We start from the raw sequence: 288,358 nt of genomic DNA, 5'->3' as shown, positions 1-288,358 counted from the left end.
GAGTTACGGAAGGACATCTATGCGAGCACTGAGGTCAGTGGAAGGAAGAAGGAGAAAGAGTGAGAGGTGCACCAGAGCAGAGAGCCCCCCTGTATCCCATGGTGATACAACAGGGCCACCCCCCCACCCCCCACCCCCGACACCCACGGAAGTCCATGGTGGAGCAGAGGCCAACCAGAAGCCTGTGGAGAAGCCCACACCGGAGCAGCTGTCTGCTCTTAAAGGAGGCTGGGACTCCAAGGGAAGATGAAACCCCCACTGTTGTGGTTCCGTGCTGGGAGGACTGCAACATTCGCGGTGATCCACGCCAGACTGGCATGGGAACTGCTGCATCCCATGGGGAAGACACTGTGGAAAAGGTTCGTGGAGGACTGTCTCCAGTGAGGAGGAACCACAGGGAGCAGGGGAGGAATGTGTGATGCTCACCCCACCTCCTGAGGGGGAAGAAGCAGTGAGCTGACAGTAATCCCCATCCCCTGCACTGCTGGGGGAGATGGAGAGATGGGGAGCAGAGCTGATCCCAGGAAAAAAGGAGGGGCGGGGGGAGGTGTTTTGGGGATGTGGAGGTGCTTCTCACTGTCCCACTCTCTTAAGTGTGATTTTTATTAGTTATTGAATTCTTCCCCTAATGAGTCTGTTGAGTCTGTCTTTTGCCCATGACCGTAACGGGTGAGTCACCCCTCCCTTGTCCTTATCTCAATTCCCAAGCCTTTTGCATCATTTTCTCCCTCTCAGCAATGGGTTTAAGGGGTGAGTGAGCAGCTGTGTGGTGCTCAGTTGCCCTCTGAGCTCAAGCCATGACAACATGCTGTGATATATTACTCAACAGACCTTAGGTAATATGAAAGTAGCAGTCCAAGAATGTTAACTGGGGTAGGTCCCTTATTTTTTAAAGTCTGGAAAAAACTTAGGGGAGTCTTGAAGCAATGTGTGTGCTAAGAGATTTAACCTCTCTCATTTTTTTTACTTAGTGGTTTATGACCCCCAAAAATTCTAGTTCTGCCTCTGAGCATCCAGATTGTCCCTGGAAGTCCTGGAGTTAGTCAGGTGCAACATTAAAGCACGTAAGCACTACCATGCCTCACAGGCTGGGCCGCTTCACCTTAACAAGCCCTTACTGGGATGCTCCTAGAAGCAAGGTGCAATGAAAAGAAGTCCAATGGAAACAAGCCAGTGTTCTATGAGGGCACTCATCAAAGATGAGAACACAACCTAAACCATTTTTTCTTCCAGGCCTGTGTTCAGCTAACGCCACCTGCTCCAGCTATTTTCAAAAGCTCGGCCATTTGCTGGTGAAATAGCTACAGACATTTTGTGCACATTTCATATTTATCAGCAGGTTGCTAAGAATGCAGAAATGAGCAGAACAGCAATTTGTAGCTGTGCTCTGATACTGCAGACCTCCTTCTTTAGATTTACGACCTTTTTTCTGTATGGATCTGTCTTAATGACACTCATTTATTGACAAAAGTCTGCCTTTTATAGACTTGGAATTATTTAGAGGTCAAAAGAATAATTCTTTTAATAATACAGTTTCTGCTTCCTCAGCAATAATATTTATGAAACCATCTTTCTTTTGCTAGGTTATTTCCCTATCTTTAGAATAGCCTATTTCCCTTTTGCTCTGTTAGGCATATTTTAGCAGAAGCAAATGGATTATTCCCTCATCACTCCTGATCGTTCCTCTTGACCTGATCTCTGAAAATAACAAAGTGATGAGCAAGAAGCCACTTAGAGATTAACTGATCATCCTTGCTAGAATGTCATTTTTACCTGCTTGGGAGCTGTAATGGCTTAGATAGTTGAGGTAAGCCCTCCACAAGCACTTGAAGACATATGGAGTGTACCTGTACTGTCGTAAAGTGTTCCCATCTCAGCACAGAGACATGGGCTAGCTGTCCCCAGACCTTCATGTTACCAAGACTGGTTGCACTCACACTTGAAGAAACCTCATTCCAAGCTAACTCACACCATTATCCTCTGACATACAATACAGATATGGCACAGAAACATTAAGGCAAACGCTATCACATGCATGTGAAGTAGCAGAATTTTTATGTTAAAACATGTATTTTGTACTCCATAGGGAAAAGTGCTTTTCCTTCATTTCAGTCAGCTCAAGTTTCACCTAGTCACTGGTCGTTCCTGACTGTGGGGCAAGCCCCACAGGATGATAAACACTGGGCCCAAAGTGCATGGCTCAAGGGGAGTTCATTTCCTGATGTTGACCCAACTGCACCGGCTTGGACCAAGGGTTTCACCTCTCCAGGCTGCCCCTTCCCCTCTCCTACCTGTCCGGACCATGGACTCTGCACGAGCACCCTATCCTCTACGTGTTTGCACCTGCAGGAACTTGAGCTAGGAGACCTCAGACCTAAATTTTATAGCAGCTAATGCCATACAAATCATAAAATAATGTAAATAATAATACGACTGTTTAATAACAAACACTACATCACACTAAAAAGAATACGTCTACTGCTACCAGAATAAAAGGAGAAAGGACTCCAAGGGAAAAGAAAGTCTAAAAAAATGCCAAGAACCTCCATAAAGTCTAATAACCCAAAAAGACAGAACTAGCCATCATGCATGCCGCAAACAAATGACCCTTGAAGATAGCATTTTTATTCCCATCTTTGGATTAACAAAAACTCTCTCAAGCTATAGGCTAAAATAGCTGAATTCTTATTATTTTCTAAGACCCTCATGGCTTCTAAGTAGAGATCATTATTCCAACTGGAAGATTTTACTTTCCACCCCTATTTCAAGCCTATCATACTAGAAGATAGGCTTATGCCAGCAGACCCCATCTTTCAATGAATGAGCTGCTTAAAATTAAAGCTTTTGTAATGCTTGTTTTAAAATAATCTGGATTCTTTTTTTTGGGTAGGTGTAGGGGGTGGTCATTTTTCAGAAAAAAAATTTTTTTTAGAAAAGGTGCAGCAAAACCATAGTAGTAATTATGCTCTTCCACTCCCTTCCCAACCCAAACCAGTTTACTTTTCATCAGAATTTCCCATTTCCTTGGGTTTTCTTCTTTCCAAGGAAAATGAAACAAAGAAGAATGGAGAAATTAGAAAAAAGTTGTAGTTGAAGTTTCTACTAGAAAAATTGCGATAAATATAATTGTGAAACAGTGATACAATCAAACTATCTTTCTTTTTGAACTTGAAGAATGAATCACCTCCGTAAAAAATGGAAACTTTTTTGTTTCTATTTTTTACCTAGTTCTAACAGCAGATTTTACAATAATTTTTAACTACCAGGAGGGCCCCCAAAAGTCAGATGCAAGATCAAGATAGGCTGTAACCTCCCAAGTTAACCACGCAGTTCGCATCACTGTTCACACCTGCTTATTTTTACTTCTGTGTCAGGGCGCAGTGCCAGCGGGGCTGCTTGGAAGCGGGGTTGAGCCCGAGTGCCACAGCTGTGGGATGCTGTCCCCGAGGGTCTGAGCTGGGTGGGCAGAGCTGGGGACAGGCGACCGGCTCCGGTGACAGGTCAGGCACGTCTGGGGCGAGCTGGGTCCAGGGTCCGGCCGGGGTCCAGCTGGGAGCAGCAGGAGACGGGGCTGGAGGCAGGGCTGGAGTTGGACCCTCCAGCACAGCGTGTCCGATGTCTGTCCAGGAGACCAGGCTGGAGACAAATTTCTCACTTTGAGGGTCTGACGTAGGGCAGTGCTGGATGGGGCACCCTGAGCTGAGCTGAGCTGGAGATCCCAGGCCTGCGGCAACAGCGGGGTGGAACAGTGGTCCCCAGTGAGGTTCCCTGGGGCAACCATGACCTAATTAGTGCCCTCAGGCTGCCTGTCATCACACCTGAGATGTTGAAATGATGTTATGACCCAGCTCATTGGCATGACTTAGTGTTTCCTTTTGTTGCTTTTGCTGGAGAAAACTGGGGGGAAAAGAATCCAAATTGGCTCCAGCCCAAGCCATGAAGTGCAAATCTTGGGCACAGAGCAAAATCTGGACCCTCCAGGATTTCAGTAAATTAAGACCAGGATCTAGGTCTAGGCCTATTTCTCTTTTATCTGTTGACTTTTCTTCAAGGGTTGTCCTGAGTTGGGGGGGGGGGGGATAAAAAACAAGAAACTCTCTGAAGTTACCCAACCTCAATCAGAATTCAGATCCAGTCATGCTGCTCTCTAATCTTTCTTCTCCATTTGCTGAAAACCCCTTCCTTCCCTCTTAACATGACACAGTCTAATAAACGTATTGTTCGTTGATTCTTTTTTTTCCTGTTAAACTCCACCACTTCACACCTGCCACCTTCTGACTGAATGGCCCTTCTTAGCCTAAAAGTTAGAAAGGGAATCAGAGAAAGAAAAGGACGAGAGGGCAAATGGATCTCAAGCACTGCAGTCATGCTAATACAGCATGGAGCACAATCAGGAGCTGTCAGGGAAGGGCTGATTAATAACAAGAGGAATATAAGTCTTAATTTCGCAGACACACATTATTTCTTGCACAGATTTAAAATTTAGGGCTCAGGGCTGTAGAGCAGCAGTTAAGGGAGCAGAACAACCTGTAAAGCAGGCAGAGGTTATAGCTAGTTACTGACAGCGCAATCATCATATGCCATTATAAAGCAACTGAACACAGGCATAAAAACTCATCCGTCACATACCCAGGGCCACAGGCCGTGTGTTAGGATTATATTGGAGGTGAGATACGATGATGCCACAGTGTTTCCAATTTTTATTGACATCCTGGCCTTGAGAATTAGGAGGTGTCAGAATGCATCTGTGTATTCAGAGGAAGACAATGATATCGTCTGCTTTATCTCAGTTGTACTTAACAGCTTACTTGGACCGAGGTGCAGGTGAAAATGAGAAAAGCAAAGGAATGACACATCAGAGTATTGGCAGCCCAAGTAGGACCAGGCAGTCCAGAATCATCCACCAGAGCATGGACCAGAAAACCAATTATTAACTACATGACAGTAGAATGTGACCTCAATTCACAGTAGTAGGTGCTGCACATGGGCATAACACAAGCCGGCTTTCACCCATAGAATTTGAAATACAAAGATTAGAGGACAAACAACAGGTGAACATTAAAAGAATGGTGGAGTGAAACACAGAAGTAAAATAGCGTGGACCTAAACACTAAGTAACATCAACATACTTGCTGCTTGCGGGATGCCTAAGCACGACAAGCATCAAAGCCAGTTTCAAGGAAGTTCTTAAATGGGGCCAAGGAGAAAAGCAGTTACTCTGGAAGAAGTCGCTCTGGTCCAGATGATATTTCTCTGATACTAAACATTATCTCCAAGTGTGGCAAAACCCATTTGATTTTTAGTGTTTTTCACATTTAGGTTCCCTCAAGAACAGTTTGCAATACTTAAAGGCTCATCCTCTGCTGTCATTCACTAGAGTACATCTCCATCAAGCCAGGGAGATCAGAGCCCAACATTTATACAGTACCCATTCTCTCTAGAAACCACAACTGTCACATGCCCTTTGCACAGAAAACAAAATACAGATTTAAATTACTTGACCACAGCCATTAGCAGAACCAGGCACTGATCTATGAGTTCTACCCACCAGTTCAGAGTTAACATCACTTGAGCACACTCCCTCTTGGAGGCTGGGACTTGGTAATTATTTTCTGCTTGTAATTGCTCCAGACCTCGTGCTTCTTTACACGTTATCATGGTCCACATGGGCAGAGTGAGCTGCAACACTTTTCTCGGGGCTTTCCTTGCTGAATAGGCTCGGGTAACACAACTCATTAGTTTTTGTCTGATGTCAGAGCTGATGAATGCCTTTTCCTCTTGAAAAATTGTAATGAGCAGAGAAAGCACAACAACATAAATCTGCAGCAGTGACAGTGACTGTGGCCAGAATCAGGAACAGCTCACGCTTAACCCAAGCCTGAATGAACGTGTGGGATTGTTCCTCTGAAACTCACTGTCCTGTGCTGGTGGAGAACTGTGTGCTTCCCAGCTCCCATCACCATCCTCTGATTATCCAACAAGATGAAAAATAACCTTATTGACTCCAAAGACCTCTCAGTGTCAGGAAAAAAAAAAAAAAAAAAAAAAAAAAAGCAGCAAGTTTAACTGTGCATTGGGACATTAATTTTAAAAAGACTACTTCAAAGGCATGCAAGCACACTGCATGACCCAGAGCAGTCAGTTTTCTTCTGTTCTTTGAGGAAATTGCTAACCCAATTTCAATCCTGCAGATAAAAGTATTTTATGGTTCCAAAAACTCTCTCTTTCAAGTAGGGTTTAAGCACAATCATGGGAAAGTCTGCATCTTATGTTTGTGTCCACTAAATTCACTCAATGTCTGTTTCATTTCTGAGTTGGGGAAAAAAAAAAAAAAAAAAAAAAAAAAAAAGCAAGCGAACCAGGAAAATTATTTAATCTTGTAACTTTCTTGTTAAAATGAAGGCTGCTGAATAAAGTTAATCCCCAATGAAACAAGTCCCTGAGGTTTGGACGGAAAAGTCCAGCACAGGGACAAGGAAGACAGCCTTTTCTGTCTAGAAAGCTGACTGCTGAGGCAACATTTCTGTAACTCTTCTAATACAGAACAACCTTCTCACAATAATTGTCTGGTGTGCAATACATGAAATGCTGCGTTACGCATTGGCAGTTTTTGAGGCCAGGTTGCTGCTGTAAGAAATCCACAGGCAGATCTGGGGTGGAACAGGGAGAGAATACAAACTAAACTTTTTTGTTTGTTTTTTTTTTTTTTTTTCCTCCCGAGGTTTTTGGAGCATTATGCAGCCCCTGATCTGGGATATGGTCTGCCACATCACAAGGGCATGGGTGCCTGTCCTCCTCCTTGAAGCTGTTTGTTCCAGGAAGGAAAGTCAATTGTAGAGCCACAGGGACAAGTATGTTCCTGCACAGATGATTGCCCCCTCCTTTTGTGGCCCACAGCTGGCTTTAACCTCTCAGTAAAATGGTTTGCGAGCCAAAGCATATCCTGTGAACTGTGAAAGAGCACAGTTGCTGGTAAAATCTCAATGTGGAGCAGACCTAGAGGGCTAGAGCAAGGACTATTAAAGCCTTGCGCCACAGTCCTAGCCCAGATTATTTTCTCCTCGGCTCCTGGATAAAATAAAGCCAAAACTATTCCTCCACTTGTGAAAAAGAAGTCCCTAAAAGAGCTTCCTGGGGAGCTGTGGAGCAGAGGACAGTACTGTATAAGCTGCTTTATGAATCCCAGGTCTTTGCTTGTGTTTGCCACCTTCATGGTGCAAGATGTGAGAGCCTTCATAGCCGCCAGCCTCCTGGGAGAACCGCACAGCGCCCGCCAAGTCATTAGGGATTCTCATTAGTTGCATAATGGTGTGTGGGATTTTAATGTGACCTATTCACTGAGCATCCTGACAGATGATATGGGACTGCGGCAGAAATTTAAAGAAGAGGTGAAAGCCAAGCAGCAGTCCTTGCTGCCAATGCATTGGCATTTCTATGACATGTTGGTGAAGGATTCAGAAGGAACCACTTTGACTTTAAACCCTTTCCCTTCAAACAAATGCCAGCTCCGTTTACAAAATTACATGCCACTTCCTAAAGCAGTCCGTACAATTCTGCTGCAATCCCGTTATTAACTGGTGTCTCTCATTAGTCACTGCCGATTCAGGGCTTTGTGCTGACAAAATAATATGATTGCTGTGATGTTGTTCATCATATTTGGAGTTTTGCTGAGATGGCCACATTGGAGATACTGGCTCCCATCAATACCTTCCTTTGCCTCTAAATTTCAGTGGCACTGACTGCAAAGCAGCTCCCTGAAAACAGACTGTTGTTGCTATAGATTACTATCTGAAATTAATACCAGTTTTGCCTGACAGTCAGACTTGCAACGCTTCCTAGGAACTCTCACATACACATTTATATATCTGACAATTACATCAACCATACCATTTTTTAATATTTTTCTGAAGCTTTGTGAGCAAATCAGACCATGCCAGCTTGAAGCCCTTCTTCCAACTTGTCTCACCTCCCAAATGGCTGAAATACCTTTTAGAGCCAAAGAAAGTGCATCCCTGGCTCCAGCCTGCCTGGAGGGAACTGTTGGGATGCTCTTTCTGTATCCATGGTTCAGAGCTCATCTGCACTTATGGAGGGATTTCACCTTTTCATTTCCCCTTTTACAGCAGGCCGAATGTTTGCCAAGTGGGGACCTTCATTTCCGAGGGGGAATTCACAGGCAAACCATCCAGGTTTGCTTTTTTCCTTGTAAGTGACTGGGTACCCCCAGGGCTACTGGTGAGCAGCCACCACTGCTGGGTACCCAGCCAGGGCAGCCTGGGGGGGAGCACATGCCACCCTCCCCGGCTCCAATCGGCCATGCGGCAGAGAGATCCAGCCTGTGCTCTGCTAGTTCTCCTTTCCTGATGTTTTTCCTCCTTCGTGGACTCCTGTTGAAAATATACCGAGATAGACATATATATAGCCCTGCTTTTCCTATTATGTTTCCAGAACTGCCAGTACAAAATGCACTTGAAAACTTCTAGTCCCCTTCTCCTTGGGATGGTGCCACCGCACACCACAGGCACTATTCCCCAGCCAGGTGTTTTCTTTCACTCAAAACAGGTCTCTTCACTGGACTCTCCCCATCTGTGAAATGTTCCCTGCCTTGTTTTCCTGTCCCCATGCCAGCATGGCTGCTAGAACCATCCCAGCGCTTGCCTTCTGACCAGAGGCTGGCATCCTAGGGCTGACTGACCACCTGCATCCCACGCCTACTGTGAGTATAGCAGGGTGTCACAGCTTGTAGGTGAGAGCAGTTATTCACTTCACTTCCCCCCGTTTACCTCAATTCCCTTATCTATAAAACATAGATAACATTTCTCTAGCTTGCAGGAGACAATGATCACATTATTTAGATACAGATTCACATTCAGACTACGCAGCTACAAACACCTAGTGATATTAGATAAATGTCATTATTGTAACAACTCATGAGAACGTGGGAGGATTTGTGTAAGGGCACAAACAGGGACTTTCGGCAGAGGAGGAACATGTTTCTGTTCTGTATGGGTCTGAATATATGGCAAAAATGAATCCTGGCAGATCTTCTTCAGGTCCCTCCTGCCAACTATTGCAAGAAATTTAACATTTGCGTTAGTCTTTGATCTGAATGAGAGACAGAAACAAGGTAGTGAGGAAGGCAAACACCTCTCTGGTATTTGCCGCTTCTTGTTCCTAACATCTGCTCTAGTTTACAATAGGCAGATCGGCAGATTTTTTTTTTTCCCTCCTTCAGAAATCCCCTTCAATCCCTGTGAAACAGCATTTGTGACTGGTGAAGGTTTGAATCACAGACCAACACCTGTCCCTAGTCTCGGGGCTTTCAGAGCTGCTCAGCCAAAGCCAGGTCAATAGACACACCAGGTTGTGCCCAATTGACTCCAAAGGTTTTCTGCAGAGACTCCAGAAAGACAGGAGTTGCTCTATTGGATCAAGCCAATGGGGCATGCAGTCCAGGATCCTGGACAATACCAGATGCTTCAGAGGTTAGATGCCAGTTAAGCCCCAGCGACTTCTTCATACAATAAATTTGAATGATGTGGAATTATATTGCAACACGCTGAGAAGAAAATTGAAGATATGGAAATTGCATTTTGTGGCTGAAACGCAATTCAAACCAAAGACATTACATACTAGAGGGTCCGTGAGAAATTGTTTGAAAGTCTGGGAAAGCAGAGTTGTGAAATCCTGTGCGGTAGTGTAGCCATCTAGTGATCATTCTGAGAAGTCTCCTCTTCTTGGGGAAATGTGCAGCACATTGAGTGACGGGAAAGATGATGCTGTTTGAAATGAGGAAGTAATGGTGAAGATCTGAGAGTAACAAGAAGCTCTATGTGTGGAGGCAATAATTACAAAGCTGGAAAACAAGATTACAAGAGGATGGTGATTCTAAAGGATCAAAAGTTTTATCTGTAGCATGCCTGCCACCTGCAAGAATATTTACACAACACAAAGAATCGAAAAAACATCGTCCAGAGAAGGGAGAGCTCACATGCCAGAAGACATACAGAAATGCTTGCAAATTGCAAGTGAGCACCTGAAGAGTGAGAGTCTCTCAGCAGGACCAAAGTTCTCTGCCTGGTAACTCACAGGATACCTATTAAATCTCAGCTGAAAAAAAAAAACAAAAAAAAAAAACAAACAAAAACACAACCAGAAACAAACACCTTTTTCCTGGATCTCAAGTAGAATTTTTTTTTTTTTTTAGGTGGAAAAAAAGACAAATTCTCCCAAGTGCAAACTCTCCCTGGGTATCAGGAAAAAGGACTGTATGTTTGAACGATGCAGCACGGATAATCACCATATTGATGCATTTATGTCTAGGCAAAGCATGGTGTAGATCAGTAACATGCTGCTGAAACCAAAACCATTGTGTACTTTACACCACACGAAGAAGCTAAAACAGACAAGGCAAAGACAGAAATAAGAACTGAGGATGCTAAACCAGAACCAAGGTGAAATGGTCCCGTGCCTTGGCTCTGGCCATGGCCCACACCTTACCCCCACACACCTTTCTTCTGAGCCATGTTCTGTCCCCAGTGGATCTCTGGTAGCTGAAGATTAGTTTAAACCCTGTATCGGGAGGCTTACGAGATCTGTCTACCCCTCAACATTTTTAACAACAGTTGTTATGATCACTCTGGTCATTCTTGATAGGCAGACATAAGATTATCAAGAGTGTGAGCCGCAGTAATTGGCATAATATAATTCAAACACACAGGGTCAATAAAGTATTTCAGTATCAACCTGTGCAAGCTGCTCTGTAGTTTAAATAAGCAGGCAGAGAAAGAAAGTATTTTATTTTTTCAGTACTGAATTCCTCCTCCTTAGTGTTATCATTCTTACTTCATGAAACAGGGAAAACGGAAGTGCTACCCTGCCTTACATATGGGCCATTCTTTATTGTATTATACTTTTAATAAATACCCTTTTATTCATCTTCATCTTAAGGGTCTTCCAGACTCTGTGCCATTTGTGCCACTTCCCCCATGCCCTAAGGTCACTGTGATTGCCATTCTTTCTCTTGCTCTGCACTTTAGCATAACATACAGAGTAAACTGATCTGGGACTTAATATCACCAGTTATACTGGTGCTATACTGGGTACACTGGTGCCATACTAGACCTCTCCCTGTCGAGACAGCATCACAAGTCATCTGTGGGTTATGAGGACATTCAGGTCTAGTTGCATCTCTGATTTTTCCTGGCTTATTTATAGATTACTCTGGGTTCAGACCACATGTAACAAAAGTACTGAAGTGACAATAATTGTGTAGTTTCCACTGCACAGACACAACATTCAGAAGATAGCTACACTGATGGAGGTCTCCGCTACTCAGCTGGTTGTTGCATCCTTTCTCTTTCTGTCCTGTCTCTAGTTCTTGTGATCTAGTAGAGACTTTGTGAAGCAAACCTCCTCAGCAGGTTGTGACAGTCACTGAAACTCCTGCCGCTCAGCTGTGGGGGTCTGGCCTTTCAGGTAGTCTGTAGCAGCTAGCGACATCTGGGCCCAGTCTTAGAAAAGAGGAGTAAAGTAGGTATTAAAGACAGAGCCCGAAGATAAAAGGAATAATTGCATGTACAGTCATGCAGGCATACTTATAATTAGAGACAGGGATTGCATTTATCCACTGCTGAACAATAAAGCAGCTAGCAGTGTTAAATCTGAGATTAATTTCCATCCTCTTTCTCTGTCCAAGAGTTATATTAAATATGCGGAGCAAAAATATGAACTAACAAAAGAAAAACAGTAACTGGGTATAATTCAAGTTTTAAGCCAAACCTTTACCATTTCTTTGTAAATGCCTCCTTCTTCTTCAGATTTTTCCCAGAAACATTGCTGTTCACAGACTTCCACAAACTGCCTCACTGGTCTTTCACGTGACACTAGAAATAGAAAATAGGGCTTTTTGTTTTCTCAGCACGTATTCAAAGGGAGCTTTCAGAAAGAAGATCCCAATAGGGGATGGTGGGTTATCTACCATGTGTTTTCTTCACAGTTGCTATCTACCAGGAAGCAGCTCCTAATCCTGTAAGCATGACCTAAATTCTCCGCTTCTGGATGTATGACCCTGAATCTGGCTGCATCAAAAAGGATTTCACTCATGAAAGTCCAGCCTTATCAAGTAATTTCGTTCAGTCTTTAGAACTAAATTGTGCTTATTATTTTTCACCTTTATGTCATCCACAAACTTTATCAGCCATGATTTTTATACATTCTTCCAAAAGACAGGGGAAAAACGAAAGGAATTGATCCAAGAAGTGATTCCTGGGGGACCCTTGTGGAATACACTTCTACTGCAAGATGATTTCTCACTTGCAATTACTATTTGAGATTTATTGGTGAGTTGGATTTAATCCATTTAATGTGTGATACATTTAGTTTACCCACTGCTAACCTTTAATTAGAATCTTCTATGACACTAGGTCTGACACCTTGGAGAGGTACATCACGTGAACATATACCATCATGAACCAAATTTGTAATCCCATCAAAAAGCTGTCTAAATTCCACAAGTCATGTTTTCCACAAAAGACTATTGAGAGGCATCAGTTGTCTTCCTGTTTATCTTCTAATTATGGCTCTATTTGGATCAAATTTAATGCTAGGCAAATCAACCTCCACTTACCTGTTGCTTTGAAGTACCTTTCTAAAAAACTGGTATGATCTTATGGAACCCCAATGAGTCTCAAGTTCATGTGTGTGCATACCCTTCTCTGATGTGTCCTTCACAGTTTGCTCACAACTAAAGCTGCTCTTGGCTAAATCTTTTCTGAACAACCGGGTATGAGTTATTTGGTCATATAAATTTTAAGATATTCAGTGATAGCAATGGCTGTCTAGCATTTTCATTACCTGATTTCAAAACAGAATTACAGTATCACTGTCACTTCCAAATGTATGATAAAGCACCTTTCCTTATCTGTAAGGATTACTCATCTAACAGTTCATTTTTTTTTCCTGCGGTAATATCAATTATACTAAGTAATGAACCTATATTTTCTTAAAGGATGGATTTCACTTCACTATCTGAATTCTTATTGTCCTCAATCTCCTTGGCATATCTACATAGAGATATTAATTCCTCTGCACCGGTTTTGACTAAGTTGGTTGTATATAATGTAGACAATTCCAAAACTGAAGCAAAAATCAAAGTCAAAACATACATGTTTCTTTTCAGCCTTCACAGTCATCTTTGCATTGCACTCAAAATGCCTTATATTCTAGTTATTTTCATTTCAAAGCACTGTATGTACTCAAGATGTTTTGCTAGCATCACCACAGAAATTATGTCATCCTAGCAGGAAAATTAAGTGTACCTCTGCTATTTCATGGTGAGCAGCAAATTTATTTATTTGATTTGACTCACTCATGGGAAACATTTTTCACTGCGAATATCCTCTAAACATTAATTCTACTAAAATAACCATAAAGAACATCTAACACCTGGCCCTATATATAGTTGGAAGTAAATATTCATAGGATCATATCATTACTCTAGCTAACCTGAATGCTGGGCTTGACTGTCATACCATCCCCAGACCTTTTCCTTCCCTGTCCCCTGAGCTGTCAGGGACAGAGTTGCCCTCAGCTCTCGGTCGCACTCATGCTGCTTTGCACAGGGCAGCTGGAACAACCTCCTGGCTGGCAGGGCTGGAGGCAACTATTTCCCCAGCAGCAAGCCCTCCACTCACTGTTGCCATTCTTATACCTTTCACACTTCTACTCTTTTGGATCACCATTTTACTGCTCACAAAAGCAGGCAAGGCAGGCTAATGCCCAGAGGGGCCTCAGCTCATGTGTTTCATGGGGGCAGAGGGCACTATTAAGGTTGGCCTTAAACATAGGCATGTATAACCCCAAGTTATACGATGATATGTAAGGGTATCCGACACCCCGGAGTGGAAAAATGAAAACACAAGAAGATGCAGGACTGCAGTGCAAGCTGAAGTCACCAAAACCACAATGAGCCAACGTGGCACAGCCACAGGGAGATCTGATGAGTAGCACAGCATAGCTGACAAGGCACTGATACTACTGTTTGGAATAATGCTTTGGCTGTGGCAGCACTAGAGTTCACTAGGGTATGAAAAGGCAGCTGAGACCGTGTAGGAGTCACATTATTGCCAGCAACAAACTCAACGAGAATGGTTAGCTGCAGAAGGTTGGCAAAGGCTAATAATAAATAACCACTTCCAGTGAGAAACACTTCTCTTCCACTACTTTCTGCACCCTCTAAGGAACATTTTACAGGGCAGGGAACTGAAAGTTAAGTTTGTGTGTTTCCCAGCCTGCTAGCAGATCCCACTGCCTTGAAAGATAACTCAGGAAAATTCAGGTAACAAACTCCTGGTCACCATTTTCCCGTCTGAGCCACACTTCCCTGGTGAGAAATGACGCACTCTGGTCAGCAAACCTATTTGTCAGTGGTGAGTGACTCAAGGTAATGTTTGTCACGGGCACAACTCTCCCTTTTCATCTTCAGCTTCTGGGCAGAAATATTAATCTCTCTTCCCTTGACTGCTTCAAGCCCTTTTCTCAGCTGTTCACCTTTAATATCTCTGTCTTGCCAGAGCAGGGCATGAAAACCCAAACGGTGCTGAACAGAAAGCATTACTTCTGTATTCTCACTGCAATGACAGCTCAAGAAACAATCAGGTCTGTTACACCGACCACGATCACATCAATCACAAATTTTATCGATTTATGATATTCTTTGTCTTGAGCTGTGATATATACAGTTCTGGGGAGCTAATATTCAACTTTTTATTCCTGTATTGGGTACTAGGAATGGTCCTGAATGGTAAATTCAGATGCAGACCCCCGGATCCCTTGAAGTTGAAGGGATTTGGTTTCCAAATTCTCCTTCAGGCATCTCTCCTGTATAGTGGGAGACTAAACCCTGCAGGTTGTTAACAGCCACTCTGCTTTCTATATGGTACACAGAAACCTTCCCCTTTGCCCCCTCCCTGCCTCCTGAAAACAAAAAAAAAAGTGAGAAAGAAAAATCAATGCGATAATTTATCTACACTGCCAGAAAGCTGACTACAAACACACACCACAAATAACCAAGTGAAGTAAAGACAGAGAGGGGTAACTTGACAGTGATAGAGAAACCCATGTGCAATTTAGCACAGTCTACATTCTTATTTCCCTCTGAAACACAAACCAACACACCAACACCTTGGTCTGGCCATATTTCTTCATGAAAAGTGCTTTCTTGTTAAAAAACAAAGAAAAAGAAAAAAAACAAAACAAACCTGTCTCCTCTCTCCCATTGCATTTGCCCTTCTCTTCTTTGCTTTTTTTTTTTTTTTTTTTTTTTTTTTTTTGTTTGGTTTGGTTTTTTTTTTTTTTTTGCATTCATCTGCATTTATTTCTTTCCCTGATTTGCCTTTTTAAAAAAAAGAGTCAACCTCTGAGCCTACACAGCTCTGTTAATCTAATCCATCTATCAACAGTTTCTGAGCCATCTCTTCAACCTATGCAGCCGGGGATTTTAGCCAGGCTTTTATCATTTTTATGTGCACTGCTGCCGCCCGCTGTCACAAGGTCACCCTTGGAAATGATACTATGCCTCAGTGGGTACTTTTTCACCTAATAAAATATACAGCACACTGTATATCAATCATATCATCCAGGGACCAAATACTGAACAGTCAAAGAGGGGTAAATGCTTCCCTCTGGATCAATTTTTGACTGCATAACAAGGGTAACTTCTTTGCCAACGAGAGAGACAGAAAGTCCAGCATTAGACTATGGGGAGCCTCTCAAGTCATTTTGGAAGCACAGTCACTCTTTGCCATCACACATTCAAGGTATCAAATTCAAAGAGGTTATGAACAAGATGAGTGACAGACCCAACCATCTGAGCAAGTTTTGCCACGGTCACTCAGGGTCTGTTCGGTCCATCAGCACCCCCTGCACACAGGGCAGCAATCAGATGGACCCCTCTGGGGTTTGGAGCTGATGCTGAGCTCAGGGTGGAAAATTCACCAAGTAGCACGTACCCAGTGAGTCAGTCCACCCTGGCGAAATGCTTGGCATTTTGGAGCTCCCACCGCACAACTCGAGTCAGCCCCCAGTTTTCATTAGCGAACAAGCAGCAGCTATGGTCAAACTTGCTTTAGCTACTCTGCTGGTTGCAGGAACAACCTGGACACAGAAAAGGTGCCTGGTAGATGTACAGTCATGTTTTCTGGTGACCTCTTTTTCCCCTAAATTATTACCTGTCTCTCCTTTTCTTTCTTTTTGACTGTAATGCATCTCTAAAAGCCATTAAGACAGAAAAGAAAGAACAAGAGGGAGCTGTACCTCCCAATTTATATAAATCACAGTGATATAAAATCTTTTAGAGTGTCAGAATTAAAAGCAAAAAAAAAAAAGTCCAGATCTGTGCATCACTTTTGGTTCAAACTCAAGTCAAGGGTCACACCAGGAGGAGAAGACAAGAACAGAGCTTTTGCTGCCACCGCTCACGGCATCACAACAGGGCTCACATCAGCATCAGGACCTGGCAAGCCCGGTAACGCAGGGCACTCGGGTGAGCAGGTACAAGCCCAGCTCAGGGGTCCCACAGAGCTCAACCACACCAGGGGAACTATTTCTGCTAACTGAGCACACACTAAGCTTGAGCCATATTTCCAGTGTCAGCTCCGGACACGTAGCCCAGATGCTGGCTGTGGGTGGTGGGGGCTCTGGCTGTCTGTGTATGTCCAGGCCTGTTCAGCACCTACCTACACCCTCCCATCCCTGCATCCACACCGCTAAGTCAAGAGCCGCTAAGAGCCCACATACAAGACTTTTCTCTCTCTCTGGCTGGCTGCCACCTCACTTCTCCTATTACTCCCTACTCCAGGAAAGTAATGAGCTCCCTACCTCCCCGAGCCAGCAAAATTCATTTACCCCCTTCCCAGAAGGACCAGTGTCTGCTAACAGCACGAAATATGTCTCACAAGCATTGCCAGCCAGCTCCATGCTGCTTTAAATGAAACATTTCCATTAATGCTACAGGTGGGCTCCAGCTACAAAGTTAGTCTCTGGATCCAAACGTGACTCAAATTTGGGAGCAGCTTGTTACAAAGAAGGACCCAAGCTAATACGTCTTTCACTTAACTGGACACAAATCCTTTCCTCTCTACTTAAGGGAGAGGAAAGGCCTTTACAAGCAGAGAAGCCAAGTCCAGGTTCATTACAGCACAACTGCTCTGCAGTCACTAGATCGATGTTGCTGAGGATGTTAGTATTCAATAAAGGTCTCTAAAGAGTACGTACAGACCCTTCCTTTGGCATAATCCAAACAGGAGGTAGCCTAGGACAGCAACCTGATGAAGGCTGTAAAATCACTTCATTAAGCTCAGTCAGTACCACGTCTTTGTTTTTCTGGGTCCTTGAGGATGGCAAAACTCAATCCTGGGAGTCCCCAGCAACGGTTTGTCACAGTGCTTAGCTAAAACTTACCTAACTCCAGCACTGCTGGCTAGCAGGGAGGAGGAGGGAGGATGATCAGCCCTTCCTCGCAGCTGCCAGGAGAGCCCACACAGCAGAGCAGTGGGTGGAAGGGCAGGGGACAAGCGCTCAAGACTGGGTGAGCTCCTGCCCACCACACGTCCCATCCAGCAGCCTCCACCTCCCAGGGGATGCACAGATGCACAGCCAGGACTGCTCTGGGGGAAAGTCAAGACCCACCTCACCTCCTTGATCTTCCCTCCACCACAGGCAGGCAACATCCAGGGGTTGGGAACACGGAGGCGTTGGAGATGTTCCTCTTCCTCAGGTTGCTCTTAGTCTGGATCAGAATGAGAAGGCAGTATGAGTCCAAGAGGTAAAATGAGCAAGCAACAGATGTTTCTCTCAGATGAGGTACTAATAACACGGATGTAGACAAGAAAAGACATTTCTGTGTGCTGAAAAGAAATTAATAACCTGACCTACTGGTCAGGCACAGCAGCGGACAGCTCCAGGAAACAGCACCATTTTGTGTGTTTCTGGCACAAAACACAAATCATAACAAAGTAAGAAAGCAAACAAAAAAGTCAGCTTTTTAGACAGGCACTGAAGCAAATCAGTCAGCATAATGTTTCAGATTCACCTCATGCAGGCAGAAATTCACTTCTAAGGACAGGGTTAGATGATTCCCATCTCACCACCCTTTCACTCCAAATAATTAACTGAGTTTATTCAATGGATTTTCTATGAAAGACTTAGAGGTATAAAACCTTTGGAGTAAGGAACACAGCTAAGTTTGAAAAACAGCATGTAATTCCACAGTGCTATAATAAGCTTTTATTAATAAAACCAAATCATTTGTCCCTCCCCCCCTATATCTCACAAGACACAAACTAAAGAAATGGCAAAGGACAAGGCAGGTCACCTCCCTGGAATTTTATCGGTGTGTACCAAGCACCGCTGAATGATAACTTCAAGTCCTCGTGCCACTCATTAGCCATCAATCTCATTCCAGTGAGTATCTCTCCTCTGGCACCAGCACCATGGCTCTGTGCCCCCGCGCTGCAGCTCTCCTCTCTGCTTTCTCTCCTGTGACCTGAAACGAGAGGGGCTGAGACCTTAAATCATCATCTTGCTGTTTTCCTCTCTGGCACCAAATCTTACTCTATCATCCTCTTCATAATGTCACATGAAGTGGCTGCAGAGTTTGGCTTATCCAGGCATTAGTCAACGAAAAAATGTGGGGAGAAAGAGGGTAGGACTCGTAGACCACGGTGAGAGTTGCGCCATGTCTCCAAGGGCAGGAGAATCCACCATAGACTGCATGTAGAAAAAATATTTGCTAGTATTACAACATTTTCCATCTCCTGCTTCTCCCTTGAAAACCTCGGGCACCCCTTTTCCTCCCTCTCACTCTGGGCCCTAAGAAAACTATAAAGTGAAATTGAAGATGCCTGGATGACCCCAAACCTGGATTCAGGTCTGCCAGAGTAGAGGAGGGGACCTGGACCAGGATTTGCAGCTTTTCAGGACAGCAATATTACCAGCTCAGCTCCGGGCACTCAGGGGTAAATTTTCCTCATTTTCTCCTCCTGCTGGAATTGATATAATTTCCACAAAGACTAAAACATTCAATGAGCCAGATCAGTTGTCATCTGGTGAGGGCACTCAGCTCGGAGGAGAAACCCTTATGTTCCAGACTTCGTTCCAATAAACATTAAACTGCTATATAGATTCTGGAAACCATTAACAAGAGAGATGACATTTCTCCATCCCAGGATACTGCCTGATTCATGGTGATTGCTAGGGGGGGTCTCTGGAGACATGAGGGTGCAAATGACCTCCCATGAAAGATGAGGTTAAACTGGATTCTCCAAGTACCAAAGGAGGTGACTTCACATTCAGTTATATGGGCTAAGAGGCAGCCATAATCCACAACAACCTGCAAGACGTGCCTAAAACCAGCATTTGCTGCATTTGCCTTGCTTTTGCCAAGGGATGCTCCAAATAGAAATAAAATGAAATTATTTGAGTAGAGCAATCCTTTTCTTCTGATCTACAACCAGTGGTTTTCAGTTCAACAGCAGTACAATAAAACACTGTCATTCTGGATTGGATCAAGCTGGTTTTTACTTTCTCCTCACCATGAAGTAAAAGCCTCACTATTCACTCAGGAGGGGGAATGTCTCCTGCAGAGGCAGCATCCTCACCAGGTTTTGTAAAGATGCAACATAAAATACAGTGTACTATGGATGCTTAAGAAAACCAGACCAGATTTCTCAATAAAATAGACAGGAAAATGGTTTTTTTTGGTGAAAATGAAGATATTTTCACAGGAACATGTTAACTTCAAATAAGTTTGAGAGAGAGGAAAAATGGATGTGGGGGTGTGCAGTGCCAACTACCTCAGTTTGCTTAGATAGTATCTAAATATATCATTTTGGCTTCACCAGATTATTGGGCTACATTCTGCCTGCTGTCTTATTTTAAAATTGTACATACCCATCTTCTAAAACATTATGCAATTTAATATTTTGACATGGCCAAAAAAAGGAAAAAAAAAAAAATTAATAATGAAGCAACTGAAATGATCAGAACTCATGAGTATTTCCAAACTATTTTTTCTTTAATTTGCATTTCACAGAAATAGCTTTCTACTTTTCTCTCCAGTTCGGAACAGAAGACATTTTGAACTATTTCCCAAGGGACAGGATTGCTATAATCCATAATGCTCTAACAGAATTGTAACACTATTGCTCTTCACCTTGCGGATTATGATACGCTCTATCTGTCGGGGTGATGGGGAATGCTCGTGGGGCAGACCAACGCGGACAAAGCAGAGTGCTGTGCAAGCGCAGATCCGTGGCCTCTGACAAGAAGGATATGGCTCCGAGAGGTTGGGAATTGTCTCCCATGAACTCCTGTGCCAGCTGCCGGCCCCACGGAAAAGCATGGCCACACACGCTAGCGGCTTCCCACACCCACGGGAGCGACACCCGCTCTCCCCACTGCTGGCCCTCCTGCGCAAGTGGAAGCCCACACCATTCACGTCAAAGAGGAAGCCTCACTGTAAGGCTTATTTCAAAATAAGGAGCCGTGTGATGAGGAAATCTTCTGGTTGCTATTTCATCATCCCCCAATAAATGCCAAAACCCAACGAGCTTCAGCAAATTCAACAGCAGCCTCAGCTCTAGACCCTTTTACCAAGACTTGTTGTGCATTTATACTTTCTCCCAAAAGCTATGACCCTGTGCTATGGCATCACTGAATGAAGCCTAAATGCTTTTCAAGGTCTTGCTTTTTAAAGCACATTAGCAGTTGCCCAACCCAACAGAGGTTCCTCCTGAAGGCCAGCCTGGGGACTTCTGGGATCTGCCTTCAGTCACCAGGAGCTCCCTGATCCCGTTTTCAAAAATAAACCACTGCTATTTTGACATGTGGCAGGTGCATCTCCAATCTGACATGATTTTCAGATAAAGCACAGCAATAGGTGCTCAGGCAGCCTCCCCACCCCAAATAAGAGGCAGAGTATTTGTGCAGACAGGGGAAACCCAGCTCCCAGGCCACCTAATCTCCAGAGGGGACCCACAGTTTACAGAGGGGCTCTGGAGCCTCTGTCTCCTCTCAGCCAGCTGAACCCAAGTGCCACTCGTTCCCAGCTGATCCTTGTTTTGGAGGCAGATGTTATTTCAATATGAAATCCACCACAATTGATTTTGTGTCAGGACTGGAGGTATAGCAGGAGGGTGGGTTGTTCTGCTTTGTTTTTTTTCCTAAGAAGAGACTCAGTCTCTAAAATGAGCTGCAAGTGACAATGATAATGACAATGTACATAGAGAATAATAATACATACCATTTTCTATACCCAGTGATGAGACATGAACTGAGTATGCAGCTGAATTTGCCTCAAATTTGTATTATTTTCAACTTCCCTCTCGACAGTTACTCTGTTGTTGCTTGTGAAAACACATGACCAAACACATGAGTTGATACCCTAAATGTTGGGATAGAATCTGGGAAAGGTGGTAGTGTGTAGTTGAGAGATCTGACAGAGTAAGAAGAGGTCTAAACGGGGGGAGGGGGGGGGAAGAAAAAAAAAAAAAAAAAAAAGAAGGAAGTTGAAAAAAGGAATGGCTAGGAAAGAAAAACTCCTTATTTTAGGTAGCCAGCAAACACAGCAAAAGGAAAACCAATAATCGAACATGAGATGAGATTTGTGGAGAGTTCAGTTTTGAAATATTCACTGAGAAGAAAATCACTTTAGTTCTATAAGGTGAGACAGGGATTGCTCTCCACCTAAAGTGGAAAAGTGGTAGGCAAAGGCTTCCAGTTTTGTCTAAAAATTAATTTTATGCCCCATTTACATTTTTGCTGTTTATGGAGTTTTTCTGATAATCTCTCCTGCTGGGAAGGAGATGACCACAGTCCCACATCTGTTTACCTTTGTTTACAGCTGGGAACACAGCCATGGATTTGTTCTGCTTCATTGAGAAGGCAGACTGATTTGATTACTGCTTTCTAACGTACAAAAAGGTTGTTGCTAAGAGTCTCAGGAAAGAAATGACAGAAATCTGGTTTTAGCAAGTTATGGGAAAAGTGGGGATGAGAAAGCTAATCACCAAGACGTCTCACCCTCTGGTCCCCAGGATGCCACCGATAAGCCTGGTCAGCCGAGGTGAGACCAGGGCTGGCGCAGTTGCTCTGGGCAAGACTCCAGGTCCCACCACTGCAAAAAATTTTTCCCTGATTTTGGCAGAGACAATACCTGCTCACATCACTCGACTCTCTGTGGTGTCATGATGCCTGCGGGGATGCTCCAGAGGCGCGGAGGCAGGTAAGGTGTATCCAGAAAAGCTATAGGTGAGACTCTCCAGCACAGAGAGTCCCCTTCAGAGCTGGCACGGGCAGGTGTAGGCAACCTCTGATGGGAGGCCTTTCAGCTTGCCCTTGTCCTTGTATACAAGTATCTTCTCAAAATTATTCAGTCACATGCCGTCCTTGTTCACTCAGACCTGTTTCTGTCATCCGGATTTGTGCGGGGTGGTTTCTGTTCCTGAAGAAAGCCCAGTGGCACAGCCAGGAGTGCCCCAAACTGGAGCTGAGAAATTACACTGGGATTTCTTTAGCTTTAAGAAAAGTACATAGGCTTTACCAAGATGTCTGGGAAGAATTCAGCCTTTCCAGTGACGGTTTTTCTGAATAATCAGGAGAGAGAAAAGAGAAATTTTAAGCACTCCCATTTCAGCCCTCATCTGCTACACTCTTACATTGCCAGGACAAGCAGTAGATCAAAACTTGCTAGAGGAATTCTGACAAACTGACAGGACTTTTCATAAAAGCTGCTGATTACACTGAGGAGCAGAGTCACTGATCTGCATCCCGCAGCCGGGGCTGACCGATTCTGCTCTGATCCCTCTCCTCCTTGCCCTACCCACCTTCCACCCAGCCGTGTTTTCACTGCAGACCCTTGTGAAGGTCACTCATGCAATCGCAATTTATCTGAGGATGAAACGCTGTCCTGGGAAAGGACAGGTACCACCAGACCAGAGCAGTTCAGAAACATCAAAGCTTGGTTCAGCTGCAATGTCAATTTTTCTGATGACCAGGTGGTTATGGGTAATTTGCTTTACTTTTGTTTATCTTTGTATGATACAAGATTACTTTTATATAGATCACAGTAACAAGTAGTTTTTTCTATAAAGAATGGGATATTTAAAACTCAAACATAATGATGCACTAGACAGGACAGAGGCCTTGAGAAGTGGAGACACGGGAGGTAGTGTAGAGGAGCACGGGCATGGGGTGATAATGCGAGGGGCACGGGCTGGCCCTGGGGACCCTACGGCTATAAACAACTCACCAGTGGCCAGTTAAAGAAGTGCAGACCTGGAGCTGGACAAAACTGGTTCTGTGGGTAAGGTAGAGAGCAAAGACACAGTATCTAACAGACATAAAAGGCAGCATAAACAGTAAATTTCAGTGTAATATGGAGCTGCAGACAAAGGAAAAAGAGCAAGGTCTAAATAGGTTGTTAGAGTTTAAATGACAAATCAAATGTGGGGGGAGAGAAAGAAGGAAGGAAAGAGCAGTAAGGAGGAAGAAACCATCAGCACCATGTTCCTCCCAATGAAGGACTCCAGATGCCAATGAGTGGCATGAGTGGTCCCCTCCACCACAACCACACTGGAGCTACCAACCTTGGTCCCAGAGGACAGTCAAAGACTAAGCATAACACCAAGAAAAAGGTGTAGAAATTAAGAAGGCATGTAAACAACAACTTTAACTGTATTACTGTTATTAGTGAGACTTTCTCTGTATAGAAGTATTCCTTGTTTTTTTGTAACCAGATCAGCACTAATACTAATTCTTGCATTAGGCTGTTCAGATTTCAGTTACACTAATACTAAACTCTTTATCTACGAGGTGTGTTTGCTTTTCATCCACAAAAATTATTTCAGTGTAACAAGAGGGAGCGAGAATCACATCCTAGACTGGGTCTTCACAGGGAGGGAACGTAGCTGAGAAAGAGAGCCCCGCCATGCCCACACACCAAAAACATCCCATGCAGCACATCACTGGCAGCTTGAGCTTTAGAAAGCTATAGTGCAAGGAGGGAAAGAGAAACAAGCAAAAAGAAGTCTTGCGTTCAGAATAACAGCTGCAGCGATTACAGGACAAGCGTACCTGTGGGCATGCCATGGCACCATGTAACTAGTGCTGGGCAAACAAATGTTTGGTTTCTCTCCTGATTTACATCATCAAAATTTGATGTCCAAGTGCTATGTAAGCTAAAAATGTTGAAACTTTTCAGGGGAAAAATATAAGCGCCTTTAGACTCTTGAAAAATTCTCAAATTTTGCCAAATCTGACCCAAATTCACAAAGCAGCTTTGGCTGAAATGAGTTAAAAAATGGAAAAGAAATGTGCACTGAAAGAAGCTCAGATTTTAGTCAAAGCCAAGGACAAGTCAACTGGAGTGATACCAGGCAAGAGTTTAAAAGTCTACAGGGCTTTGTCTGGGGGTTTAGGGTTGGGAGGGGAGTCATTGTTGGGGATTTTTTGTTTGTGTAGAGAAAGCAGACACTTTTCTGGGTGATGAAGAGCTCATGAGTTTCTCTAGGACTTTTACTATCCTAGAGCCTTACACAGGTTGCTCTGAACACTAAATGTCTGTATGAAATCAAGGGGAGAATGGACAAAAATAATTATTATTAAATACATAGAATTAAATACATAGGCTAATAGATACATTATTAAAGGCACAGCAAACCCATCTGGCCCTTTAACAAAAATGGTTGGAGAGTATCTGGGGGAAAACACCATATATGTTTGTCCTTCACCGTTGCCCAGTCATCCACCTGAGGTCATTGCCAGAGGCCATCACAGGAGATAGGGCTCCTTGTACCTTTGGCCTGACCCAGGACATCCACCCTTACATTGTATGGAACATCTTGAGCAGACTGGAAAGAACTGCTTCCCTGTCTCACTGAGATGAGGGGTGAGAAGGAAGGCCAGACGGTGAATCCGTGGTAAACTGGGATTACAAATGTCCTGTTCAAAACCTACCCAAGGACCCAGGTTATCTTCCCTCTTTCAGCGGAGCACACAAAATGGATTTCAGGAAAGGAGAGTTTCCAGAAACACACACCTCAGGAGGCACTGAAGTCCTTAATGAGAGTGAGCCAAGCATCACTCTTAGAATAATCCCACTGCAGTTTGTTTGCTCAAAGGTATTTACCGCCAGCCCCACGTCTTTGCACACCAGTTGCTGCTGCTCCTTCAGGCAGTTAGTCACTTGTCTGCTCTCCAAACACTATTTATTACTGACTCGTTCCCAAGGTGATTCAATTAAGAAGTCAGAGAAGCAGGCACATTGCTCACAAGGCAGTAAAGAATTTCTTTTACGGTATAGTTTGCCATGTGTTTTTCTCTCCTGTATGTAAAGGGAATAATAGGATGCAGTAAACTGCACTAGGCAATAAACATCTGTTACAATTATTTAAATGTCTCAGACGGGCTTCATTGTTTAATTGCCTGCAAAGAAAGCTATTTAATGCCCTTATATATATTTTTCCCTGCCTGAGACACTACCCTTTAAACATAAGATAAAACATTTTAAAACGCAAACATTTCTTACAATCCTGCGTTAGAACTGCCATGCTGTAAAATATATCCCGGCTTCAGGTTTCCTGTATTTAGCACCACTCCCTCCTGCAGATGCACACAACTTGGTGGCCTCAAAAAGCACAACAGTGGGGTGGCCAGCCTTGCTTTCTCATCACTCTTTAATTCCTGCAAGAGAAAGAAAGATAAATCACATATTGTAACAAATCACAGTTGGATAAAGACAATGGATACAGAGAAAACTATGCAAAATAAACAAACCCCCCAATTCAAGTGGGTTTAAATGGGAGAATCCGGGAGCAAAGCCGAAAAACAAAACAAAACAAAACAACCAAACCCGAAGCATCACCAAACCCCAATGCCGTTGCTTGGTGCTGACTCAATAGGTTTCATGCTCAGCAAACACGCTCCGGTGAAATCCCTGGGTGTCACAGAGGCTTCAAAAGCTGGGGAGGGAGCAGGGCTGGCAACCAAAGCATCGGCTGTGAAACCGCCAGCTGTCGTTTACGCTGCAGCCTGCTCGAGAAGCTGTGCAGGTACAAAGGCAGGGAGGGAAGCCTCAAGGGCCAGGTCACTGGAGTCGGATGGACCCGCAGCAAACCCATGACGCTGGCCCGGAGAGCACAGAGGTGGCAGCAAGAGAAATGGGGGTAGAGAGGAGATGGGTGTCGGGAAGAGAAAGGTGTGATTTTGTTAAGTGAGCTGTGTCTGGTTTGAATTGAGATGCGTGCTTTTAATGGGATGTTAAGCTTATGTTATGGAAGTTATTACCATGCCATTACATAGACAACTACATCTGAAAAGCTATCTATTAAAACAGAAACCCAGTGACTAAGAAATATCAGAGCTAAAACCACCCACACAGCTTCTTTACTTCAGCTTCAAATTAAAATACAGCCTTTAATTACATGATTATGGTCCTTATTTTTATACAAAGCCCTTGTCTTCTTCAGTGAGTGGCTAAATATTTCTATTTATTTTTACCCTGTTACTATAATATGCAATCCCTTATCCTTATTTACTTCACATCTTCCAAATCATGCCTCAAATAAAATTGGTGTTTTCCTCCCAGCTGTTCCCACTGCAGCATTTTATACTCCACAAATACTAAGGATTCCTTACAGTTTGGTTAGAATATCTAGGAATTACTTTATTCTTTGTACCAACAGAGGACCAAGAGATGGGGAAACTTAAGTATAAGCCTATCAAAAGCATCTGCAAAATTTTAATAATAAGACTGAGACCCTCATTTTACAGAGTACTGAGCTTTGTTATAGCTCATCATCTAGACAAAGCTCCCAGCAACTGCCTCTGCAGGTAGCTCCTCTCTAAAAAATAAATAAATAAATAAATAAATAAATTAAAGTCCCATCTGTTTTACTTTGGACATACGGAAAATGTGAAACATGCACTTTGTGGTCAGCTTTTCAGTTTAAGGGATAGAAACCAAGTTTGTGGCTGAGCAAGATACGGAACATAGTTCTCCACAAAGGCGTCGAGCCTCCCCTCTGAGACCATTTTATGACTTTCTGCAGCATCCTGCCTCATTCATTATGCATTCCCAGACTATTCCAGCAAGCAAAGCCAAAGTCCTCCAGACAACAAACGCCTTCACTACACAGTCCTGCTCCGTTTCATTAGTTTCTTCTGCTGTTCTCTTGGGCACCTATTGAGGCAGCCATCTGCAGGAAAAATAACAGAACATGATATTTTAATTAAAGTCTACATTACTACGCATACAAAGACCAAGTTACAGCTGTATTATATTGCTCTGTCCTAACTCCCAGGAGTTAGTATTTGAGCCCAAAACATTCTTCCCATCCTCGTTGGTGCACAGGTAAGAGGAGATCCTCAAGTTTTTAAAAAGACAGAAGACCAGGAGTCTGTATATGCAGAAACATATTGTCATGTGCATGACCCTTCGGCCTACACAAAGCTGTTCTGCACAGAAGGGATTTTGTACCCAAGCTAAGGGGGTACCTCTGTCACTTGACAGTGAGTGTATTACAAGGTGTATAAGTAGAAGGAAATCACCCATACATAGATGTCAGCAGTGGATTTCAGATGCATTTGCTGTCAGACACATGAGGCCAGGCAATAAATGCCCCCATGTTCAGGAAATAAGGCATATGCTTATGTACATGAGTAAATATTTGTAAATATAATTTTCAAGTGCATTAAAAAACTGCAATGATGGGTAGCACAGCTGCATCTTAAATTCCTAAATGAGCCATCACATGGCCCTGAGACTCCTGTGACCTCCCAAAGTTCAGCACTATTGTAACTCTCACTATTGTTCACATGCATGGCTCCAATTTCTGCAGAAGACCTGTTCTTCAGCTGTTGACATGATGGCTTGGTTTCTCTGCCAGGAACACTTAATGGGAGAGGGGTGTTATCTGGAATATGCAGAGGAAAAAACTGGTGAAAAAAATTCTCTTCTTTTGCTTGACTTTTCTAACAACTTTTAACCCTGAATAAATTAACCAGAAAACAACCAAACAAACAGAAAAATTCAGAATTTTTGTGAAAGAAAAAAAGGAACTAAATATCCAATCCATTCTATGAGCAGCAGAACTAATTAAACTTTCTTTTCCATGGATTTGTGACATGTCCCATAAACTTTTTTCTCCTCCCGAGTGCAATAACTCCTACCTCCTACTCTCTTGGTGCTATCAAAGGTAAATGGAACTGAAACATCTCTGGCAGCCAATTTGAAAGAACCTGTAAGCAGATTAGCCAGCAAACGTGCACACTGAGACACCACCAGCTGCTGACAAAGAGGTTCAGTAAGATCTAACACCTTCTTGTCTTTTTCTCATTGGTTGCCTCTAGACCATCAACAGGGACTTTCCTTTTGGAGGACTTTTATGTCTCTTTCAAATGAGCTTGAAACCAGCCAACAGAAAGGACAGTTGTTCAGGGTCACATAGCACATATGCTTTGGGAGAATTGGCCAGTCGAGTTCCCAGAACCATTTCTTTGGTTCAACACTGTACGTGGGTATCCCCATGGCTGACTTGGGTAGGTGTTGATATTACAACTATTAATGTCATATAAAATGAATAAACCCGGGTTAATTCTCTTGTCTTCTCTCCTATAAGCTTAGCTCGGCACAACCCATTTGAAAATGAAAACCCAGAATGCTGGATTTGTGCTGTAACTGAAACTCATATTTAAGGCAACGGACCTTTTTCAGAAAGGCAGTCCTCAAACATTTTGGATGGACTTGGCATGAGCCCTTTTACGGTGCCACATTTAAATATGCACAAAGGACATAGCATCGCTGTCTAGTCTGATTGCCTTTGCATCTCTCCTAGGCATCAGGATTTGCTTCTTTGCTTAATGGACTTCATGCTTTTTATCCCATCCTTAAGAAGTCCTGGGCTTTCAAGACAAACAGACTAAAACAGCCTCCCTGAGCATTACAGGACCTTGGCAGCCATGCAAGAACCATAATCAGAGCTTGTCTGTTGGTTCAATCAATACCCCAAAAGCACACATTAGAGGCAGATTCAAATCAGAGGGAAAATAACTTGTCAACCAAAGCAAACTCTGTGAAAGAGACCGCTTTCGGAAATGCAGAGGAATTACTGCTGTGCTCCCCATCTGGTAGATACGATGAATCAATAGATATTCAATTTGCCATGAAAAAGGAAAGAGAAAGGTTTCCAGCATGAACATGTCTATTATTTCATCAGCTATTCTGTTTGCACATTTCAGACGGAAACTTGGCCAGAGCAGTCTGGTTGCTCTGAGTACTGTCAGTTTTGTTAGAGTACATTTAGGCACCAAAAAAAAAATCAACAAAAATCCGAGAAAAACAACAAAAAACCCACACTGACAAAGCAGGATCCTAGTCAGCTAATTAAATCAGGTTGCCATATTTGGAATAGCTGCAGCTTCCCAAATGAGCAAAACCTCATTCAGATAGGCAGAGACTCTAGACCAAATGTTGTTTTTCTTTCCCATCTGTTAAAAATAAAACCTGCAGAATGGCATGCCAGTTTATCAAAGTCCATTCCACTGGAATATTAATCAGTACATTGTATTTGATATTTATCTGCCTATAAACATTGCTTAACATTTTGCCTGTCTTTGTGCATTTTCTGCTGTTGGAAGAACTCTGAGTCTGCAGTCTCATCATCTTGCAAAAAATGTCTTTGCTACTACTAAACAAACACTGAGCTTTATAGCTTTTAAGCAATATAATCTCTGCTCCTAGATGGAATACAGTTGAGGTTTCATGGATGTGGTTAAACTGACCGTGAAGAGAGAGAAAGAATGATAAAAGCAAAAGAAAGCAAACCACTTCACTAGGATAAAAGGGGAGAAAAAACAGAGCAGGGTGCATCCTGCTGGAAGGCAAAAGAAATGAGAATTCATGAAGGATGTGAAGAAGGAAAATATGGAGCATTTAGGGAAATGGGCTTCACTCCTGAAGCAGCAGCAGAAGAATAATGAGGAGAAAAGCTAGGCACAGTGGAGTGGCAACACACAGAGGTGGAAGTGAGCTTGAATTTTTGGTAGCATCAGGGGTCTTTGATGGTGCCCAGAGGTGGCCAAAGCATTGAGCAAAGACCAGTGTTTTGGGCAATAAAGGCCAGCTAAGCAAGAAACACAGCAGTTGGATCAATCCAAGCTGGAGCAACTAGTGGTGTGAGCAGCACAGGGGACAGAGAGAGATAGACTGCAGAAACTTGGGAGGAAAAGCAAAATGTCTCAGTGAGGTTCAGTGATGGGTGTAAAATGAGGAAGCATTTATGGTCAGCATGACTGAACCCTCAGCAATGGGGGGAGCCAGTGGCCATGAATAGGTATGTCAGAGAAATGTGGAGACACCACACTATTCCATATTCAGCCTGCTCCATGGAGCCCTGCTGGAGACGAAAAGAAATGGTGGGATAGGACAGAGCAGAGAGGGATCTAGGCTGGAGAGATGTCAATACTTCAGCAGCACAGTCAAGATGGGATTTGTGCATAATCCCCACCAGATCAGCACTACCCCACAGAAAGCTGCTTTGCTTTGAAACACAGCACCTCCATCTGAGGAGTCTGGCTTAGTTGCCAGTTTTCCCACCGCTTGATCACCTTTTCTAATGTCCTTTTAATTAATGTGCTAACAGTTGTATTAAGAGAGCAAACTACAGTTATGATAAGGATCAAATAGACCATTTGCCTGCTTTGCACACCTCCAAAACCCATGCACTAGAATTTAATATTTACACTATGATAATATTCTGGGTCATATGCCACCCATAGAAAACTCACAGGGTAAAAGCAAACTAATGACCGTCACTGAATTTTAATGACAGTCAGTCATCTTACCTGAGCTCTTATTTCTTCATCAGGCATGGACTGTCAAACACTCTAAGCTGGCTTGAAGCCTGTATTACACCTGTAAATATTCAATCAGAAGCATAAGATTCCCCACACTTCCTCATCACAGTCCTTAAACATTCATCGTATAAATTAAAGAGATGGCTGGGTCAGAATTTAAATTAGAGGGAATAAAGAGACATAAAGTCAATGCCAAAAACCCCCCAACAAACCAAAAAAAAAAACAAAACAAACAAAAAAAAAAAAAACCAAACCAAAACAAAAAGAACTCAAACACCACAGCCTGGAAACAATGCAACAGGAAAGGAAAAGGAAAGTCACGAGATCAAACTTTTGGAAATGTCTATGGTTCCTCAGTCATTGACAAATTTAGGAAGCCAGGTTTCATTGTAAATCCGTGGGAGCTGGTCCCACTAGACCATAGTCTTCCTCAGTGACACCATTTATCATGCCCACAGCAATGGCGCCCTTGCTTTGAAATCCACAGCAACTGGTGAGGAGCCACTCTTACAGAGAGAGCTCATCGGCGGGGATGTGTGCTGTGGGCACCCGCTGCTGCCAGCCTGGCCTCCAGAGGTGACTCCTGAGGAGGGCTGTGAAAGGTACCCTAAGCAAAAGCAATAGGACTAAACAGAAGCCTGCACCTCCTGTGCAAAACACATGTGCTCTGCAAGCTGAGGAAGGTGTTGAAGCATCGCCACAGGTCACTGACTGGTGCTTTTGACCTTGCCCAGTTAGGTCTGGAGTCCTCCTGCATGACTGGGAGGAGAGGGGACTGATATCCAAAGGATGAACAGGACAACCGAGCCAGGCCCCCATGCTAAGCCTCTCCCTTTCCCACCCGTCTAGGGCAGGAGGAGACGAAAGGAGGGCTAATCTCCACTGACACACGACTGGGACCGTGCTAGTGCCTCACTGCCCCGGGGTGCTGACTTTCCTTCTGCACCACCTCAGGGAGGCACCACGGTGCTGCCTTTGGCACGATGTATTACTGCCCAGGAGAACCTGAGCCCAGCACGCTGTCCCAAGGCAGAATGCTCATCTTTGGCCAACAGGCAATCATCTGGAGGAGTTTAGGGGGTTTTTATATATAAAGTGCTGCGCTAGACACACATGCAGACAGACCAGCTTCCCCAGGGCCCAGCAGCCACGGGTGCTGGTGGAGCTGGTGGCCAGCCGCGCTCAGCCCGCAGGTCCCCCACTGCCCGGAGCCGTGCAAGTACGTGGGGTATCTGTCAGGGTCGAGTGAGTCTGCAAGCTCACCTCAGCCTCTGAACACTTCCTCACATTACTCCAGCCGTCCCGGGAGCATCCTGCCATCTTCCACGGCCGAACCATCTCGGAGCTTCCCCAAGACAGTGGAGGGAAACTTATTGTATTTCATCTGGAGTTTTAAATGCTGATAACACTGATGCAGTGCTCTCAAAACTCTGAGGCCCGTGACCCCCGTTTTGGGCTGCATGGCCCTGAAGTCCCACCGGAGTTAATAACACTTGGAAAAGCCTGGCTGGGATTTTGCAAGTGATATTGGGCCAGGAACAGGGTGAGTTTCACCTGGTTACTTCACAGATGTTTTTTTGTCTCTAGTTTTTAATTAGGGTTTACATACACTGAACAGGCAAAAAAAGCTGAACATCAGAAAAAAAGCTATATTTCATACAGCAGCTTTCCCATTCCCATCACTAACAATAAAAATGTATTTAAGAAACCCACTTCAAACAAGCACAGCTCTTAAGTTTCCTCTGACAAGAAAACCATAATGAAAGAAGTGTCTTGTCCATGAGAGACAGAAGCAAAAGTCTGCAGGGATCTCCCTACTTCCTGCACCTCCATTCTCCCCAGGAGGAGGGAGGGACAAAAAGCTCAGGATTTTAATCGCCAGATGGAAAGAAATTTGGTGAACCCCTGGGTTAGAGACAAGGTGATGTTCACCCAGCCCAGCCTAGTCCTGTGCCAGAAGCAGAGCACCAGCAGTTTTAATAAAAAGCACTAGATGGGAGTAAAACATCAAGCAAAGTCTGCTTGAGGAGCAGCAGGAAGGTTTTTCCAGATGGGGAAAGTGAGCAGAAGGTGCTGCTGTGAAGATGTGTCTTATTCTGATGCAGTCACAGAGCAGTCTAAGTTAACTTAAAATAAATGTGTCTGGAAGTGCTGTAATAAAGTTCGGTGCACAGACGAATAAGCAGAGCTTCCCTGACATGATGCAGACAGTCAGCCATCTATCCAACACAGAGTTATTGTAATTAGAGGGAAATAGAGGGGTTACTTCACAGACTAAACATTTTCCTTCCTTAGGTGTCTAGATGATGGTCGGTGGTGCTGGTTCCCAAATGCATGTGGTATCTATCATTTAGCTGACAGTGGAAATTGCTGACCAGAAGTCACACACCTGGGCCAGAAGGCTAGAAACTCAGCAATATGGGAATTTTGCAGGTTTTGCTTTAAAGGAGGAAACAGTATTTACAAAACAGAGGGATGTTTACACGCTTGCAGAATATTAGCGATGCAGCTTCCTCTAAGCCCATTACCAGGAGAGAGCAGTGCTTTCTCTACCTTTCAGAAAAGACTAAATGAATTATTTTTGTTAATGAATCCTCTCAATTCCTATTTGCACAGAAGAAGATGAGCTCATCGCCCAGATATGTAAATGGTGTTTACAACACTCCCCTTCTCTTTCCCCCTTCCTTTCTGCTGGCATTCAGGAGGATGCTGTGTTTCCCCAGTGCACACAGCTGTTCTGAGAATACAAGAGCATGTCACATACCATAAGCATCACTACATTCAAAATAACGCACCCGGGCAGAACACAGCAAGTACTGGCAGGGTAACACTATATCTGCTTTCATTTTTCTTTCCCCTTAAACCCCTCCCCCCCCTCCAATAACTTTGGGGGTCTTGATGCGACTTTAGACTTGATGAGAAATACTCAGGACACAGACCTTTGACAAATAAATCCCCCAAATCACAGTAGCTTAGCACCTCTCTGCATGTAGGTGGCTCTTATCTAAACACTGAGGTCAATCAGGAATGAAAAACCCCACAGTTTTTTCAAGCCCTGTGCAGTTCATTACTCAGGGAGATAAGGAAAAATGTCCTGTGGGTATTTCAGCTTCCTTTACCCTTTTTCCTCACCAGTTAAGCACAGAAGGTCTCTTCCCTGGGGTGCAAGGTTAAGCAGGACCTCCCATTAACTCTCCAGATGTACCACCCCCCCACACCCAGATGAAAGGCTCCCAAATCCCACCAGCACAATATGCAGCACCGTTCCACTGCTTTGGAAACAGCCAGCCCCAACGTTGTTTCCAGAGAGGAAACACAACATTTCATTCATGACTGACCCGAGCTGGGTTGGGTATAGACAATCTCAGAGGAAAAGGAGAATCATTTCTCTGGCCCATCACCTGCATTTCAGATCCCCATGGGCAAAACCCAAGGCTAACAACGGGAGGTATCTACAAAAAGCAGACAGAAAATCGGGTCGGGGAACAGTGTTGTGACCCCACCATGCACCGAGCCCCCCACAGATCCAGACTAGGACTCCTTGGGGCCCGCCTTCAGCCCTGCCTTGGGAACCCCCCAACTTCAGGGGAGGCGAAGGGTGGTGCCCATCTGTGGCCAAGTCAGGAAAAAGTTTCAGCAGGAATAAGCCCAGGCTCAACACGGGTGCCCTCGTGGGCAGTCTGAGCCATTACATGGTGTGGGCAGGGTGGAAGGGCGATGCTCTCCAGCAACGTTAAAACACTGCCCACCTCCTGGCTCAGCGAAACACATACCAAATCCCACCCTCCGGACGAGGCACAGCACAGTGCTGCCTCCACACACTCATCCCCAGGTGCCTGGAGCCACATGGGTGCCAGGGTTGGCACCGCAAGGTAATCCTTGCGGTTGGGAGCATCGAGGTCGTGGAGGATTACTTCTCCTTCCCTACCTGCTGCCTTCGCCGCTGCTCGTTCCTCTCTCCCCCAGCACATTCCCATTTCTTCCTCTTTATTGACATTCCTCTCTCTCTCTTGCGTCTTGTCTCCTTCCCTGTAGTTTATCCTCTGTAGCATCAGCCTTGAGTTGGCCTGGCAGTGCCACCATCCATCCCTGGAGAGGGCACCACGCCACACTCCAGCACAGAAACCCAGAAAATTACTAGATGAGCACTTGCCTACAGCTCCGCACTTGCAGCACTAAGAGTGCTGTCTCCCTCCTTGAAGTAAAAGCAAACCCTGCCTCAAAGTGAAAGCCAGCAGCTGCTTAATCAACAGTTCCTGCAGCATTTGATAACAAAGACCACCTCCAACATCAGCTGAAGGACAGTTCTGCTGCAAAGATTTTCACACTCACAAGTAAGCAACAGACACATTAAGTGGAGAGCAATCTGTCATTGAGAGGCAACGCTGCACTGAGAGTTGGAGGAGGAGGGGAAATACAGCAATAACTCACAGGAGACAGAACTAACACAGTAATTAAGTAAACCTTCAACATCAAAATGACACCAAACAGGCTGAATATGTTTTTACTAAACCAGGGCCAGCCTTTCCCAAAGAGATGGGCCAGTAGGTAATTCATTCTGTTTGTTTATTCAAAGTCCAATTGTGTTCCACCATTATTAAATATTTATTTCATTTCTCTGTGCATAAATGATGGGACATACTAGCACAAAACGGTGACACTAAAAGCTATATCCATTAACGGATGCTTTGTGAGGAGAGGGAGAATGGTACCACCTATCTTGCATTATCATATAATGTAGGAAATAGAGAGGAAATGGCCTTTTCAATTCTCCAAAGCATGCAATTTGACAATTCTCAGCAGTCTTATCTTGCACAGAGATTAGAGCTAGGCAAATAAATTAAAGCAGTGTAATCAATGAATGCATTCCTTCTTCCTGTTTGTGAAGAGGGGAGGGAGGCTGGGGTAACATCGGGCGGTCAGGTTAATGAATGCGTTCAGTGGCCAGAATTACTAAATGAGCATTTGTGCTCACACACATACACCGAGCTATTGATTACACATAACCCTATTTGCAAAGAAAACCCCTCTGAATAGTTTGTAGTTCTGATTAGACATTGGCCCTGTGAGGCTAACTGTGAGGACGGTGATTACCAAGTTTATTGATTTAACTGCACCAGCATAAAAATCTCTGTGCTGCAGGATATTGAACGTGCATTACAGGTTACTGCTCATATCATCACATCAGGTCAGCTGAACAGAGACAACATTGTCCTACCTGCAATCCACCAGGATGACCCATCTTTGTGGATCCCTTGAGACCCTAGCTAAAACAGCAAGAAGATTGGTCTCAGCTACAGGATCAAATATTACAATAAAAAAATCATTAAAAAAAAAAAACAAAAAAAAAACAACACAGGGAAAAAAGCTAGTAGGTGGAAATAGAGGTAAAACGCAGGCAAAGGTCCCAGCTGAAGAGTTGCTGACATGTTTGTAAAAACATTATGTTTTGCAGCTTTAGCACCACTGCTTTGGATTCCTTGATAAACAAGGTGAAATGGGGTTAACGTGAACTTGGGTTTAATGCAAATGTGCTGCCAAAAATAAGGTGATGGGAAGCATTTCTAGATCAGAGACTAAGGACTGAGACCTTAAATTCTTCTGCAGTGGTCTAGGCTCCCGCAGGGCCAGGGTCTAGAGTATTTTCTCATTGGGAAGCTCGGAGAAGCACACAGAGGTGCCTCACCTCCCGAGCACCCTGTAAAGCAGAGGTGCTCAAGGGTTGGATTGCGCCAGCACCGAAGGCAGTACCCATCCCAAAAACTCCCACATTAATCCAGATAGCGTCAGACAGATTTATTGCTGTATCTGAGCTATATGATCTGGCTAATCTGTGTGCCTAACCCTGGGGAGGGCAGATTATCTCCTCTCTAATCTCCTCTCCCCTTTCCCCTAACCTGCAGACTGCTACCTGCAAACATGCACTGTTTGGTCTAGCCTTAAACTGTTAGCTATTCATATCAAGGTCCTACCTTTTATTTTCTTGCAAAGCCCCTGGCACATTTTGGCGTGACATAAATAAAGGGAGAGTCCATTCGATTTGCTCCTTGTCAGCCGCAGCTTCCTCGGGTTACCTCTTTGTTTGGGAATAATGGCCCTTTTCATACCTTGGGTAAACGCAGTCAATCCTCTTTTAATATTTCCCCGGTGTCTGCACATTTGCCTCATCTGTTTGTCCTGGGACACTTCCAGCTGTTTTCAGTGCTTTCCTATGGGCGTTCGTAGGCATGTCTTTGTCTCCTACAAGGTGCTGGGTGTAATGCAGAGGTGTCTGACTGTGCCAGCGCTGGAAAGAGGCAGTTGTCAGATTACCAGAAAGAGCAGAGAGCAGGAGAAGACACCATAACGCAATTACAGGGCCATTTCTTTCCCTTCCAGGGCCTCACTGCAGAAAATGGGGCACAAACTGCAAAAAGATTCCCCCCCCCCTCCAGCCCCTATTTGCAGGTTTTCTTCTCCAAGACTCCAGCTACCCATGTGCCAAACAACAGCCTGCTGCACCCATCATCAGCACCTTGCTGCCCCCCATCCCCCCCCAAGCCCGGACCACCACCCCTGCTCTCCCCAAAACGAGTTTCCCACCCCCCTCCACAGGTGCAACCTGACACCCAGGGCTCCCACCACCCCACCAGGTGTTTCAACAAGCATCTGAATTAATTACCAGGGCTGTGTGAAGCTTCAGTGCACGAGTGTGAACTCTGCTCTCTGGTTTGAAATAACATAATGTATTGCTAGAGGGAGCCATTACAGTAGCATTTTAAACTGACCAGCAGATACGATGCTACAAGAACAAAGCCATCAGGAACGGTTTTGTCATGCACCAATTTTTTTTTCACCTTGCATTGCAGTTAAACCTAGCTGAAAACTACTTTATCCTAATAGAAGCTCTTCCAAACATCACAGTGACATCAAGGTTTACTTGCTATCGTTTGCCACACGGCCAGTTAAGAAAGAGTCCCACTGAAGGGTAATTTTTGATGGTATAACTTTGTATAGTGTAACAGAGAAAAAAAAAAAAAAAACGCAGTGCTTTTCAAGTGAATTCATAATGTTCTATAGTAATTTTGAAGAAAAAAAATTCCAGGGATAAAGTAGAAAGGAAATCAAAACCACACCACAGCATGCAAATTCCTCCGTTCAGTCACTCCGAATCAGCAAGAATAACTTGTATTTGTACGAGTCGGAAAGTAAAGTCTGCCAAACTCTTTCCCAGGAAATTATTTCAGGGAACGCTACCGAATTCAGAATAGCAGTAGCACTGTTATTTAACTTAAACACGGAGCAGATATTTTAGGTTGATTTTGCCCTTTGCATTTCAGATCAGCCAAAAAGCAGCCATCCCTGCAAGGGAAAGTACCAGTGCTTAGTGACACGCTACAGAGCCCAGGGAAAACTTCGGTTAACCATTCACAAAGCTCTGCCCTAGGAATAAGAGCTTTAAAATACCACTAGACTGTTACTAGATCAGGCAGTCTTTGATTAATGAGGTCTCATCCAAACTAATGTTAACTATTAGACCCATTAATAATTGAGACTAAAGACAAAAGCACAAATACACCTGGGGTCTGCCCCGTAAGCTCCTTAAGTGGGGGGAGAAAACCAGCAGAGAGTTGTGAGGCTGAAGGGCATACAAGACCTGCTCCCGCTCAGGCTCAAAAGCGACACTCATTCTCATGTAGCAGGAATAAGAATAGGCCACAAATCATCTGCACTGCTTCATGTTTCCTTCTGACTGGGAGAAACATTCAGCTGCCAAAACCTCCTGCTAAGAAGATGCATGAAGCTGGCTGCTAATGCTGACCTGCCCCGTTGCTTTCTTTTTGCAGTCCCAGCTTCCCTGAACATATTCTGCCTCTGGGTCTTTTACACCTGAATTTATTCTTCAGCACCCTTTGACTGGGCTTCTCTCTTTGAGAGCAAAGCGCTCATAGTGATGACAGTCCAGATCACCTCCCGTCACCTGTCTGCCCTCCCTCTGTGCTCGAGGGGCAGGTGGTGGGATGCAGGGACCCCTGCCTGGCCCCTCTGACATGGCAGCAGGGAATTACTGCCTGGGCCCAGCCGAGCAAAACGGTCTACCAGCCTTGCTTCAAGGCTGTAGAGGTGCACTGGCTGCTACATAAACTAACACCAGCAGCTGAGAACAGAGCCTCACCTGCCTGGGATCCTATGCTTGCATCTGCATTTTAAGGTAACTGTGCCCGGGCACAGCCTGGTGGGGTGATGTCTTAAGAGATGATGGTTCACTGACTAGAAACAGTACACACACCAAAAAAAAAAAAAAAAAAAAAAAAAAAAAAAAAAAAAAAAAAAAATCAAATACACATTCAAAGACAGAATTAGGAGATACCAGCCAGAAATCTTAAATCTTACTACAGGACCTCATTCTCTAGAATTAGCAGCAAGAGAGTAGATTTACCTTTTTTTTTTTTTTTTTTTTTTTTCTTTTTCCTTCTTTTAAAGCTGGCAAATGTCTCCCAGCTCTGTAATGAAGACATGGAGGTGAGGGAAAAATGCAAGAGGACTTAACATTTTGTTGTTTAGCTGTGATGCCCCAGGGCAGGATTTTTCTTATGCTTCCTGTATACAAAGCACTATTTTAAGAAACAAGTTGGGAAATTTCCATCAAAATCACTACAGTTTATGAATAGAAACTGATGTATCTGTTTCATCGGGCCTTTGAAAATGTGTACCTGAACAGTTGCTTATAAAATCACCTAAGCATCATGCCTAAATAGATGCAATGTTTAGATTGTTACTAAAATATAATATCTATTATTAATATAGATAATGTATAATGTTATGCCATATATACATATGTTTCTGGCAACTCACTGTTTTACTGCAGTGTCCCGAGGCACCTTTTCCTCCATATAGTCCCAGCAACCAAACGAAGCAAAACCCCTATTACCCTCTTTTTAAGTTCCTGGTTGCAGCAGATCTGAGGTGAGAAGGAGCACAGTGAGGCCACTGAGAAATTCTGTCTAATTGAAATCAGAACATTTTTCTTGTCTTCTTGATGGGTGATTCCTCCAGAGAGCTGTCATCATCTGCTTTCATGAGAAAGGAGGATGTTTTCATTCGGTTTAACCTCAAAGCAGATCTGGTCCTGGTCTTCCCCCCCTCCCCAAACTTACAGCAGGCTCAAAAGCCCCCGTGGTCCTTATGTTCCTCCATGCAGCGGGTGGTTTCTCAGTGTTTCTGGATGAAGGTTTACACTAAATTCAAACACTGGGGAAAGTGCTGGTCATTCAAAGGGCAATACTCCTGTGGGTGCTGAGGAGAATGCCAAGGGGCCCAGTGGCGCTCTTTGGCTCCGAAGGGTAATGCTGAGGGAGAAGTGAGTGACGAGGGGCTTTCAGGATGACTTATTTCCAGAGAAGAATGGCAGACAGGGAATTTGGAGGGAAAAAAGTACATATTAGTAAACAAGAGCAGAAATATTGGTCAACAGTCCTGGTATTTTTAAATACAGTACAGATTTTAGAAAAAACAACAACATTTGAACTGGAAAATCATTATGGGCAGCTGGAGAGAGCGCCGACATGTACAATCAAGTCTGCAGGTCACCAGCAAACAGCACGCAGAAGAAACGTGAGCCTACCTATGAGTCCTGCCAGGATACAGAGCAGCTTTCCCCATGCTGGCATGGCTGTTACTTTCCAAGGACGGGACCCAAACCGCTGCACTCATTTCCTCAGCAGTTATTTTCTCGGAACTCAGTGGAGTATTTCTTCCTTTTTTTTTTTTTTTTTTTTTTTTTCCCTCCCCGACAGAAAAGCATGTGATGTTATTTAATGAGACAAGCCAGCTTTCCCATCATTTTAATTTCTTTCAGGGGGAAGCACCCCACACGGAAATACACAATGCCACACAACAGTGTGCCAAAGAGTCTAGGTGGGGAGCGGTGAACTCTTTCAGAGTGTGTTGAAGAGGGTGACATGTAATGTAGTTTTCTCCATCATTTTCTTTTATTTCCTCCTCTTTGTAAGGCGTCCAGTCAAGTGACATTTTATTTGATATTCACATCATTTCCAAATTACAGTTCTTCTAAAATTCTTATGAACAGTTGAATAATTCTTGGCATGGCTGTGCTACAGCTCATTTCGCTGCATTAGCTTCCACTACCTCTCCTCTTTAGAGGCTAAACCTGGAGATGTAGCTCAAATCTCCCTCCCCACTTTTGCATCTACTAAAGCAGGTCTCTCTTATCTCAACTTCCATTTCACAAAATTTCTATTATGATCCAGCTTAGCATAATTCTCCCAGCATATGATAGATATAAGAAAGGCTAAAAGGTATCCTAGTGATATAATTGCCCGAGCAGTTCAGCATTACTTACCTGCGGCATTCCTGAGCAGCCAGGACACTTACAAATGGGAAGGATCAAGAGCCATGACATGACTGTTACGTTCAAGATTCTCTAGCACACTTTCACAGCTGAAGGAGAGCAGTACATTCAGGGTAGGATATTCAGAAGCAATTAAAAAGGTGCAATCCACCTTTTATGCATTTGAAAAGATGGATGCTCATTGAACATCTCTCCTGCAAATATTTGTGCTCACTAGCAACTTCGCAGATACAACACAGCCTGTTAAACAACACTGACAGTCCTCTCTCAGGTTAGACTATTCACATGAAGAAGCTCTTTTTTTTACCCCAGGCAGAGCAGTATAGACTTTGTTAGCCCAGAGTCCATACTAAATGGGTGATGCAGTCCTGGCTGTGCAGACCAAGTTCTTATCAATCTGGATTTTCTCCTCTCCATCCCACCAAATTAAAATAGCAGTGCAAAAGCAGAGCGGAAAATGACAGGCTCACAGAGCAGCTTGTGATCATTAGTGAGTTCACCCACACTTACACCCATGGAACACAGATTTTGGTGGTAGCCAGCCCCAAGTCTGAAGGTTTTTTTTTCCACTGCACATGAAGATCAGTTTTGCATGCCGTGACACCATCAACACTCAGTGGGGCTGGGGCTGAAACACCTGAGGCTTATTTAAGATAACTTAATGCCTATAAAGAGACTGAGGAAACAGAGGTAGATGTTACCTCTAGGCGTAGTCCCTCCATCTTATGTCATTAAAAAGGGACAATGGGAAAGAGCCTCCTAGGGTGTTGGCCCTCATACCCTCTTCACCTCTGAAAACCCTTGAAGCTTGGCTGCAGTGGAGTCCCCCCAGTCCCAGATGACATCCAAAAAGCAGTAACACATGCATCCACAAGAGCAGAAACCAGAGTCCTAGTGCAGAGCGTGCAGGACAGAGCCAATTTCCAGCTACCTGGTAGTTATTTTGCACACCTAGATTCACGCCTGTTCCCCAGCCCACCTGTGCACCTCACTCTTTGCCCCTCTTCTTTGTGCAGCTGTGCAAACCACCGTGGATACAGATATTCCCTGAGAAGTGGAGCACGGGTCGGGACATCACTGAGGCAGCTTCACTAAGCCAGGCTACCAATACCTATGCTTGGTTGGTTTTTTTTTTTGTTTTGTTTTTTTTTTTTTTTTTTTCTGAAGAGACCACAGGTAGAGCTTATGCTGACACCTGGGCCCAGTAGAAAATGCACCAGGCTGGGGAGTCAGGAGCCTTCAACTGCTGTCTCATCTACACCGTTGGTGCTATGCAATGATGAGCATTGCCGTCATCCTGCACAAACAGGATCCTGCACCTTCAAGCTAGTCTCAGCACTGAGGTTAACACAATTTTTTTTCACCCTTCCCTCCCTCACTATGCTCAGGGAATGAATTCTTCCACTTAAAACCCATGTCCCAGATCACACCTGAGCTGAGAGGTTGAGATGTCCTTCCTTCCCCGGCCCAAAAGCTGAACAAAGGTTATCCTGAGGTCATCTTTGCAGCAAGAGGCATATTTCTGAGAACATTACTGACCACAGAGTTCCCACCATGCTTTGCTTCTGCTGCACTGAGCCAAGAGCCTATAGATTTCCTGCTCTTAAAATACATTAACGTAATAAAAGTCAGAATTACACAGCCTGGTATTTGTGATTTACAGCCCTAGGCCAAACACAACACGTAAGAAATAAGAACATCCTGTGGCAATTAAAAAAATCCAAGTCTGTTATGCAGAGGGGGTGAACCTTTTACCTGCGATGGAGGAAAAGAGCTATTGTGTCCATTACAGCCAAAACAAAAGTGACAAAGAAACATCTGCAATACTTTTTTTTTTCTGGTTTTCGAATGAATAGATCAACATTACTAATGACTGGTCTCAGCAGCTATCCTGTCTAATTATCATCTGTGTTCGGACATTATCATCTAATATTAATACCACTGGAAACCATTATTACATCCAGTTTATCATGATGTCATGTCTGGCTTCGTATCTTTCTTCCCCAAGCCTGCATGGTTAACCTAGACCAGTATCATTCCCTGCTTCCAGACTGAGCTGGCATTTTCAGAACCTCTTTGCTGAGGATGGTTTCAAGAAGAACATCACAGGGCAAGCAAGACACTGTGGACATTCAGTCTTTGCTCTATGATTAGCTTTATTCTGTCCAGAGTCTCTTTTTTTCCATGTCTACACCAGCATTTAAATTTTATACATAAGCACAACCCCAGTGACCAACTAATGAAGCTGAATTTCAATTTTAATGCATTTTGACCTGAAGAAAAGTGCTTTTACTGACACTGACTGAAGGACTCAGATGATGAACAACTAGCAGCACTCAAGCATTGCACTTGTAACACCCAAGAGGAGTACCTCAGACACGAGACCTTTGCCTTTCAGGCCTATGTATTTATGGTAGAACCATGCTTTTATGTTAGCTTCAACAAGCAAAAAAGGGAGAATTGTCTCTTTACATTAAAACGAATGACCTTAACAACGTTTCTGAAGGGAGACTGAGGAGCAGTCCAATTCAGGAAAAAAACTTAGACTAAGGACTACACCGTACTATGTGTTTGAAGTTCTGCAGTGCCAAAACACCAGGAAAAAGTTCATCGGGGCACTAACTCAGGGTCTACATACTCTCCTCCTGAGGGCAATGTAGGCTTTGAATGTCACATTAAGACCAGAGAAAACCAAAATATTTTACTAATCTCTAGGCTAAACATGTGGCAGACAATAGGAGCTTGTTTTTCTTGCTAGCATGCCTCAGCAGCCAGATATCCAGAGGAACACACCTGCAGGGATGAGGAGGGAAGCAGATCTTGCCTTTGAGGCTGTGATGTGCTTTGGCTTCCTCTTGGTATCAGCTTCTAGGAAACGAGCCCTCTTTCCACAAAGGTAGATATAAACAAGGCATTTTGCATAAGCCAGTTGGCTTCTTGTCACTGCTTGTAAGTGGTTTTTTCTCCCCTCCTGCCAGACCACTGGGGAGAAGGGCCCCACATCCCTTCAGCCTCACCACCTCAGCCCGGCTTTGTCACGCTGGCAGAGGTTGCTGTGGCATCACTTCAGAAACCAGGTGCTTCTACCCCAGGGGTACAAGCTGCATGACCCCACTCTGTATAAAAGGACCACATTAGTCATGGAAAGTGGTTCCAGGAAGGCTAATGGCAGGAAATGGACCCGGGCACTGATGCGTTGCATATTAATTATCTGTTACTGCAAGGATCTTCCCTGCTTTTCAATTAAATAGTATTCAGAGGAAGTACTGGTCACAAACCTCCACCGTCATCCTTAATGGCTGGCCAAATTGTTACTTTGACCCCTTGACAATGTTGCACAACGACAAAAGCAGTGGGAGAGTGAATGATGTCATCAGGCACAGTAAGTCAGAAATTGTTGTGCACGCACGCTTGAAGTTTACTGACGGACATCTGCTTTGGGGTCCTTAGCTCCGCTCAGCTGGCCTCCACTATGGTCATCTGCAAGGAAACCAGTAGTTATTATGGTGAAGAGAACCTAACTCAGGAGCCAACGTTATGGTCATGCTCCCAGTCTATACAGGTCTCCTCTTATTCCAAAAGGGGGACAGGCTCATGTCCTGAGCTGTCACACACGAATTTGAGCACAAGTCTAATATAAATGGAAATATTTTCCTTTATAGTGTATTGTTAAGCATAATAGCAAGCCTGAATCTCAATCAAGTTACCCCATTCTTAAAAGGGAATAAGTTACAAGTGAACATTGAAGAATCTCATACTGAACATCCTTCAAAATCACAGATAGAGTTATTCTATCTGGGACATAGATGTGCATACGTACCATGTGTAGCTGATCAACAACTGGAAGACCTTTTCCAATTGTTCTCCTGCTGTAAGTTTTGCCTTTTCAGTAGCGTGGGAAGGGAAGGAAGAATCAATCTGATTTTTCAGCTGAAGCACGTGTATTTGGTTTTCCTTTTTTCTCTTCAGTGCAAGTGGCAAGAAATAGGGTAATTACAGTTTTGAATATTTACACTATTTTTATTTTTTTTTTTTAAGATGATTAAGCAATACCAGAATATACATGCCACAGGCAGGTAACAGCTGAGCATTAGGGTTAAATGAAGATCAAAAGGCATATATGCATCTGAATGTGCTTCCTCTAACTGTTTTTTGCTTGCACAGCAAGTACTAGGAATTGTGCCTATAACACAAACAATATAGAGCATGAGAATTATGGAAAGTGGGCAAGACATAGAAATTGTTTGAGATGAAACCTCGCATTCAAACTTTTCTTAGAAAATACAATTATTCTCCAGAAAACAGAAGGCAAGGGTTTTCATAACATTAAACACTCTTTTCTTAAGTATGGTACCTAGACAAAAAAAAAAAGATTGCTGTCTGGTGGCAAAAGAAAACCAAAACATGAAGCTGGTAACAGCTGGGAAGTTCAAACAACCAAGGGTTTGAGTTGGGCAAAACTCAAATGGACATAACTAATACAAAGCTTCTGGGTCTCCATCCAGCGCCTGGCAGTAGCGCGGAGCCCCACTGTTTCCCCGCGTGTGTAACAGGGCACTCCTGACTCAGGCACTCCAGTTTCCTGCCTTGCTCTCGCTTGTTGGTGGTCTTCCACGCACCTCTGAGAGGTTATCAAGATGTTTTTAATGTTATCACCTGTCAAGTAGCTTTAAGAGTTAAAAAAAAAAATAATAAAAATAAAAATTGTTCTTTCCAATGAGGTATGATTTTCTTCTTTCTGAGTTCAGGAGAGCAGCTGTGGCACATGGTAAGGATGATTATTTCTTTTCTTGCAGAGCAAGCAAGAGCCCTAAACATCTCTGCAATTACTTCAGACTCCATCACTGGTGTTTTACATCAATTTTAGTCCATCAGATTTTTTTTCAGGTGAACGTTCTTGTTGCTGCCGGGTGCATTTGATCAGGACCCGCAAACCCACAACTTTGTGAGAAGGCTGATGAAACGGCAGCGGCCCTCAGCTGGCTGCTTGCTCCCTTGGGATGCACGTGTACGCCTCGTGCCAACAGAGCTGTTCTCAGTCCACCTGTGAAGAGGCATTGCTATCTGCTCATTTGAACGCTGAAGCGACATCAGGTGAGACAACAAAATATGCCAGATGGAGAGATCAAGACAGCACAATCTCATATACAGGACTCCACACCGTTTTTTTTTGTCTCCTTTCAGCACACGAGTCTCAGCTGCGTCTCATTTGCTGGTGACAGAGGATGCCAGCAGTGAGAAGCGGGGCAAGATGCCAAGCAGGATCAGCCATTTCACCCTCCTCCCCAAGCCCAGGAGACTCCGACCAAGGCCAAGGTGGCCCCAGCACGTCTCAGGCGGTGAGGGAGATCAGATCCCCCCCCTCTAAAGTCTCAGGGTCTCCCTGATCTACCCTCCCTGCACCCCAAACCAGCGGGGCGAAGGCAGCATCTCTCCCCCTCCACAACACTGCAGGAATCTCTTCTGCTGCTATTCACAACATCAGTCTCTCATATTAGGCCACAACATGAAACACCAAATAAGATAATGAAAAGCAGCAGTGTGTGTGCAGCACAGCTAAAGGTCACTGCTGCATGTGAATTCACTTTTAAAAATAATTAATTGAACAACAGTCTGACATTTACCCTGCAAAGGGATTTTTGAAAGTTTGCTTGCTGAAGCCTGATGTTCACAGGCTGCAATGTTTACTGCTGGGGGAGTGGAGGATCATTGTTATTCTAGAACAAACAAAAGAAAATGGATCAAATTCAACTCTGAGTAAAGGGAAAAAAAAAAAAAAAAAAAAAAAAAAACCAAACCAAACCCAAACCACAAAACTATAGGCAAAACTTGCAGTGGATTCGTTCAGCTTTGCTCTTTCTCCCTGCTTTGTTTCATGGGACCAGTGAATACCATTAAGGCTGAACAAATATTTCCAATGCAGAAAGTAATTTCCGCTTGCACGTAATGTCTTTCCTCAGAGCTGAAGTGTTACACACCTTTTCCTACCTTAGAAATATTTTTGTTAATATTAATTTGCAGGAATGAAAGTCTGAATAACGGCCAGGTAGTCTTTTTGAGGATCTAGAGGAAGTAGGAGGAAAAGAAAGCAAATGGTAGTGTTCTCTTCCTGACATCTTCTTTTTAACTGATAACTCAGTTACAAGTTGCAAGTGTCTTGTCCCTCTGTCTCCCAGATGAGCTGAGCTGGGTGGCCTGATCAGCATCAGTTGTGAGGGGCCAACAACCGTTCTTTTTATGCACTTGGCTTCTGCATGCCCACGGGCCATTAATTTCCTTCTGACTACATGTGCCCTTTTAAGCCCTGGAAGGAACAGGCCACAGACGTGTTATTGATGACACTGAACACAGTGGTTGCTCACTTAGAAGCCTGTTCCATGCAGTGTTCATTAAGTATTTAGTCTCACAGGGAAGCTAAAATGTGAATTTTCATTTTGGACTTGGACCATACTCTATTCCATTTTCAAAGCATCTGAAATTTGAATGCAGTGCGTATCAGAGCACCTCATCCCCTAACCATCTTTCTGTCCCTTAAAAAAAAAAAAAAAAAAAATCGTTAAACAAGTCTTTCCTCCTGTTCCACAATGACTTAGCTTATTTAGTAACCTCTGGTGTGGACCTTTGCCTAATGTTGTTTGGAAATCCGCATACATACCCTTACCTGGGCCCTCCTTATCCACATACTTAGTGACACCCCCACAGGACCAGGGGGCTTGTCTGGTAGAATTTCCCTCTAAAAAAGCCGTGCTGACTGCTTCCCACAGGCTGTGTTTATATCTACCTGCCCCGTGCTCTTGTTGCTTACAATCAGCTTTATCATCTCACTGCTGCTGGGAGTCAGACTCCCTGCCCTGGGGTTCCCAGGATGCCCTCTAAAGCTTCATTTATAAAGGGAGTTTACAATTAGGGATTTCAACTCCCCTCAAAAGAAACAAGCTCTTTATGCACAATGATACTGATTTTAAGTTTTGGCGATGAAAAACCTGAGTCTGGCGTCTGTATGTTCTCTAGTCACAGCCAAGCCTGAGATTCTCAGTATTATAGCAACTGCAGGAAAAAGCTCAATTCTCCTTTACGTATCACATGCCTTGCTGAATCACCTGCTGTTTGCTGAGTAACACACAATTTAAAGGGAATCTCATACACTAGCACATTGTAGCACCTGGCAATTAGAAAGCATACATAGAAACAACACATACATCTCCCAAATCACAGTATCAACCCAACGTTTTTCTTTAAAGAGAATACATTTTCTAACACATTCGCCTCAGTGGATTTTTGTATGAATTATCACGTAAATCACAACCTGCTTTCTGAATACACATCCATATACACAGCATTGTACTGCAGACTGTATGCAGTATAAAGATACCCAAGCCAGGCTTTCCAGCTCTGCTGGTGTAGAGGTATTAGGGAAAGTATGAAAGACAGCTACTGTGTCAGGGTGGTCCCCGCAGCCGCATGAGACCAACTGGATAATTTACCTCATTAGTTTACAGCTAGCTCTGAAATTAATGGTGCAGCCCTAACAGGCCAAGCTTAAGAAACGGGTAGATTTGTAGATTTATTGCAAGTGCATTTAGGTCGATTATTTTAAAAAATCATTTTAATTTCCCAAAGGCATATTATGAAGCCAGTTAATCTTATGGCTGGCAAGCTAGATGGGGTCTGGGACCTCTTGTACATCTTGGTTTTGGATCCCAGTTCTCCTGTCTACAGCCCAGGGTTATTTATGCTCGAGCTCTGTGGCAAATCCAGGTGTGGTGCCCAGCCCTCAGGGCTGGGGTCCTTTACAGGCCACTCGTTTCTCAAGCGCAGCCGATGCTTGGGCACACGGGGAATGTTTCTCAACATCCAGCACTAACATTTTGCAATCCTTTTATCTACACACTTCATCTGTCAGAGTTCCTCCCTGCTGACAGGCTCTGATCAACCGAGTTGGCTGCTGTGCGTTTCTCACAGTGGGCTGTTCTGCCGGCGCCGTTTTGAACGCCAGCTGGCTGCACCCACCGCCCTGCAGCCCGGCCGGGCAAAACGCAGAATTGCTCTTCTGGTGCTCAAAGGGGCTGCACGGACCTTTTCCCGGAGGAAGCCCTCGGGCTCCTTGCAGGCAGCGATGCTGAGCCCTGCAGCCAGGCAGCCCCGGGGAAGCGGTGCGTCCTCCCCTCTCTCCCTCAGCAGGGAGGAGCTGGGAACACAACCAGAGCAGTTTTCCCAAATGCAACGGTCCGTATCAAGGGTTATTAAAGAAACAGAGCTCGCTCATCATTAGGAAAAAGGCTCTGGACTAAACATAGAGGAAGAGAGGGGATGGGAATGACAAGCCTTACCTTGTCATTTCCATCCTTGGAGACGGAGAGTAGTCAGCAGGAGGGCCTCCCAGGAATCAGTGCTGAGAGTGTTTCTAGCTGACATCTTTCTCAGAGATGGGAGTGAACAGCGAAACATCCATGGTTTTGCATAATGCCGAGGGGTTTTTTCTATATGTTGGTGGCAAAGAATTTCAGGAGCTGAACAGAGCTGAGCAGGCAGAAAGGTGGCAGGTGAGCTTTGTTGTCGATGTAAGCAAGGAAGTACACGTAGGGAAAAATAGCCTACCTACTCCTATGCATTGTGAAGCTTGGAAGAAGCAGTTACAACTTGGAAAAGATATCCTGGAGTGATCATTGACAGGTCTCGGCTATTTCTAATTCAGTGTACAGGAGCAGAAAGAAAGAAAACACCAACATATGTTGGGCATCATCAGGAAGGGTAATGAGAACAAGACAGAAATGAACACTTGGACAGCCTAAATCTTGAAAATGGTGTTCATCTTGAGTCTCTGAATCTCAAGAAGGACATAGAGAAATTAAAAAAAGTACAAGAAGGTTAACTAAAGTCATTAAGGGGACAATGTAGTTGCCCAACAAAGAGAGGTTGTAAGAGGCTGGGACTCTTCAACTGGCAAAGGACAAAGCTGAGGGATATCGTATAATGCAAAATCAATATAATGTCATAATATCAAAGCTGGTGGCCATGCTGAATGCTAAACTGCTGTCTACCAGATCCCATATTTCAGGAACTAGAGGACATTCAAGGAATCTGGCTGGAAACCAGCTTAAAGTTAAAACAATTCCTTACATAGAAGGTAGTGGACTTGCAGGACTTGCTGCCACAGGAAACTGTGGATATTGATAGTATCAGCCAGTTAAACAAGGGATTAAAAAAATTCACAGACAACATATAAATGATTTCTGAAAGGACTGGGCAAAGCTGCATCCTGTATAATTTTTATGACTGTGATTGTGGATGTCGGAGAACTGCGAAGGGCATGTACCAACACAAATGGCAGGGCTTGCATAACCTCCTTAAACAGCCCCTCCTCTTACCATTAAAATCCATGCGAGTTTTGCAATCATCTTCAAATGAGACCAGTATACCACAGAACCAGCATAAGCTCCCATATATCATGAATGGGACTTGTTGGAAACCCAGTAGCTAAAGGCTGTGATGAATTAAAATCTGCTTGGTAAGGAGGCTCACTCTCAGGCTCAGAAACTTCAGAGGACCTCTACAGTTTTAACTGGATAATTCAGTTCTGTCACACACAGCGCAGAGTAAACCTCATCAGATCTTAAGCAAAATCTGACTGCAAACATTACTACATATTGCTTACCCAAATACAAGAAATTTGTTACCACTTCACAGTATGCTTCATTGTAATTGAATACTGTGGAGACACACATTTTTACTGTTGACAGCCTAAAGTTACAGCATCTTGAACTTCAAATTTTAGGACAGAGACAAAAAACGCATCATTTGGGAAAAAGCCATGAAAAAACTGGGATTTGTTGCACTGCATCAAGGCTTATCTGAGCTTTTTTTTTTTTTTTTTTTTTGATTTAGAGGACTGTTTGGGAGTGCACCGTAAGGACAGTCTCAAGACCAACATTTCAATTTGTAAGTATCTGCAGGACATCCACTAACTTCCCTGCCTTTATATCACATATTTTTAAACAGTGGGAAATCCAGACTACAATAAAAAAAACTCTGCATACTCAGCTCTTCCAGCCAAACCCTGAGTTATGTGGTAGCTTATTCATCTGGTTTGAGTTGAGCCTATCACAGAGACAGAGCAAAACTGAACGAGCCATTTATGATGGTTTACTAAACCTCTTCCTATCCCAGTTGTCAGCTGGAAGGGTAATACTAGTCTCAGAAACAGCCTAAATCACGCCCTGTGTGCCAGCTGATAATGTCAAAGATAACACACAAGGGAAACACTGACCCTTGCAACGACTGGTGAGACAGAAGTCCCAGGTTACTGGTGGGAAAAGGGATGTGTGTCAGCAGGAGGACGCTGAGAAACACTGCAAGTAAAACCTCCAAGAGCTTCTTGGTAACTCCAGACCTAAGGATCACGGTCCATTATACTCTGCTCATGAAGTTGTCTCCGTCTCAGACACGTAGTAGGCAACTCTGAGTCTTCTGTAATTCAGGTAGGTTAACCGAAAACTACTGGCTTTGGGTTTGCTATCCCAGAGCCTGTGAGGGTTGCAAGAATTTTCTAGGTCTAATTTATGTGTGCCAGCCTACAATTTGCCACCAACGCGTGTTGAAGGAGATCTGAGAGAAGGCTTGAAGGAAGGCACGTGAGCATTGTATCTCAAGAATCAGAGCTAAAATGATATGTTTAATCCATTTATGAAGCCTGTTTCTTATTGCAACACAAGTGATCACCCCGTGATTATGCTAAATTGACTGGTGCATCCCAGTTAACATCTTGCACCACCAAGCCTATTTAGATTCTTACAGATTTAAGTTTAGTTTTGAGTGTTTGAGATAACAATAGTTACTTCTCAGATATCTGAAACATTAATAACAGGTACTGGTACATGAAAGATTGTATTGATATTTAGTTCCAGAAGCAGTAACCTTTTACCAAGACACACAAACACCTTTTACTCCACATGAACTTGTGACTTCTGAAAAAAAAACATATAAAACCCAACGTGCTTTCTTCATTCCAACAATTTTTTTTTTTTTTTTTTTTTTTTTTTTTTGCATAAGCTAGTATTAGTGATTGGCTAAAACACACCTCACCTCCTTACCACAATGATATGTTTGCGTGGGAGCAATATCATAAATCCTCTTTAAGGTTCAAATTACACAAACACCCCTTTTAACTGAGCAGCCAAGGTGCCTTCCGAGGAATTTCTTAGCAGATGAAGGAACAGGTCAAAACAGGTTGCTGCCCAGTGCCATCCTAGATAAACCCTGGTGTATGTACTTACCTAGAAACCTAGATAGAAAGTATCTGTTCACATCATCAAAGCTTTTTGATGTGGTTGTGTATTATGGCACCCTGAACACTCTGTATTTCAAAGCCTCAGAGGCAGAGAGGCTGAGCCACAACTTTCTACTCCTTTGATGGAAATTTGGATCCAGGGGTTTTGTTGGGGGTGAGGGGTGGGGGTGAAAGACTGTAGTTGTTAAATTAAAAGAGTTACATCTGTGGCAACAGACATTTTCCATCCACAAGCCAATAGTTTTTTCATCCTTTTACTTCCTTGAACAGACTAGCTCTGATTAACAACTGCTTTTTAGAAGCCTGTGCTCTAACAGCAGCTTCTCCCAGCTTTGTGGTTATTCCTTTCCACTTCACTTACAAAAATACGAGCTCATGTCTGGTGCTCACTTCTAATCTCTGCTTTCTTCTTGCTCAGACAAGAGATCCTGTATGTCTTTGTGCCCCCAGAGGTGCCGGCTGAAGGTCAGATCTGGAGCACACCTCCTTCCACAATGAAACTGAGCAAGCTTCAAACTTCATGAAATTTTCTGTCTCCCCATCACAACATACCAAGGCAGTTAGATGTTATATATTCTCTTAATGCAACTTTGCCCACATGAACTCTGAGTCTCTCTTTCCCATAACTGTATTTCCAAAGTTAACAGCTTGCCCCTTCAGACACCCCTTACAAGATGGGGGCACGAAGGGAGAAACGTAGTGAAACGAAGGAATGGCCTCTAAGAACCGAAGGCAGGAAGCAAGGGAGCTGCACACACGCAAGCCATCACTGCTCCTGACTTCAGGGGCTTTTTTGGTTTAGTTTGGTTTTAACAACAGCTAGTCAGCAGAATACAGGCGTGAAAGATGTACAACGTGTCGCTGCTCCTCTGAGCTTCTGTGCTCTGCCACCACCCACCCCCTCTGAAGAAATGGGATCTTTCCAAACAAAGTTCTGAGCTACTTCAGCTGAAAAAAGCCAGAACGCACTAATCCCACCCGTGTACGACAATGGTCACTTTTATCCATAAACATGAGTGCAATATTGGCTGGTACAGATATCCATGTGATATATGGATAGTATATTACTTCCGGTGTGCTGCACAGTACTGGTTCAGAAGACAAATTCTGGCCTGTTGAAAAAAAAAAATGAACTCAAAGTATGGCACTATACCTGCTCCCAGTATATCGGCCTTTTTTTTTTTTAAATTCCTACAAAACATTTTACCAGTTTGTTAAGTTTCCTTTCCTCTTTTATGCCTCTTGCCCTCTGAAGGACTTGTCCTAATATTTGGCAGGCTACACCAACGTGCACTTCCACTCAAGTGAAGGGCACCTGGGCAGGGTGAAGAATTTGCAAATTGCAGATTAAGGCCCGAGAGAGGAAGACAAAGAGAAAAACTGAGAGAGAAATTACATTTTTCTCCTATGACTTACTGTTACCAACATTCAAAGAACAAAAATAAGATTAATGGAGTCTGTCTGGGGAGAAGGAAAGGAAAGAAAGTGTGGGGGCTGCACGTTAACTAAGCAGAAATTTACACTGACAGTGACATATGTCCATGCACACAGTCTGCACAAAGATGATGATGGACATTTGAGGCAACCACCTGCTTGACTTGTTGACAGGTATTGACATGTAAATACTCTGATTCACGGACATTCTCCTTGATGGAGGCCATATAATCCAAACGGCACTTTAATAATACAACTGCACTTTCAAAAAACTATTGATAACTTTGAGTGTTATTGTTCAAAACCCTTGCCATCTCTGAAGACTTTCATTTAACGTGAAGCCAGAGCTGATTTTCAGTTGAGTTCATTCTCTTCCATATGAGGCCAGTATGCCTCATCTAGTTAAAAGAAACTCTACCTCCAGGATTAGACATCTAGTTTCATTAAGACTTCCGAAAGAGTTTATTTAAGGATTCTTCCTCTTTCCACGTTCCTGCAGTCGCACAATATTGAGGACACAGGAGATTCTCTCATTTTAGTTTTGTCCCCAGTAGCTTTTGGCAGCTGCTCCTTGAGCTGGAAGTCTTTCTGCTGGACCCTGGCAACAACACCCTCGCAATGGCGATGCGACGTACGACACGTGCGCTCACCTCGGGCACGTAACCAGAGGCAGCAACTGCAGCTCCAGGACACAAGAAGGAGAAAAAAGCCATTCAGGTCCAGTGCGTACTTCCAATAGGCAGCATGTCTTCTGAGGTTGTGATGTCGGTGTAAATCAGTCAGGAAAGGCAGCAAAGGGAAGATTTTATTTCAGTTCAAATCAGTAAACATCTGAACTTAAACATGTAGAGACAAAGAGAACAAACACTGGGAAACTAATGTCTAAACAAACCTGATTTAACCCAGGATTTTGCCTTTTTTTTTTTTTTTTTTTTTTAGGACCTTTTATAATTCTGATAAAATTTTAACACAATTCCTGACTTGGCATTAGTTCCACAGCAACAGAGAGAAAAAAAAAAAAAAAAAAAAAAACAACAAAAAAAACAAAGAGTGTTTCAGGGTCCAAGACAAGCAAAGTGTTAAGCTTGCAGGCCATCCCTCTGCCTTCACTCCAGAGTTTTGTCACCTCCTGGCTCCTTATATCCCACCAACAAATCAATTGCATGGTAGCACCTGCAAATGCCAGAGCATGGAGAAGGAGAGTGAGGGCAGGGTGAAGGGCACTGGAGCAAGGAGGGTCCTTGGGCCCTTCATTGACAAGGACTACCTAGAGAGACTGCCAAGAGACCCACACTGATCCCTTGGCAAGGCAATTCATCTACTGCACGTTATACACAACCTAAAATGAAGCTCAGGGAACACAAATAGGACTCCAACTCTCCAAATAGGTCTGTTCATCTATAAAATCCTTTATTGTTACTAGACCCCAGAGGACCTGTCTAGCTCCCTCACCTTTTTTCCCCTCTCGAAAAAAATACTATCAGACTTGGTGGATAAATACACTCCTAGAGATAAAGGTCTGTGATGGGTGAGTTTCAGCTGCTGGCTGGCACACGTTGGGCTGCTTGCTCCCTGGCCTGGCTGCTGCAGTGGTGCCCAGCTGGACCCTGCAGCACCCAGCAGCTGGTCACATCCCGGCCAGCCAGCCACAGAGGACAGCTGGCTCTTCAAAACAACACACAAAGCAGCGCTGCTAAAAGCTGCAGACGAATCAGCTACACAGAGAGCCCTGATGAACAGTAAAATAGCACAGTAAATGACAACAAGATCATGCGTAACCTTCTTGCGTGCGTGTGTGTTCATTTGCACCTGTGTGCAACAACAACCCAACATGAAGGTGCTCATTTAATCAGTAAAACATATACTAGTGGACTAATAAAGACTGCAACTAAACATGTCAAATGCATTCAGTGAATGCACAGAAGTTTGCTTATCTGGATATACTTAATTTTGCAGGCCACTTATCTATACCCTTAAAATAACTTTACTTGCAAGCATAAAATTCCTATTAATAAATATGGACATTGATTCAATTTTCTTTTTCTAAATGGAAAATGTGGTCCACATGACCCTAATCCCCCTGAAAAATACCCCACTGAAATACCATACCACATAAAAATATTTTCAGTACTTTTATACGTGTATGTAGGCATATTTGATATACACACAAAAGAAGCTTACACTAAAAAAAGTGTTCTCTAGCCATTTGCCACCACAGCTACTCAATAGGCCTTACTGCACTCAAAAAACGGGTTTGGAACTTGCAAAATACATAATATTTCCACCACACTCCTAGAACAAACCCATTCTTGTCAGAACCCGTGCACACACAGCAGCCAGAAGAGGAGCCAGAGTCCTCAAGCAGGTGGCTTAGCTGCTAGAGATCAGAAGGGAGCAAGGGGACCTGGCAGGCAGAAAAGCACTTTCTGGTACTCGGGTGCCCTGGGCCCTGCTCACTGGGCACCGAAGGCACGTTTCCACACACCTTCTGCCCGTGCAGTTCTCAAACATCAGACCCTAAGAAGAACCGATGGAAAGAATAGTTTGGGTTTACACGCACCTGGAAGGATGAAAGAGCGGAACGCCATGGTGTTGAGCATATAGAGTCCCTCTGGAATGAAAATGTTTAAGCAGCACTTCGCCTAGAATGAAGTGGGACCTTGATAGCAACAATGAAGGGGAGGTCATTTGGCAAAGTGGTGCATGTAGCAGCTGTCAGGTGAGTCGGGCAGAGGAAGATATTAGGAAGGGTCCGTGATGAGATGAGCAGCACAACGTGGTTTTGAGTTTGTGACTGATCCAGGGCTGACCTTGACCGGCCTCCCTGACACTGTCAGGGCCTGAAAAGAAATCAGACTGCAGTGGGAATGCAAAGCAGCAGCCCTAGAGATACAGGGAGAACTGTACTTATCCCTGGATAACCCAAATTTCTGCAGGCTGCACACAACCTAAAATGAAGCTCGGACTCTGATGCTGTAGTCTGGACTGGCTGCCTCCAGAATCCTGCAACAACTTAAAACCAGTCAAGCAAGCTGTGGTGAGCTCCACAGGTCAAGACAATATTACCACACGGAGGGGGGAAGGAAGAAAAAAAAAAAAAAAAAAAAAAAAAAGGCATGCAATGGATTGCCTCATTTTTGGCAAACATGCAGTGGGCAGAAATAATCACTTCAAGCTCTGCTAGCTAAGGGAATTGACAATCTGTCCATAGCCTGCTGCAAAGCACTCTGAAAAGCAAATGAGATTATTAACTTTCAATTGGACACTGTTACACAGTTACAAGTCAGTTGCCAGAAACAACAGTATTAAACGGGAAAAAAAGTTCCAGGCACTGCAAATTTGTCTGAGAGTCCAGGGTTTATTGTGAGGAGTCTGTCCTGTAAGAAGTAAAAGGAAACTTGACACGCTGGTGAGTGAACTGCCATCAGTATTAATGAAAAATAAAATACTTGTAGCAGTGCTTGGGAAAACAGTATCTTATCTTGACTGGATAAAGGATGGGAATACTTGCTCATCGCTGCAGCAAGGAAGCAAAATCCCAAGTGTTTAAACATATAAACCCTGAAGACCTGGTTAAGAAAACTACAAAATCACATCCTACAAAGCTTCACCCTCCAAATACTTTCCTCCCAGGATGACCGCTTGATTTGGTTAAAAGTATCAGGAAGCATAAACAGGGATGACTGGCACCTCAGGAAAGAGCCAGAGCAAGCACAAACCAAGGCAAGTTTAATGTAACAGGAACTGTATTTAAAAAAATGAAGAAGCAATTGATAATGGATGTTAGGCTAAACTGTGTCTAGTACAACAACATTTAGAGCAGACCTGCGATATAACACAGGTTTCTTGCAAACAAAGTGTTTTCACATCAAGAAGGGAGTGGTTGTGATGCTAAAAGCTGATACCAAAGGAGATGGGGTTTTATGGATATATTAGAGGTAGATAAAACTGCACAGGAAGCTCTCTGATTTTTGATTCTAGGTCCCACCCCCACTTTCTGCAACACAAACCCACATCTGCTGGTGACATCAGTGACTTCAGACAGCAGTCATCACACCAGCTTGCCACTCGAGGGGAACGGGCATTGGGAGATAAGAGGTAATGCCATCCCCAGCGTCAGGGCAGAAGGACACCAAGGACAGGACTCCTGCTCCCCCAGGAAGCCTCAGGCAACAACCTAAGCAGATTAAACAAGTGCCTCAGGCCAGAAGACTGCTACAACAAACAGATAAGGACACTTCAGTTGCAAGCCCAGGCAGCCGGGGGAAGCAGCTCACAACTTATATGAACACCAAGAGTAAATCCAGATGCAAGCTCAGGAGCTTGCCCTGTGCCTTAGCAGTCTGCAAAGTCGAGTTTAGCTGAGAAAAGGTGGATGTGCTATGAGGACCACGATCCCCAGGAGCCTGCCTACCCCTCTTCTTCAAAGCCCTTAGATAACAATTTTGCTTACAGCTTACCTTTGTGTTGCACAGTATTTTCTTCCTTATCAGAAAACACCAGAGATAGGGCAAGGAGGGAGAAAAGGGTCAGCTAACACATCCTGCCTGTTAGGGGGAGGCAATATTGATATACTCACCTGCCAAACCTCTGATGCAAAACCATGCACAGTCTGATGGAAACATTGCCTGGCAGAGCTCAGGATGCTCACAGGGAGAAAACTGATGGTATCAGCACAATGCGAATAGGTGAAGGAAAAGTCCACCAGAAGCACTGCTCCAACAGAAGAACAATAATGCAAGTTTATTCAGTAGCTGGTGGTCAGGCTTTTACTGGAAAGTTAGCTGCTCTGTGAGTGGGTCTTCAGACTAAAATACCCCAAATACTCCCACAGTCCCTCTCTTTTTCTTTTTAGACAGAACTAGATGCATAATATTAAAAAAAAAAAAATCAGAAGCACATCCAAATAAGAACACAGCCATTGCACTCCAGATTATTTCCATATGAAGCCTTAATTTCAAACAGATGATGATCGTAATGTGAAGCAAACAAGAGTAAAAAAATACTGAGTAATAGACTCTGAAATGTAATTATTTTTAAACAACCTACTTAAATAACAGCTAGCACACCAAATCCACACGTTGGCATTTGTGAAAGAGAAAGCATGAAGACTCACACTTCTCAGGGTGGCCTAAAACTTGCCAGAGGCTGATGGCACAGCACGTGCTCTGCTCCGTCCCCCCTTGCTTTTTCCGTTTGAACTCTGGTACCATCCAAATGCAGCTCAGAAACTTTATGCAACAAAACCTTCATCTAATTAAAAAAAAAAGTTTAAATCATGGTCTGAAACAGTTTCCCTGCTTTAACTCTCTGGCATGTGGTGAAGTTGTCAGAGAAATTTTCTGGTAGAGCCATGCATCAGGAAAGGAGTCATACGGTATCATAGCAGAAAACCAATGTCCTCCTCTGATGGCTTTATTCAGTCTCAGTTTACATGTTCAGAGCAGTGTTATTATTTCAAAGCTAAGAGCTGACCATGTTATTTTATTCAAATCCTCTCCCACTCATCTCTCTCTTCAGCATTCTTAGTTTATTGGAAATAATTGAAAACTTGCCTTCTTCAGCTGAGCGATAGGAAAGCTCAAGTCAGTTCTAGGCCAGTTCTTGAGGTACAGTAAAAAATAAGCACAGAAGGAAAAATTCCCAGGAATTACCACTGAAAAGCAGAGCGGAAGTCACGTAGGAGTCTATAACTTTCTTACTTAGCTTTAGAACAAACAAGACTTCAACTGCAATACTTGTATACACCCCGATCTTCAGGACTGATGTTCAGCTTTAGGTAGCTAAACAGAAAAGCAGAGAAGCAGATGACTTGTTTAAAATCACAAGGAAGCTGTAGTTCTTACATTCCTTCCCCCAGAAATTAAAGAAAAAAAAAAAAAATACCATCATGAATATTTTCATTTTATTCACCCAGACAAACACAAGAGACCATTTGTCAGCAGTGCAAATCAGTAACTGGAGCCACCTCTACTCTTTAAATTAGGACACTTGCTCTCGGTCAAAACAAAATCTGCAAACTAGATAAAAGTCATGGATAATTATCTTGAAAATTGTGGCCGCTGTGCTCTGAATCAAGATGCGGTGCCAACTGCAGGTTGGTTTTACATGTTCAGCTGCAAACAGTTTCAGTGCCATCTAGAAAGCTGTTTGATATGAGCTTGAAAGATTTGCTTTCTCATTCTTTGTATTCCTCGGCTTTTTTGGCAAGGGACTGGAGCTGAGTACTTTGGACAGGGCTAATTCCGTGCTTACTCCAGCACTTTAAGCCAGCTATGACAAAGTCTGACAGGACAGCTGGTAATTACCCTACCAGATCCTAAAATTTCAGATCACAGAACTTACAACATCATTAGGCACAGGGAGGAGGTTTGAATTTCTTTCATATGATTTTACAGCTGCCTCTGGCCTTGCACAGTTGTACTTTTAGTAACTGATGCTCCTGGCTTTAACAACAAAAAAAGGGATGCCAAGCATCCATCCAATACAAACACTTCAAAATCTATTTAAAACGATTGTCAAATGGTTTTCTCTCAGATTTGATCACTTACTGCTATGCAAAAGACTTTGCTTGTGATGCCTAGAAGATTTCTGAAAGGTTTTCATTCCACGGATGAAAAAGACTGCGCATCTTGGGGGAAACTCACAAGCAAGGAGATTGCTAAAGAAAGAGAGCTCATTTTGGCTGGCTCATTTTCGCTCTTCCCAGGTTTTACTGAGCTGGACAAACCCCATGCTTGAGGGCTAACAGCCATCAGCGAGATCACTAGCACCTTTCATAGCACCAAACCAAGAGAGGAAATAACGTCAGCGAGATATACCCAGTGTAGGGAAGGTTTTGAAATGGAATGGTGTCTCTGGTCCCTGGTTTGAGGTCAGAATGAGAAGGGTGGGTGGTTGCTCTGATTCAGTGGGACAAAAACCACATGAAGCAAGTCCCTGTAATAGTGTAAACAGTGGGAGGCAGAATTGCAAGGATAATTACAACCCAGGAAAAACCCAGAGCAATGGAAGAACAACAAGACACCACACCTGCTTACCTCCTGCTCTGCCCCAAGATTAAGCCTCTAACTTAACTACAGAGTTACATTTTTGGCATTAAAGACAAGCAGAAAAGTGTGTGTGTGTGGGGGGGGGGGGGACAGGGGGGGAGAAAGAGTGAAAAGAGATGTTGCAATGCCAAGAAAATGGGACTTGACCCAAAAAGGAAAAAGTGAACTCTCTTATCTGTCATCATCTTCAAAATACTTTGCCAATTCTTTGCAACATGATGTGTTGTATATTTTTTAAGGGTAAACATTTCAAAATATTCAGCCATAGAAGTGTTTAATTTCTTTACAAAATTGCTTTATGTATTAATTTTTTTCTTCCTGTGAACTAGATACTCATGCTGACAGCTGCAGAATCCTGCCTAGCTAGGTTTTCTGTTCAATTCAGTGGAGACATTTAAGACTAAATACAGTGTCTTAGATTCTCTGCTTCCCTATACCTGCACCCTCCCTTTTCACAAACAGGGAAATTAACTGTTATTTTTCCTTTGACTATTAAACAAAGCTTTCTTTTCTTTGAAAATTAACCTATCATACACATGAGGTGGGGGAAAGGGAGAGAAAGACAAGCGCTGTCTTTTCCATGAGAAGAGAAGGATGGCTTTGGCGGGCTATCCCTTTTGCAAATGAAAATCGAACAGGGCATGAGGCAACTACGATGGCTGTTCTGACACAACCACCACTGTTGTGCTTCAGAGAATGTCCCTGTCCCCAAAATTCCAGTCCTGGGGCTGGTGCTACTTTGACCCTTAGGAAGGATGCTCCCCCAGCCTTTGCACGCCCACCTTCTTCGGGCTATCCAGAAGTCCCTCCTTGGAAGCAGATATGAGTGATGCCACAAGAGTGACAAGAAGTCATGAAGAGCAAATCTTCAGAGGGATGCTTCTTCAGGTCACAAAGTCTCGTGTTTGCTTCCAGTTCCCATCATGTTTTAACAGACGCGTGCTCTTGTCTCTCAAAAAACCTGCCTCTGTGCCTACATCCCAGCCTGGAGCCCAGGTCCCCGGGCTGTGCTCAGCAGCCACAGTCCCAGGCAAGTGTCCCACGCATCTCTGAGGTGACAAAGTGCAGAGCTGGTAGATCCTCACAGAGGTGGAAAGCATTAGTTACCTGCCTGTAAGAAGCCTGTGAGCTCAGTCACCTGTTTCAGAGGAAGAATTGTAAAATAATAGGTTTTACTTTAGGTAAAACTTGCAAAGACATCTCTTTTTCCAGTAGTGATCCAGATGTAATTTTTTCCTCTCCTAACTTAAAAATAATTTGTTTTTCCTAACTCAGCCATATGTATTTATCGTAAGTTACTTGAACAAACAGAATGACTCCTGGGAAAGCATAACTTGCCCCTGTGCAGACCCTAAACGTTTCTCATTTAGTGGTTTCATATATAGCAAAAACTGGTTAAGAAGACACGCTATCTTGGACTTTAAATGAAAAAAAATCCTACTTTCAGTAAATAGAGAAGCCTTAGAAATTAATCTTTGAGAAATTCAGAAAATTAACATATTCAGTTGTTCATTGAGCTTTTTTACTAGTCCCCTAACTGTGAAAAATGATTGAAACATAGTATGTTCACTAGCAGGGTTGGCTTTTTCTGGCGTTTTTTTTTTTTTTTTTTTTTTTTTGAAGTGTCAGCAAAGAACAAGTCTGTTCTAAGCCACGGTTACCCCATTACATTTTAATCCAAACCCCATCAGGTAGAATACGAGCTCTTGTTCCTTCTTTCCTTGATTATATACAGCTGTATTAAATCTATTTTAGCTAGTTAACATTCCTAGTCCAGGCACATCCTAAAAAAATAAGACGAAATTTACAGTCATCAAGCTACATCCACAGGATGTGGGAACAATCACTTCATTAGCATTTTGCAACAGCTTAGTTTTCAATAAGTTTCATGCTCTGAATAATCAAGATAGTCATAAGTCAAGGCTCACTTCATCGGTTTAAAAAAAAAAAAATCATACACAAGTTTGCGTAACAGTGAGATTACCTCTAACTGGAGTTCCTCAAGTCACAGCCTACTGTCACGTTTGCATCTTGGTTGTATATATACCACAATTCTTTATTTCTAGTATCCACAGTGGTGAAAGTAACTCTTCCACTCTTCATATTTGGGATACAGACATGCCTAGCACCATCCAAGTTCCTTCTTAGCCACTTGACTGACAGCCACAAACTGGAAGGACTCTTACGGAAGGGCAAGGAGGGAGGAAAATGAGCACACGCCTATGAATTAGTTTCGGTTTTGGGTTTTCAACTATTCTCTTATCAAAAGGAAGATGTACAGGGTCATCCGTAGTGGTAACACGGAGCACCTGACACATCGATAACTACATGTCCGAGGGTTTCTTCCTACAGACAGCAACTTCACAAACACCTTACTGACGCCACATTCGCCCTAGGTGCTCACATCAGCTACTTGAGAAGTGGCAGGAAGAACACTTAATATAACCCCAAGTGTAATGAAGTACTCTGCAAATGAGGACACAGCGTACAAACAGAGGTGACCATTCCCCTAGCTTTGTCAACTGCTACTACAGACAACCTTGGGCGGGCTCATCTAAAGAACCTCATACCATTGGCAAAGGCAAAACTCTCTGTGGTGATACTATGAAGCACAGCTTTTGAGGTAGAGCAGTTTAATGAATAACCCTGGTACTTTTATATCACAATTAAAGCGGACCTCAGATTACCACAGGAAGACATTTAAGCTGAACTTCTATATCTCAAAAAAAAAGCTTGCATAAAGGTTGGTGCAGGCTAGGGGAGTTATTACCCGTAAGTGCTTTTATCTTCTTTGTATTCCTGGCAGAATTTGTCCTTCTTGCAGACATCTTCACGGACAAGTCCCATCAGGGGATAGGTAAGATTCATCTAACTTCCTTATGGAGCTGTAATATTATGGAATGTGAACACAGCACAGCACAGTAAACAAAAAACCCAAAACCCAGAAAAAAAAAAAAAAAAACACAACCCAAAACCCCTTACAACATGTCCACAGAACTGAAGGACAACCCAGCCTCCTCCAGTTCCCACTGATGTAATCAGCAATATTAAGGACTGTAAGAACAACGCTCTGACAGTCATACATAGGTAGATACTGCGTAATCCTTTTTGCCATTGATGAGAATGTCTTGATTGCAAGGCTGAAGAAATGTATGCTCCTAAAAGAGCTGTCTCGCATGGTGCCCAAGATCAAGCACAGAATTGCTAGGGTCAGTGCTCCAGAGTTCTCCATCAGGAGGTCTGGGAGAAAGGAGAGCATCACTGAACAGCTCTGAAAGCCATAAGGACATTCCCACTACCATTACAGTCCTCAACAAACCACACAGATGATTACCACATTGCCATCGCTACTACGAGTCTCGTTCTGCCACCTCTTTGAAAAACAAAGGAAACCTGTACATCAGCCTTTCCGGTCCTGCAGCTAGAATCACATCTAATGGACCTCTTTTTTTAAATTTCTCACACATCACTGACAGGATGAGAACAATTAATGTGTCTTGTTGATGTCCAAGTCAAACACACAATTAACAGGCAGACTCAGATGACCCCATGTCCGGAAGGAAGCCCATTACACATTCCTCTGATATTTCCTACAGGAGATGTGGGAACGTGAACCAATTCAGCTGGCGCACCAGAATATTCAGAGTGCAGTAAATGGGCCACAAGTAAAATCTGAGGCTCAGTGCACCAATATATCAGCGGTCAACTGCTTCCACACCAAAACACATTTGCTGTGTTGAGGATCTTAGAGCAGCTGATTACACCATGTTGTCAGCTACATGTATCATCCCAGAAGATACTGATGAAACACCATGCAGGCGGCCTCTCCTGTTCGCTGTTCAGAATAACGTGGCCTCCTCCCGCTTTACGAGCCAACGAGCTGGTTCTCCTCTAAGCAAATGCTTTACGTGGAAACCCTTTTAACTAGCTACCTAGGCAAAAATGGGACAGAGGCTTCCACCTTACCAAGCATCAAATCAGTTCAACCACCACAAAATAAAACATTTCAGTCAGTAGCTTGCGAGCTCCAAAACAAAACCATCCATCCAAGCTGTTGCAAGCCAGGTCTGCAATCTTCAGGGACTTGCTGTGGGATTAGGTGATGGGGAGGGTGGACACCACCACCTGTCTATGCCGTGTTGCATGGTGGCAGGAGCAGGGACGTGCTCACAGGCAAGTGGCTTCCAGCACCAACCCCCGAGCAGACCAGGTGTGCTGGGCTGGAGTGAACCAGCAGCTCCAAAATGCCCATGCCTGAGCAAAGCTGAAGAGTTATCTCTAGTTAACTGTCCTGACAAAGGCAGAAAAAAAAATCCCTTCTCTACGGATGAAGTGTTGGGCGGGTGGGTTTTTTGGAACCTGAGGAAAACAATTTATTTTTAGTGATGTCAGTGATTGCTTAAGATCCCTCCAACATCTGGCATAAATCTGACTGCAGGAACCAAGTTAATGGATGATACTTAAATAGCTTCTGAAGCTTTCATGAGGTGGGAAGATCACTGATGAGATTAGACTAAAGCCTCAGAGAAACAAAGCACATCTTAGGGGATCGGTCATGACACATCCAAAAGATTCAGTCTCAGGCGAGTCCGTGGCCAGAAAAAACCCAGACGTTTGGGGTCTGGTTTCTACAAAACTCATGACTCAGGGGAAGATACAATTTCTTCAAGACATGTTTCAGCACTGTTGCACAAGGCCGACACGCTTTCGAAGGCAAGAGTACAACACAGAAAAGTGGAAATGGCACACAATGCCTCCTAGCAGTCCAGAACCATGAAAAGGAACGAGAACAATGAAGTTTCATTGCACCAGGGGCCTGACCGAGCAGGCTTGAGACGGCACTAGCCACATCTTGCGTACCAAACATGACAGGCAGGGCTAAGCACGCCTACAGCAGATAATACAGAAGTAAAACAGCCTCGTAAGTGACAGGGCATACCCACTCCTGCTGTGGGGATGAACTTCAGCTGTAATTGAAGCGGTTTCATGTGCTTTGTCTAAACTACTTCACAGTAAATACGCACATATGCACAATCTGTAATTAAATAATTCTTTGCTTTTTCTTTTAGTAATTCACATTCAAGATCGCAAAAAAAAAAAAAAAAAACAAAACCCAGGCCAGATCAGAAGAATGATTGGCTTTGACTACAAAGGGTAATTTTGAGAGCTACTACATTCAAGAAAGCCATAAATATGGGTAATACAGGGTTGGTTCCCGTGGTTTTAAGCATCTGGAAATGAGAGAGAAGATTCTGGTGTTTGAGATTTGTTTCCAGTTCATTCACCATATTAATAAATACAGCCACATCTGAATGGAATTACATGTGCAACTTGATCTCACTGCCTCAAGGATACATTTCTTTTTTTCATCTCACATGGGGAGAAGTTAATGGAAATGCCACTTTACACTACCAACACTTCCCTGACTTAAAAGACTACAGGAGAAATTGCAAGTGAGGGGTTCATTAGCGTCCAACAAGCCATCACTTACCATATTACGACAATCACCTATAGTGACAGCTGTTATGTCCCAAGAGCCTAGAATACTTACCATCAGAACAGGTCATTTGAGCTGTGTCCTTCTAACTGACAGAGATATGAAACTACCATTTTGCTAATCTGGTTAGCTACCTGAAAACATTTTCAGCCCCAAAAGATCCATTCGAGAGCTGGATACCCTCATTAATCAATTCACGTAGATCAAAACCATAACAGAAAACAGCAGCTAGAAAAATCTTCCTGTTTCCATTGAACTTGAAACAAGGCTCCTGCTCTGAAACAATCCAGATCTCATCGTGCAGCCAAGGAAGCTACAAAACTTAATTCTCAAATTCTTTAGTCTGAATACTTCCAGCGCTGCAGTCTCCGCAGCGATGCAGGCTGGGCTCCTTTCCCACTTCCTGTGGACTGGACACGGACCCAACAGTTTTTCTTGGACTACTTAACAGGATAGGTGCCTGCCTTTGCCAAAGTTAAGCTTGTAGGAAAGGCATATTTCTAGAATTTAGAGGAAGCAGTGGTGAGGTCTCTTAAAACACTGGTTTAACCTCCTTTCTCTTCGCAGTTCACTTTCGGTACATAAACGACACATGGCCAACTGGTGATAGTCCCAGAAACAGGGAAGTGACGTAGACATAGTATCTGAACAGGAAAGATTTACGATCAGCTTTGAAACGCACAGTGAAAGGACGAGAGGCAAGAGACAAGTTGCAGGAAAGGAAATTCCAATTAGGTATTAGGGAGGGGAAAAGAAGGAAAAAAAAAAATAAAAAATCTTCACCACGAGAGGTGTCAAACACAAACAGGTTGGTCAGAAGGTCGTGTATCCTTCGAGATGCTGAGAACTTGACTGGGCAAGTCCCTGAGCAACCTGATCCAACTTTGAAGGCAGCCCTGCTTTTGCAGGGGTTTGGACCAGATGATCTGCAGAGGTCCATTCTACCCCAAGAGAAAAAGAAAAGTGGGAATATCAGAAACTTGTCACTAAACCAGTACCATTAAGTACTGAGAAAGAAGTCCAAGTTATTTAAGATAGCAAAATAACTAAAGCTGGTGATTAAATTGCATACAAGGAAAGAAAGCAAACGATTCTTTTGAAAGAAAAAAATTCAACTTAATGCAAAATTAATCAAAGAATCACTTCTATAGTCCTGTGTTATAAGATAAATGTTCAGAAGACTAAAATGCCACTGAGGAACACTTCATGAAAACATTTACTTAACGCACTATTGGAATGCATAATGGAGAACATAGAAATAACGCACATTCCTAAGGGCAATATGTGAACTCATCAGTACCTTGAACACCATAATCCAATCTTTGAAATAATAAAAAAAGAAAAAAAAAAAAAGAACACTTGGAGAACGGTGATAAAAATGAAACAGAACTCCACAAGAGGCAAAGGCAAGGAAACCAATGATGATAATTTCAAAGGCAGGTTACTATCTATGCCCTGGACCAGTGCTGTGGCAATTACTTGCTTAACTGTCAGAAGGAGCAGCTTGTTTCCATCTCAGAGCTCAGTTTTGATATGGAGTAGCATCACCTGGCTGAATGGCTCAGCATGGTAAGGATCAGTTGACGCTGCAGGAAATGCAACCAGAATGCTACAAATGCATTCTCCAAGATTCAAAAGATGAAAACTAACTCACTACAGTGTTCACATCTCACCGTCACGATTTCTAGGCTCTATATAAACTATTAGCTATGTGCCAACTTTGTTTTCTACATTAAAAATCTTTATTACACAAAATTTACTATTTTGCTGTTCAAAGTACTGTACACCACATGCATCATCACCTTCACATACCATCACAGCTATGTTTAGTTGAACAATTCTCAATTTTGAGAGTGTTTAGAGTAAGACGCAAACTTGGGAACTATGTGCTTTAAGATGATGGTAAGAAATATTCTTACAGATGTGAGAGCAAACAGGGCTCTGATGTTGTGTAAGTTGGATCATTTTAACTTGACATATTCCTGCCTTACCCTAAATCTCTAGTATTACAGTTGAGGTCAAATAAGATGCAAGGCTCCTAAAGTTACTAACATCTATTCAGTAACACTTGAATTTTCCTGCATTTCTTCATTTGAAAGCATGGAAGAATTGTTGATGTAGTCAAGGAAAGCTTTGAGTAACTATTTCCCAGTCAGCCTTCTGAAGCATACTGGCATCTCCTTACTTAACTTAAAGGGGAAATATGGCAGAATATACCTGCCAAGGTTTTGCTCATCTCTCTGAATGTGTTACATTACTTGAAGAAATAGAGCAACTAAGCAGCATTCGGGAGAGTAAGAACTAGAAAGATTTTCTTACTTCTAACTTCTAACAGAGATCCTCTCGTTTGCTTACAGTATGCATCTCAGATTAGCACCATTGCTGTGATAAAATCGAAAGTGACTGCTAGGCCCTTTTGTATAGTACTACTGTAAAAATACAGCTAGTAAAATACAACTTAATTTCCTACTGATAAGACAAACTGGCAGATTAAAACAAAATCATTCACACGGGCATGTACACACAGGTAATTTTCGTAACTTTCAGTATCTAAACAGACCGAAGATAACCCAATCAGACCCGGCACAACGTAGTTATCCAAAGTTTGTACCATAAGATGCAATACACTTCAACTCAGTTAAAAAGCACCAGTGTTTCTCAATAAATGTCTTCGCACAGGCAAATGAGAAGAGATGGAGAACAGAACGGTCTTTAGAGCATGCTAAACACACTGAGCACAGAAGGAGAAAAAGAGAGTTTACCAATTCTCTTCAAAATACGACTACTGATTGGGTTTTTTTTCCCCACTTTGTGCGCATCTGCTATCAATGTCAAATAAGACAGCAGTGGTCTTTTTTCCCTCCTCCTACATCCGATCTGAACAAAGCAGCCATAAATGCAGAAGCACTGGAAAGCAGAGTGGGATTCCTACTGGAAATTACTCATATGCCTAACAGCACAGGTATGTTACACAGTAAGAAAAAACACAATGCTTTTTTTTTTTTTTTTCGTAACAGGTTAAATAAAAATAGCTACAGAGGTTCTGAAAACTCCATCCGAAGACTTCAGTATGAGAAGCCAGATTAGATGGAAAGGAATTAAGTATGCCTGTAACTCTGAAAGGATAAAGTCAACTATTATTCCTGTTCAAAGCTGGAGCATGGAAGCACTATGCCTCTAAGTGGGGGGCCACCAGTGGGAGACTGCAGCTGAGCAGAGTCCCCAAGGAAGCTGATTTTCAGCGGGCGGCTCTGAGGTCGGCCCCCGCCTTTGTGCTAAGAGAAGCTAGAAGAAAACTCTACGGGAGGAAACCACTACGGGGCCACGTTTGAAAGGTGCTTAATACGACGGAGTATTTAAAACACGCGCTGCGAGAGGGGTGGGGACCCTTCGTGGGAGCCCTGTGCTGCCCACCAACACAGCGCGAGTGCCGAGCAGGGGCTGCTGCCAGTTAACCAGCACCAGCCCCCCCGCCGCGGGACCGGCTGAGCGACGGGCTTTGGGGCCAAACACCCTGGGGCTGCAGCCACGCTCCTGCCCTGCTGCTTCCCCTCCCCGTGCTCAGCAGGGGAAGGGGGCTAACCTTTGCAGGTAAGGATTGGTAAGGTATAGGCTGGAAACCAGACTCCTGCTTCAGATTTCTGAGGCTGACAGCTCGATAGGTGTGCTTTTAGTTGCGTGACGATTTTTTACTGCAGTTTTACGTGACCGACACATAAAATGGCTTGTTGGATTAATACGGGTGAAATCCACTGAGGCCTGCCTCGGTGTAACCTTTAGTTACATTACAAGCCACGGCACTTAAGTTTTGTTAGCAGGATATCACAGTGGTAATCATAAGAGTTAAAAATATGAACTGTTTGTGTGTTCGGTGATGCACCATATACTGATGGAATCTGAAACAATAAGTTAAGGAATTTTGAAAACCTGTACACTGCAATTTTGATGCTCCTGCTTCTCATTCTACAAAACATTACCCACCTCTGATATAGAGCCTCTTTGCTGGCAACACTTTTAAAGTGATGTATTTTGAGTTTGGGAAACTGTTTCAGAACTAATATACAACCTAATCTTTACAGACCACCACTCCACCCTACCCTGGAAACTGCTAGCTTGCTACTATAAACTAATTAAAATCCAAAACATGACCCAAACTATCGTCCACTGGTACACAGCAGAAAACTGAAAACAGCATTTTGGTGGCTAATATGCAGTATCAGACAACCACAAACTGTACTTCAGAAACAGTATAAAAGCAAGAGGGACCACAGAGTATCTAAGGAGCAAGAAAATGCATCAGTTACAAATGATGACAGTCACCCATCCCACCCTCTTCACTGACTGTACCAAGCCAGTAAGTCTTCTCACACAACCACTAAAACTTTTTTTTTTTTTTTTTTAAAGTCATCTTGGCAGACTTCAGTATCTTTCTGATAAATGTACCACACCATTACTTTCATAAATCCACGCTGACCGCGTAAAATTTGCAGGGCTATCTTATGAAAAGAGAGGTCAATGAAAGATAGTTAGATATTTAGATGTTTTATCTGATATTAATCCCACCTCACCTTAAGTATATTTTTAAAGTAGTAACATAGTACTGCAATTTGTTAACACTTCCCCTGCTTTTGTGTATGAAAACTCTTGTGTATTGTTGCAGAATTAATGGAGATAACGCTGACTAAAGCAACTTGGAATAAGAAACCTAAAATGGCCATAACAGCCAAATATAATCCCACACAATTTTTACAGGAGTCTAGGTTTAATTTGCTTTACAGGACAGTTGGCCAATGACATTTATCATAAAAATATCCTCTCCGTTAAGCAAATTTCATTTTTCTTTCCAAAAGAAAATTCAGTGTATACTCTGAGTGTTCCGTGGCTCATTTTCAAGATCAACCCACAGAGATTTTTCTTAAACAAAACAAGGCAATTCAGTTTAAAAATGCAGACCAATGTAATGACACAGTCATATTACTTTTGGCTATGTTAACTTTAAAAACCATGCCAATTTAGCTATTTTTCTTTAGGTTTTATTAGAAAAAAAGCAGCAGATCAACATTACAATTCAGAGTCTAATCTAAATATGCACTTGACAATGAAGCACATCTGAATATGAAGTGAAAAAGGATTCCAGAAAACCTTCAGTTTTGCCAATCTCCTGCTACCCAAATCATGTATCTTTTCTTCTGGCTTTCTGATGACTGAAGTCGAACAAGGAACAAAAGATTTATTGCTATGAAAACAAAACCGCAGTACAGTAGTATGAGTCTTGGGCGCTAAGCGTATTCCATCAAGTTAACTTAATTTCAAAGTGTACTTAAATCTTTTGTTTGGCCATGAAAGTCCATAAGCTGACTGACCCAAGAATAAACTGAAACGGCAGGTCTGGACCAAAAAAAAAAAAAAAGTTAGACAGTATGTTAACCTCCAGTTTTCAGACAGAAATAAAAAGATACAATTCCAACAGCCAAGAAATTAAAATTTAAAAAATGAAAAAAGTTGATCTGACATTCAAGAGCTAAGTTTATTCTTATGCTCATTTTGTTTACGCCCAAAATAATTTTAGAGTCACCAGGAAAAAAAAAAAAATAGTATTTATGGACTATCACACAATTGAAAAAGAGAAACAATTGCCTTGACTTGGTTATTTTCCCCCACTAAGGTATAAAATCTACATATAAATTTGATACTTCACTATAACAAATTGTACTTTTCATAGTTCTGATTTAGTTTCCATTAAACCCTGTTTACTTTTTGTTTTTAAGCCACAGAAATCTTATTTCACGTTACTGAATCTGGTTTCCAGCTTGCGCTCTCATTTATCTGTGGATCTACGTTTAGTAGTCTGGTTACCACCGCTAACCAGGAAAAAAACCCAATTCTTGGAGCTTTCTTCATTACGACAGCACTTTCAGCAGAGGTTACTGATGTGCAAGCAAACTACAACGATATGCAGCTCTTCAGAGAGACTATTTCACTGATTATGTTTCCACTGTCCAAATGTTCCCTAAATTATTTGCTGGAAGAAACTCTTTTGATCTTGTAAACATCAGTGGCTGCAGTGTCACTAGTATGTCTGGTAGTTTCACATCCTCGTACAGGAAGGCTGGTTCACAGCTACTGAGAAGCCGCAGGAGCTCTAACAGCTGACGAACTGTGGATTCTGCCGAGCAGAAGTTTCTTCTGTTGCTACTTAACAGACAGTGTAGCCAAAGCATCAGCCGAGGTAGCCCAGTCAATCCTTGCTTTTCTTCAGAACCCCTCAGAATATTTCTGGAAGGGTGACATTGCGAAGCAGCCACTGCTGGGAGCGGCTGCCGTTGCAGTCTCTGATGCTGGGTACCTGGCTGTCCTCTTCGGTGGCTTTGTCCAGGCACTGGTTACTGTTCACATGCAACAGGGTTAATTTCTTGAAGACAAAAGAGAAAGAAATTAGTTTTTACAAAAGTCAGAAGGCATAAGCTAACCAAGAAGATTCTGGTGGCCATTAAAATTCTTCCATAGGTAAGTAGGAACGAGACGAGGCCCCCTCGGTTACTGGCTCCAGATCCCAATCCTAAAGAACACTTAAATATGCTATTTGATGTTGTAGAATACTAACAACTGTGCTTAATGAAAAACAGAACAGTCTGAACTTTGAAAACACGTTCTTTATCAAGCAATATCAACTGTTCCTTAAATAGGACTATAGAGTTAGGGATCTTTGGGGAGTTAGAAATTAAAGTTTGGTAAGATATACAACTTCAATTATTAGTTATAACAGTAGTTTTGATCAGATCAGAATGAACACATTAAATATGTATTCAAAAGTACAATTTTTTTCTCAGGGACACAAAACCAACCTTACACTATGTTCTTTTAGCACTATGTTCTTCTAAAAAAGTACATTCTTTTATAAAAAAGATGTGTATAACCTCACAGACGTATATATCTTTTCCAACACCTACTAATCTTACTTATGCAATCTTCCATACACCACTCTGTCTACCTCGGCACTATCCTCCTGGAGAAGAGATCTTCGAAAATTGCGTTTCCTGCCACTGTACTATGGATACTCATCAGTGCATCAATTTGCCTATGGTACTGACAGGCATTACTATCAGTATTTCCTCTCTCTCTCAGCAGCACAACCAGGGCACAGGACTGACTGAAGAGTGGCAGAACAGACAGGCCTTACGTGCACAAGCAGCAGAGAGTAAAACAACACAACCAAAAACCTGAGCACATCATCAATCTCCTGCATTGCTGCTCCTCACAGCAGCTGAGGAATGAAGAAGGGAGTTGGAACAGACTGAAGTAGACAAATAACTAACACAAAACCTTCCCGCCCCCCCCCCCCGCCCCACACTTTTTCTTCCTGGTAGACATTAAGGGACAGGAGCTTCTTACACACCTCCTGAACAGAGGCAGAAGGAAAAAAAAACTATAGAAAAATCACCCAACTTCAAGGGCAGGAGTTCTTGCTAAATATTCTCTAACTTATTTTTGTGCTTTATCAGCCAGCTTTCAGTAAAGTTCTGAAGATTATGCCTACATTTTCCACTGACAGAATAAAGAGAAAAAACAGATACAACCAAATTCACGGCTGAGGATAGACACAGCGAAAGTCTGTTTTACAGTCTGTGGCAATCACTGCAAGACAAGCTATTGCAATTAGGTGTCTAAAGATGCAGTGTTCTTGCTATCGATAAGGTAGAAACAAAATAAAAAGCACTTGCTGTTTGGTGAATCACTGCAGTTAGTAATATTGCTCATCTTATTTACCTAAGCCAGGTAAACTAACTCTATTAAAAACAAGAATGAATGGTTCCCAAGTCTCATATTTAATAGTTTCAATTAACATTTAATTCTGAAAGCCTTCAACAGCTTTCTTCAATATCCCAGCAGCAGCTGCTAGCACTGTGCAGAAATGCTAGTAGAGAGCCGCTGTCTTCCACATTAACTGCCATCTTAATCAAAAAATCATCATTCATACATACTTCCTTTTAGTCTTAAAGGCTGCAGGTTTTGTTAACACCTCAGTTCCTAAAATCTATAGCAAGTTGGTTTAGTTAGAAATATCACTCCCCTCTCCCTCTTTTTTAAATTGGTGAAATAACTTTTTAGTAGCTAAATATCTACATGTTCTCTTTATAAAATAGTCAACCTGATTACAATGGCAAGATACTTCTTCCACAAATTCTCGCAACTGTCTTTTGCAATAATTGATTTTAAATTAACAAGCTTGAGAACTACTTTTTTTCTAACTAGCCACGACACAAGTCAGAGTTCCTGACGGAACTACTCAACCACAAAATGGTTTTTAGAGCTTACAAATCAAATTAATGATGAACGGATCAACAGACAGTGATTTCTAGATCTCTCAGTTCAACATATGAGCTTCAAAATAAATTTCAACACTATGTACAAGAGAATGATTAAAATAAAGCTGTTTTAAGCATCTGTACCTTAAACATACCACGATTAGAAAAGTAAAATCTCCCTTATAAATTTGGGGTGCTGTTTTTTTAATTAGAAGAAATATTTCCTTCTAACCTTGTGTGACATAATTCACCAGGTGCTGAATTTGTCACAAGATTGTCAGCGTTATTTTTTACTGGTCCAGTAGATACCTGGAACACTTTTCCATTGTTAATCTCATCGTAACGCAACAGTACACTAGTAGACTACCTTTCCTCAGAGGATCCAAAAGCACATTGAAAATATTCTTCTAAAAGCTCACCAGGTGATTAAATCAATACAGATGCCCACTGAGTGACTACACCATGAATTAATTACAGAGGGAACATAATCTTGACTTTGTTTCCCATTTTGACTGTCAAATAGTGGTCCCACACTGGAATATGTAGGCTCACGTAAAAACCCAAGTTGTCTCATTTTAATGTCACAAGTCATTAGAAAACTTACCACTGGATCATATTCCCAAAGCTGATTTCCTTTTAGATGGTGGCACTTCAGCATCGTTACTGGGCCATTGAGTTTGGATACATCTAAACACAAATCATCTGTCCGAATTTCTTTGTTGGCAGTATATGAGAAAACCTAGAGAGAAAAAGAATGACAGGAACTGAAACAAAAGTTCCATTAACAGAGTCTTGGGGCAGAAGGAACATTTGTTCATTACTCTGTTAATATTCACTAAATATTTTTTTTTCTTTTCCCTTCAGCATGTATAGAAAGATTTTTTTTTTTTTTTAATAAACACCGTATGAACAAGCTTTTCAGTCAAAATGGACAATTTTTTTTTTTTTTGAATTGCAGACTGCTTCCTGCATAGAAACAGGAAGATCCCCAACACAGGTAATCTCTGTATATTGGAAAACAATTAATCAAGAATTACTGACAAAGTAGAACAAAAAACCAAATGTAAAATAAATTCCAGAACTGACACTCAGAAAAACATACTTTAAAAACAGCATTTCAGGTACAGGGTTGGGTTTTTTAAGTAATGATGTCAATCAGGAGGTGTGCTGGGTTTGTGGGGCAGGGTTTTTGGTAGCAGGGGAGGGGGCTACAGCACTGGCCCCTGTGAGAAGGTTCTTGAAGCTCCCCTGGCTCCAAAACAGACCCACCTCTGGCCAAGGCCGAGCCAATTAGCGACAGTGGTCACACTTCTGCAATAACGTATTTAAGAAGGGAAATCTGTGAGAAGGAAGGGGTAGTTGTAAGGAGGAGCTGTGAGGAGGAGACCTATGAGAAAGTTCATGGAAGACTCATCTCCCAGGAGAGGGACACCACGTCAATGCAGGGCAAGAATGCGAGAAGTCATTGCCTTCCCCCCTGAGAAGGAAGGAGCGCTGGACTGACTGTAACCCCCACACTCCCTGCCCCCTGTGCCACTGGGGAGGGAGAAGGTAGAGAGGGGAATAAAACTGAACCCTGGAAGAAGGGAGCAGGGTAGGGGGGAAGGTGTTTTTAAGGTATGGCAACGCTTCTCACTGTACCACTCTGTTAAATAGTAGTGTTGTTAGTATTTGAATTAAACTGATGTTCTTTTGATTCCCCTAATAAGTCTGTCTTTCGCCTGTAACCATAATAGGCGAGTCACCCCTCCCTGTCCTTATCTCAATTCCCAAGCCTTTAATTTTATTTTATTTTATTTTCTCCTTCCCATTCCTGAGAGGGAAAGGGGTGAGCGAGCAGCTGCGTGGTGCTCAGTTGCCCTCTAGGCTCAAAGCTCAAACCACGACAGTCGGTCTAACCAGAAGACAGTCCCAGAGAACCTACAGAAGGTGAAGTCTCGCTTACAGCAGTCTCCTCCTCCCCTCATTTCACTTTTGACTTGAAAGTTGATCTACAACCAGTTGCAATCAGGCCTCAAAAACATACAAATAACAAGCCACCAACAAACCTCCTCATGCATTTCCTCTTACAGGCATCTTCTTCAGTGAGGGTTTCCTAAACTTTACAACTTTAAGTGTATTTTAAAGATAGCTACTGACAGAATCAAAGAATTGTCCCAATAAGAAGTAGTGTTCCAAATATTTAAATACATTAAGGTAATTAAAAAAAAGTCACCTGATTACCACCCATTCCATGGCAGTTAAAGATTCCAACTTTCTCGTTTTCTTTTCTTGCCATGTTATCCAGACATTGATTTGTCTCCACATTTCTTATCTGAGAGTAAAAAAAAAAGCACATCACCAAAGGCTGTTATTTTTAGAAGAGAACGAGGTCCGTATCAAACCACATCAGCACCAGTTCTCTCTGCTATACACTAGAGGTTATGTGAATGAAATGTAAATTATAGGAACCATACTACAATAAGAGACCACCGTCCAAGACTCAAATCTCCCAAGCAAATGTTCAAGTTACCAGGTTACAGAACCATATTTGTTTCTTTGCTTTCTTTCAGGGATGTTTCCATCTTGAGGACCCTTTGGTCAGACTCGGCTACAACAGAACGGACACAACTGAGTCTCCAGCCCAAAACCTTCAAAAGTTTTAAAGTACTCTCCTAGGCACAGTGGGTTTAATTCCCTTTGAAATCACAGGTGACTGGGTTCAATTTCCTCTCTTCTTGAGTAACAACCTTAATCCCTGCATTACTACATAGTAAACAGGCATGAATATCAAGTCTCTGATAGTCATGCAGCAGCACGAATGCCTGCTTCATCTTGTTACAAGCCTTTCTTTTAAAACCAAACAGTACAAAATCACCCTAACAACAGGCTCGATAGGTTGGCTCAACATGACTTGTAGGGGAGAGTAGGTGCCCACTTATTTAGGACATCATCATCTGTACTACCTCCACGGTCCCTTAAGAAATTTAAAAGAAAAAAACAGAGAGATGCCCAGCAAGGCTTAGGGATCACTGGATTTTGCTGGTCATTGATGAAGGTTCTGCGGGTAAAGTTCAGAACAGTTTTGAGGCAAAGCCCTTGCTTGACTTGGTTTAGTTTTTTAAGCAAAACTCTGACCATACTCTACACAGAGAACTTTCTGTATAAAGTTATCCATAACTATACAGTTCTGACAGAATATATCTAAAGCCCTTCTGTTTGACATTTAGTACTGTAGTAAAAAAGCGAAAGCAATGAAATTACAGTACTATATACCAAAGTTCAATGTTCTGCCCCACTAAGAAGCCAGACATATCATTTTACAGGTAACAGGAACACAGGTGCAAGATACTTGAACTTTGCTGGAGGCAACTTGTTTCCACTACTCAGTTCAGAGTAGAAACAACTTACTGCACAATGTACTTTACATAGGGTAGATAAATATGTAGGATAAAAATCTTACCTCTCCCAGAGAAAAGTAATGGCGTGGAATTTGGGAATCTGGATAAACATTCTCCAGGTACCAGGAGAAAGGCTTGCACTGGAGCTTGCGCCTTAGTCCCAGTCGTGATGATATGTCCCCATAATCAACTTTAGTAACTCCTGTAGAAGCAAAAAAAGTTTTATTCAATGGATGCTAATAAACATTACATAATTCCACTTACTACAGAAATCACCAGTATAATACACTGCTTGCATGAAAGACCTTCTCTTTACAAAATCATCTCTACACCACTTTTTTTTTTTTTTTTTTTTTTAAATATAACATTATGCCATTTGTATTCTCAGAGAGGACACGTCAGTCACTACCTGTCATTTCTTTTTCCAGATAATTATACAGAAGATGGAATCACTACCTCTGTGCTACACATGACAATTTCTTACCTGTGGTTTGTGGAACATTCAGAATGCAGTCACTTACTAAGTTATCAGAGGAGAAATGCTGAAACCGCTATAGTGACTAATGCCATTCTATCCCCAGTGGCAACTGGGGTGCATATCTGTGCAGTGTAACATATCAGTCTCCTTCTGTGGAGCAAGGAGAATTCCATTTTAATTTAATTCTGTAAGCCAGGTACCACCTGCTGGACCCTTCATCAACTAACTGCACAAAGAAACAGCCAGAAAGCAGCCTCCACACAGAGAACTACTCCTTTAATAATTCAGTATTTGTTCAATATGACTGCAGCATTTGCAGGAAGTACATTCACCATTAGAACTATTATCACTTTTTTGTGGTATTTTGCTTGCCTTTTCACTCCTTTGCTCCTCATTTATCAAAGTGCTCATTCTTCCTGTATTTTTCCACTCCTTTTTGGTTTTTAATTTCTTCTGGAAATTAATTTGTGCAAGTCCCATCTGCAGATGGGTTGAAGAAGGTGTGCATGATCAGTAGATTTTTTTTTTTGCTTCACCAGAATTAAGCACTATTGTCATTAATATTACAAAAATATTAATTAAGCCTAGGATAATTTCTAGTTTTCAGGCATCACATTCTTTTTTGCATTTTCCGCACTACTCTCCACACAGGCCAAAAATAATATTCTACAAAAAAAATTCAAGCCAAACAAAAACCCAAACCAGAAAAGAACAAAAACAAGTCCTAGCAATTTAAATTCCCCTCACAGACCACAAACATGGCTCAAGTGGCCACCGCACTATAGACCTCCAGCTGCATACATTTTTCAGAAATCCCTCCAGAGGATGGTGAATTACCTCTAAAACTGCTGACCTTCTGAAACTGAGTTTGAGACATTTCTAAATTGGCATACTGTGTTATTAAATCGGCCTGCCAGCAGATGGTGTATTTCTACTCAAAACAGGTAAGTGCATTATTTCAGCTAAATGTTTGTAAATATCAATAAAAACATTAGTAATTTCAGTATTTCAGAACAACAACAAAAAAATGTTAGCCAGGCTTTTAGGCTTTTTTTTTTTATTAAAAAAAACAAAACCAAAACCAAACCTAAAGATTTTTTAACAATGCTAGTAGAGAACTATACTGGTAATGGAATGAAAGCAAAGGAAAGCTTGTTTTTTAATGAAATTTTGAAGAGTGTGAATGAAATTTTAAAATCCCTTGGCATAGAATCCCAGAAAACTTTCCAGTCACAAAAGAATTCCCAAAACCAAAACCCACAAGACAAACAAAAATCCCCCAAACACCGCTCTATCTTCACCAAAGCAATTATTTGCTCTACACCAAAAGGAGCACACTCTCAAACGATGATGAAGTAAGAAGACAAAGGCTGTACCAACCACAACTAAGTATGGAATTCTTCATTCTTCAGTGATGACAAAGCAGCTGATGGATGAAACCATTATCATGCCATCCTCAGAACAATCTTACGATACTCAAAACTCACTCATCAGTTTCCTACACTGACCTTCAGAAAGCAGCACTGTTAAGGCTTTGTCATATCACTGAATGGCAGTAAGAATTAAAGTCACAACCATAAAGAATTAAATGCAAAGTGATACTTAATAGCATACAAATGTGCTGTTTCTTAAAGTAGTTTTAAATGTCACCATGTAGAAAGAAATGTGCCAGCTGATTTTCCTTCTGTTATAATGAAATGAGGCATGTATTATATTCCTTTTCACCATTTTTAGTCTGAAATATTTTTTTAAAATCCTCTCTGCAGTTAGGTCTACATCAGAACATACACCGGCATGCAGACTGCAATTAGCATCAGGTTAGCAGACGGACTGGATAGCAGCAGCAGTATACCTTAGGGGTGTCCTCTAACAAGGCTCAATTACTCTGTTTCCTAGGTTTCTGGTACCTTATCTATAATACTCAAAACTAGTTGGAACGTTCCTATACTTTTGCACTACGCAGTGCAACAGCGGTTACTTATGTGTAACAGTTCTTTGGAGAAAAAAAAATAGAAACAGACTAGGCAAACTGCAAAGTATAAAGCATATAAAAAATAAAGTATATGTCTGAATCATTATTTCCTCCACAGACTGGTAAAATTTATATACACACAACAGTGGCATATACCTTCCAGTGGTTTTATACTTGTTTTTAAAGGCTCATCTAAGAAAACAAAACAAAAAACAAACCACAAAAGAAGAATTAGAGCAAATCTTCCTCCCAGGAAACAGTTATGCCAGACTCTACAGGTATGTGCATCATGAGGAAGACAATCTTGTCTACTCATTGTTCATTCAAATGTTTGGGTTTGGCTCATTAAAAAAAAAAAAAAAAAAGTATTTAGCAGTAGTTGCTATTGCTGTCTTTACTTGACCATTCAATATATGTCCCCCTTCCCCCTGCCCCCAAACCCTAATTACATCAAAATCCTGGACCTCCCTGATTGATTCTATTTGTCACACAGCTTGCTGTTTGCTGTGGGACAATCACATGCTTTTTTCCACACATATGCTTAAAGATGTACTCAAGAATAAATACTGATAAGACAAAAAACCTTCACATCAAATCATCCAATCACAGTATTGCCGGTTCCTTTGTACCAATGTAAGATTCATCTCTGCACTGGCTTGTGCTATCACTGTTCTTGAAGTTTGGTATGCAGTACCTGACTACTCTGATTAGTAATCTATAATTGTCTTTTCTTATAGCTTTACAAAAACATACGTATAGTAATGCCCATCAGTAGAATACTCCTCCTTCAGTTTAATTTTCTTTGCCACGTTATATTTAAGCTTCCCATCAGCCATGTTGCAACAGCTCTGCCATCCTCAAAATTTCAAGAGAGCTTTAGATTTGCTTGCCAAATTCAACGTGTGACAATGTATTTATACTAAACTGCTTTAGAAAAAAACCAAAACAAAACATGATTATATATTGCTCAATTATTTCCAAAAGCACAGTATGAAAACTTTCCTCTAAAACTAGACTTCTGTTAAAAATCATAGAACTTTGTTTTATTTGGTATTATGAAACTCGATAAGCAATAATTTAAAACCAGTTCAAATAACTACATTATTTGCATTCCCAATTCATGCTAATAGGGAATACTGGCTGAAAACAAGAACACATGGAATTGCTCGGTACATATTTTGAACATAGGCTTTGCTACATTGCAAGACATGGACTCAGCCCCTTCTCTGTCATCTCTATCAACCATAACTATAAACATTATCCACTTCCAGCCTGTATGTACCAAACCTTGACTTACCATGCCTGGCTAGAGATGAGTGCATGAAGTGATTAGAAACTAGGCCTACTGATTCAGTTTTCAGGAACCATGTCTGTGTCTCTGTCTAGATGGCTCTTGCTCAGGTAATTCTGCCTTTCCAGGCCTCCTGTCTGCCCTCTTAGCCCCAGCGCAACGGAAGATGCCTTCCGGGGCAAACTTTTGGTCAACGATAAAATTAGTTTCCATACAAGCTAGACAAAACTCTACCCAGGGTCGTTGGAGCTACTTTTCAGGATGCCTTCAGCTCACTAGCTGGGATGCAAGGGGCTGCTGAATGACAAGGATGCACGCTGGACAAGGAACGGGGGGGTCACGTAGGAGCTGGAAGCCAGACTCACACGCAGCACAGGAAAACCACACAGTCTGAAGGTTTGGATGCTTCTCCTTCAGATTAAGGATACCAACAAGTTCTACAACTGTCAGTTTATCATTGATTAGTAAGGAGAAGATTAGGGAGATGTAGCTGTGGTAAGGCAGCCTAATGCTTCGCAGGTGCTGCTGCGGAAAGGTGCAGCTTTCCCTTGCTCAGCTTCAGATTCTTGCTGCACCTTCTGTGCTGACACAAGTGCTAACTTAACCAGTAGAGAGCCAGCCCATGGGGCAAATAATCCTGACAAGTTCAGCAAGTCAAATCAACTGACACAGTTAAACAATCAGTGAGGGAAGGGAGGGAAGCCCTATCACCTGCCATGAAAAGCAAGGCACTCTCCTCACAGCAAGCTCTTATACTGACATTGCCATCTCATGAAGCCTCACCTCGGACAACTCAGTCCTTAGTATTTTAGGCTGGAGAAAGTGCTGGAAGGCCAGCACTAGCAACAAAGAAGTGGCAGAGTCCACAGAGCAGAATGACTGGAGCCAGACTATTCACCTGTGCATGCTGGATATGTTTTCTGGAAGCCGAAGAGGAAATGGCCTGGGAAACAGCACCCTGCTGTAATGCATGACTGTGAGGAAAACTGTCAGCTAGTGAGAAAAGACTACAGCTAGTGCCATTACTGCCACGGATAGTAGCTGTTGCATGCAATGAGATAGGCTTAATTTTGGCTGAGCAGCAGCTCCTGCAACCTTTTCCTGCCCAACTTCCATCTGTACCTAACCACTTCTAAGCAGAGACATGGCTTTTAAAATGCATGAAAGCTTAAAACAGACAAGTAACAATTTCTACTAGGCTGTACTTATTAAAGAAAAAAGGATTACAGGCTTACCTTTTCAAGAGGGCAGCTTTCCATTTAACTACATTACATCAATAGTAAAAAGTCTCTTGAATTCCTATAATTCAAGCAGTAGGCCTTTTTTTCTTTTCCCAGACAACACAGATTACATGAAGTGGGAAAGCTACCTGAGAATCTTGGGTTTGTTTTCCTGGACCAACCCCTCTGTGATTCACTATCTTAGCAGAGCAGAAAAGATATAAAGGAGGAAACATGTCCTGTTAGCTAGGCCCAGTGATGTCTGTCAGTATATTACCTCCTTCCAAAGCCAATTTTCTCATCCACATCAATTAACAAGAAAAAAACCTGGGTGCAGAGAGGATTGCCTGCTTTCCTCACCCATCTCCATACAGGCTTGCAAACCAGCATCAGCTTAAAAATCCTCACCTCACTTCTTGCAAAAACACGTGATATTGTCACAGTAATATTGAAAGTACACATTGTACTAGCAAAGAGTTTCACAGGTTGTATACTGTACTCTGCCAGAGGGTCACTCCACCATCATTTTGCAAGACCTAAACATTTCAGTTTTGATATTAGAAGGATACCTGGAAAAGCAGGGTATGGATAAATGAGCTAGCGTAGCAGAGATTCACTGAGTTCCCAAGACAACTACTGCCCAGAAGTACTTAGTGATATTTACACTGATGTTGTTTGCTCTCAACAGGTAAAATCAGGGTCCGCAACACTCAGGTAAGATTTGAAATATCAGAACAACAACAGTAAGGGGTTTGTGAACTTCTCAAAACAGTAATCCTTTCTAGGTAATACCCACTGGCTCTCACATCTTATGTGGATTTGGGGGGTGAGGGGCATGAGTGGCACTGAGTACATTTATGTGCTCATTCTCTGAACAGTAGTTATTACATCATACCTAAGAACGACCCACAGTGCTAACCACTATCTTCACAACTGCAGGAAACAAACTGATTTCAAAATAACCCAACTTATTCCGATACTGTATAATCCTATTTTTGAAACACTTGGAAATTCTAGTATCAAACTTCAGTGCAGAGTCAATAAGGATATGGGTACACAAACGACATCATCTGCCAGTCAGCAGGTGCAGATGCTCGAAGAGGAGCTTGGCAAGAACATGTTCCTGTCCAACAGTCATCCAGCCTATTACCATACAAACTATGCAGACATGCATCTTCTGAAAGGAAAGTAAATATGCAGTGCAGTTACAGATAATTAAGTTACTTTCACCATTTCAAAAGTTTTACTGTATTCTATTTTAAATTATATTCTTTCATTCCTTTTCTCCAATGGGAGAATGCATGCATATTTCACAATACTGCAAAGCTATGAAAGACAGCCCTATCAAAACAAGAAGTCTAAAAAATTCAAACAGCGTAACTCCTTTTGTAGCTTACACTTACCACCTGAAATGGAAGGACCATAGACATTATATATAAAGTAACAGAACCTTAAGTAGTTTACATTTGTTTTTAAGCAATATGATATTTTTAGTTAGGTGTTCCAGCTACTTAGTGCATTTTAAAATCTAGCTTCACATGGATACATAAAAGCAATCTTAATCAAAAATGATAGCACCTACTTACATACAACTTTTCAGAATATCTATACATGTCATATTTGAATTCATAATGCTTTATTAATAACAACACTGGGCAGTAACCATAAGCTGTTAGCTTCTGATTTTACCTAAAAAGCTTTGAGTAGTAGCAAGAATTATTATTTTTTAATTAAAAAAATCTTACACAGTATTATTTGAGTAATGCATTCTCTTAAGACAAAAAAAATCATAAATCTGCAGTCACTTGTTCTCACAAGTAATCTTAAAATTCACAATCTAAAATTTAACACTGTTCAGACTCTCATTACATTGTATTACAGCTTTTAAATTTCAATACTAATGCAGGTTTAATAAGCAACTCATAAGGAAATACTAGTTTTAAAGAGAAATCTTCAGAAAAGCAGACATGGCATACAGAACTACCACTTAGTACTGAAAGTCAAACGTCTCTAATGTCTCAAGTATTTAGAAAGGTTGCCTATCACTGCCCAAAGTTTGTCTGTCTTTTCAAACAACAAAAATCCTGTAGTGGCAAGTAATAATTTAGTATTTCCCAGGCTTCCTTTCCTTTCCTGATTTTTTCTTTTTCCCCCAGAAAGTGTGAGTTCATAGGAAATTTGGTCTCATATTTTACATCCTCTTGTTTTGTTAATATCCATTTTAAGAAACATACTAAATATCATCACAGGCAAGTGTATTGGCAACTTGCCCCTATACTCTGGATACTGAAGTGCAAACTCTACCAAGCCAAAAGATGTTAATTTTTGCCACTCCTGCTACAGGGTTGCACTGAATTTAAATCACAGAAGTGATTTCAACCTGGAATGCCTACAACACAAAAGACAGAAGCTGAACTCCAACACATTAGGAGATGTATTTGGTTGGCTAATTTTCTGCACTATGGTTGAGCTCTCTGACATTCCACTAAGCTTTAATTCTATTGCACATGAAAGCTCATTCATAAGTCATGTGCGTGTTTAATAAAAAAGTTTCAGGGCACATCTCTGGCTAAAAAAATTCTTTTTTAATTAAGACTTTCCTCTGTATATCTTACATGAGCTTTGTGTTATGAACTTCAAAGCAATAACATTTTTATTTAAATACTCATGTTCTTTCCCAGTAGTAACAACATTTTAATTCTTAATAGGTATTTCTCATAACCAAAGACCTGCTCACCTGGGGAAATGATATAAAAAAAGTTTTTGAATTCATCCATCCAGACTTCTGCAAGCCGCCTGTTATTTTTGTTGATTATCTGCCCTGTACCTCCTGGAAAAGTGTACGGTGTTGCTTTTCTGAACACATGTCCAACATGTGAACAAGTTACAATTTCCAAAGTGCCACCACACTGCCAGATCTGAAAGTGATAGAACAATTACTGCATGGCTTCAAGTTGTTAAAAAGAAATTTTAAAATGTTAATCACTTGTTTCTGTTCTAGTTGGAGAAACAATATTAGTTGAGGTCTAGAACAAATACATACTGCAATGGAAGAGAAATGTGTGCCTGTTTCCTGCTCAACAGATAAAGATGCTCACATGCCTGAGTAAGCTACTGTAAGAAAAAGTACATCAGGCCTCATAGCAATAATGCATCAGCAAGAGACTACTTTGGAGAATGGGGCAAACTGACAGCAAAGGAAAAGGCTCACATGAATCACAGGGAAGTAACAGGTGGTCATCTGTCTAAAAAAGTCCATTATAAAATACAATTTCCATGTAAAAAACCCACACACGCTTCCCAAGCTTCTGAAAATATTTTCAATTTTATTTTGGACCTCTCAAAATGGCAGATTCATAAAGCTGAACTACTTCAGAAGTATCCACCTATATATATACTCTGAGCTGATAAGTAAAACAAAAGGAAATACTACTATTTGGTAGGAAAAAAAGTGATAACACTGGTTAGGTCCACATCCAAAGGAACACATGCAATCATTAAGTTAGAAAAGAGCAAGAAGAGGGAGCTCATAACAGAGGCACTGACATTTCACTGGCACGCTAAACCACACACACACTCTCATTCTTCAGAATGACCAGCCCAATCTATTAATCACAAAGCTCTGCCAACTATTCACCATGCACTTTTCACTAACAGATACAGTCTTTGCATATCTCCACCGGAGGAACTTGACAGGAAGCGAAGTGCTAACTGTAACAGGGGAGGACACTGATGCAGGCAGCAGATCCGTATTTCACAGAACTCGAGATGCACTACCCCTGAGTGACAAAACACTGAAAAGAGTTTTACCTACCCTGAAAGAAATTTCTAAGTTTTCTCCACCCCAAATATCCATTCCAGCATCATATGTTCCAATTTCTTGAAAGTAATCTCTGTCTATTGAAAAAAGACCTCCTGCCATTGTAGGTGTCCTGTGAAACAAAAAAAAAGGGGGGGATTGGGCAAAGAGGCAAAAAATAAGCATCCGTCACTATGAAAACATATAGTTAAATACATTTCACACACTGACAAAATGGCTTTTTATTCCTCAAGTTCCTAACACATTCCTTCTCAGCAGGCTTCCATCCAAATCCAGTTACCATTGATGTACTTGTTAGCTCAAAATTTTCTAGAGATGGGACCAGTTAGTGACAGTTCTCCATATTTTCTCACTTAAACTTGGAGTCCAGATAGAGAAACAGCCCCTAGGAAGCTGCTGTCATTCCCAAGAAAAACTTCTGCCTCCAATGCTGGTAACTCATAAAAGAAACCAGTTTCTTACAGGAAATTTATACTTCTGTCAACTTTCTTGAAAAAAATACGGGAGGCTATGAAATAACCTCCTTGCTTTCACTACTGTTGCTTCATACAAGAAAGCTGTAGTCAGGGTTACATTCAGATTTTCTTTACAAATTTCTTATTGGTAGAAAACCACTAGAACTGTGCTAGTTTCTCCTAACTTTAGCCACATATTCCAAATTTCCATGGTTTTAGTCAATAAATATACAATAGGTAAATTATATATTAGGCTCATGATATAGCTTTGTAGTTCAAGTATACAACTTATTTACGCTTGAAGCATAAATGGTTTTATGTCAGCAGTCATTTTCCTGAAACACTTTGTGCTGCTTCTGAAAGACACACAAAGTAAAAGCTAACTCACAATCTAACTAAAGATGTATGTGGCTTTTTTCCCCTAAAAGGGAAAGAGGGAGGGGAAATACAATTAGATATATCCTGAGAAGACCTCTGGATTTCTTAAATGAAAACCAAGAAAACCAGTAAAGTTCATATTCTCAATTTTATGGTAAGTAAATATTGTCCACCTCTCGGAACAGTAAGGCCAGAAAATGTAAGTTTTCAGTTGTTAAAAAGTACACATTACACATAAATTACCTGTCTGTCTTATTACCTTTCTCATAACATCTACATGACATGCAAGTATAAATTCACCTTCCATTCATGCACTTCGAAGACATTAAATTTATATATATATGCATACACACAAATATATACACACACATATAAGCCAAAAATGGATGCAACTTTCAAAATACTGTTTGCTTTGTTAGAATAAAAGACAAAAATAACGTTTAATAAAAAAGATAAAACCAAGCTTCAGTAAAAACCTGCACATAGGTATAGCAACTAGTTAAAAGGTGGTAATTCACTGGCAATTGACATAAAACTTAAACATATTCCTAAAAGTGACAACCTGATTGTTTCCTTCATTGCCACCAAATGTTACCAACAACCAATCCATGTAAAAACCTTTATGCTGTTCCTTCAATCAGGCAAAAACGATGCTACAACACAATTTGTTAAGTATTTACTTACAAAATTAACCTAGAAAGTATATGAGTAAATATCAGGTGAACATTTAAACCAATTTAATAACTTCTCCTTACCTAACAGGAAGGGTTCGATCTCCTTTCCGTCGATCCATCTCTCTCTGAGGAACAGGGTACCAACGAAAATTCAACTTCCAGTTGAATCCACCATACGTCATGTCAGAACCTGCCATATATTCGAAGGTGTCATCGCTAATTACATCAATGATGGGACACACTACTGTTCTCCTAGAAAAAAAATTTAAAGAACCAAACCTATTTTATTAAAGTGTCAAAAAAGGTGTGGTTTTTTTTTTTTAATATTGTTTTTAAAACACATACAGTTTAAATTTTCATAATGCTATCTCAACAGCAGTGCTCAATATATTATTACCATGAAACCTTCAGATTCTGTCTTGCTAGTTAGAGTTAATTCATCTAAAGGAAAATATGTTTTTCTGATACAGTTTTGGTAATGCTAGCTCTTTTTTTAAAAAAATAGCATTACTGTTATTACCAGTAATAAATATTCATCCTTCTGCAGATGGAAAAATTGATCACAGCTTTCTCAGAGCTATACAGTGATTGTACAGAAAACAAGAGGGTTTTGTTTCTAGTTAAGTGGTCAAGGTAACTTGCATGTTTTGAAATTAAAACTTGGTCATTAGCTCTCATATTCTTATATGCCCTCAGGAGTAAGAAATTATAGACCTTGGTAACAAAGTATAACTACCGCGTCAAAGTTGACAGAAAGAGGCCTCCTTGATCACTGTCCTGACATTATTAAGACATATACTCACAGAAACTAATTCTAATCATCTTAAATACACTTAAGTAACTGTTCTCAAGCAGGCTTCCACTCATGGAAAGCTCTGTAAAAATACTCTGGGGTTGTAACTAAATTGAAAGGACTTAATTAGTTGAGCTATTTGCACAAATTATAACAATTTATGTATGGTAATCTCACAGAAAGTGTATTAACAGTAATTTAAAGGTTAGTATTATGTCTTAGCGCAATGCTGAACAAAGGTTCTTCACTACTTGTAGCTTTTTCATCACATAATAATACTGTATTTTGTAATGTTAAATTTTAAGTGATCTCTATCTATAACCATATGAACAAAACAGAGATCTGTAACACCATACTTAATATCGAGTCTATTTAATATGCTGTTTACTAACAGACTGGTGTGCAACTACAGAGTTACTGCTCAGATATATGAATGTTTATAAAGCAGATCATTCTCTCACTTATTTTTTCCCCCCTCAATACAATTTCCATCACGCTATCATAGATGTAAGTGTATTGACTTATGTTAGAAATATAAACCTGTGTTACTGCAGTGTAGATCAGTATGATTCCATTAGCTCTTCTAACTTTAGAAAATACGTCCCAGAAGTCCAGGTCACAGAACTGATTTCCACAATACAAATACATTACGAAATAAATCACAATGAGAACCTGAAAACAGTAAACCTGACAGTTCTTGCTCACAGCGTTGGCATTACATGAGATCAGGGTTCCATTTCTTCCTCAAGAATATCTTCCCAAATTCGTGAAGGAATGGGCCAGGCTCCAGACAGACAACCTCAAATTCCACTGCTTTCTCAACTCCATTCTCGCTCAGGTCTCCCGATATTTAGCACATTATCCCAAGCATCCTAGTATAAGCTTTATTTTAAACCAAGTTTTACTTTTTAAAAATAGTACTAAACTAGCCTTTTATACTTACACCAATGAGAATTCACCCCGCCCTTCAGAAAGCAGATCTTTGCTGGTGAGCTATATTGCAATACTTGGAACATTTCTTAATAACTGGAAAAACCAACATGGACCAATAGATGGATAATTACCTGTCAGCTTTGATCCTTGCCAGCAGAGGTTCAAGCCAGCCGACTGTACATTCACAATGAGCATCTAAGAAGGTGATGACCTGGCCTTTAGAAGCAGCAGCCCCCTTTAATCTGGCTCGAATCAATCCAGAACGCTGTTCCATTCGAATCACGTGAACAGGTACTTTTAATTTTTTCACATAACTCTCCAGTGGTCTTTTCAAGAAGTCTGCAAAGAATGATCAAAACCGGGGAAGCTGTCAGTTACATAGTTCAGGTTTTTGGGTTTTTTGGAACACACTTGAATTAAGAGACATTTCCTCAGTTCTTTTCCATCCTTTTTGTACTTTCTCAGCTAGTTTCCTCTCCTGCTTATTCACAATATGCCCTTCCACATCTCCACAGGTTTCCCTTGCTAGTGCAGGAAGTTCTCCTTCCTCTTCATTTCTTCATTATGGAAAACACAAAAATGAAGAGAATGTAGAATGCTTACACGGAAACCAGATGGGACAGGCAGGTTTTTATTACGGAGTAGATGTGACTTACTTCCAAAAACATATGCATAAATGCTCTTGGACATAACGCTTCTCTACCAAGAAAATACAGAAAACAATCCAACTAGCTGAACATAACTAATTACCCCCTAAAGGTATGTAACTTACAGATAATTTCTTTGCAAGAATTTTAAAACATCATAAAATTAATTTTTCAATTGTGCTTACTCTTTTCTGGCTAATATTTTTTTCTATTAAATTATCACTATAATACCTAAAACCAAAAGTAAATACAAAATCAGCTACACATAAATGAATATCTGTAATGCCAACAAACCTCAGCTTAGCTGAGGAACAAACTATTCAAAATAGAACAGTCATAACTGACTACCATATGCCTAGAGACTTAAAATTACTTGCATTACAGAGAGCTGCCAAATTAACAAATTTTCTATTGCCAGGCACAGTTTTTGTCCATCATTAAACTATGATGGATGATGCCATAGGAAGAACGAAGAATTGAGGGAGAATGCAATTGACAGTCACAGAAACAGACTTCTGCAATAACTTGCAGATTTCAGATCGGTAAAAAAGGCAAAAGTCTTATAAAACAGCTTATAACACAATATATTAGATTATACTCTCGAAGCACATGGGAGTTGTACTACAACAGTGCAAATCCTGTAGTAGGATTTAGCATAAGACAGTAAGTGCCTCATACAAGAATAAGCATGACACTGGAGGGGGGAAAAAACCAAAAGCATGGCATGAACTCTTAGCGGCTGTTTTGTAAATCTCTAGAGGCAGAGCTGACCCGAGGGTGATTACCATTCCTCACCACTGCTCCGGATGAATGAGTTCTAATTGCCTCCTCATTTTTTTCTGCACATTGTTGAACTGTCACCAAAACCTACAGAAATAAATTCTGACACATCTTGAAAGCTGAACTGTGCTCAAGGAGCCTAAGAGGTTGATAGATCTTAAGTATTTGTCTCCAGAGAAACTCAAAGCGAGTTAATTCTTATTTTGCGTATTAACAGAGACTCAAATGAATAAATGTTTATTCGTACAAACCAAATGTATATGCCTGAGCATTCTGCAGGCCTTTTGAGGTTGAGCGCAAGCAGAGATCATTTGGCTGACTCTGTCTGTAGCAAATATAAACTCATTTCTTTACAGTGTGGCTTTCCAAAGTCATTAAAAGAACTAGTATCATGGTAACATTTATAGTTTTAGCGTATATGGCTTCCATGGCATACAGAAAGAGAATAAAACAGTGAAGCATTTCTGTCTATGCTAACCATCTCATGAGCAAGTCACACAAATCAGCATGTTTCTCTGCAGATTTCAGATATAGTACTGACAAGCTTTTAAAGTAGCTCTAATCACTCAAAGCTCAATGAGTATGGACTGTCACATTGGTCCTTGAATGCACAGTTACCTTAACAGAATAGTAAAACTGCCAGGAGAAAGAGAAAAATGTTTCAATAGTACTGCTGCAGCCATTCAAGAACTAGCATAAAACAGAAGGTTACATTACAGAAAGTCATGGTCAATATACTGCATATAAAATCTTAAGCCCTACCTACATTTTCCCTGTGAAATATTTCAAACTTCGATTTATCTTTTCAAGTACTTTTCAATATTTTTTTTCCTCTAAGAAACAATCACAAATGCGTGCAGTGTTTTCACTAGGGAATAGCGTTAAGAACAGTCCATCTTCCATGTTTCAGCACGTCCGTAAAACTCTTCTTCTGAATTGTCACCTTGTTCAAAACTTCAAAAAAAGGGAATATTCCCAGAAACAAAATGTTGCGTCAGACGTTCAGTAACTGCACCCTTAAAATATTGCTAGAATTTTGGCAAAATAAGCAAAAAGCTCAAACTTGGATGCCTCATCCCTACAAAAGCCTGGAAAAATAACTCGGGCATCAAGATTTCTGGTGTTCCTCTGCTACCAGCAGTTAGGGCTAAATGCTCAAATCCAAGCAGTGTATTTTCCCTCCAGGGCACTGTCTCTTAGAGCAATACACATCCCTCACAAACTGCTCCCTTAGTTCAAGTAGTAAGTCTAGACTTCTGGACTAGTCATCTATCCAGAAACTGGTAATGGTTTCTTGTAAGGCAACACTGGCTTTTTTCTTTAAAAAAAGAATATTTGAATAGCCTTTTAATGCATGCAATACATTTTGACCTCCAAGGAATGCCAGAATCAAGCTGTAGAGATGATTTTTCTATACAAACCTATTGATCATATTTATACTAAACCCTATATTAAACACTCAAATGAAAAGCTTTATGCATTGCAGTGCGAGTTGTTTATGAGTGACCCAAGATGACAGATGAGTAAATTTTTAGCACTGCCTCATACACCTCAAATGGAGAGTGAAGTTTGGCAATATTAAAAACAAAAAAACAAAACAAAACAACCCCAACCCCCCCCACCCCCCCAAAAAAAAACAAAACAAACCAAAACCCCCACAAAAAAAACCCCAAAACACAACAATAACAAAAAACAAACCAAAACCCCACAAATATTTCTACTTGGAAACAATAATTCATGCACTTTTCAGAGATATTAGTTTCATTTAACTCTTTCTGCTGGATATTCCTTTCAAACTTTTTCTATATCAAAAGGGTGCCTAATTTTGCCTAGGACTGCAGACAGTTCAAAGAACACCTTCTGTGGCAGTAGCAGAACTAAGAAAGCCAAACAGCAAATAAATTCAATTCAAGTCAAGTAAGTAAGTAGAAAAATACCTTGCCAATTCTATTACTGAATCACATTTATATGAATATAAATGAAAAATTAAGTTTCAAACTTTTTTTTTTATTAAACTACAATAAAACACAGATTTATCACATATAAGCATGCAAACACAGTTTTAAGAAGTGTGAATGCTTGTATAAGATGTTATTGGCAGGAATTTCGTTTTGGTTACGTTGCTTTGATCTGTGTCTGTATAACTAACTTCTGTGAGTGTATTCTCTCCTGATGCAATCTGCCTATTTTGGCCATTCAGTGCTGACCTAGTTTTAAGTACTGACTAATCCTGATTTCTTCTGTTAACTTTTTTTTTTTAATAGTTACCAAAGATCAATATTTAAAAACTCAACATGCAATTCTGATCAGTAACTGGAGAGCAATGTTACAGATATGTGTTCTTTCTCCAAAGCTTTTATTTTCCGTGTAAATAAGTGTGTGATATTATGCAAATTCATTCTTCTAAGAGCATGACACGAGCAGGTACAAAGTGTGCTTCAGGCAGACTTAATGCTTACTTTATTTCAATTAAATTGACTCTAATGCTAGAATTCAAAACATGCTACTCAGGCTGAACATTGTCTTTTTCTGGAAAAATCTGCTGGGTTAGTTCAACGCAAACAGAATGCTTAAGTAGCATATGCTAAACCCTTCAAATTTTCAGGCATCATACCCTTCTGTTTTGTTTAATGTAAAAGCATGCTCGTTTGAACCATTAACAAATTTTTGGGAAACACAACAAAACTTTCAGTAATTGTTGAAAATAGCTACATAAAAAAAAAAAAAGAGATGCCTGAGTGATCTGAAATGAAGATCACCGTCTTCAAAACTAAATACTGGAACAGGTTCAGTAACACCATCAAAGAAAGTCTGAAATGCTATATCTTTCAGCCTGGAATTAAGTTCTCTTGCTTTTACTACCTAACCCAAATCCAGAAACAGAAAAGTTATCTGGAGAAAGCCACGTACTTTTTAAACTGGACTATAATTCTACTTCATAATGAGGATATGGCTATTGCTATGTTTAAATTGATTTTTTCTATACCAGAAATTGAAGAGGCAAAACATAAGTAATATTATGTCTACATTATTTTAATATTAGCTCGCTCTTTATTTCTAGGTCATATTGAAAGGTGACCCGTCACAATCATTAGCACCAATCTGAATTAGTGCCAAGGACTGTTTTGACAAATGAACCCGAGAACACTTGCAATAAACTTTATTTTCTTAGCCAGAGTATGTGCACACAAGCTAATTAACCAAAATAAATGTACCATCTCTGTTCCATTGAGGAAGTATATACCTGTACAATAGGCTAGTATAGGCACTCAGAATCCAAATACCATCATCTGTGTTAAAAAGAGGATTATTCCCCAGGAACAACTCCAAGAGTGGTAGGCAGTTTCACATGCACTAGAACCTCAGAATGTGGAATTTTTAATGAAAGGTTGAAAAACTACAAGGAATTGAGGAGTGTAATCACAAATTCCCCACAAGTGAAAACAGTGAAAATTTGTTCTTGTGCCTTCCTAAAAGTTGATCGCATCTTTCCTCTAGTATGTAGTAGCCTTGACTTTTGCGCGGGCATTCGTCTGCTGCTGCCAGAGTGTAATTGTATTTAAGGTCTCTGTCCCTTTTTCCAAATTGGACCAAAATTGGCTGCAGCAGTTCAAGTTAGTATCAGGTAAGACTGCGAAAGCAAGTGAGGGTGCCTGAGAGCGGAAAGGAACACGGAGTGATACAAGTGCAGACACAACCTGAGTGCGTGAGCTGTGCTTCCTAGGGAAAACAGGTTGGTCAGAGCTCTGTTAGCTGATAGGATCTTTCTTTAGACTACTCAGCTGCTCCACAACCAGCTGTACTCTAGACCTACATAGTCTGGAACAGGCCAGTTAATATGCTGAGGAATCATACACATGTACACCCTGAAGAAGAAATTCATTATACTTTCTACCACGTTAGACATGAAGTGCAAAAATCCACTCCTACAAAAAACCTCTGTTAACCATTGTCAGGGTTACTAACTATCATAAAACCTTCTGTTAACCACTGTAATCCATGAACCTTAATGCTACTTCGACCATATGATCGGAAATCCAGTGTCTCTCTTCATACATGGATCTTGTTTGGACAGATCTTGTTGTCTGGACAAGCGTCAGCCATCTTACTCTGAAGTTGGAATTACCATAAGCAGCAGAATATGGATTTTGTTTCACTGGAATCAGAAACATAAGATGTCTGCAGAGATGTGAGCATACTGGGTGTAAAGTCCTTCCATAAGTAAAGCATGGGAATTCTTGATGATATAGTTAACAGACTACAACTGGTGGCTACCAAGACTTTTTTCTAGTGACTTACTAGCTGTTAGTCCTAGTGGAAAATTTTCAGTGTAGACATACAGGAAACAGGCTGAATCAGCGTAAAAATATATAAACGTTTCAGATGAAAAAAACCATAATATCCTCTCATCTCCATTTACAATCACAAGAAAAAAAAAATATCGCTCAAGTTATACTTTATAACCCATACCACCAAGGAAGATTAAGCAAGAAACAAGTCAAATATTAACTATTAACTAAAATGAAATACCAAGTATTGTCTAGAATATTGTTTTTATTTCTACTGTATAGTAATTTACAAAAATATGAAAAGAGTAAAATCTAAAAAAGTTATTTCAAGTTTAAAAATCAGCTTCAAGTTGCTTATTAACTTCATTACACCTGGAAAGTTTCATTCTGTAGCACTAGTTATTAAAAAGTAGAATCTCTTATAGCACAGAAAGTGAATTCCAGCTTCCCATCAGCTGAATAATTAAAATTAATCCCTCCGAATGCCAAGCTTAATGATGGTAGTGATAGCAAATTTGGATGTCTATGAGGAACAGTCACCTTTGCTATTACTCACCAGGTGATTCAAGTATTAAATGCCCTCAAGCTTTAAGAATGTGTTAAAATTCTAAATGCAAAACATGAAAGCTGTGATGGGATAAACCCACTAGCAAAGACAAACTCAATGCTATCAACAGGCAAGTAAACACACAGATGACCATACACTAGTTTTCAGCGGAGAACAACCCACCTGTATTTCAAAATGGGCATTGCTCACTCTGCCTTCCCCAGCTACCATGCTTTGCTGAGGAGAGCTAAGCCCGTAGGAAATCGGTCTCAATTTCTGAAGTCAAGAGAGCAGCAAGCTAAGGCATCAACATTACCATTACCTCTTTCACTGGCATCATCAACAAGGACAATTTCTTCCAGCATGTGTCGTGGTGACCTGTTTATCACACTGTGAACAGTTCGTAGAAGTGTGCTCCAAGCCTCATTGTGAAAAACAATGACAACACTTGTCGTGGGAAGGTTGTCTACATACACCTTCGTTTTGCACCTATAAGAAAAAATAAATCATATTTTTTTAAAGGTCAAGCCTTCAGTTAGAACTTCAATTTTCAGGTTTATTTCTAAGTATCAATACTAACATTCATAACATACCAACTGTAGGCAAAGTATGACAAAGGAGCACACAGTGCACAGATTTATATTTTTACCTAAAAAAACACCTTGACTTTTATGTATACAGCTATGTATTCAGTCCTACCACTAAGAAAGGAGAACCTCAATTCAATAACCAATTGTAGAAATGAAAGACATCTCCATACTGCTAACGCACAGAGATGATAACAGATAATTTATTTCCACTACCTCTGTTTTGTGAAGAGTAGCATGGCCAGATACAGCAATCCAAGCCCCTAATGTAGGCTTACATTCCCTCAGAGAGCAGGTGGAGAACCCTAGTACTGTGATGGGGACAGAGGGGCAATGGAGAGAGACACACCAGATAAGAAATGGAAAACTTAAACTAGGAAGTAAATGCAATAAAAAGTATATAATGAACAAACCCAAATAATAACTAAAGGAGGTAAAGAATTCTGGACACAGCTGGTATTTGGAAAGAGCCAAGACTACATGCATGCTGCCTATAATACTGGTGAGTTACATACATTTCATAATATGTTTGTATTACACAGAGAGGTTTTTTTCCTCCTCATTGGATACATGTTGGAAGTGCTATAAAGGTTCTTCAGATTAAGAGAGAATTATATTCACATTCCAAAGTTAGCATGAAAGACCATAGGCTTAATTCTCCTACCAGCATATACCAGCATACAATAGCACAGGACATTTTTGCAAAATATGACATACGCTCCAAGTAACCCCACATGCAGCCAACATTTTGCACCCCACAATACTGTTTTGAAACAAGTGATATTTTCAGTATCTCCTAGAAAAATCAATACGCTGTACATAAAGTCCTCTTAACATTTCTGAAAATACAATTCCGCTCTAAAAAAAAATAACCATGCAAATTTAAGTGTTCTCTGCACATATCCGTTCCTTCTGCATATTCAAAATCACACACAGAAACTTCCATGAGATTTGATAGCATTAAATGATTTAAGAATCAAAACTAAAGAGATATATGCAGATCTCAAACACAAAAAAAACCACACTGAAGCAGGAGAAGAAACCCATTCAGTGGAGCTTCATTCCAACAAAAAAAGCTTTTATCAGATCCCAAATTACTGAGTCAATTCACTGCACTATAACCTGATCTATATGCTATTAAAATAGGTTAACAAGTATTCATGACTATCACCTCGCCAGCGGTGCTGTCTGAGGGCTTGAGTAGCACGTAGTGCACGTCCTCTACGCTACGCACAGAAAAACAATACTGAAGGAACAGCCTGGAGATACAGCATCACGGTGTCAGCATCTAACCCCACCCCAACCAGCGACACCGGGAATGCCAGCCAAAACCGGGCGCCCTACATGAGAATTTTACTTGCTGGATAACTCGGTTAGCCCGAGCTCTTCTATGTGACAACAGCTCTCTTAGCCCACAGGCATTTCAGCTCTGAGGTGGTGACAAAAGCCCAACGTGCACAGAGATCCCAGAAAAGATCAGTAAAATCCAGGTACAACTGAAGAAATGTCTGGAGATGCTTCTGTGAAATCATGTTTCATTTCTGAGAATTGAAGCAGTATGAGTCACTATCCATCTTCAATATTATACTTATTATACAATTATGGCTAAATTTCATTATTCACCACACTGAAGTGAACATCATAAAATCTTTAGGGAAAGCAGCCTATGGTTTTTCATTTAATTAACGTCTTAAAAAAATCCATCGAACTTGCAAAGCATACCAAGTGATAAATTAACTTACGTGGTATCACTTGAAAAAAAAAAAAAAAAATCACAAACTTTTCACAAAAATGCTATGAATTTCAGATGAAAAATTCAATCATAAGCTAAATAATTTCCCCCCATTTTTGCCACTTATTCTGCCTACTTTGCTACTTTAAAACCAAATTCTCAGTGTTTTATTCCTTCTGCTGTACTGCTCCCTAGAATAGAAAATAAGTGTGTGATTGTAGACCTTCAACTACATCAGTAACACAAACCCACCAATTGTTCCTCTACTTTTTGGCAGAATACCTTTTAAAAAGTCGAAAGAAGCCTGTTAGCAATTCTCTGTGAAAAGCAGTAACAATGCATCATTCACCAGGAATATCTTGCTGGGGTGGCCACAGAATCTACTATTGTAATATGAAATCTCTCATCTTCAGCCTTGCCTTTTTTTTTTTTTTTTCTCCAGCAGTTTTACAGATGATTTTATTTTACTAAGCTCAAAGCAATGAATTGGAGTAATAAAAGCCAGACAAGTGATCAGGGACTGCCGTGTTTATAAACCATTACGCTGTCCAAAGTATAAATATGCCAAAACATTTAAGATCTATCTTTGAAGGGCAACTTTTTAGCACTAAGAAGAAGGTTTAGAGGAATTTTTTTGGAATATCCCTTGTCCTGCAGAAGGTGAACATCCTTCTTCCCGTAACTTGCCCATTCTTACCCCAGAGATCAACCCTTTCTAGGGTAACAATTTCAGAGCAACCCTAGACTGGCTTGTTCACCAACATGTAAAAGGCTGCCATGCATAACACAGGGTCTTTCATAACAACACTGGCTTGGAATTTTTGAATGCTATTGTTAATAAAGTGTTTGGGGTGAAGTTATTCTGGAAAGACTCATTGATGCAGACAGGATAAAGGAAAGAATTAATAGTATGATACCTGATTTTTAATACTCCTTTCACCTGTCTTTTCATACATACCTTTTAGCTGTATTTGTACAAATTTTTGTGAATACATACAAATAAAAAAAATCCCTGATTTTAATTTTGAAAACACTGACATGCGCTCCTTCCCCTCCAGGAACACACTGCTGCAGAACGTAAGACAAATAAAATAGAACAGTTGATGCCTATGATTAGAGCATTAGCCTTCTATGTAAAACTCACGCTTTATCCTTACTAACAAACATGTAAATTAATCCTTTTTGTCTTTTGTTTGAAAACAAATTACCCCAGAAAGGGATTACTAGGGAATTTAAAGTAAAGCATTAGTCTCAACTAACATTATGCAACATTAGTAGCAGAATATAACCATGAGGGGTATGACACAGAGGGTATGAATTAAGGACATTCTGAATTTTAATTAATGAATAATACATTATGTTCCCTTTGTTGAATCATGCCTCAAACAGTTTTAAAATTGAGTGCATAATATCAAGAAGGCATGCCATCTCCAGTAATTTAATGAAAACTCCAAACGGCAGCTGAGAATGTCTACTTTACATAGAACACATCATCCTTTCCTTATCAATGGCGTTCACCGTGCAAACTCTTGGCTAATGTGACTCCCTATATTATTTAGATTGTGGAAATTCCCCCAAAATGTCAGACATTTTAAATGCAAGCAGGGACTCACTGCCCTAATACCTAAAGACACAGAAAAAGAATAGGCCAGATTGTTAAAATATGATCAGGACAAAAAGCCTAATTAGTCTACATTTCTTGATATACACATTCCAATGCTCAAAGCAGTAATGCTCTTTATTTCATAGCAAGTCTCTGTCCCATGCACTGAAATCCCCCCTTCAGCTGCATTAGCTTTGTATTCTTTCCTACTATTTGATTTCTAGCTTTCATGTAATTAGGAAATATAATGGAAAATTAATTAGGAAATAAAATTAAAGTTCTCCAAGACCTTTAATGCCCCATCAAAAATCACATTTGAGGGAAAAAAAAAATTAAGTTTACATGCTATAATTTTCAAAATTGTTTTACCGAAGAACCACGGGACTATAAAGATGTAACTCTGCTCCCACCTCTGTAAGATGCTCGTACACATTCTTCATAGAATTTTACCTTTTTGCAATTTTGTAGCATATACTTGGAACACTTTAGCCCAGGTTCCTTCTATCTACATGGTTACTCCTATGTCCATATCTCCCCAAGAGCACAAGGCAGTGTAACAGGTCCAAATCCTTCATAACTTGAATGTAAGTTTAATGGACTAAAAGCAAAGGAGGGAGGACAGTTCCTAGAATATGTGCTTAAGATTGCTGAAGAAGAACAGTGACAGCAAAAGAAATACAAGCTGTTGTCCCTAGCATCCTGTAGTCTGATTTCAAAGTTTTGAATTGGTTACAAACGATTTTAAAATCGAAGGCCAAAAGCAACTATGTTATGTGTTATGCTTCTCCATTATTGCAACTTTCTGTGAAGGTGTTAATCAAATCTTATATAGAAGCTCTGCATGTTTTAGATAGGGACATGTTCAGGAAAAAAAAATCTCAAAGAGAATTTTATTCAGTGGATTATATATATCAACTTGAAAAATACCTGATGCTACTTGAAATGCACATGAAGAGCCTTCTGCATAAGCTGCTTTCCTACTTTCTCTTTCAGCCCAGGGTACCAGTAGTCCACAAGAGACATTATAAAAATAGCCAGAAGAGACATCAAGTAAGGCAATTCTGTCCAAATAAAATTAAGCCATTAAACCTCAGAGCTTAATTGCTGCTTCAGCACAATCTTGCATGGAAAGAAGACAACTCTTCATTTTGTCCTTCCTACAACACAACCACCATATACTCTCAACCACCTCCCACATCTAGCAGAACTGGAAGTCTCCCTCTTCTCTCATGCCAGTGGAGGAATGAGAAAAACGTACTTCATCACTGCAGGGAGAGAATAGATCTACCAGGCAATCTAACAGGTTCCTTCATTTGAATTCCTCTGAAGGTGAAATTCTTCTGATACCTATCTGCTCTGCTCAGTGCCTGACTCAGAGATCAGTAAGGCTTACCCACTTCTAGCGATCGGCACCCAAGACGCAGAGATGCCAGGAACTTGGGACACCACCCTTCACTATCCTCATGCCACCACATTCAGTTTACTGTTGAGGCTCTCACAACTAATTCAAATACTACCTTGAAAAAAAAAAAATGCAACTTTGCAACCATCTTACTACAGAACAACACTTGGCATTTTATCAATACTATGAAACTGTATTAATGGATCAATTTACTCAGAAATTATTCCTAAAACCCATGATTGAGTGCTACATGTGTAATACTGTCGTATCTTGAAAGACAAGTATTTCTGATGTTAGCTGTGATCTGTTTGCAGACCCTTCGAAGTCATGCTAAATCATGTCTGAAATTAATGTAATAAAATGGGATTTAATATCCTGATAGCTCTTAAATACTTTTGTTTCATAGGCTAAAGAATTACACCCCTGGAAAGAAGCTACTAACAAGGTAGAGGTCTTGGAAGAAGTCAATTATACACTACCACAATGTTTATGCAGTGAGATACAATGAAGAAAACCTCATTTACTGAAGCAAAACATGAAAATAAATTTTAGGCAATTTTCTAGAAAGATGATGTCATAATTATATTCTGCGTTCGAAATAAATGCTAAATTTCTAAATACTGCAGGGCAGATCTCTACCCTTTCTGATGTTTCCAACAGGTTATTCCCCACAGATGAGCAACGAAACGACAAGCAATGTTGGAACATTTTTTCTTAAAATATGGACTTTTTGGAACAAGGCCACTCACGCTTACCCAATCACAAAAACTAGTAGACTCAGACACTACCTGAGCCATGATTTGCTATACCTGATACCAATTTTATTCCCAGATAGGAACAAGGCATGACCAGTCATTTACAGTGGCTCAAAAATATTAACAGCAGTAAAACATGTATGCAATCCTTGTTTCCTAGCCCGGTGCGTGCAGCACAGAGCGCTCTGCTACAGGACAGAGATGGAACACAAGCAAAGTGTCTCCTGTGTGCTAAGCAGCTCAGTTGGGAAGTCCTAAAGGAGCTCAGCCCGGAGCTCGTATGCGCAGTATGATAGCGCAGCGCCGATGCATTTTTGAAAGCTGTACTAGCGACAGATTGGGGCACAGAGGGAAACATACTTAGTCATATTACAAATTTAGTACAATCTTTTATCTCGTGTACTACAAACAACAGTTATAAATCAAAGCTGCAGTTATAAGTAAGATGCATCCCAGAACTTAAATTTGACAAAGGAATAATCCAGGACTTGCTGAAAATCAGGTTAGAGCTAAAGTTTTGAGGAATGCTACAAAGCACAGCCCCTGTAACAAATCTGTTTAATATTACTGATCCAGTAGAAACAAGATACTCTTCAGTATTACAATATATTGGAGTCTCTGGGAAGTAAGCATCGGTATCTTTAGGCTTGAAAATACATATTTATTTTCTGCTGAGGTTACCAAAGTTAATGACAGATCGATAGAGAAGAAAATCAGAAAAATCTGAACTTTCGTGAAACCTCAGGCTTTAATTACTGATATCTGATGAATATTGCTGCAGTACATTAAAATGTCAGTACTCCATTGTTTACCCGTCCAATTGCCTTAAATTATAGCCTGCAATAAAGTTAACGTAACAAAGCCGAGGCACAGCTATGCCCAACGCAAAAACTCCTCTCTACTTAAATCATGGATGAAAACAGTTTTGAAATAAGACTCAGAGTCACCCTGAAGCTGCCGAGGCTGACCTACATTTGAAGCAGAAGATAACGCCCTGTAGCAGGGGTGGCAGAGAAAGTGTCAAAACACTACAGCAGGAACCACCAGCACTCAAGTCAAGTGGTACATTTCTGGTAAACACTGAGTCTTTCCTGGATATGAGCAGCAGCCCTCATGATATCATTGAATAAGGGTGTTAATAAATCTGCTTCTGACAAATTTTAAGAATGCTCCAAGCTCCCAAATTGAAGACAATCAAGCTGGATAAAGATCTAGTTTTCACACAGAAACAAAACAGCTGAAAGGGCTAAAAGCAATACTTCTGAGAAAGATGGAACCACTGACTGTTGTAACATGCCAAACCACTTTTCACTACACACTTTGCATCCAACCACAGTTTTAACTTGTGGATGCACAGACAGAAAGCACTACAGATAGGGTTGTAACAAAACTTCATGCTACCCCTGAAGCTGCTTCCTCAAATCAAATCAGAACAATCTGGTTTAGAAGGAGGTCTTCATTTCTATAATTTGTATCAACTCCAATTAATCTTTCTGAACAAGTGACCTGAATGCAGGCAAATCCCTTTTTCTTATTTAAACACTTCCATCTAGCCTGCTTAATGTCTGCCTTCAATAGTATTATGTAATTTACCTGACATCAAGAGTATGAAATTTTCCTTTCTTCTGATCTCAAACATTTGGATATAAGAAAGGTCGCATTATCTCATGAATCAAGTAGAAATCTTCTTTAGACCCTGGAAACAAAATCCAAAATGGTCCTTAAAACCATTGTGGTTACAGAATTCAAGCAGAATTTCACAAAAATAATTAGCTGCAATTGACTATTTTCCTTATCCTGAAAGTGATCTCAGGAAAGCATTGCTTGATAGAAGCATAAGCAATTCTGTCCTCAAAGACTGAAAGTGAACCTTAAGTTCTCTAGCCAAATAATTTTTCATATTAAACCTATCAATTTGAATAATGCTCAGGATATGGCAGCTCATCCAGAAATCAAAGACACTCATAACTAAGAGAGAGATTGTTAAGTGTTTGTGTGTATATACAGACACACGTGTATATATGTATTCATGTACACATGTGTATGTATATATATGTGTATGTGTCTATATAAAAAAAAAAAAACCACCAACAAAACAGTTTGCAGGAAGCAAACTGATTTTTAAGGTAATGTCCCTCTAACCATTCTCTAGGAAAAAAAAAGATTTATAGGTAATTTTTTCCAGCTAACTCATTATATCAATGTGAATAGATTTCCAAATGTCAATTCTACAGCAGATCAGTAACAAGCTATATGCACCACAAAACCCAGATGAAACCATATTCCTGCTTGAAAGAACTGTAAAGTCTTTAATACCTCACATGCTTTCAGACTTCCAGCATGACATTGCTGAAAGATCCGTTGCTGGTCCTCAGATCAGCAGATTTACATTACAGATGCCAGGTTAATTAACAGCCTGGATCTCTAGTTTGTAATGTTGAATAAACTTCTGAAGTCTTCCACCACCTATGTTGACAACTTTGCTCTTTTTTATAACCTTTTATATCACGATGACCTGAGCTAAATGGACACCAAAAGTTCACAAATCATATCACAATTTATGGAACTATTTAAAACCCCACGACCTTATGAGGATTTTAATACACACTTCCTGTAAGAAAGTTTTTTCTCTACCATGTTCCATCTAATCTGGTGCAACTGTGGGCTGTTGCCAAAAGCAATAATCCCACTTTTCACCATTAGAGTTTTGTCCCATCCCCTTCTTTACACCAGAGCTGGTAATCATAGAGCTGCTGGGCGTGTTACTTCAGTCTGCTGATTCAACAAAATACATTTTTTTTGTCCTTTTCTGGCATGCAATCCTCCAACTAGTCCGTGAATGCCAGGGCCACACAATCATCAGATCAGTATCAACAGAAGCAGTAAGATTTCTTTTGGCTGCTGTCCACATTTACACCAGATTATATGTAGTATAAAACTACCCTCTGAGCTCTTCTCCTGAATTAAAAGCAACAAGTGTACACCTTCACAAGCCTCACCTCGAAGTAAATACTTCAAGTGCTGTTGCTTAAAAAACCCCCATGCAGTGTCACACATGATCTTGCATGTGTGTCTTTACTAGTTTTTTCTCAAACTAGTAAGTAAATAGGTTCACTCAAACTATTTTCTTCACACAGAGACGTGCAAATTTTATGTGTCATGTTACGATCCAACTGTAGTATCTTAAAGTATACAGCAAATCAACTTGTTTTGAGAAGTTAAAAATCCAAATGCTGGTATATTCTCACATGTATATTTCAGGCTTAAAATCAACAATACATTTTTAAAGCACACATGTGAAAAACAGAATGCAGTCACAGAACTGAAAAGCATTATAACGTACCATATAATTAACAATGCCTAAATGTAAAGCCTAAATCTAAATATGGTTCTTTCTAAGAAAAGAGATGACAGGACTAGTCATATGAAGGACTTACTCAGAAAGGAGCCCAGCATAATTGCAATATACTCCACAACATTCATGTAAATTAGACTTAGAAGAATGGCTTTTAACCCCAGAAAAAAAGAAATTGCCTACTTTCTCCCGATTGTGAAAGTCAGCTTGGCAACAGGAACGGAGCTGGGTAGTTTGATTCGGCGAAAAAGTGTTCAATAATAACTTAAACTGACCACAGTACTGTAACAGTTAAACATGAAGGTCTTAGAGATCTGAATCTTGTTTTTCTATTACATGGCTGAAGTCATAGTCTGTATGCATTTAGACCCAGTTCACTCAAATATGGCCATCTGGCTAAAAGCTCTGATTGTACCCTATACCAACCAGAACCAAACGTACCTACTTCCTGAATGAAGACAGTTTGAGAAAAGGACAGTTAAAAGATCCCAAATGGTATGCAGAACCAACTGAGGTATAAGGTGCCTGATAGCCTTAATCCTGGCAAAATTATATCCACTAAGGAACAAAATGACAAGGAAGATCTTTTATCCCAAGTTCTACAGAACCTGCAGCTTTGGAGAACGGGTCACTAAGGTTACCCCCCAGAGCTATCAACACTCCTCCTTGTTGCAGGGCCACACGGGGAAACCCATCACCTTTCCAAGAAATCTCAGTCTGCAAAATGACACCCTCCTAGTGCTCCATCGTAAACTCCAGTGGGGACCAGATCTTACATGAATGACATCATCCCGTCCCAGCTACGCACCTCCATTGTTTCCAGCCTTAATCACTTGCACCTGAAAAAGAACATTTTAAGATGCTCTTTTCTAGTGTAAACAACCCAGAACTGGGTTTAAACTCTTCACACCAGGGACTCAGATGTCTCCTTAAGTGTTTTATATATTTCACAAATAATTTAATACTGAATACAGCCTGGAAAGCTCAGCCTTCAAACACAGTACTCATTCTTCATTTTGTAAAGCAACTTCCAAGTTGCCTCAAACAGCACTGAGAGCAAAACCAAGTCACACGAGACATACACATTTCATGCATTTAACCACACCACTTTCCAGCCTGAATACTGGTCTACGACACATAGGCACAGCTGAACACCTATTTTAGTCATTGATACCTATTTTATTCATTGCCTCCCTAATCTTCAGCAAAATCAAGGCAAGACTCTAGTGTTCCTAATCACCCATCTTTTAATCTTTGCTGTCATGTCAAGCCCACAGCTGCCTATTTTCCTCGCAACTGTGAATCAACTCCCACTTTGATGACTGATTCACAGACCAGAATAAGGCATGCTTACAAAAATTATTCTATTAACGACTTAAAACCAATCTGCTATTCCCAACTGCTTGTTTCCCCGCAACATCTCTCCAGAGGTTGTGGCCCTGTCAATTATATTGGTTAGTTACAGTAACATGCCCCAGTCTAGATTCAGGGAAGCATCCAGGCTAAAAAAATTACTTGTGGTTTAGCCTTTTCTGTTAAATCATTCAGTTGGGATAACGAGAAGAATGAGTAAAGTAATGTTCCCGCTTACAAACTCAAAATGACTAGCAATTCAGGCATGTGTCAATGATTTTAAAGGCATCTATGTGCCTCAGTAATTTTATGCCAAATAATAAATATAAACCTGTTAACACAACTTTGGGCACACGCACAGCTCTGCTGAACACAGATTTCAGCTTCTGTAGATGTCTTGTACCAAGGAGTTTCCCAAGCTGGAGAAGTGACAAGAAGTTATTAAAACAGCTCACATTTTTATTCTTCTAGTAAGGAAACAGAATTTCTTGGCCAAAACATAAACATGGTGCCCAGAGTGGGTCATCTATAGAGATAAACCTTTGAGCACTCAAGGACTGATCAGGTACACAGATGTACTTGCCTTTGCACAAATTACAAGAGGGGTTTAGGCAGAACTAGAGACTAATGTGAAGGCTAATGCAGACTACTTCAAAAGCTGCTCTCCAGCTGATGAGTTATGCCATCTCCATTAAATTCGTGTGGCAAATTGGTCCTGGCACACCTACTTCCACCAGGTTTTCAACGATTAACCATTAGGCAAAACTCTTAACAGACTTCTGTATTTCAGGAGAACTGACATGCCAGAGAATTACAGGACTTGAAATAGTCACATCTTCCCCCCCCACACCGCATTAAAGGAAGCAACCCACAAAACCTGTGAAGAAATAATTACATGGTTGAACAGCTAAGTGCGCCTCTGAACATATCCCGCTTTTTCAAAACCTTGATTGGAAGTGCTACTGGCAGCTGTGCTGTAAGCACATAAATGTGGTAAGGAATGATTAGAAATCACATTCTCCTTCTCCCCAAACTATTTCCCTAATAGCAGGGATATAGATAGAACAAGTTATAACAGAAACAAATTCACTAGCGCAGCAGAAAGTGTTTCTGACCGTGTGAGTATTTTGACTAATCAGATAAATACTTTCATAAAACATACATACAACCCCAGAGCATATTTATAGTTTTCACAATTCTGAAAATGGCTACAGTGTTCTTGAAAAATAATATTAATCCACACATACAGATTAAGAGACCCTTGCATTGTAAACACAGTATTGTTCTCAAATTTTCTGGGGAAATGTTAATGCCCTCCCCAATTTCTTTATTAGTGTGACTGTATAGAGTACTGTCGTGGTTTGGGCCTGGTCGGCAGCCAACCACAATGCAGCACCTCTCTTTCCCTTCCCCTCCGGCAATGAGAAGGGACAGAGAGCCAGGCTTGGGGTCCGAGATAGGACTGGGATGGTGAAAAATTCCCCTTTATGATCACGAGCAAAAGGCAGACTCGTTAGGGGAAGAAAAAAAGAACATACATTTATTACAGACACTAACAACACATAACAGAGTAGGACAGTGAGAAGCATTGCCACATCTTGAGAACACCTTCCCCCCACCCCTCCCTTCTTCCCGGGCTCAGCTCTGCTCCCGATATCTCTACCTCCTCCCCCCAGTGGCGCAGGGGCAGGGAATGGGGGGTGCAGTCAGCGCTGCCACTTCCCTTCATCTTCGGTGAGGGGAGTGTCCGGAACTTGTTCCTCCTGCTCCAGCGTGGTCCCCCTCTCACAGGAGACAGTCCTCCACAAACTTTCTCCGACTTGAATTCCTCCCACGGGCCGCAGCGTTCCCCACACTGCTTTGTCATGGGTCACCAACTTCCTCCGACTGGATTCCCTCCCACGGCTGCAGCCCTTCCCGAGCTGCTCCGGCGTGGGACACCCCCACATGCTGCAATCCTCCCAGCACTGAATTACAGCAGCGGGGCTGCCTTTTCCCACAAGACCCCGGCCTTCTTCAGGCACAGAACCTTGATTATGCCCAGCAGGAGCAACAGGCCATAAATCAATGTCTGCTCCACCGTAGATCTCCATGGGTGGCGGGGGGGGCCGCCCTGCCATCTCCCCACAGGATACAGGGGGGTCTCTGCTCTGGCACACCTCCCCCCTCCTTTCTTCCTCCGTCCCTCCACTGACCTTGGTGTTCACGCAGCTGCCCCAACTCCTCCTCACCAGTCCCACTGCTCCTCACCACGTCCCTTCTTAAATACATTATCACAGAGGCACAGCTGATGGGCTCAATTTCCCAAACAGAAGTGGAGCTGACGTGGAGCTGGGGGAGCTTCGAGAAGCTTCTCACAGGGGGCCGCCCCGATAGCCCCCTCCCCTGCCACCAAAAAAACTCCACCACTCACTCAACCCAGAACAAGTACCCACTGAAAAGATGACAAAAGGAAGAGCTTTTTGAGGACCATTTTCCTCTCATAATCTACTAAAAATGCACACAGCAAATAAAAGTTAAAACTGATGGCAGCAATTTACAACAACAGAAAATCCCACTTTGCCCTCAGACTTTACCTAAAATTCTATTCTAATATTCCATTTTCACACACATAGTATAGTGATAGTATTTCTGTCCATACAAATAGAAAAGAGAAACAAATGCAACATTACTAAATTTATAATGTGTATCTTACTGCAAAACACAATAACTGCAGAGCATAGCCAAGCGTGGAAGACAAAAAATTCCTACAGCTCAACTTGATTTTAGAATTGTAATTTCATTTGTCTGCAAAACCTTGAGTGATACTTAAGTAACAAGTTTTTTATAGGTTTTAATAATTTCTCTTTCCATTTTTGGTTAATTTGAAGTCTAGATTTCACAAAGCTTACGATTAAGTCAACTTCTTAGATCCACAAAATTATTTTATTATCTTTATACTTACACTATAAAAACGGTAGAATATGCACATGCAAATTTTCCAACATGAATGCTGATAAACAGATGATGTTATTTAGTTGCCTCCATACTTCCAGGGTCATTATGAAAAATTAGCCATGTTTACCTCTGAAATAACCAACTGTTGCAACTATCATTTCCCCAGTTTTGTTAATTCCTTCCATTCAGCTCTTCCAGAAAAAAAACATATTTGGAATCACCCCAAATTAGCATCCCAGCTTTGACAGAAATCTCCAGTGAAGCTCTTGATTTTCCTCACAGCTAAAATAAACTGAGAATGATAACTACAAGCTCTTAACCAGTGGAAGTCACCTCTTCAGTGAGGCAAATTCTTATCCTGTAGTGACTGTGTAAAAGCAGCAGACACTGCATATGAATCTGTGTGAATGCTAAGTGAACCCACTGCCAAGTTACAACCACTATCAGAGCAATAACATGAGAGGAAAGGATAGCCCCCCCCAAACATCTGTCAGTTTTGAAGAAAACCCTGCAAATTCATGATTTGCATTCTTCCACTATACTGAGAAACAGGCAAGTAGTGATCATAAAATCTGACTAATAATATATCTGAAAATCAATTGAAAAGTTACATTAATTCAAATTTATGAAGTCATATTCTAAAAAATACATGGCTCAATTATCAAGAACCAGCACTACCAGGAACTCATGTGCTACATGGAATCACTTTCATTACAATAGTTGAAAGTCCCTACAAAACCAGCTTTTTATCACTCATTAAAAACCAAAAGCTTCATTTCGTTCTTCTAATATTATCTTCTGAGGGAGGAAACAAAGACAAATTAATGCAGCAGCTAGGCCTTGCGTATATGGAAGCAACAGCAGAGCTTCTAAATAAATGGTGTTTCTATAACATCCGATTCTTGTGGAATACAGATAGTTGATTGACAACATCGTGTTTCATGAGCTTTAACTTGAGAGTCCCTTTCATAAACAAGAGGGGTTGGGTGGAGTCATCAGCTAGCCTACCAGAGTAGCCCCAGGAGAGTAAAGTGATCTTAATTTTATTTAAAATAAGGTTACTTTTTTTTTTTTAATTTCTTATGACTCAAATAGCTCTGAAAGGATCAATATTTCAGAGGCAAGATCAAAACCAAACCAGATGGATATTAGAAAACATGATGTAATCTAAATGAGGCTTTGCACATTTCATTAGATAAGAAATTTTTAAAAGTATTTATTTCTCATCATCAAATCTTTTTTATTTCATATAATGCAGAGTTTTAGTCTGCCTCATTACAAGCAGGGCATGAATTTTTCAAGTAATATTTTCCTGAAATGCCAAGTCTTAAGTTAACTTTGTTTTCCTACAACCAAATTAATTTCTATTCCCTGAACAGGCTTCATACTTTTAATCAGATTCAAAGTTAAACAACGCTGAAGAAAACTGGTTTCTGCCATTCAATCTTATTTTACAAATAAGTACCATCCATACAGGAAATGCTCCTACTTTTGACTTCAACAGTAATATCTTACAGAACTGAACTCTTGTTTTGGGTTACTCTTTGCACATTCTTCATTTAAGTTGAGTACATTTTTAATACAACATAAAGCACTTACCCTTCTAACCTGACATCAGGTAAAGATCGGTTGAGTGCAATCATTTCACTTGCCATTAAATTAAATTGATTTATTTTAAACATTTCTTTCATTTTTTCTTGCTCCTCTTTTGGAATGACCACAGGCTTCCCCATCTCTCCAGGTCCTTCATGTGGTTTTTGTATGGGTTCTGGAACTAAGAATAAATAAAACGTTGGTAACTACTTTTATGCTTGCTTTTGTTTGTTTATACTTCCTTCTACACTGCATGGGTGTTCCTGTTTAAAACAGACTTCTAAACCCACCATGCTCTGGACGTGAAAACAAATCTTCATATTTGGGGCCTTAAGAGCAGTTAAGTGCTACTCTTAGACACTACAATTCATTTGAAAAAAAACAAAAACAAAACAAAACAACCCACAACAAAAAAAAAACACCAAAACAACAACAAAAAAAACAAAACAACAAAAAAAACCAAAACAACAAAAAACCCAAATCCAAACAGTAAGGGTTTATATCTATCCATCACCACATCCTAATTGACTTCATTGTTAAAGTTCTGTAACAACAAACATTTATATCCCAGACTGTTCTTGCATGCAACAAGCTTTTCAGGAAAAGCTGAAGTTTCCTTTACAGGGATTTTAGTAAACATTAAAGTAAAATTGTAACTTTACACTTATTTCCACATTTTTATTTTGACAGAATGCTATTGGCATTTACAGTTTAGAAAAAATTTCTCTTTGTTTTACTAACCTTATTTTCAGTCAGCATAATTATATTTTGGAGTTTAACATTAGCACTTGAAATAAACAGTAGCACTTGACATGTTTAAACCAAAGAAATCTTAACTATTAAATATCTGATCAAACTGGTGACAGTGAGAAGGAGGAGAAGAGAAATCCAAACTCTTAAATTATTTGGTTTTCTGAACAAAAGAAATTAAAACCCAAAACATTAAAAAAAAAAACATGTTACATTTACTTTACATGTCCCCATTTACTCTTCTCCTGAACTGAAATGCTCGAATACTGAATTTGAAATATTACCATTTTACAAATTGAGTACAAATTTTGATTTTAAAAAGTAGTAATTTAAGATCCAAACAGAGGAACAGGAAGTATTTTAAGATAAAGGCACCAAAGCCCTCAGTAATTAGCCTCACTTCAAATTATCTTTAATTTGCATCTAGGACAGCACAGCGTAATTACAGCTTATGCCAAGAGCAAATAACCATTTAAATAATAATAAAAAAAAAAAAAAGTCCCAGCTTGGCAACCTTGATGAAATACTAAGACTTAAAATAGATACTTGTTAATAACTGAAACGTTTTGCTAGTTTGCTTTTAGTATCAATTGGTAACAAGAGCGTGTTCCTTGAGAAACTTTCATTTTCAAGTACCTGAAGCAACTGCACTAGTTGCATTAAAGCAGTAACATTTAGCAGAGAGAATCCTCCAACCAGAGAGACGCCTTCTTTTTACCAAACTCCCCTTGACTGCCAGATGAGCTATGTAATTCTAGAAGTTGCCAGCCAAGCACTCACACACTGAAAATTGATAGAATATGTATGTCCAAGCAGATCCTGAGCAGATTGATCCAGGCACTTGTTTTCACCATGGGCTAAAATGAGCAAGCAGTTTGCTTTGCATCTTTGCCTCCTAAGAAAGTACGGTAGAACCCAAATCAAAACTTGCTGATTTGCAATTGCATAACCTTTTAAACTAGAATTTGGGCCTTTCAGGGGGGTAATTAACATAAAATTATACTTTACAATAAGACAATTATTTGTGCTTAATTCTATATATTCAGCTTGGTTTTATTATGTGGGCTTTCATAACTATTTTACTAAGTGTATAGCAAGTAGTATATAAGTTCAGTTGGACAGAAAATGATTACATGATGAGCGTTCAGCGTACCTAAAATGATTAAACCAAAGCTATCAGGATGTAGTTATATTCACCATGTCTTTCAGCATTCTGAAGAGGGAAAGTTTTATCCTACTATATTTGCTGTTTAGAAGAAAAAATAATTTCTTGTTTCATTCACACTTCCAGTTGTTTCTTAACTTTGACTAAACCAGTTAAACTGAATAGCTAAATTAAATGAAAACTCATCTTTCACATTTGCAGATCTTGCTGTTAAATGCTAATTTAGCACATCAGTAAGTTGGATCCAGGTGTACAAATTCCACAAAATCATCAGTTGAATTTCTAAATTTCATTAGCAAATATATACTGCTTGATTACACATTTTTACCTAAATAAAGTACTCCCTTCTCCTGCAGAAAAATCCAGCAACAGCTAACTAGATCCACAGATATTTTATGGAACTCACTAAACGCAAAGATAGTCAAGCTTGGTGTGCAGGTAGAGATGACTTTCCAATAAAAGTTAACCATCTTCTCTTAGGTTTCTGCATTTATGGTAATTTGGGGAAATTGTGATTTCCCACAAAAGCATGTAGTTTTCAAATAAATACAAGTGAACAACATTCTCCCAAAACGACTAATACACATTGTTAAAAAAAAAAAAAAAAAAAAAAAATCAAACCACAGTGCTCTTCTATCAGTTAACTGAAAAAAATATTTTCTCGGAAGGACTGCAGACATGTACTGATGACACTCTTCTAACAACAGAAATTTAATTTACAGCTAAAAGTACTTAATCATCACCTGATGCAATGGGAAATCTGGTAATGCTCTTCCAGGCATTTCTCATTTGTATCAGTAAACCATTAGTTTCAAAGAGGCCTTTATCTTTTCCAGATCTTCATCAAAAATCAGGAATTCTTTATGTCTATGGACTACAAATTCCTTTTTACCATGCAATATGCCTGATGAAAAATGGATACTTCAAAAATCTAATACTATCTAAAGCCAGGAAAAGGGATGGATTCTTCTGTGTCACGTCTTTGGGGACCACAGCAAAGGTAAAGTGGACAAAAAGTCCAGTCAACTTTGGAGAAATCACCACAATTACAAGAAAGCTGTCTTGACAGGTGAAAGTTCAGACAAGTGTTGACTCTTACACATACCTCAGCCTTAGTAGAACAAGACCGATTTATGATGAACATTTCCTATTTTAAAAAATTAAATCTATGTTTTCTATCTTGAAGCTGCTCGCTTTTCTTCTTAGGAATTTTTTATGCAGATGAGAATATTCAGAACCAAGTCACAACTTAGTTTCCATCTCTACCAAAGAGCTCAAAATTCAGAACACAAGGCCTTGATTGGCACTTGACAAAAATGGCTGGTCCTAGTTTAAATTTGACATTGCCCCAAGAAAAGAGTGCAAATAGCAAGTAGCTGAGATCACAGAACTCTTGCAATACCAATCTTAGGTCTAAAGGAAGCTTTTTTTTTTTTTTTCCAAGGCTTCTAATCATTACACAAGTGGAATGCCCCTTGAGGGAAAAAAAAAAAAAAAAAAAAGGTGGGACTAGTGGGGGTGGGGAGGAAGATGAGTTTGGAAGTTTATTTAGAAACTGCATCAAGTGCCAAAGCTGGAAGTTCCTTTGCAGTCAGACCTTTAAGAAGCCTATAACTGGGGTAAATGAAGATCAAATGAGGCCTTCCTTAAGTCAAGGCCTCAGAGCTGACATACAGGATCCTTACAGAAATAAGATAGAGCTACACAAAAAATAAAATAAAACTTTATTCGTAAGACCGCAGTACTACCTCAGCATTTTTTGTTTACAAGAATGGTATCTTTATGTATTGTTAGAGAATGGCTTGAACCCTTTCTTTAAGTCTAGAATTTATTTAAACTTATCAGTAAGTTCTATTCCAAGCTGTGAAATCTAAATTGTAATGCCAAATCCCCATCTGGAAACAATAATGCTCAACTACTTCTCCTATGAATTTCAGATTTGGAAGAAGCTACTATATAACATGGATGATGCTTACTAAGGTTCAGTGATTTTCTCTCCAACTCATAACAACCTCTAAACTTACAGCAACAGCCTTCCACTGACAACAGTTACTCTCTGTGAATTTAACTAGTGAACCACCAGGAATTACAAAAAGTGAACTACCACCCAGAAGACGTGCCAATAGAAGGGATACCTGTGACAGTTTGGGGAAGGGGTGTACACCACCCAGGTCAGCTGGGTAGCTCAGAATAGGTGAGACAAGCTCAGAGCTAAGCACTGGAGAGAGCTTCCCCTGACCTCCTCCCGCCTCGCTGGAGTGGTCATGGCAGGGAGAAGAGCGAGCAGCAATACCAGCCCGGACAAGCGCAGGCTCCCTCCCAGCTCCCATGGACTGATGCTGGAACCAACACTGCTAGGTATTCTGACCCCACTTCCTCAGGCTACCTCCTAAAGCTACTACTGTCACCTTTTACCATGGTGGAGCGGGTGGGCAAAGGCTTGAGCCTACGGTCAAATCATCCCACACATTTACAGTCACTAGATGCCAATTATCCCTCCTCTGGTATCACTTTAGTTCCCTGGTCCCAAACTACCCAGACCCCAACGTCAGGCCTCCTCTTCCCAAAATACCTCCACTTACAGCCTGGTAAGTGCCTGTCCCTTTTCCACTTCATCTTTTGTCCCCTCATCTCCACACTCATATAATTTCAACTACCAACCCTCAATCTGTATGATAGGGGACACAAAGACCTTTATCCCACTCATCTTACAGTTCCTCATAATCATTTACACAGTTATTTCCACAGATTCGCATTCACATTCATTTACTATTTCTTATTTTAAGCAATTTGTAAAATTTAACAGTTGTATACACACAATCCAGTATTAGACACGTAAAGTGAAGCTCATGAGTTCAGATGCTAGTACCTTATGCCATCAATACCAAGGAGAAGATTTTCCCAAAAGCAATTTAGACCATGACTCTGAGTCTCATTCAGAAAAAGAAAGTCCCTCCATTTTCTGTATTAAAAACCTAAGGAAAACATCCTTCTAACTTCATGAAGGCCTGAACTGTCCAAAATTATCCTCAAAATCCTTTGCTCCTGATGAAATATCTAAAGACTAATTTTTCCAACTAGATAAGCCTAAAATAAACTTACAAACTCTTCAGAAAAACTTACTCATATGTCGAGTAGGTTCATTAAATGCCATGAAATTCTTCCATGAATTGCAAAGAGAAGCTATATACCAGAGTGACATGGACAAAGAAACTATTAAATTCAGAACACTTACATAATTTATGCTGAATCAAGAAAACTAAATCAATTATGGAAATGAATAGGGGGGGGAAAAGTGAAGTGAAAAAGCAGATTTTGATAAAAGCTTCACAGAAAAAATAGCCTCAATGTTATCTGAGGAGATTATAGGCATTCTGAGTGGGAACAATCTACTACAGACTCCAAGTCAGTAGGCTACCGGAACAAGAAAGAATATCTAAGACCAGGCAGGCAACTAGGTTAAATAGGTTAAAAGGAATTGTTATAGTGTCAACCACAACCATGGTTTCTAGCAGACGTATTTCTGCAAATACCTTACTACAAGTCATCCATTTAAAACAAAACAAAACAAAGAAGAAAAAGGCACAAAACTATAAACAAAGTGTTGGTTGATTGGGTTGGGGTGTGTTTTTGTTTACAAGCCAACTATAAAATATTAAAAAGATATCAAGGATTTTAACACATACAGATTAGGGGAAGGCCAGAATGATGACTGTACTCAACTAAGTAAAACTAATGTTGCATAAGGAAAGCCATAATACTAATCTTTAAAGACTGCCAATTCTCCCTTACCTAAAGGATCCCCCCATGGACTTTATGTGTAAAGTCATCTGAACTTCCATCATGATCAATATATCAAACGAACTTTGATATATACTGACTTCAATTGCTGTTTGTCCACAGCAAAATAATCCTGTTTGCAAGACAGCTCTGATGAAGCCTCACATAAGTTATCTGCTTAGCACTGTGCAAAAACTTTGTGGGAATCCAAAAATTGGATCCAATCCTTAACACCACTATATCACTCATCATCTTATCCTCCAAAAAATTTCCCAGCTTCTGAAAAAACAACAACAAAAACCCACCAAAACCAAACCTGAAACTGAGTTCCTATAAAAGACAAGCTTTCTACATAAACCTAATTAATTTTCTCATAACTTTCTTTTCCACTTATTGAAAAAGAAACCCAAAAGATGAAATGCAATCAACTGAAAATATAAGTAAGTCCCTTCTGCAAAACTAGCATCTCTCTAATATGTTTGTATGCAGTTGTTAGAAACAACAGTTCAGAGGTATTAAGCACAGAAATTCTACATTCCTACACTGTTGTTCTCTGTGGAGAGTTATTGTCCTGTTTTCACCATGGGTGAAAAAGTCAAAACAAAACTATTATTTCCTAAACATCTCCTACATGTTATTCTGTAACAGAGCAACATTGTTCTTAAAACATTTCAGAAAATTTCCCAGGGACATCAAAGTTGTCCATACCAGATATCAACAGGTGGAAACATTTTTTGTGATGGAAAACATTAATCAATCTTGAGTACATTTGTCTGATCCGACTTAACATTATCACTGCGTGAGTGTCTTACAACAGTAGTGAAACGTGCAGACACAGCTTTTCTGGTGGGAGATACACCATGCTAGAAAATGAGATGTTTCACAAATGAACTGGAGGCAGCAGCTGCCCTGTGGTTCTAAAATGTCTGTGCTGAGACACTGCAGGGATGAGACTTCTCCCAGCACCAACCCCCTCTCCCATGGGATCAACTATGATGACCTCCCTAATATAAAGTTGGCAACATGAACGGTAGTGGTTTTCAAAAAAAACCACACTCAGGTCAGATAACTGGTACCCAAAAAAACCTAAGGTGGCAGTAACAAAACTGAAAGCTTCTCTGAAGACTTTTAGTACTGAATAATACAGCTTTTACTTCAAAGAAAAACTTACATACATAAGCATGTGCGTATGTGTCACTTTTACAGCCAAGATTTTTCTAGTTTTTTTCATGAATTTATTTTCATGACAACATACACTGTCTCATATTGCTATTATCACTGGCCAAATTTTGGCTTAGGTGGGGTTTTGGTTTTGTTTTTTTTTTTGAGGGTGGGGGGGTGCTGGGGAGGTGGGCGTTTTGTTTTGTGGGTTTTTTTGTTTTTTTTTTTTTTTTTTTACGGGGGGACAAGTAAACTTGGTTGTTGGCTTGGTTTAGTTTACTATCAAGTCTGGTGAAGTGAACAGTGCCTTTGCTTCCTCACTGGTGGAAATTTAGAACATGCTTTAGACTATATTAACATAGCTTACATTCCTGATCTGCTTGTTGCGTAGTTTTATTATTGTTTCCATATACACTGTAGTGGTTAAAATTCTATATCTTAAGCATTTAAGTATGCAACATACATATCAGACAACATGCTTATTTCCTAATTAGTCAAAGAAACATTGAACATTCTGCAACACCTAAATGCTGATGCAGTATTATTTTCTTGGGGAAAAAAAAAAAAATCCAATGTTTAAAAGGAGTGCAATTTTAAATCAGCATAATTTAAAGATGACTCAGAAAACTTACCATCTCCAGCAGGCAGGCCTCGTTCTTTTTTCTCATCACATTTGTTGCATTCACTGAAGTACAGCAATAGAAACATATCCAAAAGGACCCAAACCAAAGAGGTGGCAAGGACCACCTTGCAATATGCAAATTTTTTCATGGCACTTTAAGTCAAATACAAAAATAAAAAAAGTATAAATAAAAATATCAACAGGTTGCTTTAATCCAGTTTGAGAGACCACGTTCTATATCTGGAAAAAAAAAAAAAAAAAGAAAAGTCACAAAAAGTTATCTGAAGACAGCAGCTAAAAGCAGAAATTTTAATTATGTTTTAAAGGTTACAATTTCATTACCAAATGCTGTGTATATCAAAATGAATGCTCTGCGAGCTCCAATGAAATTAAGAGAACAGGGTCAATTAAAGCAGCATTACTCCAGTCTTTTACTATGTTAACATTCACCACCTGAAATGTTCAAATGACTGAGCAGAACAGAGTGCTCTGCTGAGCCGCTGGAGAAGAGGGTAGGCACATCTAATGAAATTAAAAGGAACTCTCTGGATATCAGCACAGGCAAAATGAATGAAAGCCAGGAATGTCTCAGGAAGTTGGGTATTAGCCTGTCCTGGGTGAAGCCCATGGTTAATATTCCTCATGCTTCTCCTGTGCAGTACACACGGACTTTCTGGGCCCATCACTAGGAATGCTAGTCTGCAAATGCCTGTATTTCACATAAAGTCTAATGACACATCACACCCCTGTCAAAGACAAATAAATGCTCTGCTTTCAGTAAACCAAAAATAAGTATCTCTTTTGGTAAAGTTAAACAGTACGCAAAGGGAAGGAAGTACCCAGAAAAGCCACTGTGATCACTTACTCGGCATTGAAAGCTAAAGGTATCAGCTACTAATTTTGATGCTTAAAGTGACTTTAATAGCTTAAGGCTTGATTATAGAACAAACTGTTATACATTTTGCAACCTGCGAACATTAAAATTTTAGAATGCCAACCTTTGAAATTCTATTTTGTCCTACTCAAATTACAAGCCAATTTTGTTGCCAGGACTGCTTATTTCCATAACTGACAATCACATAGGGCAGAATCAAGAACAGCTTTGAGCTTGTTCACTTACACTAAAACGTTATTTTTAAAATATTTTTTTAAACAAACAGGTTCCCCACCAGTGCTGACATGTTTCAATACAAAGTAGTCCCAAAGTATTTCCCAGTGGAAATAGATTTCTAGTTATAATTGTAGATATTCTTAGCTTACAAAATAAATGGTGAGACTCTTCAAAAACACACCAGAATCTTAAAATTGATACACACACAGTTTATCTTACATATTTTCAGCTTAAACTGAAGTATTTATTAGAAAGAACTTTAATCATAAACCATGACTATGCAAAAAAACTCACAAACCCCCTTGTATTGTTAAAATGACTACCCTTCCTATCGTTAAAATGACTACCCTTCCTTTAGTATTTCACTGTCATAATTTGATTCCTGCCTTCCTCCTTCTCCCTTCTTGAGGGACAATACTATGACATCCCTCTTCTAAATACAGATTATTTTCTTCTTATTGGCAGAGAGATTTGTGTCTTCATGCAACCCTATACACTTAACTGGCATAGGTTTGGATAGCATAGCAACGTAGGCGCCTGTATCCTTCCAACTTTACAAGACTTTAAGGGTGTACACATCCCTCTGCTCCCTGCATAGGCACACATCAAATGCCAAAAGAGTTTTGTCTGGGATAATTTCAGTTAGCTTCTATATAGTTTTGGCATAGGGAGATGGCTATATAAAATTAAGAATGCAAAGTATCTGGAATTAACGACTTGGAGATAAAACAGCAGATGAAATTATCACAGCAAAGCATTAAGTGAAGTATGTTAAGAAAAAATCCTAGGGTTGGTTGGTTGGGTTTTTTGGTTATTTTTGTTTTGGTTTTGTTTTTTTAAATAGACACAAGGATAGGCCTAAACTCTGGGTCTTGGGAGTTACACTATAAAGCTCTATAAAACTATCAGCGTGGTGATCAGCAGCAGTGAAAGAAAAAAAAAAAAAAGTTACAGACTACTAGGAGAAGAACAAAAAACAAAGCATCACTATGCCATTAACACAGTATCTGCTTTCTCATCTTGAGTGCCATATGAACAGCCAGTCTTGTCATTTCAAAAAGGATATAGAAGGATTAGAAAGGACAAGTGAGAAGGGCAAAAGGATGAAGACAGTAAGGAATAGCTTCATTAGAAGATATAAGTGAAGAGAGTAGCATTCTTCCTGGCTGGAAAAGATGTAACCTAAATCAAGTGACAGGTCTATAAAATCAAAAGCTGCATGGAGATTGTAAATAGAGAGCAACTGTTGCCTTACTTCTTGTATTGACAGAGATCAAGTGAATTTAGCAGCAAGAGGTTAGAAAACAAAAGGAAGATACCCCCCCTCAGTGTGGAGTTATGCAGGGGAACTGCCTGCCACAGTACACTGCCAGTGTTGCAAGTCTGTTCATAAGCTACTGAATCCCAAATCCTCACCCGCACTTCAGGCAGTCGCTGCCTGTGACTCTCCAGTCACTGTACCCTAGGAGAGTACAGTGAGGAAACAGCATTACGGTTTCCCCTGTTCTCTTCCCTAGATGTGTGTTATCAGCCACTGGCAGAAACAAATCCTATCTATACACAAAATCTGTCTGACATGGTACAGCTGTACTTAAACTTTCTGTACAACAGGTTTCTTCTTTTGCTCTAATTAGGGTCACCATAGAAATGATGTGGCGAAGAATCTAGTCGTACTACTGCTTATACTTAGAGAAAACAAATTATAATTAAAATAAGTTCTAAAAGAAAACTAAATAAATTCCTGTAATCTCAGACTCATGAGATATCAGACTCTAAAAGAAAGTGTACAACACACAGGAGCACAGTGCTTAGGGGCCCACCAGAAGGAGAACTGTAATCTAGACTTTCTGTCCATAAAAATACCAACTATATCAGGTGTTTTAAAATGCATAGGCTGGCACTATATCTACCTCTAATGCAAGAAAACTCCTTTGAGACTTCAGGGAAATGTCAAAGAGATACTTTGTGAACCCTTTGAGGGTGCAGGGAAGTGATTAAAAGATAGCAATCAGAAGTTCAACACACTAGTTACTATCAATAAGGCCCTTCCCTGTACCTTTAGACAAAGGCTCTCACTCCCTTGGGCAGTTTATCTTCTCATGAATTACACTGTATTTTATTGGTTTGATGACAGCACTTCCACTGTCTGCTTACCAGCAGAATTCAGGCAGCACAGCAGTAAAGCAGAGGGGCCCTGAAACTCTGCTGAAGCAACTGTTCTTCGCATACCTGAGATTTGACCTAGACAGAGCTCTGGAAAGAGAACTCCACCATCCAGGGCCTGGGCTGTAAGAAACACCAGGTGCATCATCTCTCTGGTGCCAGAGCGGTGGCCTCACCCATGGGAGGGGTGCTCTGCCTGAGGTGCTGCTTCTTCAGTGGAAGGGCTACATATCAAAGCGGGCCCGCTGGTACACCATAAGCGAGGGCAAACAGTAGGCAGATGTGTCTTCACAAAGACCTTGGAGCGCCACGAGTCTGAGCCCCGTGATGCAATGAAGAGACAGCTAGGCATTGCTCTCAAAGGGTAAGCGGATGGAGACTCCCAAGATGAGGTCTGAGTGAGGGACACATGCAGGAAATTAAGTGACTTTCGGCACCAGAAGGAAAGCCTGAAGATCTGCATTCCCAGAACAGTTGTACTGACTGGGATGGATGCTGTTGAAAGACTGAGGAGTCCGAGGCTCAGCTCTTAGACAGCCACCCCCCCCTTGGCTGTTCTTTCATGCATGAATCAATGATACTGCCAGGTATGACCCTGAACATATGAGCAGTGACTGCGGAGCCCAGGGGGATAGCAGGCATGGGACCCAGATACTGCTCTCCTCAATTGCTCCAGGGGGAGGGCGAGGTTCAGGCAGGAGTACACACAGCCTGTCAAGACCTGGCTGGTGTCAAAGGCAGGCTTCTAAAACCATAGGACCCACTCTCAGGAATGAGGACTGCTGGTCAGGATCTGTGCGATAAAGCGAAGCAAGCAGCATCATGGAGAGGATCTTCAACTACTTCTGCGAAACACACAAAGTGTTACTTTGTGCTACTTTGGAGGAATATAGAAATATCTCCTGAGCATGTGGGGAAGTACTCAGGGAACCCTGGAGTTCAAGTTCAGAAGAAAAGTACCTGTGAGGATGCTGGCAAAAGAAAGGCTTATAACAACACAGATCAACTGCTCAGTGGGGCAGCAGACCAGGTGTGGAAAAGGCTAAGATACTCAGTGCCTCCTCTGCTATTGGGTGCCCCAGATCAGAGTCCAGCAGCAGTCTGTGGGAGCGAAACTTCACGTGCAGTACACAGTGAGTTAGGTAGCTCTTCAGCAACTTAGACACGTGCAACTCCATGGCACCAGATGGGAGGCATCCGAGGGTGCTGAAGGAGCAGACTGATCTTTTTGCAGGGTCATTCTCTATCATCTCTTCAAGGTCACGGTGATCCAGAGAGTTGCCGCAGGATTAGGAAAAAAGCTATCAACAAGAAGGAAAAGGAGGATCTGGAGAACTATCTGCTAGTCAGTCTCACTTCAGTCCCTGCAAAGATTATGGAACAAATCCTCCTGGAACCTACATACAAACACACACACCAAAAAAAAAAAAAAAAAAAGGGGGGGGGGGGTGGTGGGGGGTTGAGGGGTGGAGCACAACTGGGAACAGACAGTACAGATTCACCAAGGGCATATCATGCATATCACACTTGACCAATCTGGCAGCTTGCTTTAAGGAGAGGACTGGTTTGGTGAGCAAGGGAAGAGCAGTGAATGTTGTTTACCTTGACTTTAACAGGGACTGTGACAGTCTTCCAGAATACTTTGTCAGAACCGAGACATGACCTGAAGAAGTGGGCTACCAGGTGAGTGGATGGCTAGCTGAACCAACAGTCTCTCTAGGTTTTGACCAGCAGTGCAAAGTCCCGCTGACAGACATTCACTGGTGGTGTCCTTCAGAGGTCAAAACTGGAGCTGATACTGGTGTCTTTACTGCGAAGCTGGAGGATGGGACTGAATGAATGCTCAGCAAGGTTGCTGGTGACACCCAACTGGGGGGTGGAATATGCAGACAACACCCTGAAACAGTACCCTGGAATGGCCCGGGGTGGCCAATCCAAGGGACATCCAGGGGCTAGAAAAACAGGCAGGTTGAAAACCCCAAGAAGTTCAATAAATGCAAGTAGAAGGCACCGTACCCAGCATGGAATAACCTTACTATCCATATAGGCTGGGTGTCAACAGGCTGGGAAGCTGCTCTGCAGAAAGAAACCTTTGGAGCCTGAGAGCAACTTTAACATGAATCAGCAGCGTGTCCTTATGGCAAAGAGTCAACTGCATAGGTAATCACAGCAATAATCCCAAAATACATAGGTTTAATAATTCCCTTTGCTACTGAGTAATGTAATAAAACTGAAGATTTTTGCAAAAACAGGTATTTTTCCTCCCTTCAAAATACTGGGTAACAGCTAACAAAACCTTTACACCACAGGAGTAAAAACATCTTAGAAAGAGTAGACAGAGGCTATAACTTATTAAGAATAATAAAGTGAAAGGAGGAAAAATGGGTACGTTCAAGTCTTGCTACTTCTGAAGGTCAAGTGATTTGTTTTTTTTTTCCCCCCTGACAGAATCCATTATACACCTGACACTATAGAAAAAGGTCATCTTTAAAATTACTGCTCATATAAAGTGCATTGTTTCACTTCACCTTTTCTTTTACCAGCACAGTTGGCATGAGAAAGAATGCTTACTCTTTTCAGTATGACACATGACTATTCAGGCATTTTTGTCTTTGGACCAACTTCATCTTTGTTTATACTAGTGATCAGTCTTCAGTATGACTTTGTAACAGACCTGACAAAGGACTTCATTGCCATTATTCAACCAAATCAGGATTCTACACTGGATGTGGCACCTAAACAGACAAAGCTGACGTAAAGTTTGCTTTACAGACTTTCAGATATGAATAAATAGAAGTTGGCACAGAGGGCTCATCAAAAACCTGACACAACATTTGCTATTTCTAAACTATTAATATCAACTTAAACCAAATGGAAAGTGAGTCACTGAACAGTACTTAAAGAATAGTTGATAGATTACACAAAACTGAATTTTCAGCTTCTCAGTCTATTTAGTAATGGGGGAGAAAAGACTGGCATACTCTAAGGTAACATATTAGGCATATGTATGGATTTTTGAGCAAACTTCTAAAAAAGTGAAGCAAATGCAAATTGTCATATGAGCATTGTCTAAAACTCCATCTATTAATGAGGCCTATCCAGTTGAGTATGTCTATAGTTGAAAACAGAAGTGATGTCAACACTAGACTCAGAACTACTCTTGCTCCCGTGCTGATGTTTGGTGTTTTTTTTTCTTTCTACAGGCCCACACTCTGTTAAATTATTTTTAGTGCTTGTTTGCAGAGAGCTTATTACCATCAGCTCATCAGTAAATAGGTCATTTTGAGGATAAACAAAGCATTACCTAGTTTCAATGCTATAAAAGCATATGTAAAAAAAAAAATTCAAATCAGAGAGTCAACTCATCACCTGTGGAAAATAGATGTATTCTGTATCTTAGAAACAAACACACATCTGGTAGCATTCATCAGGCAAAAAAATATTCGTGAGCTCAAGGGTGCTGGTACTCTATTCTGCTCAGAAGTTAACACAAGAGAAGTACTTTTCATTGGGCTACACTCATTTGATGGATTTTGAAAGGTTTTAGTATTCAAAAACCTATTCAGTACCGTTCAGCAACAGTAAGTTCTGAAGAAGTGATGAGAGAAAACAGATCATACTAGTCTAAGCAGTATAAGAACAATTAATTAAAAGCAAACCTACTCTCCAGAAAAATCTGAAAAATGTAGGTCAATAGAATCAATTTCTAGTCATCTTGCTCTGTGTAGGAAAACTCTACTTTTCATTCATCAGAAGTGAATTTTCAATTCAGAAGTCAATTTTTTAAATTGATCATTTGAAAAAATATCAATTACGTTTCTAAAACTGGTAGGCCTTAGAATGAAGAATAAAACATAAGGGTATCTGACTATACTTGAAAAACAAGGATGAACTTCGTACACAAAGGCAGAGTTATTGGTTCATAAAGGCTTTCCTACAGACAAATTAGAACACATAAATATGCTTATAAAAGTAGAAGCTCTTGTGAGATGAAAACCCAGTTCATCACATGAAGAAGCAATGCCAAAAATGGAACAACAGGTATTTGCTCCAGCCACAATTTTGTCTGTTTATAACTTTATGGAACCAAGTCACTGTGCACTTTGAACCTCTGATTCTCCCAAATTAGAATCATAGAATAGTTGGAGTTAGATCAGACCTTCTTATCTAGATAGTCTTTACTTAACCTCTAAACTTTGATGATTAATTCTAATTACTTCTACAAATCTATAGTAAGGAAATAACATTTCTAAACAGAGTAGAAACACTTTCAAAACCAAGCTCTTTCAATTACTGCAAGAAAATTAATTTAAAAGACATTGCTATTTTGGTACCTATACTTTTCAGAAACGTCTTAACTACAATCATTTAACTTCTGAAAACAGTTCATCATTTTGCAAATTAGTGCTTAACAGTTTCTCAAATGAGTTTGTAAGCAACATATACTATCTTGATTAAATCTCCTCAAAATTTTCCAAGAAAACAAGCAAGTATTTGGTCAACACTTTTAAGCAGTTCCCACTACCACACAGTCCCTCCTGATTCTTTTCCTCATCAGCACTATTCAAATAAAAATAATCATGTGGAGATTAATAACTACCTAGTATGGCCCAAACATTAATTATACTAGAAATATAGTTTACCTCCATTTAATAAAGATGAGATATGTGAAAATTAATTGCAACAGGGACAAGGTCATGGAAATGATCAAACCCAAGCTGAAATGAAATCAACTGAGATTAACTACTCTAATAAAACCAGGATGGGCTGTATTATGCCTTCTGTAGGGCCCAGTACTGCCCTGTGAAATTTCAAAGTGTGATCGCAGAAAAGCCTGGTAACTTACTACACATCCTACCTGAAACAGGCAGAAATGCAAGGATATTCAGAAGGACAGCAAGCTGTCCAGACATATATGGTTAGTTTAATATAATAAAGTATATGAATACTACATTAACATAGTATGCATTAATGTAGTAATCAATATAGTATATAAACACTGCAAATGTTTCTAGAACAGACTGAGTGAATGATCAGGGATAAGTAGATCAAAAGTTGAATAAAAAGCAATATAATTTTGATAAAATTAGAACAGCATAAATTTCATTCAATTTATAAATTACTTCAAAGTTACTGCTGTCAGCTAGTGCAAAACATTTTAAATACAGCTCTCAAGGAAAATTGTTATTTAGGGTGAGGAAGATCAAGATTAATACAAAAAATAATGTGGATAAACAAGAAGATTACAAGAAAGACTGTAAATGCTTAGAAAAAAACTTAGTCGGCTTACAAGAATGAACCTTCAGTTATCTAGCATCTATTTTCCTTAGTAATTTTGGTGCTAGATCTGGAGGGGAGATCTTAAGACCTGCTGTCCTTAAAAAGGGTCAAGTGATAGAGTAGGAAGAAAGATGCGTTTGTGGACTAAAATAACAGAATCGAGATGACATTTAATAAAATATGTTCAATAGTATGCATTTGATTATGCAACTTTGCTACCAGCTGAAGTGTTTCAAAAAAGCAAAGGCTCCTAAGAGTGACACTGTGAGCTGCCAGTCACCCAGGCATGGATAAAAAGGCCAGTGAGGTTTCTGGGTGCATCATTTAAGTAATCTCCTTGGACATAAAATGAGAACCACCATATAGCGCACCAGTCTTTCACAAGAAAGGGCAGAGGGAGAGCTATCTATTCAGCAAAGATGCTTCAAAGAGTCATCCTGTGGATTTATAAGAGACCACTGTAGGGGACTGAACACAGTGATCCACGGGGTCCTTTCTACTCCCACTCTTCCAGCCTGGAATTCATAGAAGACTAATGAACACAAATGAAAAGGCCTATATTAATTGCTTCCAGAAGCAAACACAGATGCCAGATCTTTGTCATAAAACTCCTCTGTGCTAGCTCAGTGCTTAGGGTGGGTTTGTTTTGGTTTGGTCTGTTTATAAGTTGGTTTTAGAAGACTACAAAAGCCCAAACCCAAATATCCAAACTCATGGATTCCCCTAATGCCAAACTCTCCCAATAGACAGTTTTTGAGAATAAAATAAAATATTATTTACAGAACTCCTCAAATAAAAGTCTCTGAAAGGCTTTGTTCTTTTTTTTTTTTTTTTTTCCAGCCATAGCAGATACTTTTTAGTTTGACTATAAGAAAGCCCTATCTTGCTTGCAGGAAGAAACTGCAATGGGCAAGGTTTCAAATGACCAGGTGAGCAATATTTTAATCAAATAATAAAAGTCCAAAACCAATTTAATCCACAGATTCTGGATTTACATTCTTTTTTTACAACAACTTTTGCTATACAAGAAAAAAAATAAATTGATCCAGCAGGGAGACAAAATACTCCCTATCAGAATATCACTGTAAATATCACAAGAGCTCAAGAGCATAGCTAAAAGTTGGAAACCAAGAATACAATAAAAGTACAAAGACTGCTGCTGTCATATAAACAGCTGAGATTCACTAGACTCCTATTCCATGGCTTTAAAGTAGCTTTCAAATGACTGAGGCAACAATTTCATTTTTTTATCTCCTCTCCAGGTTGAATGAAAATTATCTAAAAATAGACACTTATTTTTGAGGGATCCTTCAGACATTTCCATTCTCTCAACTGCTTTGGGATTTAAAAGATACTTCTATTATGCTCCGTGAACAATCAGTGTATATTAGTTAATATTGCCAATCCTATTAAAAAAACCCCTATATATATTTTTACAGTACTGCTTCAAATATTAGGAGTACATCATTAGTTCAATTTAATTACAACACATAACAACATGAATACATGGATATATAGTACCTTGAGGCCAGTAGCACTAAGTTTTTGCATAGGCATTATGTTACTTGGTATTACAGTACTGGCAGGGAAGTTCAAACCACCATTATTCAAATCTTTTCCTTCTTACATTGAACAGCAGATATTGCCTCTCCTGACAGCTACAGAATTGGCAATCCTTTTAGGAAAGCAGATTTATAAGCCGACAGACAGTTTTTTTCTTTTCCTGAAGCAATTGCAGTTTTAAATTGGGCTGCTGACACCTCAGATGCTGACAGAGAGCAAACATTCCTCTTCAAAGCCATAGCTACTTCACATAACACACTCTGGGAGGGCTGCTGAGCGCACTTGGCAGAGTAACAGCCAGCTAGAGAATACGGACAGTATTTTCATCAGCGAGTATCACAGGCAGCACGAAGACAATGAGCGACTCACGAGTGAAAAACTTTTGTTACTAACATCAGCAAGAGAGGATTTTAATGTCAGTGTTAGCAACGCACCAAGCTCATAAATCCCCAATGTACAATAATTAGTGGCTGAAGGTGCATCAATAAGACTTATTTGAGCCTTCTGCTACCCTTCACAGAGTCCTAGAAGGCTGAGGTGAGATTTTCTTTGGTTTTTCATTTTGGAAGATTCACAGCTGGTGACCTAGCACTCAGCCTTTTCAGTACAGCAACACTCCTGCCAATCACCATCCCATACCTACAAACTGGTCCCAATCTTTAACAAATCCCCAAAGAGCTGTGCTAGATGGTCTTCCAACCCCAAAACTATGGGACTAGAAGAGGAAAATCCAGGTCACATCAGCACAGGTGTTCTAGGTGAAAACCTCCATTTCGTCAAGAAAAACCATTTTGGCATGCAAACTACAGACCTTGCAAGTTCACCATTACTCAGAGGAAACTGTTTTTTAAAACTAAGTAATTTTAGCTTCAACATCAGAGCTAAATGCCAGCTCCAAGGCTCTTTTAAGAAATAAAAAGCTGAACCACACAAAATTCATATTGCAACAGGATAGTCAGAGTAGTAGAGATTAGGCTATTAGTATAGTATTTGCTGTCTGCACCAAAAACCTGTAAACACCTCCACATATTTTATATACTTGGGCTTGTGACATGATGTAACACAGCATGAAAGCTTCTAGCCAAAACCAGCATCACTTGGCCTTTTAAGGCATATGTTCACTATGACCAATTGCATGCAAGCAGTCAAGAATTTCTAATAATCGAGAAGTCACACATTTCAAAGACTATTTTAAATCATCTAGCAGGTGCGAAATGAGCTATAAGTAGAACAGGCTAGCTGACAGGACTTATTTTAAAGTTACAATTCTTGATGGAAAAAAAATAAATTTACAATTGTAAGCAATCTTCTTTAAGAAATCACATGCACTAAATTAGACTATGTGGAAGTAAAACCACAGTAAACTGTTCTATATTCTCATTGCTCATATTTTCCATCTTCCTTTATAATGTTTCTATATAGTCCAGAAAATCAAATTGACTTTGAAAATCTTAAGGGACCTAAATGAAGATGTCAAACTGCAAACTCAATTTTTACCCGCTGAGACTGAACTAAAATGAACATTACCCTTATCAATAGATCACTCTTCATACAGATGTGTCAAATTCTCAGTAGAATTTTCTGCAGATGATACTTTCCTCCGTCTGCACATGTCAACACTTACAAACATCAGGCAGGCATTTGCTTTTGAAGTATTTTGAGGAAATAAGCAGGTGGTTCTTAAAACACTGATGAACACAAAGGGGTTTGGAATTTACTCTATTCCACTATCAAGACAGAAGTTAGAAGAGCACTAACAACTCAGGTGTCACTCATTCCAGAATCACAAATTTCAAGGAACAATCTTTGACTACTTAAAGGTCAGAAGAATTCACTGTCACCAAGCTAGTTACACATTTTTCACAGACAAAGACCTAAGCAGACTATGCATAATCAAGTGAATAAATCCTTTACAAGACATTCTTGAAACATTCCTCATGTTAGAAGAAATTGTTAAATCTTGTAAGCTAAGTCTCCAATGATCTAAAATAACCAACTTCCATAAAGCTTCTGATTATTCTTGAGATATATATCAAAGCCAAAAGCTAGAGTGAAATAAAATTGTTCATTAATTCTTCAAACTCTTTTAAAGATGGCAGAAAATTACATAGGCAAATACTCATCATTAAAGATGAATCACTAATGGACAAGAATTTGAATTAAAGAAAAGCAAAGTCAGCTAATTAGAAAAAAAGATTATAAAGGAGATTTCTGGTAACATAGAGTAAATTGCAGTGAACAGATTCAACCGTACTTATGGGCGCAGCTTCAGAAACCTCTAATCCTGAAGACTTTCTATTGTAGATTAAAAATAAAGAAGACGAACTTGAAGAAACACCAAATACATTCAAAAACCATTTTTTCCCTGCCTTCAATATATGTAGTAAATATTTTAAGAATCAAGTGTTCCAGAAGAAACACTTTGAAAACAATACAAGTAAAGAAAAATTTATGTTATGTGCTGGGCCATAGGATGTTTTTCCTAGAGAAGTTGGCTGAATTCTGCCTAGAGTAACTGCAGAACTTGCTGACAAATCAAATACAAACAGATATCAGGTTATAAACCAAACATGAAGACTTAAAGAATTAAGAAATATAACTTGACAAAATAAGGTTGACAGTCATTTCACACATGGTGGGTTATATTATCTCAAGTAAAATGAAGAATGGTAAATAATTCAAAGATTTTGTTAACAAGTTTTACTTCTCATCCCTTTAACAGTGACACTGCAGATATTAAAAAAAAGAAAAAAAAAAATAAATACCACACACACCCCACCACATCCAGGGAAACACCAAAATTCTAATGAAAAGTAACTCAGCGGTTTTGAAGGGCTAAACACTTTTTGAAATATAGGGAAAAGATCACATCTCCATCCAAAAAACCCAGTGCATACACACACACAAATAAAAAAAATCAGAATATATGCTTATTTCTCTTTCTCTAGAAAGAAAAGCCTAATCAGATATGGGGGGAAAAAGAATGCTAGCATTGTTGAATTCTGTGATAAATTAATAAAATTATTTCAATATTTCTCACCAAAAAAAAATTCTGCTCCTTTGCTATATCCGTATGTGAATATAAATTCTACATGGAAAGCAAATGGCTGTACTTATACAGACAGGCCATATAGCTCTTAAGCATAGATTCACACATGAAGTCTATTTTGACATAAAACTGTCTGCTCAGCAGGTAACTTCTGCTGCTAACAACTGTTTCATACTTAATTAACAAGTACACTATTGCACTAAAGATAAGATTCTTCCCATCCATCCTTCACTTTCCCTGTTACTTATACACACTTGCTTTAGATACAGTTTTTCTTAATTCTGTCTTCCCAGAGATCTCTGACAACACAAGCCTGAGAAATACCATGCTTCTAAGTTCTTTATTTCTATTGTCCATCCATGTGAATGTACACATGGTGTAAAAAGAACAACCATGACATTTTCTTCAAAGACCCATAAATTTGTCTATGTAAAGTCTATTTCTAAAGTAGGCAATGTTTGTGGTTTGGGTTCTACTTTGAATGGGTATCAGTGGGTGGAAAACTTACTACGAGCCAGCAACGTGCGCTCACAGCCCAGAAAGCCAACGGTATCCTGGGCTGCATGAAGAGAAGTGTGGCCAGCAGGTCAAAGGAGGGGATTCCCCCCCTCTATTCCGTCCTCGTGAGACCCCACTGGAGTACTGTGTCCAGCTCTGGGGCCCCCAACATCAGAAGGACATGGACTTGTTGGAGCAGGTCCAGAGGCGGCCACAAAGATGGTCAGGGGCTGGAGCACCTCTCGTATGAAGACAGGCTGAGAGAGCTGGGATTGTTCAGCCTGGAGAAGAGAAGGCTCTGCGGAGACCTTGCAGTGGCTTTCCAGTACTTAAAGGGGGCTACAGGAGAGATGGAGAGGGACTCTTTCTCAGGAAGTGCAGGGATAGGACGAGGGTTAATGGTTTGAAACTGAAAGAGGGGAGATTTAGATTAGATGTAAGGAAGGAAGAAATTCTCTACTGTGAGGGTGGTGAGACACTGGCCCAGGGTGCCCAGAGCAGCTGTGGCTGCCCCCTCCTTGGAAGGGTTCAAGGCCAGGTTGGACGGGGCTGGGAGCACCCTGGGCTGGGGGAAGGGGTCCCTGCCCGTGGCAGGGGGTGTTGGACTTGACAATCTTTAAGGTCCCTTCCAACCCAAACCATTCTATGATTCTATGCTATGTAATTTAAGGCAGAAAGATTATTTCTTGAAAGAGTTCACTTTTTTCCCAGTTACCTATAAGATTGATGCTAAAAATTTTCTGCACAGCGGCATAGAGAAAATCATGAGTACAACATTAGGTATGGCAGAGATTTATTAGACTTCACTAAATTACTTAAATTTCTTCACATACTTAGGTGCTTATTACTTTGCCAATTTTTTCCAGAAGTTGTCAGGCACTTTGTAAAAGCCAGTTTATATATTTAATTTGACACATCATTTTTGAAGGCATAAAGCAACTTAAGCTTTTTTACAATTCAAAACTCATACCTGACTAGAAGCCAAGAGAAAAACATGTCACCATAAAAAAGGTTAATCTGTCAGAAAACATTAAAAAAGGGAATATTATGGAACTGTTTTGCAAATTTAGCTGTACAGTTAGGGGAGACCGCAGTTTTTGAGTAATACAATCAATTTTTAAATTTAAATTAAATAAGATACTTTTTAAAGCCTCTTTTAAAATTCTGTGCTCCAATTCATTTAAAATTACTTTTCAGCAACTCTTCTGATAGATTTTCAGCTTCTCTGAAAATGCCAGAATCTTTACAACGAAAGAGAGCAGACATGCCTGAGAAGCCACAGCACTTGGTTAGGCCATGGTTAAAGATTCACCAGCATACTGTGTAAGTAGTTGCTACTCCATCTTCTCTCTCATTCCAACGTGCCAGCCTTCTGCTTTGCCAGGAAAAAATTACACAGCAATGAAGAAACTCAATCAGGGAACTGATAAAACTGAAATATAACCAAAAACAACTGTGTTTTTTCAGCCACATCAGTCTCCCAGTGCAGACCCAGACCAAAGAATGAAGACCAATCGGGTATGCCCCCCTACGGCAGTTATTTCCACTGAAATCTGTTACCTCAAGCTCACTGTTAGGGTCAACCATCACAGAAGAGGTGGCTGGGCTACAGAGAAAGAAGTATCAATGGAGCTGCCAAAGGAACCAGACTTGTATCACATCTTTGCCCATCTGTCCTGTTAAATTTTCGTTCTCCACTTTGTTTCAGTCATGCTTAAAAAAACAGTAGCAAGTGGGAGATGCATACAGAGAGAAGGCTTGATGAGAACTTAGTTGTTGAACACCTCATTGGGCAGCCAGTGACTACACAGTGGTAGTTTAATAAGGCATCTCTTGTCTGACAAGGGAACCATCTTTACTGTAAAAACACAGAAAATAAAAACCAGGCTTTCTTAGTTCAGCTGGATGGAAAATTGAACTGAATTCCAGCTCATTGGCCTAGATCACCCTTTTCAAGATGATATTGTATTAAGAGAGTAAAGGTAATTCAGGAGAACTAAAAATGGGGTGGCTTTACCCACTTGGATATTGTATTTTCCAATACCCAGAAACAACCACAATAACAGATAAATTAGATTTGTGCTGATATCTAAGAGGATTCTAATGGACACCTGTTTAATAGCTGCAGACAGCTTAACTGGTCCACCAGGATGCTGAAGGAACAGAAAAATATGGAATATACATGTGGTGGGTTGATCTGGACTGGACACCAGGTGCCCACCAAAGCCGCTCTGTCACTTCCCCTCCTCAGCAGGACAGGGGAGAGAAAAAATAATGAAAGGCTCATGGGTGGAGATAAGGACAGGGAGAGATCACTCAGCAATTAGTGTGACTCACAAAACAGACTAGACTTGGGGAAATTAATTTATTACCAATCAAACCAGAGTAGGATAATGAGAAGTAAAAACAAAATCTTAAAACACCTTCCCCCTATGACTCCCTTCTTCCTGAGCTTAACTTCACTCCCTGGGTTAGTTACCTGGGTAACTGCTCCACCGTTAACCTCCACGGGCCGAGGGCGTGGCCTGCCTCACCGTGGGCTTCCCCACGGGCTGAGGGCGCGGCCTGCCTCACCGTGGGCTTCCCCACGGGCTGAGGGCGCGGCCTGCCTCACCGTGGGCTTCCCCACGGGCCGAGGGCGCGGCCTGCCTCACCGTGGGCTTCCCCGCGGGCTGCTCCGGTGCCTGGAGCACCTCCTCCCCCTCCTCCTTCACTGCCCTTGGTGCCTGCAGGGTTGTTCCTCTCACGTACCCTCACTCCCCTCTCTGGCTGCAGTTCTGTAACGGTTTTCTGGGATTTTTTTCCCCCTGCTTAAATACGTTGCCCCAGCGGCGCTACCGCCATGGCTGCTGGGCCCGGCCTTGGCCAGCGGCGGGTCCCTCTCGGAGCCGGCTGCACTGGCTCTGTCAGGCACAGGGGAAGCTCCAGCAGCTTCTCACAGCAGCCACCCCTGTGGCCCCCGCTACCAAAACCTTGCCACGCAAACCCAGGACACTGCAATGACATAGTAGTAGCATACATGTAGTCTTTCAGTGCTCCCTTTGCTCTAAGATACATCCAAAGCAGACAGACCTGACCAAAGCATAAAAAATTCCTGGATCACATTTTGTACTAACCTCCTCTGCAGGTTTACAGCCATCTGGATGGTCCACTAGCACTGGTGGCAAAATCCCAATACATTGCTGTGGAGCGACTCTGGTAGGAACCATAGAGCAACAGACCTGCCTAGGCCATTCTGACACCAATGTAGAAGCAAAAGAGGTCTTCCATCCACAAGGTCTTAAGGTTGTCCTAGAAGAAGAACAGAAATTCAAATAAGTTCCCAGCTCAGTTCTGGCAGAGCTTGAGGTGGAAGGGGAGGAAAGTTTCCCAGTATTTAAGACTTCAAAATCCGAAATCCTGTACAAGGGAGAAAGAGTCAAATGACTGCTTCTAAAAAGAACTGAGCCTGTGAGGAAAACAACATATGCAGGGTAGAGTGGAGAGGTGGAACAAGTCATCAAAATTTTTTAGCCTTTCAGATGATATGATTTAAGTGGGAGGACTGCCTGTCCTCCCAAATAAGCAGTTATCTATTTTTGAGTTCTATATATGTCGCCCTCTATCCAATCATGAACATTTAGCACAACAAACTATGAATTGTTCTCAATAAGGCTAGAAAACAGCCTCCTCAACGGCACACATTCACATGAGCAGCTCCCCAGATCATAATTTTTTTGGACTAAATTTTCCCATACATATTCTAGCTTATAGATGTAGGTTTTTTTCACATTCCTTCATCTCTCGCCCACAAGTCAAACATTAGCATTTATAACGACAGCTTTTGTAAAAAAAAAAAGGTGTTATTAAATTAACACAGACCTGATGCTTAAGTAGTAATGCTTTTTCACTTCTAAAAAAACCTGACACCTGAAAAATGATGCCTGAGCCTGTCCAAGTCTTATCTGTTAAAATTTTAGCAATACTGAATGAATTTCCTCAAATCTCTTCCTTTACCCAAATAATGCAGCAATGCTTGAAGGAAATTCTAAGCAGCTGAAAAGTAAACAGAACATCTTAACAGACAAGAAAGCAGATTTTTTCAATTTTTAATGCAACTGTAACTGACCTACACTTAAGTAGTATTTGCCATAAATTATGAGCTTATGTGTTGTATTTGCTATATTACATATGAGCCTACTAAATTATTCAAGTTTATTGCTCTACCTGCTTAAGCTGTTAGCTTTACATATTGTCTGTCCAGATGAAAAATTATGTCCAAGAGAAAAAAAAACAAGATGCTGACACTGTAACAACATGACAGTATGGAGGAAGCACATGGTAAGAAAAGCTAAGATTGGCAATGATAGAGAAGATGTTTTTCAACTGCTTATTCTGAAACAAATTACTACCTCAGTACTGAGTCAGATGAAGTAAGTATAATACTTGGCAGTTTGCCATTTTTTTGTATATCAAAGTAGAAAGGCAAAAAGTTTCAATTCCTAATTTTGTTCTCCATCTGAGGATATTAAAATACTGATAAAGCATACTGATAGAATAGGAAGAGTAAGCAGTTTTATATCCACAGAAGTGGCTTACAATCTGAATTTTAAAAGAACTGGCTATGGATCTCCCAGAAATAATGCAAATTTTTACCAAATCTGAATAAAATAGGGCAGTTTCAAAGGGCCAGAAAAATACAGATCAGAAGATGATCCAAGACATACCCAGCAGGACACGTACTATAAATCACGATTGTTATCTTTCTGAAAGTGCTAAATATTGAAAGATCATGACATAATTGTGGAGACACGAAACCACCTTTATCAAAGCAAATTAATTAGAGCCTTCAAAGAAAGTTAAACACACAGACTTACAGACTTCCATGATATGTCTAACTAGGCTCTACACGTTGCACTGTAACATGCAATACACAAAAACAAAATCAGCATTGTCTACACTAAATTAGCTTTTTTTTTTTTAAATCACTTTTCTTCAGTAAAACTCAAGTGCCTTGTAGAGGTGGAGAACATGATCCATTTTTACAGACAGGGAAACTAGTCCATTACTGGCTAAATAGCTGTCAAATCTGGGAGCAAATTTTCTTCTATCTGCGCAAGAGTTTTAACTGAAGTATCTATCTATACATCTATCTGGTTAGATGAAGATTCATATTTTAGTGGTTTTGTTAATTTATATATTTCTTCTATATGATCCTAAGATGACAGGCTCTTTATTCAGTGTTGTCCAGACAGTGAGCAGAAATAGCTCTTATAAAACACACAAACAGAAAGCGAACAATGAGAGCAGGACACACAGAGAATGGGCTATGTTGCTATTAATAAGCAAGATGCATCTACCAAGGGCAAATGTTCGCTTTTTTGTAGTGAACTTCCACACACTTAAAAGCTTATAATTTCCCTTTATCTTTTCTTTGGGTTACAAAAATGCCAATTCAGTCATTCCTTCTGCACGTACCATCTTTTCTGTATCACCAGTCATTACCATTACTCTCCTGAGGCAAATTAACTGTGCCTACATCTTTCTTGAAGTACAATGGCCAAAACTGATACATGTCCTCCTGATTATACCACCATTTCTTCATGCCAATACATACACACACCTCTTCTTGCTATGGCTTGTCCTAGATTGGGGAGGGGAATGGGATGGCAGGAAGAACTTAAAACAGTTGTTCTCCATCTTACTATTATGTTATTTTGACCTAAATATAAAGCATTTCACTTATTCTTCTAAATCACATCCTATTCTTTCAGGCCATCTTTCCAACATTCATGATTCTTCTGAGTTGCCATCGCAACTTCACGTATCTGCACTTATTCCCAAACACTTCTTGTCTTCAGATTTCATAACCATATGCTATTCCATTACCCAGTTCATGAACAAGAACAATAAACTGCAACAACTACGCAAAAACCCATACAATATGATTTCCCTTGCTGAAAGCGAGCTACTGAAAAATAAAACTCTGGCTACCGTTAACCTAATGATTTTACACACACCCTAAAATAGCTTTTTTTTTGTCTAGGCCATGTTTCCTTAGCTTTCTCTGTAAGAGTATCACATGTGGCTTTCTCCAGTCCACAAGCTTCCTGTTGCAGAGGATGATAGATTGGCTCGATGACATGTTTCCGATCTTCACAATAAGGCTTCCAAATTTGCTTCCTAAACTGCGTGTTCAAAGAGAGGACTATCTCTCACCTGTAACTACCTCTCTTCAGTATGTTTCTACTCTAGCTGGATTTTCCTTTATATCCTGTCAAGAACAAACATTAAGGCACAGTATGCATGCAGAACTGGATGGTGATTTTCTCATGGTTCCAACTCAAAACAAAAGCCATTTTAGCCAGAAACAGGTAAAAGAGAACAAGGTGAAGAAGATGTACTGTATCCTTTCATTATCTAGATGTAAATACAAAGTAACCCATAAAAAAAGTAATAACCTACACACACTGCTGAAGTGGACAAGCAAGTGGGTTAAGAGACCTGGACACCAATAACAGAATATGTAGGTGAACAAAACCAAGAAAACATCTGCTGCAATAGCAGTTACCAGTAGGTGGATTAAGGCTACCAAGTAGCCATTAGCTTTCAGTGCTCCATGACATGTTACACTGCTACACAATTTAAACTGAAGACTACTTCTGCTTTAAACTGTGCATACAAATAGCTTATAGACCTCAAAAAAAAATTGTTGGAGCTAGGATTTGGAAATGTGGAATCCAAGCAGCTTCTGTTAATAAAAAGTTCTCACATCAACTCCAAGTATTTCATAGGATGAAAGTTAGATGAGGATGCTTCTAGGCAGAGATCTCCCTTGCCAATAATTTTTACTGTCCTGATTTATACTCCATTACCACCAGCTAAATGTTCTGTCCTCACAAGCACCAGACCCTCTGCACAGTGGGTGCCTTAGCTTTTCTAAGTGGCACCTAGCAACAAGGAAAGGTTTTTTTGAAAATTTACTTTTCAGGCGAATTCAATACTCTGAGCTTTAATTTAAACCTAAACAAATTTTAGCCAGCCACTCTGATATGCTGACCGGATTCACAGACACAAATGTTTGTAAAGTGAAAACTATAATCGTCTCTTATTCAAGTAACTGTCTATACTGAAGAGTCTCAATATTTGCATTCCCATTATTCAGAGAACTTTCTTCTGACACCCTTAATGTTAATAACAGCAACAATCATGCAGAACTACCTATGCATAATGAAATATCTATTCCTAATTGTCATTATCCCACTTACCACTTTCACCTCTTCCTCAATATAATATGGATTGAGTGTATGATTTTAGTCATGTATTATCTTCCCAGCCTGTACAGTCAGTTTCTGTTTATTCAGTGACACTTCTCCCCACACACACACACAAAATCATACTGATGCCATAAAGTATGTAGCCGACTCCATTTGGTCAGCATAATTTTCTACTAGCTCAGTCCAATGGTATGACCCTGTACTTGGTCAGAAACATCATAAAAAGGGTGTGAACAGGAAAGTATGAAAAGGAGAGAAAATAATTAGATGAAACTCCAGAGAAAACAGATTTGTAACAGAGAGAACCACATCTTCTACCTGTTGGTCTTGAAGTCACCAACAGTACATACAATAAACAGAGCATACAACAAAACCACCACAGTTTTATTCTGCAAGTCTCCACGGCTTTATCTTATACAAAAGGACAGCAAGGAAAATAATCATTTGAATAAATCTTCCATAACGAAAACAATCCAAAGATTTTTTTTTTCCTGCGTGCAATTTGTCAAAAAATAATATTCATAGGCAGAATTCATAATACAATCAGCAAAACCATGAACACAGGTATGTGTTTAGCAGGTATAAAGGACACACTGCTATCAAACTATGTCCCCCAAACTTACAAAAAATTGTCAAGGTAACAGTTATTTCAATCAGGCTGAAATCTACCGTGTATACCCTTACTTTTCTTGGCCTTCCCCAACGTGTTGTTCACCAACCAAGCAATGAGGCTGGCACGTACAGCTGTGCAAACAACACAGCAGCCCCTTCCTCTCACGGGCCTTCTGTCTTCCGGGGACACTGACTCAAAGCAACACAAGCCAACACTAGCAGCGTATGACAGGGACCAAGAGTGATTGAACCCATAGGGGGATTTTTAAGTAAACACATTTAGTAGTCAACTGAAAAATGCACCCTCCACTGCCCCACCCCCAAATCAAGACTGCAGCAAAGCTTATTTTCACTTTGCTTGAGAGTACTACACTGCTAGAAAGCACAAAAAAAAAAAAATACAAGACAATCTACTGCTTTCAACAGTAAAGTGTCTACTACCATATTCAGCATCATTACTAAATCTCTGTGGACTGTACAAAATACCTTTTTCATAATTCAAACAGTACCTACACGGAATTGCGCAACTCAAAAAAGAAAAATAACTATCTTTCACAACCTCACAACTGCTCTCCAGAAAGACAAAACCCAAATTGTTTGCAAATCGGGAGCAGCACTACAGGTCTGTAAAGATGATGGAAGTTTTTCTTAACTATCATGATTCAAAAACATTAGTAAAGCAATCAGCAAAACCAGTTTATTTTGACAGCATTAATATACATCAGCCTTACTTATGAGCATGGAGCATCAATGGTATGGGCATGCTTGACTTCAGTGGGACTATCAACAGAGTTGTGTGTTGACTGCTGCGAGCTGGCAGATACCCTCTCCACCTTCTCTTCAGCCTCCAGGGAACACTACCCTCACAAGTATGCAAAGCAACCAGCACAGATTCGTATGGAGGATGTGAGCCACGGTGCAAAATGCATTAGCCACCTCTCAGCTCCTTCAGCTGACAAAGCACTCACTATGAAGGAACCCAGAAGACAAAAAAAATAAGATTTATTGTCAACTATAAGTTTTCTGTTTGTTTTGTTTGTTTATAAGGAGTGGGTAATTTAGTTTTTCAGTAATATTTCTATTGTAGTGGGATGCTGCAAACTTAGTGATTGGAGCTGTACTTCCCTCTCACAATCTCCACCTTCCTACCCTATGATGCAATAGTGTCAAACTCCAGTCTTGTCTTCTCTCCCCCTGCTCACGAGCACTCAGGTGGGACCAACAGCAGATGCACACCCCTGACATCAGAGGCAACACATTTCCTGTATAGACAGCACCGACTTTGGACCTCAATGACAATTCTTCACCACAAGTCACATGAAGCTCAGGAGACATCAGATAATCATCCCTTACTGTAACAGTTCAAGTAGTCATCTTCCCCCAAAAAAGTGAGCATGGCAACAGCCTTAAACCAAGCAGCAGCAGCGAGGCAGAATCATCAACCCCCTCCTGTATGCCAACTGGCATTAGCCCCAGCTACGTATATGGAAATGTGTGTACATACCTGTGCACACGTAGTACACATGCAAAGTGGATTTATTCATTTAGTTATTACGAATGCGGCTCGACTTCCACTTTCAAAGCACTGTTCTTTGCTAGAAAAAGTGTACGTGACAAACACTGGCAAACAAACACAGGATCCCTTCAGCTGAGAAAGATGATGCTTTCTGTTTAACCTTTTCTGGTCTCCTCTGACTCATTAGAAAGAAGTTCTCAGACCTCCTGATGAAAAAAATCCTATTTATTTATGAATAGGAAATAGCTTAATACACAACTACATTAAAATCAATCACAGCTGCCTTCGTAAACATTCAGTAAAACTGCGTGCCCTGTGATGATCAATGCTTCCTCCAACAGTGAACAGTGAGCTTCAGGAAAGCTGCCTGATATATTCTCAGGTATAATACTCAGTTGAATAATCTGTAACCTCTCATTTTTTGATCTGATACAGAAAACCCAAAGAGTAGGAAAGCTTACAGGGGAAGGGTGTGGGGGAACAGTTTAGAAAAAAAAAAAAATTACCTGAGTTATTGTCATACCCAGTATCTCCATTTCCACTGATAATTTTTAATGAACTACAGAAAGTAAGATACCTACAGATATTTCCCATTACCTCAGAGATGATCACAGGAATGCAAAATTACGCATATTCAAATATGCTGCTTTAATGGTGCTTAAAAAAAAAAAAAAAAAAAAAATCACAACCTCAGCCTTCTACAAGCCACAAAATCAGTTTGCAAGTGGCAGCAGGCAACTGTGGGACAATAAAATTACAGTAACTCTGTCCTATACGTAGAGAAAGGGAACTACAGAATTGCTCTACTTTTGACCAAAGGCTTAGCTTTTTTGGAGATCACACACATACAGCATTATAGCGTGCACTGTAGCATATTACTTAAAGTGAGAAAAGTGGGAGGGGGAGATATCCAAGCAAGATCCTAAAACTTGTCATTCACAACAGGCAGTACTTGAAATAAATCAACTGGTAAATTTGTAAAAGCAAATGTCAAGTTTACACACTGCTTCCCAGCATTTATAAAGGATCTCAATGATATAATATTTTCTCATGAAGATAATAAAGTGCTAAGTGGTAGAAAGTCCCCAAAGTAAAACCACTGCTCCACACATCTAATTATGGCTGTTTAGACACTGAGAAATCATTCCTTCCAGCACTGTGGCATAAGAGACAATCTACTGTCTGTTCAGCTCTATACCTTCACTGCAAAAGAAGTAGTAACATTAGAGTCCTTACTCTAAACCAAGTGATTTATGGCTGGATACAGCACTAAAAAAAGGCTGTTTATATATTTACTAACTTAAGAACCAAATGTAACCATAAAAAACCCTCACAAATCAAATACAAAGTATTCTCTTGCAAGATGTAATTAGCACTTGTTAAAGAGGAGAGTGAGAAAATTGTATTCTTGTCCACCAGCTTTTATGAAGCCCTATACTATCACACATTACAACATTAGCCCCCCAGTAAGTAACGGAAATATCAGAGTTTAAGAGGTGAACAAGCATATCCTAACTCCAAAGTCCAAAATAACACACTGCTTATTAGGAAGGCTTTAACTCAGCACATAAAAGTAAACCTTTAGAAAAAAAAAAACTTATCCTAGGGCACAGAAGTAATACATAAAACCTCCCCTAGGAGAAGTCTGGCCTGGGGACTCAGTTATTTGAAAATATTAAAGCTCTATTTAAAACAAAATTTTTGTGATGAAGGAAATAAATGCAAGTGAAGAGGGAAAGGTTTGCTGCCTTCTGCCAGATTTAAAGCATTTCAGTAAGACTGTCTGTCAGTGTCAACAGGAGAATACGTACCCTAAAACAACAAACTGCTTGACTGAGCATATGTCTTCACACACAAATACTAACCCTCCCACAGAAATTCTAGTTTCAGCTATCTTCATCTGCCTCCAGGCAAAGCTCTGCTGCTTGCAACAGTATCTGGAATTTAGCTGAGCTGACAAATGACTATCATTTCTCATTTGCAAGAGTAGGAAGATCACTTTAAACAAAAAAAAAAAAAAAATTCTTCCATTCTTTTAAGTAGAAACAGGCAGGCAAGCATTTTCTGGCTTCAGGTGAGATAATGGTCCCTATTTCAGGAATTTTTGTTTGCCACGAAGGAACACAGGAAATGTTATGTTATCAAGTTTCCAAAACAATGGATTCAGTTGGTAATATGGATCCTAAATTCTTTCTTGTCCCTTTCTGTAAAAATCGGTAACAGGTAGTTGAAACAGAATACTGAGTGCTATTAACACTGTCATAACAAGGATGAGGAAACTGAGACAATAAACCAATGAATTAGCTTTTCAAAAAAAAAAAAAAAAAAGCACTGCTGTTTTAATGCAGCATTTAGCAATGTAGCAATACAGCAGTTTCCCAATTCATGCTGCAAACGTTAAGATTTCTTCCTAGAAATACCATTGCACTTAGTTTACTAATTGCTGAGTCAGTCAGATGTTTGCAGAGCCTTCCCTTCTACAAGCACAAACCCAGAAGATACTTCAGTATACAGGAAAAGGTAGGCAGTTTACATAGACATCATGCCTAAAATCAAGTAAAAAAAAAAAATCTCAAGAATCAGCACGGTAGCTCAGGGCATAACAATGTCCCCTAGTCCCTAAGTATTTGCTTCTATCCCCACACTCCTTTCTGACAACATCATATTTGGGTACAGGTTAGAGCTAATTTAGCACAGAAATGCACTGCAATCCAGAAAATTTTGCAATCTGATTTACAACACATGCCTAAGGCAGGGAAAGAATGGCCAGGAAGACTGTTTACTTCAGCAGCAGTGGCAGACTGGCACGCTCATGAAGCTAACAACCTAATTCTTAAATTTTGAGATTTGCCATTGTTGTTACAGTAAATCTCAACAGGCCTGTCAGTGGTAATTATGTCTTCTCTTTTCTCTAATTGTTTGTTTTTCAGTTATTCTGTATCTGTTTTCCATCTCAGTTTAAACACCTCTTTAGCAGCTGGACCAGGAATGTTGTGTATTATGTCATTACATCATGAGGGAAGGATTACTAATCTAATACATGGCAGAATTCTTCAGGGTCTGAGAAACTTTCACTACTGAAAATCTCCAACAGCTATTCAGATGCAAATTCAACAGTTTAGCATTTTCAGTAACTGGAAAGACATCAGTTGTATGAACTCTTGCTTCCCTAAACCACCTGGCTGGTTCAGGATTGAGGAATAATTATTTTTTGAATATTCTAGAAAGGGATGAAACGGTCACCTTGCATATAGAAACTCATCTTAGGGTACATCAAAAGTTAGGTAGCAATATGAAAACAAGTAGGCTTGGTACTTGCTATGTTGAAAGGAAGGTCAGGATATAGAGCGAACTATAATTTACAGAATAAAATCTGAACATTTTATTTGACAGCAGATATGCTATACTATAGAACACTTCAGCAAGCACCAAAATGAAAGAAGGCACCTTGTAAAAATACAGTTAAATAAAGAGTGATAAAAATATGAATGTACTACTTTTCTTCAATCAACACTGAATTATTCTTATTCCTTTAGAAAGATGGAAAAAAATATTTGGAAGTATTCTACTGTCTTAAACCACTTATCCCAAAATGTTTAACTTGCCATCAAGAAAAGCAAGCAGGAATCTCTAAACACTTTTGCACACCTCCTGATGGGCCAAACCAAAGCATCCCAACTCATTCAGCTCAACTGCCTGAGAAAGTCATACCCTTAGTAAACCACTTCTTCACACTGGCTCACAGGGAGACATCAACTAACTTTTTCTGCATCTGTTATGAAATGGCTATGTTTTTTAAAGACCCAAATCCAATTCAGCATTAGTAACTAAGCTAGAAAAGCAGTGCCAGCTGAAAAAGCATTTCTAAGACCTTCCTCTGCAACTGAAAACGGGGCTTGCTATTACCTTCCTGGGAGGCTCCCACCAAAACAGAAGACCATCCATTTGTAAAAATACCTAAGCTGGATTTCCATAGTATGATACACGAACATTTAGCTTCAGATTACTTTGATATAAAATTAATAAGAACCAACTTAAAAGTAGCAGCTCAAATGCTTCATCAGCTTCAAAAAAATAGTAAATGCTGAGAACAGTTATTTGCTCTGCAAGCTGAAGTGTTCTACAGACCAAGTATGCTCAAACCACTGATTTGTCAGCATTGCTCTTAATTTGGCACCAAAAAGCATTCCGCACTTCCAGAAACTAAGTTCTAAATAGAAAGACGATGACTTAAATATGATCCTTTCAGCAAAAGCCTTATCAACCTTCCATGTTAATGGAAAAAAATACATGCAGAATGGAAAATTCAATTTGATTTTCCATACTGTAACAACAATATTCTGCTTACTCATCAAGAATGAATATGGCAAAAAAAGTTTGTAAAATACTTAAAGTTCAGTGCTATCTTCAGCACACAAATGTAAAAGGAAACTACAAGAATTTAGAGAGCATGCACATCTAACTTTTTATATAACTATCTTGCCTGCCTGGTTGGGAGTACCATGTAATTTTTTGCTCAAGAGACATCATGTCTTATCCAAATACATCAGCTCTCTTTTCTGCCTCCTCAGTGATTACTCCAACATACCCCAGGGCTATAACAGTGTGCCCTATGCTGTAAATGAAAGCAGATGGTTTTACATTTTACTGAAGTATATAAACTTCTCCTATTTCTTGTAAAGATCCCACTGATATTTTCTACTAATCCTAGTTTATCCTCTTTTGCCTGAATTGTATCAATGATTTTAGCATTTAAAGTATTTGTTTCTCCATTTTTACATTTCCATTTCCAGAAAGCATAAGCAAGCACAAAAAGGAAACTAAGTTCTATGTCAGAAGTAAATTTCACTTTTGTCAGAGACAAGAGGGGCAGGAAGTCAGTCAAACTGGTTTTTTTTGTTTTTTTTGTTTTTTTTTTCCTACCTGAAATTGGCTACAGGCTAATCATGCTAATCAAAACTTTCACCTCCCAACAGGTAGGTTCCCTCCAGTCTAACACTTCTGCATTCTCTTAATAGTGCTGGATTTGCAAAATCTTTTACTAATTAGTTTGCTACACAAGTGTAACTGTTGCTATTAGACAAAAGAAGTAGAGAGATACTATTTAGGCATTTAAATATGTTTGTTATCTCTTAGAGCAAGACATTTACATTTTATTCTCTCTTGCCAATTCATCTGTTCCCTTCTCCTACAGGTTTTCAGTTGCCCAGTTCCTGTCTGCCTATACTTGGAGCACCCACCACACACCTTTAGGCAAAGCATTGGCTAACAGACTCGCCAATGCTGTTTGTAGCTACAGTAAATTAAAAAGTTAGAAAGAGGAATATCATTGCTTCCTCCGTATTGCTCAGTGCATTGTCCAGGGAAGGTGAAAGATCACAGCTTTATCACAGTCTCATCACCTGGATCTTGTACTGGAGTTATTTCAAAGCTGTTGTTACCAAAGCCTCTTATTCTGACCCACCCCCAACTACTTTTGATCGTTAAAAGAATCTTGGTAACATCACTTACACCACCCAGTCCCGTTTTCCTCAAACATTTGCTCTTTGAGGAAATCTATTGCTTTTGAAACAGCCTTCAAAGAAGCAATGTCTCATTATCAGATTTTGTTTTATTTTAGGAGGAGCCAATAGCACAGTATTTCAATATTGTGACCCAGTGATTTACTTACAATGCTTTGAAAAGAATGTCAATGACCCACGAACATTACCAGAATGAAGGGAATTTTGAGTGTAACAATGTATTGTATTGCATGTAATTTGCAAATTTTTGTTAATATGCTAAAAGAAAAAAAAAAAAAAAAAGACCAATCCCTGTTAGGCAGATCAACATTAACACAGAATTCAGATACCATTAGCAACAAATGAAAGAATAGTTACAATATACCTTAAGACAGCCTATGCTTTTTTCTTAGGATGTATTCAATTCAAGGCTTGAAGCAACCAAGTCTTGATGATTATCCTTTTTTTATGCCAATAATGTTACACATTACACGTAGAAAAAGCAGATGATTCAGGTAAAAATTGGAGTGAAAGTATAGGCGACAACTATGTTAAAAAAATGTCACACTTACATTAACATTTCACTTCATAGTAACAGTCAGGTCCTTAAAATTATATCATTTAGTAGCATTCAGGAAAGTGAGAGATTATTATTATTATTAACAGTTACACCATTATTTGCAGTATAAGAAGTCTTTCCTAATAGTTTCTGTGCCATTACAGTATAGAACACCTGTCTACCGAAGAAACTAGGTCATAACTAAATATCCAACAACTGAATTTGAAGAAAGTCTGACTAGACAGTTGCTTTATTAATTTTCTCATACCACTCTTCTGTGCAAGTAGCTGTCACAGTTAAGCAGTAAGCCTTGGTTTTCCCAAGGCACTAAGGTATCCAGTTTAATTTTAGTGTAGAAAATGTCAACATGAAGATGGTGAATTGAGCTTATTTCATTCCTTTCCCTCATGGTATTCAGAAAGTAAACAAACTAGATTATCACTCTCCCTAATGACATCAGCTTACGTACCTTACATGTGCGAACAGTACGTTAATCTTCTCATCTTGTCTGAAGTCTGCTCTCCTGTTCTCCTCCTGGTTTTTCAGGAGGAGAACAAGAGATGGTACACTTACCAAATAGCCACTTTATAAGCTAATTATCTATGAATTGATTTCAAACTACTCCCATAAAAAAGAAAAAAAAAATCAGTAAATTAAGATTGAAAATTCATAAGCAAACTGTAGAAACTTTGTGTCGGAGAAAAGAAACATGACCAAGGACTCATTAATGCAAGCAAAGTGGTGCAACTTCTACTACTGTGCTCTAAAAAACTACCCTGTAGCAGCAGCTGGCTACTTTTTTATAATTTCAAAGGACCAGCTGCAGTAGGAGCAGCAGCACACTGAAAAATACCTGATGGAACATCAATGCCTAGAAATAAGTTACAGTCTATCTGCAAGCAGCCCTTGCTAAAACAAGTTATCCTGCCTTGTGGAAAGCAGAACTTGTGGCCTGATCTCCCACAGATTTGAGTGCATAGCAGTAACCTCAGCACCTTGGTACTGCTGCCCCTTATAAACTCGCCTTTATTCCTCCATCCAAAAACCAGCCACTCCCCACATGATACTATTACATCTTCCCTATGTCTCTTAATTACCAAATCAGCAAGAGGTATCACATGCTGGGGTTTGTTCCAAGGTTTAGGTATGCCATCTGGTCAGTCAAAAACACGGCTCGCTGGTGAACTGGCAGGCTAGAAAAGAACAGGCAACAGGAGAGCTGTTGTCTTTCTATTTCCTCAGCACCAATTTTCTCCAAACTTGTGCCGATTTAATATTTTGGGGACTTTTGCCCTTCGAGTGTGACTTAAAAGCAGCCTACAGAGTGGGGGGGAAAGAAGGTGTGGGCGAAGAGCAACGGAGGGCTGCTGCTCAAACTGCCTCAAAAGTCAACTCTTCCTCTCCTGCCACAGTGAATTTTGTTGCCTGGCTGGGGCAAGCATTCATCTAAAAACACTATTAGCTTTTACAACAAGGACTACCACAGGGCATGATGTTACCATATTTGACATATGATGAAAAAACAGACAAACTGCGGGCAGAGAACAGAACCCCTGCCAAGCGCTGGCATGACCGGGGAAACATCCCTCCCATCATTTAAACACTGGACATTTGATCCATGTAGATGCAGCCAAAGCAAGTGTCTGAGTTTTTTCAAATGTCCTCCAAACTTTTTGTGTATTAAACTTTTGTCTTTAACTTTCCTCTCTCCTCAAAGAGCCATGTTAAAAAAAAAAAAAAGTTTATAATTCTATTAAGCATTTTTTTAAAAAAACTGAACAGACAATAGTATTTCTTCCATAAAACTTCATTTGAAGTAGATACAAAGATTTTCAGACATATACACAGTTTTAAGATAGAAGCCTTAAAATTTCCCTGGTCAATATACAGTTAATTTCATAAGGTTGGAGGTTTTTCAGTAATGTTCATCCATAAGCAGTCAAGGTTTTATAAATACTCTTCCTCCATCTGAAACAATTACTTTTTAGAAAAGGAAGATCATTCTTCAACAATTGTTTGCACAAGGCTGGCTAAACTTTCTCCTTGTGTCTGGCAAGTGGCTGCTCAGCCCGTGACAAGTTTCACGATGCCAAAGCAGTAGCAGTTCTAGCCACCACCAAAGAGTCAAACTAATCGCCTTTCCTCCAAACCCCAAGGCTGTGATTTGGAAATCTTTAAACACAGTGTTTTGTCACTTGGGCCAGTGTGTTCATTTCCTCTTCAATATGCCCAGCCATAAATAGATTTCAATTTACTTCAAAGATGCCAGTCATCACTTTTCTCTTAAAGTAGTTCTGTCTATTGTCCCTGACGTATCCAACTATGTAACAGTTTAATACATTGTTAAAACACAAAGGAACTCATTAAGTTATTCAAAATACATTGAAATGTCTCTAGTAAATTAAATTATGTCAAGAACTCATGTGTAAAGTAAAATACAAGATCTCACACCTTTTCTGAATACTCTCCAAGCACCAGTACACTAAAATGAACATTCTCAGTAAGCTGACTTTGAGGTAATCGTCTTTTTTTCTGAAATACTTGGGTTACACTAAAAAAAAAAAAAAATATGATCCTTTGGAAAAGGTTGAGCTTCATTTTCAGGCAGTCAGGTCTCTAAGACATGTCAAACTAGAGATCAAAAAAAAAAAAACCACACACACAACCAAATCATTAGCAATTTCTATTATTTTTACTTCTTTCAGATACATTTCTCCACTACCGTTCTGGAATCATTACCTCACCCTTCTGAATAAAAATTAATGATATACCCAACCACTCATCAGGCACCCAAACAAATGGAATAAGTGGAGAAATCACGAATTATGAAAACTGTTAAACTGGTATGCTACAACAGTAACTGATAAGAGCTGTTTTAAATTAACAATTAGCCAGCATTTTACGAGTGACAGATAGAGAAGCAAACACAGTCTCTTAGAATAACAAGAAATTGTTCTTGGTTTTGCTCCATAGAAATAGATTGTACAGCTCATCCCTGCAGACGGAAGCAGTAAAGAATCATAATTTCATTACCCTCTGTAACAAAAGATGGTTTGATAAGAAAGTTGGTATCAAATATCTTTATAGCCTTAGAATTGAAAGTTTAGTCATGATAATCCCAAGGTCAAACATTTGATTTGGAAATCAGTGCCTGACTTGGATGCTATCTGTGTCTGGGCTCTTCTGTATAGAAGTGACAATAAAGAAAGCCTGCTTGTTTTAAAAACCATGCCATTGTGGATTCTTATTTAAAAACGCCAATAATCCAAACGAGTGGATTAGTGCAAAGCAGTGACTGCAACTCAGTGCTATTCAACTCTACTGCAAATAACATGAGGTATGCTATAAAAAATAAAAGGCATTGTTTTCCTGGCAGAAGCAGCGATGTTTTACGAAGTTTCCAACAAAGAGGAAAACGTGGTTAAAAAAGAGTCCTTAGATGTCTTTCAAATATACATAACTCTCATGAAACATAGAGAAACCATTGTTTCAGCTCTAAGAAGTTCTTACTGTGTTTGGGAAAGCACAATTTGGGGGGAAAAAGGAATAGTCATGATAGTCTAAAACTGCATAAGAAAGCTTTGATATAATCCAAAGCAAGAAAATTACACATTATTGTACTTCTGTGAATCAGATCACAGCTGAGATTGAGACAATTGGTTTCTTGCACACAGCAGATTTCAAGCATTAACTGGTTGCAGAAGAGTGATTAGTTTTCCTGGACATGGAAAGATAAAAAAGATGTGATTTGACAACTCTGCAAAATCCAAAAGAGAACTAGAAGAAAGAAACATGAGGAAGGAAAGAAAGAAAGAAAGAAAATAAATAACTTCCAGAAACAAGAGGCTTGGTTTTCTGGTTTTTATAGGTCTTATTTTTTAAAGATTTAACAAATTCAATATACAAGATTACTTGGTTTCTTTTGGGCATTGGTTACCTTACATTTTTTTTAAATTAACTACTGCAGATCCCAAGTTTCTTTGATTTAGAACTACACTGTAAAGTTACACATATAGCATGACAAGCATATTTTGGTAGAGAAAAAAGTTTTGTGCTGGGTCTGCATACACAAGGTGAACGTTGCTTTAAAGTGTTTTAATGAGTTCTGGCTACTCACTAGACTCCTAGAATTGTTCATGTTTTTTAAACACCCTTTTTCATTTGATGACATGACACCATAGCAGAATAATGCAAATAATATTATGAAGTAGTACTTGAATTTGTAATACCAAACAAATAGCCTTCAACTTTTAACAACTGTACCATATGCCCTTTGAATATATAAGTTAAGATTTTTTTCAGATGCTTTTGTCAGAGTAACCCTGATTCTGCTGCACCGCATTTCAGTATCTTTCTTCCAACTACACTTATGCAAAAGTTGATGGATTGTTTAATATTTTCTTCAGGAGTCTGCTAGTGTTGCTGTGCAGTCACGGTACCAAATTTTGTCTCATTCTTTAACATATCGTACAACAAAGTAGTATTTCAACTATAAACATACAACTTATTTTAGACTTGATAAAATATTAACGCAGCTCCCAGCAATTCAATGAATCTATTCACAGCCAAACATCAAATACAGGTTTTAGAGCATGTAAAACTTATAATGAACATTATTTTTCTCTAAAGCTATGCTAGCAATACTTTTGTAGCTCTCAGCACATTAGAGTTATTTTAAAGGCGAGATTATTGCCCATTTACTTCTGGAACTGCGCACAGCTGAAGCAGTCCTTAAGGCTGATGTTGCTCTACACACTGAAAATACTTCAGTCCAATGTTTGTAAAACCTGTGATGCCATACGTAAAAACCAATTTGAAGATGAAAAAACCCCCACATTTTTGATGAGTATGCCATCTAACATATCAGCAGCTGCCTCATTCTCTTCTGCTTTAGGAGAGAACTTGAGCTTTTACAAAGAATAAAGAATGCCTGTGCATCCTTCCTGTCACGTTATTCTCCATATTCACTGCAGTGCCCTAATAAACCACAGCAGAAGTTGAAGAAAAGGGACCACTGAGCAGAGCTTGGAGTCGTTTACCCACAGCTATCTTAGAGCACATTTCCAAAACATTACTAGTCTGTTCTTTAAAGAGGTCAGACACTTAGATTAAACGTAAGTCTCAAGCAAACGCAAGTTTAACTTATTGGACTTTCCCATCCTATCTGTAAACCTTTTTATACACAAACAGTATTGAAGCAAAGAGTAAGTCACAGTAAGTATCTAAAGGCCTTTCGAAGTTTGTGAGAAGGTAGAAGTGTGTCATTTTTAATCTTCATTAAGGCTCCTGAAGGTCATACTACGCTTTTCTACTCCCTAAAGTTACTGAACTGAATGACTTAGTATTTTTCATGCTGTTTCCAAGACTTTCAGTTCAGAAAAATAAACCACAAAATCAAATATTTAGAAATGGCAGCCTGAAAAAGGACTCCATTTTTATAACTTCTCTTTGCAGGCAGAGAGCCTTAAGGAGCGAGTTTCATTTTTCGTAAAATATATATTTCAAATAAACCTATTTAAACTGTTGTACTTCTGCTGCATTTTAGGAAGCTTAATATTTGTAGTACGATGCATACACGCCCACACTATCTCCAGAATATGAAAACAAACCAGGTTTACTAAGCTATTACTAATTTAAGTACCTGTACATCTTAAACTTCTGATCAGTGAGGCCTGAAGAAAAAATTGCAAGAGCATATTGGAAAAGGGGTAAACAGTCCCACACTGCTTGCAGGGGTGGGGATTCTTTTGGCTATTCTAAGTACACCTGTTATTCCGAGTATCTCTTTGGAACAAAAGCACTCTGGTATGCTGTCTTCAACCGTTTTTCAAAGATAAAGATAGCAGACATTCACTTCGTTCCCATGATGCTATAGACAACAGAGTTTAAAACCACAATGTGGTCTTTAAAACAAAGAGTTCTGTCGAAAAACGTCCTTGACTTCTTTACAACAGCCACTCTCTCACAAATTGGACATTCAAAGCGGTGCTCTGATCAGCAAAAACTGAAGTAATTTCTTACAGAAGTACTATCTGAAGACAACAGTCAAAGCTGAGTTTTGTATCTAGAATTAGGATTCAGCTCCTGTGTTTGAGACGTGCATCAATCCCGATTACCCGGAGTACACAACGAACTGAAAAATAAATAAATCCATTAGTTTAATTTTAATTTAAATGAGTCCTTAAAGATACTTTAAAAATGTCCCATCAACAGATGGTCTCTCTTCAATGTATTTAATGCAGAAACATCATGAACAGGATATGCACATAAGAGCCCAGGTTGTTCTTAATACTAAATTATTCATAATGGTAATCAAACCCATGAATCTCACACAGAGTGAAAGCACAATTCTGACCAATCTCATTCTTTCACCTACAACTAATTTGCACTTGGATCATCCGAAGATTCAGAAGCCTACTGTACTTGTGGGGGTTTTTTGTTTGTTTGTTTGTGTGTGGGTTTTTTTTTTTTAAAAAAAAAAAAAAAACAACCTAGCAAAGTTAAGAACTGACAACGTGAAATTACACCCACTTGTCACCCACCTTTGGGGTGAGAGACAGCTTTATGCTTGGTCCTAGTCCTTGTTCATCCTGGCCACTCTGGCTGAACTCATTTTAAAACACTGTTGTGGAGACATCTGATTAATACCAGTACTAGATACCTCTTTCTCTTTATAGAGGTCCATGGTCATTTGAGTGATTCTTCATTCTGCTTTTCAGTCAGCTTCTTTATTCAGACATGTATTGAGCACTTCCAAATCTCTCTCTACACACTGACAGTTCCTTCCAACCGATTATCAGTATTCCCATCCCCTGGTTTGTTCCTCACAGAACCCTCAAAAAAAAAAAAAATAAAAAAAATTGCTCCCTTCTCCCTGGAAGAATCCTGGCATTACCACTTCCCTTTTAATTTTCAGTGTAATTCTGGTTATCATTCACAAATTGCACTAAAGCATTGCTAGTTCACAGAGTGCAAGCTTAAATGGCATGGGAAAAGATAAGATAATGATAACCCATGGCTACAGAAAAGTAAACAGATTTGAATTCAGGTTCTTCAGGCTCTGTTGGCCTTCAACATGTTGTCCCTGTAAAATTAGGCTAGTATTCCCATCTCCTGCAGAACTACTTAATGCAAGGTATTTATGCACTGTGATATTATCATAATTCCTGTGGCTGACGGGAAGCACCAGCTGAAGTTCTGGAGTCTATTCTGATGCACTGCAAAAAAGTCAAACACCATGAAATACCCTCTCACTGGCCTGTAACAAGTTTTCACAGGCAACGTGGATGTCAAATATCATCCTGATTCAACTGTTCTGCTTAACTGGAATGACAAATTTTGTCATATGACATCACTTACACACCCGGAATTCTCTTATATGAAGAAATATTGAAACTCAACATGAAAGTAATACCACACCCCATTATAAAGAAATACTGATTGTACAAAAAATGCTAAGTCCATCTACAGTAAGAAATCCTACAAAAAAAAATAATTCCTAGAGACTCTACCACTTGCACAGCTTAACCAATATTAGCACTAGTGAAAACAAAGTAGACTTTCCAAAACATTTACATTATTACATCAGCTTGAAATTTACAGGAAAAAGCTTTAAAAAGCAAGATGAGTGTTGCGGAACAAAAGAGCAGTTCACACATTCTGCCTCCAAAGGATGCTAATGCTCTTTCAGCTAGACAGCAGAACACTGAACTGGCTTATCTTTTGGATAAGTTTTCTAACAGAGTAAAGTTTCTGAAAGTTGACACCAGCATGGCACAAGAAGAAAAAAAAAAAAAAAAAGTATGAAAACACTTCCCTACTTAACTAGGAATAAATTTCACAGCAGTTGTACATCATCTGGTCCCACAGCAGCAAACTGCCTGTGCTTTATACTGTTCTTCACTAGCAGTAACTTCTCACAGAACATACACACACGTCTTAATGATCAGCAGAATACACAGAATAGCAGCCTACAACACAAACAGTGCTCAATATCCCTACCTGTATATCTCTCTCAAATGCTGGAAAAGATCCAATAATAAAGGAAAAATACATGAGCTGAAACTATCAATGGGAGTTGCAGTGATCATTAAACATGGATTCCAGTGAAAAGGCACCATTACAAAGCTCTGACTATTAAGGATATCTTTTTAATTCCACAAAAATTAAGATGACCACCCCAACACCAAAACCAAATATCTTGTCAGGAAAACAAGTTTGGAAGATACTTCAGAATCAAATTCCATACCATAGTTACCTACTACTTAAAGGCAGAAGAGGAGAAGAAAAAAAAAAAAAAAAAGCGCGGTGCAGTTTTTTTTAACAATTGAAAATAAAGCCCTGGATGACAGAAGCAAGGGTGGCAAGAAATATCAAAATACAATCTAGGGAAACCACCTTGCCCAAGGCACCTCTTCTTAGCTGACCCAGGTCTCCAAGCACATTTGCTTTCAGTGACAATTGACATTATCAGCCAAACACACCTCTCTGCTATTGCAACTTCTGAGTTGACCGCTCAGTTCCCCTGGCCCTTCGAACAAAGGCACAAGGAATCAAAGTTGTATTTCCTACAAGAAACTACAAACCGCCACTCAGTAGCCTGTATGGTTCCAGGCTTTGCAATTCAAGTTAATTCTCTTTAGTGGATTATAACCAGATCTTTATGTGAACCTGATGGTAAGAATGCCTCAATGAGTTGAGAGTTACTACAAACAGTACATACACAAGATATTTATGCAGTGCTCAAAGTCACAAGTTTCTAATTTAGCCGAAAGTAAATGCCCCATAAGAACCTTCATATTTCATAGTGTAAAACCATATTTAAGTAATCAGAAGGTGAATAATAGAGCAGTTAGCCAGCTCTTTAATACATTAGCTAAAAGTATATCAATTCCATTGATTTTTCTGATGGGCCGATTTCACATAATGGATTAAGCTCACTAGAAAGACTATAAAAGGGAACAAATGCTTTGCCAGAATGAGTGGAAGATTGTGTCAAAATGCTTTTATGACAAGCACACAGTTAAAACATTTTATCTGGGGATGTTAAATTTAGAATACTACTGTCAAGAATAGATGTGGTGCTAGAAGTTGAGTAAAAGCCATTGTTACAACACTGCAGATACATTTTGAAGATTTCAGCTATATTTTCCTGTAAATATTTTGGTTTATTCCTAGCTAAGGAACAGGAAGCTTGGACTATGAAGACATAGTCAAACTTCACCACGGCAAAAGGTTAACAGCACGACTCTTCAAGGATCCATAAAGCAAGCAACATTTAAAGGCACTAATTAATGATCTGGGACAGAAAATAGAAAAGTTAACTGTTATGCAGATTAGTCAAGTACAGAAGACCAAAAGTGTAACCAGCTGGGAGTTAATCAACCATGAAGTATAGGTAACACAGTGGCGGATAAAATTCAATGTTAATAAATGCAGAAGAAGTGTCACCGAAAGTTAAAGACAAAATTATTAGTATGGTCAGCAACCTTCTAAATTAAGTAGACCTAGTATAAACAAGCAGGGATTGCAAACATCCCTGTGGAACTCAAGGACGATCTCTGTTCAGTATGAGTACACAGTTGTTGAAAATTAAAAGTATCAGGATTCAAAAGCAGCGGTGGCAAGCACGAGCAGAACTGCGGTATCTTCATGTAAAACGAGTGCTTCGTTCTTAATCGTTACTTGAAAAAGGCTGCTGTAGTATTAGATTAGGTGGAGAACTAAAAATTAGTACTGTTAATACAAAGAATCACAAAGCAAGACATGAAAAAATACACAGTTATAAGCAGACTAAACAACAAACAGTAGGGAAATAATTTACACCTCAAAAATTAAGATGCTGCTCAGTGAAAGCGGGAAGTATACAGTTCAGAGGTATGCTTTTTTGATTTGATGCATAATTAAATATTCAAAGTAGTGCATCATTATAATAAAGAGCCTGCCAATAGTCAAAGAAGGACAGAAAACTGGACTGGGATGAGGAACACCACCTTTACGGATCTAAGCCTACTTCTATTACATATTGGTGTAATACCCATACTGTAACAGAAGTACTCAACATTTGCCTCCTTTAACTCTTCTTATATCCACTGCATGCTATCCGTGTAGATGAACCCCAAATAAACTCCACTGCCACAATTTCAATGCTAAAATCACCACGTTGGCCCCGGGCCGGCCTGGGGTTGGGGGCCCCTTCCAAACAAACTTTAAAAAACGAGATCCTGAAGAGCGACACTGGAATGCAAAACATACACTGTAACTTGGCCTAAAGGACAGCACCACAGACTTCCAGATTCTGGTTCACAATTTAAGACAAACAAAAGAACTCCAAAATTCCTGATCAAGTGATTGGTTTGTAAGTATAAAACAGCACCATTCGCATAAGCACCACTCCAACAGCTAAGAGGTGTCTGAATGCATCTTATACGAAAATAAAAAGTTGTATTTCAATTTGTAGGCCAGTTCTTTTCCTTGTGAGCACCGAGGTCTCCCAATACAGGTCAACTTGCATCTAGAGATCGTTCCTGCACTTCCACATAGAAGACATTTAAAGAAACAGACTGGGGAGGACGGCAGAGCCAAAGTCCCTGCTATTTGGGTCCTGTGTATGAAACTTTTGTGCCAGGTGGATAATCCAAGACATATAATTTACACTAAAAAAAAAAAAAAAAAATCACTAAAAATGTAAAATCCGTCAAGAATCTCTTGTCTCTTGAACTAAAGATAAGGTAAATTGCCTTCAAATGATTCAAGTACTTGGAAGTACCCTATTTTTAGATGAGTGTCCCTGGAGCTACTTTCTGTTCTCATCCCAAAGACAAACATCACACTCTTTCTGTGACAGAAGAAAGAAAAATAGTTAACAAGGTTATCAACAGGTATGCAACAAAGACAGGGCAGCAGGGTACTGTTCTGCTAAAGCAGCAATTTGGCATTGAAATTTATTTGAAATTACCTCCATTCTTTCTCTGCATAGCTTATTCCTGAACTCATTCGAACAAATCCAATTTGAGATGATATGGGGGGAGGAATAAATCCTTCTGTAAAAGTGAAACAGTACCACCTCACCACTGGGCTACGCAAGGGCTGTCACATGGTATTTTTAAAACATTCCTGTGACTTTCATTAGTGTCTCTGAATTGCTCTGTTCCTACAAGAACAAGGTATTTGAGGAATAAGGTATCCTCATTCACTCAGCTTACAATTCTGAAAAGCCGGGCAGCATCCAATAATAGTCCAAGATGTTATCATTATCACCTTGATGTCAAGGGTGGCTTGTATGCGGTGTCCTTGCCAGGTATCATTTGTATCATTTTTCTGAAGATGACTGTGCTGCCACAACCTCCCTATCAACAATCATTTGATGAATATTTATCTCTGATGTGCATTCATGTTTTACAGATAAGGTAAGCCTGATGAAATGCAGCAAATTCAAATTCAAAGCGCTAGCAATACCACTTAAGGAAGGCCAACAGCACAGGAGGACATGGACAAAATCCCAAGTCGCACAAAACGATGAAGCTGGCACTAGAAAGTGAATTGCTTTCTCCAATATAAGCAATCCTTTGTATTTACAAGAAAAACGAGTTCTGTGGTGTTCCAAGTCTTCAGAGTAGCATGATCTTCACTGCCTTTGCAAAGGAGCGAAGTTGAGAGTAGCAGTGTATAAAAATACATGGTTAGTTACATAGTTTTGGTTTGCACAGCTGTTGGCTATGTTCATTTACAGTTCATGTAGTGCCAACATCATTTATATAAACAGAAGAGGCTGGTTCACTCCTGTTCATCGCCATAAAAGTTATTTCGCTCAGCAGCTGCTGCACAAAAAAACCCAGTTTCTATTTCAGTATCTTACCCTGCAAGCTTACAAAGTGGCAGGTTCTAGAGACTGCTAAAAACAAGCAAGACCTACAGAAACTTGTCCATACTTAATGACAAACGGGGGCGAGGGTGGCACGGACGACACACACGCGTCTGCTATCTTGGAGGGGAAGGAGGCAGCAACCCTCTGTTAACACGGGTAAAGTCACACGAAAACTGCGTTGCTTTAGGCAACTACTTGCAATGAGAGCCTTAGTTTCCCCCGACCTCCTTCAGCTTTATGAATTAAAAGGAAGTAAAATAAGGCTGATCCGGATTCCAGCAGATAAGCGAAAGTCTAAAATATTAGTCACATGTTATATAATAAACATTAACCGATGGAACGCGATGTGACAGCGGTGCAGAGGTAGAGCCGGGGACGCTGCCCCCTGTACACACACACACACGCACACGAACACGCGCGCTCCCGGAGGCTGCTGACACAGAGCAGCTCCTCGACCCCTGGAAGCAGCAACAGGACGTGCCCAGCACCCCCCTCGCCCGCCCCTTTCCCCGGCACGGAGCGACCTGGGGAGCCGCTGGAAGGCAGCGCGCAGGCTGCGAGTGTGTGTGTGTGTGTGTGTGTGTGTGTGTCCCACCCCGCTACCCCCCGAGCGGGCACGGCGGCGGGACCGCCCCCCGCGCCTCCGGCCGCCCGGCGGGGAGGAAGCGGCGAGCGGCCGAGGAGGCGGCCCCCCCGCCGGCGGCCGGAGCGGGGAGAAGCCCGGCGCTGCCTCGGCTCCGGCGCTTCCCTTTCCCCGAGCCCCAGCGCGGGGCGGGGGGGGGGGGGGGAAGCGGAACCCGCGGCGCCCGGAGCCCGCACTCACCTCGGCCCTCGCTGTTCCCGGCGGGACGGCCGCTGGCGGCAGGTAACGGGTGCCGCCCGCTCCGCCGCTGCTGCGCCTGTCACCGGGCGCCCGGGGAGGAGGGTCCCGCAGGGTAAATCCTCCGGGCGGCGGCGGGGACGGGGACGAGCCGCTCACCGCCCGCTCGTCGCGGCGGCCGCTGCCTCGCACCAAGTTGAGGCGCGGCCGCCGTTGCCGTTGCGCAGCCGGGCTGCCGGCGGCGGCCGCTGCCGTTACAACCGCGGGGAACCGGCGCCTCCGCTCGCCGCCTCGCTCCGCGGCCGGGGAAGGAGCGCGGCGCCGCCGCCGCCGCCCCAGCCCCCCTCTTCCTGCGGCTGCCGGGAGCCGCGCTCCGGGCGCAGCGCCGCGGTCACACGGAGCCCCGCGGAGGAGTCGCCGCCGCCGCCGCCTCCCTCAGCGCCTCGGAGCCCGCAGCTGCAGCCCCCCGGCGGCGCCCGCTCCGCATGCCCCGTCTGTCTGCCTGCCTGCCTGCCTGCCTGCTTGTCCGTCCGTCCGTCCGTCCTTCCGCGCCCCGCTGCCGGCGCCCCCGCCCGCCCAGCGCTCTCCCGCGCGCGCCGCTGCCGCCCGAGCTCTCCTCAGCGCCGCGTCTCCATCACCGGCGCGAGCGCGGGGGCGGCGGCGGCGGCGGGCGGGGGGGGGGGCGGGCAGGAGGGAAAGGGGGCGGTTCCCGCCCCCGGCGCGCGGACACGTCTCCCGCGCGCCCGCGCCCTCTGGGCGGAGCCCACCCGCCCCGCCCCGCCGCTACCCCGGATGTTGGGGGGGGGGGGGCAGGCGGGCGGTGTGCGCGTGGGTGTGCCCGTCCCGCCGCTGCCTTCCCCACGCGCGCTGGGTCCCCGCGCGTGTGTGTGTGGGGGGGGGGGGGGGGAAAGCGGCTCGTTTCGGCCGGTTCCAGACCAACCGGCGCGTGGAAGCGCCGCGTGTCGTCCTGAGCGACGCTGCCCCCCCCCGCCCGTTCACCCGTGGCCGCAAGCGGGGAGCGCGGCTCTGGGCGGCGTGTCGGGCTCGCGGTAAGCGGGCAGGTGTGGCGGCTGCCCGCGTGGCGCCCGCAGCCGGCCGGGCCTCGGCAGCGGGTCTGCTCCGTGAGGACGTGCGAGAACCGCGTGGGTTACCCACCTGCCCTGCCCACGCCTTTCGGTGGCGGCCACCAGCAGCGGCAGGTCCCAGCTCCTTTGCTGGGCCACGCGTGGCTTCGGGGCAGCTTGCGCACCGCCAGCAGCCCTGCTGGGACCCACGGCTGACAAAAACTCTGCGTGGGGTCACAGGGCTCTAACTAATCCTCCGCGAGTGGCCCCTGAGCCGGGCCGCGGGCCCACTGCAGCAACGAAATGTCAGACCTGCGCCCTGTAACAACGTTTGTCTGCAAAGATTATTTAATGCAGCTACAAAATTACTTCAACGCACCCCTGCCCTCCCCCCCCCCCCCCCCCATATCTTCTGACACTTGATTTCGGAGGAGTTATCTGTCCCTACACTTAAATTCAGCTTTTTAAAGTTTATACATCAAAGTTTGTATGCCCTCTTTAAAAAGTCAAGCGACGTTTCAGTGAGAAAACACTGGGTTTCCTTAACGAGCGAATCCTAACTCTCTGAAATGACGTACAAGTTTGTTTACAGAACCCAAAACCCGTGCTGTGCTCATTATAAACATATTTAATGAGTTCCTTGGCAGAAACCCTGTATTCTAAATAGCATTTGAACAGGGAAAGGAAAAAAAAGAATCTCTGCACACAAGGTTAGGTGACTGCCAAACACTGTCATACCGATGCCCCGCAATTTTGCAGGGAATTTTGCCTGTGCTTCCATTTATTTCTCTTTTTAAGGATCTTTCTGTTTACACGCTGACAGGTTCTTGTCCTTTACCCACCACACACTTGCAGCTGCTGCTAGCCCTATGGTATTTTTGTCTAAGATTGATTTTTTTACTCTCTGTGCCACGCATGCAGGTGCTACCTGCTCTCGCCTCCCTCAAAAACAACTCAGGCCTTTTTTAAAGGCACTTGGATTTCCCAACTATTCATCTGGGATACTTTTTCTTCAGGCAAAGCCAGTGAGATCAGCATCCTCCAGTGCCACCCCAGATCTGTTGAGGAGGAGGACTTAGTTTGCTGGGTAGAGAGCACACAGAATCCCGTCCCTCCGTATGTGCTGATGTATGCGTATTTTGACAGCCATATACTTGCCTACGTTTGTTGGTGTTAAAGAAGGTATTTTCAGGCCCAGGCTCTTTCGGCAGGAGCCTGCCGGCAGCAGCAGGGTGGTTGCACTTGGACTCCGTCTGCCTGCTCTCCCCTCGCTGCAGAGAGTCAAAAGTAGACACGATGGATTCCCAAGGAGAGGGAACATCAAGCCAGGGTAAGCTGCGGATCAGACTAAGAGTCGCTTTGACTAATGTTGACTGCAATAGTTTGAATAAAAAACATTTTGAAAAACGCTTGAAATTGCAGTCAGGTGACAGAGCGAGCATACGTGTGAAAATGCCAAGGTAGCCAACGCATAAACAGCAGGACAAGGAGGCATTCTTCGCCCAGCGCAGGACTCGCGCCTATGTTCACCTTCAGGGAGCTGAATGGGATTCCTTGTGTGCTCAAACAACTTAAATGTTTGAGCTTTGCTGTGTTGCTCAGCTGATACATTCATCAGGGACCGCGTACTATGACAGGCAGCTTCCCTGTGAGAGGTGACACACACCACTGCAACAGCTACAGAGCCGCCCTCATTTAGCATTTACAGGCTGCAGATTGACTACGTGTGTGTTTATACGCGGGCAGATAACGTGTCAGGCTTTCATATGCCAAAAATGTTTGTTTTCCATTTGTGCTAAAAAGTTTTAGCAAGAATGATCTATTGTATGCAAGCAGTTTACCGTCCACGAGCGGCTTAACGCTTGTTCTGTTATGATGGATGATGCCGTAGGATGTATCCCAAATCCCTCTGGTGGAATGTCTTTACGACACCTCGATTATCTATTCTATTGCATTGCAGCCAAGTCCAGGAAACTCACTTAGCAAAAATGTTATCAATTTCACAAAAAGAAGACGACAGCGTGAGACATCTAGATAAAGCCAAAGACACTTTAGGAAGTGATATGAATTCACTAAACCATGTAGATAAAAAGATGTAATTTTGGAGTAAGAGTACATTCAGAAATGTAGTCTATAATTTAAGGACTAAGTTTATGGAATCTGTATTAAGAGAAGTATATTCAGATTCACATTTATGGACTGTGGAATACTAAGTCAACTTTGTAAAATTATTATTATCGGAGGGATCTTTTAAAATATGTACATCTCCAAGTCATGAGAACAAATAAATAGATTTTTTAAATCTTTGTGGTGGTTTGTAATTACAGTCAATGCTATCCTTCTGATTTCATAAGACTTTCAAATTACTCTAACATACTGCAGAATGTCTAGCGGGGGGGGGGGGGGGGGGGGGAATTTTTTTTTTTTTCTTCCTTTAGTTACATGTTTGTCCAAGCTGTGCCACTCCTCTGATGTGCCCAGAACCCCACAAAATACCACGTAGGAAAACCAGCTAGTACACTGCAGAGGGGAACTCCCTCCCTCTGTGTAACTTGTACTGTAGCAGGCACTAACGGCACAGCTGCCTGCGCGGGTCTCCATCCTACACGAGTGGCCCCCCCACAGCTGCAGAGAGGCAAGCTGACCAGGACAAGTGCCAAGGCTGCCAGGCTCCGGGCAGCTGAGGAACTGAAGTTCAGGCTACCTGCAAGGTAAGCAGAGGTACCAGGGGCCAAATCCCATAGACAAGGTACACGTAACCGTGGCGCAGGTCAGCAGCGTGGCTCAGTGTTATGAGGAGAACAGCCAGGAGCAGCCTGGCCAAAGAAGCCTCCCAGAACCGGGACTGATGTGTTGTTCCCCGGCTGAAGCAGGTCACTGTGTCAGGGCTTGGCAGTTTGCTGCATTGGAATCTGAAGCAGCATCCCCCCACTCGAACTGAATGCAAACAAGCGGTACCTTAATGGAGGTAGTTTTGCGCTCATTCGGTATTTAAAATTGTGATTCAAAAAGAAAACCTTAGAAATAAAAAGTGTATTTACATGCCGGTTACAATCCACTTTGTAAAAAGAGAGAAATATCTAAATACTGTCTTCGCGTCAACTTGGGCAAGTGTTTGTCCCACCAGAGCTAATTGCCAATGAAGAAATCGGCATTTATTGTTGAGGTTGTCACAAAGGGCATCATAAACTAACTTTATTATAGCAAATGTTGAACTGTATTTGCATTATTTCCACTGCACTGTCTTTGTTTTACAAGCTGTCTGCAATAGCTGTTCTTGGAAGGTCTCCAACAAAGCATTCTCTTTGGGGCTACTAACTGCAAATAAGATTAAAGCTTAATATGTCTGGTAATCACTTTTCTTTTAAAGAGTGCAATCTGATTTCTTATGGTCAGCTGGGATCCCACATATCCTCTTCTCTTCTGTTTTTCAACTTGCTGCTCTCAATAAACCCCAAAAGGCAATTTGCCAACAGATGTCCTTTCACCACTTTCCCTGAATTGGAGTGTCATCTGAGAGGTAGTCATACACGGCTTCTACTCCAAGATCCAAGATGTCTGTCTATTAAATGCAACTTGTCTTTTTCCCTCCAGCCCGGGCAAGAACAAAGTGCTTTATGTCCTCCATTTGTTCCAGTGACACGCAGTGAATAAAGATGGGTAGAGCTCGTTCGCTCAAACCAAGCCAGCAGCAGCACGTAACCTCTGTACTCCTCACCAATACCACTGATTTGCTCCAAGAGAGCTGCAGCTGTACTGGGCGAGTTTGTCTCGAAAACAGTAAAAATACCCTTTGGGGCAAATAGAAAGTAAGAAAAAAAGCTCACCGGGAGAACGTGTCTGTCTTTCGTGAACGCGATCCCACCCCTTGGCTGATCCAATCTCACCTCACTTAGAAGGGTGGGAGGAGAGCTGGGATCTGTGCTGGTACCCCAGAGGGGGGGGGCACAGAGAGCACCTTCTCCTCTCCTGGGGCACAAGGGTCCCGGCGCTCTCACTTCCCATGAATGCTCCCGCAGCCCGGGAGCACACAGCTCTTGTCCACTTCGCTCCTTTGCTGGGGAGGAGGAAGAGGGAGAACAGGTCTCCTTCGCCCCATCCCTCCCCCTGTGCTGCACTGGAGCTAGGCCGCTGTCCTCTGTCTGAGGAGAAAGGTAGGACAGAAGAACAGCGAGACTGGACCAGCAAAACTGGACTGGGCAAGCTTAACCCTACAGACACCACGTGAGTTTGACAAGCTAGTAATTACCGAATTATTTGGTACCGCGTGCAAGGCGAATAGCAGCCACACTGTGCTACTGCCATCCCTGCTGCAATCCTGTACCGCGGGAGGGCCAGGAGTTGCAGGAAACCACGAATCATTAAGGAAAGGAGACTGCTGTTGGCAACTCTTGCACTTAACTATTTTTTAATATTCCTAAAATTCGCCTTGACTGACACTATACTCTTCCTATCGGGCCTACTGGAGCAAACCACTGGAGGCTAAAATTTTCAGAGGGTTAGTTCCTTAGCAGGAGCTAGTTTCTCAGATCCCAGTCCTTAATTTTCACTTCTGTTAACTCTCCTATTGAAAACAAGCTTTGGGACAACATCAGAGCATATCAGTATATTCGTCAGTTTGTCAGAGGTCCAAGATGATTTAAACCAAGTTTGCCAAAGGAGGAGGTTGCTTCTAGATATAAACATTTCAAAGAATGTAAACACCAGTTTTCAAAATGTTGTTAAAAGGTTTTGGCAGGTATGAAAGTGGTTCCATTTTCATCTACATTAAACGCTGAGCATATTCATCATTCTTACACAGCCTGTTGTTATTCCATATGTCATAATTTGTTTTGATACTTATTTCTAAGTGGTTTCAGGAAAAAAGACGACTGCTGTGTTTCTAGGATATTTCTGTCACAGCAACGACATGTTTCAATATATTACAAAACGGTTAGTCCAGTGAGAATATCCATAACTACAAAATGTGGATGTTTAAACCACAAAAGAAAAATAACTATCACACTTCATTCAAATCTACTTGTAAGCAAAAGGACTGAGGATTTATCACAAACAGCTCTAGCCTTCACAAAGTGAAAGTAACTGGTCCTATTCTGGAAGAAGTATGAATGAGCTTTCTCCCAAGAAAAATAGAAGCAGCCTGAGGGCAACATAAAGGTATAGCAAACCTCTAAAAGATGAAGTCTCCATTTTATTTTTACCAGAGTAGCTTTATGTTATGGATAAACAAAGACAAGATATATTTTAATCTTGCCCTGTGAAAGTTCATAAGCCTGGTTAAAGCAACTTTTCTCAAGCAGTCTTAAAAACAACAGTAAAACTAGCAACTAATATGTTTGCCTGATAAACTGTCGCGTCTACATGATAGTAAGGCCTGTCTAACACCATTCGTTCTCCCTGCAGATGGGATCCCAGCGTTCCTATTTCAGCAGGATGTTTTTGACATTGACTTGAAAACAATAAGTGATTAAAGCGGGAGCAGATACTCAATGTTTTCACATAAAAGCCTGTCACAGATTTCTCATCCAAATGCTTCTATCTATCCTTCGCTATTTACCATCGCTGTTAACGCAATGGGTCAGCAATGTAATTTTTTGCCAAATGTGAAACAAGGCAATTTTCTAGGGGATGCTGGAGGCCGCTTGGAAACCAATTGCTTGAAGGATGAGGTACCTTCTGAAAAGGGACTGTAAAAGCGGCATCAGAGGGCTTCAACTTTGTACCTCGATGGCTTCTTCAATAAATAAGCTCTGTTCACCATACACAGAAGAGCAAAGCAGAGGAAGCAGGCTTCCCACAGACAGGTCTGCAAAACGAAGGTACCATACCGTCTGCTCCACACATCATAGATTAACCACAGTAAAAAGGTTGAATTCATCAGTGTAGAGATACGCTGAATCATTAAATTATGCCTTCAGTGACAAGTGAATAATCCATTTGCCTTCAGCAGGTTTCTAGTGGAGGCAAATGTTTGGAATTTAATAAACGGTTGTGTTAGAAAAGCACTATTGGTTACATATAGGGCTTGTGAAACACAAGAAGCAGAAGAAAGCAGGAACATTTATTTTTCGCATCAGAGGAAATTATTGGCAGGTAAAGGAAGTGGACTGATGTGGTAAAAATGCATTACTTAACACTCACTTTTCAGGTAGTACAAGCTCTTAATATGTATTTGGTAAATTTTCCCATTAGTCTGGTTTTCCCACTGTAATGTGTGTGTGCTCCTGTCCCCGGGCTGATTAGCATCCCCACACGTTATTTCCAGTCAAAGGACTCCACCCATAATCTAGATTCCAGTTTTATTGCCCAATTAAGGTTTTAAAATGGTCAACACCCACTGCAATTCAACGATTTAATTACATTTACCATTTACCTAAATGACATTGCAAATGAGCTATGCCTGCAGGAATGAATGGTTTGGGTCAGACCAAAGGTCTGTCTAGCTTCATATCCTCTCTCCCACGCCCCACAAATTGAGTACCCAGGAAAAGATTACAGGAGACACTATAAATACATGGTGGCTCCTCCCCAACTTCCAGCTGAACTTGGGTTTGGTTGCTCTTTTCAATATAAAGGCAATTTGCAGTTCACTCATTTTCTACCACTTGCAGAAGTCTGCAGAGATCCTTAAGCTCATCTTCAGCTAGGTCTCCCCTGAAGTACACGATTAATTGAAATGTACTGGCAATACTAAATTGCTGCAGGTGAGCTTTGTAGACATGTGAGCTGCCGGCAAAAGCAAAAGGCAAGTATCACATACTTTCTCTAGGGTTTTGATTTCTGGGACCAGTGGACGATGTGTGCGGGGTCAAATATTTATCCAAATTATAAAGAGACTTTTCTGTAAAACCAATGAATAATCCATCACTTAGATTTCTTTGTTAGCAATTTTCAAGTATTAGAAAATTGTCTAACATTCTTACAGCTCCATTCTTATTCTTAAATCCTTCCAGCCCACAATCTCAAAGTATATGCAAGGACAAAATATTTTACCCAGGATACATCTGAATAAAAAGGGCATTCTATCAAGTTTTATTCTGTCTTGCTGTGTAGCCATAATCTTTTCTATTACTACATTCACTGCCTTCCTTCCAGGGTTACACTGATTTTAGACAAGGTGGACAAAAATCACTCCACCTGGAGCTGTTTTAATGTTTTCTGCCCAATTCTTGAATCCTGCACCAGAATAGAGTACACAGTGGCTGAACATGAGCCCAGCATGGAGGCATTAGAGAAAAAAAAAAAAAAAAAAAAAAAAAAAATCCAGCACCTCAAGGTAGTACTTGGCAGCTGCTGTTTCAGCCCTAGAGCTACAGCAGCTGCCACAGCCAAAGCAGCACTGCTTGGAACCAACAAATTATGGAAGATCTGCCTGAACCGTTGATCTACTTCTCCTTCCCACCTTGCCTGCATTCTTTAACTCATCCTTTACACGGTGCAAACAGATCTGCCTGCAGAGTAATCTCGTGGATTCAGTAGAAAGACTATTTTTTCATCCCTATTACAAAATACAGCCACAGAAACCTCCCCTCTCTTTTCCCCAGCCCCACCCAAATATTATGTTGTTAAATTAAAAATAAGCCACATTATTTTGGGGGGTATATGCTCAGAAAACCTAGCACAGGTGGATAGTACAGAAAGATTATTTCATCAAATGTAACAAGCACAGAGACTGCATAACCAATGAGCTATACACTTAGGAGGAGATGAGAAAAAGATGGAGCATATAGTCTAGAACCAGCACAGCACCATTAAAGTAAATTCATGTATTTAATTTTATATGAATCTATTTTCATACCTTTCTTTTCCTTCAGTCTTTCCTAAAAAAAGGTTCAACTCTCCAGAGTGCCATTTATGAGATGATTTCCCATAATGCAAAAGGGAAAAGTCTACGAGCCTTCCAGTGTAGAGCGAGCAGCAGACGTGTGTGAGCAGGGAGCTCAGTAAGTAGGTATTTCCAGAGAGCTTAGATAAAGTGCTTAATACAATGCCCAAATACCACAAGTCCCAGTGGGATCTTGAAGCTTGCTGTGAAAGAGAGACAATGGAACAAAGTCAAAGTCAGTGCAGGAATATGTTTCCTTTTCGAACCGTTCCAAAGTCCAACCACCTTTGCGTGCACCTGTCAGTCTGACAAGGTCAACAGCAAGATGCAGTGTGTGGCGGTGGGCATGGAAGGTGAATTAGTACCTGATCAGGGTTATAAACTGAATTCCAGTTGCCCTGTACTAATGCGGGGACTAATCACTTTCACCAGAAGTGTCAAGAGTAAGCACAAGAACATAATTTCCAAAACATTATTTAGGTTGCACCTTTGCATCTAAACAAACTCTTGCTTTTTTTTCTACTCATCTGAATGTATGCAAGATCTGAGTATTATTAGACGTGGAGAATACTGGTACTTCAGTTAGCACAAGTCTTAAGTGAGTAAACACGTTGTACATCCACCACATTTTCCACCTGAGGTTCTCACAGCTTTTGCTGGCGCAACTGTCTCAGTCCCATTCCTGTTAGACAAACAGCTACACTTACACCACAGCCAGGAGACACCACATGCAACCGTAAATAAATTTCCCGTGACCCTGTGATGCAAGTAAGGTTACCCCTTGCTTTTTGGGAGGCAAACTGGGGTCTTGCCTCAGGTTGCAGAGCAGGTCAAGGACACAGTCCCAAAAGGATTCGAGGTCTTGCCTCCCCTCCCACTCCTGTGCTTCGTTATTAAGTCTTGCTCCTATTTTGTTAAACGCATCTCACTTTTCACTGCAGCGTATCACTGTTTAGCACAGTTTTAACAGTAAAACTTTTATGATTTGAAATAGCCTTTGGATAAAAAGTGATTTCTTCAAAGATACACTCCTGTCTTGCAAAGTAAACGTTAAATCTCTCTAGCTGAAAGACTACTTATGGTCTGCATAGTTATTCTTTCAGGCTATGACATCACCCTTAGCACACACATCACCCAGAACACAGTACATTATTCTCCCTGAAAACTCCTTTAATTGCTCTCAGATTGTTAAACATCATCTAGTGGCAAACTGGTAACTGATGTCTGTTGTCTGAAATTGATCTGCATGCTTATTTCTTTTGTTACACACTGAGGTCTCTTACCTTTTTTGTCTACAATAGAACTAGAGATCTAAGTAGTTTTAGATGCAGTGAATAAATTACAATAGCCTATTAGCTTGTTTCTAAACCTGTATTTCTTTGCTCTTTAAAACTGACTTTTTTTTTATTGAAAACAATACTCATTCACACAGCTACACATCCTCTGGTATTACCCCAGCTGCAAAATACGATTTTCTACTCAGTCGCTGATGTGGGACTTCAGCCTTGTGGGCAGCCAACTTCTGCTCATCGCCACTCTCTCTGACTTTGCAAAGGAGTGACCTTTTGGAGCTAACACTGTTTTAGTCGTTCAGTATCACTACTCCAACTAGTTGAACAGTATCAGTATGACCTGAGGCTTCTGAACGCAAAAGGTTTAATCAGAGCCCCTCATTCCGTCTTTGGAAGTATTCTTCAAAAAGACAAGAAGAGGCTTCAAATTGATTTCTTGCAGGACCTCTGAGCAGCTGCTGCAAAGAATAAGGAGACATCACTGATACAAATCCCATGAGGAGAATCACTTTAACCTGAAGAATGCTGGAGTTCCCAAAAGCTGAATGGTGATGAAAGCAATTATCCGAAAACACAGGCAATGTTTTGATGTTTTTGCTGTTCCCTTCTATTCCTGACTTTTGGAGTGGTGTTTCTCTTCGTTCAGCAGTAAAGCCAGCACCTGCAGTTTGCTGCTGTCTACTCAGCTAAGCCAGTAGCAAGTATTACACTTTTGTTATGGTGGATCGGGCCCTCAATCTGAACAGTACTGTCTGTAACGAATCAAATAACCCCCAGGGCATCTCTCTTGTATATGGCGCAGTTATTTACTTCCATATAAATGACACTTTTTAGGCACAAAGTGCTCGGCTGCTTCTAATACCCAGTGACGAACTCTTGGTCACATATTCAGAGAAGGAAATACCTCCCTTTCTAAATTTCTTCTCGCTAGGCTGTCAATCAACCACAGTTTATATTTCTGTTAAATATGCTCCTTCCCACATGTGAGCGATTTATTTTTTTGTATGAGCCCTCATAGTTGCTCACCTTGCTATATCCCAAACAACAGGCCCTGATGTTCTGAATGGCACATTTATTAAGATTGTTCTTCTAGAGACACCTCCCTGGAAATTTCATTGAATTTTCAGATGAATACAGATACAGAGGTGAAGAAAGGGAATGTACAAAACTGATTGTTTTTCTATTTGAAAACTAGTTTTCCTGCTGTTCTAGACAGATGGAGAGGAAAAAGATGGTACTTAATGAGGTGGGACACATTGTACTTCTTGACAGCACTGCTGAGCCAGAATACCATTTTTTTAACATGAAAACCAATGCAGTAGATAATGTACCTTTCAAACAGTTTTAAAGTGAAAACCAATACACAAATCAACTCATCTCACCTAATTTTCTCATAGCAATGATAGACTAGTTCGGCTTTATTGCCTACATTTGTATTTATTACTGATCCCTCTTCCTCCCATTTCCTACCCCTTTCTTTTGCTCAAAAGAGAAAATAGATGCTAGCAGAGTAATCCTCAAGACAAAAATACCTAAGAAACCACGCACACTTTCCCATGAAGTCCTTCAGAGCATGCTGCTAAGGGAATATAGTCATATACTGTAAGCCTCATACAGAGCTCTGGTCAGTGTGGGACATTGTTTTACACCACCAGAATAGAAATGCTGTTCTAACTAAATCAAAAAGCTTAACAAGTCTGTAAACTTACAAAGTTTAAAAATTCTCTGTTGGTGAGGTTAAATTATTCTCAGCTCTGAAACTAAGTATTGAAACCATCTGGGAAGAGAAAAAAAAAAAGTGTCAATTATCTAAACTGAGTTTGTGCTTTAAGTATAGTTTATTAATAAATATATAGTCAGAACACATCAGTTCTACTGAGCAAATCCAGCCTGCAGGAAGCTTATTTTAGGCATGCGATTTGGGAAGCATGCAGAAGAGATGGCTCATCAGAGCTGGTGCAGGCAGTTGGAATAATGCTGCTAACTAGAACGGATTCCAGAGGACCCCGATGTGTAATAGTCAGATACCTCTGGCCGTCAGCATCAGAGTTCATAAAACCTGTGGTTTTCTACACTTACTCCCAGCTAAACAGAAGCCAGAGTTACCTTGACTATCAGCGTTCATCAGCAGGTTGAGGTGTTTCCTATCTGAGGTTTACAGACCTTCCCCTCTCAAAAATCTCAATGGTTCTAAGACTCTTTTCCCAATTAAGGCCAAATCAGATGACCCCTGCAGCAACAAAAATGTAGCTTTTGAAATTTCACAAAGCCAACTCAGATTCTTCAAGTATAATTTGGAATAATTCAGTTGAATTGTTGTCTTTTGCCTCAGAGTTTTTGTGCCTATGTGTATGAATTAGCATTTTCAAGTCAAAACCTAAAAGCATTTTGCTGTAAGTAACAGTAGCTGTTAATGTAAAAACTAATGGAGATTGTACTTACCACTGAATAAGGCAGAAAGGAAAATAAGAGCCCCAAAGAATTTACCATCTAAGGACTCATTAAATTCAATGGGACTACTTCCAAGATTAAATGAACACTTCTGGGCTAAGTATTTGTGAGATCAGTTTCATTTTGCAGACCTAAGAGACAAAATTACCCCTTGAGACTAGGAGAATATTTCTGCATAGCAGGAGGCATGTACTTACTCTTACTATACTCAATAGCAAAACTTTAACGATAAGGGAGGCCTCTGAAGTGCTTTTTACATACAGTCACTCACACACACTTCTAGATATGTATATAAAAGTTTTATCTTTATATATGTGTGTGTGTGTCCGTGTATATGAATTCCAGCTACATAAATAAACATTCAAATCCCTCTATATTCATATATATATATATATATTAAAATCCAATCTATCACTGCTGTATAGAATATATTGTAATATGGGAATATGTAAGCTAAGGAAGAAAGGGGGCAGTTAGAAGACAAAGTCTTTCATACAGGTTGCAACTTCATTCTCATAAGACATTAGAGGCCCAGTTCCAATTCTAGTCACATCATCCTGAGTATATGGAATAACTCCTCTTTCTGGAGGAATACTAGCTCCCACTATGGTCAGTGGAGAGTTTTCCTCTGCTTCCAAGAGGAATCAGCCCAGGCCTTGCTTCATCCAAACAGAAATCATTCAGACAAGGCTATGGTGTCCCTGTTGATGTGGGCGCTGGGTGTTAGCATATTTTAAAGTGCTGGATAATTCATAATCACCAATAAAGAAGAAAAAAAAAAAAAAAAAAAACAAACCAAAAAACCAAAGACCCAACCAAACCTATTTCTTATATGGATTGCTTCAGATGTAGAAAAAATTCCCTCTTTCCAACCTACGGTACAATTTTAAACAATCCATTAGAGGTTCATGAAAGTGGGAAAGTGGCTACTGATGATATTGACCACTGCTTTAGGATTAGGCAGGTTAACATTCTGGCAAAATATAAGGAATGAAACCTAAAAATTACAAGGGATTACGACCTTCATGAAAACCCCTACATCTCACCATGCCATTCAAACTAGTTTCTGGTACCCCAGCAGGTTAGGTTTCTTGTTTGTTTTAACACTAAATTGGGATTTATGCAAACATTCCTGAAATAGAAAGAATTTATTATAACTTTTTAAGTAGGAGATTGAAAACTGCCTACACGCCTACAAAATCATCATTGCTCCATCAGTTAAAATTACATCCCATATTGCTCTCATTTAATCAAAAGCCAATCTTCTTAAGTTATTAAAAAGAACTGGCTTCTTGATATTAGCTAATACCAACATTAAACAAACAAAAAAAATGAATAGTTTATCCAAAAACTAAGGCTAGTGTGAAAAGGAAAAAATATTTTAATATGATTGGAATAGACTCCTTTATCCGAAAAATAAGAAGAAATCATTGGCAGTTTTCAACAAGGATTGACAGAGCACACATTAAGAAAATCACTTAAGACTTCATCATAGTAAGATAGCATCAATATTTTAGATTTTGTAACATCTGTTTACAGTCAAGATTTTTTTTTTCTGAAGTACTATAAATTGGCAATTGTTTATCTACAGTAATGGACTCAATTACTGCTTCCCCAGATTATGCAATGAGCATATTCAGTAACTGAGATAATTAAGCAATAAACATATACTTTGAGCTACAGCAAAGCCTTGCCAGCATTAATTCTGCCAAATCAGAAGACATGCACACGTTGCAATGTCATTTATTTGTACTTCACTTTTCAGTACTTTGTCCCTCACTGCACTTATGGATTGCCAATGTACTATTGCTTTGAAAATAATTAAAATTCTGACCTGACCACATGCACTTTGAAGAAACTAGTGTGTGACCTTCAGCACTACCCAGAAACACATACACGACAGACAACAAGGTTATACAGCATTAGAGAAAACACTACATGCAAACTTACACACATTATAAATGTCAATATGCTAACCAAAATTTTGAGACTCATATTTTGATTGCACAAAGATGTGTATACTACAGGCTTACATTAAAGAAATACCTTTTTAGAAAAGTCTCCCTCAAAATCTCAATTTAACCACTATAATTTGTTCCCAGCCTTTAAATCTACCAGGAATATTTTTAATTTCCATTAATTTTTCATGCATTTTTTTTGTAGGCCCAACACCTGAACTGCTGATGGTTGCCTTTGAAGGCCTAAACCTCCTTCACTTTACTAAATCCATGGAAGAACAAAAATGATCCACACCATCAAACCTGTACTTTCTAACATCTCTTAGAACTTGCTAATTGGGAGAGACAGAACACCACTGCAGATTAACGCATCTTCTTTCACTTTGAGTACCTGAGCTCAATCTAACTGGCACAAAATTGACTAAAAATCAATCTAATCTAATAGTGATTAAATTATTAGGTATAATTATATGCATTCTCAGATCCTCACATGGAGGAGACAGATTCCTTGGAACCCTTTCAGAGAAGAATTTAAATTGTATTTGCAGTTGTTTGTTTGGTTGTTTTTTTTTTTTTTTTTTTTAATCAAAATCATATAGAAAACACTTGCTTTCGATCATAAAAGATGAAAGGTGATCAAGACAATATCTTCTGTTCATATCAGCCCTCAATATTTGCTACAGGAAACAACACATCAGAAGTGCCAGAAGTATGCTGGAGGAAGGAAGGAATTGGGGGAAGGGAAAAAAACCTTGAAAAGTACTCAGATGCACCATTTTTAATTAACCGAAAACATGCGTTACATTTTTAATAATGGGCTCCTCTCCATTAAAGGAGCAGAGATCCTAGCTTACTCATACAATTAACTAATTAGCAAAACTCCTCATTTGCGAAGGGCTGTATATATCCACCTGCTGCAAGCAAGTAAACTCAGAGCAATGGACATAATCAGCAGAGCACGACCCTGACTTGAAGCTACCTTTTCCTCTCACTCAAGTTTCCTGAGCCATATTCAACCACAAATTAGGATATAAAAAAGACACTACAACAGGCTGACACACCTATTTTTTTTGTCAATAATCTCAGAAATAACACAACACTAAACAGTGCTGTGAAAAAAAAAAAAATCCAGTTTGCTTAAATGCCAAATCATGCCTACTGAAAAGATTCAAATGGTACTGTATAACATGACATACTCAACAGCACACAGTTAGCAATGTTCTTCATCAAAAATCTTTCTTCAAGCGGTAAAATGCATCCATTTATAATTCCAATATTCCAAAAAATGGAGACACAGATGATAAAATCATTGTATTCTGAGCATTAAAAAGCACAGCTACACTATGCATCCGAACTAGGAATATAATACCATGATTAAATTAACAAATTTGGGTTTGGTGAAAAAAATAGTTTCTCATGTAAAAGAGAATCACGTTGTTTGCTACTACTGTCATATTTTTATGCCCACAAGCACACGGACAATGGAAATCCAGTTGATACAATCCATCTGGATTTCCAGAAGACTTAAAATGTAAGCACCTACCAAAAAACAATGAAGGTTCTGGCATAGCTAGAGAACTTGTCAAAGAATAGAGTATCATTGCCTAAAGAGTTAGGGAAGTAAATAGTCCTCAGAAATCTGTCCTGGGACTCATGCTCATTGAATTTATAAGCAAGCTAGGAAAGGGGTGTAGCAAGGTGGCAAAAGAACTACATACAGACCTTAAGTGACTTAGTAATTAGGGAATAAACCAATACAGGAAATTCAATATAGATAATCGTAAAAAGATACACAGGAGAATAAAGCTGTGCACGTTTCAAATATACAATGAATTGACCAGTATTACTCAGGAAGAGAGACCTTGAGGTTAGGACAAACAGATTACGGAAACATAAGCTTAGTGTTCAACAACTGTCAAAAAAGAAAATCACTTATTCGAGAAGGAATTGAGAACGAAACAGAGAACATCTCTCTGCTGCCTATAGAGCACTCGCATCTGAAATACTGCATGCAGTTTGTTCCTTCCATCTCAAGGGATGTAGAGCTGAAAATGTTTCAAGCAGGGCAACAAGGAGAATCCAAACACTATCTTCCATATAAGAAATAGCTAAGTAAGCTAGAACTCTGGAGTCTAGAAACAGAAAACCTTAAGACAGAGTAAGGAAAAGGTCTATAAAGTTTTTAGTGGCAATGGAGAGGGTGGGTCTTTAATGTCTCTCCAAAAAACAAGAGCAAAAAACACCAAATTAAGATAGAAGGGAGTCAGGTTCAAAATCAAGAGGTGGGTCTTTACACACACAATTCAGCTGCAAGAGCTTCTGGTTGGAGGATACCATGAACACCAACAGCTCAGACCTGTTCAACGGGCACCAAACAAATTCATAGAACTGGAATCCACCATGAGCTAAATACACAGAAACCATCTGCAGAACAAGTATCATCCCATGTAGTTGCCCTGTTTGTACAGTCTTCCCCACACATCTGCTTTCAGCTCTCACTGGGGATGGGGTACCGGGTTAAACAGCCTGACCCCATACAGCCAGCCTCACATTCTCACTTCTCTGTGTGAAAGCACATGCCTTTTACCAACAACGATGGAACTGACAGAATCACAGAAAACAGAACTGAGAAAGTTCTTGAGAGGTCATCTAATCTACTCTCCTGTCTCTTGGTAGAATCAGATGTGCGTGATCTTTTGTGGCAGATGTCTAACCTGTTTTTCAAAACCTTCAAAAGCAAGCTATTCCAGTGCAAAGCTGGCCGCCTCTGAAAAAAAAAGCTCTTTGCAATATAACCTGAATCTTCCCTGCTGCAAAGTTAATCCCTTTATTTCTTCATTGTTACAGACAGAGAGAGAGATGGTCCCTCTCCCCTTGCAGTGGCCTTTCTTATTCTTGGACTTATCTACCAAAACCTAGAAAGAAAACCCAAGCCTTCTCAAATTGTAGTCAACTAATCATTGAAAGTAAAAAAACATACACCACCCCCCCACACATACCAAAATTCCTCTGCATATTACCCACTTGAGTGCATCACAGAAAGTAACAAGACAGATTCTTCTAGGAGGGTCATTACTAGTACAAAAAAAACCTGTGTGGAGCATGGTTATTGTATAAAGAATGGCCTATACTGCTCAGTAAATTGAATTCATCTACAATAGGCACAGGGAACAGTTCCTCCTTTTCTGTAGAAGTCTCCTCCAGCCACACGTGTAACCCACATTCTCATTCACTCTTCACAGATCATGCTTCCTAGACCTCAGAGCATCTTCTTCTTTTCCTCAAGAAAGAGAGGAAAGACTTGGAGAGAGTCCAGAAGTGTAATGCCCAAAGCTAGACATAGCATTCAAATTGCGCCTAACCAAAGCTTTGACAAGTGAAAGGATTACAGCATGTGCCTCGCAGGCTTCCTGCTTGTGTGACGAGTATGTTCAGGGCACTGCAATGCCGCTGATTCACATCCAGCTCGTAATTCACCCAGGCTCTTCGCTGCCTTCTACAGCAACTGTTATCCACTCGTTTCTAGCCCAGCCCAGGATTTATGCAGTTCCAATTATTTTCAGGTTTTTTTTTTTTGTCTTGTGGAACACTTTTTACCCAAAAAGAGATGATCTTTTTTAGGAATGTCACAAAAAATTACACTGATGCTAAGCAGTATCAATTTGCTTCTCTTGGTCACCTCACATGGACTCCAGAGCTTTCCCAGGATCAACAGGCAAGACTCTAAAAATCACCGGCTGTAGAAATAAAGTATGAATTTGTGATTGTCTCTGCCGGTTTATTTTTTTATATATATTTAAAAACCCCCCAAACCCCACTTTTCTATAAATTCTAATCTTATGCTCCAACTACAGGCTCCTCTTCATTTGGTATCATCTCCAAATTCAGTTTGGTGGGTTTTTTTTTTTTTTTTGGTTTGTTTTTTTTGTTTTTTTTTTTTTGTCTATCCCATCATCTGGTTTGCACAGTAGCAACTTAGCAGAGAAGAGACCTTGGCTAAGACACTGGGTGTAGTCTTACTAGTTCAGCACCCACTAGAGTGGTTTATCTAGCTTGCATTTGAAAATATGCAATACCTAGTTTGCATTTGGGGAAAAAAAAAAAAAAGTGAGAATTACAAATAACCACCAAAGTCAAGATGTTATCAAGCACATGACACATATTGGTTGCACTTTGCATCTTCATCTTTTGGGTTTCTTTTTTGCATGGAGAAAATGGTAGTGAGCAAAGCAGATAACATTCACAGATGGCCCACTAACACTTAGAGATACTGTTGGCAATATTCATTTACTCAAATTTATATCCTAATTGCAATAAAAATACCACAGCCTTAATCTACAGGCAAATGCAAAATTACTACAGAACGAAAAGTGCTATAGCACTAGAAGACTTGTTCTAACAAGCAGAGATGCATGAGATAATCCTTGTGAGCAATTTATTCACTGACTTCAACCTCTGTTCTGTTAATGAATTCAAGGGGACATTTTTATTTCTGTGAATTTATTATTTCTTTAGAATTATTAATAAACTAATTATATGACCATGCTCTGTCTCCAGATTGCTCGCAAGCTATTTGCCATCCCACCAAGATCTTATGTTCATAAATCACATCACTTACTCAGCTAATCCACATTTTTTTCAGTCTACAAACCTACAGCATTTTCAAGGTGGTTACTGCATTAAAGATTATGCAAATGAGTATCATGACATTTTTATCTTTCTCAGCTGAGCATTTCGGAAATCAAGAACTCGTTCACATGAATAACTGCAGAAAACACTCATCAGAATCTGAATGCAAACTAAATAGGGAAATTCTTAACCCATTTTCACTTTCAAAAAGATAAGATTAAATCTAATATGACAAATTAATTCATAAATCTTTTGAGACAGTGGGTAAATATGTTAAATATTGCATAATAAATAATTATCCAGAATATACAGAATACAGGGTTCTATTAACCGCACAATGGCCAGTTTCTTCCTTTTACATTGCACACAAACTGAATAATGTTTAAAATTAAAGTCAAATACATGTAATTTTTTTTTCCAGTGTAGAACACCATGTTAAATACATATTTCACTACGGTAAAATAACTTTTTTTGTTTAGATTTCTCTTGGCTACACAATATTTTAGTTAAAGCTACCAGACACAGCATGCATGTAAGTTTTGGTCAGAAGTCCACACTTCAGGTAACAACACTGATTTATGGCCAGTGTGCTGCCAACATAACTTTACTGTTAGTAGCAAAAAATTCAAATAAAGTACAGCTAAACTGCAAACAGAACAGCACTCTGACTCTTACTGCTCATTTCTGATGTGTCATACTCATCACATTTTAAAATAAACTGAGAATGAGCGGCTACTAGGAAAATGACACAAAAGACATTTCTAAAGACCCTGATTCTCTTTTTATGTTACATATAATATAGAAATGGCTTTTTCAAAACTTCTAACAGGAAGATTGCATTGCAAGTTAGGTATTTGATGTGTGCAGTAAAAAGGCCTTCAATACTACAAAAGTCGTCTCCTTAATCCAAAATTCAAATACCTATTTTAAAGACATTCAGCATTATATTTAAACAAAGCCAGTGCAACGCCTGCAGCTGCAAATTGCAGGGAACAAATGCAAATCACCAGAGTTCACACTGCAGGCTCTGAAAAGTCATCAAAGCCTCCAAGTACTTTTAAAGAATAAGGTACAAAATGCCACCAGACCTCACACGCTACCCTGCGGGAATCCACTACTTTTCACCTGATAGAGTGATGAATTTAAGAACTTCAATCCTTTCTTTTTCCAGAGCCTCTATAAAAATACAAATGATACCTAGTACACACATACACAACTAAAAGAAAAAAAAAACACCTTGTTTTTTTGTTTGTTTTATGTTTGTTTGTTTTTTTGTTTTTTTGTTTTTTAAAGACTTAAGCTTTATTTAAGAGTTAAAAACTTACAACATATAGCACAAATTGCATCTGCTCAATGCTGCTAAAGATGGATAAATTAACAGAAAAGTTGTCTGATATTGCTGCCAGGAAATTGTAATGGTACAAATTACTACGTAATCATTACTAGAAGATATTTCTGAACTGCCACAACTTCCTTCATTGAGTTCAACCTTCCATCCAAAAGTCATCCCCACTTTGTAGATACGAAAAAAATGCAGAAAGAGGTTATGTAAGAAATTTAAAACCTTCATTATAATTCAGTGGTATACAGAGGAATTATGTATATTCTCTTGCACCATTTTAGATACCCTATACTCTTATAAATGTAATACGGCCAATGAGTGAAGCCACAGACAATTTAATTTTTCACCTGCCTATTTTTCTGGTAGTACAGAAGTAAGAATATTAGGAATGTTGAAAGCTAAACAGCTAGGTGGGATCTAAATTAGGTACTGAGAGAGACTTCATTTCAAAACTTGGAACAGAATAAATTCGCCGTTTCAGAGACTCGCCTTTTTCTTTTGATGGAGCAGAAGAGTACCAATGCATTTGGTTTGAAAGCATCCAAGGCATTTGCTCCAACACAGCCTGACTGTGGCAGCTGGAGGGTGTCCCACTGCAACCGGCCACTCCACTGGGCCATTTCACCAGGACCAGCATGAAGGGAGCTGGCACAACTCCTCGATCCCTCTGAAGCCGCTCCTGGGGCTAAGGCAGGGAGCGGCTCTAATGAAGTGTGTGCTGCCCCACCCTTTTCTGCCAATGGATCTCCTCCATCAGCTGTCCCTGCACCTCCAGAAACACATTACCAGCGTTGAGAATGGCAGGCCACCCTCCTCCATTTCAGGTCAGTCCTTGCTGTCCCAGCAGCTGATGTGACGCCTCGCAGCCCGCAGCAGAGCCGCCTGCACGGCAGAGCCGTTCCATGACCCCCGCGGCTCACACACGCAGCCTGGGCCTCGCTCTTTCTACTCTGCTTTATCCTAACTCATGCTAAGGATCCTTCTGCTGGTTTTCCAAACATTCTCTTGTCACTTTCTTCCTCCATTAAGGAAAAAAAAAAAAAAAAAACAAAACAAAAAACACAACACAACAACCTTCAAATTATCCTAATCATGAGGCAGCCACCACCCTTCGTATGCCTCAATGGCTTCACACCAGAGTAATCCTCTCTCAGTGATGAGAAAACTCATTAGTGGACAATTTTCATCCAGTCAAAGGGTGAAAAATACCCCCCCAACAACAAAACCAAAACCCCACCTCACAAACCTGGGATGGGAACCTGAGATTTCCTCCCTAATTCAGGAGACTCCTGCATTTTTCCTCACTTATAAGCAAGACAAGTACAAGAAGCCTTTCTAGTTCACCGAGACTAACAGGCAGGTGGATGACTGCTAGCATCAAAGAGCATGCAGGGCTATTGCTGAGCTGTATTTAATTTTCATATTAGCGAGGCAGCGTATAAAAAATAGACCCTTCTGTACTAGCGAGGGAAGCAGCATTCACCTTGAGCCAGGTTCAAAATGAACAGCGGGAAGAACCGTACCACACCATGCCAGACTAACAATTCCAAGTTGTACTTCTTCAGGCGAGCCCTCATCGGGACGACAAAGCAACCGCCCATTTAAGTGTGTAACAGGAACCTAGCAAGACACATATTGCAGTTATTCACCAGAACACCACCTCTTAGTTTTCAGCAGGGCTGGGTGTGGACAGCCACTGAAAGGAGTGGGGAGAAGGCAGCCATACAACATCCCTAATTCTATTACTCATCCCCTGCAGACACACTCACCGTTTACATTGCCATTATTGCTATTTTCCAATGACTTGTAGGCCTTCTGGGGTTGTAAAGCTTTTGGTACCGTGTAAAATCGCGTTGTACTTAATATTGCTGCAATGCACACGGGCCTTGTGATTTTTAGTAAACCGACTGATACAAATGAGTACAGATAAGAAAATGCCTGGCTAAGTGCTATTTAAAAACTTTCACTGATGCAGCACGTTAATTCTCTGCATGATTCACATGCAACATCCAGTCTGCCGCAGCATGAAAAATGCTCCTCTCAGTAAAAATATTCCTACGATAAGGTATGCTTTCTTTTTAATTGGGCATGCCTGGGAGCTGAGCACACAGCATGTGCGTGGGAAAGAAATGGGACCCAGCCCTGGAAACAAAAAAAGGCTGATTAAGACAAGATCAATCCTTTCAGCGCACAGCAAAGCAGATTTGGCCTTGTCAGGGGACACGACTCCCCTGCAATTCCCAGTGCCCCTGCTAATTTCAAACTCGGGTCACCATCTTGAGCATGCGATGGGAGGCTGTCACCTGAAGCGAGAAGAAACACATACTGATTAGCACACATCAGCCTAAAACAATGACTAAGGGCAAATGCAAAAGTGTTTACCAGTCTGTTCTGCAGTACTGCCGGCAGCCCGCACGCTCGGACAGAATGACAGCAAATACAGTTGGGAAGGAGAAGATGGAGATTGGATGTTTGTACAAGGCCTTGCTTATGCCCCTGGAAAGCAAATCTTGTCCTGCTTTTCTGCTACAGACACAGGTGCCTGGAACACAGCCTGGAAGTCCAGGCTTTTGTCTTCAACTCTCTTTCAGGCCACCTTCAAAGCTTTTGTTTTACACAGCACTGCCTGGCACCCCTACTGTGACCAAGCTCAATCCTCATTACAGCATCGTCGATAAACACAACCTAATTTTTATGCCTGAATATCAACTTCTTGGACCTCTGCCTCATCACAAGGCATGTGCTGGGGCAGGATCTCATACAGCTGCAGCCAGAAACCTAATAGCGAGGCATTGCATAGAAGTAGCTCAACAAAATATGGTAGTAAGTTGACCAGTATGTTGAATGCAGGTGCACGCAAGCGTAAAGAAAATAAAAAGTTTTACAGCCATGAAGCAGCTTGAGAACTGTCTGCAGCCCCGTATTACCACCAACCAGTTCTCTGAGGTAGGGTAGGAAACAGCACAGACAATAAGAGGACTGTGAAAACACTCTGGAGCACAGTCCAAATCACCACAGATCTATTCTGCTACGTCGCTCCAGTACAAGATTGCTCCATTTTCCAACAAAAGGAAAAGGTGCCGGACCAGGTCACTAGCCATGACAAAACAGAGTGGAAACAACCAAATCTATAACAGTATGAATTACCCTGAAAGGCATTCATTATCAGCTACCTGTAGTCATATTTTGAAACCTTTATTGACAACTGTAATTACTTGCAACTTGCATTTAAAAGGATTATACAGTTTAAGCATGGACAATCACATACAACACTTAGCAGTAGACTTCTCAGAGCTCATGATCTTAGAGCTGAAGGGAGCAATTAAAACCAGCTGCATGCTTTATCAGGGCAACTGGAAAAAGCTGACACATTTGAGACTTACAGGCGCTTCTTGCGGTCTGAAAGCATTTTGCATAAACTCGACCTCACTTTGGGCAGGCTTAAGACAGCAATTGCCAGCAAACACAGCGCCGTACTCCAGCGCTCACACCGTGCACGGGCCCATCTCTCAAACGACTGCCTGTTTCCAGTCCAGTCTTAAACCAGCTTTTTATTGTGCGCTTCCCAAACGACCGCACACTGCAGGACTCGGCAACAGCCCCCTTTCCAGCCTTGCGCGCTTATTGCCTCCTACGGTTATCAAACCCGAAGTTTACCACATTTTGTCACCTCCCACGCACACAGGGGCCAGCAGCCCGGCGTGGCGAGGCGAGGCGAGGCGAGCTCCCCCGGGGCCGGCTCTGCCGCCGCAGCCAGGCCTCCGGGAAGGGGCCCGGGCAACCGCAGGCCCGCGGGGGGGGGGGGAAGCAATAAGGGGGCAGGCTGCTTCCTACCAGGTTCGCCCCAGCTGCTACGGCACGGGGAGCACAGGCCTGCGGTGGAAACGCTCACGGGTGGAAGCCAAACCGCGGTGACCCCCCCCGCCCCTTCCCTGACAACACCCCCCCCGACCCTCCACGGCCCAGCCGGGCGCGGGGGGGGGGGGGGGAAAGGTCGCGGCGCGGCTACTGCGCATGCCCGCACGCAGCACCACCCCGCCACTGCGCCTGCGCGGCGCTGCCTGGCGCCCGGCGGTGAGGTGGGGGGGGGGAAGCGGGGGCAGGGCTCTCTCCCGGTTCCGCCCCACCGACGTGCGCGGGCCGGGCGCGGAGGGGGAGAAATGGCAACTCTGGTCCCTGCGACGGTTTCTTCTTCTCCCGCCGGCGCCCCATCCCGGAGCAAGAAGCGCCCGGCGAGCCCGGGCACCGGCAGCGGCCCCGCTAAGAAAAAGAAAGCGACGACACCGGGCGGCTCGCAGGTAATGGGCGTGGGGCGGGCGGCGCGCATGCGCGGCGCGTCCCCGGCCCGCCTCTTCCCCCTCTGCGCATGCTCACGGGCGGCGCGCGGGGCCGCGTGCCCAGCGTAGCGTCCCGGCGCCATCGCGATCGCCATCGCCCCCTGTCCCGGTGCCCGCGGTCAGGGCCTGCTGTCTCCGCCGGGCTCCTCCGCGCCACTCCCGCCCCTGGCCGCGCTGGAAGCCGTCGGGCGCCTGCCGCTGACCCCCGCGCTGGCGGTTGCTTTTCAAAGGTGTTTGTCGGCCGAGCGTCAAGCCTCTGCCGTCATCCTCCGGTAGCGTGGAGGTGGTGTCCCCTCCGTGCGTGCAGCTAAACCGGTAGTGGAGTTCTCACGCCTATCCCCCTCGGGGGTGTCACTAAAGGCAAACTTAACTGAGCTTCAGTTACAACTGTGTTTAAAATCGTCAAGCTGTCGGCGCTGTACCTGTTGGTACTCTCTCTGATCAAACCGTCTTGCAGGTCTTCATTTTTCTCCGTGCTTGACTTCAGTCGCTTGCTGATGTTAGGCCGTAGCTCAGCTCTGTGTAACACGCACATGCAGAAACCTCTGATTGTGCATGATGATGATTTTAACTTGAGGTAGTTGATCTGCTGCGGGGGGGGAGGGGGGACTAGCGCTTGACCGAGCACAATTTAACAGCTGCTAGTTGTGTTGCGTGCAGCTCAAGTACAATTTTGCTTTATGGCCTTCTCTCAGTTGAGCTAAGTGGACCTAAGAGTTAAATGTGAAATGAGGATGTAAGCTCAGGGCCTGAGTTTCGGGGAAGAGGGTCAGGGGAGGGAGACGTGCTATTGATGGGAATTTCTCCTAACTTCCTACCCCCCAGTCGTAGTGGGAAGTGCAGCCTCTCTTGCTGCCCTGTGTGACACCACTGGGCAGCTCCACAGACCCCTCCCAAGCTGATGACATCTGCCCCTTGACCATGAGGTATCATCTCATGATCTGAAACTAAACTCCAGAAGAGGTTCAGAGTCAGTGTGTATGTGACATCTGTATAGACTTTAGATGCAGCATGTCTTGGATTAGTTCTGTTAGAAAGATTTTGGTAACTAATGTGGTTGAAAAAGAGATGGAAAAAAATAGTTACCTTTCCCCACCTCTGAAATGATTCTTTTCAGTAATATTTCATGTACTATAACAGTAGCATAGCTACAAAGTATGCCTTACTGCCAGCTGGGTTGCTTATTTTCACATGAGCCATCAGACTGGGGGAACATTTCTGCATTTTTCATCAGATCTTCTTTCCAGACAATTAAAAGCAATTGTGCACATGCCAGAGCACAGACACAAACCCTTCCTCATTTTGAACCATGCTCCTGTAAAGCTTGTTTTCACCCTGTGGCGGTTAGGTAGTTTGTTTTCTGGAGGGCTTATTCCTAGGAGAGGGAGTATGAACCGTAGTGCTTAATGTAGCTCATGAACTACCCTGCAACTGTGAAAAATTACTGCTTGGCATAATCGCCTTTGACAACTTTTTCAAGGCCTGCCAGAGATAACAGTCTGGATTTTCCATCCTGGAGATGACTGTTCTGTGCATGCCTGTGTGCATGTATATGCAGATATAAAACATTGTATACTTAAATATAATTTAAATGCATATAAAGTCTTCTATATTTTAAACAATTCCCCAAACCCTTCAGCCTTTAGAACTGTTTTCTGAAGTTAGCACCACACTTAAGCCTGTGGACAGCTTCCAGTATTATGAGACAATCTGTGACTTCTTACTCAAACTGGGTTTCGATAGTGTGTGATAAACAGTTTTTGCAATTCTTCTCACAAGTGATTTCAGTGGAGGAAGGAGTAATTTCTCAATATTATGTCCAAGTCAGTGTACGCATTCACTGTCTTCATCAGTGCAGATCAATCCCATAAGGAAAAGAAAAAAATGACTCTCAGAAAATCTGTAACGTCAGGAATGGGACAAAAACCAGCTTGCTGATCTTCTAGCAATCATATTCAGTGTTGCTGCCTAGCTCTGGAGCAAGCCAGTTCAAACAGAAATGAAATGTGGGCATTGCATTTTTTGAGTTAGAAACATTGATCATTGGGTACTTTTCTTCTGCAGTACCTTATTTAATCTTAATGTCCAGAAGTCCTTATAACGCTCCTAGTTAATTGCTGAGTAATGCACTTTTTTTTTAGGATAAGGAGACTTGTGACACAATGAAACACTCCATAATTCTACTCTGTTGAGCTGTTCAGAATGTAGCCAGTCAACAAGCACTTAAAGCTCTTTTTTATAACTTATCCAATCTTCAAGTGGCTCAGCCAATCAGGGACTAGGTCATCCATGGATTTTAAATATTTTTTCTGAACATATTATATACTGAGTATCCAATCACTGTGGGATTTTTATTTCATTTTAGTTTAATAACTCCAAACAACTATTGCTCATCTGGCAGTCTGACAGGTATACAACTTTAAATACACTTCAGCACAGATTCGGAGGTAGCACTTGTTACTCTGACTGTTCACTTTCCTAATTAACTCCTTTGATATTTTTAACAGCCTTTTACAGCCTATTTTCAGCCTTTCAGAAGCCAAATATATAGTGTCATAGACCAGGTAAAATGGTTTCTATTTTAAGTAAAATGACATTGTGAAACAGATTGAGAAATAATGAATTATTTCCTTGGTTAACTAGCAAGCTATAGGTAAGAGGATTCCTACCAAGAGGTTTGTAACTACTTGCAGGGGTCAACTTAGGATCTGAGGAGTCCCTTTTATATTAACTGTTAACTTTTGCTGGGAAACTTGTGCCTGGCCTACATGAAAATATACTTCCCATAGTGCCAACTGTGAACCTACCCACATCTGTGATTCCATCACTGTGAAATTAAACAAAAAGGGGTTTTTGTAAGTTCTGCAAATTACATGGTTTGTTTTTCTTCTGCATGCTTTATGTCACAAGTAGCTATCACAGTGCTCACACTGAAAGACACACTGGTGTGGTAAAACTGTAGATGTCAAAAATGTGGTTTATTTTTTTATGTAATAAATTTGCATAAGTATAGCAATGTAATAAACCAGTTTCAGTAAGCTTGTGTATCTTGCAAGAGGGCACAATTATCACTCAGTATACATTTTTTTATAAACCAAATTTTGATTATGTTTCTCCGACACATGAATTGCTACTTTAAGATACACTTTAGGAACGTTACCAAAAACCATTCTTCATCATTTGTATGAGTTACTGACCCAAAGGTATTGAGTCATGTTTGTTTTGGAAGCACATTGCGCATAGGGCTTGTCAGTCATGTCTACAGAAGGAGACATAAGCTTTTTGGATATAGTGCCTGTATTTACCAAATGTGAAATTAAAAGCAAGTTTACAGGAAAGCATGATTGCAGATTGATTACATCACTTTCATTAGCATTACACAATTATTCCTCCCATGCAGTTGTACCACTGAAAAATACCTCAGTCTTTGCTGCAGCAGAAGATTTTTTAATGTTGAGGATTATTGTGTGTATTAAATGGTAACATTCATGTATAAAAACCAGTGCTGTTTAGTGGCTTATGTAGCACCGTGCAGTTAGATGTCCTTGCCCTATGGTTCCCAGTTGCTGCTGTGCTGGCTCCATTGCTGGCTCTTGTGCAGACTTGCTTCCAGGTCTCCTGTCTTTTTAATTACTATCACTTAACCTTAGATAGAATCTTTGACACTGATCTTAAAATGCTACCAATTCCTCTACCTTAATGTTCACACCACTATTTTTATAGATTATACAGCAACAGGAAGCTTTTAAAAGAGTATATTCTACATCAAGATGTAATTGATGAAACATAATGCTTGCCCATGCTAGCTAGCAAGCTTTGAAGATAAAATTTGCAGTGAGGTAAGAGAATGATTTGGAGAAAAGAAGTCTCTGATTTTGTCAGAGGACAATTAAAGAGAGAAAATATCCTAAATATTATGATAAATGTGTATTTAATTACATCACTTGTGAAACAACATCAGACAGAGGTAATGAAGTATAGTAAACGCCTTACTTTGAGAATGACATTATGTTTCATTTTACATTTTGAATTGATGTAAACTGCTCTGTAAAGTGCAGAAATAAACAGAGAATGCTTTTGCTTCCTTCCTCTCCATCCTTGTAGCACCAGCAGGCCTTGGTACCATTTAGAAAATAAAGACTGAACTTCCTCCTCTGCAATGGTATATAAGAGTTACATTAATAAATATATTGATTTTATCTCTAATCATGAATATTACAGCAGTACTACTGGCAACCTTCATTTTATGTAATTAACTCTCATACGTATACTTAGCGCTTTCTGTATTTCTTGTTCTATGCTTAAAAACAGAAGCTATACAACAATATTAGAAAATAAATTCAAAATGGTTTAAAATTATTGTCCTCTTTACTAAGCTCCTCGTGAACAAATTGAAAAGGAGCGACTCTAAAATATGTTTAGAACTCCATCTTTATTTTAAATGTAACTGAACAATGATGTTTTATATTGTTAACTGAAGATCATCAGATTAGAGTTCTGATAGACAGCTGTCAGTTCAACAAGAAGACTTAAATATATACATATTAACATGGTTACTGTTACGTACTCAGAAACTGTCCACTAAAGACAGAGAGCTTACCCTAGTACATAAAAGGCATGGAATTGGACACTAAACCATCAGTAAATGTAATAAATTCTCCTGTTAAGCTATTTTACCAAGCCTATCACTGTAAGTAGGAAACCATCAAATCAATTTTAAAATAACTTTGTTTTAAAGAGTCCCTTTGATCTGGCTGTAATTTCCTGAAAAATGAGGCTGGGGAGAATGAGTTTAACTGCAGAATCGGTGAGTACCGCTACAACGACTGAGTTGAACTGCTGCTCTCACCACGTACTGGGACAAGTACCTACTCCAGTGCGTCACACTACAATAACTTTCTGATCTGACATCTAAAATTACCTACTTAGGAATTCAGACCTTGTTTACTCCAATCAGTATAACACTAAACTTATTCTAATTATTATAATACTATTCCATATAATACTTTCTGTAACAGGAAAGCATGATTTTCCTTTGTAGTTGGAAATGTAATAAACAAGTTGTGTTTCTCACCAATCCACCTGCCCTGAAAGAGACAGCAGGACCCTGATACAGCATGATAGGAGGAAGATGTAAGTACATAGGTATTTGCCAGTTTATTAAAAATCTATCACATCATTATGCTCTAGACTACACTTTAGAAAAAAAAAAATCTAGGCCCTTAAGGTTATGACAGTAACTGAAAATTTATGAATTTAACCAATGTAGCAGTGCCAGTCTGAAGCTACTGCTTGCCTGGAATGATATCTTTAAAAGATGTAATGTGCTCCCAGGGGATGTTAACTCAAACCTTATTAAATTGATTTAAATGACACTTTCACTGGATAAAGTATAGATATCATGATACATTGCAGTCGATCGCTAGTTACTGATAAGAACTGCCGAGGTGAGCTCTTCCAGTTCAGCCACCTGCACACTTACTCACAACGCTACCGGAGAGTCTTGGCTCTTATAAAACTAGCAGCCAGTTTAAAACAAATTGCCATGTCTTAACATGAGTTTTAGCAGGTAGTGTTTAAATTGGGATAGCTATCCCACAGATAGGTGACATACTCTGGCATCACACTGCGTGTCACCAGACCACAGAGTGCTGAAAATCCCCCCAACTTGCACTTGTGTGTGTGAAGCACTCGGAGGCTGGCCGCATACATCTCCTAATCCTTTCAAAGGTGTGACCACAAAGGTACTTTCTACAACAAATCAGACAGCGAACAGCTGAAATATTAAGCATCTCTTCTTCCATGGGTTTTTTGTACTCTTTCAAAAAAACAACTTATCTTCACACAGTCCACTAATGCGAGCTAGGGTTATCCTGAGGTACCAGTTTTTGTCACTTGGACATTTGAAGTCAAATCTGTTAAAGAACCAGAATCCCTCCAGTCCCTGATGGAGAAAAATTATAATTAAAAGACAAGTAGCAGGTTTTGTAAAGAAATCTGGCAGAAGTTATGTGTGGTTTAAGTTAAGCTTTATTAAAAAAAAAAAAAAAGGGAATTGCTTTTATAGAACAATCTAGATTAAAAGGGAAACTGTCAAAACTGAGAGCTAAGAATTGACTTTGCTTGACATTTATCACATATTGAAGGCTGTAGATGATCTGTAATCATAAAAGTATGTGAATTTCCAAACCAGACTATGCCAGTCTTGGGGAATTACAAATCCCCCAACCAAATGTGATTAGATTTTAGATTTAGAGTAAACACAGATGTGTTATGTTGTAGAAAGGCAAAAGCATATGTGTATTGACTTTTACTATGGGCGTCAGTATGCTGGTGTCATGTTTTTTTTACCCTTCTCCCCTTATCCTACTAGAGAATTTCAATTTTTCCTTTAGCTAAGAGAAAATGGAGAGTCTTCCTATGATCACACTTAATTTCAGGACTCATAGTAAACATGCAAGAAACTTAGGAGAGATAATGAAGATGGTTCACTGCTGCTTTCATAAGGAGATAAAATAGGACGGGTTATTTTTTGAAAGAGAAAGAACAGTCGAAAACACTGCATGGATGTACTTTAGTGTGATATTTTGTCTGCGAGGTAGTGTTCCTAAAAAGCAATCTCAGAATTCAGTTAATGCATGAATAGGTTCAGATTAACAAAATAAAACTTGGAATAATTTAAGTGTCTAGATACTGCAGATTTGAAGAGGTTTCAGACCGTTTCTCACATTTTTGTAAAGTGTAATGTTTGTGTTAGGTAGTAACCTCGGTTCTTACTTTAGCAAGGCATTAGTAATGATATATTTGTCTTAGTTCTGGATTAGAAAGGCTAATCAAAATATTCATTTGGTAGCTTGGGAGGGTTTTGAACACATTTTTTAAGCCTTCCAAGAAAACAGAATGGAGACACTGCCGATTTTTTAGACCTGCATAAAGCTATAAAAGCTGTGACACTGTTGTGAAATGTACCTGGCTCTCATGGCAGAATTCATATCTGTGAACAGCATGTCCTGTCTCACTGCAAAGTACACCTACGACTTCAAGAGAGTCTATTAGGCAATCTGTTAGCTTCTCGTGATGAAAAAGGAACGAGTCCCAGTCTCCTCCTCTCTTCTTCACTCCTCCCCATCTCCACCAGTCTCAGCTGCATGCTCCTGCTGCCTGCATCACGCCCGCTTTGGTACTCACCAGTCCTGCTCAGCCGTTGATAGAGGCCATCAGCCAGAAGACTAACTTATGCCAAACCTTCCCCCTCTCCCAGGAAGCTGCACTGTCTCCGGCTGCACTGGTGAGCTGGACTGGTTCACTGGGACGTCTCACAGGTTCTGGAGGTAGCACAAGGCAGAAACACGACCACGTGGCAAGGGAGAACATTTTTCCACTACAGGCAAACTATTTCATGAGCTTGGATGCTCTTAACTGCAGGTTTCATTAGTTTATCATAACAAACTCTTTGAAAACTGGAGCAGTTCAAGATCTGATTCATTAATAGATACAGTGTCCCTGCCTCTGAGAAGAGCTGGAGAGTAACAGCTTCAGCTGTCATACTGCTTGCCTGTCAGTCTCTGAGTACTTTAACTGATTCTACAAACTCCAGCAGGCTTTTTGAGATGCCACCAAACTAAGCTAGCAGGAAATACTATGGACTAGCCCTCATTCTACTTGTCCCTGAAGATTTAGGCAATTCTTTCTACTTGGGATTCAGAACCATGAACATCTGCCTTTCTGAAAGCAGATACTAAAATCTTTTCTTTCAAAAGTAGAACAGAAGTCACACTTACCGCACTGATACTTGCTTTTTATATCATGTGTCCTTACAAGTGCTTGCTGTGTCCTCTACTTGAAGTTAGTCCTGTTCCTGCCATTGCCTGGGGGGATTCAAACCCTCTTTTTCCCCACGCACACCCTAACCACCAGGCTGGAAGCCAGTCTGGTGTGGTGGGAGGGGAGCGTGGAAATGTTTTCTTCTCTATATCTGAGGATGGAGGCTCTGTCTGTTCCAAAGAGAATGACTCTCTCGCCTGGTACTAAACACATTTGTCAGAACAGTCTGCTTATGTATTTTAGGTATTTATTTCTGTTACATGTTTTATTTAATGATAAATCAAATGCAAAACACACAGTTGTGCAAACAGGGATCAGAAATCTTTTCCTTCCAAAACTCTAGCCAAAAAGCTATATAGTCATGCCATCTAATAACATGCATTTATGTTGTAATAAAAATTCATCACTGTTAATTCAAAAAACAAATTCTAAATGGATAGAAGGAAACTATTTTGTGAGTGCAATTTTGTAATATGCAATTAAAATGTAACAGCGTCCATCATTCTGGGAGGGGTGAGTATCTGTAGTGACATGGTTTATAATCATCCTGCCCCAGGGTGTAAGTGCTGGCTGACACAGGAAGAAAAATTGTCCTTGCTGATTATAAGACCCTGCTGTGGATAAGCAGCATTTTGGGAAATTAAAAGAAAAACCCTTCTGTAAAGCATTACAGGCCATTCCTAGGATTTACCACAAGAAGAGAGAATTCTAGTATCATATCTGTCCTCTCATCATTTATTAAACAAAGAAAAATTATTTGTTCTATATCATATGTCCTTAATTTTCATTAAACAGGCAAGATACTGCACTTCCACGTACAACCTGTCTAACACGTGACTTACATAAATCTGACATGGCTTAAAAAGATACTTCATTTTGCAAACATCCACGGGCCTGGAGTGAAACCTCCTACAGTTTTAGGCAAGTTACTTTTCTCACTTTTCTGCCCCTACAGAGTTGGCTCGCTTGTAGCACTAGATTTACCCCGGTGTTCATAAGGGTGCAGTGTGCTTTATCACGACAGCCTTATTCACTGCTTCCTGAGATTTATGCGTTTCTGAGTTAGTGAAAGAATGAGAAGAAGGGCAGAAAAGGCTGAGATGCCTAAGATAGTTTCTGTGTGATAGACGAGGTTTACAGGTATGGATGGTGTCACTTAAGTGGTACAGCTGGAAAAATCGAATCAGCTTTCAAGCATACAAGTCTTAAAATATGAAAAGGAAACATCAACTTTCCAAGCTGCTTAGAGTTTGGGTAGGTGTCAAGCAGACTATCTTTGAAGAAACGGTTAGTGGCATCCAATGAGTGCAGGAGATGTTAGTCAGGGAAGGGAGAAAGTATGAAAATACTCACTATGTAGGAGAAAGGAGGAGATAGTTAAAAACCTGCAGGAAACAGCTTGAAAGTGATCTGCTTTAAAAATTGTCTTTTTGTTGAGTCAGTGGTGTATTGGTATGCAGTCTGTCCAGAAGCTTGTCTTAATTTTCCAGATAAACAGGTACATTTAATAAAAGATGACCTCTTCGCCTTGAAACCTTGTTACGTTTATGCCCTGAAACCATCGGGACTACAGCAAAATACTGCTGAAATGGAACATGCAGAGATTAGGGCAGTAATTAACATGAGTTATATGACTGCTCATGACCAAAAGAGCTTTTTGTTAATAAAACCAGTATTTTCTATTTTATAGGGTATTGATTTCTAACTAGGGAGATGGAGAGTTGCCCAGAGAGCTGTGGAATCTCTGTCCTTGGAGGTGTTCAAGACGTGCTGAGACAAAGCCCTAAGCAGCCTGGTCCAAGGTCAGTTTTGACCTGCTTTGAGCAGGAGGTGGGCTAATGACCTCCCGAGACCCGTTCTAGCCTCAGCTAGATGATTCAGCGTCTCATTACCGTGTCTTATTTCAGACAACTGATTTATATGATTAAGATGGGTGCGTCCTCTCCCTAGATGAGCAGTTGTACACTCCTTCTGTAGGCAGGTCAGGGTACCTCAGCTGGGTACTTTTCCCCATTTTATGAAGCCTAAAACTCCGTGACTACATTTAGACAGTATTTGTCCTTCCTACGCTGTAACAATGGTTATGTTTTAGTAGATCTGCTTTTCCCTGGGAGGAACAGCACAATGTTCTAACAGCAAAATTAATTTTTAAAATCAACAAACTGAAATAGGAGAAGGCTATTTTTCCTTGACATGTTCACATTGTGTTCAGGCTCCTCAAACCAAAGTAGTTAGCTGGAAAGTCCTTACTCTTGAAGTTGATATTATCTTTATTTACATAATCTAGAACTAACAATGTTTGAGTCTCACATTAATTAATAACTTTAAATTTTCTCAAGTCAGAAATTCCATTTTCTCCTTAATTTTTGTTCAACCTATTAATTGAAGCCAGAACTGCCTTTTGTTGCAGCCACAGAATTGCCCTTTTCATCTGTCCAAAAGCCTCTTTTTTTTTATTTGATAAATAATTAATTGTGGGAAAATTCTTAAAATATCCTGTTAAACCCATCACAAAATATTAAATACTATGTTTCCCTCTCACCTGCGATAGTGGGTGTGATACCAAAACTTCAGTAATTTTAATGTAGTGGAAAAATCAAGTCGTTTATTAGTTTTGTTCTGTTTCAAGTCCAGCAAAAAAAAGCAGTTAGGATACAAGTTTGTATGCAAAACACTGAACTGTCTGGTGCTTTTTAGATGTGCTGCAGTTCCCCAGCTTCAATATATAGTATCAGGGTAAAGTATACGGCCACAGAACTTACACAGTTGAGTAAACAACCACCTACTTGTACAAATGTTTCTACAGAAATATTTCTGAAATTTCCCTTGAAATTAGCATCACTATAGAACTCTCTCCTTCCTTTTCCTTCTGAGCAGCCTCAAAATAGTCTACAATAGATAATTGTATTACCTTATTTTCATCCAAATTAGAATTTGCCATATGTTTATTTTGGTTCAGTCATCACGTTTTTTTTTCATTATCCAGTTAAATGTAGGTATCCATAGGATAATGCATCTACAGTTTTGCTGAATACAGGAGACCTGGTGTGCTATTCAAAGCAGAAATGGTTGGTGTCGAGTTTGCTAGGTTAAGGAAAGTAGATGTAGTATTTAGGGCATGTACAGCCAGATTTTTTTTGTCCCATAGTATGAGGCAAACAAGAAAGATGACATTTGTAGTCTGGAGATTTTAAAAACCTAAGGTGCAGTTTCTTTTCTTGTCCTCTTTTAAAGACCTTTGGAGCATCCGATACAGTTACTGCTCTTTGATATATTATGGCTTTGATAACTTTTTGAAGGCTCGTAGAAAGAATACTTTTATTCTCAATTGCTTTGTAAGTGGAACGTTCCATACATCAGTGTAGCTAGCGTTTGTCTTTCTGACATAAGTGTTTGGATATGACAATCTTAAGTACCTGTACACAAATGGGAAAACCTTCTGAGTAACTTTAGACTGCAGCGCTAAGCCTTTGCAGTACGACTGCTGGTGTTGCTAATGCATCACGGCAGCAGTACGTGTAGTTAGAAGATATGTAATAGCAGTAGAATTTTTATCCAGAAGTGGCAATTAAGACAGAAGGAAGTGCTAAACTGTAAAAAAAAAAAAATAGGGAAAATGCAAAAGTAAAGTTTTGTTTTCTGTATCGGTGTACCAGTTAGTCTATAGCATCTGAACATAAAATTTGACTATTCTAATTCAGGTCTATTTTTCCTAAGAAAATAGAACAGGACTTCTGGATGAAAGAGACACCCTGTCTTTACTCGAAACCGATTAATTGCCTTTCCTTGAAGAAATGTTGTTTTGGTTTTGTTTGTTAATCAAACCTTGTTTCCTGTCAAAATGGATAATGTTTTACAGAATAAACTAGAATCAGGAAATGGAGTATTTTTTGCAGAACGGAATTGCTTTCCTGTCAGCCATAGGAGCTGCTGTCTTTTTGCTTCCTTGTCCCTGGTTCAGCCACATGCAGATGAATGGACTTGGATCCTTCTCCTACCTTGGCTGAAGCCTGTTATTCCACAGAGGGATTTTCATACGCTCCCTGAACAGCATTACAATGTTAACAGCACACAAGCATATTGTAAGCCTCCAGTCTTTTCTCCAGAAATACTTTGACCTTAACAGTTCTATATCAGATGGTGCATTTTAAACTTTAAGAAGAAGTTTAGCCAAAGTCCTTGAATGAACTGAGTTTTTCTGATAGAGAAAGGAACGCACTGGCAGTTTTTATAAAAATTCAATTGTGATTTACCCTGGTCTTTTTTGCTAGTATGCTTCCATCCATTTTCAGTCTTAAGGCCCATCAATTTAGAAGACTTTTTTCCCTTGGGGAATCAAAACGTTCTGTTAGCTGGGCTCAGTTTTACCCTTGGTGAAAGTATGAACTAACATGTGCTTTTTCATTCCATATATACTGAAATTTTTAGCTCCAGAGCTGCTTCAGCATGCTGTTCAGCTCATGAATTGGTCCAAGTTACAATTTTCTTAATAAAGAAAACTGTCAAACGTTATAAACAAGGAATAGTCCCAATCCACCAAATGAAATCTAAAAGTGAGAGAGCCTTTGCAATTATTTAAGCCGAAGGGAGCTTTGTGGCAAATGCAAATTAAACCAAGCTTTTCTGGGATAGTGTGAAGCTATTCACAGTTGCATCCCAATTACATTTTATTTGAGGCTTTTCCCCATAGAAAATAGTAATTTTTTTTTTTCCTTGAAATATCTGTAAGTTATAAAACTTTGTCTATCACAGTGCTTGAAAGTTTTTAAATGGAAAAACATGTTTGGCATCTGAAATCTCTTGAGAAGAAATCAAAGCTTTTTATTGAAGCTTGTTAGTCTCATTCTGGGTTTGGACATTTAATCACTTTGAAGAGAACAAAGTAAAAAAGTTTTTCTGGATTTTTTTTTCCTAAAGTGACCAGTACCAGTAAGAAGGGAGTTCTTGTGTCATGAAATTGCTAGGTCTTTTTCCCCTATGCTTTCAAGAAATGTTTTAGAGGTGGGGCATGTAATTAAAATCTTTTTCTCCCTTTAGCTGCATTTTTAATTTTGAATTCAAACCCTCACACAGCATAACAGAGCTTTGCTTTAGGGTGTTTTATACCTCTATCAAAATGACCAAAGTAATTAGTATTTTATACATTTTGCTAAGTATTTTGTCACTGGAAGCACCAGTGCAGGTGAATGATAATGGTTTGAAGCTCAGTCAGTGACGGGACCCTAAATGAGAATGTCGCCTTTTAATCAAGAGCACTTGGAGTCTATGGTATTGAAATGCCCTACAGAGAACATAGGAAAAAAGCCATCCATCACTTTGTGACAGTCCAATCTTTTAGTGCATGAGTAAAATTTTATTCAGCCTGTCTAAGGCAGTTGGAATGTAAGATGTTTTAACTCACCTCAAAACAGCAGTGTAAAATGCGAAAGCATAATGTACAGATTGCTTTCTGGACAGCATATGTGTCTTTATGTATTATCTTTATTTATTTAGGTTGCAGCTGAAAGATTTTCTATGTTCTGTTTCAAACACCTCCCCCACTTCCTATTATACACCCAACAGGCAAGATCATTTCTAAATTTTAGTCATATGTTTGGAATTAATTTGCATAGTTGATTAACTCTTGACGCTCAGCAGAAATACTCAGCAAGTTAGAGGGAAAGAACTGATACTCTAGGAAGAGCAGATTTTGTAAGTCTCACACAGAAAAACAGTTTGACACGTGACTCAGAAGTCCTCCAGGGAATGCTTAGGAGAAGCTGAAGTACATTTAGTGACATGTACTTGGAATTATGAACTATTATTATAATAATTCAACAGTCTAATTTCAAGTTCTGTGTTGTTACATTTGTTTTTAACAACCCTCCCTCAGCATTCTTGATAAGCGAAAGCAGCAACAGCATCTGAGGACAATGTCATAATTTAAACAAACATATTTTTGTTGTTAGGCATTTGGGAGATTTACTTTTATGTCAATGGAAGCAGAAACCTGTACCAGGAACCTTGTCATTTAAGATGAGTTGGCAATGATGAAAACCATTGACTTAAATGGATTTACTCCCAATTTACACTGTATGCATGACTGTCTTACCCACCCTAGTAGCTGCTTGAATCAAGGACACTGATTAATGCCTGTTTTCAGCTGTCTACTGCTCAGTTTTTTTGATTAGTAAACTGAGCTTTTCAGTAACCTGTGGAACAAATTTTTCTTTGAATATGCAAGATTGGGGGGTTTTCCCTTCATGGCATTTGAACATTTTCAAGCTGAAATATTTTTTGTCCTACCCCAAAATAAGGTAGGACCTTCTGTGAAGGAAGAACATTCATAAAACGCTACCAAATATCTGAGTGCTGAGAGAGGAAAGGCTGGTGAAATTGTATTGGGCTTCATTTCAGTGAGCAGAAGGGAAGATGGAAAAAGCTTTTCCTGCTGAATCCAAGAACCAGTAAAATGCAACCAGATGGGGAAGACATGCTTATACATGTTGCTGAATAAGTCTTTCCAGCAAACCTTTCTGTCACAGACATGGAGAGAGTTAATCTTGTTTAAGAGAGTGCTGTTTATTCAGTCTTACATTGTTATTGAGTCTCCAGTGAGTTTGCTTTCAGAAATACACTGTGCTATTAATGTTGGTGATGAGAAATTTTCTAGCTATCATTTTAACTTGAGCTTAAGCATGTCTAATTCTGACACCTTTCTCTGTGAATTGTTCTCAGAGATGTAAAGAGCTGCATTTTTGTCTGCCAGACTGTACGTGTTCAAGTTTTAATGGCTCTTGTCATGTCATCATGCAAAGTTAAATGAATTAAATATTCAGAATGTGCCAAAGCCTGTGCCAGGCTTGTTACACAGTGAGAGCTAATATATTAATCAAACAGCTTAATATATGTTCCAGTATGAGCAGTATTAGCAGGGACTCTGTTAAATAGCTGACATTCAAAGTCTACTCTGAATTTTACAAAGTTTGCTTGAATCATCACTTCTGTCATCTAGTGACATTCATGCTCTGTTTCCACATGGCATTCTCACTCACTGTAATTGGCTGCTAGTGAAAATACAGGTATTATCCATCTATTTTATAAATTACCATTTTATTCTGTGGCTGCATGACACAGCTTCATCAGGATGTCACAGAACTTGCACACAGCTAAAAGTTGAGTGTTTTGCTACAAGTTGGATATTGCTGCTTTGGAAGTAACCTGCTACAGGAATAACTGGAAATATACCATTATTGAGGCTGAGTTAAAACAACTGTGACAATGAAATTAAGAATGTCATTATTATTGTGAGTGTGAAAATCAGCTGCCAAAAGTAAGTAAAAATGGTTTAAACTATTTATTGGACTTCACATACAAAGGTTGGAGACAAGGGCGTTCCTCAGTAAGTCAAACTGGGTGCTTGGGGAAGAATTATCACCAAGTGTGAGGGGTTGATTTAGAACCAGACCCCTCTTATTACTTATTTTTCAATAGTGACATACAATTCCCTAGTCATCACTGTAAGCCAAAGCCAGACTATCAGAAATACTTAACACAGAAATGAAGCAAAAGCAAAAAAACTACATATGTAATCACCTTCATCTAAAATTGCTGTACTCAATACAGTGTTAAAACTAACGAATGAATGATTTGCAGAAAACAAACCAGAGAAAATCAATGTTCATAGTATTGTTTTTCCTCCCTTAATCTAGAAGCTCCTTTTCCAGTTCTTACTGAATTTATTTATGCAGTTAAGTTTTGCTTTACCAACACACTGTTCAGTTTACCTTCTATTCTTAACTTCTATTTTACCATGTAAAATTGTAACAACTAGCAAAAATGGCCACTGACAATTGTAGTGTACCTTCAGTGATGTGCAAATCCATTTATTTTCTAAGCCATGACGTACATGGTATGCATAAGACGCCAGAAATGTGCAAATTTGTATCTTTGACTTTTATGTTTCCTATTTTTTAATGGTTTTTATACTTCATAGTAATGAAAAAAAATACAGAATATAATCCAAAAGAAAGTTAAGAAATTATACTTCAGTGTATATCAGTTATTCTGTTATGCAATTTTAATCCTTACTGGGGAAAGAAAAAAAAAAAAAGATTCAGACGAGCACTTTCTTAATATCCTAATTCCACCTGGTACTTAGTCCCATCACAGATACCAATCCCAAACCCCACAATGCTGATTCCACCTAGAAATAGCCAAAACAAAGAATTCAGATTCCATGGTCTACAAGTTTTGCTTGTCCTCTCCCTAAATAAAACCAGACAGATGGAGCAATATTTGGAAATCATGTGAAAACCAATACATCTGCGGTAGGGAATTTGGAACAGAATATATTGAAAAAATTAATAGATCTACCAAAACCTAAGATTGAAAGTAGTATGTGAATAGGCAGCCTCCCAGTGTGTATTTTCCCCCACTACAGACAGCACATACAGTAGGGTCCAAACTAGGCTCATTCCTGGGGTTTGGCTTTATTCAAAAGAAGCTAGTGTTAAGGTAGCAAAGCTTAGCTCAGGTCTCTTCCCCAGACTTGACTGCTCTTACAACAAACCTCTTAAGACTCCCAAGTGTTTGCTGCAGGTCTTCATTTTCTCTTGAATTTCTGCTGTCTCCTAACCAAGTGCAGTCCTCAGCCAGCTTCCTCACTCCACGGCTTTCACCCAGTCCTAGCACATAACAGGGAGGACAATGTCCCACATGGCTGGGATGCACTGAATACTCGATAGGTGGTTTTGTGAAAATAAATGAAAAAAAAAGAAGCAGCTCCCCTCACTATTGCTCCTGTCCATCCCAGAATGGATAGAGGTTGCCAACCTGTCACACTGTGGTAGTAGTTAAAATTCAGCTAAAGCACATAACCACAACTTTACAGAGGGAATAAAATTGCACAAGTGGTCCTGTAAGAAGCCTTTAACCTGCTGTCTACAACTTTTCAACATGCAATTCCAGTCAAGGAGGATTCTGGGAGGAGGAGGAGGAGGAGGGAGAGAACAAAGGGAGGTAACATGGGAAGTGGTGGCAGCATGGACTTCTGTGGAGGTTAACAGCCAGAGGAAAAGTTGATGGGAAAAGATGAACATAGTTACTGATGGCTGAGCTGCAGTCTTTACTGAAGTGTTTTTATTGTTATTTGGGGTAAAATTAGTGTAGGCATGTTCATCTGTACTGAAATCACACCTTCATTTGCCAGCGCAGATGTACCCTGTAATCATAAAGCCACTCTAAAATCTCTCTTGTTACAATCTCCAACATCTTATGATGAAAAACATATACTGCTTAGTGACTATTGTAGCACAAATTCCCTGTAGCTCTAGTTCCTGTGGTGGCCTGACCTGGCTGGACACCAGTGCCCACCAAAGCCGCTCTGTCACTCCCCTCCTCAGCAGGACAGGGGAGAGAAAATACAACAAAAGGCTCATGGATGGAGATAAGGACAGGGGGTGATCACTCAGTGATCACTGTCATGGGCAAAACAGACTCGACTTCGGGAAATTAGTTTAATTTATTACCAATCAAATCAGAGTAGTGTAATGAGAAATAAAACAATTCTTAAAACACCTCCCCCACACCCCTCCCTTCTTTCCATCCTTAATTTCATTCCTGATTTTCTCTACCTCCTCCCTTCCAGCAGCACAGGGGGATGGGGAATGGGGGGTTGCGGTCAGTTCATCACACGTTGTTTCTGCGGCTCCTTCCTCCTCACGCTCTTTCCCTGCTCCAGTGTGGGGTCCCTCCCATGGGAGACAGTCCTCCATGAACAGCTTCACCATGGATCCCTCCCACAGGGTGCATCCCTCAGGCACAGACTGCTCCAGCGTGGGTCTCTCACAGGGCCACAAGCCCTGTCACTAAACCTGCCCCACTGTGGGCTCCTCTCTCCACGGGCCCACAGGTCCTGCCAGGAGCCTGCTCCAGTGTGGGCTTCCCACGGGGTCACAGCCTCCTTCAGGTGCCTCCACCTGCTCTGGCGTGGGGTCCTCCCCGGGCTGCAGGTGGGCAACTGCTCCACCGTTAACCTCCACGGGCCGAGGGCGCGGCCTGCCTCACCGTGGGCTTCCCCACGGGCCGAGGGCGCGGCCTGCCTCACCGTGGGCTTCCCCGCGGGCCGAGGGCGCGGCCTGCCTCACCGTGGGCTTCCCCGCGGGCCGAGGGCGCGGCCTGCCTCACCGTGGGCTTCCCCGCGGGCTGCTCCGGTGCCTGGAGCACCTCCTCCCCCTCCTCCTTCACTGCCCTTGGTGCCTGCAGGGTTGTTCCTCTCACGTACCCTCACTCCCCTCTCTGGCTGCAGTTCTGTAACGGTTTTGTGGGATTTTTTTCCCCCTGCTTAAATACGTTGCCCCAGCGGCGCTACCGCCATGGCTGCTGGGCCCGGCCTTGGCCAGCGGCGGGTCCCTCTCGGAGCCGGCTGCACTGGCTCTGTCAGGCACAGGGGAAGCTCCAGCAGCTTCTCACAGCAGCCACCCCTGTGGCCCCTGCTACCAAAACCTTGCCACGCAAACCCAATACAGTTACATAAACCACCGTTTAAAAAAACACAGTTTAGTTATAAGGTGCACATTAAAAGCAGCTTCACTGTCTTTCTCCCTGAAGTGTATACTGAGCTCTCCATAAAGGAGGTTTACATTACAAGATCAGTTAAAATAAGCTTTAAAGAAGCTATCAAGAGTTTCACAGTCCATGGTTTCACTTTCTTTCCAGCCCTACTGCAAAGCATTTGGGATCGTCCTAGGATGCTGGGGGTGAGGGAGTTAGCCAAGAGACCGGCTGGGTAGAGGAGATGTGCCGGGGGCTGGCTGTGCGTTGGGCAGGAAGGGGAAGCTGCCCACGTGTGACTGAGGGTTACAGCACACATTGAGCAGTGCATGTTCCCCGGTGGCAGGCGCTTCCTCACCGTGCTCACGAGACCGCCGTCGCCTCACAGGACTACAAAGGGGATTTGATTACATACCGGTTTGTTTGCCCCAACACATGACAGTGAAGAATGAACTGTCTTCAAAACACTTAAGCAAACAAGCACATTTTGGAGAGATTTGTTCAACTAATGTTAAAAGTTAAAGATTACCTTTACTGTACAGTAATTGTTCACTGAGGAATCTTCTTTCAGGCTGTAAATAATATTTTGTATTATCACTGTATTATTTGCTTTCAGGAAACATGGGGTTTGCAGTATAAAAGTAGATCCATATTGGTTAAAATTCACTTGGCATCTTCCCCCCCCAACTTTAAAAAAAAGATTTGTAGATTGTTGAGACATTTTAAGTTTGTGGCTATAAAACTGCTGAGGATGTCAGCTGACACTTCTGCAGGCTGCACAGAAAGAGCATTTCAAAGCTCTGTACTTGCTGGAGTTCACTCCTCTGTGCAGTAGCGCATTATTCTGGAAGCAGTGCTTCTACTCAACTCTTTAATGTTTTTCCAGAATGAAAAGGACATTAGCTGAGTACCTCTCTTCCATAATGCTACTGCTAAAATCAGAATTTTCGTACATGCAATGCTGAGTGAGGGAACTGTCATGCCTCTACAGTATGTCCTTAACTAGCATTCAACTGTGATAGTAGTATTCAACCTTATTTGCTTCCCAGTCTGTCACAGGGCTCTGAAATCATGGTATCAATTGCATACCACTGTGATATGCAAGCTGCTCTGCAGTCCTGCACACACCAGCCTGCACCCTTTGCCTTGGAGAGGAAACCGCTGCTCTCCAGTTGTCCATGCCAGATCCAGAAGTGACTGCTGGCATTATGTCTCGGTGGGACTGGAGGATGACTTGGGTGTTCACGTGGCCCAGAAAAGCAGCAGCTGCTGCTCCAGATCCTGCTGCCTCTGCCACTGTGCAAGGGATACTGGCATAAACAAAATTAACATCTGGCCTGTAACATGAATTATCCCGACTTAGCAGCACTAATACCTGAAATCCTTTAGGGGTTGGTCAGGAAAAGAAACGACGCGTAGAATTTACATTCAAGAATTGTCCTGCCAGGAACAGTTCCTTACTTTCCTTCCCAATGTGCCAGCAAGATTAGCACTGAATCCACACAGAAAAACCCACTGAAGACAGTGAGTGTAATATGTAAGTCTACCCAGCTGCAGAATTTAAGGACTATATGTGGAGGGAAGCTTCTTCCCCTTTAACCATTTCTATTTGCTCCATCTCAAAATACTAGATACTGTTTTGAGATGTTGTTGCAATGCTACTCAAAAGCTGTTTCATAAACAACAGAATACATAGAAGACCACTGAAGGGGCAAAAGTGATAAAGTAATTAATAAAAAAACTGTAGGCTTGGATTTAAAACTGACCAAATGGTACCAGCTAAAAGGCAAGAAGGCTTTGAAGAATAGCTGTGAGTGCTGATTCCTCCACTTACAGAAATTACACTGATAATGAGCAGTAACAGAGATAATTTATTCATAAAAAGTAATCTTGTATCTCAAGCCTTGTCTTTCCCAAGATTGACTTTAATGTTTGCTGCTGAAATCTGAAGTGCTGGAAGTGTGCATGTGCGAGAATATATTCTGGAACCTAGCAACTCATTGTATAAAGCCACTTTACTCCGGATTGCTGAAGATACTTTCTCTGCTCACTGTCACGTAATGCACATGTTTCTAAACATTCATCTGCATTTATTCTGTTTCTCTGACAGTCACTGCCTTTTAATGTTGTCCTCAGCAAGGGAATAATCAAGTTTAAGCTACAGACATCAATGTTGCTTCCACCGATGTTCTTATGGCAGTATCCCCTGTACTATGAGTTTACAGAGGACTGACTCTTGTTTTGAAAATAATTATCTCTATTCATATATTTAATTTTAAAAACACTGGAAACGACTGTTTTACTTGAATGCTTCTTTATACCATACTTCGAATATTTAAGACCTCTCTTTGCTGTGTTAAGAGCAGGCACTGTTGAATAAGTGATGTATTTCCCCAAAGAAGAGTTCAGCTTGCCTAGTTCCTAATCCTATAATTACTTACGCATGTAGTTAAGAATACAAATACTTCCCTTGTAATCACATGGAGAAGGATATGCTGAATCATGGCCTTTGCTGTATAGTCTCAGTTTCTAGAGGTACTCCCATAATTCACTAATAATAATGATCCTTTTTTCTTCTACTTAAAAGAATATTGTATCAACACAGAAGGTTTTTCAGTGCAGGTTTTCACAGGAAAACATTTTTTTGTTCTAAGATTTATCTGTCTGAAGGTAAAGTAAAGAAACATTTTAACCACCCGTTCAGTAAATATTGATTTAGCTTTTATCCAAGCTTTTTGTTCTTCAAGAAAAAAGAAGAAAGGTATGAAATCCTATTGACTGAACTGTGAAACTCAGTGGCAAAATTCTCATTGGCTTCAGTATAGATCAGGATTTCACAAGGAACATTTGTGTATGTAGCATGGACTAGTTCTGATAGTGTGGAGACTTACAGGGCGCTCACAAAATAAAAAACAACATAAACTCAGCCATGCAGAACTATCAGAAATTGGTTCGACTGCCACATAACTTTTTTAGCTTTCCAATCACACACACCCCTTCTCCAACTGCTCTTCCTGCTAAATAAATAAGCCATAAAGAAAAGCTTAGAAAACACCAACTAATACCCATGTAGATTTTGTGAGGCTTGTATATAAAAATAATGCATAATAAAACACATTTTTCTCTCAATCATCACTCAGGCATGGTTGAAGCCAAGGATGGAGAATAAACTGATTAATCAATTTAGAACCTTAACAGATTTTTTTATAAAACTTATATGTTCCTGTTAATGCCTTAATAAGGAACATTCTGAAGTAGATCCAATGTACATTCCAGCTTGTTTGGGTTTCACATGCTGTCTTGCACTTTATAGAGATGGCTTTCATTAATACTGAAATAAACCCTATGCTGTTTTTACTCAGTAGGCTTTGGCCACTATTCCTCTCCTCCCCTTTATGTGTCAGTTGGAAATTGCTTGACAAATACTCTGTTTCATGCTTTCCCACTGCTGGCATGCAACATCTTTAAAGATTCAAAACAAATAGGAGGGCAGAAAAGTCAACAGGTAGGTAATACAGCAGACAGCTCCATCTTGGGTTAAACTTGCTCAGAGTAACAAGCAGTAAGATTGTATTTTTTCTTCAGAGTGCAAGTGGAGAGGCCATGAATGAAAACAAATTTCTGAACACAGACTGCAGCACAGGGTCAGTGGAAACAACAATCAAGCCGTTACCATTTAAAGATCCAAACTTCATCGTAAGTATATTATTTTAACAATTTGAAATTCTAAACTCTTCAAATAAAACATTAACTAGGATTTTATTTAACCATATTGCTAATGTAAATATTAAGAAAGTCAGCTTAACAGCCAAAAAGGTCAACAATTCTTAAGAAATTCACCTGAAGTCCATGCCACCGTATGGTCCAAAGTGCACACGGTATTATAGCATGAAAATGGCACTGGTCCAGAGACAGAACTATTATATTAAATTCTGGAACAGAGTCAGAAAACCTGCTGGATCAAGGTAAGTGCAGAAGTTTTACGGTGTGGTATCTCACAAACTACCACAGCTAGAGAGGAACAATTAATACTGCTGTGAATACAGGAATCCCGTCTCCCAGTTCCTAGTCAAGGCAGGCTGCAAAGCAATCAAAATAGAAATCAGCCAGAGTCATTAGTAACTGGCATTTTGCTCCTCTCCTGGTCCCTGAAACTCTTAACAGACCTGTGGTGTCTGTTCGTCCAGTAATTGCTAGATTTAGAAGCAAATGCTCCGTGCTCCCCAGAAGCCTGGCCTGCCGGCATTCAGAAGTCCTGTAAACTCCGACAGGCTGATGAAATACAGGCTGCTAAAACACTCTGAGGTTTAAATCGGGGAAGAAAGTGAAGGAAGACTACAGCTAGTAATGCTGACACTGCTGGGTTTGTTCTTAATATCTTTTTATCTTGCTGTGCCAGGGCCAACTCGTTGGCACACTGTACAAATGCTTTCTAGACAAACAAACTGCTCAGACTGCTGGTCCTAAGCCAGTACTTAGAAAGAAGGATTTTATCCCAGATTTCATTCTGTATGACTAAGATACAATATCCCACAGCATAAAACCTGAGTAATCGGGCATCGCACAGCTCGCTAAGCACAGGTTTCTCAGGGGGTATAAAATTAATCTCTGACTTGCAAGTTGCTCTGTGTCTGCTTTGCAGATGACTTCTGTCACGAGAGGGGCATTCAAATGTATACTTTGCTCACTCTAATCCTCCAGTGAGCACCAGCGTCTTTGAGAAATGGGGCTTATTGGAAAAGCTCGATTTGTGCCCAGAGGCATTCCATGTAGCTTCCATACAGGTTTTAAATAGCCATGAGGCCTTGTGCTGATCCTTTATTTCTTACAGCGTTGTCACCATTTCCAAGGAGGCGATACTACTGTATGCATGCTTGAAATAATAATGAATGTACAGAGCCTTTGGCAACTGCTGCAGAAATAATAGACAGTTATAATAAAACCATGAAATTGTCCTCCCCAATACAGTAACTAATTTGAGAAAAAATGTACCGAGTTTTAACTAGTTTTTTGGTGGTATGAACTGGTACTATCAATTTGGATGACTTTTTGAATCCTTCCAGCCTAACCTGCCTTAAAAGGAAGAAAATAAATCAAATAATGCCCATCTCTCATAAATATGCCCAAGTTTGAAGCATTAGCTCACTGCAGAGGATAGACTTAAAAGCAGAGAAGGAAGAAATTACCTTTTTCTAAACTTCCTGAATGGAATTTGCATCCTTTGAGAAAGGGAAGACGACCTTCTGACAGTTGTGTAGAGCAGTGAATTTCCTTGCTCCAGCTTTACCTGAACTTCACTGGTGCAGAGGTAGCTTGGTTCATTTGCATTTGTCAGTCATTACCTTTGTATTGTAGGTATGTGAGGTGATACTTAGCCCCATTCCTGGGAGGCATAAGTTCATATAAACCCAACAGTTGCTTTTGAGAAACCAGATTACTGAAAAAAAAAGTCATTATGGAATGATTTGGGGGAAAATTCATGTAATGAATTTGAATTAACAGTGTGGTAGTACATCTATTTTCATCTCATATCCCAACAGTCTCTATTTTAACAAGGATCTCTAGATTACTAAGGCATTACCCTCAAAGCAAACATTTGCTTTCTATACTGGATATCCATTTGCAAAACCCAATATATCATTAGCTCATGAGCATCTTTTCTGAATATATCTTATGTCTACAGAAAAAAGCTTTCTCATTGAATCCTTCCTCCTGTAATCCTCAGCAGTTTAACAGGCTAATTTATAAACCAATCACAGCAGAAGTGCATTTGCAGAACTTTGCTGAATTTTGATGAGACTGATGTGGCAGGTAGTAATTATTAACAGAAATAACAACAACTCCCCAATTGTAAGAACATTTTATTTTCTGAAGTAATGCTGTAAATCTGTGTCCTTTGATCATTTAGAAGTAGTACAGTATGTTGTGCAGCTTCTGTCTCTGGAGAGACATAAATAAATTACTCTGTAGCAATCACATTTGATAACTGAAACTACCATTATAGTACCTTTGGCAAGCCTTCCATTAGTGTACCTTTCAAAATGCAAAATTGTCTTGGCAGCCAACGTTCTATTTATTACTCTCTTTCTGTACTTCTGTCTTCTATCCTTCGAAAGAAAAATAAAATTTCCAGAAAGTTTCTCATAGTATTCATTATATTCTGCAAGATCAGTTGTGTTTTCTACAGTCACAGATCATTTGTAAAAGAACTAGAGCTGCTGCACCTGTAATATGCCATAAAAAGGAGAGAGAAAATTTAGCCGTGTAATCACAATTTTAGACCCAGCTTCATAGTAATAAGTTCTAATACGATGGGAAATACATACAGAACCCTGTAATCTCAGGCTAAACCTAACCACATTGATTTTCTATTTCCATGTAAAAAGCAGATTTTCATTTCCTTCAGTTAATCGTAAACATACTAGCTTTGACACAGTTGAAAAAGCTTTGTTTTTCTTGCAGCCAAGATTAAAGTGTACAGCATATTAGCCTGATGATGAAATAAGTGAGGATAACAAATGGCTCATGACAAGATGAGATGTACCAGAAAGACTATGAAATAGAAGTGTCACGCTCTGAAATAGTATTCCTTCTTTATTTTTTTTCTAAAGACCATATTTTTAATTCTAGCACTCCGGCATTGGTGGAGCAGCAGCTGGCAAGAAGAACAGAACTTGGAAGAACCTAAAACAAATTCTTGCTGCTGAAAGGGCATTGCCATGGCAACTAAATGATCCTAGCTGTAAGCTACTTAGATGCTTTGCATGTATTTATAAATAATAAAATCCACACAAATAACTTTCTTTAAAACAAATCTAAATTATTTCATCAGTGCATGCAGTATCTTGCTTGAACAGGGTCCGGTAGTACATTTAAGACTAGTCCAATCACACTCGCCAGCCCTAAGTGGAAAGTAGGGGGTAGCAAATAATTTTGAGCATTGTGACAGAGTTCAAATACATTTGGGGAGAGATTTTAATGAAGGAAATGTATTTCCTTTACTCTGAACAAACCAGGTTAGAAACTCCTTATTCCCGTCAGGTTTTTGTTACCTCTTCACTGCTGAGGAACCTCCTCCTCTGCATACAGCCCAAGCATCTTCTAACAGCTGGCAGCTGCTTTATTAGTTATATTTTAACTATTTTCAAATAGATTCTGCTAAACTACATACCTGCAGTATCTTAGCCCTCACTCTAAACTTGCGATCCAGCTCCTTATGCCAGATTCTCGGGAGATTTAAATCCTACATCCCCTATTTTGTTCAGCTCAGCTGAAACTGCACTATTAGCAGTCCTGATGAGCCGTCCTGGTTGGAGTACATCTACAGGAGCAGAGTTACAGCAGTGGTCTTAATCTAGATATACTTCAACTCTACTTGTAAAGTAGGATACTATTGAATGTAGCTGGGGGTAGAATGTGATGCTCAGATTTTACTTAAGCAATTGGAGCCATTTCAGAATTGAGCAAATGCATATACTTTTTGTCAGACTTGCTGCTTTATCCAAAAATAGTTTGCCATTTTTTGAAGTGTTTTAGATGCAACTGTTATAGAAAAATGCAGACTACTGTGTGTTCCTGGCTATTGTAACTGACAATCTGCTGATGTTGCTATTCCTATTACATTCTGTTTGCAACCGTAAATTTATAGGATTTTTTTTAGGAAGGTGGGAAGAGAAATTCAGTTGCATATTTAAAACCAACTGTCTGTGGCATTAGTGTCTTTTGAATTATGAGATGATGAGTTAGAAATTTGATATGGACGGAGCATTTGAATTGATCATAGCATCTGAATGAGGTACTAGGGAGATCAGGAAGGAGGAAGGAAATGAATCAGGTATAAGATACTTTTGTAAACATCCAAAATTGGGGATTTAACTACTTAAACATACCAACTGTACTTTAAAAATATTTATGAATGAGAGTTGCTGTCTCAAGGGCACCAAAGAACAGCAATTTCCATCATTTATTTTAAACATTCAGACAATTTTCTAGGTCATTGACTGGGCTTAAAGTGATACATGCTTAAATATTTAACTGATTTAAAAGATTACTTTGCTTTTCTGGGTTATAGTATTTCAGAGCTGCAATCTTGAGCAGTGTTTCATGGTCTTAACATACAGCGTACATATGATAATGGCTATTCTTTGCAAATAACTGACTGCAAGGGAATTCATTAAGACTTGGAAGAAATCACATTTCAAATAGCTCTCATATTTTTCCTTTTGGGGAGGTCAGTTCTGCTTACTGAACTGGTATCAGGGAGGTGAGTAGAATCAGGCTGTTGTTTACAGTGCTAACGGGCTAAATGTTTTCAGAGATAATTCTGCTTCATATTTCTTTGCCTTAGTGTTGCTAGTTAATAGAGACCTCAGAAAGTAAAGGCAACATTTTAAAGTATTGTCACGTATTTACATTTTGAGTTTACATTTAAAGATATATATAGCCCACTGAATTTATCCCTTGTTTCTCTCTAGATTTTAATATCGATGCTCCTCCTTCCTTTAAGCCTGCCAAGAAATACTCAGACATTTCAGGACTTCCGGTAAATATTTTATTTTTCTCTTCAAAATTGGCATCTCACTTTCCACAGTGAAATAAAGCTGGTGCATGCTTTTGTAAAAGCTATGCTTGCTGAGGTTCCTATTCAGCCTTGCACTTAATAGTTGTCCGGTGATTTAGGGCCAAACCCCAAATACTGTCACTACATCACAAAATTCTTGGGTTGTTAATAGATACCAGGACAGATTAAATACCTTTCCTGCCAGGTGGCTCCTATCACGCCACTCTCTCAGCCATAGAGTGCATTAGCCCCCATTGTTTCTGATTTTTTAGATTGTTAGAGTAAAAGCTGGTGGCCCACAGTTTCCATGACTCCTAACTTTGCCAAGCTTTAACCACACAAATTGAATCTTTGCATGCTGAGTGTTTGCCTGAGGCTGATTTATTTCATTGTATCTTTTAGAGAAAATTTCAAAAAGGTGTCTCAGCAAGAATGAGGTTAGGCAAAATTGTACTAATTGGCCTGGGTTAAAAAAAAAAAAAAAGTCTTGTTATCATTATTCTCAAACTTTCCCTCAGAAAAGTCAGCCTGAGACAGACATTTGGCATGGACATTTTAAGAACTTAAAATACCCCCATGCTTCAGAGCTGGAACTTGGAGTTTGGCAGATGTATAGCCTGTGTGTCACAGATGGGGTATTTTACATGATTTTGTTAAAGGAAAAAGAAAAAAATAAAAAAAAAGACCTGATTTTACTCAGATACAGTTTGCACATGCTCCAAAAAGTCTCAGTAGTTACAGTTTGGCACCTGAATTCCCCAAAGATTCTGTTGGCACAAAACGGGAGTAAAGTCATTGAATTCTGCCCAACAAAAATTTTGTATCTGCTGATGACACTGTTCCTATGTGACATGAATAACTTTACTTAAAACAAAACTGGTGTTAGTAACAGCATATCTTTTCACTTTTCACCTTAAACCCCCAGTGAGTTACTTTGCAGAATTCTATGCATTTATTACAGTTTAAATGAATGGGAATACTGTATTTTGGACTATAAAAAGGGTTAAGTAATGGTTACACTGTATAACTACTGTAACGAAAACTTTGTAACGTCAGATAGTCTTAGAATTTCTGGGTCCCTTCCTCCAGTTTAATCTGTTTCTCATCCCTAGGGCACAGGTTCAGTATCACCTCACAGAGATGCCTGTAAATATACGCACTTGTTACGCTGCTGCAGGTTAAGACAGCACCTTGCATTTTGTACACTGAATTAGGTGAAAGTCCCCACTGGAAGGAAAAATGAGTGAGCATTTAATCAAGGACTGCCTTATAGTGGCTACACAGTGCGAGGCATCAAAGAGTAGCTATAGTGCCAGCTGTAAACCTGCACATCCTTACATTTGAGTTCTTGACTTGGTAAAGTATGTTTTAATTGACTTTTTAATTTTTTAAGTAAGGCATTTAAATAAGGCACCTAGGAGGTGACGTATTTCCAGCCTGTGCCTTTGAGCACGATTTGGAAATGGAGAGGGTTGCTTGGATGGAGGCTGGTAACCCTTGGTGTTCAAGAGGGAATGGGAAAGCAACACCCCCCTAGCAGATGAACTGTCAGTCAGCAAATGAAAGAGACTGCTCACACACCCAGGGAAGATAATTCCCGCCAGGCAGACTTACAGTCTTGTGAGAGTTTTGCTTTGATATAATAGCAATTTGTTTTCAGACAAGGAGCAGGATTCACTTGAATAAGGAACTTTGCATAAGTGCCCCGACTCTCTATAAAGATCCAGTGGGTGGAGGAAGGGGGGAATAGGTGGACATGTGTAATAGTAATCAGTAGATTTCACCAAAATAGCAAAAATTCCATACTGGGTCACTTCACAGTGTTCATCTGTTTCCAGTCCTCTCCCCTTAGAGCTGCTTTGCAAGCGTTGGTAGCATTCACACTGGGTGTCGTTAGTTACTGCAACGGCTCTGGCCTGTGAGGGGCTCGTGTGGGGCAGAAGGCATAAGGGCATAAGTCCCTTTCTCTGCCCCATCTCTAAGGAACCAAATAATGCTTTCTAGCACTGGCCTTCCATTCACTTCAAAACCAGTCAGTTGTAGCTATGCGGAGATGATGATGCAGTTCATAGATGTGAGTGAAGACTGTGTCCCTACCAGGTAACGGTCAGTTTAGTCATAGGAAATAAGTCTTCCTCTCAATTCCTCAGTTTTTCTTTACCAGCCCCTCCTTTCCATCATTGATTTATGTACTCTTAACTATTCTAGCTCATTATAAATACTCTCCTTTCTATAGGAATTCATTCAGTGCTGCTTTTGTTTGCTTTTTTTGTCTTTCCACTTTTTTTTTTTTCTTCTTTATTTTCCGTCCTCTAATTGCATCACGAGTCAAGTTTCCTATTTTACCTGGCCTGCAAGGTTTATCCAGAGTATGGTAAAAATACCGTGTTTAAAAAAATCTTTTTTATTAAGATAACTGAGACATTGTGTCCTTTAAATTGCTAAGCTAGAAATGTTTCATAAGAAGCTCTAAATATATTTTCAAGATCATTTCCTTGTAAGAAGATATGTGGGGTAATAGAATATTTTAGAAATACAGTATAAGAAAAATGTCCCTATATTTTCTGTGCAAAATCTGAAAGCATTTATGTAAGAATATATTTTTATGGGAATGCTGGATTGTCGAAGGGAAAAAAAAAAGTAAAATAAATTCCTTAGCATTACCCATTTAGGAAATAATTAAATGGTCTAGCAGGCACAAAAAAAGAGAAGTGTATTAAGACAGTCTCATTAGTATATCTGCAGTTACATTAAATGCCACAATTAAATTCTACTGATCCTCTTCTCTTTCTGTGTGTAATGCAACTGGAATTAAATTTACCAATGGCCTAAGCAGAGCAGCCCATTTATATTTTCAAGGCAGCCTAGAATTCAAAAGATATTATCTACTATATTGACACTGCAAAATAAAACTAGTATTTCCAAACTTGCAAGATGAGTGTTTAGTTATTTTAACATGCAAAACAAAGTAATTTATTGTAAAGCAGATTAAAAAAAAAACCAAAACCTTCAAATGTTTATATTTCTCTTACTTTTCTGAAAATGGATCAGCCTTGTTACTATAGAAACAAACTGAAATAACTAATTGTATTTGAAAGAGCTTGTGTCTGTGGTCTTTGACTTAGTTTCTGAATATGACAAAGTTTTTTTCTTTGCAAAGTCACCTAGCTTCACTTTTCTAATCTGTTCTAATTATCGCTGAAGTAGTGGCATAGTTTGTTTTCAGAGTGAAGTCATGGCATAAATGACTAGTTACCATACATCATGTGTGCAAGCATTACGGCCCAATATGAAGTATCAGAATGGTGAGGAGCTGCCATAATATTTTTGTCCTAGATTGGTGCGCAATGCAAATTGCAGATATTGCTTGGCTAGTTTGTTACAGAATTATCCACATTTGAAAAGCAGTCATCTTGGTTAGCTTTTTCATACATGATGCCAGATTTAAAAGATGAAATAAAAATAAATTTATACCTGCTGTAACCATAAAGTTACTACCAGGGATAAATTCACTCCTAATGTCCTAACTTTGCCATTTGTTTGAAAATGGATCGATGACTTGACTGTTAGCTGACTACATTTAATTAACCTGGTGGCATTTCTTTGTAAAGAAACAAGCTACAAATAACACTTAATTTTCTGCTAAGTCTTATCAGGCCAGACAATTAACTGGATTTTTACCATGGTCAACATATCCTTTCCAACATAAAAGTGGTAGAGGGCTCTGCGTTTCAGCAGTGTGAATGGGGGAACTCTCCAGCTCTTCCCGGCCTTTTTTAGTAGCCGTGTCCTAAGGGATCTCAGCTGCCTCTGCCTTGCAGCCTGCTCCCACCTCCTGTTAAAGCAACGTACAGGAGACACTTCCAGAGCTTTGGCAGCCACTTGGTAATCCAGCGCTGAACAGGCAGCGACTGTCCTGGAGGCTGGAGGTGGAGAGAAAATACCCTCAAGCCTGCCTTCTTCCAGCCCAGGCAATAATACCCTCAAGCCTGCCTTCTTCCAGCCCAGCCTCCTCTGCTGCCCCACAGCTCGTCCGAGCTCAAGGTTTCTGTAGCAACAGGGAAGGGGAGAGGATGGAAGGAAACTGGCACCGCTCCCAGGTACCCAGGGTCCAAATATAGCTGAGGGTGCAAGCGTAGGCCAGGGTTGGCTGGCCAAACTGCTATCCTGAAAGCAGGCATCTGTAGCAAAGCTCAACGCTGAGTTCACATTTCTTATCAGTTCAGTCACAGAACCATAAGCTGAGACTCCTTTGCTTTAACAACCACTTTATAGTAAATTAAAAGCTGAGTTGTATGCAGGAAGAGAAAATCAGTCCAAAGCTATCAGAGCTCCCATAATTCAGTCTCTTTGTGGGTAATTTATTGGCAGTAGCCTGACTCTTTGGAGAGCTGCCTTGAGAGAGACTGCACAAGGCACAGAGTTGCTAGGGTGAGTTTAGAGAGTTGAGGAATGTCTTTTGCACTGTGTTTTGTATGAAGCTATTTCAGCCCTCTGTTATGTTTAATGCATTTCTAATGTGATTTTATAGGGGCCTGTTAACTTCTCATAAGTTCTGACATAAGGAGAAAGAAAAAACTACGAACTTTTGGTCATGTGATAGAATAAAAGTGCTATTACTGGGAAAAGAAACGCACTATTTTGTGGTCTTGTAATTAGACACTTTTTTAACATTCTGTTTCAAGATTTTATTTGCATAGCGTTTCTGCCATTGTTTCTTTTTCAGGCAAATTACACAGATCCCCAGAGCAAGCTAAGATTTAGCACTATTGAAGAATTTGCCTATATTCGGATGCTCCCTTCAGATGTGGTTACAGGATACCTGGCTCTAAGGAAAGCAACAAGTATTGTTTCCTGAAAAGACCAGATATTGTTGTATATTGCTCGTGAACAGCGCTGATTTTGAGAACCATGATGGAAACTGACTGCAGGACTGAGGTTCCTTAAAACTATTCATGGATTTTTACATCTGGAAGTAGTTGATGATACATGGATTTGAAGAACACATGGATTTAATTTTGATAAATGCTGATATTTGTTAGTTTGACAATTTGTAAGTAATTTGGTTTGGTGAACAGAATAGCTTAGACTTTAAAGATATGTATCTGCACCATAATGTCTGAGTTACATTAATTTCTGTAGAGACAGGGTTTCATCTCTACACTGTGTATTTTATGTACTGCTCTGGCTCAGAAGAAACAGTCATTTGAATTAAGGACAAGGTACCGAGATATCCCAGCTTCTAAACCTGCCTTGCCAGATGCACTTGCAACTTGCCTATGAAGAAGTTTGTCCCAGCTGTAAAATGAAGCTAAAATACCTGGCAAGTGCTGCTATTGTGATGACTGTTTCTGGTACTGAGCGCTGTGGAAATGAACAGCTTCACACAAATATTTGCACTGAAGAACTATCAGCATAAATAAAGTTGGACTCAAGCTTGTTTTTAAAATATCCTAATGAATATGTATTACAGGATCAAATCACCAGATAACTCTTGGTCATGACACTTTGTAGTTTTTGAGTATGTTTCACAACATGACTATTCTTCTACCTTTCCTAGTTCATACGATGTTAGTAGTAGTTAGTACAAAAAAGTACTAATTTCCATACTTTTTTTAAAACAGTGTTAAAAATATCAGGAATTATGGTGTCCAGTAGAGTTCTGACACCCAGATGTTCTTCAGCAAGGCGAGACCTCCTACCTCAGGACACTGACCTTTGCACCATGAGGTACCAGAAGAATAACCAATAGCAACTGAACGTTCTTACCCTTTAGAGGAAGGAGACTGAAGAAGAGTTTGGGCTGCTGCTGGGGGGCGCTGACAAGTACCTGTCAACATCAGAATGACTGTGATTTCCTGAAACTAAGTCTAGGGGCAAGGGAGCAGAGGGTTTTCTGCCCATTCTTTCTTTCTGTCCTCTTCCTTACGGCAAGCTGCTGATTTTGTGGTCTTCCCACTTCTGCATCTTTGTCCCAGCCTTAGATTCTTGTCAAGCTTTAATCTGGCGTCCAGGTTCAGGCTCAGCCGTTCCTAGCCTCCAACCACACAGCCTTCACGCAATACTCCACCAAATACCCTGTAGCTGTGGCACTTGCCTCCCTTAACTCACTGAGCCAGTGGGTGTTAGCCAGGAAGGCTGCTGGGCCAGTTACCACTTGCTGTGGGAATGCTCTCTTCCCATGTGTGAAAACTAGTCCCAGAGTTTGTTAGTCTTGGCCTGCCCAAATCACTAGGGAGGCGACACACTGATCATGGGACTGCAGCCCTGTCTCACCCAAGCTCCCTCATGGACATGGGGATCTTGTGCAAGGCACCTCTTCTCTCTGATTGCACAAGCAGCACACAGAGGTGACTGGTTAGTGTCTAAGCTGTACCTTAGATGTACATTTCTATGCACATGATAATTATTAGAACTTTTTTTTTTATTTCCCCCTCATTGGAAGAATAGATATGCAGAGTATTATTAATGCTAGTTTAATTTCAGCTCCAAAACAGGAAAAACAAAAATGGGACACATTGTTTAATGTAAGTCTGTGGGACTCGTTCCTCAGTTTCTGTGATCTAATATTTACAAAAACAAAGTAATTTCAAAAGTCTTTGACATGCTTACAATAGATCCTTCAAAGCCCTGGATACCAGATAATGCTACAACTGTATCACAGAACAAAAAAGAATAAGACAGGATATCTCTCTTCATGCCAGTAAGCATCCAAGCCACGTTCTCTTTGCATCCGAGCTTTAGAATGGATGTTTTTAACTTACTTTACATACCGAAGATGTCTTTATAAGATAAGCCTAACACTGATTTGAAAAGAACTGCTATGAAATTATTTATGCTTTAAATAGGCAGGCAGTAGCTCAGAAAATCATATTTCACCATCTTGTTCTCTCCCACAAATATTTTTAACATTCTTTGGGAATGACTGTTTAGGAACCCAGGCTCCCTCACCATCAGAACTGCTCCACGCGCTCCTGTGCTGTCTATTAAGATGTTGCTTCTCAGCTAATTTCTATTAGACAGTGTTTATGCATTCCATTTTCAAAACCTAAGTGTCTTACCGAATAAATCAGCATCAGAAAAGTAAATACAGTTTAGATTTGGTAAAAACATTAGTGACTCGACTCTAGCCATACGACAGCTGCTAAATCCCATTTTCTTTCCTTCCTCATTTCGTTCCTTTGTTAGCTAGTGGCTCTTTTTTCTTAGTTGTTACTACCTCACTTTTACTCATTAGGCTGTGCAGTAGCCAGCCAAGAGTGATGAGTCAGCCATCAGCACCATTCAGACTCACATTGATCAACAACAGTTTACTGTGAGGAACAATCAAAACACATTTGTTTTAGCAGGAAGCCGAGGACAGAAAAAAATCTAGCAGCCAACATGTATGATGTGGTTCTGCCTGACTAGGTTCTTTTTGGGAGCAGCATGTGGACCTGCTGCTCTCATCAGTGCCTTCTATGAGAGAACTGAGCAATACCTCCCTCTCTGTATAGCAAATAGGGGTAAGTGAAGAGTTCATCTGTGCCGTGGAGTAGCTTTAAAGTATGTTTTACTGACAGCTTTAGATGTGAAAATTGAGAAGTACATTTATATTTCTAAGTACTTATGGGACGTTATCCAGATAAACATAAATAAGTTGAATTTACATTGCAAAGAGGACAAAAGAAAGGCATTTGAAAATAGAAGCAGCGACGAATACCATTTTAGACTTGGGAAGAATGTACTTTGACCAAGAGTACTGCCACATCTGTAAAGCAGAAAGCCAGCAGTCGGGGTGAGGACTAATGTGTTCACGTACAACCACCACTGTCTGTGAAGTATCGCCCGAACGCGTCACGTGCATTTGCATCAATATGTTCCCCTGCCATCCCCCTCCATTGCCCCTGTAACGACTTCCAGCACACCAGTTGCGAAGCTCCCACGGAAATCCCACTGACATTAACGGGAACTGAGCTTGTCCAGCAACTCGCAAGGTACGGTCCAACAGACAAAGCTTTACCCTTCGTCTTTTTGGTGGGTGGAAAGCATGTTTTCCTTGCCTCATCTGTCCTAGCCCTCAGAAAGAATGGGGATGTTTGCCAGAGGCCAAGCTCCTGTTTTCCTGGGCGGCTCCCTGCCCCACACACTGCTGGGGGGGGGGGGGTCACCTCCCGCTTACTGTGAGATTTTTCTAAAACGGCGGTAGCTTGGATTTGCCTCATGCTCTGGGTGGGCCCGCTTGCTGTCTCCGAGGCCTGGACAACGCAGGCGGCTGCCGCCGCCGCAGCCGGCCCCGGGGCAGCCAAGCTGCCTTGGCGGAACTGCGGGGTACGGCCAGGGCCCCGGGGCTGGGAACGCTGTGCTGCGGCGGGGCCGGGGCGGCGGGGCCAGGCGGGCTGCTGGGGGCAATGAGAGGAGTGAAGCTCCCTGGCAGGCTGCAGCTGCTGCCTCCGTCCTCCCCATCCTCTCTAGGGGACGGGAGAGCTGGCTGCTGCGGCGCCGAGGGCTCTTGCCTTCATGATTCACTGCTGGTTCGCACAGCGGGTCTGTCCCCAGCCCTTCCCTCTGCCGCATCTGTACTAGGAATGGCCTCGGCTCCACGTCCTGGAAAGCAGCAAAATTCAATTCGGAGAGGCCTTGGGCCTCCCCGTTGCGGAACCCCTGCATCTCACTGTCCTGTATTTCCCAGCTTTCTCCCATAAGAGCGTTCTGGATCCCTACGGAGTTACTGTGTATGGGGTTCCACGGAGGACAGGAGTAGCCAGCACATTCAGGGAGATGTGTCTTGAACTCCTTGGACGGAGGCCTGTGTCAAACCCCACCAAAGCACAGGGAAATGAAGGGAAGCAAAGGTGGGGGCTTTTTACTGGTGAAGAATATCAAAGTAAAAATTAACTAGTATAAGGTTCAAAAGGTTTTTGTAAGTCCAGTCTGTTAAGAAAAAAGCTCAAACTCCCTGCATGATTACAGTCTTTTTCCTGGAGGGCTAAGTAATCTTTAAAAATTAATATAACAATAATTTATTACTAGAAAACTTACCAAAGAGTTTTCATGTAAGACCTCTAACAGTCTCTAACAATGTATATTGTTTACGTACCCGAGACAAAACAGCACATAAGTTTTTCTTTCTGAATCACTTCAAGGAAGACTTTCACAGACGCGATACCAGATTCTGGGAGAAGAACCCTGACTTAGTGCTCGTTTAAACGAGAAGAGTCAAGCGGTATCTGTACTGTTGCTGAACGCTTCAGTCACACTAAGATGATGATAACCACTGATATTAGAATTCACAGAAATCCCTTTGTATTTTTCTCATTTTAGTATGTGTCCCCCAATTAAAACACTTTTCCCTGCCTGTTGGAGAGTGGATGGGTGGGACATAATAAGATAATACATCTTCAGGTAAGAAAAACATTTTAAGGCCATTTGTTATCTGTAAGTATTGTTTGTCTTCGCTTTGTATTATCTGAGAAGTTTAGCAAATCCAGTCTTTTCAGATGATTACACTAGTGTAAATCACAACATACAGACAGCGATAGCAGTAATCTCTTGGGAGAGATAACAACAACAACTAACAAACAGTGTTTAAAGTACTGACTGGTAAGTAGTGCTTTTGTAACTGCACACAGTTTATGACCTAGGAGATCATGTGTTAAGTACAGAACATCACTTTCTCTGGCACTGTAGCCCAAAATCAATAATCTCTACATAAAAATCATGCTACTAGTGGAATAGACAATAAGTTGGTTTGGGGGCTGGCTGTGGTTACTGTTTGCCAGCATGTTCTCCTCTGGGCAAGAGCTCCTTTCAGGTGCTTGCATGCTGACTGCTGTGGCTCTGTAACTTTACTCCAGTACACCCAGCATAACACCCCAGAAAACAGTGTCTGGTTCATGGACTAGATGAAGTCTTCTCCAAAGTCCCAAATCTGGGATGCAAAAATTACTCGTTTTTTCAAGTGAAGAAATCATTTACAAGCTGCTAACCACACACAGCGCATGTGAACAATGTCCCTTTTCCATGTGAGTCTTGAATCCAAAATCATAGTTTGTGTTAAAGAGAAATAGGTGCCCCTCGTGTGGGTACTTCTGTTTCAGCACAGGTCACACACAAGCAAGTTCTCATTGTCAGGTTTTGGAATTTCTGAAGACAGCTGCTTGCCCATGCATGGGTAGAAAGCATTTCCTGCCTCATCCTATCAAAAGAAATTGGAACCCATGCACATTCAGTGTCTCTGCATAGATCTGATAAATCTACAGCAATAAACCCTTACGAGCAGAGATGCAGGCCCAGTCTGCTTGGGCAATACTTGGTGGGCATTGGGCACTGGGTAAGTAAGGGTAATGAACAGCCAAAATTCAAACATTCTCTATGATCCCATTTATAACCCAAGAGACAGTAGATTTGCAAGACAGCTTCTCTTGATACTCTTCTCCCAGGAGGAGATGCCTCCAAAAGGACACCACAAACACACACACATTGCCAACATACTGTGTGTCAGGTCATTAGTTTCATGACTAATGCATCAAGATGGCATAGAGGGGGACAGAATTAAGGATCTTTTAATAGAATTGTCTGTTGGCCGAAATCCTCTCTCGTCTTCCCCCTTGGATAACTTGGATGCTGGTAACCCCTGCGTGCTCACAGAGTGGCATGAGCGAGTGACCCCACCCACACGGAGGAGTGGTCCTGTGGTCCAAACTCCACGCAATTAGAGCAGTTAATTGTGCGAAATCTTCAGGCCATGGCTGCTTACCAAGACGCTGGAGGGCTGACTGTGCAGTGTGTGCCTGCCCTGTCCTGTGTCTACAGCTGCATCCCTCACCAGCTGGCTAGGCAAACGTGGTGGGCATGAATACCTGCAGGCAATCTCATGGTGGGAGTCTGCCTTCCAGCTCAGGACCAAAATGCAGGCACCCACTTTCAAACAACTGGGAAAAGTCAGCAGCCTCTAAGAGAGTGCCTGAATAGCAGCTCTTGCATGGGCGACCACAGAGGCAGCGTGGGATCTGATAATAACTTTAATAAAGAGGAAATCTCTGGAATTTCTGCAAAAGCTGGACTTAGACTAAGGTGAGAGGACTGGAAGTGGGACTGTAGGAGCAATCGTCCTGACAACATAAGGCTATGCTGAAGAGTAATCATTTATAAAACACTCTGTGGGTGATTCTTAATCCTCTGAAATAACACATATGGCATTATGGTAGTTTAATATTTGGAGTAAGGAACATAAGTAGAGCATAACTCACTACTTCAAATTGTGCCTTTCTGGAAGGTATGTCATGGCTGGTGATGTGGAGTCAATGGCTGCCATCAGTCTTGTGTGCACAAGTGACAGCAGCTAATAGGCACAAGCCTTGTTCTTCTCATATTAAATGGGCTTTTGTTGCTGAAGCTGGTGGTGAAGCACAATAAACCAAATATTTTTGGCCTCTAACAACCAAGAATTTGTTTGTTTGTCATGCTTCGTCTCTTCTACCAGGATGTACAAAATCAGAGAGCTAAGAAATAAATATCAGCAACTCCTATGCAGTGTTACATGAGCCCTTCCCATGAGCTTTGTAAATTAAGAATTATTACCAACATTTTAGTAAAGTACAAGATGTTCCACGTTGGTACTCTGGTTTGGCCCCGTGCTTCCTGAACCCTCGGGAAATGGCACATGGAACCCCACTGTGAATACTATCCCCCCTGGCAAATGGTTTATTTCAGCAGCTGTCTCCACATTCTTATAATTTACTTAATAATGAATTGGAAGACAAATTCTCCATGGGCCTTGAGATGTCCTTCTGAAGGATCACACTGCAACAAATCGTGCAAAGGCCATTCTTCCTGTACATTTCCTGTACGTGATGCCACTGGGACACACAGACCTCTCTGAAGCCTTTGGGCAGTGACTCTCACACCAAGGTCTGTTTATATCTTTCATAAAAAATACACATAAGCCGCATGGATGATTTTTAGAACAAGCAGCAGAATCCTGCTCTTCCATCTTCCACACGCATGCTCTTCTCACTGTGCTTAACAGTCTCTCGATTAACCACTCCAACTCTGCGAATCATAGGATTGCACCCACTGCAAAACACTTACACAGCCCTGGTAGTTCGGACACTCTCCAGAGGATGGGAGACGTGCTTTGAATCTGTTAGGTGAAAGAGGAGACTGGTCCCCTATCAAAGGGCTGCGAGGAAGCATCCTCGCCTTGGGGGGCTGGATAAGGAGAGCAGGAATTGCAGAAGCATCCCTGTACTGGCTGTATTTCAAATGAAGGCAATAGCCTACAAATAGCCTTTTTGCAGAGTGGGATCTGGAAGAGCGCTGCATCTGCTGCTGCAGGACAGGGCGCAGGCAGGAGGCCGGCACCGAGCTGCTCAGCTCTGTTGAGGCTGGCATGTCTCTGGGCTCGCTCAAAGGCAGAGCTTCAGAAGGCTGGGTAACCCTCCGGGATCCAGTCGGCAGCTGTGTGAGGATATGGAGGACTGCAGGTTTGGGCACAGACTGTCTAAACTTAGTCCAGATCCCTTACGTGGTTCCGGTCCTTTCTGAAGGGTTGGGAACGAGTCTTACCAACCCAGTGGATTTTGACTCAACAGCCGTATCGTCTGACCATCTCACATAGCACATGCTTCTTGTCACCAGAAGGTACCTGATATTTGTCCCAGTACTGGAACTGAAGTGATGAAAGCACGAGCATTAGAGAAGGAAAAAAATAATCAAGGGTAGACAGGGGCCTTCTTGTCATTCTCCCAGAACTCCTCTACCTTTCAGGCCATGTCGCTATTACCTGCATGGCCTATTTAGCACTACCCTCTACCTCCAGCTTTTCCAAACTTGGAAAAGATACTGGACAAGGTTAAAAATCCTGTCCTACAACATTACATTTCTAAGCAGTCTTCAAAAGACATAACCAGAATCCGGCAGTAAAAGGTGTCCTAAAAGTCCTCCTTTGCACCTTTGTATCGCGATAGGTGGCAAAGTTTTGGTAGGAGTGGGGCTTCAGAGATGGCCTCCGTGGGAGGAGGTTCAGGGGTTGTAGGATGCATAAGAATTACAGATGCAGTTTCCTGACCCCCTAAAAATGAATATTTGGAGTAACAGCTTAGTTTTTGGGTCATACAGAAGGAGAGGCTTTGTTTTGCCCTAAATAGCACATACAAATTTCTCAAGTAGTAATTATATCTGAGCCACTAAGAAATAATCTCCAAGGCATAATTAGTAACATCACCTTCCCTGGGAGATGTGATTCCCTCTACCTCTCACTTCTCCTCCCTGTTCCAAAAAACCCAACAGCCAACCAACCAACACAGCCCTGTGATATTGATCTTAAAAATGAGGACTGAAAAATAAATTACCAAGTTAATCAAAGGAATTATATAAATATCAGTAGAATTCACCTACAGATCTGCAGCAACTGCTTACTGAAAAGAGAAAAGAAGCACTAGAAGAAGAAAAATCCCAAGTGGAAAAGCAAGAAGAAAAGATGAAACCACAAGAGGAAAGCTAATGACCCATGTTGCCAAAAAGGCAGATTTCTGCAAAGAATAATCAAAACGCCAGGGTGGGCCAAAGCCAGAAGCACCCTCTACAGCAGTTCTTTTGTCAAAGGGGCCATTGAAGCAGAGATTAAGATGGAATGAGCTCACCAGAAAATCAAAAATGTCTTGCCATGGAGCCAGCCAGCTATCCTAATATACAAAGTGTTTTCCATCAGCAAGCGTATTTCTGTTTCTTGAACCGTATGGCTACCCAAGGCTCGCAGTTACCACTTGAGAAACTTAAAACCACTTAAGCAAATGAAAAAGACACATGCACACACTGAGACCTTCCAGATTTCACTCAGGCAGACATGCAGGCACTTCTGTTCTTAATACTGTCTCTCTCCTGCCAACTTGTCTAGATTAGGGATATTTGTCACACTGTAACTCTATCGACAAACCCTGAGTGTAAATATATGTACAAACCCTTAACGTAAATATACGCATTGGAAAGACTTGGCCAGGAACTTGGAGCGTGTGAGCACTTCAGGCTTTTCTCTGGGAAATGACTTCCATTTGATTCAGCTAACATGAATTCTCATCTAGACATGGCCGCATCCAGGGCGGTGCAGGGGGCAGGTACCGACCTCCACACCTTGGCCTCAGGCTCCTGTAGGAAGCAGCGCTGGGGATGGCACAGCGATCACTGTCACAGGAGTGCCAGGGCTTACTAGGAGATCTCTTTATTTATCTTGGCTCAGACTTTATATACATCTCTATACAAAACACACCCTACACGTGCACGTTTTGATTGGTACTCTGTTATAAAAACAGCCCGACTGGATAAACTATGGCACCTGCATACACACAGGGGTGCACCTTATAAATAATTTATTGTAGTTAAGCAGAAGCTAAGGGATGAACTTTGATTTTATTTGCGGAAATATGAAACCTAAAATTGTTAATAAGCCACTAAGAACTATTCTACAGATTGTCTATTACAGAAAATTTTGCCAGGATGCTCTAGTGGTTTATGGCAATCTTGGATATCTGGGGAAGAGTGAAATGGGTCTAAAAGTTTTTGAAGTTTTGTGGGGTTTTGAGAAATTCAGACATCTGCATTTTAATCTTTGGAAAATCCTGAGATCAGCAAGACTATCGTCTGCAGGATTTAACCACAAGTTGGACCCACCTCTTAGCAAGACTAAAAGTCTTATGGTTGCTGTAACAAAAAAAAAAAAAAGAAACACCCCAAACAAACCCTTTCTTTTAATATGTACACATAATGATGGGGTTTGTGCTGTAAAACATTTGTCTTTAAATGACAGGGTAAGAATATGATAATTCATGCTTTCTGCATAACCAAGTTAACTGGATGTGTCTCAGTGACTGATTTAAGTAACTGCAGCTTTTCACCTGCTTCTTTGTCTGCAATATGTTTATGGCAGCTGTGTGTGTCAGCAACACAAAGCGGGTAAGAGCAGCTCTGAGACAAGACTCAAACGCTTGCAAAGCACTCCTCCTGCCTTTTAGGGGGTCCTGTTACCCAGCTACCACCACCCCTACTTTTCATGTGTTTGTTTTTGTTTTTTTTTTTAAACACAAGGTATGTAGTTCAATCAAGAGGTTGCTGATGGGCACACTGTTTAAAGTTTTGCTTTTCCTCTCTCGTTACTCATCCTTCCATATCTGCAAGTTGGAAAAGATCTGGATGCAGGCCCAACTCTTCATGACGTTTGAGATTTTGAGTTGAGTGGGACATTGAAATATCTCCAATGCCGTTAGCAGGGACCTCCAACTAAAAATGTAGCAACACAATGACTTGCCTTTCGATGTACAATCAATTATGGCAAGCGCACCGACTTACACATCCTTTCACATGTACTAATTGACACCACCTTAACTGCTTTAGGCATTTCTAGTATTTACTTTGGCCTCCTATGTCCTCTGTTAATCAAGTCTTACTTTTCCATGACACTGGAAACTATCCTGAACTTTTCTAGAAGCTGATATGACACACACCCCTTTGGAAAATGCAATAAAGCATGGGTGCACACCCAGTGCAATATCTACAGTAATCAGAGTCACTGCTCATTAAAAAGTGAAAATAGGTAGATTGTGCTATGCAGTGCAGCAGTGCTGTGGCAGAAATACTGCACTGCTCTATAAACAAGAGAAAAAAATTCACATTAAAACCATTTATGGCACTTGTTTCCAACAAGGACACTAATTCCAGGTATTTGGAACAAAGAACACAGTGTATTTTACTTTTTTTTTTTTTTTTTTTTCATCTTTCTGCTTCTAGACTTGGCAAACTGACATTGTTTTCTTACCACAGCCTCTGGAGACACCATGGTTTAAGAATGTTTTTCTGAACACTCACGCTAAAAAAGTAATCAGCCAGCTACTGAGCTTTGGAGGAAGGAGGTGGCATCTCCGTTCATACACCTTGAAAATGAGCTACCCTACAGTGAGCCAGGCTGGGTGAAGAGGGGGTAGGCAGAAGTACTGCAAAACCTCCTCCCTCCCACCCAGAGCCAGCCTAGCTCATTAAAGCCACTATTTTGCACGTGCCACAGTGGCGATCTTGGATGAAAAGACTTACACACTTCTTCAGTGTGCCTCATCGTTATCTATCACCACCCATAGGCTGATTTAGGCAAGTAGAAAGGCATGTTGTCCCTCTTCCCCGCCCCTCTTCTCCATACAGGGGGAATGCAAAGGCTGGGCCCTCTCCCAGACAGCTCAGGTGCTGCCGGCTGTCCCAGCCCAGCCCCAGCACAACGCGCGGTGCTGGAGGTTGCCTAAAACTGCAGCGGTGGGAACCCCACCGCAGAGGAATCGTGTGCACGCTGCTAAGAGGGAGAAACACAGAAAAAGTGAAGAAACGTGACTGTCACCTAAACTGCAACATGTTTCTATAGAGGAAATAAATTTAATTATATTAACTATTATATTTTTATACCTTTTTTTTTTTTTTTTTTTTTTTTTTTTTCCCCCACGGTGACCAAGTTTCAGCGGAGCAAATCTTTAGTTGCTTTCTGACAAAGGAACCAGAAGTTTGGTGCCTCGGAGGGGGGGGGGCGGGGAGGGGAGAAGAGCTGACAAAGTAACTTCTTAACTTTTGCAATAGGCTCACACCGGACTGTCCGCCAAACCCACCCCAAGCCAAGCAGCTGGGGAGCCCAGGGGCTGAATCAGCAGTGTAACACATCTATCCGAACTTCCCAGGACACACAGATGCTGGGCTTGATATCTGCCAGACAGATAGGCTTTCCGGGGAAAAACTGCTCCCCCCCCTCCCCACACACACACGCACATTTCCGTGCCTCTCTCCTGCCGTCAAGTACAGGAACGAGCCATCTGCTGCCATCAGCTCGCAGGAGCAACGCCGACATCCGAGCCGGTCGCAGCGGGTGCTCTCCAGAGCACTATCTGCTTTCCGCTCCAAGCCGTGACGCACCACGACATTCCCCTCCCGCCGAGGACTCCAGGAAGCGAGCTGTTTGACTTGGACGGGGGCACAGTGACACAGACACAGGTGGCTCCATCTATTGCGACACAGGGTCAAGCCTTCTGCAAAGGGTCCTGCTTTCCCCGGTTGTTCTGCTAAGGACCAGGGAACAGGGTGAAAAGCAGGCCCCCCCCGATGGAATTAAATTATACTAAATTTTACGCCATGAGTACCTGTGCAGGTCCCTGGCATTTCGTGATAAATCAGCCCCGGCTTCAACAACAGGGAGAGGCAAAATCTCACTCCTGTACCTCATTTGGAGAAAATTATGACCCAGACTTGGAAGCCACTTTGTGGCTGACATGCGTTTCTACTGTAGACTTGACCAAAATCCCACTCCTGGCCGAGTCCAGTTGCAGGACATTTGAGTCTGGTGCAGAGCTGGACAGGTACCTGTCCTCTGCAGTAGGAAATTGCTTCCAAAGTAGTTGGCTGAAAGATATACCCACTAGGATGACAGACATTTCCAGATGCATGCAGTTTTGATTTTAAACTCCTCTTCTTCAGCCGTTTTGTTTTCACCTCTTGTTGATTTTTGGTGTAACACCCATTTCAGTGTGTTGGGTGAAAGATATACCCACTAGGATGACGGACATTTCCAGATGCGTGCAGTTTTGATTTAAAACTCCTCTTCTTCAGCCGTTTTGTTTTCACCTCTTGTTGATTTTTGGTGTAACACCCATTTCAGTGTGTTTGCTGCCATCTTTTACCTGGTGGTATTTTGCTCCAGTGGAAGAGTCGATGTTTCAAATGTATTTGAGGGAAAAGAGAAGCCAAGACTCAAGCTCTTTCTCAATAATAGGGGCCTTTTCCTTTTCTGGACACTCTACACATGCTTCATTGCCATTAACCATTTTCTCCTGAATAGAATTAGATGGAGACCTCTACCCACCAGGCCTGAGGCAAGCAATCCACTGGCTGGCTTGGCCAGCCTGTCAGAGATCACTCTTAACACTGATTCTGCGGTAACAGCACCGTTTGGTGAGGATGCAGGAAGGAGATGCTCCGATTAATGATGGCGAATGCTGAATGAGAAGGAGTATCTCAGAGAGGGAAGCAAAAAGCACAGTTCTTCCTAGCAGGGAGGAGGGGACGTGAGGCTCCAGAGTTCGGCTTCAGCGGTCGCTTCCCTCCCCTTTCCATCTGCAGACTCCTTGGCCAACACAAGCAGTGATTCACAGCTTGGAGCTCATGTCCTCCTCACCCCTTCTCTCTTTTCATCACTGGTCTGGCAGCGGAAAGGCTTCCCACACGATCCCCGAGCCAAATCCTGCTGGAACAGCAGTTGTCTCATGGCGCTTTCATCCCAAATAGCTCAGCTGCTATGCTGGCTCCTGCAGTTAGGAGCTGCTTAAATTTTCTGCTGCCTCAATAGAATATATTTCTTGGTAGGCATAGTGAATCTGGGACTGGGAGAAGGTCTATGGTGTCAGGAACAGAAAGCCCAGTATTGCACAATCGGTTCCCATCTCTGCTAAAGATTTCATTTGCAGTGCTCTTCTGGAGTTAAAGCAAATTCGTTGCCAAGTACAGTAACCGAAGTATTCAGTAAGAGTAATTTGTTGTACTTGATACTTCTTCTGACCACAAATGGATAACATTTTTTACAGTCTTTTCCTATAACCATGCAGTGAAGAAGTTCAACAAATGCGATTTTTGCCTATGGGTTGCTGAATGGTACCAATATCTCCAAGCATTTTCGTTCAGGAATTAAAGTATGCTGAGTGACCGGTCACCCATGTTAAATAATATGGTTTCTATTCCCTAACCAGATTCTTACAGAGGCTAGAACTACCTGGAAAAAATAAAAAAGGCATTGGAAGGGGCTATAAGGAGAGAGGCAAATTTAGAAAATTTAGCAATCTTCTCTCTTGCAAAAGAAAGTGCCTCATGTAAGTCTGTACACATGCAGTTCAGACTTTAAAACACCTGTGTTCTTTCAGCACTTGCAGATGACCCTGTCTGGATCGTGCTTTACTCAGCACATCTACTCCGGGTCCTGCCTCATGCATGTATGCTTTGAGTATTTTATTGCAAAAGGTGTGGACAGGTCTCAGTTTGGCTCAGTTTACTGCTTTCAAATCTAAAGGGTAACTTGAAGGTTCACAGAGATGCTTGCTTTCATACAGCATGTACCTCATACTATTTCACACAGTTACTGGTTTTGTGAACGGGTCATGTCTGCTTTATATCGTGGTGTGGCTGGCTAAGTACAGCACTCCAGGCATGTACAGATGGTTCAGGAGCCTGTGGATCTTCTAGGTTCCCGGGAACTTCAGGCCTCACCTAGCTAAAAGTCTTCCTCTATCACCCACTTTTTGCCACCATAAAGAACCACAATGAGATGGAAGCAATTGAGGCCCTTTGTTGTTGTGCCCAGAGAGGAGTTTCCAAACTGGTGAGAAAGCCAAACAGGGGGCCTGTGCCAGTCACACCGTTTCCTCCAGGGCTTTCTGTCCTCGGTGTTTTGCTACTGAAGAACGCGTGTTTAATGCTTCAGGGAGAGGAGACACACCGTGTGCTTTTAGGCAGAGGACATCCCTTTTTCTCTTTTTCTCCTCCACCACCACAATCCCTCTTATCCTGCTTTTGCACACTCTGGTACTCAGGCTAACAAGTTTTATAACACATTTTAAGATGTATCCACTAGATAGCAAGATTAACGCCCAAATTCAAGCAATAGCAATGTCAATGAACTAAACTGTCAGCCTGTCCCAAAGACCTTATCAAAACAAACTGCTTGCTGTCTGTGGCTTGAGGCAACTTTATATTTCATTTTGTAGTAGAAGCTCTGTGACTTCTCGTGCTAGAGACTGCCTGGGATATTTAAACTCATAGCTTCCAGTAGTGTAAGGGTTTCCAAATCTACCAGTCCACTTAAAAAAAAAATAAATAAAAGAGAAGAAAAAAAGGCACCTACATTTTGAACGTTAAGGCCTGCACTGCACTCTGCATTTATGACTGGTGAATGTGTTGTTTCTTAACCTTGATGTAATATAACTACTTGGCTTTCATGCAGATATAACACAGATTTCAAAATATTTGAAAAGTTCTGCAGCATGTACGTAAACAGCTAGCACTGCTGTATGGGGTGAAGTTTTCTTTAGCTTCATGGAGCAGATAAGGAGCAGTTCATTTTAATATAACCCCCTAGAAACACAGTACTGTAGTTACCAGTCTTTAAATGGCAGTTGGCCCTGAATGCTGACTACAGTAATAATGTGTCAAGCTCAGTGAGTACAGATAATGTTTAAAAGTCTATGTTTCATTTATTTAAACTTGCATAAACATACTTTAAAGATTTATATTGGGTTCTTATTTTAGCCACTCTTAGCTTTACATTTTTTATAGTGAAAACATATTTACGCTTCTAATATATATTTTCCTCAAAATGTACATGCTGCTGCAGAACTTCAGCAATAAGGATGATACATGCAACCCCTCAGAAAGTGAGGCAAGTAAAAAACAAATGAGAAAATATGCAGTGCAGAGAGGCAAGAACTGAAAAATATAACTTCGCCAAACCTCGACTGACGTAACCTGCCGTTTGAGAGCACTTCATATGTTGAAAAGAGATTGAATAACAAAAGCTGAATCCTGGCTGCCTCTGCTACTTATATAGGTAATCTTGGGGGGGGGGGGGGCGGGGGCTCAGATGACTTAAATGCTGTGTTACATAAAAGCAACTGGAAGTTTGAACACCCTATGTGTGTTTCAAACCCTCCATCACAACCCCTATGACCTTCTAAATGGTTTCGCAGATAAATGATATGGTCATTCTAGAATATCATATCATGAAAAATTACACGTTTTAAATAAGGATTTGGTTAGAAACGCAAACAAAATCTCTTCTGCAAACCAGGTAATAGATTGCACAAATTAAACTCTTTAAAAAGTGTGAAAGAAGCAGCAGCTAGTAAGAGGGCACATTATCTGTGCAACAATTCCAGTGACAATACAAAGCGTAATATGAATGGAAACTATTAGCAAAATACATTTACCAGGCACCAAAGCAGAAAATATGTTATCATTTGCTGAAACCAGGCTAAATACATATCTGGTAAAGAATAAAACAATTTACAAGGAGACCTTTCTGTGTCTAATGGGACTACGCGTTTAACGCTTTTTTTCTTCCTATCAGTATTTGAACTGGGTCACATACATTCCTCTTAAGATGACATTTTAGAACCTATTTATAGAAACTCATCCTGTCTGCCACATCTTGTTTCAATTAAAATTTGATCTTGAAACAAGACAGAAGGATGGAAGTGGGGGGAGACCCTGTGGTATCGGCTACTGATGATCTATTAAAAGTTTATGGTGCACTTTAAATGAAAGGAAAGGCTTGCAGGAAAACACTGGCTCAGAGACACTGCTCCAAAAACTTGCAAAGCCTCCTTCTGCGGCAGGAGAAGAACAGTCCCAGTCACCTCCTCCCGTGCCACCAGCATGCCATGCTCCCCTGAGCCTTTTCGGAGTTGCTTTCAGCTCTGCCAGCCCTGCTGGTCACAAGCCTTTTGTCTTTTTATGCAATGCTTCTCGCCCCATTTCTCTGGCTTTTCCAGAGTGCGAGACCACTGTCTAGTTTAGAACAGGGTTTTGCATTTCAGGCTTCTATTTAAGCAAAGGTCTTTGTGGATTTCTGTTTCAAACGTCCTTCTGGGACACACATACATTCCGAGAGACGCTGATCTCGGGAATCCTGGCCAGTTTGGGATATTTAATCAACTTCTGCATCCCACCCTTCCACCCCAGTGACTCCAGCTCATCTCTCCCATCTCTGGTGATCTCAGCCTTCACAGTATTTACTGCCACTTCTCCTTTCCGCGGGTCTCCTGCCTGCACCATTACCTCTGGCTGCCTCCCAAGTCCCCTAAGTCCCCCCTGAGGAGGACTGAGCTCTCTTCCACATTTCTGGCAGGCTGAGAGCGACGCATGTGGATGTGAGCAGGGTAAGAGATGAGGGGAAAATCAGGGGAGGAAAGACAGATAGAAAGGTTGGAAGGCCTAAAGAGATAATCTGTAGATTTATTGCTGTTGCACCCCCCTTGCAAAAGGAAGTGCCTTACTTCAGGCTGCATATGGCACAGTTCAGACTTTAAAATAGTCGTGCTCTTTTGAGAAAGGCAGAGAGATCTGCCTCTGGGTGGCTGGAAACTCCCTCTGGTCAACCTCTTTTTCCACACAACTAGATAGTACCTTAATATCTAGCGACCCTCTGCCCTCTCAATTGAGACTGAAATCAGCCAGCTGGTTCAAAACCCACTGGAGAAATGTTGGAGCAAACTTGCACTCTACCTATGTAAAACAAAACCACCAACACCGTAGCTGCCGGTGCCCTCGCCAGGCATTGAGACGTCGGTAGCATTGCCCCGGGGCTGCCAGAGCACAAGCCTGCTCTTGAAACCACGGCTGCACCTCATCACAACAGGCACTCAGAGCTGCCAAAACACATAATACAAATTTCATACCTGGCCCGAAGAGTGGAGAGACACTTGGGCATCTCCACCCTCACTCCTGGGACTCCCACTGCCCCAGGCCTCACACCTCTCCTTGGCTTGTCCTGCTCTCCAAGGTCACAGCAGCCCCCAGCTGTCCCCCCTGCTCCTGCATCCCCCCATCTGTGTGGTCTCCCCACCCCGACCCTCCTCGGCAATTGCACCCATCCACGCGCTGACCTGAGCCCCCTGCTCTCCCCCTTCTGCCTCTGCCGTTATCCCAGACTGCTGTATTCCCTCCTGCGTGCACACACAGACTCTCACATTTCCTTCCTCCGTTCTTCTGTCTCTGAAGTTAGACAATTTTAATGTTTTTATGTTAATTGCTTTTGAATAACAGCCTTTCTGGAAAACAAAAGGTTTCCCAGAGCACTGGTTTCTTTGGAAACGTTCCCATGGCCAACTACAAGCTGAAATAATAACAATAATAGGAAAATTTCCACATAAGTATATAAGACTTCTTTTCAACAACTGGTGAAAAAGTTGTGGGGTTCTCTTTGGTTGTTTGGGGTTTGGTTTGTTTTTTTGGCATTTTTCAGGCCAGTTTTCCCCTCTAGCCTCCTAATCCCCCACTCCCGCCAGGAGAAAGGCATAAAGTGGAGCCTTGCCGCGGACTGCTTCGAGACAGGGAGAGGCAGTGACCCTGTTTACCAAGAGCACCCTCGGTGTGTACGAGCAAGGGAGCTGGTGGAGAGGCTGCCTGCCTTGGCTGGCATTCCTCTGCTGTTAAAGAGCACAGGAAACGATGGACATTTCTAAACCGGAAAAATTTGCAAGCGAGCTTTGGCTAACCACAAGAAACTAAAGCACATGGCAAGAATCACAAGGCTCACGGCAGAAGGGGAAAAACTGACAGCTTTTGATTCATGGGCTGGTAAAGGTTATGATGCTGCCTTGTAATTTGATGGAAATAAACCCCACAGTTTTAAACACTAAGCAGGAAGCCATTTCGGCAGATAAACCCAGGGCTCACTCTTTCATATGTTTGTACGTGAAGTGGTGGCAAAATGGGGCTGGTCTCAAAGAAGCGGTGACACCTTAGGCTGGGGGAAAGGGGTCACGAGGGCCAACTCATGTGCAGAGTGGTACACCCCCTCGCTCGCCCACCTGGAGCCAAGCCAATTGGAGTACAAGCCTGCTAAAGTCTGCCTTAATCTGGCTTCCATCTCCCTGACCTTCTGCAGCTTTCTAATGCCCTCTTCCACCTCTCGGAAGGGAGGATCCAATGCTGGTATATGGGCAGTGGCACAAACTGAGCCAACAGCTACCTTACAGCCAGTGCAAGTGGGTTATTAGAGAGGAGTTTCCATCTCCTTAGACATGCAGCGCTCGCACGATGTTAAAAAGGAGATAAACAAGCACATAAATGCAATCCTACCTTTTTCCCTCTTGCTCTGGTAGCCACAAACTCAAAGATTTTCCTCTTTCTGTTCTTTCTTCTCAGCTTGTCCCATCTTCCTCTGTTATGCTCCAGCTTCACAGGCTTCTTAAAAAGAGAGAAAATCATGTAAAAGATTCTGTAAAGAGAGGCATACTTTACACACTATCTCATTTCAGTGCAGGATTTTTCTCACAGCATGCACGTAATGTTTGTTAACTACTGAAATATCACAAAAAGTACCACCATCTCATATGTTGAGTTGGCAGAAAGAGAGGAAAAGCAAATCAAAACCTAGCTTTCACCAGCGACTGGCACGCTTTAGGGCTTGGCAAGGAAAGCCACTGCTGAACCATATTCTGCCAGCACAGAGATTTCCCCTGTGGTGGCACTGGCACGGCTGTGCCTGGGGATGTCTGCACATGGGGCTGCCAGCAAAGAGCAGGGAAATGGAAGGAGGTTCTGCTCGTGGGCCCACCTTCGTACCTCTGGCCCCGTGGCACGCATAGGGGGGAAGAAGGTAAAGCAGAAGAGCACAGTGGGACTTGGTGCTTTACATATCTTTAACTTCTGATAGGGCTAAAGGGCTTCACAAAGGTTCCCCAGCACACTGCCGTGCAAAGAGGTTCTGGGAGGAAAGTTGCTGGAGTCCTCAACCCAACTTTTCCCATGACCAATTCTTTGAAATCACAGAGAGCGTAAAAAGGGAAGAGAAAAGGAATCCAGAGTAACCTCAGGGGGGGAAAAAGGCAGAAGTAGTTGCAGGTTGGAAGAGAGAGAGCCCCAGCAAGCAATAGCTGTTAGAAAATAAGCCCCCAAAGGCTGCAGGTGCTCGTTTCCTCCAGGTTCAAAGCAACAGCTTGCAACAAGGCTGCTGGAGCTTGTAGGGGGCCTTGGAGCTAGGCAGGGACCATCAACTTTTCTCAGCCTAGCCTATCAGCTTGAGCACAAAAATCAGAAGATATGTTCTTAATGCTTTCAAAAAATATTTTCTGTGTTCAGTGATAGCCCTGGTCTGCCTGCTAAGTAAAATTTTCATTATATCGGTTAAGCTGCCTATCTTGATTCAACCTGTGGAGGTTAAAGCAACCTTCCCCATGAACCAAGTGAAAATATGGTTCCTAAAATGGGGATCCATACAAGGAATATTTTGAGACTGAGCCACTTATTAGAAAGGAGTTTCCATTTCCTTAGACATGCATTGCTTGCACTGTGTTAAAAAGGAGACAAACAGCTTGCCATGAGCCCGTGGCGCTTGTTTGATACTCACTGCCTGGGCGTGCATGCAGAGTTGAGCTGCTGAAAGGAGGGTAAGACACAGAAGGATCACAGCAGCTACCACTTGAAATTGTGTTATGTCTGTTCAGGCCCTGTTCTCTTCTAATATGTGGAGCCCTGCATCCAAAAGCTGCCTCCAAAAGCTCTCAGTAAAAAATTCCTTGCCCAGACCCACTGATGTATGTAGCCTCTGCTTATTCCAGTGGAAGTTGGGTGCAGATGGACAGCCAGAGAAGCCACAGATCCTGCTACTGGTATTGCAGGAAACCATTTACACAGGCACCAGGGTTCATGTTCCCAAAGGTACTCAGGCGTTTTTGTACATGCCACAGTCATAGGAGTTAGTCCTAACTGCTGCAGGCCTCTATTCCTGTAGTGGCTTTCTCCTTTCAGATCCCAGCAAACGGGGGGCTGGTATCAATGTGTATCTTAATTCTATGTCTCTGAGCATCACGTAGCGTGAAGTAGATTGCCAAGGTATGCAACAGGTCAGTGAAAGTTGGAAGGAAGAGTCAACTGAAAAGACAGATATCAGTGAGCCTGAGGTTATGAGCCTACAGCTGCTGAGCAAAAAACATTCATTCATTCAGTGGCAGGAAAATCGATACACTGTCCCTCTATGCTGCACGTATCCAGATGAAAATAATTAAACAGCATCTCACTGCCTGTCATGCAGACTTGGCACAGCATAAAGGCACTGTGATCCTCTACTAGTCTGGAGGCACGGAGGAGGGATGAATTAATGTCGGACACCGAAATGGGTGAAGTAGCCCCTTTGGCTTCGCAAACTAGCATGAGACAACCAGCGGGCATGGGTGAGCACCACTGTGGAGCACAGGCTGCCCCTTGGCTGAGCCAGGGTCCAACACCAAGAGAGGACGGAGGGACAGGCTGCTCCTGCAGACGGACATGCACAGCGGCGATGTATGCTCACTGCAAGGTGGGGAAACCTGGGAAGTGGCCATCATGCCTGAAGATGTGTAGAGATCAACAGCAGAGAGTGACTCCAGTGTAACGATCATCATCACCGTAGGATTTTGCTCTTAATCTCCCCTACTTGCCAAGAGAGGCTATAACTATCTCAAGTTATTACAATTGGGGCTGTCTAGACACTGTCAGCAAGCTGTTTGAAGTTCTTGCAATTGAGGGATAAGCAGCTTTTATGCAGAAAAAGCTGGCACTTCTACACTTTTAAAAACTAAATTCAGGCATCAAGCAAGGAAGTCTTTAAAAGCTGCCACTGGTGCAGATTTTGTGTAAAGAACAATTGCTTTTCCCATCAATGGCAGAAAGGTGAGGAAATGGCACCCTCCCCTCCCAGCACGCTCAAAGCAGCTATGGGCTAAAGTTGACAACTCATTCTCAGTTTAAAAAAGAACCTGAATGTAAATGCAAAAATCCAAAAATGTGTTGGATGACATACATAAATAAAGGTTGGCAATATTAATTACTGCTACATAAGGCAAGTGATGAATGCACAGCTGGCTCCGACTGCATTGCTGAATCGCCTTAGTGGTAACACCACTGTCTTTCCTTTACGTTTCTTTTCTTTCTGTTTGTTGCCCCTCATCGTTGCACGGCGCCCGCAGCAGCGACCGCACCTGGCAAGGCACGAGGTCTAACCCGCGGGAGGGCCCGTGTAAACGCAAAAAAGGGATTGTGCTAATCCTCCATGCAAGCTGGGGCCAGCTTGGGACACCCCCACAACAGTGTTTTGTTTAGTGTTTGTTACAGGTGGCTTGAAGACCGCCGCAGTGCATATAACCCCGAGCAGCTCTCAGACGCAGCAAATGCGGAGCGTTGCGAGCGGTGTCCCCTGCGCGCACTGCCATCACTGTAGCTAAACTAGGAATCGGTCCTTCACCGACCTGGGGAAACCCAGCTCTTTTCAAGGGCATACATGAATCATGTTCCACCTGGGTGCTCCATAGGAATACCGGTGTTTCATTTACTGCGCTTTCACGGAATATCACCAGCACTCATATACTGCAAACAGGAAAAGTGAGGTAGGAAGTTTGAGAACTTCTTTTATCTCATGGATTTAAAAAACCCCACCAACTTAAACAGCACATCAGTTACTGTCCTGAACAATAGACTAATAAATTCTAGAATTGCATATGCTACGTAGTAAAAGTTAATAATCCCTTATTCTTTAGATTAAGTGTCTTCTCTCACTAAAGCACCCCCTGAAGGGCTCAGCAACAATATTTTTATATTCTATCTAGGTACTTATATGGCTCCCATCACTGCTGTACCTGCTTTTATGGTAGCTGTGAAATACAGAGCCATAGAATCTAATACGGAATCAGAACTAGGAAACATTGTTTCTATAACTACTAGATAAGCCAACAAAGGAAACAAAACAAGAATCCCAATGAGCTCCAAGCTCTTTTTACGATGCTGAATCACTTGACTTCTAATTTATTGATCACAAATTGCTATTGTTAAGATTAAGTATGAGCATCACCTGGAAGAAAGCCACCACTTCTCAAGAGACAGAGAAGGAGGGTAGAGTGTGATTCCCATTTCTTCTCTTATGAAACCCTCAAAACAGAGAACATTTGTCTTGACAACAACAATCAATTGGTCTGAGTGATTCTTAGTTTCGCTTCTGTAAGAAAACAGGAAAGAAGAAATGAGAAACTCACAGGAGAAAGTAAGTGCACATACATCCCTTCTGTTACGACCTGCCTCTCAGAGCAAAATGGTATTACCTCCGCAGGGCAGACCCGCTTCATTTTGGTTCCATAGTCATTAACATCTTCACAACATAAATACAAAAGACAGCACTGGGCATTGTTTTGCACTTTCTGCAGGGATATGACTGATGGTACAAGACAGTTTACTGTGGAAGAATCAAGGCTCTGAGAACATAAAGGTTTCACGTGCCTTTTCTTCTCGTGAACATGGCTTACTTTTAGTAATGAACATGCTCAGGCATTTTGATCTCAGGCAGAAGCAGGAGCAGGACTTTTACCTCTGATGAACGAACCGTTCAGGTGGACGTGCTGAAGCAGCCGATGCCGGGGCTGACGTGCCGGACCGCCGGCAGCCGCAGCACAGCACACAGCGACCTGCAACCGAGAGCGGAGGCACACACGGATCCCGAGCTGGGATTCCTGGCCCGCAACAGGACGAGCACCCTCAGAGCTGAGGACAACCTGGATGAGAGGTCAAGCAGGCTGGTGTTTGGCAGGACATCCTTTGGGAACTGGGAGGTGTAGGGAGCAGTATGTGCGAGAGGGGAGAGAGGTTAAGTGGAATACGGACGTGATATAAAATCAGCTCAGGAACACCCTGGTTGCCTAGAGGAGATCAGCCGCTACGCATATGGAGATACACTAAGATTTCCACCCTCCAGAAAGGTTCCCCAAGAACCTCCTTAGCAGGAAGGCTGTAGCTAGCAATCGCCTTACCAGTAGGTCAACGGCAACACAGAAATTTCCCCTTCCAGTTTCATCTCATTCAGCTGCTGACAAGTCCCACAGCCAACCTTACCTCGTCAGGGTTCTGCCTCAGCTTTCATGAGAATCTCAGACAAACTCTTAGTCTGCAAGACACAAGAAGCCTAGACAGCAAGACAGCAAAAGAGCCATCCATCAGAGAAAACATGAGGTCTTATCCAGGAGGTGCTTAGCAGACAGCATCATGGCTAGCCAGAAACGTGTGCACAAGCAAACATGGGGTTTGAGTCGGAAACAGTGTTTGTGCAGTCTGTGTTGGGTTTACGTCTCTATTTCAGACAAGAAATATCTCATATTCTGTGGTGAGGTCTAGGGCGACCAACCATCTACATTACTTGATTAAAATAGAGACCAGAACCTTCTTGGTTCATCCATGGGACTGTCAAGGAGCAAGCGGAAAAGGAAGTGTTTCTTCACAGAAAAAACCTCTCTCTGAGGCTGCCACTTCAAAGATGTCAAAGTGACACAGGGAAAACACCTGCAGTGGTGTCTGTTCTCTGTTTCTGAGGCAGGGGCATAGGGGAAGAGAAAGGATTGCCAGATGTCATTATGAAAGCAGTTTTTCTGCAATTGGTGTTACCAGACATACAGGGCTCCAGGCTGCCCTTGGACGTAGGTGATGCCCATGCTGACAGACCCCTCTGAAGGGGGGAGCCAGGGAAGGAGGCACAGGGGCTGCAGCACCTAGGGTCACCCAGAATCAAGCACCTGGGGGGGAGGGGGGGGAACATGTCAGAATATGTCCAGACCCACTGCGGCTCTCATGGTTGCCTCGTCTGGGGAACTAGGTCTCACCTCTTCTCTGGGGCTAAACCTAGGCTAAACCTAGAAGGGTTAAACCTCGAAACAGCCCCGCACAGGCAAGGTGTCAAAGCACACAGTTTACACAGGCCCATAACTTCTTCCCCATTAACTCTTGCTATTCCTCAGCTTGTTTTTAAGGCTGCATTGCTGCACCCCGAGTGGCTGTAGAGCTGGCTTCCTCCAACTGTGTAGGACCCTGTGTGCTCACCTTGTTTACCTCCAGCTCTAAAAATGACAGCTGCTGGGTGGGTGCAGAGGGGAAGGGGGACCTGGGGAATTATATCTTGACTGCAAGGTGACTGCATGGCAATGAAGAGGGAGCACACAAGGGTGAGGGCCAGGGGGGCATCAGGGGCTCAGGAGCAGTTAAGGTGTGGGTCATCACTTGTAGACAAGCGCCTGTTTCAGCAGCAGTGACCCACGAACTGCTCGTTCTGACTCGCTGACTAGCAACAGTCTTTTTCTGACCTCAGGTCTCAGCCTAAGTGACAAAGAGGATCATCGGGTGACAGAAGTACCTCTGTCTTCCAGGACAAAGGCCAGACAGAAGAAATTAAGTAGAAGCTCTGGGTCTCTCAACTGACATCTGATGCTGGCTCCTCTCCTCCCTGGAGAATTCAGAGAGGAAAAAAACCTCAAAATAGTCTGGCTAAGCCTGTGTGTCTTTTTACCGCAAACACCTTCTGTTCTGGCCTATGCAGTTGCTTTCACAGCTGGAAAGGGAATATTTTTTTGACTTAAATAAAGAGAAAAAAATGGCTGGACTCTTTTCAGTGTGCTCTGGGGAGCTTCAGGAAGCCACATGAAACTAAAATTCTCTCTATCACTTCGCTGGCACCTCTCCACAGCTCCCTGGGTGTCACTGCGAATTAAGTTATGTTGGCTACACTTACAATTTTTTGCTGAACATAACTCATCAAAGGTAAACACATGGAAAACCTCGGGCTTTGGTAGCAATTAACAGAGATGTCTTGATGATGAAACCACATGTTCCCTCGGGGCTGGCCCTAGGCGTTCTGCATTAGCGTGCCTGCACCAAATTTTGAAGTGACCCTCGAAAGATATTTTCTACTGCCTGCCTCAAATGCTGGATGAGAAGATCCTCCCTTAAAACCTGTTGGAACAGAGGCTCTTCTTTCACAGCAGGAGGCAGCAGGCCCGGGCCCCATACAAAGACTAGGCGCAGGCAGTAGGGAACAGAAAGTGGGTGCCCATTCTCTATAAAACACTCCTCAGCTATTGAACGTTTCCCTTGATGTTCTCCCAGCAGAGCAGCTAATCCCTCCAGCAACCTGGACGACCTTCCAGCCAGCTTCCCCTCACCCGTTCCTCCCCTGTGTAGCCCAGCCCTTTGCTCTGCCTGCCTTCAGAGGCGCCCTGCAGTGTCCAGAAAAGCTTGGCTGGGATTTGTTTTTTTTTTTTTTTTTTTTTTTTCAGCCCAGGCCTCCCCGCACGGCGGGAACTCGCCCCGATACCGTAAGCCCCCCCAGCCCCCGAGAGCAGCCTGGGTGAAAGCACACACCCGACCCCTTTGCAAGCCCTAAACACCGCACGGAGGGGCTCTGCAGAAATGATGTGGCTTGTCCCTGCGGGGAGGTGAGGAGGGGAGAGATGTGGCCATTTCTGCTATTTCCCCATCTGAGTGCAGAGATTCAAACAGGGACAGGTTCCTTCCCTATGCAGATGCGCGGAGAGGGGTGGTTAACACGGATTGCATTATTGAGGCCTTATGTTTTTTCCTTCTTTTCACTTCCCCGTTTTTAAGAGAGAAATGTTTAATACACTGATGCTGACCCCAACCTTATACCAGTACAACTTAGACTTCACTGACGTGCATTTCTATTTATACTGGAAGAAGAAAAAACAAACAGAATCAGTTTCTACACATAGCAGCATTACAAAGATGAGAAGAAAAAGGACCGTGAGTGTTATAAGGCTAAGTTGTCATAGCAGCATAATTACATTTGAGTCTACTTTATATGAAAGCTGACTGCCAGAACCTCATTTTGGAGGGAGAATCACTGTCAGGAGAAGAAGGGAGTGCTGTGCTGCTCTGCCTAAATTGCATTAGAGAGCAAACTGGATCTGCACCTCCCTGTAAATGAACCTCCTTGTACGAAACCAGCCAGGCCAGTTTCATCTGTTGTGAATTCGGAAAGAAATCACATGTAACACTTCTTCACAGAGTTTGAGGGAAGTATATCAAATTGTTAAACTACAGTGCGTAACAACCTATTAATTATAGATGCAAACAGCGTTTTCCGGAGATTACATTTTCACTGAATTAAAATTTAAACAATGATGAATTGGTTAGGTCGCCTTCCCGTTGAATAAGTAATTTCAGTAATCATGTAAATACGGCTTCATTGACCATCAGCACACAATCCTTTGTAGATGCACTGATTGTGCAAAAAAACCCCAAACAGATTATCCAGAAAAAGACAAATCAAAACAAACTCACCCTAATTGCTTATTCGCTGTCGTGCAGACAGGCTAGCTGCTCAGTTCAGGTTTTCATGGCATACCTCAAAGCCACGTTTCTTGTAGATGCCAGCTCTGGGAACTCTGTACACGGTTTTCTTCCTTGGTAATTTATCCTATGGACTGATACTTTCCCATCGCAACGCGGCCATATTCACACCACATTTAGAGCGTTTCATAGCAGTTAGGAGCCTGACATTCCTCCACACACATGGAATGAGCATATCAAAACCCTCTGGCAGTGGCTGATGGGGTGGAGGTCGCAGGCAGCACATCTCCTTTTCTTCTGAGACCCTTACACCGTCCTGCACTCGTGAGTAACCCGGAGTCAACAGGGCACTTGCTGCTGTCAGGGCAATTCCTTTCAACAACTTTAAGTAAGTTTATGTTTTGTATGGCTAACTCATAAATTGTATTTTATAAAGAAACAGACAATAAGAAACGTAAAAAATAAATAGTGAACATGATCCAGATGGCACAGGATTACTAACCAGAAATAGGCAGACACAGCATTTCTGTAACAATCTGGAGGAGCTACAGAACAAGGCAAAACCATAAAAAGTTTTAGGTTAAAGGTCAGAGAAGTAAATTAGGGGAGACAGTGTCAGCAGGAAAGCAGAGAGAATATACTTGCTAGCAGAACATTCATTATAGCTAACCAAAACTTTCATCCAGAGTAAAATAAAACTCAGTGAACTTTTCTTTTTTTTTTTTTTTTTTTTTCCCCCTTCATTTGACACTATTATTTCTTCTTAGGAATATAAGGACATTTTTTTGGTTGATGTGTGGTCTTTACGGTTTTGCTTGTGAGGAAAATCCTTATCATGAGAAAAGATGTAATTGACATGGTGTCTGAAAACAGCACCTATCATATGCTGAAATAATATTTCTGAATCATAAGCAGCTTCATTCATTTCCAGAAGACATTTACTCTGGAACTTCACTGTCAGCATCTGAGTGTCAATGTCATTAAATATTTTGCAGCTCATTCAAGAAAGGAGAAGTTTGCTACCAATCTTTCTTCCTATATTGATGGCTGTATCTATATTTCTGAACAGTCAATATTGTCTGTGCTATATTTTTTTTTCCTGGTATAAGTCTACACTAGATAAAACGAAAACGCTATTAGTTATCTTTTGAATTTTACCAGTCTGGGAAAATACTCTGTCATAGACAGATTTCCTGTAAGATCCTAACCTACTTTTCAGATAAACATTCACATTATAATAAACCTTTTGGGCTCCGATTTTTTTAGTCATGCAATTGTACAATCATTAACATTATTTACCTCTGAGTTAAATTTTCTCTTCTTCTTAGGAGTGACATTAAAAGAAAACCAAACTACTTTAAAAGCCAAGCTTTAGCTCTATCAATTCTGGGGTTTGTTGTTGTTTTTTTGTTTGTTTGTTTGTTTGCTTGTTTTGGTTTGTTTTGTTTTGTTTTTTTGTGTGTGTGTGCTTCTGGTTTGTTTTTGGTTTTGTTTTGTTTTTTTTTTTTTTACAAAACATGGAGCTGGAGCTTCCTGATTGTTAGGTTGGATGCTGTGCTGGGGCAGAGTACAATGATATTAAGAGGACAACACTGGCAGCCAACACAGCTGCCAGAAGAAGGTAAGACCTTGTTTTCCTCCATTCGGGTCCTTTCCCAAAAATGCCGCAAGCCCAAGCTCCTCGCGAGGGCTGATGGAAATCTTTGGAGGTCTTTGGGGCACCAAGGGTGTGAGGAGACCCTGTGGGCAGCACCCACGTGCCCACCACCCAGTGCTGCCCCACAGAGCACAGGGGGCAGAGGGGAGGTGGTGGCACCACATCAGACCTCGATGCCAGAGACAAATTCTTTGGATCGAAGCATTTGCTCCCATCTGTAGCAAAGGCTGCTCCTATTCCTTCCTTATGTTTTCAGAACCGTTCCCTGACCGCCTTCCCCCCTCTCCCCTACCTGTCTCGCAGCTGAAGAAGGCACCCCGAAACCAACAGCTGCGTGCCCTAGCAAGAAACAGCAGCTCCCCCTGACACCCTGGGGGGGCCGCAGAAAAGCCGCTGGCTGGCCGCAGCTGGGAGACATGGCACAGCCTCCTCCCTCACAGGGGTCCCAAAACGTCTGGTTCCCCAAGCCCACAGCTGCGAGTCCCCGGCGGTGACGTGGAGACAGGGCGGTGTTATTTAGAGACCCGAACTGAGATCATCACCTCTCTGCTCGCACCCACAGCTGCTCTGAAGACCTCGGCTCCGAGCACGTAACTGTTACTGGGTCTCCCAAGGAGATCTGCGTCCGCTCGCAGAAGTGCTGTGGGAGAGTCCCCTCTCGCCCTGGGATGAGCCAGAGCTGTCGCAATGCCCTACTTTCTCCCCTAGCCTAGATCTGATCCTAGCTCCAAGGACACAGCTCAACCTGCGAGTCTTCAGGTTCACTTTGTACTTCCCTCTAATGATCCCGTTCTTGCCCCTGCGCTGTCTCCTGCCTGCAAGTACATTTTTGCAGCAGCTTGAGACATCCGATTAGGAAACTGCTTCAGCTGGGAGAAACATGCTGTATGTTTTCCTGGTTATCTTTCAGCTGGATCAGTTTCCCAACTTGGTCCACCGGATGGCCACAGGAATACTTCTGCTAGCACTAGTATGGGGTTACTCTGGGGTCAGGAAGAAGCAGTTGGGGCCAGTGATTTTTTTTGAGAGGGATCGGCTCCTTGAACCAGCTCTCAAGATGTCAGTCTCTGCACCAGTGCCTGCACAGTGGAGGAAGCAGGAACACAAGGAGGGGGAAGAGCGCCTGGCCAGCAGCCTGGCCTTGGGTTGATTTAATCAAAACAATTTCAATTACTAAGGGAAAAGAACAAAAAAGAGACTTACCAGTTGCTTAAGTTTATTCTGTTTTCCAGAAAAATCACTTAAAAGATTGGATAGCCAGACACCCTCCAATGAAGATGAACTAATAAACATTTTGGGGTTTCTTTGCTGTTGCTTTCTCAGACCTGACAAAACATCCCAAGGCTTGCCTACCTTTTCCATTTACATCACCTGATGTAACAGAAGATGCTACCCCTTCACACAAAGGTGGTTTCTGTGTTACCGCTCACACTGATGAAAAACACAATGAGCCCAGTTATGCCCGTGGGCTGAAATTCAGTTCCTGGCTTAGGGGACCTGGGACGTAAATAGACTGGGAGAGAGGAGGTCAGGAAAACTATTTTGGATGTTGGATTCCAGAGAACAGCAACAACAATTAAAGTCACAACTGAAAAATGGACAGAACACCATTGAAAGCTGTAATTGCTCACCTTTTGGCTGGTTTAATGACAGAGGTTTGACAGATCACGGGCGGAGAGGTGGTGCCCGGTGCACCTTTAGCTAAGTTCACTGTGTGAGGGCTAACTGCGGCGTGCTACTGCAACAGCACATGACCCACAGCATGGAAATGACAGAGAGCAAACGTAGCTGCCTCCCAAACACCAATTATTAGCAGGTCTCCAACAGGGAGAAACAAAGGGAGGAATGGCCGTTTTACCAGAACTTTCTTAGAGGCCCAGAAAAAACTGATCCTTATTTGTCACAATCTGAACCGGATCTTGAAATAACTAAAATATACCCAGTTTACCAAATGACCTCTATAAATGTAGCTAAATCTGAGATTTATGGGTTTTTCAAGTCAAACACACTCTGACATCTGCTCACAATAAAAGCAGATGACCGCGCTTCTACACATACGGTGCAACCTGACTCCTCGTTAAAATAAAAGCACACCCCTGTCCATTAAATAGAGTGTAACTTTTCACTTGCTTGATACATACATCAGGGGATGTAACTTGGAGGGTTTGAGATCTGAAAGAAAATAGACTGAAGATGATCTTTTAATAGCCTGTGTTATTAAACATGGGGCTCTTGGCTGCTGTGCCTAAGTACTCAGGTGGGTATCGCTGGATGGAAAAATGTGCCCTGCTCCACAGCAGAGAAACCCACACAGCAGAGAGGAAGGTTTTGAGAGCCGTGAGTCGTACAGAGCGGGGAGCATAGCTATTACCAGCCAGCTCCTGCCTGCCTGATGATGAGTGAACCTGCCATTTGTCAAAGCCTTTGTCACGGTAATAGCCCGTTTCCTCTTTTTGTTAATATCTCTGTCAAGAGAATGAAGCAGCAGAATTGAAAGTGCCATGGTGTGTGATAGCACCGTTCTGCTCAGGCTGTGCTGGCAGCCTGCCGTGTTTTGATTAACTGGATGTTCCCCTAAAATTTGTATGAAATTATTTTTCCGTGGAAGCGTGGGGTGGTGAAGGAGGAAGGAGCAGCTGGGACAGAGCGGCGGCTGGCTTGCATCCCCTCCCGCTGCCTTGCCCGTGACCCGGGCAAGGAGAACCTGCTCTTGTCCTCACAAGTCGCTTCGAGTTTCTGCTCAGCTCTCCCAAGAAGAGCCTGTCAGTAAATGTAAATTGTGCCCGAGATATGTGAGAGGTAATTTGGAATGAAACCCAGAAGCCTTGAAGTTTCATAAAATCCTTAGATACCCATCAGGCAAACCGAGTATATCAGCCCATACACACAGGCACTGTCAGCCCCGCCGCACAGCAGCCCCACGCACGGTACAGGGCGGGAGGATATGCCGACCTTCAGCCTTGCTCTGCACAATCCTCCAGCGACCCCAGGCCTTGCTGAGGTCGGTGCGATGCCGCCTGCATGGCGTGCCTCTCTTCTGCCAGCCGGACCAGCGAAGGGGCTCTGCTAGTCAGGGGGGCTCTGACCTTGCGCATCTGGTTGGGCTATGCAGCACGAACCAAAAGCCAACCACTTCACTTTGCCTGCTCTTGGTCCCTGTAACTCAACAGGAGTAAACAGCTGGTAAACAGGGAACTCTGATTCTATTTGCTAAGGCACCTCACCTCTCTGGGAAACAGGGATCCAGGATCAGGGATCCCATTTCCAAGATTAAGCACGGTTCCCAGGCAAGGCGTGGAAGAGCCTTGAATCTAAATGTTTGCTGTAGAAACTGCTGGTGTATCACACCCGGTGTTACTTGCTGCATCTCTGAGCAGTGGACAGAATAATCCAAACTGCAACGTTTTTGTTCTGATTTAGCATCAGTGCAAATGACACAGGATGCAAGGTAGCTAAGACTCAGTCATTCCGTTCATTTATCTCTGGTTTTACTGCTTAATTAAAGTTGCAGACGGCTTGCGTGTTACAAAATGGTCTATTTTCTGCTCAGAATTCGTTAGTAAAACAGTTCTGGCAGGTGCAATGTCTGTATTATTCCTGTTGACTTATATCTACAGAATTTCTAACCATTGCTCTCCAGTCAGTTGCAAGCTGGTATGAGATTAACTTTCCCACCACTTAGAAACTCAAGCTCATAAATGTTTTACAATCTATTTCAAAGTTTTACTAATGAGTTTGTTTGACTTTTCAGTCTGAACACTTATTACAAATCTCTCAAAATATTTTAGGTATTAATTGCCAAATCTGAAATGTATTTGTGATGACACTTCCCTTCCTATTCTTCTTGTCTTCCTCTTACTTATTACACATACTTGATAGACTCTATGTGTTCCAGCAGCTTTGTAACACATATAAAAATTTTGAGGCATGGGTTTTGTTTTGGTAGCTCAAAGAGCTACATCACTAAATTTAAAGAAATGGAGAGGATTGGAGAGACACCAACGAAATGTCTGACTAGGCTAAGAAAGTGTGCCACTCCACTTAGGCAACTACCAGACCAGTATGGCCAGTCCTCCCACACCCTTCCACATGCAGAGCACTCTCAGTACCAAACATGGCTTAGACCTCTGGAACTCACTGTAGCAGGGCAAATTATTTTATCCACCAACTCCCTTTTTATTATCTAACTTAATTCAAAGGAAAGCACACCTTCAAAAAACTTCATATTCTAAAGCAGACTTTGGAAGTTGCTGCACTGTATGAGGTTTGACTACTACTAACTTGCATTAAACTCACTGAGAGCTGGTTTTGATTTCCTTTTGGGTTTTTTGTATTGTTGGAGGTTTTGTGTTGGTTTTGTTTGTTGTTGTTTTTTTTTTTTTTTCTTTAATGGACAACAAATATTGTCATGGAATGGAAAAGCAGGATGCCATTTATATGACACATTATACTATAAGGACTTTTACCAGAATATTGAGACGTACTGCCTAATGAAAGAACATGCCTAGAAATCCAACCATGTCTCAGTCAGATAATGCCAGGCATTTAGTTGAATCTTTACTGTAACCCTTGCAAAGCACAGTTTCTTACTAAAGATCAAGTGGACAAAGACAGCAGTGGGGAATGTATTGAACAAGACTGCAATGTAAAAATAAGACAAATAGCACGTGGTATCTGGAAAAAAACATGAACCATGGCTATTTCAGAAATGAAATATGACAAATAAAACATAGGAAATGAGGACTTACAAATATTAAATCCAATAGAGGTGTACCAGAAAAGTAAGAAAGACTTACAAGCAGTGGGTTGTTTTTACTTTTCAAAACACCGGATAATGGTGCTGGATAAGAGGAAACAAAAAAAAAAAATATATATGGAAAAGATGTGGGAAAATGACGAAGGAAGTTTTGCAAGAGGAAACTGCCTTGGCAGGGAATGTGGTTAGGATAATGTGTGTATATGGAATATAATAGTTAACTGCCATAAAGCGTCCACCGCTCATAGCCAAAAGCAGCAAACTATCATGGCTGGGCTAGAGCACACGAGTGAGTATTTCAGGTCACAGCAGGAAACACCACACGCTCTATTTTGTTAGGCTGCTGCAGTGTTTTCAAACACCAGGGGCAGGGGGGAGCTGTAGATATGAAAAGGCGAGGCAGGTTGTTTCATTTGTTTATATTAAAAATAAATAGCTTTTGAAAATATGACCGAGTCAGTAAAGAGTATGAAACACAATCCTCAATTTGTTATGATTTAGCAAGTAAGAAGTAGAGAGAGGTAAGATCCAGGCAACAAATGCACACAATAGTTTTCAAAATTCCACTTGGTCCACAGAAGTCCTTTCAAGAGATCATGCTGGCATTGTTCTAAGAAGACTGGCTTGCTTCAAAGTCCAGCAAAAACAGGCAGATTTTAATAAAAGAAGCAACAGCCCCTGCCCAAGACCAGGCACAGCACTCACCCTGGGAAGAAACACTGCCTAGCGCGGTGCCAAAGGAGTTCACTGGTGGGAAACGCCTGCCAGCGCACCGTGTCACTAAATGAAACCAGAGCACACTGCAAAGCCCTGTCAGCTACCCACTCCCAGGCCTTAAACTTTGTGTTGGTTTAAGAGCATAATTCTCAAGTTATTTCTCCTGATATCACCACAGCTTTTCCTAATCTCAGAGGGTTACTCTGTCTGACCTCTAAGCGGCAGAGCTGTGATAATCTCAGGATATAAGCAAGGTAAAACTCATAGAGAGAGATAATATCTTTTATTAGTCTAACCGTCAGAGCTGAAGAAACCTGCCAAGTGTGGACGGAGCCTACCTTCATTAGAAGCAGACACAGTGATTTCTAGCTTTGTGTGCTGCAGGAATGCTGAGACTGCAATTTATATGGGTCACAAGCAAGCAAGCCAGCTCAAGCGTCCCACCCAACCTAGCTTATTCCTCCTGGAGCTTTTGCAGCCAAGGGTTGAATGGCTGGAGGGTTGCAGATACTGGGCTGGGCAGGTTAAGGCTAACCTGCGTGCTATGCTTTCTGTGAACGGAGACTGGAGCGTTTTTGCTGCAGAACAGCAGCCACAGCCTCACGCAGTGGTGGGGGGGGTGGGGGGGGCCCTCCCCAGAGACCCACCAGAGCTGCAGTCCGCCGATGTTGGGGATGTGGGGGTCCTGCCTGGCCCAGACCCCCCCTGCTCCCACCTCACGGATCAACAGAACTGAAGGCAGACTGGGGCAGGGGGTCACTTTAGCAGGGCTGTTTCTCTAAATTCACTCAGCTACTTCATTTCCATTTGCGCACCCTTCAAAAGCTCCATAAATGTACTCAGCACATTTCACAACGTCTAGCTGTTGGAGGCTGGAAGTTCGGGTTGCAGTGATCTCTTTTCCCAGAGGGTGAGGGAGGTGGAGGCTCTCTACCAGTTACCTCTCAAGATAAAACCATTAAGAGATGAGAACTTACTTAAAGAAGAAAAAACTACAGAAACCTTTTATTAATAGAAGCTTTTGTAAAACTCCAGAGCTAGTTTTTGAGCCAGGACTAAGAGAATTTTGCAGCATTTTTTTTTTGTTTTCTTTTATGTATTTTTGTTTTTTTTTTTTTTTTTTCAAATTACAATAATGTGAATGCTAGATATTATGGTCTCTTTATAGCTTCATTATCTGAAGTACACAGACCTTCCTCCTTCTGACATCCTTTGGTGCAAATATATGCTTACAAACCTATATATATTTATACATATAAAGCAAAACATATTTGAAGACTAAACACATGATATTACACAAAGGGATGAGTCCTGAGAGCCTTATGACACTAAAGGTTTCTCTCTGTCCTTTGAAGTACCAGCTTTAAGACACAAATTGCCACCAACTGCCTTTTTTCTTTGTCTATAAATAAGAAAGCACAGACCTTAAGGAATGGCTGCCTAGAAATGCTTCTGGTACTCCTAGGAAAACGACTTCTTGCAGGCACACAAATTATGTAGATGAAATCACATCTCCCATATATTAACTTGATGATAGAGTCAGGCTAGGATCTTCTTACTAGGATCACATAAAAAGGGATGAAGAATTTCCCACCAAAAGGGCTTCTGAGCACTGATCATATGTTTCAAAGGAGGAAATGAAAGTGCTCAGTGCTACCAAGCTTCAACTTTAGAAGACTGAATCTTCTGTTTAAGCTCCATTACACCAGTAAATGACTAAATTGTCCTCAGACTGTGGGAAGCAACCTGCAACTTACAGTAGCTAATTCTCACCAATATGACTGCAATGGAGTAGAAGTAAAAAAGGGGCATACCTTGTTCAGACAATGCGTTCACTTTAATTTCTGTTTATAAAATCTTAGCTTTACAAAGGTCAGCCTAAGGAGCAAATGTGTTGGTTATGACTCTCATTCTAACCACAATGCTGGGAGCACCATCCGGAATACGAGTTTGTGAAAAAGTGGTTTTGACTCCGTAAATCCTTCTCCCAGCTCACCAAGTTTGCTCTGTAGGTGTTTGGTTATTGATTATTTTTTCCCGTAATGGAGACAAGGTCAGTTGCAGTCACTCAGAGAGAATCGTAGCTTTAAATTTTTGGAAATCCTGGGCTTTGGGGGATATCTGGATGAGCAAATTTTTAAATCTGTAAAAGGGCAAAAATAAAATTAAGGTCAACCCACCACAAGCCTACATATATATATAACCCCAGGACAGACAATGCTGGCATGATTTTTTTTCTAACTGCTTACCTATTTTATGGCTGTTAGCACTGTAACTCTAGCTGTGTTACTTAAATGAACGCTAACATTGTAGTAATAATTATAAGCTTCCCTCCCCTTTTAGTATTCTTGTTAATACCTGTATTTTAGATTAAATAATTAAATAAAAACCCATTTACTGGAACACGGCCATAAATTATAATTTGCAAGCCATGCTTAATTTTAAGACCAAAGAACTATGGAAGGTAAAATGTATGTTTTTAGCTAGGTGTAAGACTGAGTTCTTGTTTTAAACATGAGAATATGATCTCAACTCCCTCACCACTCCACTACCCGGTGATGTAGATAGGTGCTTGTATCAACACCTCATCCTTCAGGGAGTGACACATCACCATTTGTGTTGTTTTGCACCAAAAAAAAAAACCAACCAACCAAACAAAATTTTTTTTCTCCCAGGCTCTTACAACAACAAGACTTTGCTACCTTTTAAGTGGATTGAAGGAGCAGAGCCCTGTGATTATCACCGAGGGTCACGGAGGTCACAAATGAGGTCAATTCTTCCCTTGAAAGCTTTTCCAGAACAACACACTAAAGAGTTCGCATCCGAAGGGCTAAGCAAAGCAACTGTGGATCTGCTTTTTCTTGTCTTATCAACCCTCTCCTTCCTTTCTTGACATTTTAATGAACAATCAGATGTTCCTTGACTCATGGTCTGTAGCCTTAGCGGCAGCATTCAGAAGCACCTTGTGTGTAGTTTTAAAAGCATGTTTATTTTATTATTTTAAACAAGATTCATTACTCTTTGATCATTTGAATGAGTTCCAGCATCCTTACAATAGAGGTTTGGTACCATACCTATTATCAATTGAGTTTTCTTTAGATGAAATCTTCAGTTTGTTTATTTATAGGGATGGCTGTGTTTAAAAATCTGTAGTCCATGCCAGTGTTGACCTCCCAGAACTCACACACACAGGCCTTTTAATGTGCAACGTGATTTTACTGATGAACATATACGGAGCAGAAGAAGTGACCTCCAGTCAGGGGGACGTTGTTCACAATGTATTCCTGCCCCTATAATTTTATTTGGTTTAGTTATTAACCAGATCCAGCTGAGAAACTGCTTATCTAGTTTGCAGGTATGAGCACATACATATGCTTCTTCCATCCACTGTGATTCTCAGCCTAAAATATGCTAGAAAGTCAATTCCATTAGATTCTCCTCTTCAGTTACACAGGCACAGGATAAACAAGTTGAAATTAAAAAAAAAAAACAACAAAAAAAACACAAAACAAAACAAAAAACAACCTTAAAACAAGTCTTGTAAAATGGCTGTTAACTGATAATGCCTGTTTTTTAATTAAGTAAAAAAAAAAACATATTAAATGCCTGTTACTAGTATACCATGCTTAGAAAGAAGCCCTAGTGTTTGCGGTCACCCTCTTATAGCACACATGGCGGCTTTATGATTAGATGCATCTGCTTTCAGTCACCATGGTGGCATTACAGCTGTCACTCTAAGCGATTACTGCAAACAGTATCTGGAATTGTCAGTTGTATGGTGCCTGGAAACATTTAAAACCCCATCCAAGACTTCCCTCCCTTGTTGCCCTTACCTGTTACCACATCTTTGCAATGGGGTTCTGCAGCTGACAGAAAATTAAAGGCAGCTCTTTGCACCAGCCTCCCCAGTCTTTAAAATGAGTTTGAGCTAGAAGAACCCGTAATAAAGAGATGAGCTTTCAAGTTGTCAAGATGTTGTCATCCTTGAATTTTCCCTAATAAAATCAGAATTTTTACCTTTAGGAAACACGGTTAAAAACAACGTCACCGCTAATCTGTTAGAAATATGAAATGAAAAGAAAAGTTCAAAAAGGTGCCCAAACCGAAGCGTTTGCAGAAGAGTTTTATTTATAAAGCCCATGCAGAAGCAGTACAAACAGTGCTGAGGTGCTGGAGGACTCTGAAGCAGAAGCTGTGAGAACCCAAGCAGGCAGCCCATGATCTAGCTAAGCTGTGTTTGAGCGCTGCACCAGAAGATGAGAGTGCAAACATCACTTTAATCCATCTGTATGATTTATCATTTATGCTGCTTATAGCTCCAGCTGTGCACAGACCCAACGCTCGCTCTGTGCCGTGATCTGTTAAACGAGGGACAGGAGCTTCTGCACATGCTGTACCTGATGAAGTGGCTTTCCCTGCGTGGAAGCCATCAGCACAAATAGTCCCCAGCAAGAGGGACTATTTGGGGTGAAGTGACTGAGCCAAGACCTTGAGAAATCAACATCCACTTTTCCAGTTTTACAATATGGGCACCACCACAATGCTTTACAGAAAAGCAACTGGACAATATGAATTTGCGGGGATGAAAAACTGATTACCAAATCTAGAAGTGTTTGCTTGACACATTCAAAAGGGCTAAATCTTTCTCAAGTAAGGACCACGGAATAAGAAGACCAAGCACCCTGAGTGAAAGCCTACAGAAGGCAGGAGTTCTGGCAGGTGAGTGTCACTTCTCAGGAAGCCTTGGTGCCTCTGAGATAACTTTCTTGGGGAACTGTACTGGGGAAATTTTGCAATTTTCAGGAGAGCACCTAGTAGGATGGCTTGTCTCTAATAACACCAAAAGACAAAGAACTCCGATGAAAGCCATCTTTTCTTGACCAGACAATCCTGCCTCCCACCCCTTTCCCTTGTTGACCCCAGGCTCCCCCCTTTCCCCCCACATCTATGTTCACGTGTGTCCTCCCTCTCCCACCATCACAAAACAAACTGTTCTTCCCTTTCAGTCCACTCACTGCTCTCCTTCCTAAACAGTCCAACATTCATGACAGCCACTCACTGCTCACTCTTGCCTTCTTTCTGCCTGCTGTCTGGTAGCACAAGGACTACCTGGCCAGGACCTCTCTCCTCACAGCAATCCTCCTCATCTGTGCTCCTCCAAGAGAAGTAACAGGAGTCACGGAAACGAGTTGGCACTCCAGAAGGTGAGGTGCTGTGGGGCCTGTGAGCATTACTTTCCTCTCCCTTCTCCAAGCAAACCAAAGGAAACCAAGATGATTGGTAATAAATTAGAAAATCAGCAAGAACTCTCGCTCGGACAACTGCTGGATTCTCTCTTGCAGTAACGGCAGTAGGGTTTCATGGGGTAAAAGAGCAAATCAAAAGTGTTTCCAAAAATCCTAACTTCTTGAAGATTAGTTTAGTTGCGGTTATAACCTTATGTGATGCATGAAACAAGAAGCTGGCTTCAGAGGAACCCATTTGCAGCTGTTGTCAGAGCTGATGCATGTTAGCTGCTCCATCGAGTCAGGGTTATGCAAAGTGTCAGTCTCTGCTCTTGGGTTTCACTCCTTCCTTCTCCAAGGCCAGTTGCTAGCTCAGTGTAATAACCTTCTGGGATATGAAGGACCAAGAAAGCTCAGCACAACTTTGTTGGCTGACAGGGCTGAAAATGAAATGCCTTCTTTTCAGATCCAGCACGTTACACACCTGACTCCAAAGCTGTCTGACAAGCATTTATATTCTTTTCATTGGCAAAAGAAATGTCCTAATAGTGGCTTTGATGGCTGTTAAATGTACAACTGGCATCATCATGTTTTAAATGCTGTGGGATTAGCTGTTACCGTGATCACTGGCAGCAAAATACACAGACAAAAGTATCCCTTTTCACCTCTCAAAAGCACATTTTGGAGAACAGATGGAAGCAGGGAGGTCAGGAATGGTAGAGAAAAAACAGTAGTAGACCTAATGGACTCAAAGGGCTGCCTGTGAAGTATTTTCCCCTCATGACAAAAGGATGGTTTAGAGGAGACCCTCTCAGTAATTGTGAAGTCCACCTTACTAGGGAACGTGCCCAAGAGAGCAGTTTAATTGATTCCAGCCACATTAACAGTTGCAAAAATCTGTGGCACTTTACTAAGGAAGTAATGGGTTGTGAATAATTTATTTTTTATTCCTCACTCACAGGTGATGGGGATTAACCTGGTTATTTCAAATGAGTTTTAGATTATTTTAGAGTGCTGAATAATATCCTGTTTGAAGGCAGCTATTATACGTCAACAAGCCAATGTTTGCACAGTAGGTCATTCAGAAGTGAGAGGAAATTCTGACCACATACTCAGAGTTCAAGAGCTGGATATTTTATGAACATAGCCTGTGATACAGGGAATAAATTCAAAGTGTTTTTCTTCCTCCCAATTCTCTCCTTTCCTAATTCCCTTTTTTTCTCTTCCTTTAACACTCTAGTGTCACACTAAATGCTCCTCTCTGGAAACATAAGAATACCTATATCACCCCTGGTCTAGCCAGTGCCACTAAACGTCCAACTCTGAAGCAATCCGACGTGAAATTAAACATTGCTGTCACTAAATAAATTTCCATGCCTTATGGCTACAGCTACAGCTCACTAATGACCAGCTGTGGCCGACAGCAGAAGCAGCTGTCCTTGCTCACAGAAGAACACTGCTTCCAGGTCACAGCTGAGCCCATGGAAACCAGGTGTGCTTCCAATATAGCTTCTTCAAGGGAAGTGCACAGAACAGATCTATAAAAGTCCTTCTCAGAGGTCCAAATATTCAGGCAAACAATTCTCTTGCTGATTTTCACGTATCTGGTAGTGCTGTTCATCATCTTGCTTAGCTCCTATTAGGCATCAACACTTCTAAACTTGCCTCCTTTCAAAGAGCTGCTGAATATCAAATCAGTTACTTAAGCAGCGATGAGTGGGACAACAGTTTCTGTGGTGCAGTCTGGCCAGAAAAATTTTGCTGGCACTAGTAGCATTGGTAATCTAAACCATCTCTCTCCCAAGTGCTAAAACAAAGACCCTGAAATGGTCTCTGCAGAGCTTTTGAATCATATTTCAGTGCATTAAGTTCAGCTTGCAATTGATCAAGTGACCTGCAGCAGCTGAGATCTCCATTCAACGTAGCTCTGTCATTAGCATTAGGATCGGTTTTGCTCTTGGTGTGTATGCATTAAGACCATTCAGAGACTGACTCATCCTCCTCATTAGCTAAGCAGTTAGGAATGAGTAAAGAACACTGTGCACACTACCCTTATAGGAAACTGCTGTTGAAAGAGAAAGTGACTCTTCTTACTGGGTGTAACAGGGAGAAAAGTAGTAAGCCAGCCTTTCCGGGTCCCGCTGATTGGGTCTAGACAAGAGCAGTAATGCTACTTCAATCAGAATGACTTTCTTACAAAAAGATACTGTTCAGACAGATCCAAATTCCCTTTCTGGCCACTATGAAGTGACAACATAATTAACCGTGTCTGATTCCCCTGAAACTGTGCATTTCTAGGAAGCCTTGAACCTCTACAGGCTTACCTGGGCCATGCTATAGGTGAGGCAGTTCTGCCCGACGGACGATGCGGTTCCACAGTGGCAGTAATAAAAGTATTTGCTCCCATTTTCTGGGCATTGGGTTGGAACCTAAGCAGAGGCAGAAGGTAAGGCAGAATGCAAGTCCTGTCTTCTTCCTCACCACACAGTCACAGAGGGGATTGGGAGTGGAAACAGGACCAGACTCAACATGTGCCACGACGTGCGTGCTCCTGAAAAGCACAAGGGAGCCTGCTGAAGCACCGTGAGGAACGGCCCCTGGAGCTCAGCCAGCCACCACACCGCTACCTGTCCATGATGTCTTCAGGTTGCTTAACCCAGGCTACAGGTGACGAGTGCTGAGAAGAATAAATATGTGAGTTAGAGGTAAGGTGTGGCAGCCAGTATGTTTGAGCTCATCTTGCACAGGATGGCAGTGGAAGCCGTTGCTGTTTTGAACTGCATACAGCAAACTGTTACAAGCAAAAATTGTCCCTTTGCCAACCGCTATGGCATAAGGTGTGACACACAGGCACTCACTGAAACAGTGGCAGAAGCAAGAATTCCTGGCCTGTGTCTTGTTGTTTGAGGGCTGCTGTCCCCGTGCCCTGAACTCCAAAAGGACTTGAAGACCCCTGGGGAGCAGTGCAAGGGTAATTTCAGCAATATCAGCTTTCCTGAAGAAGGATTTGTGCATCAAAAAGTTGTTTCAGTTTTCATTTCAGAATACAGAAACGTGTATTTGTATCTAGCTATTATATATATCTATACATGCAGACATTTAACCTGTCCTGATAAAACCAGTCTGTGGGCATAACAGCAGTAAATCTGTTCAAAATGAACCAGTTACTTTTCATAAGTTATTAAATGTACTGTAAACCATTTTGTTTTAAATAGGTATTAAACCTATCAGGGACTATTTGTAGGAAGGCATAACATTTTCAGAAGGCTTTTAGTCCTTGAGTGCAGATCAAACCCTGCTAAAGGCTACTAAATAGAGGAAATTAAAAATACTCTATAGCCATACAGAAAGGAAAATCAGAATAGGACGTTTCAACATTGTCATTACAGAAACAAAAGACATATTTAGAACACTTCCTCACAGGCACCAAAAAGCAAAACCTTAACAAAACAAAAATAAGTATTACACAGCAGCCCATCCCTTCAAACTTGGGGTTTTGACAACCTCATCATTCCACAGGGGAGATGGTGATTTTGCAAACAGGCACGGTCACAAGCAGCGCCAATGGCAGAGGAAAGAAGACTCATTTCATACTGAGGAGGGAAAGAAACACACACCCCACCCCACCCCTCCTCTGCCTGCCCCTTCCCTGACAGAGGTCCAGGTCAGCTCTGTCGGTGAATAGCAACAGAATTCCTGGTCTTCAGAAACCTCTTGAAGAAATCCAGAGCCATATGTATATGTCTTGGCTCTCTCCCTTTTCCTGGTGTTAACCTGGTTAGGTATTAACTACCTGACTGGTCTCTTGGATTTCTGCTTGTCCTTTCACATTTTTTGGCTGCTTCTCCCCTCCTGACTATCCGAGGTCAACAGGGAAGGGTAAAGTGGAGAAATAACGCCCCTCTGACTCCCAGAGCAAATCTTAGACAAAGAACACTCATGGCATTCCCATTCATGTCAAGCAAGTTCTTCTTGACTATGGCTGCGCATCATTCACAAGCACCCATGGCACCAACAAACTAGTCAAAACAATTTACCAGCTCATGCACTTTATGAAAGCTTTCCCTGAGAACTTTGCATTTGTCCTTCCCAAGCCCTGGAGTACAGGACCCAGAAAATGAACTCATCTGTCAGCTATGCTGAGTGCTTCAGAGTGAATTTCAAAGCAAAACAACGAACTCAGGCCAACTGCTCCACACAGACTGTTCCTCACAGCCTGAAAACCAGCCTCTCAGAGTCACGACTGATTACGTCAAGGCTTGCATTTCTACTGGTCACATCAGGTGCTGCTGCTGCTGATGTTCACAGTGATTACATCGGGTGAAGAGGAGTAATCCATTACCTTTATCACAACACTTTTGATCATGACAGACAGAAGTGTTCTAAACATAGTACATGATTTATTTGCAGTGCTTTCTAATTTAGACACTGAGACAAGTTAGTTACTGAGACTGAATATCAAGGATATCTTACAGTGATAGGTCAGACGAGGGAAAGCAATTTTAATTTATAGAAGGTAAAGTTTTTGGAAAAAAAAAAAACAAAAACAAAAACAGTGACAATGCAGTCTCTGTTCACTACTTTGATATTCTTCCCAGACAACAAGAGACTTCTCCTAATATATGATCACATCAGGGACTCCTGCTGCCTAGTACCACTGTGTTCCTACCTATCCAGACAGAAAATTCGGGAGCTGTTCACGTATAATCACCTAATTTGTAACTAACGGTTTGTAAGTTTGTTGTAGACTTTTTTGACTTCCAGTTTTTATGGGGAAATAGCAGTTTTTGAGAGAGATAAAAGACTACTTCTGTAGGTTCAGAATATACATGTCACTGAGGCAAAATATTTTCCTTGAATTCCTCCTTAAAAATGTGACTCCTTCAGTCCTAATGTCCCAAAGGTAAGCCCTGCTGCTAGTCCCTTCTTTAAACCATGTGTGATGGTATTTAAAATGTGTATTTGCCATGTACATATACATGTGTGTATATATACACGTATATATATCATGCATATACATATATATAAAAAACCACACAGATGTTGCTGCATCTGAAAATTTTAGCCCAAGTCTGAGTTCTTAAAAGTGACTTCAAACTTAGGCTAAATGCCAAACAACGTTTGAAGAATGACACATCACATGTTTTTAAACCCCTTAAGTGCTTTCAGCAATTTTATCTCGTGTCTAAAGATCTGGCTTCAGGAGGGTTTTATCAGATTTCAGCAGTTATAACTTAATACCAGAAAAATGTTGGTAATTATTGCATGTCTGTAAGCATGTGTTAACTAAACACTACATGCGTTATTACATCAATAGTTTATTCTACTGTGAAATGTCTTACAATTCTCCCTCAAGAAATAAAAGGGGAAAAAAAAAAAAAAAAAAGGCAAACAGCAAAAAACCCCCTTAAAACTCCCCAGAAAAGGGAGAAAAATGAAGAAAAGACCTATTTCTTCAAGTCTAGTGGGAATACACTGAGTAAAAGGGCAATCAGACTCCCAACAGCAAGTTACAGTTACATCAATGACTTCTGTGGTTGAAAGAAGTTATTCTTTATTTTCCAGTTTCATTTTAAAAACAATTTCTATACTTTCCCATTCTTTATTAAATATTAATACATGATTCAGTGTCTTGGAAAATTTTTTGACTATGAGATTGAGGGTGACCTTCAGACTGTAAAGTAACGACACCCAACTTTTGGGACTTCGATGAAAACATTTAGCAGAGTAGACTACATCATTTACTTTGGAAATCTTTGCTATGAAGCATACAATACAATTTTTTTTTTTTTTTTTTTTTCTTTTTAACCACATTACATAATATAAAAAGGGCAATGGAGGCGACCAACATTTCAAATTACCATCAATTTCATTACACTTCATTTGAAATTCCATTCTCCATAAAATACTAATGTCTAACAAGAAAGCACATACAATCAATGCAAGCCCACAGACAGACATTCTCTTCCTCAGAAATATGAAAGCCCAAAATGGGTCATCAAAATTCAACAGCAAAGTTGCATCACCAGTTTAGGTCACTCTTCTGTGTAAGAGGAAGGTAACCTCTGTCCAACTAAAATTATGCCTCTCTTATTGTACAATTCTATGGAAGGTATTTTTATTCATTTTACTTCCCAGAAGTGAAGTTTATAACCCAGAATTTGATGTTTGATATTGGTCATATAATTTGTCTGCTGTAAAGCTGTTAATGGTAGCAGAATGATCTAATCCTTTAGATCTTGCAAACCTTACATTTTATGACATGCTGTTAGCACTGAATTCTGCAGAATTATTTCCTTTCATTTGTTTTAAGGATATTCAAATTGCTGCTGCATATGACTACAGCTTTCATTTTCCGGGAACCTAAAGCAAGCCTTTCTCATTGCTCTGTTTACCTGGGTGAAGCAGGCTGAACCACTGTCAGTAACCACTCCTAGATCTCTGCTTCTGAATGAAAACTCCATTGTTTAGATTCATCACCATCTGTGAAAAAAAATAGATTTTTCTTTTCATTGTACATGAGTCTGTATGTGTGCAAGTTAAATTGTACCTACTATTTTGTTCACTGAAGTATTTCTAGCTTTTGTGTGCTCCTCTAGCTTTACCTAACATCGATAGTGATATGTAGTGACCACATCTTCAACTCGGTCTTAGAATCACCAACAAAATTGTACAAGAAAAATCCCAGCACAGATCTCTGCATGCTGCTGTTAGATCACCTACATTTTGAAAAACAGCCAGTACTTAAAACATTTGATGCCTAGCCAGTATTTAATTCAGGACAAAAGTTTACCTGTCTATCATAACATAAACTCCGTTTTTTTTACAAACATCACCAAAACCTCCTCAAAACCTGGATGATACATGCCAGATATTTCTTTCCAATATTTTAAATAATCAAGTAACTTCAAAGACCAGCTGAGGACTTTAAGCAGAGACTGTGCTGTTGGTTAGATGATGTAATTCTGGTTTTCTAAGTATATGTTTCTGTTCTGACTACCCTGAAATACTCTCCCTCTGTGTAGGATATTACGCATTCACCTGCAACTCCCAAGGTCACTCTTCATTGCATTTTGGAAGTGATGCTCCCTGGTGACACTTTTACATCAACCAGGAAGAACTCCTATTTTAAGGGATATATTGCATGTGTTTGTCAGAAGCTTTCCAGTTTTGGACCTGAGATCCCTAACAGCTTGAGATGAACACCATCTGGTCCTGGCAGTTCACTAGAATGAAGATTCCCAAATTGTTCCATAAATTCCTCACTTGACATTTCTCCCCCTCTTAGCATACCAAGGACTAAGGTTTCCCTTGGGTGAAATGTCCTTGGGATGAGAATTTCAACAACGGACATCTTTAGCCTAGTTCAACTGCTTTAGGAAATTCTTCCGTCACGTCATCCGTCTTTAAACTTCCTTTCCCAGCCATCTCTCTGTACCTAGAGCTCCAGGGAAACAAACACAGTCCTTCTGCCTCAGACACATGTTAACACTTTTTGTGTGGTAGCAGTATTCGTCTCTTTATCGTAATTAAGAAAAAAAATCTTTACTTACGAGCTTAGAAGTTAGAGTGGAATTTTTCATCAGGTTTGGGAATAGGAGTCATTTTGTAACTGGAAAAACACATTGGAACAGCTTGTACGGACACATGAAATCTAAGAGTCTAAAAGAACCAAAAAGGGCCACTGTGATCAGCTGATTTAATTCCCTTGCTGCCTGAGTTTACTTCTGAGTCCACGTTTGGGTTGGGGATAATAAGGTCCAGAAAACTGCCCTGCAGGATGCTCCCTTCTAGCCCACAGACTTTGCTCCCTAGAGTAAAGGGGTGGCTTACAACTATGTGGGTATTATAGAAGATAAACATGCTTTATGTACATCCAGTAGCACAGCAAAGTAAAAATGAAAAGGCTGAAAGGTAAGAAGCAGAATCTGAAGAGAGCTAGCATTGCAAAGAGAACATGGCTGACCAATGGATGCATATAAAAAAATCATTTTGGTTAAAGAAAACAAAAATATTGTTGGCAAGACCAGAAGGAAGGGAACTGGAGGAGGTTAAACAAAGCATGAATGAGGACATGTGTAGTAGGCTAGAAAGGCAGAGACAGACTTTAGCCAGATGGGTCAGCATGCAAGATAGACAGCAAAGTACTGTGGTTAACCAACTTCACACAAAATACACTACATCATCTTCAAAGATGAGGAAACCTTCACTAAGAACTTCAGAGAAGGCTTTGCACTAGGAAAATGAAAATTTGTAGCACTTTGGTTTATCTTCTCCCAGGGATATGAGCATGAACACTCATAGGCTCCAGCTGACCCTGCAGGGCTCCCAAATTTCTGAACACTGCAGTTGTAGGAGCCTGTGAGCAAGACTTGCTGGCTCTCAGGGAATCTGTCTTCTCCCTTTTCTTGAGAGTCAAGTCAGGGATCAGACCAATTTTCTTTAATGACAAGAAGCCTACTGCCAAGTCCAGGTGCTCCCATAAGTGACCTTGTTGGACTTGGGTATGACAAAGCAGACTCTATTGGCCTCTGTCTTTGCAGACCCCCTGAGCACTGCTCTCCTATCCCAGGAGCCCCTGGGTTGCTGCATATATATGGGTTCATCTGTCTTCCCTTTCATATTTAACAACTCAATTTTTCTCTACATTTGTTCCTTTTCATCATTTTCCCTTCGGTACAATGACTCATACACAATATTCAAAATTATTTTCAAAGCTGCTGACTTAAATCAACAGTCCACATCTTAACAAACCCTGATGGAGAAATTAGAGGGAAGCTGATAACATCAAAGACACATACCAAAGGTTTAATGGAAAGACAGAACCTTCCGTGTGAAAGTACTTTTGAATAAAGGTGGCATTGCAGGAGAAAGATAAACTGCTCTCCTGATAGTGGGTGGTCTTTTCCACTCTTCAACTTTTCCTTCAATACACTTGAGTTAAATCCACTTAGAGTACACACAAAGCTTTCCTCTTCTTTGAACACCAATGGGACAAAACTACAAACATCTATGAATTGCAGTTCACATGTGTCATGGACAGAGCCATGCACTTACCAGAAATTCCAATTAACGCTTTTACAGCACACACCAGTAAGGATATTAATGGGCTCTAACTAGCAGCATTTAACTCAGCCTCATAATACCCTTAAATCCCAATATTAGGTGTCTCCTATAAAATCCGTGTCACTATTTGACTCCAGATCCCCAGAACACCGTTTTCAGAGATGTCAAGCACTTGCAAAGCTGGGACAGGTCATTTAGGAGCTGGTGATTTGAGAGCTAAAAGACACAGAAAACCAAGTCATGTACTCCTGGAGGATGGAGCTGAAATCAACAGATGCTTTGGGTTTTTTTGTTTGTTTGTTTGTTTGATCGTTTTTTAACCTAGGGTGCAAAGCAAAATAAAAGGCAGACTCATGGAGTCCCCAGCAGAGAAAGGTAATCACGTGCTCTTCCCTCTGTGTACTGCATAACATGTTCTGCTTTTTACCCACACCCACAGCCTGGAGTTCAAGGCAGTTGTTTTGGTTATGTGCCACTAAAATCAAATTGTTCCAAAGTGACCTGCCAGGGGACAAAATTACAGTCTCTGGAAGCCAAGGGCAAGGAACCTCACTTCAGATTAAGCAACAAGACCATTTTTATTTTCTATATATGGCTCTCTCATATGAAGGATGTCTCCTCTTGGAGACACTACACTCATTCAAGGCAGTAGCTTCCCAGCTGAGATGGTGCTGAATGCTCTTTAAGCAATAGTGTTTCAATTAAAGTAGCGACAGAGCTTTTGGCTCTTGGAGCAGCACTATGTCAGTAAGTCCAAGGACGCTAGATGTTTATCCAAAGAAATGTCATGGCAATAGCCTCTCTGACACAGCTCCTCTGTGCTCAGCATGCTTCAGGGGTTGTCATCATGACCTTCTTATTGCTGCCACTCCTCTCCACTCCAATCCCTAGAGGCTTGCATCTTTGGCTGACTTAACTTCTTCTCAGTACTCTGAGACTTCATCACAACTCCTTCAGTATTGCTGCTATCCTGTTCCAGGACTCTGGACTGTTGCAGACCACATTTCAGGTAGCAAGCTGCCTACTTGATGAATGATCTCAACCCTTCACTATAAGCTTCCTGGGGACTGCATGCTTTCAACTGGAAAGCTGGGTTGCCAAAGATTTTCATCACCTCAGAAGACCCTTTGCTCACTGGGCAAATGGTACTGCTCAGCTGTCACTTGATACAAGGATGCCCCCTTGTTCTGATTTATGTAGTTTCTCACACCCTTGACTACTCTTGAATAGGTCACTAAGTCCAGATCATAGGACTACATCAACTCTTACATCAGAGTGCTCAAAGCTAAAGGGACTTGGTGCCATCTGTCATATAGACAAGAGGCTGGGATAAGCAGGGAGCTGTTTTCCACATCTCTTTTGAATGATCTAACAATGCAACAATGCTCACATCCAGAATTCTGGCTCATGCCCGTTGTCACACAAAACTGTGTTACTGCTAACAGGCAAAGAACAGAATAGAACTGAACAGACTAGACTATTTCAGTTGAAGGGGACCTACAACAATCACCTAGTCTAAGTGGCTCACCAATTCAGGGCTGATCAAAAGTTGAATCATGTTATTAAGGGCATTGTCCGAACGTCTCTTAAACACTGACAAGTCTGGAGCATCGACCACCCCTCTAGGAAGCCTGTTCCAGTGTTTCACCACCCTCTCAGTAAAGAAACGCTTCCTAATGTCCAGTCTGAACCTCCCCTGGCACATCTTTGAGCCATTCCCGTGCACCCTGTCACCGGATCCCGGGGAGAAGAGCTCAGCACCTCCCTCTCCCCATCCCCTCCTCAGGGAGCCGCAGAGAGCAAGGGGCTATAGGAATCATATTAGGGGCAAGCTAACATGAATAGCACCTAGAGTGACTTGCTATCAGTGTCTGAATAATTAGTTTGAGGCTTACCATTTATTCTGGTAGTTTAGTCTCACATTTTGCTTTCAGGGTGGCCTATTTTAGCTATAAGCAGTTCATTTTCCCTAAATGGGTCAGAGTTTTGCAATCCCATGATTTCCCACTGTTGCTCATGCATCAGTGGCTTTTCCACCTGATCGCCCAGTGAGATCTCAGAGGTGCAAATATATGACTCAGACTGGAAAGTATAACTTCCAGTAGCAGTAACTGATTCATCCTTTGAGCAAACATTTCGGTGAGACTTGGGAATCAAACTTGCAGCAGCTGCAGTAATGGATGACGTGTCCTTGGGAACTATTGATGGGGTACAGTGCTTCTTTTGCAATCCCACAATATATTAATCTTTCCAAATAAAACATTTTTGGGCAACTTTTTACACTCACTCTCACAGAAAACTCCTCTGGTTCAATCTGGTATCAAACTGGGTGTAAGGGGTGGAGAGGGAATCAATCTCCTGATTGAATCTCATGTCTTTCTGGTCTCAAACCAGACAGTGCTATTCCCATCTAGTGAGCCTGCATGAAGACTCTTCAGGCAGTGCTCTCAAGAGCATTTTCAGTATCATGGAGCTGCCTGTGAAACAACCACCTAGACAGGAGGAAAGCAAATCACTGACCCCAAAGCCTCCTTGCCAGCAATTATCACAGAGCAAACGGGCACGATAATTTTGTCTGTAAGCTCTCCCATAGCCATATCAAGCATTTTTTTTTTTTTTTTTTAAATAACAAGGAAATTGCTTCTTAGCCACAAAGTGCCTGTTCCTCAGCAGTTCTGCTCCCTTCTGTCTGTTTTCCATGCAGCCCCAAGGCAGTGCTGGGTACAACAGCTGGTATTAATGGGGTGACACAATGTAAGAGGTCAGTCAATAGACAAAATACATGAGGTGCACAAATAGCACATTCTAAGTAATAAAAAAGGCACAGCTTGGCCCCTGCTTTGGGTCTGCTTGCAGAAGAATCAGCTGATGTGTAAGTATGAGAATCTTAAAGTGTCCCATACCATTGATTAACAACCACAGTGTGATAACTAAAATATGCAAATGTTGGCTAAAACCAGCACAGCTCCTCTGAAGGAAGGAGGGTACCTACTTTCCTATTGTTCCACTGAAAACTTGAAATAACCCCTACAAAGACCATACTACAAAACCAAAGATTAAACCATCATCCAACAAAACAAACACCTGGAGGACAGAAGGGCAAAACTGACAACTGAGGCTTGATACTTTAGCAATGTCAAATGACTTCGGCTCCTACCTGACTTCTCCTGGGTGATGGTGTTGCAGCTCAGAAACAAGGAGCTCAGGAAGACCAGTAGAATAGGCCAAAAGCTGTGCTGAACTCCCAGGGAAACTGGTGAGGTACCACTGATGGGAATGAGATAGGCTGTGAGCCTTCTGCACAGGCTGAAGGAAAGGAATGCAAGTGTCAGAAAAGAAGCTGTTTCTTCTTTTGTGTGTTTTAATATACATAGTCTTTAAATCCTGGGTGTCTTCTTAGGCAATAGACAGAAAGTTACAGTTAATGGCTCCAAGGACACTTCAGGCTATTATTACTTTTTATAGTTAGCTGTTGTCCATAAAACTGGACTAGTTAAACTAAGGAGATGTGTTAAAAATTTTGGATAACAACAGAAATATGAGATTTTTAAAAGCGCTTGTTTGGAAAAGAGGTTAAATGATCTCATTCATTTTCCAGTTGCCCTGCAAACTCTATTCTCAGCTCCTCTTAACTCACCCACCCCACTTAACCTACTGAAACATGAGAGAGACATATCATTCTCCGTCGTACCTGGTAAAAAGACAGTATTTTCATGCTTACTCTTAGAGAATATCTTTTTCCAGTCCACAGTTTCCTGCAAGTTATGATAATTACTCCAGGCTTCCTAAAATATGCTAGAAATATCACTGTTTTATCTTAATTACTATCGCAGTTGGAGTCACCAAGCTGCTATCTTTTTTGATTTTGTTGTCTTTGCAAATACAAATAAAACTGTAGTTCATTGATTCTCTGTGACAAACTAGACAATACGTGCATCTACCTCTTATACAAAGAAAGAATTAGCAAACACAGTATACAGAAAGTATTACCTTGCCAGAAATCAGAGTGGTGAGGCAGAATGACAATGATACACAGGACTGTATCTACACTCCTGGGATTTTACAAAATTTACCAGAATATGAAAAAAGTTAAGGTTGCTGTGTGGAACAAGTTAACTCACTCCATATTACTGCAAAAGACAGGAACGTTTCAGTAAGTGCTCTTTTTAAGTTATATAAATTTCAGATTTATCTCAATTTGGCTTCATGAAAACTGAAACTTGCAGAGCAAAAATTATTTTTAAAAAGCTTAATTTCTCCCTTTGACATGAAAAAAGGCTTAAAGACCACATAAGGACCTGGGAGTTCTTGGAGGTGTGACTCCATTTTTCATCTTACTAATACTATTTCTTTGCTATGCTAGACTTTCACCTCCACTGCACAATAAAGTCATATTAATGTTTCTGTCTGAGAGTTTTATACTGCTTGCCCAAAATGGATGAAACAAGTATATTTTTGTTGTGATGGACGTCAAAATCAATGTGTCTCATCAACTATGGGGGCTTGCTGTCAGGGAATGCTCGGTCCTCAGCTCTCATGAAATTCTTCCTAGCTTTTGTGGTCCACTCCATCGATCCCCAGTGGTGGGAAATTCTCCCAGGAGCACGTAGACTGTTATTTGATGTAGATGAGGCTTGGCTGCTTTGAAAGGCTTGGCTTCTGTTTCTTTCCTCCTTCCCTTCTAATTCTTAAACTTAAACTTAAAACATAAGCTCATGGTGGGTGGAAAAAATCCCCAACCCCAACATCCCACAGTCCCCTACTTTCAGGTCCATCAATCTACAAATGCACACAACCCTATATTTTTAAGATCCAAGTTGTAACTGATACTATTCAATTCACACAGGTGCAGTCAGGGCTGCAGGGCCTTGTCAGCGCTCCCTGCTCACAAAGTTGAGAGGTAAATAGAAAATGATGATGTTTTCCAATGTTTTTTCATATTTATTTCATATGCTCACTTTTGATAATTAGTGAAATCTGTCAGGTAGTGCTTATGCTTTTTTTGTTGACTATCCAAGAATGCCGTGTGCACCTTTGTTATTCAAGAGCCATCTCAAAAACTTTTGTGTATCTGCTTTTTAGCCTGATTTCCTGAGGAAAAAATTTCTTTAGTCACATTGTTTGTAACTCTGCCTCCTAATACTTTTTTAGCCCACTAGTCAATACCAGTCAGATTGGAAAGACAGGCGAGTGAAAATTCTGCAAGTTCTGTGACACTCTGAGGTATTTGTGTCCCTGATAAGTATAAGGCTGGCAAAATTCAGCACTTTACAGAATTAATCAACATATACAGATTCATACAGTAAAATATGTAGGGAACATGGGAAATAACTACTGTTTGCACATGTACCTGCACAGAAGGCCTGAAGAAAAAGAGATTACTGGGTAAAATGGAAAAAAAAAAAAAAAAAAGAGGTATTGCAGTGGCAATAAGGTATTAAAAGTGGCATTCAGGACTCTGGAATGCTACAAACCGTAGCAGTGAGAGATGTTCATGAAGCCCCAGGGGTGAGCAGGGGTTATTCTGGACAGCAGAGCGTTATATGGCACTCAGGACACAAACCTATAGGACATCAAGCTTCATGGAGATCCACTTCACAAGGTCACAGAAACCCTGTTCATGATCCCTGTGCTATTGCTGTTTCTGACACGCTCCTGTTGTAAGAGCATAGCTGAGTGAGGTTAAGTGACCAAACATCGGGGTTGCACTAGCTCTAGTGTTACATCCTGGGCACTTCTGCCGCAGGCCAGCTACTACACCAGCTGGTGTCTCTGTGGCTTGAGCAGGCGTCCATCCAGGACAAACATCATATTTGGTTACTGTCCCGTTAGTGCCAGCGGGGCATGTGAGAACTTTCCACTTTCTTTCCTGGTAGGGTCTGAAGTAAAAGCAGTAGGGCAAATCACTGGAAGAAAAGGCTTCCTTAAGCCGAGGACTTGCAAAAGTGTAAAACTGGTATAAAACACTGCAAAATCAGGTCGGTGAGTCCGTCCGGTTTGACCAAAGGTCAGTGACTGCAAAAGGTCCTTTTGTTTTCAGGAGCCCAGGAAATGGCCCTTTTCTGATACCTTTGTGTGGTTGCCCTAATGCACACTGTGTGCAGTTTTCAGGCCACCTAAAATTCTACAAATGTACCAGATCTATTTTCCCATCTATTAATAGTACTATTCTTTCCTGCCCGTCAGAGGAATTTATGTTTTCATTTGGTAGAGAGTGAAACGTTAATCACTTTCACTATTATGCTGTCACTGAAGTTGATTGGAATTATTACAGAATGATAAATTAGAGTCAAAATATTTTTTTCCTTGGATAGTATTTGCTTCAAAAACTCTTGCCAGGGCCAGCTTAAGGAATTCACAAATTTAAAGGGAGACTTGCCAAAACAGATCTTGTCTTTCTGATAATTTGCTCACTGGAGCATTTTTCCCTCCAGTATTATCAGGATAATGACTATGACCTGGATTTCACAGAACAAAGGTTTGCAAGGAGACTGATATAGCTGAAGATAGGAGATGAGATTTCAAGGGTACAACCCTGATATCAAACCCAATTTCACAATGTTGCCTCTGCAATCTGAGGGGTAAACTTTCCTGCCGCAAACACTCAGGGATGTGGGACAGATGCACAAGTTCTCTTAAGGAGTCAGCAGAAGTTGTACTCCCCACCATGGGGATTTCCTTCTTCTTACAGAGGGAGAGAGCTGGAGTCCTACAAAGAGTCTTGTGTCTTCCACTCAGGCATGTGTTCTCAGTCAGCTTGTTTGTACTTCAACTCCCCTTTGAAGGAGCCACAAAATTACAAAACACCCCTCCTTCCAGTAGCTTGGTACAGACCTACAAGCCAGCACCAGAAGTGCTCTGTCATACTTTTTTTTATCCTACCTACCACTTACTACAGAAATCCACGAAAGAAGCCTTTCCTGAGCCAGCCACGTCTGTCGATCTGCCTGGTGGTGTGCCTCTTCAGCCCAATGTACTGTGAACTTACCGCTTTCGCATTCTGGACCCTGTTGTTGTTGACTCAACTGTAACACCACTGGTTCTCCCAGTCGTTAGTGTGCGGTTCCTTAATGAGCAAGTAAACAATTTTGTCACATTAGCAACACTTTTATGGCACACGCAGCCTGTAAAAGCTCTAGCATTGGGGGAAACAGCCTTCTATCAATGCAATGCTTTCAACAAAAAACAAGCTCTGTGGGTTTATTAGAAAGATTTGCAGTACATTGTCTAAGGATTGCTAATTGCAAACTAAGCTCGAGACATGACTCAAAACTGCAAGCTATAATTTTCAGTAACAGTATAAAATGCATTAGGCTTTTCAACGAAGCTTAGCTGCTGCAGCAGGGTAGGAGATGAAATTTTCTTACCAAATTTAACTGAAGTTCTTTAATTATAGGTGAATATTAACAATTCAGCTTCTGACCTTTGCTATAAATATACATGTCTGTAGCTTCTATTAGTCCACACTTGTCTGAATCGCAAAGTGAGGGTCCATTTCAATCAACAGGGGAAAATGCAGGCTTGCTTCCACCTCGTTAAGTCTAAAACTTGAATTCTGTAAAAAGAAAGACAGAAAGAAACATAGTTTTAACGGGTCAAGGGGATTCTCATGCTTCTGTAAAACTTGAGCAATGTTTTTTCATAGCACAAGGAAAACCATCATCTTTGGGATAATCTGTTTTGGTCCACTGCAAAAACTATGCTTTTTCTTCTACCTAGTAAATTCTAAGCTGGTCAAGCCCTTTCTCATCAGTCATCTACACACTTTCTTGCTCAGAAAGACTCATAAAGTTTTGGTCCTGTCCCTGGCTTTATTATGGCAGATGCATCCGTGATAATGACTGCCCTGTTAGCCTTGCATCTTCCTAGTTTTGAGACCTGGACATGATGCAGAGAATAAAAGTCAAAGTTTAAAATTCCATAATTAAAAATACCTAAATAAAGAATAATTGATTCAATGTTTGTGGCAGATAAGGAAATGGCAACTCCAAAATCCAGTCTACATGCTTTCCGGCAAAGAGATTTTAAATGTTTTAGTTTTTAATCAGAAAGATTGAAGCATATCGGTCAACACCTGTTCATGGCAGAAATCTGATTTACTGAACTCGATTTGCTACTGATGATGATCAAGACTCAATTAAAATGCTAAAGGAGTGCCTTCACTACATTGGGGATTTGGACTGAATTTCCCTTTTCTGGCTTCCACAGGATATGATGTACAGTTTCAGGAAAAAAAAAAAAAAGTCTCAGTGACATTAAAGTTCATATTTAGACTCAGCTAAGTCTCTTTCAGACTGCAGGATTTCTTTTTCTTCCTTTTCTAAGCTATTCCTTCCCTCTAGCTACAGCAGCTATATATTTGTGAGTTACTTTAAATCTCTTCCATTTTATAAAGCACTTCACTTTTGACAGCACTGGAAAAAATGCAGCTTTGCCTTCTAAATTTAGTAGAAGGAGAAAAAAAAAAAAAAACAAAAAAACCCCCAGATTGTTTGCTGGTCTCTCTGCTTCTATTCTTCTGTTCCAAACTATTCTCCATAAGTTCCTGTCTATCGCCTTTTGTAAATAACATCTGCTTTTTAGACTCCCTGTCTGCTAATTAGTCTGAATCGTTTGTAATAGTACAGGACTTATTTAGAAATGTACAAATCAAATGCTAATGGGTAGTAACAAGGATTTCCCACTCAATGAACATTTACATCAATTTCCACATTAGAACTATGTAAAAAAAAAAAAACAACAAAAAACCCCCAAAACCAAAAACCAACCAAACAAACAAACAAAAAACAACAAACCAACAAACCCATAAACAAAATCCCCCAAAACCAAGCCTAGAAAGTTATACATTTCTGTTGACATAGCCAAATACTTTCAATCTTCAGAAAGATTTTTTTCTGGTGATATTAATTTATTAAATGTCCTTCTTATCTCTTTTCTAACATATCAGCTGGTCTGGGCATATCTCCCCTCTGCTGTGTAGAGCTTCAACCCTCACAGTTTCTTTCTCAAGGGAATGTCTCAACTTCAGGCTACAAAGTAATCCCCACTCATTTGCTTTTTGTCTCCATGACTACTTAGAAATGGCATACAAAACAGAGCAGATCCATCAATAGAGATTGAAGGAAGGAAGTCCTGAAGTACTTACTTCCTGATTATTAAGGACTTGCTATTAAGAGATGGGAGACAAATAAAAATCTACTTTGCCTATGGCAAAATATGGCTTTGAACCAAAAATATCTACCTTCACAAGGTAAACTTCCTGAATTCCAGGATCTCAGTGATAAACCCTAAGATATGATAAATCCAGTCCTAATGGCCTTTCATCAGTAAGTTCCTTACCTGAATTAAGCACATTGAAGGACAAAACAAAAAAAAAAAAAAAAAACATGCTACTTTGATTAAAGCCTGACTAAGTCAAGTTCTCAAGAGGCAGCTGGAAACAGAAACATGAGCCAGAACTGTGTCAGAGGGGATTCTGCACAGCTTCACTCTTGGATGTATGTTTTTTAATGCGTTTTATGAATGATCTGGAGAAACATGAGTGCTATCTGTGGAAAACACCCCAAACAAACCCCAAAATCTGTCTGTACACCACTTGTTAACAGCTACCAAATCACTTCCAGAACAGCCAGCTACTGAATCCCAATCCCTCTGAAATCTTAGGGAGACAATCAGTGTCTTAGGCAAATCCTTGAAAGATGGAACTAACATAAACGCTCACCCCAGTTCTGGTCCCTCAGGTGTGTCGGTGTCACTTCTGGAGAAAATTAATTATCTTTCTGAATCTCACCCTTCTGGCTTACAGTTTAATTGCTTGAGAGGCACACAGGCAATGGTGACAGATACGTACAGAAGCCAGTAATAGACAAAGGCATTACAAATTATTTGAAAACCTCTCTAATGCTCCTTTGGAAAGGAGGACTTCTTGGGGAAAAAAGAAAGGTTGTTAGTTTTGGGGAGACAGGACATTCTCATTCCTCACCTCTGGCAACTGAAAATGACTGAAAAGTCCCAAACAGCTCCGTTGCTGCCTGCTTATGACTAGCCAGGCCCTCTGACAGATAATTTCACTTCTAGGATGATCCCTTGGCACCAAAGCAAAAGAACAGCTATAAGAGTTCAGACCAAGAGTCCATTAAACCCAGCATTGTAACTTTGACAATTATGGCCACCAAGGGAAGGAAAATAACAGGGTAGGCATATATGCTCCTTTTCCTGTGGGTTTTCCCAACTTTCAGCTCTTACTAGTTCAGATGATTTCCTGTACCTAATGTGGTCTGTCTACTTTTTAAACCCCAAAAGGTTTAAAGTAGAATACTCTTACAAGTATTCACCCATTTCACTTGAAACCCATGAAAACTGTGCATTTACAACAGCCTTCATCAAGTTCCTCAGGTCTGCTATGAATCACTTCTCTGAGATGGAAATGTAACGCAATGCAAACACGTCAGAGCCAGCTATAAACCTGCTAGTGTAGGTGCTGACAGTTCAGCCACAGCCTGGGCTGACCATGTGATTATTTGCAGAGCTTCCTCAGTGAGTTTTGCAGCCCCTTTGAAGCTCTATGGTGCCATGGTGACACCGCCTCCAGATCACAGCTCTGGTCTGCGGACGTTGCACTACAGTTATACTGGCTGCAAATGCAGTTCTTGTCTCCGACACCTTACTCTTACCTAAAATTGGTAAAAGATCACAGATATCCGGATGGGTCACACTCCAGAGTGGTAGAAGTCCCACACTGACATAACAAGGAGCAAGACTGATCTGCTATCACCATTGTCCTGAAGCACTTAATGAGCAAGGACCAAGAGCTAAATTCCCATCCTATCCTCCCCAGCTACCGGTGGTACATTTGAGAGTGAAGTTTGACACTGAATTAGAAACCATCCAACTTCAGTGTAGCAGTCTGCTATTCCTTATAGATCCCATTTTGCATCTTTCTTAGTCAGTACAGCCTGAGCTTGGATCATCTCCCCACTCGTGAAAGTTTCTAGCTGAGTCACTTATCAATTTCACCCAAACAATGCTGTTTACACCTCCATTTGTCATGTTTATGGTAACATATTTACTACATAATGTTCATACAAAGCTTGGAATGTAGAAAGTGCTGTCTAACTGCTAAATGTTGTCGTTTATACAGTTCCTAAAATCTCTAAGGCAGGAAACACACAGAGAGGAGGCAGCTTGCAACGCCTGCCTTCCAGTACACGAGACGAAGGGACAGTTAGGCGCCGCAGCCAGCTAACGTAGCCAAAGACAGGGTCACATCCAACACCGACTGCTTTTTTATGGTGATGTAGGCAGTCCTTTAGTGACAGCCGTGCCACTGGAAGGGCTGCCCAGAGCCCCGGTGCCACGCTGCCCACGCCGGCTGTGGGCAGGAGGGCTGGCTCTCGCCTCCCTAGGAGCACACCTCTCGCACCTGAGCCAAATCCGTTTGGCACGCAGAGCCTATATTTATGGTGCCATATAAATGATTCATAGGAACACGTACCTTATTAGTCCAAGAAAAAATGAAGGGTTTCTGTGCGCTGTGGTCTATTAAGTAATAGTAATGGATCTCAATTACTTGAAAGACCTCTAATTAATTTCTATGTTGGCAATGCCTGAGTTAAGAGGTCAGTCAGGAGTTTAACTCCCTTTCCCTCAGTGCTTTCCAGACTTTCAGTACCAATTTCCATGAACCAGGCAGTGCTGCGAGAATCAAAAATCTAAAGAGAAAAAAATAATCTAAAATAGCTATTTTCATTACCAGGTCCTCCTTCCCTCATAGTTGACAAGAGACACTGGAGAAGACTAATGGAGAGGAAAAAGAAAAGATTTTACTGTCTGAAAGATACCTTCCTCTCTTTGACATAATCCTCCTGATCTATTTAAATTGCTTCCCTCCTTAGCCTCCCTCTCCATTTTGGCTGCTCATTCATTTTGAATTTTCTTCTGAACCATTCACCTCCTCTGCTGCTGACTGAAGAGTTCTAAGTCATACTCATGAGTTCAATATATCCTGATATTTCTGTGCCTAAATCCAACTTTTCTTCTAGTTTTCTGAAAAATCTAATTTGTTGTCAGCTGCCAAGCTTGGACTACAAGGCAAGCTGTATGCTGAACCTCTTTGTATGCACTTTTTATTACGGAAGCATATCACTAACTCTGACTCAAATGTTTTCAATTTTAAAAACTGTTTTCTCATGAGTTCAATAGTTACATCTCAGACATCTCCTGCACCGTCTAAATTGAAGTATGAAATCTCGCCAAGATCCAGGAAATCTTTCTAGATGCACAATGTAATAATGAGACTTAAAAACTGCTCAACTAATAGAAATAGATAGGCTGAGAGTTACTTTAAACTCAGATTCCCCCATTCCTAATTGAACCCTTCACTGCAGTGAAGTCTGATACCTGCTGCTGCAAAATGGTCCTTAAAGGACAACTCGGGAATGTGGCAACAATAAATAGGTAAACTTTCTAAACTAAGCCTACCATTACAAGGTTTCTGAGCCTGCACTGGTTAGAATAGTCTTCGATTTTGAAAATACCTCCTAAGATGAATTCAGCCTAGGACAAAGGCCTCAGCTTGTAAGTAATCTCAAGAGACACAAACCTTGCTGGGCACAAAGCACAGAACACTTTGGGTCAGTAGTTCAGGAGATGTAACCACCTTCTTTTTCCATATCCCAGCTGCTGCCTTAGGATCTTCATCTTTTTTGTCAGTCAGCTTAGCTTCACCTCCTACTTTGCTTCACAAAGGCAGTGCACTGAAAACAAATGCCCTGAAACAATGACCCACCGAATAAGCTCTTGACTGGCACGTGTGAGCAAGTCAATGTTGAGCATCTCCCTTAGGATTCTGCGCCAGACCCCATGCAACCATGGCAGTGGAGCAAAGATGGATGCTGGAGAGAATCAGTCTTGCACAGGGACCAGCCCAGCAGCTTTCACACCACAACAAAAGCATTTATCGGACTAGCAGGATGTGGGCAACGGGGTACAGGGCAGTTTAGGTATTCTTGATATATACAGTGGTGGAGTGACTGGGGGGGGTGGTGTTTGGTTTATTTTTAAAGTTTTAAAATTTGCTTTTATGAACAGCTCAAGGTCTAAATTTAGTCCAGTTTACAAGTGGTATTACTTGCTGGGTTAAAATGTCTCCTTTATTATATTCCAAATCTTTGTATTTTAAGGAGAAGAAAGAATAACTTTATATCTTTGCTGGCCAAGTTTGAAGGTTGGGTCTTTTTTTAAGTCAGTACAATACAGAGTTTGATTGTGAAGACAGAATTTAAGGAAAATAACCTCTGAAAATATTTTTAAGGCAGAATTAAGAACAAGAAGAATCTACTTCTACTCAGTTGTTCTTACTGGGGTGTCTGGTGAGTCAGGCTGTTTAGAAGTACTTCTAGGTTACAGTAGCTTGTCTACTTTTATGTTTCAATTCTACTTTGATTCAGCTTTCTTTAGTTATAAATACTGTAAACTTGAAAGTCAACCTGAGGTCAATCTCTGACGACAGCAGTATATACATTATGAAAGAATAATCAAGTCATTTCTTACAATGCTGTGAGACATAAGCTGAGGGTTTAGATGTTCATGCTCCTGCTCCTTGTGCCTCCTTGAAGGCTAAAAAAAGAGCAAGACCTCTCAGAACAAAAGTCACAGTTCCTAACTGAGATCTGATAAAAGCAAACTGTGGAAAGTAGAATAAAAATCTATTATCCCTACTAAAAAGCTCAATAAGGAGTTGTAACTCAAAGAACTAGAAACACTATCTTTGGAATGATAAAACATCATCAACTTCAACAGGAGGGAAGATTCTTAAAGCAAACTGAGGAGCCATTTCTCGCTCTGCAAATATTAGAAAGGAAATCAGATCCATTAATTTTTGAAGAAACTACTATTGTAAAAGAGATGGGATTTTGCCTAGTGTCTTTGTTTTATTTGGTTGGTTTATTTTTGGTTTTGATTTTTTTGTTTGTTTGGTTGGTTGGTTTTTGTTTTTTTAAAAAACCTGAGTCACACTAATCAATCCCAGCTAAGATACAGAAAAAAACTGTGTGAACTTCTTTCCATATGGTTCTCTGTAAACAGCAATATTTTTTGAAACAATTTTTGTGTAAAGAATTCCAGAGAGTAAGCAGAATAGTGTAAAGTTAGTTTCTAAAAAGCACTTTTCAGAATTATTTAGAACATATGGAAGAGCTGGTCTTTTGGTTAAACGAGATTCTTGAACCTGAGACTCCGTTCTATGTCTGAAATTGTTCTTGGTAGATTTTAAAATAATTTAGTCTGCTTCACCATTTCTGACTCTGAGTCACAGACCCTTAAAACACATTTTCTTCAAGACTAACCATAGCTGGAGCAGACAATGTAAAATTCCCAGTATTTATAAGTGTGCTTAATACCCAGCCACATATACTGTTTCTACAAGTCCTCCCTGATAAGACTTCCAGAATTCTGCACAGATGTTCTGTAGTCAAAGGGAAATATCTATAGGTCAATGATTCAATGACCTGATATCACAGGACTCTGGCATGGAAAGCTCTGAGGTTTGAGTTCTTTCTGATTCAGGAATTAAACTCTTTTGTGAGTTCATAAATAACTAAGGTAGCCATCAGGTTTATGCAGTATTTATCTTATTTAAATTCAGCAGAAGGTAAAATTTCTTTCAAATATGCATATTTTCCTGTACTCAAAGTCCAACAGCAAACAGATTTGCCGTTTTCATGCTTGTGTGCACAGTTCAGAAGATCACTGTGCAAAACAGAACCTCTCAAAGCAGGTTCCGTGGACCAAGAGGAGACAGGTCCCTTGGACCAGCTAGCTGGCTCTGCTCTTCATCTCTGCCTGTTGCCTGTGACTGTTATTCCAGGTAGGACATTGCTGTAATTGCCATCAGGGAAATGTAATCTCACGTGGTAGAGGGTATAAATAATCTTGAATGGGTTGAGAAGTATCCAGGAGACAATTTGTCTATTAAGACAGGAGCTGCGATGTGAGTCACATGTAAGCAAATCTTGTTCAGTTGCTTATGAACCGTTAAGGATTTTTCTTACTTTTAAAGATGATGCCATCGCTAAGAATAGAATATGTTACCTCTTTTTTATATCAGGCTGTAAAATATCTAATCTGCTTATAACCAAGGGGAGGACACTTCACCATGCTGGGCAACCTGCCCCAGTTCAGATTCAGAAGCTCAAGATCTAAATACAGTCTGGGGCCTGTAAGTGACAATCTTTAAGGTTTATCACATTTCAGAAGCTTGTTTCCTCTGTTCGTCTTCTCATATGGATCCATCTTTCTAGTTTATGTTCAAACAGCCTATACCTGGTGTAGATTTTACTGGTGTTACTATGCTGCCATTAGGATCAACCAAGACAATCTGAGCACTACACTGGCTTGAGACTGTGAAGGCCAGTACTTCTGGCATCAGGGAAGACCAGAGGTGCCTTCAACCAGTGCAAAGAGCCTACCAAAAGCAGCTGAGTGTTTGAGGGTCCCATACTGATCCTGTCAGGGCTCCACATGCAGGTACAGGGAATACAGGCAGTAGGAAAGACTTGAGAAGATCCCAAGAAGTGTCTAGAAGTGCAGCAGCCAAGGAGGCACTGACATAACCAGCAGCAGGTTGCCACAGACTACGCTAACTAAGGACTGCAGGAAAAGGACGAGTAGGAGACCAAGATACAACAAAGTTCTTTCACAGTCACTGCTCTGAAAGGATGTTAGAAGCTAGAGTGAATACAGAAGGACTCAAAACCAGGTTGAGTCCTTGGGTAAGTTTTTCAGGGTCACAGGTCTGTCCCTGACACTTGCACTGGACAGTGGGCCAACACACACAGCTTCCCTTCCCCCTTTTCTCCCCTGGTCAAGTGACAAAAGTTAAACATTGTTTTCTCCTACCACTGTGTTAAGAAACCTAGTAGACAGAAAGGAAAAACAGCCTCAGCTGTAAATTTCCCTCCTTAGTCATAGGTATGAGAAAATGTTTCACTGTAGACAGGAAAAGTGAACACCCATTCTCCTCCCTTTCACCTCCTCCTGGGACACTGGGTTCAGTTAATGGAAATATCAGGGGAGTGTCTTCTTAGAATTTAAATGGCATGTTATTACAGGGAATTGGGAAAAAAAAAGAATGCACAAATTTTCTCGCTGCTTTTATTGTTCTAACTTTTGTTTACAACATGTATGCACTCCATAGCTCTAAGGAGATACGTAACATATCCAGTACCCTGAAGCCCTAATTATCAATACTGTATGCTCCCAGCATCTCTGTATTTGTACATAAAACTAAATTAGCACTATCCACCGGGCCAAATTCTTCCATTGTTCACACTGGTCTAACTGTTCCTGTCTTAAAAGTACCTGGGGTCCATGTTCAATTTGCTCTGCCTTCATGTAAAGTTTTATGTCTTTCTTAAGCACACATTTTATTACCAGGTCTCTTATTTCCATCTGCTTGTACTGACTCACACAAAAAGTCTCTCTTTAGGGCATACTATAAACAGACTAATGAGATGAATGCAAACTAGAGCAGCCATTCCTTCTACCACAGCCTTCTCAATTCAAAGATCTCTATGCGTAGAAGGGATAAGTGGAGTTATGTTTCCAAATCAGAGGTGCAAATTTTGACGATTTAAATAAAATATTCATGTTTCATCCAAGAGATGCACAATGAAAACTTTATTTGTTACTTTCACAATACTCACATATACATAGTTTTGAATTTAAAACTTAGTGACAAGTGGTAGACCTTTGATGGTATTAAGTGGCTCTCTTCACAGCAGCTCTCTGGGGTCAGCTCTATCAGACAGGTACATACCACTGCCCATTGTTATTTTACAGTACCTAGCCATATGACTAACACGCATCAGTTTTCCCAACCACTTACAGAGCTGAGCAGTGTCTAGTGATCTCTGTGTCTCTAGTAGCAAGGCCTGTGACTGCTCTTCGTTTTGCATCGCATTAAATTCTCATGTTAAATCCTCCTTTGCAAGGGCTGCAAAGCAACGGCCCGTGAATCGTCGGAGGAAGTTCCAGAAATCACTAGTCACTGGGCTTTCACTAGAGGTAAAAAACTTCAGTCAGGGAAAATGATATTTAGGATGATTCATCTGAGGTGTAGTATGTTCTCATTTGTTTTTCAGCTGTGACATCCGCATATTATCACTCATTCAGAGAAGCAGACACTGATGTTAATGAGATGGCCTCAGAAACCTGCAATTCCCTTTCTTCAGCAGAACAATACCTTTTTACCTGAATGTTTCTTTTTTGGGAAGAATGTTTAAAGTATAAGCAAGTAGGTATATTTTCACCTTTTTTGTCTTATAAATCTGAACAGCATAAACAAGCAAATAGTGAACAGGCAACTAATTAAATTCTTCCTTGGAAGAACAACAGCACCAGAACAGCAGCAACAGCACAACCTTTTTATGAGCCACATGCTTTTAAACTGGCTACTCTATTTTCTGATTCTTTAACCCCCCTTCTTTCTTCTACTTTTAATATATGGTTCATGAAATACTGGAATTAATTATCTCCACAGCAATATTCATCAAAGCACTCCTCCTTCTATGGAAGCCAGGGTTACGGATACTAGGCAAATCTAAAGGAAAAGTGCACCCATTGGATTCTTACAAGTAGCCTAAATGTTCACAGGATAAAATGAATAAAACTAGAACATTTCTTTCAAAACGTATTTTCTTGCAGCTGATGTCTCTGAGTGGTGCTAGCATTACCTATCTTGATGCTGAACATATTTTCAAGACCATTTTTCTGCTAACAAATAGACATTCTGAGAGGTAACCATATGTTTAAGTGCTCCACGGAGCCATGGTCTGAAAGAGGAAAGGTTTTTATGGAAAGTGTGCCAAGACAAAATCCTGACCCACAGAAGTTAATAAGAATTTTGCTTTTGATTTTAATGAAGCCAGGATTTCACTCAAGAGAACTGCAGAAGGGTCAACCTATTTAGAGAAAAAAGTATCCAGATGTCTCACAGTATTATGGGCTCTAAATCAGAAATTGCTGTAGCACCATGAAACCTTTTCTCACTTGCTTTACTACATGAAATTGGATGCTTTATTTTTAACTAAAAGTTATTTTTTTCCCCAATAAAACTAATATAAGAGAATGTATTGGAGAAGAAATGCAGGTCTACCGTACTGTGAAACATACGAATACCTGTTGTGTCTTACAGCTTAACCCTTCTGCAGACAGTTAGATTTTTCTTTTTTATGTTGACAACCACATTTATTTCTACTTTCCACATTTGTACCAGAGTAAAAAGAGAACAATGAACCCCTAGACTGATAATACAGGTGGCATTTTGGTTTTATGCTTTTTTTTTCTAAATGGAGAGGTAATAGAAGATTCACTAACACTCACAGGCATGCATGCCTGCAAGGCTAGTCAGAGATATGAATGGCCATCTTCACTCAGCTGCCTCAAAAAACTACTGTCTTAAAAACAGGAACATGCCTTCAATTAAGACCAAGTTATACACCCATTTCAGAAGCTGGGGGAATATTAATCACCGTCCTAGTATAATTTAATTTAATTCAGCCTCTTCTCCTCCCAATCCTTGCCAGACACTGCTTTTCTGTTGTGTTCAGACAGTAGACTGTTGGGATGCTGACATTCTGCCATATCTCTGCTTAGAAGGATACACAAGGAGAATATAATTCCTGCCAAAGCTCTCACCAGTTGTAAAGCAAACAAAACGTGTCCTCAAAATGTTCCATCATATGCAAAATTAGACAATGTTACAGTCAAGGAAACTTAATGTATTTAATGTGGTTTGTACTTTGGTTAGTGTCTCTTGGTATCTCCTCCCTGACAGGGATATATACTGAAATAGTGCTCAGTAGCCTCATCATTACCACTCAGTCTTTTGCTTGAGAAATCCTGCACTGCAAGCCCAGGCTCCCTGACTCACTCAGTCTCGAGCTTCTGTCTGACAGTGCAGTCTGTCACTGTCAGCCTACAAGGAGAGGCCAACAACAAACTGTGTAGTAAGTAATCAACCCACAAATACTTCTACATCCCTTCCCGCTGTAATTGCAAACCTTTGAGCTTGAAACTGATCTCAGTCACATCAGCATACATCCTGACTAACGCCATCAAACTATGTAATTCCCAGCAATTATTTTAAGGGAAATGAAACCAGATTCCAGCTCAATGAATCCTAAAAGCCAGACGAGACTTTATATAGTCATATCATTTCATTTTATGAACCAAAACCCAAGTGAGCAGCAGCACTAACTGACCCTCAGTGTACACTCTCATCACTAGTAAATTACAGAATTATTCCTATTAACTTTTTCATTAGTGTTGCAAAGAACTATTAAATTTTTTTTATTTGGATCAGCTGAGTGCAATTACTGCATAATCACCAGAAATAAGTGCCATCTCTGCCAAGTGTTAGATATGTAATTACAGATTAATAACAAGGGTACCTGTATTGTAGCACAAAGCAACGTTCCCTAGATCTATTGTTGCATCCAAAACACTAAGGGGCTGAGAAGCTCTCTGATTCCAGACTAAAGGATATGGCTGTTTAATTTAATCACTACAGTGCTCAGGAAAAATACTTCCAAGGGAAATGGTACTTATTTTTTTTTTTAATTGGGGAAGGAGGTCAGTTCCTCAGTACCAAATCAACTCTGATAAAAAGCAGAAACACATATTTGAAACAGGCTTCCCATTTTAATTGGTCTGTCCCAGGCTTGGTACCAACTGTCACCAACTTAGTGAGCATTAACAGAACTTGCAGGGGGCAAATGTGAAAAGCTGTCAGGTGCATCTCAGCACTGAGCTGTAATAAGCAAAACATGGTGGTACTGCTGAATTGGGCTAGTCCCAACACTGAGGGGGCTGGAAAAGGCCCGAATGGAAAGGCCAGACTGCAGCAGCATCATCCTTTTTCCTGGAGAATGACCAGTACACCTCAGAGATGTTTGTTGTCCTTTTCCCTCCTGCCTACTCAGCAAAACAACTAGCTTGCCCACCTGGGAATCAGCATATGTCATTTATCCAGAAAAAGGAACCCTGGAGAAGAGCTGCAAGGTGTTATCTAGACATGAAGCACAGATCTCCGTCTTCGCAGAACAACTGCCTAGACTCTGTTTAAACATAAGACTCTCCAAAATTAATGTGGCAACAAAGGCAATTGTTATCTTCCTCAAGGCATCCTTTGCATCACTTATTTCTGATTGGTTTGAATGCACACTACTGTGGTTTCAGGCCCTGACTCTTCCCTGAGTTGGAATTTCAGTTCCAGGGCAAGAATCATAAAAACTATCCACACATGCCATCTACAAGGCTCACCTACCTGCACTTCCTTCTTACATGCAGGGATCTGCAACCATTCTGTTGAAGACATGTTGCATATTTTAAATGCAACAGAGAGTGCTCAGCACAACAGGGAAAAAAACATTCCAACCATGCAATCATGGATTCCTGCTTATCTAAGGCTTTGGCAAGATCCTCTTACACCAGCATGTCTGTAGTTTAGAGAACAGATTGCTCCATCCAAGTCTCTGCTTCCCCCTCAGCCTTCCGACCTTCTCATGACAGTCCCTCTCAAATTAGACACACGAAAGTAGAAACATCAAAACCAAAATAAAGCATTCCCCTAATTTTGACACGAGGGTAGCAGTTAGTTTACAGTCTGTTGCAATGAGCTCCTGTGTGGCTTGTGTAACAAATGAAGTCCCTTCAATTAGATGGTCACTGTCAGCAGTGGCTTAAATGCCAGTGGGAAATTATTTTTGTTCCAAACACATCACTAGCATTACTTTATCCACAGAGCTTGTCTTGCGCTTTCAAGATTCAGGGAAAATTAGTGTTTGCTATACATGATTGGTACACTAAGAAGGAAGGACTAGATATTTTTTCCTAAGTATTTAGGTGTCAGGCTGCCATTTAAATCAATTGAAACCTGCAGAAACCTAGCCTCAAATGATGTGGGACTTGTGTACTCTGTGTCTGCCCTACTGCCTTCAGGCACATTTAGCCAGTTGATATACCAACTACTACAAGGAGCCACAAAAAGAGCACAGTACTGAGTCATCGTTGAAGCAAGAACAGTTTGTAAAACCACATCAAGGGGCTGATGAAGAATGCCACAGCCATTAATATCACTTCTGAAAACACCTTCTCTACTGGATTTCACATCCATATGGATTAGTGCTGTTGAAGTGCACTGTACAGTAATAAATGTTTGGTATTCAGTGTAACCCAAAGCATAAGCGCTGATGCAGGAGATCTACCAAGAGCAAGCAGTTGTTAGCGACATGATTCATACACTGGTACTAGTAAAGTTCAAGTTGTTAGTGACGTGATTCATACACTGGTACTAGTAAACAAGATCCATCTGGGAAGAGGGGAAGAGCACACTCCAGATCTCACAAGGGTACCATCCCAATGTGAATTCTCGAACCTGTACCCTCTGCTCACCACCTATGGACACACACCGGTTCTGCTCAGAAGTCTTTTATAAACCTGAGCAGTGAATAGACTGGCAATACAGCAAAAATATTTAGAAACTGAGGAGTGGTGAATTTTTCTTAAAACCCTCGTATAGGAGTTAAAATGAAACAGTAGGCTTCGGCCCAATGTGAATAATTTAGCAAGGATGTTATTGTCACTATTTCAGTCACACTGGCATGTTTTCTATTTACATTTCCATATCTTCAACTTAACCATATTCCACATTGGAAAATTAACATCCTGGTCTGTACAGCTCTTACAACAAAACTACTTCTTCTGATCTGACTTTACCAATTTAAATTAATAGCAAAATTCCTGCTCACTTTGACATGAGCAAAACCAAATCTAAAGCTACGTAAGAAGATACAGCTTTACAAAACTATGATCTACTGTTCATCTACTGCACCCATATGTGTCTCCTTTCTGGAAATGATAAGTAAATCTACTCAAACTAAAACTACAATAAGGAATGTATATACATACTAGGATTAGAGTAGACTTTGGACCCAAAACTCAGTTAAGGAGGTCTTGAATCTAAGCTAGAATATAAACAGCAAAACTGAGCTCTGGTCTAATACTCCAACTCTAACACTGTCAATTTTCTAAAATACCCAAGTATAGTCACTAACAAAAGTGTGGAAACAATAAAACCAGCACTATTCTACTAATTGTGAAAATAACCACAATA

The 288,358-nt window shown here is 41.2% G+C and overlaps 2 protein-coding genes across 4 annotated transcripts; one reads left to right on the top strand and one right to left on the bottom strand.

Moving 5' to 3' along the window:
* Positions 1 to 71,276: 71,276 nt before the first annotated feature.
* On the bottom strand, positions 71,277 to 185,570 carry GALNT1 (polypeptide N-acetylgalactosaminyltransferase 1). Of its 3 annotated transcripts, none has more exons than XM_042797882.1 (13): positions 185,481 to 185,570; positions 136,072 to 136,246; positions 119,302 to 119,531; positions 111,820 to 111,994; positions 96,819 to 96,985; positions 90,365 to 90,572; positions 88,589 to 88,759; positions 86,995 to 87,112; positions 85,918 to 86,098; positions 78,282 to 78,421; positions 77,055 to 77,153; positions 75,444 to 75,578; positions 71,277 to 72,945 (listed from the first exon to the last, which is right to left on the bottom strand). In XM_042797882.1, exons 3-13 carry the CDS (start codon positions 119,438 to 119,440, stop codon positions 72,799 to 72,801), a joined length of 1,680 nt encoding a protein of 559 aa, XP_042653816.1. In that variant the 5' UTR covers positions 119,441 to 119,531; positions 136,072 to 136,246; positions 185,481 to 185,570; the 3' UTR covers positions 71,277 to 72,798. The 3 variants fall into 3 exon arrangements, with proteins under 3 accessions (XP_042653816.1, XP_042653815.1, XP_032866610.1); XM_042797881.1 differs by lacking the exon at positions 185,481 to 185,570 and adding an exon at positions 161,089 to 161,758; XM_033010719.2 differs by lacking the exon at positions 185,481 to 185,570 and adding an exon at positions 150,851 to 150,872.
* On the top strand, positions 183,999 to 218,349 carry INO80C (INO80 complex subunit C). The gene is made up of 6 exons (XM_042797872.1): positions 183,999 to 184,116; positions 185,484 to 185,944; positions 207,926 to 208,036; positions 210,971 to 211,082; positions 212,815 to 212,882; positions 217,627 to 218,349. Exons 1-6 carry the CDS (start codon positions 183,999 to 184,001, stop codon positions 217,756 to 217,758), a joined length of 1,002 nt encoding a protein of 333 aa, XP_042653806.1. The 3' UTR covers positions 217,759 to 218,349.
* The last annotated feature ends 70,009 nt before the right edge of the window (positions 218,350 to 288,358 follow it).

Source organism: Tyto alba, unplaced genomic scaffold, assembly GCF_018691265.1.
Source record: "Tyto alba isolate M040663 unplaced genomic scaffold, T.alba_DEE_v4.0 Super-Scaffold_27, whole genome shotgun sequence".
NCBI lineage: Eukaryota > Metazoa > Chordata > Aves > Strigiformes > Tytonidae > Tyto > Tyto alba.
This window is presented reverse-complemented; position numbering and strand designations above follow the sequence as displayed.

What these genes read in the sequence shown, in the direction of transcription:
- GALNT1 (XM_042797882.1), bottom strand. Translation starts at nt 119,440, where the DNA reads ATGAAAAAATTTGCATATTGCAAGGTGGTCCTTGCCACCTCTTTGGTT. An exon ending in AGGCCTGCCTGCTGGAGATG is followed by an intron (nt 111,995 to 119,301) that starts GTAAGTTTTCTG and finishes ATTTATTCTTAG; the next exon opens with TTCCAGAACCCATACAAAAA. An exon ending in TTTTTATATCATTTCCCCAG is followed by an intron (nt 78,422 to 85,917) that starts GTGAGCAGGTCT and finishes TTGCTTCTACAG; the next exon opens with GAGTTACTAAAGTTGATTAT.
- INO80C (XM_042797872.1), top strand. Translation starts at nt 183,999, where the DNA reads ATGACTAAGGGCAAATGCAAAAGTGTTTACCAGTCTGTTCTGCAGTAC. An exon ending in GGAGAAGATGGAGATTGGAT is followed by an intron (nt 184,117 to 185,483) that starts GTTTGTACAAGG and finishes GCTTCCTACCAG; the next exon opens with GTTCGCCCCAGCTGCTACGG. An exon ending in CAGACATTTCAGGACTTCCG is followed by an intron (nt 212,883 to 217,626) that starts GTAAATATTTTA and finishes TTTCTTTTTCAG; the next exon opens with GCAAATTACACAGATCCCCA.